We start from the raw sequence: 288,358 nt of genomic DNA, 5'->3' as shown, positions 1-288,358 counted from the left end.
CCCTAAAATAACTGAAAAATTATACAGTGAAACCATCAAATTAGAACAACAAGAACAACAAATTTCATACAGTAATGCATCATCACTTGTTAATCCTGTTAAAGTCATTTATGGATTGGAAGAAGAGTTCTACCTCCATTGGCTCTACCTCTTCACAGAAGTTCAACTGATTATGATCATCAATGGTTAAAGCTCTCATCATCTGTGATGAAATTGATGAATTTGACGGTCTTATTTTTCTTGGTGCAGGTGGACACTCCAGAATGGTTGCAACTTTGTTCCTTGATGACCAAGTTGGAGTTTTGCATTCTTCTATCTCTTCCACAATCGGTTGAATAATCAACTTTTGCTTCAAATAATCTTCTTTTTCTCCTTCTTTAGGACTTGTGATCACTCCTTCACTCTGTGGACTACCTTCTCTCTCACTAGATTCAGTACTCATTGAAGATTTCACTAACAACCAAAGAACACCATTTAGTTTATTCATCAAAGATCATGTTCAAAAAATGTCAAAAAATAAAAAATAAAAAATCATCATCTTCAACAAAAGGTCTTTTCATTTAAACAATAGTTAAAACCTTTAAAAGAGAGAGAGAATAATTGACATTTTTCTGCTATAAATGAGTACCTTTTTTTTTTCACCTCTCTTCTAGGAATACCCTTTGATGCTCTTTCAATCCTTTAGATTTTCAAGGTTGAAACTTGAAAGAAAGACAGTGTCTTCAGGATTTAGTTATGAAGGATAGACCAATATGAGAATAAGTCACTACTCTTAAACTATTTGAGTAATTAAGGGCTTTCATTTTGGAATGTTATTGGCAACTTACCTTTATAAAATTTTTATACTGTTAATGTTGGATTTGAAATGGTAAAATTTATATTTAGTCAAAAAAATTTCCTAATTTGATTTCATTAATTTATTACCTCCAATTAATAGTTTACTAAAACATTCATTTTTCAATTTTTTAATACCATACTAATCCAATATGTGGGTTAATTTGGTCAAATACTAAGGATACATGATTTTTTGGGATTTAGATTTAAAATTCATAATGAATAATTCATTTTTCTCTAGAACATATTAATATATCACATAAAGACATGGATATACATGAAAATATCAAACTGATATAAAAATGCATCTCACATTAGTATAATGTACTAAACTAATATTATATTGAGACATATATTGATCAATAAATTAATTAACATAACTAGTGAAATTAACACATGCTATCCACATGTAGTTCAGTATCTAAGAAAGAGGATGCATTTTTAAAGGGTAAAAAAAATTAGGACAAGATTCTTCATTTATTTGATAGAAAAAGGTTTTTTTTTTTTTTTTTTTTTTTTTTTTTTTTTTTTATAAACTAAAGTTAAATTGTATAAGTTATAAATAAAATGTAAATATTATATTGCTCTTACTGCATCCAATAGTTTCACATCCTTTAGAAACCTAAACTTATTGTGGTTTAAGTATCACGTTCCAAAGCGAACAATACCTTAGATGTGTGGTGATTAATAATGATCCTATCATCGGATCTGGGATCGTCCCCACCACTCATTTTCCTTAAACCTCGATTGATGGACTTATGTTCCAAACCGAACAATACCTCGAATGCATAGTGATTAACAACAATTTTATCATTAGAATTAGGATCAGAACATGTATGAAATAGTTTGTCACCAAAATGCACTTATAATCAATGATCACCAACACTAAGTACTAATTGAAGCATTACATAATTAATAAAAAGACAATAATAGTATATAAAATGTATTTACTAATTCTTAATGAGAAAAACAAACCTTAAAATTTTTGAAAAAATAAATAATATTTCATCCACTAGAAGGATCTCTACAATACAAAAATTATATACCTAAGTGACCACTATTCTTTCTTGTCAACCATCAACAAACATTTTGCTTTAAAATTCTTCATCTGCATTATCACCTGACCAGTGTAACATCGATCATTGCAGCAGACAATCCATGACACACCATACAAAAAGGAGTAAGTTAGTGTAATTATAATGATTCCTATTACTCAAACTAAAATAAAGTATATTTAAATTATTTTCCTTCAAATCAATCATCAATCAAATGTCCACACAAAGCATGTCCAAAATGGTTCATATAACATTGACATTTGGCTCTACTTTCAGAAGACATATGTATTGAATAGACCGAGAGATCATGCACTTCATCTCCCACCTCTGCCTCACAAGAACTACAACTATATGATACAAGGTTGGACAAATCCCCTTCCACAAAGCATGACAGATAAACAAAATATATTATTATTGTATAAATATAATATGTTATGCATAAACTCACACCACTCACAAAATCACACTTATACACTCTCACTCGTGGGAACTGGTTCACTCACACGATGCACACATTCTCCCCCATTCACACAACACTCACACACATATGCAGGGGTATAATGGTAAAATCATTTCTCATCCATCAAAATCTCCTTTTCTATAATGAGATGAGATTTTCGTGTTATCTCCCAAATTCATCTTCGTATTTACTATTTAATCACGACATTGGAATACGAATAAACCCTAACTTCTATCATTCCAAATCAGCGAGATTTATAAATCCGATCATGCAAACATACTTAAAGGTGAAAACAACTCATCAAGGATAAATTACCAAAACATCTGACATCTACTATTATAAACCACTCTATGAATGGATAAGCTATGATTTTATGTTAAGTGTTGATCTATTATGAAAGTCTTGAATATACGTCTTTCTATAATCATTGAACTATGCTCATTCTATTCATGAGGACAATAAATTTTTTTTCTTTTTCTCTTTACTCTCTCCTCTATTTCTTTGTTTTCCTAAAACAAAGGCATTTGCATGCTTCTCTCTTCCTCTCACTTCTCTCTTCATCTTTTATTCTCTCTTCAATTAAAAGATTTTTTTTCCAATTTATATTAATAAAATATACCTATGTAATATATAATAATTTATCTAATAAATTATATAATTATTATTGTTCATGAAATATATTTTAAAACCAAATAAAAAAGATAAAATGAAATTGAGTATGAATATAAATGTATTATTTTAATATATTTTAATAAACATTTATTTCCTTATAAATCTTTAATATATTATTAAATTCAATAAATGTATTAAATATAGTATATAATAAATTTAATAAATGTCATATACATATTTATTAATAACATTTTCATAGGATGACAATATATGACAGGTCATGTAGGTAAGCCTCTCGGTCCATAAGAAAAAGTGTGGGGCAGACCGAGTATTTTAGTCTGTTGGCTAGCTTAGGTCGCCACACATAACCTGCATATTGCAAGGCCAATATGGGTTGATCTGCATAGTTTCCATTGACTTAAATTCTTAAAATCTAGTAGCACCAGCACAAAAAGTATGTATGTTTCTTCTAAGCAACTTACTAATTTGTATTTCTTCTCTCGTCCATCCAGAAGTGGCTTGCTTATTCGTGACCAGTTCATCCAAAAATAGCTCTCTCATTTTAGTCCAGTTCAAAGTCATTCATATTTTCAGTTGGCTTGTACTTATAAATTATATAATTATGAAAATTGCTTATTTTAAGAAATAGACTTATAAAAATAAGTATACTAATTTAATTAAATAAAAATAAAAATATTAAAATTCTTATTATACTCGTCACATGTCAGTCCACAAATCTATGGGTCAAACGTTATATGCGACAAATGAGAGGAATTAGTCTATATTTCTTATGCGGGACATGCCGATTTGACCAATATTACAATTCCTAATTTTTTATGAGAGTATATGTATACTTGTATAATTCAATAAAAATTAATAGAGAAAATATATATTTTACCTTTGTATGTTGCACTTTTTTCCTTTCAAAATTGTCTTCCGTAGTAATTTAAAATGGATCAATTCAATTTTTTTTAAGTTTATCATTAAATGATGGTCATGTACATTCACTTCACTGAGTGATAGAAAAACTAAATTCACATAGTATATGATTTTAATATTTTTTATAACTAAATTTAATATTTATTATCCTAAAAAATATGATAAAAAGACTAAGTTAATATATATATTTTTAATTTAAATACTTATATAATATATTTCTAAATATAAGAAAACCACAACGTATTTATAACCATCGTAAATAACTAATATATATAGAGAGAGAAACTAAACTTAATGAAAAATTTTGAAAAATATTGAAGAAATCTAAATTGTGGATCACAACTTAATGGAATCAAAATTGTAATTTAATCTACATTCAATATCATTTTAATTTATAAAAGTGATAACGAATATAATAAAATTTATGTAAAATAAAATCTCATTATAGACAAGGATTATTATTTTTCACTTTATGCGCACCCTCTTACATTAAAATAATTCCATAAAAACTTATCATCCCCATGGTTGTTATGTACCTTTGAAAATAAAATTTTAAAGGTTTTTGGCATTATCAATTCTTTACTTGAATCTTCCAGCAAAATCACCTATCAGTTTGCAGAAAAAGGTTCCAAAATTTTGGTTCATTCAAAAATAAAAGAAATGAACCTTTAGTTCACGAATAAGATGGTAGAATAATTCATTGAACAAACATAAACCATTTAAACCTTAATTAGTTCATTGATGAGATAGCAGATTGATTAATATTAAATATCTATTTTTTATATATATAAAAAGAAAAACCTGGAACAAAGCATAACATTGTACTGTCCAGCCTATAGGGTAAAAAGTAAACAGAATAATTAAATTCTCAGTACCTTATTCTCACGAATCTCCATTAAGATAATTTATATTAATAATCATATGTTTAATAAGAATAATTTAATTAACTCCACATGCAGATTGTGAAGAATGAGTAGATAAATACAAGTGGTAAAATATTTTAGCTAATAAAAATGAATAATGAAAATCTGCAAATACTTTTATATAATTAATTTGGATCCCTAATAGAAAGGTGCCCTAAAAGGTATTCCCTTTCTTTTTCTTTTTCTTGAATTTGATGTGTTTGATCCACTCTTTTCTTTTGATGCTAATATTTTGCTGTTTTTCTCTTCTTCTATCTCCTTTAAACGTTCTTCGGTAGTTTTCCTTTGGTCAATGCTCCCACTCTCACTCCTTTTTGTCCATGCAAACTGTTATCATAAAAAAAAAACACACACACACAATGAAACTAACATATTGAATTATAATCAGAAACATTAAATAACTTAAATAAATACTAATTCATGTTTGTAATGTAAGACATAATTGACTTGAAATATTTCATGTATTTTTACATTATTTTATTATTATTTTATTGCAATTTAGTTTATATAATAACTTGTAAAGTCATCTAGACAACGTTAATTTGAGTTTAAAAAAATAGGATTAAGTATGTTTTTAGTTTCTAAACTTCGACGTAAAATTGAAAATTGTTTTTGTTCTAAACTTTGATATATTTGATCTTGAAACGTTAATAATAAATGAATATACGGTCTTCCTAACCCAACTTCCTTAAATATACGCGTCATATTTTAGGATGGTGTTTGAATTGTTTATAACGTTTTAATATGTTTCAACTCAAATGTCAGACTAAAACACTATTTAACCCGCCTAAAAAATTAAGGTTATTAATTTAAAGGATAATGTTAATTCAATTTTAAAATTTGAGTATCAAAATGTATCAAAGTTTATGATTTGAACGAATTTCAATTTTGTGTTCAAATTTAACAATAAAAACATATTTAACCATAAAAATAAAGTCACATTATAGATTTTAGTTAAAGACTGAATAGTAATTAATTAATTAATATGATACCTTGCACCCCAAAGAGCAAAAACGAGAAGAGTTTGAAATATTTCTGCTGCATATGTTGCAAAGAGAAGTGCTGCAACTTTTACCAGTTCCTTTGTTCCTATGCACATCAAAACCCCTCTTGTTCATAAAAAGAACGTTAAACTTATTTATTACGTACGGTTGAATCTCACTCGTGTCCAATGCATCTTTGATATCTTTGACTCTCACTACATTCTGATATGATGATCTTCTTATCTAGATGACACATATGAAACTCGTCAACATCTAACTTTCAAAATTGTTAAAATCTAATGAAGAAATACCATTAACTACTTAATAAGATTACACACTCACTTGAATTGTTCGGTGGTTCTTGTGACAGTATTTGACACAGTGTGAGCACAATGGTTTATTAATTTTTGTAGGAAAAGATTCTTAATGTATAATATGTCTACATTTTTTGGTCCAATAACTTGTGATACACATTTCATATCATTCTAACCTTTTTAATATGGCCAATTTATTTTAAATGTTTGTTTAAGTTTTTATATTTATGATTCTCTTAATTTAAAATAAACTAGGTCTTGACCGTGCATTTGCACTAGTCTTTTATTTTTTTATTTTTAATTATGTGTTAAAAAAATAATAAATAATTATTATGTGTAATTTTATGAAGTCTTATAACTATATTTACTTATAGATATAATATTTAAGTATTCGTTAAAGTATTTATATCTATATTTTTGTTAACAAATTCTGACATAATCTTGGTTTTGTATTTTTGCTTTGTACGGGATTTATAATACACAATTTTTGTACATTTTATTTAGGCAATGATTGTGTATATGCATTTTATTTTAATTTTATATAGAACTCAAAAGTTTAATTATAATTTTTGACTATTTTTATTATTAATAGGATTAAATATTTTTTGATCCCACAAGTTTTAGTAAAATTTGGAATTAGTCCCTATTCAAAAATTTTAACAAATTTAATCCTTCATCTTTAAAATGAATGAATTTAGTCATTTTAACCAAATTTTGTTAAGTTTATCTAACATTTCAAGCGCATTTCATGATAGTATTTTAATTGTTTACACTGTTTGACATATTTTTGATTTAATGTTAACTCAAATATTATCATGGTAAGACCCGGAAAAAATTAAAATAAAAGGGAAACACATGGACAAAATTAATGGCTTGATTAATATTGTTGATTTATTTAATTTAATTAGGTTATTAAATTATGAAATATGAAACACTTATTATTTGAGTGATTTAAGTTATTGATGTATTTACAATAATTATTTAAGTGATGTAAGTTATTGTTTTATTTATTTTACATTTTAATATTATATGTAATGTTGAAAATATATGATTATTATTAAGTAGTGCGTATTCCAACATGAGAAAGAAATTTTCGTGGTGGCTGGAGAGTGAGTTTGTGCGTGCAGTTCGATTGTGGTCGGGTTCGTTTTTTGGTTTTAACTACTTTTTTTTTCAATTATGGCTATGGCGGATGAACAATATGAAGTAACGTCTGTGCAGCATATATGTTTTAGTTTATTTTTTCTTCTTGTTTTCTTTTGCTGTGGGGCCCATATAATTTCCATTAGTTTTTCTCTCTCTTCTCCATTTGATAAATCACGATGCATGCATACAGTAGGTTATTTGTTTGGTTGCTATGTCACCTAAATTTTTCTCTGCTACGATTCGTTTTAAAAGAAAACGTTACTGAATGCAACTTTTTTTTCTATTTCGTTTTCCTTATCAAATTCGGTTGCTGTCACATACAAATAAACGACCAAACCAAAAACTTGAGAAAGCCTCATAATGTCACCCTTACGGTTCCCTCTAATATACGGGATAAGAGAAAAAGTCGGGCCTGCACATTCGTGAACTTCATTCATCAAAAATGAATATTTTATTTTTTTTTAAAATAAAAACAGAAAAAACTAGGAATAATAGGAGATAAATCTAGTTTTAAATTTTAGGGTTTTGAGAGGGAGAAAGAAGAGTTGGAAAAAGAAGAGAAACATGGAGAATGAAAGAGAAGACGGCGGGAGTGAAGAAACGCGTAAAATGAGACCATTGGGTAGGGGAAGCCAACGTTTTGTATATTATTCTTTAACTTGTTTTCTGTTTTTGCTCTTCTTGGTCATCATTTATACCGTCATTGCTGGCATGGATTCTGTGGTTGTGTTATCGTTCCAATATTGCATGAAACTTTGTGAGTGGGATGATTTATATGTGTGCATGGTGCCACTGTTTTTACTTGCATTTTTCTTTTTCTTTTTCATGCATGAGCCAAAGTCATGGATGATGGCTTAGTCAAGAGTTAATGGTATATAGGGGATCCAAGTTTTTGAATTTGAGTTTGTCTTTCGTTCATGTAAGCGGGTGTGCATCGTCTTCACTCATGAAGAAACACAAGGGGTTGAGGTTTAAGTTTTGTTGTTCACGTCTTCCTTGGTTTAATCTTTTGAAAGTATGTACCCAATGAATTCCGTGACAGTGCTTGCACATTTTTGTATGTCATTGTCGTTTTTCTTTCCTTGCTTTTAGACTTAAAGAGGAAATGTAATCATGGTGTTAACACCCATTCGGATTTCTGTTGCTATACACAAGGGTTCCTTATTTTCTCTTTCTTCCTTTTCCATTCAGCTTTATGAAAATGCATTTGGTAGTGCAACTTTACGTTGCAAAGCTTGTCTGTTAGGGGTAGTCTTTTGTGAAATTGGTCATATGCATGCTCAAATTGCTTTCTTTCTCTTTCTTACTTTATAACCACCACACTTTTAGATATTTTATGGAGGGACCCACGTATAAGGTTAATTTTCTCTTCTCTAGACTCTATGTTGCAGGGATGAAACATGTTTTCCTTCATTCACTAGTTTTTTTTATATTTTTCGGTTAGTATTTTCTTTATTTCAATATTATATTATTACTTCGTACCACTTTGCCATTTAATTTGCTATTTCTTTGCCAAGCCATTCACGTAAATGCTTAAAAATCTAGGTTAGAGTTATGATGTTATTTTACTTGGATGGATCCAAGGTTGCATGTGATTTTGTTTCTTTTTCCTTTGGTGCAATTTCACTTTCGTGAGGGGTATAGCATGAGAGTGAGAAACTTTCCGTGGGCCATGGTTCATGTAGTTTAGGGGTAGTGTTTTCTTTAGTTTTTAAAGTGCAACATTTGGGTGGTGCAGAGACGTGAAAATGGTGTAGTTTATTTCTCATGGTTTTCTTCATGTATGGTTGGGAGCCTTTCACACGTGGTGTCATAGTTTAGGTTAGCCAGTGATTTTATTGGTTTTTCTTATTCACATGTAAGGTGAAGTTCACTTGAAAGCATGTTTTCTTTCATTATAGACAAAAAATTCAATTTTCTTTATCCAATCCACTTTTGCTCCAATCCAATCCATTTATAATCCATTTTATTAAAAATCCATTTAATGGATCTGGATTTCAATCTAATCTACATTTTATATATTTTATTTATTGGATATCCATTTTATAAATCAAGATTTTTAAATATAGATAATCCAAAAAATCCAGTCCAAATTTTCAATTTAAAATTTTAGTTGGGTTAGACTAAAGGTTGAGATGGACTAGGCTAAATTCAGACTCGGACAGACCTTGCTCGACGACCTATACGGATTGGGAAGGTCTGACAACCATAAGAGGTTGGGCGAGCCTAAAGATATGAAAGAACTAGGCGGGCCCGACAAACTGAACGAGTCGATCGGGCCCAACGATTTGGAAAATTTGAGTGAGTCCGATGACCTGAACGGGCCAGGCGGGCCCAATATAATAACTATTTTTTTTCTTAATACATAATTTAGAAAAATCCTTATACATAATTAAAAAAGAGTTATTATATGATTGTTACGGTAAAAATACGTAAAATTCAAAAATTTTACTTTCTTATATTATGTAAATATAAATATAATTATAATATTTTATAAATTATTTAATTTTTCAAAAATAATAATTTAATATTTTTCTTAACATATAATTAAAAGAAAAAAAAGAAAAAAACAAAACAAAAAGAACCGTATCGTCAAAACCTAGTTTAGGATAAATAATTAAAAATTTGGATCGATTGCTACTTTTCTGGTTCGTCATTTGTTGTGCACTTCAAGTTTTCTCTCGGTTGTCTCTGCGGCACTCCAAGTTTTCTCTCGGTTGTCTCTGCTGCATTCTGCTGCTTGGTAATGGTGCCATCACTTTAATGTTTTTTAACTGTTCTTCGGTGTGCGTTTGTGACTAAATTTACAGAGGAAATATGATGTTTTAAATGGAGCTTATGGTAACCATTGCATTATTGCATTATTTTGACATATTTGGGGAGTTCCTGTAGTATTGTTTTGAAATTCTTTGCGCTCTCCATTCATATACAAGAAGATCTATTTAGCTTGGTAATGGTACCATCACTTTAATGTTTTTTAACTGTTCTTCGGTGTGCGTTTGTGACTAAATTTACAGAGGAAATATGATGTTTTAAGTGGAGCTTACGGTGTACTGTTAGGTTCTGGAATGTAATTGATGAATTGGATTCTGACCGTATACGATTGAGTCTGTAAACATTGCATTATTTTGACATATTTGGGGAGTTCCTGTAGTATTGTTTTGAAATTCTTTGCGCTCTCCGTTCATATACAGGAAGATCTATTTAGCTTGGTAATGGTGCCATCACTTCAATGTTTTTTTCGGTGTGCGTTTGTGACTAAATTTACAGAGGAAATATGATGTTTTAAATGGAGCTTAGGGTGATACTGTTAGGTTCTGGAATGGAATTGATGAATTGGATTCTGACCGCATACGATTGAGTCTGTAACCATTGCATTATTTTGACATATTTGGGGAGTTCCTGTAGTATTGTTTTGAAATTCTTTGCGCTCTCCATTCATATACAGGAAGATCTGTTTAGCTTGATTTTTATGGCTAAGAATTTATATGCAGAAAATGACAAAATCCAATAACCAAACAAGGAGTCGAGTCGTCAAAGGCAAAGTTGGAACATCTAACACAAGAAAAATGATGAAAGTGGTGGGGGCACTTGAGAAAGAGAAGCTCAACATAGCTCATATGGAAGCGGAGCTTGCCAATGTCAGGGAAAAACGAAAAGTGATTTCTGCTCGACTGAAAAAAGTATGGAGGGGAATAAAATTTTGTTTGAAAAGAATAGAAGAGGTAGATGGAGCTGTTTTACTTAGCTGTTTTACAATGATTTATTAGGTGTTTTACTTTTTGATGGTTTGTTATATATTTATTTTTTTGTGTTTAACATGCTAGATGGGGCTGAAAAATCCAGAACGCAAGGATGAGGATGAGGAGAGTCTAAAGCTGTGAGAAGGGAAACATTATCCCTTGGCAGTGGAGGTGCCGGAGGTCTGTTGAATAGCAAATAAAAGAAGTTTCTCAGTCTTATCTGGTGTTGTGTGTACTGTCTGAGTGATTAGTGCTAGTTTCTTTGACCTAACACATTGCCCCGTTAAAAGACAATTGTTGCGCAAATTCTATTGTAAGCAACTCATTTTCTAGTTGACACTTTTTCATTAGACTTCAATTCAACAACCTAACCTTCACAATTTACAAAAGAAGTTTTTTAGTCTTATCTGGTGTTGTGTGTGCTGTCTTGAGTGATTATTGCTGCAGTTTTGGTTTCTTTAATCAAAGAAACTAACACATTGCCCCGTTAAAAGACAATTGCGCAAATTCTATTGTAAGCAACTCATTTTCTAGTTGACACTTTTTCATTAGACTTCAATTCAACCACCTAACCTTCACAAATTATATAAACCGAAAGAGGAAAAGAAGCACAATAAACTAGTGAGATGAAAGAAAAACTACTAGTAGTTAATAAAATTGGAAAAAATACAATTACTTTATTGCGATGCTAATTTAGTTTCAGGAGTTCCAATAAGATAGATTAGTTGATGTGTTACTTGGCAGTATCTTCCTGTTAACAAGTTATTCTTCACATTTAATGGAACAAAAATCCAACAAGAATAACAGTTCAAAGATGAACTTCTGCAATCAAATAATATGCACTTAAAATCATAAAGTCACATTAAGGATATGGGAACCTACAATCATCAAGAAGACAGAGCTTCAGTAGCATCCTTAATATACACAAAGGTTCTCTGGGATTGGCCAACCACAGAGGAGATTCTGCAAAAAATGTTTAGAACATTAATTCAAAAATATTGAGCAGCATACATTCAATGTTAAACAAAGTTCTAAATCTCATAAACTCACTATTAGAGCATGACAGAACCCGAGGAACACCCTCACTTGGACCATCAATGCCGGGAATGAAATCCATTTGTGGTCCAATCCAATTAAAAGGCCTCCAATTGTGAATTACAATCCATTTTAACCGCCCTCAGCTGTCAACAACACCATCTCAGTGAGACAAAAATCAATTCATGAAATTATTTTAAGTCTTTACACAAAGAGTAAATAGAAAACAGCTTAGTATAACCATCTCTGCTTTTCAATCGAACCAAAAAACAAGGAGACTCATCCTCCTTCACTACGTAGTATGCAAGATCCTAACACCACAACGAAACAACATTATGATAGATCCAGACTAAGACAGATATGCACAATCCCTGTATGATCTTATTATGGCTATTATTCCTTCACTTGAATAAGAACAGTAACAACAATCGTTTACAACTTTAAAGGTCTTTCGAGAGGACCCTCTTCTCTCCTAAACTCCCACACTCCAAGACAATTCCAAAAAACTGCCCACCAATCCTAAAACACAGACTATTTATTTTAGTCTGTCTGCAGGAGGTTATAACTGCAGGAGGTTATAACTGCCTCTCTGCTTTATTCCTCCTAGTGTAGACCTTGCCACTAAACCTATCAATACCCCCTCCATGAAGATTCACCTTGTCCTCAAGGTGAAATTCAGGGAACTCCTTGATGATGGTTGCTGCTGTTTCCCAACTATTTTCACTGTTTGGAAGATGCTTCCATTGGATTAAAACTTCCATGTCGCCCCTGCTATTAATTTGTGTATCCAACAGTGTTGCAGGGTAAACTTCTAATATCAACTCTTCTGTAAGCGCTGTGGGTAATGCCTGGACAGGAGTGGCCGGTTGGACCGCGCGTTTGAGCAAGGATACATGAAAAACTGGGTGGATTCTGCTGTGATCAGGTAGTGCGAGCTTGTATGCAACCGTCCCTTCGACAATTTGGAAAGGTCCGTAGAACCTAGGACTGAGCTTTTCATTTGGTCTGCGTGCTAAAGATTTCAATCTATAAGGCTGCAGTTTAAGATAAACCCAATCACCTATTTGATACTCCACATCACGTCTATGTTTGTTAGCCTGCACCCGATTTTGCTCTTGAGCTCTGCATAGGTTCCTTTTTAACTCCTGTAATAGGTCATCACGTTCCTGTTGGAGTTGATTAACACTTTCGATTTTAGATGGAATGGTGGTGCCCTGTAAAAGTAACGGAGGGTCTCGTCCATATAGAGCTTTGAAAGGAGACATTTTTGTAGAGGCACTGTAATTTGTATTAAACCAAAATTCAGCCCATGGCAACCATTGTGGCCACTTCCGTGGTTGAGAACCTGTCATACAACGGAGGTAGGTCTCTAAACAGCGATTAACAACCTCTGTTTGGCCATCGGATTGAGGATGGTAAGTTGTACTGTATTTAAGTTTGGTGCCTGCATGTCTAAACAATTCTCGCCAGAAATTACTCAAGAATAATTTGTCTCGATCGGAAACTATGGTGGAAGGAAATCCATGTAGTTTGACAACTTCGTTAATGAATAATTGAGCTACCTCAACTGCTGTGAAAGGGTGAGCCAAGGAAAAGAAATGAGCATATTTGGTGAATCTGTCTACCACCACCAGAATAGTGTCTTTGCGCTGGACTTTGGGCAACCCTCCAATAAAGTCCATTAAGATGTCAGACCAAACTTGGGTGGGAATTGGTAATGGCTGTAAAAGTCCAGCAGGCGCTAATGTTTCTGTTTTGTTGCGTTGACATATCTCACATTGCATTACAAACTCCTTGATGTCTCTTCTCATGCCTTCCCAATAGACTACACTTGCTATCCTCTTAAAAGTGCGAAAGTACCCGCTGTGGCCCCCTAAAGGAGATTCATGCAGCTCCTTAATGAGGGAAGGTATGCGAGAATACTTCTTAGGTAGCACCAATTTCCCCTGATAGAATAATCTCCCTTTCCGTAACTCATAACCTTCCCGAGCTTTAGAATTCACTAACAATTCTTGGATTAAAGAAATCAACTTAACGTCCTGCTGAATTTCTTTCTCCCAAGTCTCCCATTCATCAGTTTGGAACATAGACACAGCCCTAAAATATTCTCTTCTGGATAACGCATCAGCCACTTGATTTTCTTTGCCTGGTCGAAAACGAATTTCGAAATCATACCCAATGAGTTTGGAAGCCCATTTAAACTGTTCTTCTGTCAATAACCTCTGCTCAGTGAGAAACTTTAAACTTTTTTGGTCTGTAATGATAATAAAATGGCTACCCATTAGGTAGTGTTTCCATTTTTGGACTGCTTGAACTATTGCCATCAACTCCCTTTCATACACAGACTTCCGTTGACCCCTGTCTGACAAAGCTTGGCTCCAAAAAGCAAGGGGTCTACCCTCCTGTAACAACACAGCCCCCAAACCTTTGCTAGAGGCATCAGTCTCCAAGGTGAAGGATTTAGAAAAATCCGGTACTGCCAATACGGGCAATTGTGAAACCGCACCTTTAAGACTGTTAAACGCCTGTTGAGCTGTTGCAGACCATAGAAATCCCTCCTTAGTCAATAATTGTGTAAGAGGTTTGGCAATCTTACCATACCCTTGCACAAATCTTCTATAATAGTCGGTTAACCCCAAAAATCCTCTCAAAGCCTTAGCATCCTTAGGAACAGGCCAATTCCACATAGCTTCAACCTTCTTTGGATCTGCAGCCACACCTTCCTTGGAAATGATATGGCCTAGATATTCCAAACTCTGCTGTCCAAAACTGCACTTCTTTTGGTTGAGTTTCAATTTATGCTGCTGCAATACTTGTAGGATTTCCAGTAAATGTTCCACATGCTTGTCCATAGTAGGGCTGTATATCAAAATGTCATCAAAGAAGACGAGCACAAACTTCCTTAAAAATGGTTTAAGGATATGGTTCATCAAGGACTGAAAGGTGGCTGGAGCGTTAGTTAGCCCAAAGGGCATGACTAGAAACTCATAATGACCATCATGAGTGCGGAAGGCCGTCTTCTCAACGTCACCTTTGCGCATGAGAATCTGATGATATCCGGATTTTAAATCCAATTTGGAGAAAGTAGTTGCCCCAGCCAATTCATCTACCAATTCTTCTATAACAGGAATAGGGAATTTGTTTGGAATAGTGATTTTATTGAGAGCCCTATAGTCCACACAAAACCTCCACCCTCCATCTTTCTTTTTGACCAATATGATTGGGCTTGAATAAGGACTGATACTGGGCCTGATGATTCCAGCTTGCAACATCTCTTGCACCAGTCTCTCGATCTCATTCTTTTGGTGGGGCGAGTACTTGTAGGGCCTGAGGTTAGGAATAGAACCACCTTCTTGAATATGAATGGCATGATCATAGGTGCGGCTAGGAGGTAGGCCAACTGGATCATGGAAAACTTCTTCATTCCCTTTCAATATTTCCACTATTTCTGTGGGAACCTTGATGCCTGATGCCTCTTGGTCCTGGTCCCATGTAATGAAATAACATGCTTCTTTATTTTTCAAATCATGCAACATGGATTTGAAGGAAGATTCTGATTTAGACAGTGTGGGATCACCCACCAGAAGTTTCTCCTTCTCACCCTTACCAATTGTCAACCTCAAATTCCTGAAATCAGCTCGCACCTCGCCAAGAGATGCTAACCATTCCAGTCCTAAAACCAGATCAGCACCACCTACTGTGAAAACAAAAAAATCTTGTTGAATTTGCAGGCCCTGTAAATCCAAAATGAACCCTGTACACTTCCCTTGGCACTGTACCTTGTGCCCATCTCCCACCTGGACCACGTAAGGCCGAGTCTTCTCCTGTTGTAATCCACATTTAGATATCAATTCATGTGAAATGAAATTATGGGAAGCACCACAGTCTAATAAAACCACCACGTCCTCTTTCCCAATTGATCCCCACAGTTTCCAAGACTTCTTAGTAGTAAGACCAGCCATGGTACACATTGATAATTGCAAGGTCTGGCTTCCGTCCTCCAATGCTTGCGCCTGATTGGAATTCTTGTCTGGCAAAGCATCCAATCCTGATAATTCCTCTTCTGACATAAGCAACATGTGTAATTGTTTATTTCTACACATGTGGTTGGGGCCGAATTTTTCATCGCAACGAAAACATAACCCTTTTTTGATCTTATCTTGCAACTCTTCTTGGGTTAATTTTCGAAAAGGAGCCCCTCTTGGCCGCTGCATTCCCGAGGTACTGCAACTTGTACTCGCAACTTCACTGCCCTCCCCTCTTCCTTTATTGGAGCCATCCAGAACTACGGAATTTCCTCCTTCCTTGGAATAACTTCTGGTTACCGAGAAAGGTTTGTAAGTGCTGTTGGTTTTGGTAACTACTGGTGGTATTGTTTTGGCTGTCACCCTTATCTTTTCTTCCACCATTTGGGCCTTCATCATTAATTCAGCCAGATTTGCAGGTTCATACAGTTTTACCTCTGCCTTGACCTCTTCCTTTAATCCATTCAAGAAAATACCGACCAAGTAATCTTGGTTAATTCCCTTCAAGAAACCGGCATATTGTTCGAATTTCTCAATGTAATCCTCCACACCGCTTGTTTGTCTTAACCCAATCAGAATTTCAAAAGGGTTTTGTAACATATTCGGTTGGAATCGACGCACCACAGCTACCTTGAATGCATCCCACTTTGGAATGGGGTTGCATGTTTCCCACCACTGGAACCAATTCAATGCTTTTCCTTCTAAAGCAATCATAACAGCCCTCATTTTTTCCTCATCACTGACTTCTTTTAATTTGAAATACCTTTCCAGCCTATTAATCCACCCATAAGCCTCTTCTCCAGCAAATACTGGAATATCCAGTTTTCTCCATGTGGAGGAGAACCCAGAGTGCCCTATCACGTTCTCATCATCCCCTGTTTTTCCTTCATTGACCACAGAATTGTCATCACAAGTTTTGTCCTTGACTGAAAGCTTTTCCACCACTACCGTAAGCCCCTTGATCATGTCTTCCAGTCTTTGAAACCGCTCATGTTGTTCATTTTCATTCTTGCCCTGATCTTGAACCAAATCTTGAATCATTCGTTCCAGTCCATCAATTCTTGACTCCATTCTGGTATTCACCATACCCTGTCCGTCCTGCTCCACAGAACCAAGATCGCCGCTCTGATACCAATTGATAGATCCAGACTAAGACAAATATGCACAATCCCTGTATGATCTTATTATGGCTATTATTCCTTCACTTGAATAAGAACAGTAACAACAATCGTTTACAACTTTAAAGGTCTTTCGAGAGGACCCTCTTCTCTCCTAAACTCCCACACTCCAAGACAATTCCAAAAAACTGCCCACCAATCCTAAAACACAGACTATTTATTTTAGTCTGTCTGCAGGAGGTTATAATTGCCTCTCTGCTTTATTCCTCCTAGTGTAGACCTTGCCACTAAACCTATCACATTATGAAAGAAAAAAACTCAAGATGAAACGAACAGCCACGTTATTGGTTGGAAAAGAAAAAAAGATTGCATTTTTATGATGGAACGAACAGAGAGTGAAACCAGATCTGCAATCTTGACGAGACTCTCAAGATAAAGTTGTTGTAAATGGTGTCGAGAGGGCGAGTGTTGTAATCCGCGGGAACCCAATTGTGTCTCAAACAAAAACAAAAAAGATTGCATTTTTATAAGATAAAGAGTGAAACCAGATCTGCAATCTTGATGAGACTCTCAAGTCGAGAATCGATGTTAAGGCAATAGAATTGGATGCGACCAGCACAGGGGAGCGTGTCGCGTTTCAAGAAGGTGTTTGGTTTTGCCGTTGTTGCAAAGCAAAAACCTTGTGAGGAGTTTCATTCATGAGCTTCTCGCAGAGGTGACACCCAATGAAGCCACCGGCACCTATCATGTAGATGGTGATTGGTTTTATGGGGTTTCCGTCCAGATCCAATCGCCGTAACCATTAATGTGAGAGTGTCTCTGTGGGAAGAGAAAAGGAAATGATGTCTCCTAAGTACAGATCTTTTTATGTATTTGATTCCTTTTTTTTTTATCTCCTTTTCAATAACTAATATTTTTAGTTTTTATGATATATAAAAAGCTGCTAATAATAAAAAATAAAAATATTTTCATTATAATTATAATTATAACAGTTAATACAAGTAAATATTTTAGTAATTTAACTTTTTTTTATAATTTAACTTTTTTATTTTAGTAATTATTATTTATTGTAACAATATTTTTAAATCTATTTGTTATCATAAAAAAAATTAGACATGCCGTTATCTGTCACTAATAATAATTATATCATTTCTTATAATGTACAATAACAATGCACTTAAATAAAAAATTTTGATTAAAAATTTGAAGTCTGTGATATATTCTATTTTATCCACAAAATTAAAGTCGATTGAAAGCTTAGTTGTGTGACCGAGGTGTTCACTGACCAATCCTAATTTTATTCGCATTAATTACTCTTTCAACTATCGGGATTTAAATTTCTTTTTAAATAATAAACTATAAAAATATTCTTTACATGTTGAAGACTTAACTTTCCATCTCAGTACTCCAATGTAATTGGGTTTTATAAACTTTATTTTCAAGGTTGTTTCACATGATTTTGCCATCAAAATTTTAAATTTTTATAAATTAAAAAATGTTTTGTTAAATATTTAATAACAGAACAAACATCAATCAGACCTAAGCCCAACTATATAAGACGTTGACACCACTTTCAATTAGAGATGTCAACATGACAAGTAGGGTATGAGTAGTAGGTCTCCTACACCCTATGTGCCGGATAAATATCTGCCTCATACTCGTACCTATATTTATGCAGGTATCCGTTATGTGGGTACCCGCATATTTTTTTAATATCCACGGGCATCCACAGATACTCGTGGGTATTTATAAAAAGAAAATTTTAATATTTAACAATATATTTTAACCATAAATTCAAATAAAAATACATCCATAACATTTATAAATTTTAAAACAGGGCAAATAACCAATTTAAACCATGTTAAATGACAGTTTACAAGAATATGGAGATTTTTTAAAACCAATTGATAAAAAAAATAACCTATTCAATTTCAATGTGTTAATGTTTTAATCATATTTTTTTAATTTAAATTATAATATAACGGTTACAGGTATTCACAGATACTATGATACTTGTACCCACTAGGGATGGCAACGGGGCGGGGCGGGTGTAAGACCCGTGAAATTTAATTAATTAAATAAATATTTAATTAATAAATGCAGGTAGGAGAATTAATTATGACACTAATTAGGAGTGGAATGATGTGGAAAAGTATTAGCTTAAGTGGTTGAGAGTACTTTGATTGTGTGAGAGGATTTAGGTTTGAGTCCTATGTATGCCATTTTTGTGTTATTATTAATTGTTATTTTAATATAGCATTATCATGTTGTGAAATAATATGATAATTGAATTGTGATTGTTAGCATGAAACATGAGTTGACATGATGGTTTGATATTGATTTAGCATTGGTAGGGTGAAGGGTTCAAATCTTAGTGAACTCAAATTGAACATTTTTTAGTCATTGTTTTTGGTTTTGACATAAAGGTGAAGGGTTAACGTAAACCCTAGAGAAATGGCCCCCAAGAGGGGGAGGGGAGGCTGAAAACGGATCATAAAGGGGTCCATGAATGGCAATTAAAATCCCAATTAAGTTTGGGAGAGATTTGAGAGGCTGAATAGAGAGGAGCCATATTCCAGAAACCGCTTGGCGGGCTATACATAGCTGCTAGGCGACTCATCTATTTCTGCACATATTGTTGTGTTTCTGGGTGCTTGGCGGTGAATCCTGGTACCGCCAGGCGACTCAAAGCTTGTGACTATTCTGGGTGTTTCTACATAACCCGCCTGGCGGGATTGGTTGTGACCGCCAGGCGGCGCGGGTTCGATACTCGTTTTAGGGTTTTTCTGTGCGTTTGGCGTGAATTGTTCGGAGGGAAAGCAAGGGGTGGGTCTTAGGAGATGATCTGGTGTGGAAATGTTGTGATTTTTAGTGTGATTAAGAGCGAAATTCGATGGAACAGTGATAAGGTGGTTTAGGGTTAGATAAATGGAGTTTTCCTATCGGGAGGCTTACAGGTGTGTAAAAAGGCTTTGGAGAATTCGCTAATGGATGTGTGTTTAAACTGAATGTGAGCATTGGAAATTCATTGGCTTGGATAGTGTACATTTGCGAGAATGAGGAATGGATGGAGTTGTTGGTATGGTGGTTCTGGCAAATTACCAGAAGAGTAAGCACCGCCTGGCGGCATGGGGCTTGCCGCTAGGCGCCAGTGCAGTGGTGGTACCGCTGCGTGTTTGGGGCGACGTGCTATGGCTTAAGTCCAGTTTCAGACTAATTGGGAGTAGAAGATTGGAGTTGTGAGGCTTGGGAAGGATTGATGGGGAGGTTCTTGAGCATGAATTAGAGAGGGGTGAGAGTAGTTGGGGAATAAGAGTATTAGTAATTACAGGTCTTGCTATTATTATATCATAACATGGAATGTGGCTTGGAATGAGTTGGGCACAAGAGGATTAAAGACTGGAATAATTGTTGTGAGAGAATATAACTTCAGGTTAGTAGAAGAAATGGGAATAAATCAAGAGGGGCTACAATGACTATAACTAAAGTTGAGTAATTAGCAAGGTGGAAATGATTGTAATGTGGTAGTGCTGACTAAGGTAGAATATGAGAGGAACCAAGTCTTACCGTGGGCGGTCAGAAATGAATGAACAGGAGTGAATTGGATAGTAAGTTAGTCACTGTGTAGGTAATACCACAAACTGGATAAAATAGCTTAATCCGTGAGGGTTAATTATTAGTTCAATTGGTGCAGAGTGGTAAGGAAAACCAGTACAATAGCATCACTAAGATGGCGCCTGGCGGGGACTGGTAGACCGCCAGGCGGGAGCCACAAGGTTCGCGAGGTCTGGTACGAGTCCGCCTGGCGGTGGATGGAGTTGCGCCAGGCGGTTATGTGGTGTTTTGTGAGGATTGAGCGTGGATGCGCCTGGCGGTGTGGACTATTTCCGCCAAGCGGTGTTTTCAGCTGATGAGGATTTTCAAGCGCTTGGCGCCTGGCGGTACGTGTCCCCCGCCAGGCGGTCTGGAAGCTGTGGCGCCTAGCGGTACGTGTCCCCCGCTAGGTGATTTGGCTGCTGTAAGTCCTAGTTATTAGACTTTGTAGGGTGTTCTACAAGGCTTTTGGTGGTGCTTCAAAGGTAAGATTGTTGGGTTCCTTAAGTTGAGCTCAGAACGTATCCCTTGAGTTGAGCTCGGGATAGGGGTTAAGCACGTACATTCCTCGAGTTGAGCTCGGAATGGCATTCCTTTGAGTTGAGCTCGGGATGGCGGATGAACACGAGGAACCCTTGAGTTGAGCTCGGGTTGGCGAGTGTTGCCGGTGTGAGTGTGCTGGTTGTGGCCAGTACGGATGGGTCGTTAGATTGCCCTCCTCAGTTGTTGACTGACAAGTTTGGTAGTATTGGGACGTTACAGACTATGTTCGTAATTAGGAACTCCACATGGCGTAGCGGTGTGTGATCCGTAGCATTGGTTCCCGCACGTGCTCTGTCGGTTGTGGCCGATAGGTTTGGCAGCAAATTACCTTGGGGTAATCACTAGAAGAGGTAGAACCCGAATGGTCTGGTTGTGGCCAGACGTTAGAGAATTGATTAAGAGATGGTACTTTGATACTTGTGGAGCTTATATCTGTTAATTGGTTATATGATATCTATTATGATGTATGTTGTTTTCATAAGCTCACCCTATCTGCTTGTGTTTGGCGATGATCATGTACGCGGTACACGTGAGCAGAAGATGTTGATGCAGGTGGAGCCGGTGATGCTTAGTCGCGAGTGGGGGTTCTATTGGGGGAACTTCTTATATTTACTTTATTTGCTTTTGGAAACTATTGTAAGCCCTGATGGGTGAAACTATAACATTGTTATTTTGGTTTATGGAGTGAATGTTTATAAACTTTATCCGATCATTTAATAAATTTTAAATTTCCCGCGCTTTTGGGAAATGAGGTTATTCATAAATGCGATGACTTTATATATTTAATTGTTTTATTTATTTAAACCAGTAATATCCTGACGGGATGTTAGGGCACGGGTTTCGCTATCCCATACCCATCCCCGTAAAAAAAAATCATCCTCATCCCCATACCCAAACCCAACAAGTATTAAACTTTTGACCCATCCCCATTCCCACCGAGTAACGGGTATAATCTCGTACCCATACCCATACCCATTTTCTTACTACTTCAATATTAATTTTAATTAATTTTTATAAAATAATAAAAAAATTATGATAAAGGAAACATAATATTATCAAATATTCAATATTAGAATGATGATTGTTTCTTCGATATCAAATACTTTAAAATAAATTATAATTGTTTACATTTTATATTATAATACCAAATAAAATTTCATGAGAACTAAAATAATTATTAAATTTGCAAATATTAATGAAACATAATTGATAAAATTTAAAAATATTTTTTAAAAAATATAAAAGAAAAACAAATATTCAAATTAAAATATATTTTAAATGTTTGTTTACTTCAATCTTTTAAATTCTAATAAATTTTTTTTATACACTAATAAAAGTTATAATACATCATTTGATTAAAATGATACAAAGAACATACTTGATATTTTAAATGTTTATTTACTTCAATATTTTAAATTCTAATAATTCTCCTTTTTATACACTAATAAAAGTTGTAATATATCATTTGATCAAAATGATACAAAGAACAAATAATAATCATAATAAAAGTTTAAAATAAATTATAATTTTTTACATTTTAGATTATAATACCAAATAAAATTTCATTAGAACCAACACATTTATTAAATTCGTAAACATTAATGAAACCTAGTTGATAAAATTTAAAAATATTTTTTAAAAAAATATAAAAAAAACAAATATTCAAATTAAAATATATTTTAAATGTTTGTTTACTACAATCTTTTAAAATCTAATGAATCTCTTTTTTATACACTAATAAAAGTTATAATACATCACTTGATCAAAATGACACAAATAACAAATAATAAACATAATAATAAAATTTTGACATAGATTTTGTATCTTTTGAACTTCAATATATGTTGGACAGTGACAAAAAAATATTCATAGCAATTACATTAAATTTTTATATTGTAGTAAGTAAAAGTTATTTATACAATTAAAGTGAAAAAATTACAGTATGATTAATAATGAGTTATAAAATAACAAATAATTAGATATAATATATCGAAATATTATTCTACATGATGAAAATAAACAATAAATAAAAATATTAAAAAACTAACAAATGTGTGTTTTAGAAATAATTTGAGAGACTATCAAAAGAAATTGCACAAAGGAAATCAAATGTATAATTAAGGTATGATAAGATGAAAAATACCTTAGAGAACTAAGAAAACTTTTCAAATATCAACATATATACTCAATGGTTGAAAAATAACGAAAATTATTTTAATGAAACTAAAGAGTTCTTCAAATTAAACAAAAATTAATAATAATAATAATAATAAGTAAAAAAATTATATTACCTTAAATTGAGAGTATAAACATTCTCATGTGAAAGGAAAATATATAACAAATAAAAATATTAAAAAATAATAGAAATATTCAAATGTGAGGCATAGATTTTTTTTAATTAACATATTGGAGATGCGAATGAGTTTCATAACAAACCAAATAATTAAAAGAAATAAAAAATAGAATATATATATATATATATATATATATATATATATATATATGGTTACTTAATTAATTGTGATTATTTTAATAATTTAAATGAGAATGGAAATGCGAGGATTCCCCGTCAAAACGGGGACGAAAAAAATAGTGAGTGGTCTGATATCGGGTGGAATATCCAAGAAAGTTCGTTAGAATTAGCTTTAACTTGGCTCTGATACCATGTTGGAAGTGAGCTTGTAAGGTGAAGTTTGCACCTCACTTATATATTGTGAATTGACCTTATCTCTAGTCTATGTGAGACTTCCAACACAACTAAAATTATTCAACAACAAACAAACTAAGTTAAGATAGAGGATGGAAGAAAAAAGGATAAAATTTTAAGAAAAGAAAAGAGAATATCATGAAATTTTTCAAATTTTTATATTTGTTGAGATAAAATTTTAAATCCCTTAATTTTAGATAATCAAATTAGTAATAATTTATAAGATTTTATTGTTTTAAAATTATTTACTCAAGCTAGGTATCTTTGTAATAAATCATGTAAAATTCTTGATAAAAAGTAATTACCCTTTAAAATGTCCATATCCAAATGAACTATAAACACGTTTTATCATATGTTTAAATAAATGGTTAAAGTTGTACGAGTGAACAAAACTTTTGAATGTGCACTTGGGTAAAGTTTTACCACCTTTGAAAATAAATCATTTTTACTCATTTTTTTTATCCTCCTAAATTTAGAAACTGGTCTCGTCGCTTTGTGTAGGCATAAAGTTTTTATGTAGAATTGTCATCCTTACTTCTCACGTTCTTACATAATGTCACGCAACACATTTTTAATGTAATTCTTTTTAATGGTAAAGTTACATCATAACTTTTATTTCTCTAGGAAATTCTCAAAATTCCCAAAAAGAGGGCACAAGAAATTACAACGTTATAAATTAATTTCTTATGATGAAGAAAATAAGAAGAAATGAAGATAATACGTGTGAGGTGGAAATCAAGGTGTTTACCAAAAGTAACTTTAGAATAAATATGTAGAATTGTTTAATATGAATATAATAGACTAATGGAGATATAAATTTTAGTTAAAAGGGGAGGGATTATGAGTTAGGGCTTAGAATACAAAGTGATTTAGTTGTCACGTAGAAACTAGTAATATCAAAAGGACCATCCGATATGTAAAAGTAGATTGAAACATATGAGTTAACTTATCACGAATTTAAGTTTGATTTGGTTGGATTGGAAAAAAATTCTAATTTTTTTTAAGATAAATTAAACAGAATAACTTACTTAATTTCTGGTTATTGAGTTGAATATGGATTGAACCGTGATTCAACAATAACAAGTCCTTCATTATTTGTTTTATTATTTTTTTTATAACTTTTATATTATAATCATTTACTACTTTTAATTATTTAGGTTGTCAATTTGATCTTTTTAAAAATTATAGTATTGTTCAATAACATTTAAATAATTTAAATGTTTAATTAATTTATTTGTAAAATTATTTAGATTGTCAATTTATCTTTTAAAGACTATAATGTTGTTCAGTAACATTTAAATAATTTAAATGTTTAATTTATTTATTTGTAAAATTATGTAGGTTGACACTGTAATTTTTAACTAGTATTTTTATAATAATATCTAATTAAATATGTTAATGTGCTAAGAAATTTATATTTTGTAGGAAAAATATTTCTAATTAATCCCTCACTAATTTGCGATGATATAGTGAATGAATGAAATTGTAGTTTGTTCGTAACAAAATAGTTACAGATTTATCAAGACATATATCTGTAGTTAATTATTCTCAATTAAAATTATACTAAATAAAAAAGAAAATAATTTTTAATTTAAATGTTAATTTTTTTATGGGTACATGTTTATGGACATGAATTATTATGAATTAGAGAGTGAATAGTTATGAAGTAATTGTAATTAACAAAATAAAATTTGTGAGAATTAGTTATGGCTTAGCGAAAATAGAATTGCAACAAATTATCTACGGATTAGTGAGAACATTATTGTGACAAATTAACTATGGATTAGTGAGAACAAAATTGTGACAAATTGGTTATGGATTAGCATGACCAGTGTTGCGATAGATTAGTTACAATCTTATATGAGCAAAGTTGTGAAAAAGTAGCTACATTTCGCTAGAAATTATAAAACTTTCTCACTTCATTTATCAAACTTAGATGATACTTTGATTTTACTATAAAAAAATGAATTGAGTCAATCCACTTTGATTTGACTGTAATAAATATAAAATAAATTAAAGAACAAAACATCTTCACGTGACTTAACTCACCTAAACTACCAACTCCTGGTGGGTCAAGCTGGATTACAAAATTCTTGATTCACTAAAAAATGAGTCGAGTTGAACTAACTCATTTTTAACTCTATCCTTGGTAAGAAAACCCATGTAATTATGTTAGAAGGAGTTTATAAAATATATTATGAAAAGACAATATAATTATTTGGTTTAAAAGTAAAGTGAGTAGAAAATTTTGAAATGATTTTAAAATTACATTTTGAAAATATACGTGAATTGAACTAGGGATGGAAAGGAGTTGAGTCTTACACGGATAGTGTCTACCTGCTACTCGACCAACAAAAAAACATCCATTTGTTACCTATCGAATATCCATATAAAAATACATGTGAGTTCTTTAAAGTCAGCAAGTATCTATAGATACCCTTGAATATTTAAAATAAATATATTTTCTAAATTTTTAAAATAAAATTTAAAAAAGTAAAATAAATTTTAATTTTAGTTTTTTCGGGTAACATATGCTTGTGAGTGCGAGTAGTATAATACCTACACTCAACCTGTTTATAAAGGGATATTAAAATACCTAAAACTTGAGGATAATAAATATCCTAAAGTATCAACCTATCACAAATTTTATTTGCAAATACCTGCAGACATAATTATTTTTGCTATAACTAAATTAAACATGGCATGGAAGATTATCTCGTTAAAAATGTCATGGACCATATGAGTATATACAAAATAAGGGTATTTTAAAATGGAAACAGCTAAGTGTTGAAATAGTTTTGAATACATAAAACAAAAAGCTTGAAGTTTGATCAAAAGTCGTTTTAACAATGTCTCTCCTTTATGAGTAATAAACCTTACCTTAAGATTGCATTCACTTTATGTCCTCATTTCCTTATGTCCTCATTTTGAACTTGGTGTGGATTTGGTTTGTATTTCAAGTGGAGTTCTACATGGATATACTTTTTCTTGAATAAACTCAAGAATTAGACATTTGGGGTAAAGAATAAAGCAATCTATAGTTTTAGAAAACCTTGTATAATTTACTCTTATATTTGTAGTGAATTTAATTAATATATTAAAAATAGAATTAAATTTTAATTTTAATATTTGTAAAATTTGTTCTTTGTTTTCTTTAAAATTAAACATCAATTTTTTTATATTTTTATATTAAATAACACATACTAATTACTTATATGTTGTTAGAATAAATAAAAACAATAAAACATATATATATATATATATATATATATATATATATATGAATAAAAGAGACTAATTAAGTTAAATAATTCTTATGACAATTAATAACAATATAAGATAAAATTGTGTTGTGCTCTTAGTCAAGTGAGAAAATTAGTTATTTAAAATTGATTGTGTCTGGTATATAATTGTGGTTAAATTTTGGTTTAGGTTAATTTGATTTGATCCATGGTATGATTTGGTTTGTTTGAGAATGTGAATTTGGTCTTTGGATTGAATTGATGGTTTTCATCATTTTTGTTGTGTGAAATTGTGAATTTAAATATGGTTTTGCTTTAAGGATGGATAAGTCCGATTCAATTAGTATAAGAGAATACAACTTTTGACTTGGCAACATTGCTTTTGATATGTGTGAATGGAGAAAAGTATCCTATGAAGTCAATTGAGAAAACCAATATGTCATGACTGTAAAATTATGCAAACTCTTTGGACTAGTATTTTACTTGTTAAGCAAAAACATAATTCAAAAAATCAAAGAGGCAGTGGATGTCTCACTCGTTGACCGAGAGCTGTTTTTAGAAAAATAAGAAAGTATGGAAGTCTTACTCATTGAGTGAGATAGGACTCATTCAGAGAATTTATGTGAATTAATTACACCCAATATTCCTATTCGTGAAGGAGTTAAGTTCTCCTTGGGAAAATAATTAAAATTTTTACTTCCAATGTTCACTATTTGGAGGAACCATAGTGTTGAGAAAGAGTTTTAGTTATATGTAGTTTAAACTGCTTTAAGATATATATATATATATATATATATATATATATATATATATATATATATATATATAATGAGATGATATGTGATGGATGTGGAATGACTTTCAAATGAGAAAGCATCTCCTTGTTGATTAATCCTCTCAAAAAATAGATGTAATAAAGAGAAAGACAAGTGGTGTTTTACATTTGACTCTTTTACCCTTATTTAACATTAAGATATATAATAACATAAGAAAAAAATTATATATATGATGTAAATAATATAATATAATATAATAAAACAATGATAACAATGTATACATTAAAAAAATTAAAATAATAATAATTTTATTTAAAGTAATCACTCACCCATAATTTATTTTAATTTAATTTCAACCAATCTCATTTTATTTCAAAAATGAATTCATCATTTTTAACTTTTTTTAAATTTAAATAATAATTCACATTTTATTTTAACATACATTTAGATTAAAGGTAAAATGATAATCATCTAATTTTTTGTATGTATTTTCTTCACTCCAACCCATTTGGGTCAAACCAAGTACTTGGGGCTATATTAATTCCATCGTTTTACTCATTCTTATCTTTCTTTTCTCTCTCACCCTTTTCACAAATTATTCCTTGTCTCCTCTGATATAAGTTTGATCTTATTCCTCTGATCTTCGTATCTTCGTATCTTTAAGAAGATTCTGATCACACTTCCCAATAGTTAAGCAATAAACTTTTACTAATTAGATTTTTGAACCAAAAAAGTTTTTTTTTATTGTAAAGATTCTTTATTATATTTCCTTTTTATATAAATTTGTCACCAATCTTGACAAATTAATTGAAGAAAATAACCCTCTTAACTTGGTTAAACTTATTAAAGTTTGATTTTATTTAAGTACTTTGCTATAGGTTTATAAATTTTGAGTAGAGTTAAGTATATTTTTAGTCCTTGAACTTTGACTAAAAATTGGAATTTGTCTCTGTCTGAAACTTCGATACATTTGGATCTCTAAATTTTAAAAATGAATGAATATAATCATTTTAACCCAATTACGTTAACTATTTTTGATGTGCCAAACACATTTCATGTTAGTATTGGAGTTGTTTACACTGTTTGACACATTTCCAGTTTAATATCTACTGCGAAATAAAAAAAGTTAACATAATTGGGTCAAATGAATATATTCATTCATTTTTAAAGTTTAAAGACAAAAATGTATCGAAGTTTTGGACATGGACAAATTTCAATTTGAGTCAAAATTCGAAGACTAAAACCATACTTAACCCTTTTCAGTATTATTCTTGCTTCTTGTAGTTAAACTTGATTTGAAATAAAAAATAATGGATAAGAAAAACTATTTATGTTGCTTTTCATAGAACTTTATGATGTATGATTTAGATATGAAAGTGATTTAGTCACATTATTTTGGTTTTTATGAAAAAATGTCAACTTTGTTAAAATTATTTTAATGTTTAAAATTAGGCTTAAATACCTTTTTAGTCCTCATTTTTGTAGTGTTTGTTGCGGATGATCCTCATTTTTACAGAATGTTTAAAATGATCCTCATTTTCGCAATTCGTGTTTTATTTGGTCCTTTTCTGTAACGTCGTTTAAATCATTAACTGAACATTGTACAGGTGGCACGGTTTGTATTAGGGTGTGTTACGTGTATTGTACATGTGTGGTAATTAGATATTTAGGGATAAATAAGTGAACTAGGGTTTTGGTAAGGAATGTTTGGTGAGTTTTGACAATCTTGTTCCTCCATTCCCAATTGGTGTTGCTGCAATCTTCTTCTTCTTGCAATACCATTATATAGATATGTTACGGTCCCAATCTTCTTCCTTGACCTCTGGTTGTAATCGTTGGAGGCAATCGTTACAGAAAAGGACTAAATAAAACACAAATTGCGAAAATGATGACCATTTTAAACATTCGGTAAAAATGAGGACTATATTTTAAACATTTGGTAAAAATGATGACCATTTTAAACATTCTGTTAAAATGAGGACCATCCGCAACAAACACTACGAAAATGAGGACAAAAAGGTATTTAAACCTTAAAATTAAATACTCTTTGAGCTTTTGAGTTAATAGACAATTATTTTAGAATATTTTGAATTGAACAATTTTATGAAGAAGTTATTTAATAAATAGATCGTACATCTTAAAGTATATAGTTTATCATATTGAATTCATAAATAAAGTAAAGTTTCTATAGTTTTACGAAGATGAGTAATTCAAGACATGAATATAAACTATGTCATCTAAAATATTAATTAAATACGTTATAATCATTTCCTGAGTTATATCATTTAAAAACATCTTAGATTCTATAGTTTAAAATTATATTTTGAATAACTTAATTTTAGATTATCTGATTGAAGAAATGGTAACGATTAGGTGAGAGAATAAAAGTGAGAAAGCGATCACTATTAATCCCACGAGGCCTTCAGAGCGCAACTTGCTTTAAGTGTTTTTTTTTTTTTTTTTCGTTTTGTTATTATTGTATCATACGCGTGCACACTGAATTCACACGCTTTAAAGATTCTGTTCTGTTTATTTTTCAATCTTTATTTTGTGTGATTATAATGCTTTAGTAATAACTCAAAGTCTAAGATTAAAATAAAATAATCTATACGAGTTGATATTCTGCTAATTATTAAATGTTTTTACTGAGATAAATATAAAGTTTGTGCTTAAACATGTTCTTTTTTTTCTTTTTAGCGTGGATCAGAAAGAAACCATAGGAGAAAAACAAGTTCATGAAAATTTCCCAGAATGTAATGGTGGTTGTACCAGTAGGATCGAAGAACACTTCTTCGAAACTTCCCAACACCTCTTGCAAACTATAATAATCCAACAACACAACATACCCCAAAACAACAGGATAGCTGCTGCACACGCTGCACCACCTTCCTTATAACCATAGGTCTAACCGCGCTGTTCCTGTGGCTGAGTATGCGCGTGGACGAACCCCATTTGTACCTCGAAAAAATTTACATTCCTACCCTCAACAAAACTCTAAATCCCTCTCCCGGAAACACCACCATCCTCTTCACCCTCAGGCTCGCCAACAGGAACAAGGACACCGGAATCAAATACGACGACGTTCAGCTCACTTTCAAGGTCTTCGTCAGCAACAACACCACGCGCCCTCTCGGGAACGCCACCGTGCAGCGCTTCTACCAGGGCCGCAACAAGAAGGCCTCCAAGCGTGGCTCTCTCAACGGCGGCGGTATCCTCACTACGACGGTTGCCGGGAAGGTGGTGTACCGCGTGGACTTCACTACGGCGATCAAGTACAAGATTGTTTGGTGGTACACGAAACGGCACCGTTTGTGGGGAGGGGCAAGTGTGGAAATGAACGATTCCGGGTCGAAAGTGAACCGGAAACCCGTCAGGCTTGGCGGTAAAAACCCGGTGGTGATCCCGTCCGGCGCACCCGAATTCCGTGGATGCTATCGTGCACTTGTCACTTTTTTTGTGGCTGCTTCTGTTCTTCTGCTTGATGCTCATGGGTTTAATTGACTTGAGTTTATCATTTTTCAGTTTTGTGTGTATTATTTTATTTAATTATTAGTTGTTTCTTTCTTTTTTTTATAAATGATTGGTCTCAGAGATATTTTTATTTTGTAATATGTATTGTTTCTTTTAGTTTCTATAGCTTCGGTTGAGAATGAAAATTGGATTTGAATGAAGTGAGTAATCACATGAATTATTGGGAGAAAAATAACTTATCCATTGAATATTAAATATAAGATTAAAAATATCCATTGATTAATAATCATAATAGTAATTAGTAGGTATATAGGATGTAAAATGTTATATTATTTTTAAGCAGTTTTTATTTCCTAAAATAAGGATTCTAATTATTTAGATCTGTGGGAGAAAGGTTTTAAAGTGTTTTTATTTAAATGAAGCAATCTCTACTTTGTGTATTGACTTTCCATTTGACATTCTCATTTCCAAACTTTCATTACCATGCTTTTTGACATGATGTAAAATATATTATTTTTACAAAACATGACAAATAGAATTGGTTGAGAAAAGAGACAGAAAAAAATTATATTTCATAGTTTATATTTCATCTTCTATATAAAAAAAAATCTTAATTTTCAATTTATGTTCATGTCTTTTATTTTTTCCCTCGTCTACATAAAATATTGTGTCCTAACGTCTACAGTTTATTAAATCAAAATTAATGTAAATATTACATTTTAATTCATTAAAATAAAATTATGTAATAGATAGTCAACATTTATACTTTGGGTAATAAATAATAAGGAGTTTTGTAATTTAGTGAGAAAGTCACATTAGTTTTTCACTTTCACCTCTTCTTTCCGTCACAAAACAAAAAAATGATTTATTAATAGTCCATACCATAATTTATATTACAAAACTCATTATTTGCTGGTTTTACCTTTTCTTTATGTTAATTTTCAAACATAAACTTTCTTTACATTCTTCTCTATTATTTTACTTGTAATAGTTGCATATTTAAGATATTTTTATAAACATATCAATAATACAACAAAGTTAGACTGTAACTTGAGAGTTCTCGAGTAAATAATTCAAAACAACTACCTTACCCATTTCATTTATAAATTTGCATGATTATTGACTAATATTCTCTTCCAGGTGACACTGGTTAATAAATGACAGTGGATTTAAAAAGTTATCAAGGAAGCTATACACATAAAATGAAAATAAAGGAGGTACATAATTTTTTAATGACAATCTAAATATATAAGTTTTACATTTTAAATAAGTAAGTTAAATCAATGCTAGAAAAACAATTTTTTTTTTTTTGAACAATATTAGTTTATAGTTAAGAGGTTGATAAAAAGTAAACGGTTGATTTAATAAAAAGATAATTACTTTGAATAGAAAGGTTGGTGTCTGATTGATTTGATTAAACCAAAAAGGGTTTAGACATTGTTTTACAGTGTACCATTAAAAATGTTGCTCAGATATATTTTTTAAAATACAAATATTTTTTGTTCAAAGAAATAATTGAAAAAATTTGGAATAAATTTGTTGAAAATATTATGTATTAATTACCAATAATAATTATAAAAAATAAAAGAAATCCAATAAATAAAATTATTTAAAAAATAAATAATTGTTAAATACAAGGATAAATGATATAAAGAAAAAAAATAATAATTATGATAATAAAATTTTAACATAGATCTTGTATCTCTTGAACTTTAATTATGTTGGATGGTGATAAAAAAATATTAATGACAATTACATTAAATTTTATATTGTAGTAAACAAAAGTTATTTATACAATTATAATGACAAAATTACAGTATGATTGATAATGAGTTAAAAAATAAAAAATAATTAAATAAAATATATCAAAATAGTATTCTACATAATGAAAATAAACAAGAAATAAAAATATTAAAAAATTAACAAATGTTTACAAACAATTTGAGAGACTGTTGAAATAAATCGCACAAAGGAAAATAAATGTATAATTAAGGTTATGATAAGTTGAAAAATATCTTAGAGATCTAAAAAAACTTTTCAAATATCAACATATATACTCAGTAGTTGAGAAATAACAAAAAATGTTTTAGTGAAATAAAAAAGTTATTCAAATGAAACAAAAACTAATAATAAGAATAATAAGTAAATGATTTTTTTTTATATTACCTAGTAAACGTAATGTTTGTGCTATTAAATACTTAAATTGAAAGTATTAAACATTTTCATGTGGAAGAAAAATATACATTAAATAAAAATATTAAAAAATAATAGAAATATTCAAATGTGAGACATAAAATTTTTTAATTAACATACATATTTTTAACATAATTACATAAAAATTATGATAAGATGAAAAATATAATTGAAATGAGAATGAGTTTCATGACAAACCAAATAATTAGAATAAATAAAAAATAATATATACATATATGGTTATTTAATTAATTAGGAATATTTTAATAATTTAAACGGGAACGGATAATATGGCGGGGATATGTACATCCCCATACCTACCCAGTTAACATGCAGGTATTAAAAATATTTGTACTCATTACCCGTGGGTATCCATTTACAATATCAATATCTTACCCATTGCGGGTTTTATCCACGGATACCCATGGGTGCGAATTTTGTTTGACATCCATTTTATTAACCCAAAACCTTAAGACAATGGGTTTATGAGTTTTTATTCTTATATAGCACTAACTTTCTCATTTATAGCCAATGTGGGACTTAGACTCACACTTTGATTCCTAATACTTTCACATCTTATGATAATGGGAGAATTTCCTTAGGTATTTAAAAAAATTAAAATACTTAACAACATATTTTAACCATAAATTCAAATAAAATATAATACATAACATTCGTAAATTTCAAACAAAGTCTAAATAACTCATTTAAATGGTGTTGAATAACAATGTACAAAGAGAGTGAGATTGTATTTTAAAACTAATTGATAAAAAACAGCTCATTCAAAATCAATGTGTTAATATTATTTATGTTTTCTTTAATTTAAATTAGACTATAGCGGGTAAGAGTATCAATGGGTACAAATATTATGATACTCGTACCCGTCTCATTAACAAGTGAGTATAAAAATTACTTGTACCCATTATTCGTGGATATCCATTTACAATATCTATTTTCTATTCGTTATGGGTTTTACATTTGCAGGTACCCACTACAAATACAAATTTTTTTAACATCCCCAAGTTGCGACGCCAAAAAGGGAGAACAAGTCATGGTGGCTTCCATGTGACTCCATACCCACTGCTGAGCACAACGAAGAAGAAGGAGATTACAACGATTACATGTCTAGCGAAAGGGAGAAGAATCCCAAAATCACAAGAGAGAAAGATACCATATTGGGATTAACCAATTCGATTTAGTGTTATTCAAATCCCTTGAGACAGATAAAACACGAGAGAAAAGAAAACCTGATTTGGGGATTAAGCTTGATTAGGGTTCAAACAATTGGAGGCCAAAATTAATCACAAACCTAACGTGACTCGTATACTAATTGTTGGTTTATGAAAATATAAAAGAGCAATAAACCCTATCCAAAGAATTAAATGCATAATTGTACCTGGATTAACCATTGGAAATCATAGATGATAATATTTTGTATCTGGTCTTTCAACTGGAAAGTACCTTGACTTTCTCTTCAGACGAAGAGAAAGAGAAATAAATAAAACAAAAATAGTACGAACTCTCAAATGTAAAAGATAACATGTAACCTTTATTGGTTACTATTTTTTAAAAGTCAATATTCTTAATTTATCTTTTTCATCAAATTAAAACATTGCGAGTATATATCTACATAATTAATACTTTTATGACAAATATACTTAGTCATAAATTTAATTAATAAGACCATTTTAATAAATTGACTAATAAAATATAATAACTCTAATTATTTATCATATATATATATATATATATATATTATATGTAATTCTTATTTGGATTGTGTTTGGTTATTTGTTGTTTATTTGGATTTATTTCCATGAGAAGAAAGCAGGGGCTCTATCTGAATCTTCTCCATCGCTCTCCCATCTTGAATTTCAATTTCTAACCAATCATGTTCCCCAAAAGAAACACATCACCATCACAGATGCGGGTAGAGTCAACACACCCATTTTTCTTTTTTCTTCTCGGCATTTCCACGGTTCTCAGATTTTCTTCTTCCTCCACCCATCTCATCATCTCCGAGCTCTTCATCCCTTCCTAATTTATTTTCTTCACTAAGCCATCCATCAGAGTGCACAAAGAAGAAGCTTGCGCTCGTCCAGTTTTAATAAAGAAACACATTTTTAAAATTTCAATTAAACAATTGAAATATATTACTGTTTCATTTTTTATTTTTTTATCTTTGACCCAGCCACGTAAAATAATTTCCATTATTACTTTTATTCTTTTCTCTTTCCCTTTTTTTCAATCAAACAAAATCATTAGAAAATAATTACAAATTGATTTTTGACTGAAAAATTTTTAAGTAAAAAAAATAATACTTACTTTTTAAATAATAAAAATTATATCTACTGTCCTGTGTGTAATAGACAATAAATTAAAAAAAAAACAGAATTAGCTAAAATATCATAAAGTGTTATTTTTAAAATCAATACATTTTTATATTAATTTATACTTAGTAATATTTAAATTGAAAAAAGTTATGAGAAAAAATATATAATTTTAATATATGAAAATTAACATAGACAAACTCAAATAGCTGAAAAACTTACTTTTCACTCACTCAATTGAGGATACATGGCACTGACCGAACGAATGAGCATATTTACTTTGGGCCTTATTATATGTATTGGGCTTAAAGAAGGCCGTTATCAGAAACGGGATTTTCAGTTGGGTCATGGACTCATTTATTTTGGTTACCTACTTTAATGGGTTAATCCGCTACCGTCGTTTAAAGAATAATTAAAACACGTTGAAGGATTTGAGAATTAGGGCTTTTTAGTTTTTCTCGTGCCGGAGCTTGATACTTTCTTTTGTTTTCAGTGGAGCATCTTGGTAAGTTCATCTCTTCACTCATCCCTGGCTAATGCATTTATCAAAGTTGTATGTAACCAAAATGATATTTTAATTTTGTGTGTTGTAGAAAATTTTGATAAGAAGGCAAAAAGAAAACGAAACAAAAAGGAAATTGTTCATGCCTCATAGATATCTCACAGTGCAACCAACACGTCTATGCAAAACTACGCTATATTGATGGATATCAAAACCCATTTTGAAGAAGACTATGCCAAAATAAACCAACTTCAAGGAGAGCTTGTGAGAGCGTGCAAAAAACTGAAGAAGCTTTCTGCCAGGCTGAAACAAGAAAAGAAGAATCTCAAAAAAATCAAAAAATGTAAGAAAGGACTGAAAGTAATTTGATTTTTGATTGTTTGTTCAAATATTTTTGTTTGTTTTATTATTTTTTTTAATTTTACATATGTAATGAGGATGTTGTTAGTGAGGATGGTGATGAAGAGACATCCATGAGAGACTCAGAGAAAGAATAGTTTTATTGTTTTTTAATGTTTAATATTTGTTGCTAGATTGTTACATAATTTAATTTTTTACATATTATCAGAATTGGTTGATCATGTGATTTTTCGTTTCTATGTTTTTCCCCCTAGAGACCTGGATGTATGTTGAAATTATATTAGGAATATACCAATACCATAATCCTCAATTAGAATTTTTTTAACTCTCGATATGAATCTTATCAACATAAATCTTATTTCTAACAAATGTTTAAATCATATATGATGTTAATATTTTCATCAAATCAAATATTTTATCAAGACTAAATTTAATAATATATGATATTGATATTTTGGGTTGAAAGATGGACAAAATAGGTAGAAGTACGTGAAAAAAGTTAATAATATTTGCTATTTTTATTTATTTTTTAAATTACTAGTGAATACCTGATATGTTTTTCAAGCAATACAAAGTTAGTATAAAATAGTGTCAATGTAAGGGTTTTCATACGATCAACAATAAAAGGATCTAAAATATGAGTATATAAAGAAATTTAACTAAATATCAAAAGTACATGTAAATTTAGTTTAGGGTTAAATATGTTTTTGTCCCTCAAGTTTTAGTGAATTTTGGAATTAGTCCCTCTTCGAAACTTTATACCAATTTAGTTTTTCATCTTTATAAATGCGTGGATTTAGTCATTCTTACCAAATTTTGTTAAGTTTATTTGATATTTTAAACGCATTTTATGATAATATTTGAGTTAACATTGAAGCGAAAATGTGTTAAACGGTATAAACAATTCAAATACTATCATAGAATGCGCTTGAAACGTCAGATAAACTTAACAAAATTTGGTTAAAATGACTAAATTCACACATTTTTAAAGATGAAGGACTAAATTGGTATAAAGTTTCGAAGGGGGACTAATTCCAAATTTCACAGAAACTAGGGGGACCAAAAACATATTTAACCCTTTAGTTTACATATCATTGTTCAAAGTAATATTTAGAGTGATTCGAAGGGGGACTAATTCCAAATTTGCACATTATTATCTTTTGCTTCAAGTTCATTCTTTTATGTTATTAAACTTATTCCATCTATTTTTGCGTATACAACTCAGTAGCTTGACTTTTCATACTTTGTTTAACCCAACTTTGTTTTTATTATGCAGAGTTTTTTTCTGCTTCTTATTTGGTGAACATTTTATTGAAGGTTACTTATTTTATAATGCAACTTTGTTTCATCTAACTTCAGTTTTCGATAAAAATAATTTTCATATGTCTGATATTAGGTGGACCGCTCTAGATGAAGAAGATCTAGAAGTAAGATTTTCGTTTTAAAACTTCAATATCATTTGAAATGCACATGGATTCTCATGCTAAAATACATTATATTTGATTTTCTATCTTTCCTTTGCTTCGTGAGGTTTATAGCAGTTCGTGCTTATTGTGAAGCAGTTCGTGAGGTTTGATTCTTTTAAGGCTTTTATTACTAGACTTTATTAATAGAGTATGTTTCGTCAATATTGTATATCATTCATTTATGCCTTTAAGTTTCTTTATCTGGTTTTAAGTTAATGGCGGTACCGACACAACTGAGAATATTAGCGTTAACTACAACACAGGGATGTAAGTTTTTGAGTATCTTATGTTCTTTTTAGTCTTTAACCCTTGAACAATATTGTGTTCTAATTCTAAGTTTGATATTCAGCCAAGCAACAAACAGTTTAGGCTGTCATTGATAATCTGCATATCTCCAGACTTGATTATAAGAGCGAAAAACCAACCATGATGTTATGTCATATGTTCACAATAGGAAGACAGAATTGATACAGGTAGCCTTTGCACGCCTATTTCAAATCTAAATTATAGAGATCTTTGTTGCAATTTTACCAGGTTACGATGACCTAAAAGCTGTAGAAATAAATAATAAGTTTATGGAAGCAATACACCCTATAGTAGCGAGACTTACAAATATTTGTGTAATTCGGAACAGAGATTATCACACTGTAAGACTCTCGAACTTCTATTTTGTTTCCATTTTAACTGGAATCATAGCTCAACCTATTGTCAGCAAATAAATACACGACTTATTATGGATTTTTATTGAAATACGAGGAAATATATATTTGAGTAAGGATTACACTATCCTTCCCCCTTCATTTTACTTTCATAATCTATTGAGGGATCATCTAAAGTTGGCTTATTATGTTAATCAATTTTTTCAAAGTTGTATAATATAATATATATAACTATAAATATAATCATTTAATTATTGTAACTTGAACATTGAACCAAAGGAAATAATTCTTGAGATGCAAATGTTGGCCTCAGAAAACTCAATAATGGAAGGAAGGATATCACTTTTACAGTTTCTATATGTGTGTATTGTTTGCCATGGCTTCTGCCCAACTGTTATGCCATCTGCCATATACGTATGTTGCGGATTTTTGCCTCACTACCATAGGCAGTTGTTCACTTCCAAAAAATTATAATAAATGTGCATGGTGTTGTTATACATCTATCAATGATCTTTGAAGAATTTTCTGGTCAACTTCGTTTTTCCTTTGTTTATATTTTAAACAATGTCCATCCTATTTTTGGATTTTGTCTTAACCGGAGGTGATGTGAGTATCTTCAAATGATATGTGTCCTATGTTTGCAGTTTTCTTTGAATTATCATCAATGAATTTGTATGCCTTTCTTCTATCTATTACTGCTTATTAGGCTGAACTTTTCATACTTCTTCCAGTGCTTCTGATGTGTTTGTGAATTTGGTGTGTTTGTGATAGATAAATGTCCAAAATCTTATAATTTTTTTATTCAATGTTAACTAGAAGTCAGTAAATAAGTTTTTTATACATTATTGTTGTCATAGTGTTAACTAAAAGTTAGTAAATTTTTAGTAAATTCTTATAAGTTTTTTTGTGATTATTTAATACAAATTGTATCAATGAAACTTCAAAAATTGGGCTTTTAACACTACAAGAAAAATCATTATTACCGACGGTCAAAATCCGTCGGTAATATCCAAAATCCGTCGCTAAATCAACATTACCGACGGATCATCGACGGTCAAAAATTCGTCAGTAAAATGCTTGTCTGTAAAATTTTACCGACGGAAATCATGTTCCGTCGGTAATTACCGACGGAAAAATCCGTCGGTAAATCTGTCGGTAATTATCGACGGAAAAATCCGTCGGTAATTACCGACGGAAAATATCCGTCGGTAATTACCGACCTAAATATCCGTCGATAATTACCAAAAATCCGTCGGTAAATTAATTACACTATTCATCTTCTTCCTCCTCCCTCTTTCAATTTTTTTTTCGTTTTTTTTTCGTGGTCGCCGTCAATGTCGCCGCCGTTGTCGCCGTCGCCACTGCCACCATCGTCGCCGCCGCCGCCGTCGCCGCCGCCACCGTTGTCATCTTCTTCCTCTTTCTTCTTCTTCTTCTCCTTCTTCTCCTTCATCTTCTCCTTCTTCCTCTTCTTCTTCTCCTTCTTCCTTTCTTCTTCTTCTTCTCCTTCTTTTCTTCTCCTTCTTCTTCTCTTTCTCCTTCTTTTTCTTCTTCTTCTCCTTTTTCTCTTCTTCTTCTTCTCTTCTTCTTCTCTTCTTCTTCTTCTTCTTTTCTTCTTTTCCTCGTTTTCTTATAAGGTGAGATTTGAGCGGGAAAATTCCCGCTTCTTTTACCGACGGATAAATCCGTCGGTAATTCAAATTAGGACAAAAAATTTCTCGCTTTTTTTAACGACGGATTTTTCCGTCGATAAATCCGTCGGTAATTCAAGTTTGGACGGGAAATTTCTCGCTTCTTTTACCGACGGAAAAATCCGTCGGTAAATTTGTCGGTAAAAAAAATTTGAATTATCGACGGATTTTACCGACAGATTTTTCTGTCGGTAAATGAATTTTTTTTTACCGACGGATTTTTCTGTTGGTAATTAAAATTTGAGAATTCGTCGGTAATTTAAATTTACCGACAGAAGTATGTCGGTCGGTAAAATTCCGTCGGTAATTTTAATTTTTTTTGTAGTGTAAACCATTTATTTTTTACTTGGTTTCAGTAAATTTACTATAAATGACTTTATTTTGGTTTAAAGGACATGTTTTACCTACTCCTTATCTTTTTCTGGGTTTGTTTTGCCCGATTTACATTAATGGTTACACAGTTGGCATCAATCAAATCTATGACATTATCATTGTTAAGTATGGTGTAAAAATATAAACATTTGTCTTATTTGCTGCCTTCCACTTGGTTCTTTTCTCTTTATCATTCGCATTTCACATTTCTTACCAAATTTCAATATTTTGTGCTTGAAATAAATCATGACAGAAAAACCATTACTTTTGTTAATAGGATTTTTATTAGAAGTCTATATAGTAGTTGTAGAAGATGTATTCGTAAACCATTTTTTTCATTCCAAACTTTTTACAACCAAATTTAATATTTGTTTCATATTTTTGTTAATTTTTCTAATACCAATTATGTGTACAATAACTAAATACCTTCTAATATAATATAATATAATTTACGATCTAAAAGGTACACCATCATGAGTTCATATTATAATTATCATTTTAAATTGTTATACTTAATTACTAAATCTAAAGTTTACATTTATATTATTAAATAATATTTATGTTAGTGTGATTTTACGATCTATATCTTAAAAAAATAAAAATGATTACTCTTAAAATAATATAAATAATTATATAAAATAATGTTGCTTTAAATAATGTTCTAATAAAAAGGCGTGTAAAGAAACTTTATTTAAAGATAAAGGTTTAAACCTAAATGAAAAAAAAATTCAATTTAGTAATGACTTGGGTTGTACATGTACAAATTAGAATTGATGTATACAATCAATAATTATATGATTTGTTTATAAAAATTTGTCATTGATTCACCGGTTAATTCCATTCATTATTTTTAATTTTAAATGGATTTTTTTATTCCATATCTTTTAAAAAAAGGCTTAAATACCTTTTTGGTCCTCATTTTCGTAGTGTTTGTTGCGGATGATCCTTATTTTGACAGAATGTTTAAAATAATCCTCATTTTTACCAAATGTTTAAAATCGTCCTCATTTTCGCAATTCGTGTTTTATTTTGTCATTTTCTGTAACGCCGTTTAAATCATTAACGGAACATTGTACATGTGACACGGTTTGTATTAGGGTGTGTTACGTGTATTGTACAAGTGTGGTAATTAGATATTTGAGGATAAATAAGTGAGCTAGGGTTTTGGTAAGGAATGTTTGGGCAGTTGGTGAGTCTTAGCAATCTTGTTCCTCCATTCCCAATTAGTGTTGCTGCAATATTCTTCTTCCTGCAATCCCATTATATAGGTATGTTACGGTCCCAATCTTCGTGCACTGTTGGTGGTTCAACGAGAAATGGATTAACCCCGAGTTGTAGTTGCGGAGAGATGACAACTTTGAGGATGGCAAGAACTCCAAAGAATATTGGTAGAAAATTTTGGGTACAATCTGTTTTTATTTTTGTGTTAATAATAAATTGGTTTTAATTTTTGGTTTATTGATTTACAGAGTGGTGGTTCCAATAATGTAGGCTGCAACTTTTTCAAATGGTGGTGTTGATGAAAAGGATGTCATCATCATGACACAAATGAGGCAGATTAATGATGTGAAGAAGTCATTGAAGGTTGCTGAGAAGATGCTGCAATTAGTGATAGGGTTCACTTGTGTTGTTATTGTATTATTCGTATTGTTATTGTATGTAATCTTTTAAAGTCCAATCTATTTTGTACTATTGTTAAATGAAGAAATGAATTAGTTTGATTATGTTGATATTAGTCCCAACATGTTCAAAATGACATCTTAATCTGAGCATTGAAGTAAGTGATATTGATCTAAGCTTGGGAAAAATTAAATTGATCTAAGTCTGGAAGAAGTTAAATTCATAACGTTAATTCATCATGATCAAAATGCACTACATCAATGTTTGACAAAAATGAGATTGAACGAAATTTAAGGAAAGTCAAAATGCAGTACATCAATAATGAATTCTACATAAGACATTCCAAAAAATAACTAAGACGTTTGCAGCTGTTATCATGGCCTCCTCCTAATCTGTAATTTCATCCTAAACTGCTGAGATGGTTTTTCTGGTGTTGGTAGTGGTGTTGCTTGACTCTCCACTTCATTCCTTGTTGGTTGAGTTGTTTGAGTTTCAGCAGTTGGTGCATTCTCAGCAGTTTGGACATCATCTGGAATCGAAAGACAAATAAACCCCAAAATAGAATTACGAAAACCCTAACCCACGAGCAAACACAACTCAGAAAACCCTAAACCCACTTACCTCGTTGATGATGATTAATTGAAAAATTGAGATGAAGAGCGCAACTGCAATCCAATGATGAAATGGCAAGTATTAGTTGTTTCCTTTGGAAATCCGAGCTCAAGAAAGACAAAGATGAAGAAATTTCTCTAATTGCAAAATTTCCCCTAAATTGAAAAATTAACATTAATTAGCCACCTGTACAGTACACGTAACACACCCTAATACAAACTGTGCCACCTGTACAATGTTTCGTTAATGATTTAACGGCGTTACAAAAAAGGACTAAATAAAACATGAATTGCGAAAATGAGGACCATTTTAAACATTCGGTAAAAATGAGGATCATTTTAAACATTCTGTCAAAATGAGGACTATCCGCAACAAACACTATGAAAATGAGGACCAAAAAGCTATTTAAGCCTTAAAAAAATTTAAATTTATACATTTGCAATTAATAATAATATGATTAATTTCTAAACATTTATTATCAATTTTGTTGATTTTATTAATTATTTTAAATTTCTTTAATTATAAATGAAGTTTTAATTAGTAATTGATAATACTATTATAATTACTATTGTTTTTGTTATTATTAGCGAAAACACAAACGGGACAACACAAGCAGCATTATGCCTGTGTGTTCACATTTTTTAATCTTCATATAAATTTGAGTTAAGATCAACAATATTTACTTTCGAAATATATATGATAAATTTTTAAAATAATTGTTAAATAAAATAACGATTAAAAACAAAAAAAAAAGGTTTTAGAATAACGGTTAAAGGTACACTATTTATTAATAATTAATTTTTGAAATAAATAGTAAAATTTGAAAAATAAAATATGTATGCAAAAATAAGTTTTTAAAATAACTATTAAAATAAAAGAGATTTTTAGAATAATGGTTTAAGATAAATTATTTATAAAATAACTAACTTTTAGGATAATAATTAAGGGTAAAACTAGAAAAATGAAAAGTGGACTATGGAATGATCATAAAATGCTTTCTTTAGCTTTTATTGGTGTTTCTCTAAAATGTAAAAATTGCTAATTAGAAAAAAATATGTTATGTAAAGTAAGCCAATTCTCATCATATTAAAAATTGGTCATTTCTATGCAGATTGTGGTGCTAGAAGGTATGACAACGAAAACACTCCTCTTCTATTTAGTTAATGGGTTTGAAAAGTTAGTTTTTTGAAGTTATATGGTTTTACTTGAAGTTTTGATCTGTAGTTGGTTGAGTAAATTACTAATATTTTGTTATTGTGTTCATGAGTTTGTTTGTACTTTGGTAACATGTTAGTTCTTGATATATTTATGTGGTTGAGTATCAGGGTTAATATATTTTTTGAATGCTTTAATATTGTTGCATTGTTTTTTAGTGTATATGTTAACTATTATTTTTAACTTTTATGACTTTAAGTGCATATTGCATTGAATAACTAAGTTACAGGTTTTTCTATTTTTTACTCTGTTATTGTATTGTGGAGTTTGTTATTAATTTATTTTCATACATGATTTTTTATGGTTTTAAATTGGTATCATATTTATTATGAAGCTGGTATTTCAGTATTTATCCATTTTTTTTAATGTATTTCATCTATTAACGTTTGTTTGTGACTCTTTTTTTTCAATTTTAAAATTTTTTGTTCAATGTTTTACAGTTTTAGCTCCATAGTGCAGTCAACACTTAAGCTACATGTTCTTTTATTTTGTTGTTGTATTCTATTAAAGATGGTATGGTTTAATTGTTCAACTGCATTTTAATAAATTATGAATTTGATTAGATAGTTATAAATGGATGGAGTTTATTATTCAATGAACATGAATATAATATATAGATACAGAATGATATATAATTCAAAATTTTAATTAAAAATATTAATCATATAACAATATTATTTTATTACACAACACTATCCAATTATTATGTCAAAATTATAATTTAAAACAAACAAACTCGTTACAAAATATTAATTTATAGTCTTATTATTATTTATTATTTTTAATATTAATCTATGATGTACTAATATTTCAATTTGGATTACATAATTTTGTTCAATATATATTTGCGCTTGATATTTTAAAATATTTTACTAATACTTATTAATAAAATATCTACTTATTATTTATCAAACTCCCTTATTTAAATTTTATATTTATAACTATAAATAATTATAACATTTAAATTTGAATATTTAAATATAGTAATGATTATATTAATTTTCTTAATACAAGTTAAAAAAAACACACACGTTATTAAGGTTAAATCATGGTTTTCTTGATACTAATTAATTTCATTAATTGTTTTTAATTTTCTAACTACGGATGAAATGTTTTTTTTTTTCAGTTTGAAATCTTTTAAATTTATATATTTTCAATTAACAATCATATGATTAATTTCTAAATACTTTTTATCAATTAGATGATTTTATTAATTATATTAAATTTGTTTATTACTTTAATTAATAAATATATTTTGTTTTCATTTTCTTCTAATTATTATAGATAATTTAACCCTTAGATATAATAATATAATTAAATTATTTATTTAAATATTATAATAATTATATTAATATTTTTAATATAAATTAAAAAAATAACGACCCTTGCATATTTAGAAAACAATCAATAATTATATGATTTGTTTCTAAAATTTTTTCATTACTTGACCGATTAGTATCATTCATTGTTTTTAATTTTTTAATTGTGAATGAATTTTTTTTATTTCATACGGTTTGAAATCTTTTAAATTTATATTTGCTATTAATTTATAAACATTTATTATCAATGTGCATTTTTATTATCATACATAACTTTTTTTAAATAATATTAGTATTAGTGTTAGTATTTGTATAATTATTTTTTTAATTATTATTGCACGGTTTTCTATCATTATTAATATTATTATTATAAATTTTAAAATTAATTTTATGTTATTTTTTAACGGGATCATATTTTATAACATGTCTATATTTTTACATTAATAACAAATTTTAATACATGCATATTTCTTTAGAGTTGTCTATTTGTATGTGATTCTATTTATAAATATTAATATCAATTTCTTGAATTTGATTTGTGCATGCATTTACTTTTATTTATAACGAATCATATTTCAATTATTTGTATTTTATTTTGTTAATTTGTCTTTATATCTTATTTTAATGTGTGGGACAGCATGGATAAGTATCAACTGTCATTATTATTATTATCTGTATATTTATTTATATTTATATTATATTTGTATTATTGTTGTAGTTATTATTATTATTATTATTAATTTTTGTAGGAAAAGATTCTTAATGTATAATATGTCTACATTTTTTGGTCCAATAACTTGTGATACACATTTCATATCATTCTAACCTTTTTAATATGGCCAATTTATTTTAAATGTTTGTTTAAGTTTTTATATTTATGATTCTCTTAATTTAAAATAAACTAGGTCTTGACCGTGCATTTGCACTAGTCTTTTATTTTTTTATTTTTAATTATGTGTTAAAAAAATAATAAATAATTATTTAAGTGATGTAAGTTATTGTTTTATTTATTTTACATTTTAATATTATATGTAATGTTGAAAATATATGATTATTATTAAGTAGTGAGTTTGTGCGTGCAGGTTATAGTTCGATTGTGGTCGGGTTCATTTTTTGGTTTTAACTACTTTTTTTTTCAATTATGGCGGATGAACAATATGAAGTAATCTGTGCAGCATATATGATTTAGTTTATTTTTTCTTCTTGTTTTCTTTTGCTGTGGGGCCCATATAATTTCCATTAGTTTTTCTCTCTCTTCTCCATTTGATAAATCACGATGCATGCATACAGTAGGTTATTTGTTTGGTTGCTATGTCACCTAAATTTTTCTCTGCTACGATTCGTTTTAAAAGAAAACGTTACTGAATGCAACTTTTTTTTCTATTTCGTTTTCCTTATCAAATTCGGTTGCTGTCACATACAAATAAACGACCAAACCAAAAACTTGAGAAAGCCTCGTAATGTCACCCTTACGGTTCCCTCTAATATACGGGATAAGAGAAAAAGTGGGGCCTCCACATTCGTGAACTTCATTCATCAAAAATGAATATTTTATTTTTTTTAAAAAATAAAAATAGAAAAAACTAGGAATAATAGGAGATAAATCTAGTTTTAAATTTTAGGGTTTTGAGAGGGAGAAAGAAGAGTTGGAAAAAGAAGAGAAACATGGAGAATGAAAGAGAAGACGGCGGGAGTGAAGAAACGCGTAAAATGAGACCATTAGGTAGAGAAAGCCAACCTTTTGTATATTATTCTTTAACTTGTTTTCTGTTTTTGCTCTTTTTTGGTCATCATTTATACCGTCATTGTTGGCATGGATTCTGTGGTTGTGTTATCGTTCCAATATTGCATGAAACTTTGTGAGTGGGATGATTTATATGTGTGCATGGTGCCACTGTTTTTACTTGCATTTTTCTTTTTCTTTTTCATGCATGAGCCAAAGTCATGGATGATGGATTAGTCAAGAGTTAATGGTATATAGGGGATCCAAGTTTTTGAATTTGAGTTTGTCTTTCGTTCATGTAAGCGGGTGTGCATCGTCTTCACTCATGAAGAAACACAAGGGGTTGAGGTTTAAGTTTTGTTGTTCACGTCTTCCTTGGTTTAATCTTTTGAAAGTATGTACCCAATGAATTTCGTGACAGTGCTTGCACATTTTTGTATGTCATTGTCGTTTTTCTTTCCTTGCTTTTAGACTTAAAGAGGAAATGTAATCATGGTGTTAACACCATTCGGATTTCTGTTGCTATACACAAGGGTTCCTTATTTTCTCTTTCTTCCTTTTCCATTCAGCTTTATGAAAATGCATTTGGTAGTCTTTTGTGAAATTGGTCATATGCATGCTCAAATTGCTTTCTTTCTCTTTCTTACTTTATAACCACCACACTTTTAGATATTTGGTTTAATGACACGTAAAGTCCTCGTTTTGGTTAAGAAATCTCAATTGGGTCCTCAGCTTCAAAATTGTCCCAATTGAGTCCTTAAGTTTGAAAATTTGTATTAAATAAACCATTTCCGTCAGGTACTGTGAAACGGCGTTTGATGTTGCTGTGATGTAATATTGAACAGTACACGTGTAATTTGTTGATAAATTTCACTGTTGTTGACGTGTATATAAGAAGAGGCAATGCTTATGACTTTGCCCTAGCAATTGAAGAAAGAAAAAGTAAAGTAGCTATGTCATTTTCAAATTCGTCTGGATCTTGCACATATGGGGGGAAGCAACCTAGTGGTGGGTATGATGGTGGTCGTTCATCTCACGGTGGTGGATCTTCCCATGGCTGAGGCGCAAGGATTTTTGCTATTAAGCCCATGTGCTACTGTGGTCAGACAGCTGTATTGAGAACAGCAAAAACCCCTAAGAATAGGGGCAAACAATTTTGGGGATGTCCTAAGTTTAAGGTAAGATGTGGGAAAAATTCATTTTTTGTTCAATTTAAGTTTTCTGGCATGAAAAAATGATAACGTGATTGTGGTATTTTGTGGAACAGAGTGGGTCTCAAGATTTGGGTGGCTGCAATTTTTTCCAATGGTTTATTGAACAGGAAATCGAAGAAAGAGATATGGTGCAGATGGAAGAAAAAGATGTGGTGAAGATGGAAGAAAAAGATTTTGGAGGGAATAAAGTGCTGAAAGTAGAGAAGATTGAAGAAAAAGATGTGGTAAATATGAGAGAAAGAGATGGTGGATGGATCATAACTAGGAAACTAGATGAGGCTATAGTTCGTTTGCAAAAGTGGATGAAGTTGATGTTAGGGATGATGGTTGTTGTATGCGTTATGAATGTGATAGTTATATCACTGTTATTGTAAAGACCTAACGTGTTGTATGGGGTGGTTGAACTTTTGTGTTATTTAATGTTTTCAAATGAATTAAACAGATTTAGTTCTAAATTATGCGGTATGAGTCATAAATTATACGGTATGAGTCATAAATTATGCGGTATGAGTCATAAATTATGCGATATGAGTCATAAATTATACGGTATGAGCCATAAATTATGCGGTATGAGTCATATTTAATGTTTTTATATCCTGTCAATGCACTAAACAGAAAATGGAGGACCACAGTGACAAATCAATTATATTTAATGTTTTTATATCCTCATATTTAATGTTTTTATATCACTCTATATATACAGATATAACCACGTTTTTATATCACCCTATATATACAGATATAACCACAAATCAATTAAGAAATTACAGTCCCTACCACACACTGAAATGGGGGACCACAGTGACAAAATATTTAGACACCCACGTGGGAGACAAAAACCATAAAAGAGAACCCCACCACCACACCGAATATGGAAAAGCAAACAAACTTTACACATAACCAACACACTTAAACAACATTATCCACCAACCAAATCTTACGCAAAACAAAACAATCACAGAATAAAGTGCACCAAATCATACTTAAAGGAATATAATCAAATTTAGTAGCAAAATCCAACATCCAAAGCTAACTCACCTTCGCAACAGTGCACCTCCTACAAATTCTTCTTCGATGAACCACAAACGCCAATGAAAATGACCCACCAACAAGTGAAACCCACGAACGCTAGAACAAATGCCCTAATCTTCCACCCTACCCACCTTTTCCTTAGCTTCGCGCTCCACTGCTCAGTTCCTGCGACATGAAGTAAATAAACCCTAACTTCAAATTTGGAGATTTGTTAACTTTTGAGATTACCAGCCAATGTCGTTCCATTTCTTTTCCTTTTTTTCGTTTTACATTTTTTATTTTCCACGTCAGTAAAAATGTCCAACGCAAACTGTCTACTGTACATCGTCGTTAAACATTTTAACAGTGTTAACGATTTGCCCTTATTTAATACAAATTTTCAAACTTAAGGACTCAATTGGGACAATTTTGAAGCTGAGGACCCAATTGAGATTTCTTAACCAAAACGAGGACTTTGCGTGTGATTAAACCTAGATATTTTATGGAGGGACCCATGTATAAGGTTAATTTTCTCTTCTCTAGACTCTATGTTGCAGGCATGAAACATGTTTTCCTTCATTCACTAGTTTTTTTTATATTTTTCGGTTAGTGTTTTCTTTATTTCAATATTATATTATTACTTCGTACCACTTTGCCATTTAATTTGCTATTTCTTTGCCAAGCCATTCACGTAAATGCTTAAAAATCTAGGTTAGAGTTATGATGTTATTTTACTTGGATGGATCCAAGGTTGCATGTGATTTTGTTTCTTTTTCCTTTGGTGCAATTTCACTTTCGTGAGGGGTATAACATGAGAGTGAGAAACTTTCCGTGGGCCATGGTTCATGTAGTTTAGGGGTAGTGTTTTCTTTAGTTTTTAAAGTGCAACATTTGGGTGGTGCAGAGACGTGAAAATGGTGTAGTTTATTTCTCATGGTTTTCTTCATGTATGGTTGGGAGCCTTTCACACGTGGTGTCATAGTTTAGGTTAGTCAGTGATTTTATTGGTTTTTCTTATTCACATGTAAGGTGAAGTTCACTTGAAAGCATGTTTTCTTTCATTATAGACAAAAAATTCAATTTTCTTTATCCAATCCACTTTTGCTCCAATCCAATCCATTTATAATCCATTTTATTAAAAATCCAATCCATTTAAAATCCATTTAATGGATCTGGATTTCAATCTAATCTACATTTTATATATTTTATTTATTGGATATCCATTTTATAAATCAAGATTTCAATCTAATCTACATTTTATATATTTTCTCTCGGTTGTCTCTGCTGCATTCTGCTGCTTGGTAATGGTGCCATCACTTTAATGTTTTTTAACTGTTCTTCGGTGTGCGTTTGTGACTAAATTTACAGAGGAAATATGATGTTTTAAATGGAGCTTACGGTAACCATTGCATTATTGCATTATTTTGACATATTTGGGGAGTTCCTGTAGTATTGTTTTGAAATTCTTTGCGCTCTCCATTCATATACAGGAAGATCTATTTAGCTTGGTAATGGTACCATCACTTTAATGTTTTTTAACTGTTCTTCGGTGTGCGTTTGTGACTAAATTTACAGAGGAAATATGATGTTTTAAGTGGAGCTTACGGTGTACTGTTAGGTTCTGGAATGGAATTGATGAATTGGATTCTGACCGTATACGATTGAGTCTGTAAACATTGCATTATTTTGACATATTTGGGGAGTTCCTGTAGTATTGTTTTGAAATTCTTTGCGCTCTCCGTTCATATACAGGAAGATCTATTTAGCTTGGTAATGGTGCCATCACTTCAATGTTTTTTTCAGTGTGCGTTTGTGACTAAATTTACAGAGGAAATATGATGTTTTAAATGGAGCTTAGGGTGATACTGTTAGGTTCTGGAATGGAATTGATGAATTGGATTCTGACCGCATACGATTGAGTCTGTAACCATTGTATTATTTTGACATATTTGGGGAGTTCCTGTAGTATTGTTTTGAAATTCTTTGCGCTCTCCATTCATATACAGGAAGATCTGTTTAACTTGATTTTTATGGCTAAGAATTTATATGCAGAAAATGACAAAATCCAATAACCAAACAAGGAGTCGAGTCGTCAAAGGCAGAGTTGGAACATCTAACACAAGAAAAATGATGAAAGTGGTGGGGGCACTTGAGAAAGAGAAGCTCAACATAGCTCATATGGAAGCGGAGCTTGCCAGTGTCAGGGAAAAACGAAAAGTGATTTCTGCTCGACTGAAAAAAGTATGGAGGGGAGTAAAATTTTGTTTGAAAAGAATAGAAGAGGTAGATGGAGCTGTTTTACTTAGCTGTTTTACAATGATTTATTAGGTGTTTTACTTTTTGATGGTTTGTTATATATTTATTTTTTTGTGTTTAACATGCTAGTTGGGGCTGAAAAATCCAGAACGCAAGGATGAGGATGAGGAGAGTCTAAAGCTGTGAGAAGGGAAACATTATCCCTTGGCAGTGGAGGTGCTGGAGGTCTGTTGAATAGCAAATAAAAGAAGTTTCTCAGTCTTATTTGGTGTTGTGTGTACTGTCTGAGTGATTAGTGCTGGTTTCTTTGACCTAACACATTGCCCCGTTAAAAGACAATTGTTGCGCAAATTCTATTGTAAGCAACTCATTTTCTAGTTGACACTTTTTCATTAGACTTCAATTCAACAACCTAACCTTCACAATTTACAAAAGAAGTTTTTTAGTCTTATCTGGTGTTGTGTGTGCTGTCTTGAGTGATTATTGTTGCAGTTTTGGTTTCTTTAATCAAAGAAACCTAACACATTGCCCCGTTAAAAGACAATTGCGCAAATTCTATTGTAAGCAACTCATTTTCTAGTTGACACTTTTTCATTAGACTTCAATTCAACCACCTAACCTTCACAAATTATATAAACCGAAAGAGGAAAAGAAGCACAATAAACTAGTGAGATGAAAGAAAAACTACTAGTAGTTAATAAAATTGGAAAAAATACAATTACTTTATTGCGATGCTAATTTAGTTTCAGGAGTTCCAATAAGATAGATTAGTTGATGTGTTACTTGGCAGTATCTTCCTGTTAACAAGTTATTCTTCACATTTAATGGAACAAAAATCCAACAAGAATAACAGTTCAAAGATGAACTTCTGCAATCAAATAATATGCACTTAAAATCATAAAGTCACATTAAGGATATGGGAACCTACAATCATCAAGAAGACAGAGCTTCAGTAGCATCCTTAATATACACAAAGGTTCTCTGGGATTGGCCAACCACAGAGGAGATTCTGCAAAAAATGTTTAGAACAGTAATTCAAAAATATTGAGCAACATACATTCAATGTTAAACAAAGTTCTAAATCTAGGGGTGAGCATGGATTATATATTTAATGATCCAATCCACATCTATTTTAGATCCAAATAATTGGATTAGATTTTTGACCCAAATCCATTTTTTTAGTAAAAGTAGTTTGGATTTTTTTAAAATCCAGATCCAAATATTTGGATCAAGATTTAAATCCAATCCAAATATTTGGATCAAGTTTAAAATCCAGAATCAATTTTTAATAAAAGAAATTTAAATTGAATTTCTTAAAACTTGTGTCATTAAGGCCCGAATGACTCGGATGGGATCGACGACCCGGATGGACCCGACAATCCGGACGACCCAGACGGGCCCGACGACCCGAACGACCCAGACGGGCCCGATGACCCGAACGAGCCCGATGACCCGAACGGGCTCGACAACCCGAATGAGCCGGACAACCCGAACGGACCCGAAAACACGAACAGGCTCGACGACGGGAACGAGCTAGACGACCCGAATGGGCCCAACAACCCGGACGAACCGGTCCAAATAGTCGGGCCCAATCAGGTAGTCGGGCACGTTCGAATCGTGGGGCCTGTCTGGGTCGTCAGGTACGTCAAGGTCATCAGGCCCGTCTGAGTCGTCGGGCCCATCCGGGTCGTAGGGCTCGTTCGGGACGTCGAGCCCGTCTGGGTCGTAGGGTCTGTCTGAGTCGTAGGGCTCGTTCGTGTCATTGTGCCATCCGGGTCGTAAGGCCCGTGTAGGTCGTCAGGCTCGTCCGAGTCGCCAGGCCCGTCAGGGTCGTCGAAGTCGTCAGGTCTGTCCGGATCGTCGAGCCCATTCAGGTCGTCCAGCCCGTTCGTGTCGTCCAGCCCATTCGCGTGACCCTTTCGGGTCTGCCTGACCCGTTCGAGTCTTCGGGCCTGTCTTATCCCGTTCGATTCTTCGAGCCCGCTTGACTCGTTTGGGTCATCGGGCTCGCCTAACCCGTTCGGGTCTTCGGGCCTGCCTGACCCTTTCAGTTCTTAGAGCCTGCTTGACCCATTCGGGTCATCGAGCCCGCTTGGCCCGTTCGGGTCTTCGAACCTGCCTAGCCCGTTCGAGTCTTCGGGCCCCTTTGGCCCGTTTGGATCTTCGGGTCCACCTGGCTCATCAGGTCATTGGGCCTGATCGACTCGTTCGATTTGTCGGGCCCGCCTATCTCGTTCATATCTTTAGGCCCGTCCAACCTCTTATGGTTGTCAGGCCTGTCTGATCCATATAGGTCGTCGAGCAAGGCCCATCCAAATCTGAATTTAGCATAGTTCATCTCAACCTTTAGTCTAACCCAACTAAAAATTTAAATTGAAAATTTGGATTGGATTTTTTGGATTATCCATATTTAAAAATCTTGATTTATAAAATGGATATCCAATCCATAAAATATATAAAATGTAAATTAGATTGGAATCCATATCCATTAAATGGATTTTAAATGGATTAGATTTTTAATAAAATGGATTATAAATGGAGTGGATTGGAGCAAAAGTGAATTGGATCAAGAAAATTAAATTTTTTGCCCACCCCTATCTAAATCTCATAAACTCACTATTAGAGCATGACAGAACCCGAGGAACACCCTCACTTGGACCATCAATGCCGGGAATGAAATCCATTCGTGGTCCAATCCAATTAAAAGGACTCCAATTGTGAATTACAATCCATTTTAACCGCCCTCAGCTGTCAACAACACCATCTCAGTGAGACAAAAATCAATTCATGAAATTATTTTAAGTCTTTACACAAAGAGTAAATAGAAAACAGCTTAGTATGACCATCTCTGCTTTTCAATCGAACCAAAAAATAAGGAGACTCATCCTCCTTCACTACGTAGTATGCAGGATCCTAACACCACAATGAAACAACATTATGAAAGAAAAAAAACTCAAGATGAAACGAACAGCCACGTTATTGGTTGGAAAAGAAAAAAGATTGCATTTTTATGATGGAACGAACAGAGAGTGAAACCAGATCTGCAATCTTGACGAGACTCTCAAGATAAAGTTGTTGTAAATGGTGTCGAGAGGGCGAGTGTTGTAATCCGCGGGAACCCAATTGTGTCTCAAACAAAAACAAAAAAGATTGCATTTTTATAAGATAAAGAGTGAAACCAGATCTGCAATCTTGATGAGACTCTCAAGTCGAGAATCGATGTTAAGGCAATAGAATTGGATGCGACCAGCACAGGGGAGCGTGTCGCGTTTCAAGAAGGTGTTTGGTTTTGCCGTTGTTGCAAAGCAAAAACCTTGTGAGGAGTTTCATTCATGAGCTTCTCGCAGAGGTGACACCCAATGAAGCCACTGGCACCTATCATGTAGATGGTGATTGGTTTTATGGGGTTTCCGTCCAGATCCAATCGCCGTAGCCATTAATGTGAGAGTGTCTCTGTGGGAAGAGAAAAGGAAATGATGTCTCCTAAGTACAGTTAAGCAGATCTTTTTATGTATTTGACTCCTTTTTTTTTTATCTCCTTTTCAATAACTAATATTTTTAGTTTTTATGATATATAAAAAGCTGCTAATAATAAAAAATAAAAATATTTTCATTATAATTATAATTATAACAGTTAATACAAGTAAATATTTTAGTAATTTAACTTTTTTTTATAATTTAACTTTTTTATTTTAGTAATTATTATTTATTGTAACAATATTTTTAAATCTATTTGTTATCATAAAAAAAATTAGACATGCCGTTATCTGTCACTAATAATAATTATATCATTTCTTATAATGTACAATAACAATGCACTTAAATAAAAAATTTTGATTAAAAATTTGAAGTCTGTGATATATTCTATTTTATCCACAAAATTAAAGTCGATTGAAAGCTTAGTTGTGTGACTGAGGTGTTCACTGACCAATCCTAATTTTATTCGCATTAATTACTCTTTCAACTATCGGGATTTAAATTTCTTTTCAAATAATAAACTATAAAAATATTCTTTACACGTTGAAGACTTAACTTTCCATCTCAGTACTCCAATGTAATTGGGTTTTATAAACTTTATTTTCAAGGTTGTTTCACATGATTTTGCCATCAAAATTTTAAATTTTTATAAATTAAAAAATGTTTTGTTAAATATTTAATAACAGAACAAACATCAATCAGACCTAAGCTCAATTATATAAGACGTTGACACCACTTTCAATTAGAGATGTCAACATGACAAGTAGGGTATGAGTAATAGGTCTCCTACACCCTATGTGCCGGATAAATATCTGCCTCATACTCGTACCCATATTTATGCAGGTATTCGTTATGTGGGTACCCACATATTTTTTTAATATCCACGGGCATCCACAGATACTCGTGGGTATATTTATAAAAAAAAAATTTAATATTTAACAATATATTTTAACCATAAATTCAAATAAAAATACATCCATAACATTTATAAATTTTAAAACAAGGCAAATAACCAATTTAAACCATGTTAAATGACAGTTTACAAGAATATGGAGATTTTTTAAAACCAATTGATAAAAAAAATAACCTATTCAATTTCAATGTGTTAATGTTTTAATCATATTTTTTTAATTTAAATTATAATATAACGGTTACAGGTATTCACAGATACTATGATACCTATACCCACTAGGGATGTCAACAGGACGGGGCGGGTGTAAGACCCGTGAAATTTAATTAATTAAATAAATATTTAATTAATAAATGCAGGTAGGAGAATTAATTATGACACTAATTAGGAGTGGAATGATGTGGAAAAGTATTAGCTTAAGTGGTTGAGAGTACTTTGATTGTGTGAGAGGATTTAGGTTTGAGTCCTATGTATGCCATTTTTGTGTTATTATTAATTGTTATTTTAATATAGCATTATCATGTTGTGAAATAATATGATAATTGAATTGTGATTGTTAGCATGAAACATGAATTGGCATGAATGGCAATTAAAATCCCAATTAAGTTTAGATTCGTTTTTATATTATCACCTAGCTTTTAGGACACCTTTAAAAGGCCATAGTGAGGTAAGGAGAAGGGTTTTGGCAAACTGGAAATTGTACTTACAGAGAGAGCACGAAAATTCTGTACATAGCCGCTAGGCGACTCATCTATTTCTGTACATATTGTTGTGTTTCTGGGTGCAGCGCTTGGTGGTGAATCCCGGTACCGCCAGGCGACTCAAAGCTTGTGACTATTCTGGGTGTTTCTGCATGACCCGCCTGGCGGGATTGGTTGTGACCGCCAGGCGGCGCGGGTTCGATACTCGTTTTAGGGTTTTTTTGTGCGTTTGGCGTGAATTGTTCGGAGGGAAAGCAAGGGGTGGGTCTTAGGAGATGATCTGGTGTGGAAATGTTGTGATTTTTAGTGTGATTAAGAGTGAAATTCGATGGAACAGTGATAAGGTGGTTTAGGGTTAGACAAATGAGAGGAATTAGTCTATATTTCTTATGCGGGACATGCCAATTTGACCAATATTACAATCCCTAATTTTTTATGAGAATATATGTATACTTGTATAATTCAATAAAAATTAATAGAGAAAATATATATTTTACCTTTGTATGTTGTACTTTTTTCCTTTCAAAATTGTCTTCCGTAGTAATTTAAAATGGAACAATTCAATTTTTTTAAGTTTATCATTAAATGATGGTCATGTACATTCACTTCACTGAGTGATAGAAAAACTAAATTCACATAGTATATGATTTTAATATTTTTTATAACTAAATTTAATATTTATTATCCTAAAAAATATGATAAAAAGACTAAGTTAATATATATATTTTTAATTTAAATACTTATATAATATATTTCTAAATATAAGAAAACCACAACGTATTTATAACCATCGTAAATAACCAATATATATAGAGAGAGAAACTAAACTTAATGAAAAATTTTGAAAAATATTGAAGAAATCTAAATTGTGGATCACAACTTAATGGAATCAAAATTGTAATTTAATCTACATTCAATATCATTTTAATTTATAAAAGTGATAACGAATATAATAAAATTTATGTAAAATAAAATCTCATTATAGACAAGGATTATTATTTTTCACTTTATGCGCACCCTCTTACATTAAAATAATTCCATAAAAACTTATCATCCCCATGGTTGTTATGTACCTTTGAAAATAAAATTTTAAAGGTTTTTGGCATTATCAATTCTTTACTTGAATCTTCCAGCAAAATCACCTATCAGTTTGCAGAAAAAGGTTCCAAAATTTTGGTTCATTCAAAAATAAAAGAAATGAACCTTTAGTTCACGAATAAGATGGTAGAATAATTCATTGAACAAACATAAACCATTTAAACCTTAATTAGTTCATTGATGAGATAGCAGATTGATTAATATTAAATATCTATTTTTTATATATATAAAAAGAAAAACCTGGAACAAAGCATAACATTGTACTGTCCAGCCTATAGGGTAAAAAGTAAACAGAATAATTAAATTCTCAGTACCTTATTCTCACGAATCTCCATTAAGATAATTTATATTAATAATCATACGTTTAATAAGAATAATTTAATTAACTCCACATGCAGATTGTGAAGAATGAGTAGATAAATACAAGTGATAAAATATTTTAGCTAATAAAAATGAATAATGAAAATCTGCAAATACTTTTATATAATTAATTTGGATCCCTAATAGAAAGGTGCCCTAAAAGGTATTCCCTTTCTTTTTCTTTTTCTTGAATTTGATGTGTTTGATCCACTCTTTTCTTTTGATGCTAATATTTTGCTGTTTTTCTCTTCTTCTATCTCCTTTAAACGTTCTTCGGTAGTTTTCCTTTGGTCAATGCTCCCACTCTCACTCCTTTTTGTCCATGCAAACTGTTATCATAAAAAAAAAACACACACACACAATGAAACTAACATATTGAATTATAATCAGAAACATTAAATAACTTAAATAAATACTAATTCATGTTTGTAATGTAAGACATAATTGACTTGAAATATTTCATGTATTTTTACATTATTTTATTATTATTTTATTGCAATTTAGTTTATATAATAACTTGTAAAGTCATCTAGACAACGTTAATTTGAGTTTAAAAAAATAGGATTAAGTATGTTTTTAGTTTCTAAACTTCGACGTAAAATTGAAAATTGTTTTTGTTCTAAACTTTGATATATTTGATCTTGAAACGTTAATAATAAATGAATATACGGTCTTCCTAACCCAACTTCCTTAAATATACGCGTCATATTTTAGGATGGTGTTTGAATTATTTATAACGTTTTAATATGTTTCAACTCAAATGTCAGACTAAAACACTATTTAACCCGCCTAAAAAATTAAGGTTATTAATTTAAAGGATAATGTTAATTCAATTTTAAAATTTGAGTATCAAAATGTATCAAAGTTTATGATTTGAACGAATTTCAATTTTGTGTTCAAATTTAACAATAAAAACATATTTAACCATAAAAATAAAGTCACATTATAGATTTTAGTTAAAGACTGAATAGTAATTAATTAATTAATATGATACCTTGCACCCCAAAGAGCAAAAACGAGAAGAGTTTGAAATATTTCTGCTGCATATGTTGCAAAGAGAAGTGCTGCAACTTTTACCAGTTCCTTTGTTCCTATGCACATCAAAACCCCTCTTGTTCATAAAAAGAACGTTAAACTTATTTATTACGTACGGTTGAATCTCACTCGTGTCCAATGCATCTTTGATATCTTTGACTCTCACTACATTCTGATATGATGATCTTCTTATCTAGATGACACATATGAAACTCGTCAACATCTAACTTTCAAAATTGTTAAAATCTAATGAAGAAATACCATTAACTACTTAATAAGATTACACACTCACTTGAATTGTTCGGTGGTTCTTGTGACAGTATTTGACACAGTGTGAGCACAATGGTTTATTGCTACAATCAAAGCAATACATGTTGCATTCCCTTCTAATATATTCCGTGTGTTCTTCGCATTTAGTGAAGAATGTAGTAATTGACAAGAACTCTTCTAACCAGGGTGGCACAGCCGCAAATTCCTAAAAGAACAAATTAAAGATAGTTTAATAACACACAAAAAAATCAAAATTAGTAATTCACGAATGAACATTACCATTGCAATGACGACCAGAGAAAAAGAGAGATAGTTATGAGAACAACAAAGCTACTTGTGATAAGAAATAAGAGAGAATTAATCACACATAATAGTGTGATGAGTTTAGCAAACATATTTATATATATACACTTAAAGATATAAATATAGATATTAATATTAATATATATTGATATAAATATATAGATATAGATACAAATATATAAACATAGATAAATAAATAGATAATTAAGTGAAACAATTAATTAATTTTACTTTTAAAACTTTTAATTTTGAACTATTGAAGAGTGAATAAAGACTTAATCTTTTGGAAACGAGAAATTAAAATTTAAAGAGATAATTAAATATTTATATTTAGAATCTATTTATTTAGATAATATATCTTACTTGTAAGTTGAAAGAGATTCCTAATACTATATTTTATGATTTTATTTTATTTATCTTTTAATTTCAAAGATTAAGTTTAAAGTATCTATAACTATATATTTAAAATATCACTATACATCTATGTATAAACTTTATATCTATATATAAAGATATAAAGATGATTATCTTTTTTTGAATAATTATTTATTTATAATTTATTCTTTACGATATAATTATTTATTTATTTTTTAAAAACTAATAGTTATTTTTACATATTTTTTATCAAACTCTTCTAACAGTTATTTTATTTTATTTTCTTCATCTATTCCACTCTTTCTTTAATAAATATATATTTACTTTGTATTACTTATTAATATTAAAAAATCATCAATTACTAATATCATATATATATATATATATATATATATATATATATATATATATGTACACACATGTTTACGCCGGTTTATTTAACGTAAATATCTATTTTTAATCTTGACGTTTTGAAAAATAGTTTCGGGGTCATCTTTTAGAAAAATTAATAATTTGTGGTAGTTTCATTCAATTAGGTAGCTTTTTAAAAATTTAATTTCTTGTTTTCATTTTTTTAATTTGAAAGCTAATAAAATGTCACTAAATATAACTAATTATGTCATGATTAGACTATTTAAATCACTCTAAAAAAATAACAAAAAATATTGTGTATAAGTTGCAATAAGTCTCCTCTGTTCACGTAAAGATAGCGTAATAACCTATACACTTAAATATGAATTATTAAACAAATTTATAGAAAAATATTTATTTAATGACAGATAAAAAATGTAATTTACAAATCTCCTATGCTTTCGCAAATATAAAGTATATTAACAACATAACATTTTTTAAGCACAATTTTCTTATAACATTTTCATTGTTTATTTCATTTTTATTTTACTATGATATTTATTTATCATCCTACCTAAATATATGAAAAAACTACACTCAGCCCAATCATTTTCCAAAATATTAATTCTTAAGCGTTATGGAAATTAAATAAAAGCAGGGATGTCAGGAGTAAAAGAGGGATACAATAATGGGCCAACACAAATCACAACCATTGGGCTTTAACAGACAAAGAGAGGCTTTTACTTCTGCATCTCTGCAATTTCTCATAACACTCCCTCAAATTTTCAAAATCGGCATTTTACTTTCTATACAAGTAACTTTTGGATTGCATATATTGAAAAATTTTCGAAACAAGTTTTTCATAATTTTTAGAATGAGATTTTCGAAACAGAATTTTTGAAATGAAATTTCTAGAAAGTATGAAATGGATTCGAAAAAAAAAAAATTGAAATGAAATTTCTGAAACAAGCTTTCCAAGATAGATATAATATCCTTTGAAACAAATTTTCCAGAGCCCATGAATGTGTTTGGAAACAAATTTCTGAAATACATGAAATACGTTTTCGATTTTCAGAATGATTTTTATTTTTATTTTTTTACATTTTCTCTCTTAATTTTTTCTTTCCAGCATTCTCCCTCTGTTCTTCTCTCTCATATCCCCATTATTCTTGTTTTTGTCACCCTTTTTCGTTGTCACACTTTATAAGATGTGCTATAGATGCCCTCAAGAAAAAAAAATTAAACATACAATTTAAAAATTATTTTTTTCATAAAATTTTTTAATTATAAAAATAAATAAATTACACAATATAAAAATATTTTTTAAAGACAGGATATAAATTTTGATATTCATGGAGTCACAAAAGAAAAATATGGGAATACTGAAGAAAAAAAATGTAGGCATGGAGGAAAAAGTAACCAGAGGTTAACTATTTTACTTCACACTTCAAATAAAAGCAAACATGTTAGGAAACTTACACCACCATTTTTGGTTATTAAAAAAGGCATTTTTTTTTTAATAGACGTGTTTTCACACACTTTATCAAAAAGTAACATTAATTAAATTTTTTAACTACTTAAAATGATCTTTCATGAATTTTTGATCTTAACTATCTTCTATCATTACTTTCCGTTTCTGTTATATAAACGATTAAATATATTATTGGTGCTTTAATTTTTGATAGAAATTAAAAATAATTATTTCTTAAACTTTAGACCAGTTTAGGTCTTTAATTTTAAAAGTAGTATATTTAGTTTTTTTAATTAAATTTTTTTAAATTTATTTGACGTTTTAAACACATTTTATGATAGTATTTAAGTTGTTTATATTATTTAACTCATTTTCGTTTCAATATTTACTTAAAAATGTGGTTAAAACATCAAATAAACTTAACGAAATATGATTAAAAGAACTAAATTCATCCATTTATTAAAGATGGATGACTAAATTTATCTAAAATTTCAAAAATGAACTAATTCCAATTTTAACTAAAGACAAAAACATATTTAATCTTTATATAAATTGAAATTTAATATTATTGAATAAAAAAAATGAGAAAAAATAATTACTTTTAATTTTTGTATTATAGAAATTTTTTATTCAATTCTGTTTCCCTTATCTTCAAAGAAGAGATTGCAGAGATCATGCTTCCAATATGTGTGTACTGTATACATTCATTATGATATGATAGGCACGCTCTCAGCACATAGCACGCCTTCATCAAACTTCTTCATAGTCTATTTTGTAACCCATTCAATAAACAACAAAATCTTATGATTATTTGTTATACCTTTTATTGAGAATTTTTTATATATTTTCTTGAATTTATTGTTTTGAGTAATATAAAAAATGAATTTAATTTATTATTTTTTATTTGTATAGCTTTTTTATTTAAATGTTAATATTTTTTAAGTTAATGTTAATATCATTTAAGAAGTTATACGTGTTAAAATGAGTCAATGTCTACTTTGAGACCTGATTTGACATATAGCATATTTCAAATTTTAACCCATGAAATTTTTAAACAATTTAATATGTTACATCTTGCAAATAACTTTAATGTTAATTTAATGAAAGTCAAATTTACTTTATTTAAAAAATATTAAATTTTAATTAAGGAAAAAGAAATATAGATAGAAAAATCAAATTGTTAATTTAATATATATAAAATTCAAACACCATGTAAAATTTAAATTTAATGGTTTATTTAATAAGTAAATTTTAGAGAAAAATGATGAGTAAAATAAAGTTGAAGTGTTCGGAAGAGAAAACCTTATCCATAAATTATTTTAAATTATTAAGATTCACTATATTATTATTTTTATTTTTCCCGTTACCTATACTCTCCTTATTGTGTACTATGTAATTTTCATGGTGCCATGCCATTATTACAACTAGAAGGATATTTGAAGGTATATGATTACTAAGCAACATGCGTGAAACTCAAGAAAAGTTGCTAATAAAAATAAACTTTTTTTTTTCTTTTGACTTACTTTACAGACAATTTAATATGTTACATCTTGCAAATAACTTTAATGTTAATTTAATGAAAGTAAAATTTACTTTATTTAAAAAAATATTAAATTTTAATCTACACTATAACATCACGATAATGGAAATGATAGTAAAAAAAATTGTACACACGAGTATTCATAGATAAAATTAGATAAGAAATGGATATTATAAAAATATCTGTAAATAATGGTAGCAAATAATATACGTGAGACGGATACGAGTATCATAATATCTGTATTTGTAAATATCTATAATCGTTATACTATAATTTAAATTAGAAAAATGATTAAAATACTAATACATTAATTTTAAATGAGTTATTTTTTGTTAATTATTTTTAAAAAATTTTAACTTTTTTTGTAAATTGTGATACAACACTACTTAAATGGATTATGTACATTTTGTTTAAAATTTATAAATTTTATGTATTGTATTTTTATTTGAATATATAGTTAAAATATATTGTTATATATTAAATTTTTATTTTGTAAATACCTGACTCGTGGATATTAAGAAAATATGTAGGTACCTATATAATGTATGTCCACACAAATATAAATACAGATACAGAACACATATTTATACGACGAATAAATACTAAAGAATTAGTACTTATATAATAATATCCTATAGGTCGTTGACATTTCTAAATGTTACACTGATAATTGGGGTGATTAGATATTTTATTTATGTGCATTGAATATTTTGTATTTATGTTAAATAAAATTTTAATCGCTTATTTTGACAGAGAGCTTGTATTTCTCTATTTAAAAGCTTCACACTTTTAGTCTAATCATTAGTTTTTTATCTAAATTTATAAATGTTCTATTTCTTTTATTTTGTTTATTTGATTAAATCGTAAACCCAATTATTTAAAATGCAAGAAATATAAAAATATGATTAAATATTGATATCTTAGAATTAGAGAAACAAAATTATGGATTTAACCAAATAAAGGAACTAAAATTATTTTATGTGTATATATTATGACTTTCGTTGAAACTTCTCAGTAGTTAATTCTTTTGTGTTTTATTAATATACTGATTTGTTATGGAATTTAATCAATTAGAAACAAATAAAAAAATTCCAAAGAAAGATTAAAAAATTACAATAAAGATTTTTTATTTTGTTACTATTTTTTCTGTTTTTTTTGCAGACCTTGTATATTTGTTATTGTTTCTTGACAGGAAAAGCAAATTTAATAAAATAAATGAATTCTATTTATTTACAAACTAAGTCAGCCCGATTTATTGAAATTGTAAGCTGAGCATAATTACGCCTTAACAGGTGTTGAAGTAGACTCCGTTGGCAAGGTTTCCAATTTCACATTAATTTGTCAAAACCCTCTTTTAAACTAAGAGTGAAAATGATATACACTTAGGAAATTAGCATATATAACTGCAGAGACATGTTAAAGATATTAAAGTAATAGATATTATATATATAAAGTTTTGAATTTTAAAGGAATGAAATTTAATTATAAATAAAAATGTATTTTGAACCAATTTATAAATTTTTTAAATAATTTAAAGTATATGTTTTAAACTTAAATAAAGTGGATGTTACTTTTTTTGTTGTTGTATGCATGTCATGTTACACGAGCTTCCAAAAACATAACTAACATTCCATGGTCAAAATTGTAGACTAAAAAAGAGAGAGTAAACTTAATATTTAGAAAGCGCGTTCAGTTAGTGCCTACTTTCATTTTCAGTTTCTCGGTGCACAAAGCTTTCAACACATCAACTCACTAAACTGGTCCTATTTGTTTGGTGGAAAAAAAAATGCTTATCATTACATATCTTATTTATAAGGACAGTGTAATTTGTGAACATTTTTAATAAATAAGATTTTTCTAGTAGCAAGTTTGGATTTGCTAAAGTTGTAGTTCCCTAAGAAGAATTTTATTAGCTCCAAGAAAATTTAAAATTAGAAGAAAAAATTATATAATTTTTTTTCAAAATTTTAATTATTAAAAATTTGTGACAAACACATTAATTTTCAAAATCTTTTCACTATTTTTTTTATTTCTTTAATGTTAATTTAAATATTAAATAAGTTATGTTGGAAATCCTATATATTGATTAAAGAGAAGAAAATTCACGGTAAATGAAATCACTCGTCAAGAGATGTTTTAACTTTATAATTTATATTCTCATATATTATCACTGGTATCTTAAAGTTATTATTATCATTAGGATTAAATATGTTTTTGGTCTCTTAACTCTTACTCAATTTTGAAATTAGTCAATTTTAAAATTTTGGACCAATTTATTCCTTCATCTTTCAAAATATGTGGATTTAGTCTTTTTAATCAAATTTTATTAGGTTTATTTGATGTTTCATATGTATTTCAAGATTGTATTTGAGTTATTTATATTGTTTGACACATTTTTAATGTTAAGTTAAATATTATTATAAAACGTGCTTGAAATATCAAATAAACTTAACAAAAATTGATTAAAATGACTAAATTCACGTATTTTGAAAGATGAAAGACTAAATTAGTCAAAAGTTTCAAAATGGACTAATTCCAAAATTAATCGAAAGTTAATGGACAAAAATATATTTAACCCTTATCATTATTATTTTCAATAAAAATCTCAAGCATAATATTAATGTTTCGGAAACTATAAGGTTCAATGTTAGTTAACCCATCAATTGATCAATATTAAATATCAAATAAACTTAATAAAATTTGATTAAAATGATTAAATTCACGTATTTTGAAAGATGAAAGATTAAACTAGTCCAAAATTTTAAAATGGAGTAATTCCAAAATTCACTGAAAGTCAGATATCAAAAACATATTTAACCCTTATTATTATTATTCTCAATAAAAATCTCAAGCATTGTATTAATGTTTCGGAAACTATAAGGTTCAATGTTAGTTAACCCATCAATTGATCAATCTTACAAAGGCTGACATGTAAGCACCTCATGAATAAACCAGAAAAAAAAACTCACTTGCACTGACTATCACACGCTATATATACACTACAAAATATTCACTTGGTATCTGAAATAGGAAAGATCCTCAAAGACACTGTTATTCTCCTTTCTTGCAATGGAACACCACTTTTCCTTTCTGTTTCAATTTTTTCTTTTCATTTTTCTCACGTATTTCACTTCAATAAATTCTGTGAAAATTCCAAGGTTGAGTTCCATTCCTACATGGGATACAAGCTTGCACCACCCTGCAACTTTGGATGCTAAAACTTCCACAGATAAAATCAACACATTTTACTACAAACAGGTTCTTGATCACTTCAACTATAGGCCCCAAAGTTACAGAACTTTTCAACAAAGATATCTCATCAATTTCAAGTACTGGGGTGGTGCCAATTCCAGTGCTCCAATATTAGCCTTTTTCGGTGCAGAAGAAGCAATAGATCATTCCCCAGAAGGCATAGCATTTCTCACTGATAACGCTGCTTCCTTGAATGCTCTCTTGGTGTACATAGAGGTATTCAAATTTTACAGAACTCTTTTCTTTTTTCAATATTCAAAAGGAACATTGAGTTTGACACTTAGCAACCTTAACTTCCTCATCAGCACCGTTATTATGGGAAATCAATACCATTTGGATCGAGGGAAGAAGCGTTTAAGAATGCAAGCACCATTGGATATTTCAACTCAGCTCAAGCAATAGCAGATTATGCAGCAGTTCTCATACATGTTAAGAAGACATTGCATGCACCAAATTCCCCGGTGATTGTTATTGGAGGATCATATGGTGGAAGTTAGTCCCTAAAACATTCACACTCTTCTACTTATTATGTTCTCTGATATACGTAGAAAACAGAGAAATATAAAAAGAAGAATATCGTGTATTATTTATTGTATATAAATTTTTTAACAGAAGTGTATGATATAATACACAAAATTAACCTTAAAAGTAAAAAAAAAAAAATGAGTTTAAAACATGGATTAGTGATAACAGTTTATTCATATTTATGTTGCTGATATTGTTTATTATATCACATGCAGTGCTTGCTTCATGGTTTAGGCTCAAATATCCTCACATGGCAATTGGTGCTCTGGCCTCATCAGCTCCAATCCTCTACTTTGATGATATTACACCGCAAGATGGTTACTACTCTGTTGTTTCAAGGGATTTTAGAGTAATTTACCATGTTTTTCTTTATTTATTTAATTTTATCATGAAATATATCATAAAAAAGGTGACTTAATAATGAGGAGTTGGTTTCTGCAGGAAGCCAGTGAAACATGCTACCAAACTATATTGAAGTCGTGGTCTGAAATTGACAGAGTAGCTTCTCAGCCAAAGGGTCTTCCCCTTCTTAGCCAGAGATTCAACACTTGCAGGTATAAAAACTCTTGCTTAATGTTAGAAGTTCGACGTCGATTAAAAATAAAACGATATACAAGTCGATTTTGTAAGGTTGAAATTCATCGTAATAATTCAGTTCTTGCTACAGACCCTTAAAGAAGTCTTCTGAGTTGAAAGATTACCTGGAAACTATGTATGCTTCTGCTGCTCAATACAATCATCCACCAAGATATCCTGTTACAGTGATTTGTGGTGGCATTGATAAAGGTTCATTTGGAAATGATATCTTGAGTAAGATCTATGCAGGGGTGGTGGCTTTAAGGGGAAACACCACTTGCAAAGTTAATGCTCCTTCTAATGAATCTGAGACAGCTCTGGGTTGGAGATGGCAGGTAAAGATCATTGCATTTTTCTTTCTGAATAACATAGATTATAAATGTCAGGTTTTACAGAGAGAGTTTCACTAGGGAGAACAACACCAATGAGATCTGAGCCTAACCACATAAGACACTGACACCACTCTCAACCCAAAACCTTAAGGCAATGGGTTTATGGGTCTTTATTTTTATATAGTGCTCTACTTTCTCATTTCTGGTCAATGTGGAACTTAGACTCACACTTGTATTCCTAACAATAAACACAACAAAAAAATCATTTTCACTTTCGGTATGTGGGGGAACTTTCTAAAATCAAATTACCCCACTTTTAAAAATTTGCTTGGACTATACTTTTAAAAATATGTGTGGAATTTGCTTTTAAAAATTGTCCACATTTTAGTTGACTTGGTTTAAGTCATTCAAATTAGAAGTATGGGTTTTTCTTCTAGTAGAACAAAAATGATGGAGACCCTAATGGCTGTAGATAGTCATGGATAAATAGAAGATAAATTATTAATGTGATTTAGCAGAAAAAATGGGAAATGTATATTTACATATGCATTATTAGGTCACAATGAAAGAAGAAGAAAAGAAAAGAGAAAGAAGAAAACAGAGAAAAATAAGTAAAATAAGAAAATTTACTATTTAAAATGTCACAAAATATATAAAAAATGAAGAAGACAAATAGAAAAATAGCAACTTCCAATACTATCAAACCATCTAAGTATGTTATAGATTAAGTAAGTCATACACCATGATACTGTCTAAAAATATTTTAGACCATCTATAAATAACAAACAAACATTTCATTTAAGAACAAGATTTTTAACACTCATGTCCTTATTCAATTAACGATCTCTTTTATTTTATTAAAAAACGTAATTATAACCAATTTTTGTTGTAAAAGTAAAATAATAGTTTAGATTTGACCAAAATATATATGTAGACTATATCATTTAGTAAATTTGTATATTCATTAAGTTATTAAAGAGTTTTTCTTTTTCTTAAAGTTTTAGTTCTTTATGTTTAAAATAAACTTATATTTTTATAATTTTAAATTGATTATTCCACTCATCTAAAAATATGATTTATCCTTTCTATTCAATTGTCCGATAAAATATTTTAAAATATATATAATATAGAGTATTTCATAATAACAAAAACAAACAAAATAAATTGACTTGTAATCTATTAACTATACATAAGTACAATATTTAACATGTTAGGATTTAAGGCTTTAGTCCCTCAATCCGAAACTTTAAATCCTAACTTATTAACATAAATTGTTTTACTAACTATAGTTTTTCTTGAGATTGACTAAGAAATTAATGAAAAAGGTTTTATATTAAAAATGAAATGTTTTATATATATATATATATATATATATATATATATATATATATATATATCCTAATTTATAATATGAAGTTATGGTTGCATTGATTCAGACATGTAGTGAAATGGTGATACCCGTCGGCATAGGAAAGAATTCCATGTTCCAACCACAACCTTATAGCTTCAAGAGTTTAGCCGATGAGTGCAAGAAACTTTATGGTGTCTCACCTCGTCCTCATTGGGTCACTACTTACTATGGTGGTCATGTAAGTCTTTTCTTTTTTCTCTTTTATGTAAAAATTATAACCTTTAAATAATTTAAGTGAGTTTAAGTTCTCTATTTAGTAAAATACAGAAATTTTAATCATATAAATAAAGATCATGTTGATGTTTTGTGGTGGGTGATGACAGAATATAAAGTTGATCCTTCAAAAGTTTGGGAGCAACATCATCTTCTCTAATGGACTAAGAGACCCTTACAGCATTGGCGGGTAAATAATTTATCTGAAGTAAATGATAATTACTTTGGTAAATTGATTAATAAAAATATTCTAAAACAAATTTTGTATAAATCTTGTATTAATATAAATTCAGGGTTCTGGAGAACATATCAGACACTCTTGTTGCCATCCATGCAGTTAATGGTATGATTTATAATTCTGTTTCCATTTCAGTTCTCTCCCTCAAACTAGGGTATAATATTTGAATTAACATTGAAACAAAAATGTGTAAGGTGTAAACAATTCAAATACTATCATGAAATATGTTTGAAACGTAAGATAAACTTAACAAAATTTAGTTAAAAAGACTAAATTCACGCATTTTTAAAGATGAATGACTAGATTGGTCAAAAGTTATGAAGAGAGACTAATTCCAAATTTTACTGAAACTTGAGGGATTAAAAATATATTTAACCCATAATTTTATCTCACTTTTTAAAAATAAAAAACAAATATATATTATTTTATTCCAAAAATTTTGGAGGAAGAAAAATTGAAAAGCTACTTCAACCTTTGACCAATGTTATTTTTTCAGGATCTCACTGCTTGGATATTTTGGGTGCAAATGCAAATCATGGTGATCCAAAATGGTTGGTTGAAATGAGGAAGAAAGAGATAAACATCATGAAAGGGTGGATCACCCAATATTATGTTGATCTTCAAGCACTCAAAGAGACTAAAAAAATGTAGATGCAGAGTGAAAACAAGTTATTCTCACATAACTTTCTTTTCACTTTTGAGAATGTAAGATAATAATTTCTTTAGATGAAAATATGCTATCGAGTTTCTTTATTTTTAAGAATTTAAATTTTACATTTTAAAATTTCCTAATATTCTCGTGATAAGTATCTCATATTTTTCGGAATGAAAATTAGTGTTTAACATAATCTGTGCTTAGAGGTGAGCATACTAAGTCTTCCTAGGAAAGTTCTAGACTAAAAATATAAAAGTTTAGTCATTTTAAAAATCTAACTATGAATTGTCAAATAAAAAATTATCTGCCCAAGATATAATATAACGTGTATTTTCACCTAAAAAATAGTTTCTAGGTTATATTTACTTATAAATAATTTATATTAAATGAAAAATACTCTATAGCAACTATTTAAATATTAAAAAAAAATACTTAAATTATATATATATATATATATATATATATATTCTGTTTTTACTCATCCATTTTATTTATTAATATTAATTACATTCTTTATATTAAATTTTTAAAAACTGCGAGAGTTTACACAATTTTTCATTAAAATTATTTTAACTCAAGATAAACAAAATCATGGTAGAAAAGTCGCAAATCAAATATCTTCAAAAGCCCATACAAAACAGATCAAATTCCAAATACCTTCCTCTAAATGATTCACATGAGTTATTTCTATATTGTTTTTCCCTAAATTATAAATAAATTTATCCAATAAAATTTAATGTAAGATTATCTATTATCGTTCAAAGTTATTATTATATGTTTCTATAGGAAAGATATATAGATATATAATAAATATATAAATATAGATATAAATATAAATATTTTTTTTTACTCATGGATTTAAAATGCAATTCTTTATTCAAATAACTCAATGCAAATTATTAACTTATTAGTATCATGCATTTAATTTAATCTTTTGAAAACTATAAATTTTAAAGAGGTAAGTAAATATTTTATATTTTGAATATTTATTGGTAACTTAATCTTTTTATTTGTTTTGTTTATATTTAGTTATTATAATTATCTTAAGAAAAAGATTTTTACAATATCATATAAATATAAATCACTATATATACAGAAAATATGTTGCCTTTTATCTATAATAATATATCTATAATTATCATCGTATATCATATATATATATATATATATATATATATATATATATATATATATATAAAAGTAAATAAATAAATAAATAAGATTTTCTATTTTGTATTATTATTTCTTAATTTTATAATATAATTATTCGTTAAATTTTTAAAAATTATTAATTCCTTTTATATATTTTTTATAAAATTGTTTTTTTTTCATTCAATTCTTTTATTTTATTTATTTTTAATAAATATAAATTTATTTTGTATATTAAATTAATAATTTTATAATATTATATTATTATTATCTACTAATATAATATTATTTATATTTAAAAAATGCATCCATATGTTTACCCGGTGATAATTAATTTTAATTGTTATTTGAAATTTTTGCCGTGACCATCACATAATTGTCAGAGTTACGCAGTTTTATCTATAGTTATTATCTAATTATTTAAACAAGTGTCACAACTTCAACATAAGTTGGTTGGATTGATAAATAACATTTTAAATTAAATATCAATAATACCATTATATTTAAGGAAACAAAAAGATTTTATTTATATAATTAACAAATAATTATACATTATTTAATAAGGTTTACCTTATTTTAAATAAATTACATGAAAAGGTATGTAAATACAAAAAGTTTATGAAAGAAACTTTATCAATCATTCGACGCTCCTTACTCTAAAACTTAATTAATTTCAAAAAATAAGTATAACAAATATGTCTTTTATTAAAAAAAAAACATATGTTATTTTCAAGAACTCTATTTAGTTAAACATTAAATGCATGTGATTCAAAGAAATAAGTTTTTTCATCTTTTTGAACAGCAAGTTAATTATGTCTTACTTTTGTTCTCTTATTTTTTTTAATGGAATCATTTCGTAAAATATTTTTCTTCATTAAATTAACTGAAGCATTTATCTAAGTTATTCAACAAAATAAAAATTAAATAATATATCTTACTTGTAAGTTGAAATTGAGATCTAAAATTATAATTAATGGACTTGATTTTAATTAATTTTAATTTTAAAGCTTAAGTTTGACGTATTTATTTAATGTAAGTATTTGTTTTTAATCTTGAAGTTTTGAAATATACTCTGGAGGCGTTAAGTCTCCACTAAAAAAAATAATTTGTTGTTTAGATGTTCTTCACCTTATCAATTCTTTACTTAAATTTCCCAGAAAAATCACCTATTAGTTCACAAGAAAAATGAAATGTTGAAAAATAAACTGGTCCATTTTGAAAATAAAAAATAACCTTTTGTTTATGGATGATGTAAGCCCCATTTCAGTTTTTTTTTTTTTTTTGGTTTGGGCCTAGCCATTCGTGGGCCTAAGACCAGTCCATTAAGGGGGCCCCAAGACCCCCTTCTGCTTTCTCGTTTCACTTGTCTTCGTTGAAGCTGTCTCCTTATCCCCTCTTGTTCTTCTGCTAGGAACTCTGCTAGGGCACGAAATTGTCCATCTCGGAGCTAGCAAGACTCATACTTCTCCAGGTAAGCTGAGCTAATAGGCCTTTTGGTCCCTTCTTTTCATTCCTTCACTGTTGAAAAATGTTAGTCAAGTTAGAGTTAAAGTTTTCTAACTTCGTCTTTTGCAAATCCTGATGTTTCAGCTCACTGCCTTGGCCTTGGAACTGAAGTAACCCTTAGTTTCGAGTTTGTTTTCGTTTGGTTAGCCTCTGAGCAAGGTAAGGGAAGCTAGGGTAATCGTCTCCTTAAGTGTTTTTACCTATTCTGAACGAGTCTTGTGTTTTGGTGTTTGAATCTTGTGGCTTGATGTATGAAGTTGGTTGCTGGGTGTGTGTGTTCGACCAGATGAGAGAATGCATGTACTGGCAGGTGAGAAACCTGCTAATCTCGCCCAAGCGGGTAACCCTCGCCCAGGCGAGAATAGCAGGGACTCACCCCTGAATTTCATCTCGAATGGTCGCCTAGGCGACAAGCATGATTTTTGAGCGAGGCACAGTCTCGCCTAGGCGAGACGCTGTCGCCTGAGCGAGAATTCGATGAAATTCTTGCAGAGGTCACTGTTGGACCCTCGCCTAGGCGAGAAGGGGTCGCCTGAGCGAAAACGCCTGGGCGAGGATCTTCAGCTTAGGCGAGAATTCGTGACAAGGGCTGCTGTGTTGGTTGATGATACTCCATGCTTATGTTAATTACTTTCCTTATTCATAGTATGTGATCATGCTTAATATGTGTGCTTAATTTGAACTGAAAAGTAGTCATTGTTATGTATGATTTATGTTTTGAATGTTGGAAGATATATTGTTATGCATGTGATGAGCATGAGTACAGAAACATGATATTCTTGAGTGTCTGAATGCACTGAATTTGGGTGATGGATAGGCATGTGATATGTGTTGAGAGGGAGTTTCATGGGGAAAACTCCTAGTGATATATATGTATATAGGTATGTATGTATGTATGTATGTATAAGTGCATGCCTAGTGTATACCTTGATATAGGAGATGTCTAGATAAAGGAAGGTATCCTGAACTCTAATAGACCTTCACGCTCACGTAGAGCAGAATGGTTTATGTGGTGAGAGTGGCAGGAGGTCCTAGTCTTGGGACAGTTTGGGCCCGAGACATTAATGGATTAACCCTGTGTGTGGTTGGGTGATAACCCCTTGCGTCTAGACTCTGCAGAGTTTAGAAACCAGCACAGGTGCATACTTCCTTTAGAATTCTATATCAAGTGTATGATCCGGATATCGAGTCATAGGAACTTGCATTTGTCTGCCCTTTCACGATTGGAATGTTTATAAGTTCATTAATAATAATCTGCTTTGCCTTGTACATGTTTTATAATATGTTAATGACGTTTGCACTAGCTCACCCCTTTGCATTTTATGTATGTTCCTGTACTGTCTTTTCTTTGCGATGATCACCTCTTGGTGGGAGCAGATGGGGCAAATCCTGGTGGTAGATCCGATGGGGGCAGTGGTGCTACATAGCTGGACCTGTTTCTTGTGGCTCCTAGGAATGACGTTTTGGCTCTAGATCTGTTATAAAACTCTTGTCCTAGGACAATGTCTCTTTTGAAAACTATCTTTTCTTTTGGCTTTTAATTGTGGTTAAGGCACTGTGATTCTGCCCAAGACTTTTACATGTTTATGGATGATTGTAACAGTGATTTTCCCTAAGTACTTCTTTTGATTTCCCTGTTCATATGTATATAGCTATGTTACGTGGTTATTCGGTAGAATTAAATCTACTTAAATGGGATGTCACAGATGAGATAGTAGAATAAGTCACTGAGCAAATATTTATGTTGAACATTTGAAAAACCATTTGAACCTTAATTAGTTCATAGATGAGATAGTAGATTGACTACTACTAAATTTGAGCATTTGATAAAAAAAAAATGTAGAGCAAAGCATAATATTGTAAAAATTAAACAAAATAATTAAATTCTCAATGCCAACTTTGTTAAGATAGTTCATATTCATTATGTTTAATAAGAAAATTTTAATTAACTCCACATGCAGATTGCGAAGAATGAGTGGATAAATACAAGTGATAAAATATTTTAGCTAATAAAAATGAATAATGAAAATCTGCAAATACTTTGATATAATTAATTTGGATCCCTAATAGAAAGGTGCCCTAAAAGGTATTCCCTTTCTTTTTCTTTTTCTTGAATTTGATGTATTTGATCCACTCTTTTCTTTTAATGCTAATATTTTGCTGTTTTTCTCTTCTTGTATCTCCTTTAAACGTTCTTCAGTAGTTTTTCTTTGGTCAATGCTCCCACGCTCACTCCTCTTTGTCCATGCAAACTGTTATCATATATACACACTAAATCATTATTATGGTTAAATAAATTGGAAAAAAAATGCGCAGACATAATAAAATTTGATTAAAAGAACTAAACTCATACATTTATAAAGTTAGAGGACTAAATTGAATTAAAATTTTAAAAATAAACTAATTTTAATTTTTATTGAATTGAAAATTAAGGAATCAAAAATATATCGAACCCTTTAATAATTAATATTATACCTTACACCCCAAAGAGCAAAAGTTAGTAGAATTTGAAATATTTCTTCCGCACACGTTGCATAGAAAACTATGTTTGCAACTTTTACCAGTTCCTTTATTCATATGCACGTCAAAACCTTTCTTGTTTAGAAAAACAACCTTAGACTTATTAATTATGTACGATTGAATTCCACTTATGTCCAACTCATTTTGGATATCTTTGACTCTCACGACATTTTGATACGATGATCTTCTTATCTGCATGACATTTATTGAACTCATCAACATTTAATTTTTCAAAAATTGTTAAAATCTAATGAAGAAATACAACTAACTTCTAAATAAATCACACACTCACTTGAATTGTTCGATGGTTCTTGTGATGGTATTTGACACACTTTAAGCACAATGGTTTGTCACTATGACAATCAACACAATACATGTTGCATTCCCTTTTGATATATTCACTGTGTTCTTCACATTTGGAGAAAAAATCACCAATTGACAAGAACACTTCTAGCCAAGATGGCACAACGACAAATTCCTAGAAGAAAAAATTTAAAATAGTTTAATAACACAAAAAATTCAACATTTATTTGTAATTCACAAATTAACATTACCATTGTCATGACGAATTCCAAAGAGATAGCTACGAGAACAACACACTTATGTGTTATACGAAAATAAAGAGAATCAATCGCATATAACTTTGTAGCGAGTTTTGCAAACATTTATATTTATAAGGAGAAAGATAGATAAATATATAGATATAAATACATATAGATATAGATATATAGATATAGATTATGGATAAAGATAAAGATATAATATAGATATAGATAAATAGATAGATAATTAAGTGATATAATTAATTAATTTTATATTTAACATGAATGAATTGTCTTCCATGAATTTAAAATGAATTATGTATATAATTGTTTAGATTAAGATAAAATATATGTAAATAACTAGTCCAAATATTTTTAGAATTTAAAGGTGAGATTTATAATATAAAATAATTTAACCTTACCATTTCATTCATAAATTGATTTATTGTTATAACTTTTCTTCTGATTTAAAAAGCAACACGCTTATTATATCGAAAATCTACTTAGAATGGGCCTTAGGCCCATTTTGTTTTGGAGGAAGAAAAGTTGAAAACCTACTTCAACCTTTGACCAATGTTACTTTTTAAGGATCTCAGTGCTTGGATATTCTGGGTGCAAATGCAAATCATAGTGTTTCAGAATGGTTGGTTGAAGTAGGGAACAAAGAGATAAACATCATGAAAATAATACAACATTTCCCATCACTAATATTCTCACATAATTTTCTTTTCACTTTTGAGAATGTAAGATAATAATTTTCTTTTTCGTTGGATAATTATGAAAATATGCTATCGAGTTTCTTTATTTTTAAGAAATTAAATTTTATATTCTAAATTTTCCTAATATTCTCCTAATAACATGATAAGTATCTCATATTTTTATTGGAATGAAAATTATCGTTTAACATAATTAACTGTGCCCAGAGGTGAGCACACTCATAAGTCTTTGTACAAAAATTCTAGACTAAAAATATAAAAGTTTATTCATTTTAAAAATCTAACTACGAATTGTCAAATAAAAAATTACTTGACCAAGATATAAGATAACGTGTGTTTTCGCCTAAAAAACAGTTTATAGGTTATATTTACTTATATATAATTTATACTATACTAAACAAAAATTACTGCATAACAACTTTTTAAATATAAAAAAAATACTTAAATTATATATATATATATTATTTTTTTACTTACTTATCCATTTTATTTATTAATATTACATTTTTTATATTAAATTAAAAATGCGAGTTTACACAATTTTTCAATATTTTTTTTTAACTCAAGATAAATAAAATCATGCCAGAAAAATCGCAAATCAAATATCTTCAAAAAGCCATTTATTGTTCAAATTTAAATTTATCCAATCAATTTTTATATAAGATAACTTATTATTGTTCAAATTATTATTATTTATCTCTAAATGATATTCTTTATATTTATATGATACATTTATTTTTTCTAAAATGCTCTTAACTAATTGACGACGAGTTAGAATATTAATTAACTCTAGAAAGATAAATTTATTTTAATAATTACTAAAAATAATATTGAAATAATAAAAGAAATTATTCAACAAAACTTAATAACATGATGTAATTTTATTTGTATTTAAAATTACAATTTAATAATAAAATGATTGCACACGACTTAGTAACAAGACATAATTATTGTATTTTTTTACATATTTGTAACGTTCTAAAATTTTGAATTCACACAGTTAAAATTTACCGAAACATCTGCATGCATGAGTTTGTCTACAAAAATAGCATAAGTTAAGGTTCTAATTCCATTTGAAAAGACGCATCTTTAAGAAAAATCATTAAGAAATATTTATTAACATTTTTTTAATATCCGTATTAAGTATTTTTCACACAAAAATTTACACGTAAACCCATCATATTAGCATTGCGTGGATGAAGGTGGGTTTAAAATATATATTTATCTAAAATTTAACATATATTTTGATTCATTATTTTAATATGAATCAAAATATATATTAATTGAATTGTAGAAATCAAAGGATTAATTAAGTGACTTAGATGAGTGTCTTTATTTTGGTGAACAATATCAACCGAAATACTAGTAAAATGACTCAAATGATATTCTACCTAAAATTTGAAAAAAAAAAAAAACCCTTTCATTAAAACAATATTTCTCGATCTCTCGTATAAGATTTTTAAGACTAAAAAAGATAAAACTTTTACTAACAATAGTACTGACTTCTAGGATCTATGTATATAAAACATAATTAGTTCCTTTGTATATATCATATTTTGTCTAATGTATTTAGATATTCAGAAGTATATAATACTCTTATTTAGATATTCAAAAGTATAAAATATTGTTAGGTTAAAAGTGGACTTTAAATCTAACTCAATCTCACAAAATTAATTCACAAGATGAAGTTTGCATCCCATTTATATATTGTAAATTAACCTTATATCTAGTCAATGTAGGACTTCCAACACATCCCTTACGTCGAAATATGTTCATCTCGTTTTTTCATGTTTGAGATCTCTAATCGATGTAACACTTCCAACATTTTATCATATCAGTTTAACAAAGAATACATAATTTTAGTAAGAGTTTCCGAAACAGTTCTGAAGACAATGTTAGTTGAAAACTTTATACAATCTTATCCACGCTTCCATTTGCTACACTTTAATCAAAGAAACGGAAAATGCAAAGTACTGATACAGGAAAGCACAATGCTTTAATCAGAACGAAAATGGGTCGTTCTATCATCAACCATGAACAATTTCCACGAAAGAAGCTTTTCCCTGCATTTCAATTCAACATATATATCTATGGTGGATATAAGAAGAATGTGCATTGACACATACACTTCTTTATGTTATACTTTTAGAAACCATAGACCGTGTCCACTGTACATTTATGTCTAAAAATGTTAAATTGGTCATTAGAGTCTCAATTTGATCATAATTTTTAAAAAATTGGTACAATTTAATTCTTTTTATAAAATTTTTTAAGATTGATCAAGAATTATTCATCAAAATTGAACATTAGGATTATGTTAATTACACCGATAAAGTAAATCATCTTTATTAACAACTTTAATTTTGATATGAAAAATCCTTAATCCGTATCAAGAAATTTAACATGGTTGAGAATTTAAGTATGAGTCTAAATCTCACATTGAGTAAAAATAAGAAAGTTGAACACCATGTAAAGATCGGAGCCCAATAAATTCATTGTCTTTAAGATTTTAGGTAAGAACCGTGTCAATTTCTTATATGTGGTTAGGCTCACGTCTCGTTGGTATTAGATTTCTCCAATAGTCTTCTTTTCTTCAAACATCAAAACCAAAATTAAAAGAAAATAAGAGAACAATTTAATATTTTTAAATAAAAACAGATATCAAATAATTAAACCTATTTTACTTATGGAGAGCATATGGGTGAGTGGCCATGATTACAATGTACATGTGAATCCCATGTGTGGTGCTAAGAAAGCACATTGGTAGTTACTCTCACTGTCACCAATGGCCAAAGTGCATCAGAACTCAGACCATTACAACTGGGTGCTGTTTTCTGATTGTATCAAAATGGAAATGGTGGAGCAGAGAAGCTTCCATCTTATAACAGAAAATTCCCATTTCTTCAACCCCATTGCACTAGAAATATGTGTGTGTGTGTGTGCTCAATTTAATTATTCTCTTTGTTGTTCAGAGATTTATTTCCCTTGGGTTAGTGTAATTCTCATTCCCCATCCACTTTCTTCATTGTTTTCATCCAAGCACCATTTTAGTACCAAAAATGTCTTCCATCATTGCAATAAAGATAAAAGCACCAAATATGATTGATCCTTTTTATAATAAAACAGGGAAAAAAAAAAGTCAGCTACTAATATAATATAATCTAATCTTAATCTGGTTTACATAATTGAGCTTTTCACCTCATAAGGCTCCACTAGTCCACAGAGTAATTGATTTGATAAAGCATTGTGATTCATGTGCATATCAAAATATACTTAGTGCATGTTTAGGGAACTGCTGCATCTATATATGTTGATATCGTGATTTTCATAACTTTGTCAGAAGAAAATATACTCAGACTCTTTTTTTTTTGAGTTTTTTATTTTCTTTTATTGGGCTATAATTTAGAAACATGTTTGACTAACTGAAAAGATGTGTTCTGCATTTTGTGCATAATTTTACATGATTGTGTTATCAGAAACAGAATCTTTAGTAAAACTCAAATTTTAATAAATATAGAGACTATTATCTTACTATCAATACTGAATCTATGGAGTAAATTGTTATCACATACAGCGAAAACCAAAATTGCAACTGAACAAACTATGTAATATTTAATATTGTATATTCGCATGCTAATTAATATTAGACTTTGATATGTTTTTGATTAAAGGAAAAAAAATTATTTGACTTGGCAATCATTTTATAGTTTACATAAGGATAAAATAGTCATACAAAATTATATTTAAAAAAATAATGAATACAATAACAATGAAACCTGAACCAATCACATAAGCTATTGACATCACTTTTAACCCAAAACCTTAAGGTAATAGGTTTATGGGTCTGGGTCTTTATCCTTATATAATGTTCTACTTCCTCATTTTTAGCCAATGTAAAATTTAGACTCACACTTGGATTCCTAACAGAGTACACACTATAAAGGTTATAAATTACATGACTAGAGTACCCCTTAACATATACGACCTAGCCAAGCACATGTTGTCCCATGTGCTCGTACCATGATGTTATGCCAAGTTAATATAATCATTATCCAAAGAAATAAATATGAAGTTTAGTAATTCAGTTTGATTAGTAGGTAGTTAGGTCAACTAAACCAAAATCTAACTAAAGACCATATTGTCTTTCTGCTTATTCCTATTATAAATTTAACTTTTATTGTATTTTATTGATAAATATTTGATGGCAGGTTGACTTAGTTGTCAAAACAGGTAATCCGACCTAACCCGGTTCAACTCACCATGGGTTGACCACTTAGTGGACCAACTCAGCCCGACTCATTTATTAGCGAGTCAAAAAAATTTGAATCCCATCATGAGTTGGTGAGTTAAACGAGTTGGTTGATTGACTCACTTAATTAAAAAAAATTATTTATTTATTTATTTTTTCAGTCAAAACTAAATTATAATTTTTATTAAAATCTAAATAAACTTCAATACAATCCAAAAGAATGTTAAACTTCAAATACAAACCAAAATCACAAAAATAAGAATTATCAATGTGTTGGCTAAAAAAAACAACCTAACCTGACCCAAATGCAAAGTCTAACTTCACAAAAAAACACTTGTGTGACCCTTTATTTGTGAGTTGGTGAGCTAACTCAACTCACCACAGGTTCAACCCGGGTGAGCTAGATTCTAGATGGACTAAGTAAAAAATCAACTCGTATTGGAATTTGTAAAAAAAATTCAATCCAACCCGTGATAAGCCAGATTAACTCACATGTTCCAACTCATTTTGACAGCTATAAGATTGACATACCATAAATAAATAAAAATAAATAAATTTCTTAAAGAAACGTTATTTTACTCTTTTATTTTCAATTCTATGACAAATCAATATTTTGCTACAGACATTTAATACGTCAATTAAATTTATATGGATTTCATGTTAAATAAAAATAAAATCACATAATACGTAAAAAATAAAATATCTTAAATATTTTAATTATTTTTGTTGAAAATGATATTAATCTCTTGAATAAGTTTGTTTCACAGTATTATTAAATATCAGTCTTCCTCGTCAAATTAAATGTAACAAAATAATAATAATAATAATAATAAATGATAAAATATGGTATTAAAGCAAATTATAGTCTATGAAGGAAATGATAACAAAGCGCAATGATGCATATCCCAGGAGAAAGAAAATGGTGTGTTTAATTTGTTTCCACTAGCAGTTGTTGCCACTCTATTTTTATCAAAATAAAGTAACATTGTTCATTCTGGTTATAGGTAGTGTGGTAATAACCTCTTTTTGGTATTCAAAATTGGCTACATAGCATCACCAATTTAAACAAATACCTTTTTTTTCTCCACTATTTTCCACAAAATTCACCCACATAATTATTGGATGCTATACATCATTATGCTAACGTTGAAGCAGTTACTCATACCATAAAGAGTTAAATCACCTTTTCCTGCATAAAATCCATCGAATTATTTGTTGCCTAACATTATATCAATATTGTAGATTTGGTATGTTTAAACCCTCACGCCACTACCATTACTACAAAAATATTATACCAATTATTCTAGACCAAATCTATAGGATATATATAGTTTTCTCACCATAATAAAAGCATCTAGTAGATATTGTTAGCAATTATTCTGGCTAAGATTTCTTGGTGAATTTGTTATCCTAATGAAAACATTTAGTATATTTTGTTCTATTATGTATTTATAGGTAAAGGAATCATATAATAGTCCAAATCCTTATTTTTTATCCTAATACACATATAGTATATCATATTTTTATTGTTATAATGAATTTACTTATCGTCTTACTTGTTCTCCAATTATTTAAAAAATTCAATTTACTAAGAATTTATTATTAACAAATTTATTAGATTATACAAATTAAACATGTTAACACCAATGTTAAAATAACATTGTTAACAACAAACATTGCTGTGATAAACTTGGATAAGTGTCTTAAAAATGAAGAGGAATATTAATGAGAGTTGTATAATTACGAACCATAATAATACCTGCACCACATAAACATTCAATTATTTTCTACGTTCCCTAAAAGTTTTGTTAAGAGAATGATTGAATTTGAAGTACTAATAATAATCGAATGCATGAGTCAGATCTTAGCTGCATCCACATCGTTTTATGCTTACCTTAAACTACAATGCGCTTTTATTTGCAAAGATTTCAATTTTAAAGACCCACGCGCGGTTCAGTAATTTTTCTTGCATCCTAGGTGTCTAAATACAAGGTATTGAAGCATAGCTTCATATAGCTGTACCATAGTTTACTATTATTCAGCAAAGTAGCACTCTCTTGTGCCAATTCTTTTTCATTTTAATATTTTTTTTTCTTCTTATATTGCCTTCCATGTGTTAACTAACACACTTTTTCAGATATACTTTTTATTTTTCAAATTCACAAAAAAAGGTAATATGTAATGTGAATGTTTTTTAATAAATTTTAATTAATTAAACCATGTTGAAACTAGTGTATTTTAACATGGTTGCTTTGACAAATAAAATAGTCTTAATTTATAATATTTATAACAATATATAAAGAGGATTCTCCTTTTTGTGTCCACTTTTCAAAATATCGATTTTACCCTTTAAATATAACAATTTATTAAATTTTTAAAAATTGACCGTTAACTTTATAAACTTTTTATAAAATAAGATGTCTCTACTTCTTCTCTTCTTCTTTATTTATCAATGGTTATTCTTTTATTTGTTCTGATATATTTCACTTTAGTTTTAATAAATATAATTTTAATATATATAGATATATTAACTTAATAACATTATAATATTATCACCTACTAATATAATATCACGCATATTTAAAAAATACATACACACAGACGTGATAGCGCCTGTGTTACACTAGTAATATATAAAGGGAATTCCTCTTGTGTCCACTTTTCATTTTCTAATTTTATCCTTAATTACTATTTTAAAAATTAATTATTTTATAATTATTTTTTCTTTAACTGTTTTTTTAAAATTTTTTTATTTTGATCATTATTTTAAAAATATTTTTTAAACAGTTATTTTATTTAACAACTATTTTAAAATTTATTATATATATTTTAAAAATAAATATTATTGATCTTGTAAAAATTAAAAAATATTTTTTAATTAAACAACTTAACGCATTTGACTGAGGCGAATTACAAAATGAAAAGACATTTTTATAGGTCCTTATTTTTCAGGTTCTGTATATATAACAGATTCATTCGAAAGAAAATGAGCGTCAGAATTTGCAATGTCTCTGTTTGCGAAAATCGTTGTCTTGCTGTGCATGCTTACGTTGGCATGGGCAGGAAAAACTACTGTGCAGATTACGAATACTTTGGAGGGAAAGCAAAACCTGAACATTCACTGCAAATCAAAGGATGATGATCTTGGACCGCATCTTCTCCATATCAACGAAAGCTTCCAATGGAGTTTTGGACCTCACTTCTTCAAGATAACACTCTTCTTTTGTTCCGTTCAATGGGGAAATGGTCCTTTGTTACATTTTGATGCATATGACCAAATTAGGGATTACAGTTTGTGTAAACACTGCCATTGGTATATTGAGAGTTATGGACCATGTAGATACCAATTAGGCGTTCGCAAATGCTATAAATGGAACTGATGTACTTCATTTCAATTATCTACGCCTTTATGAATGGCTTAATTATTAAATTATTATAATTATGTTAAATTCAATCACTGTTAGTTTTCAAAATCACTGTTTTTATAATTCAACTAAATTATATAACACGTAATTAATTTGTTTATAAATTGAATATAAACTGTATGTGTTTCATGTAGATTGGTCATAGTAATATATGACTACATAGTAATTTGGGATGAAATAAGAAAATCCATCTTTAACCCACATAATTTATTCATGTAACATATTATATATATATATATATATATATACCTCGATATTTTAGTGAACTATCTCTTCAGGGATCGTAAAAGATGTTTCACTAGAAATATTCTTGTTATTGTTTCGACTCAAATTCTCCAAAAAGTAGATTCAGCTCTAATAGCTCCGAATAAATTCAATACATGCATTAAGATACGAAGGCTTCTTATTCCACGACAACGAAAACACTCTTTCACTCTGTCATATACTAGAGAATTTTACTTGGAAAAGAAAATATCCCATACTAATGGATTCGGATCCACGACGATGGGTTCAAATGTACGAGATCTTGTAGCACTTAACAATGAGACCCTATCAATTAGTATTATACAAAAAAAATCCATTATAGACACTAATATAATTAGTTCTGTCCTTCATAAACAAACTTGGGATTTTCGATCTCAGGTAAGATCGGTTCAGGATCATGGAATCCTTTTCTATCATATAGGAAGGGATATATATATATATATATATATATATATATATATATATATATGCTTACATTACAACCGGAAATCATTGTAGTGAAGCGAGGATATAGTCTGAAGCTGATTTAGCCATGGGAAGCATTTTGCAGTCATTTCAATGGGTTTTATTGTTGTTGCTAAGTATGTCAGTTAATGTGTATGGTTTGAAAATTCCAAGGTTAGGAATATGGCGGAGAAGCAAGGAACGCGAACCCCAGATCAGTTCTTCTTCATCAAACTTAACAAATGATCTGAAAACATTTTACTATACCCAAAGGCTCGATCACTTCAACTACAGACCAGACAGCTACCACACTTTCCACCAAAGATATGTCATCGATTTCAAGCACTGGGCTGGACCAAAATCAAATGCACCCATTTTTGCATTCTTTGGTGCAGAAGCACCACTCGATGATGATCTATTCTATGTTGGCTTTCCCACAGACAACGCTCCTCACTTCAGAGCTCTTATTGTTTACATTGAGGTAACAACAACCTTGTTAATGTTAACAACATTACTTATCAAACATAGTCTAATGTTTGTTATTGTTCGTAAACAGCATAGGTACTATGGGAAATCAATACCATTTGGGTCGAGTAAAGAAGCCATGAGAAATGCAACCACTCGCGGATACTTTAACTCAGCCCAAGCAATAGCAGATTATGCTGCGGTGCTTCTACACGTCAAGAAAACTTTATCTGCTCAGAATTCTCCCATTATTGTTATTGGAGGCTCTTATGGCGGAAGTAAGACAGAATTTTTATTTTTATTTTTTCAAATTGGAGTGTTTGATTTAACTTTCCCTTGTTATAAATATATTACGCAGTGCTAGCATCATGGTTTCGCCTAAAGTATCCCCACATTGCTCTGGGTGCTCTTGCTTCGTCAGCACCTATTCTTTACTTCAATGGCATTGCCCCACAAGCCGGATACTACTATATTGTCACAAAGGATTTCAAAGTAATGTTCTTTTAATCTGTATATGCAACTTTTTTCTTCTTTTTTTTGTTATTCGTAATTTGCAATTCGTAATTTGCATGGTTCAGGAAACTAGTGAGACCTGCTACCAAACTATACGTAAATCATGGTCTGAAATTGACAGAGTTGCTAAGAAGCCTAATGGTCTTTCAATTCTGAGCAAGAGATTTAAAACTTGCAAGTAAGCTTAGTTTCTACACAAATTAACTATATAGTTGATTAAACAATTAATATAGTTTTTTGTTTTTTCTGTTTCAGGAAATTGAACAAAAGTTTTGAACTGAAGGACTACTTGGACTCGTTATACACTGACGCGGCTCAGTACGATTTCCCTTCTGAAAACAGCGTTAAGGTTATGTGCAGTGCCATTGATGCAGCTGCTAAGAAAACCGACATCCTTGGACAAATATTTGAAGGTGTCGTTTCTTACATGCGACCTCGTTCATGTTATGACATGAATGAATTTACTCGTCCAACTGAAACTAACCTAGGTTGGAGATGGCAGGTAATTCAAGTTCATTTTTTCAATGACAGTTCCATTTTGTTCCTTTATTAAACCAGAAGATACACAATATATTAAAAGCCAGAATCATGATAAATCTTTAATTAACTTCATAAACAGACATGCAGCGAGATGGTTATGCCAATAGGTCATGAAAGAAACGATTCAATGTTCCCACCAGCACCTTTCAACATGAAGAAATTTGTTCATGAGTGTAGTAGATTATATGGTGTTCTTCCTCAGCCTCATTGGGTCACCACATATTATGGGGGTTATGTAAGTTTTCTTCCATGCATATATCATCATTTTCATAAACTAATCTTCCACATTTCAATAGAAAATGATTATATATAAAATATGAATACTTTTTGGTGTTTTTTATACAAAATGCAGGATTTGAAACTGATTCTCCACAGGTTTGCCAGCAACATCATATTCTCCAATGGACTGCGTGATCCTTACAGCTCTGGCGGGTACAGTAGTAAATATTTTCTTCAGAAAAAACATTATTTTTGCATTCTTTTTATGTTCTCCACGAAAATCGCAGGGTGTTGGAGAATATTTCAAACAGTGTCGTTGCTGTTACCACTGCAAATGGTACTTTATATCTTCTTTAAATCATATAATACACACATTCTAAGTTAACGAAGATTTCATTATGAATTTTACAACTTTGTTACGACAACAATTTCAGGGTGTCATTGCCTTGACATACAATCAAGATCGGAAAAGGATCCAGAATGGTTGGTGAAGCAGAGAAACGAGGAAGTGAAAATAATAAAAGGTTGGATTGCAGAGTACGAGGCTGATCTAATAGCACTCACTAAACAAACCAAAAAAGGTTAATTGCTCCACCAACATTATATTTTTAATGATGTTCCATTAAAAAACAGAGTAACCAAAATTGTGGTGCTAAAGTTGAACCCACCAAGTAAGTTAGTGATGGATGGAGTGCATGTTGTATTGAAGTATTAATAAATAAATAAATAAATAAATAAAAGATTATTATAATGTATAAGGATTTGAACTTGGTTTTCTTACGCGGAATGCACCTGAAAAAGCGTTTAGGGGAACATAACGCAATCATGCTTCCTCTCAGCAAGCACGCACCAATCGCTATGCCACCTCTTCTCAACGCCATTTTTATCTCTCTGTCTTTAAGAAACATTAATTATATAGAATATATTTATTAATTATAAGATAAAATTGGAATAATTTTTCAAATATTTTATTGAAAATGAAGAAGTTAATCACTGACACTGTAAGCCCTTTTGTTGCTAAAACATCAGTATGCAATCGAATTGAATCGAATATGTTACACAGCATCATAACACTGACAGAATATTTGTAGAAATTTATTCGAGAATTTGTTAATGTAAAAATTACAAATGCAGGTACAATTTATTTTTTATCCTTTAAGGGGAATAAAGTGGCGATATTTTCTTGCAAAAATAAGATATTTATTGTGTAATTTTGTTTTTATATTTTCTTGAATAAGGAAAGACACAACATCTGTTATTTACGACGCGTTTAAGTTGGACTAGACTTATTATTAAAATTTATCAAAATATCTTGGCTTGGGCCGGAAATACTTAAAAAAAAAATTAAATATATAAATAATATAACATTACAAAAAATATATAAAAAAAACTATAAAAGTAACATCTTGCCTCATCAAAGTCTTTGGGTCTTCAAAAAATTCTTTACTTTATTAAAAGTAAATGGTTTAAGAGGTTATCCGAATTATTGAATATTCATTTGGTTTAAATTTATTAAAAAAAATACAAAATCATGAGAGAAAATTCCATGGTTAAAAGCAAAACCAATTTATATCATGAAAATAAGAACAAATTTCGTTTTTTTAAATTAATTTTATAAAGTTGAATTAGATTTAAATTTTATTATCTGTTATTAAAATCTATTATAATCAAAACTTGAAATTCAATATAATTTAAGCTTAAATTCCACTTTTTCTTGACGAAATATTTTTCTTTTATCTGTATGATAAATTTCTATGGGAGTGTAATGGAATGAATTAGGATTTTAAGAACTTTTATAGATAGAAAGGGAAATGGAAGAAAATAGATGAGAATGTTGTAGAGGACAATAGAGATTACTACCGAAAATAAGGTTTGCTAAATCTTCATTCAAAATATTTTACGACATTTAATGAAACTAATTATTTAATCATTTATGTATAAGATTATTATTATTGTTATTATTAACAAATTATTTGAACGGGGTTATTAACACATTTTTAAACTTGATCAAATATTCGATTTCATACTAGAAAGTCATGCAAAAATAATATGTACCTCGTAATAAATTTATGAATTTTGATTTAAATTAAATAAATAAACTTCCCGTCAAATTATTTCTTAATATAAGAAATAAATCTAGTAATTTTCAAAATACAATTTTTTCTTATATTTTTTCCAATTTCTTTTTTACTTTTGATCACTATCTCTAAAATAACATCCTTTTTAGTCAAATGTTATTTTTTTTATCTCCTTTGTTTTTTCACTTTTAATTCAGAGAAACTACAAATAACGGAATTGATTACAAATTGGTGCAATTGGCGAATTAGGATGAAACCCGTAACATCCGAATAGACCCATGAAGAAGAAAAACTCGCCCTCAGAATTGGATTTTTCTTCTTGCATCCCATAATTTTTAATTTGCACCCCATCCTTTTTTAAATGACAAATATACCTTATGCTGAAGTGATATCTGAATTGAAATATTCTGAAATAAATTTTTCAAAAGTTTTAGAACATAATTTATAGAATAAAATTTATGAAATAAGATTTCCAAAACCAATTTTTCAGAACGACTTTTTTTAGAGCACATATAATATACTTTCTAAAATGAGTTTTTCAGAATAACTTTTTCGGAACAAAGTTTTCAGAATACATGATATTTGTTTCGGAACAAACTTCTCTCTCTCTTAGTAAGTCATTTTTAGAAATTAAAAATGATTTTAAAATTATGCAATCTAGAGGTTGAAAATGACTTACAGACTCTAAGAACCAGACTCCATTTTTTTCTTAAAATAAATCTTTCAAAGTATACATTTGATTAAGAATTACATAATCCAAAAATTATTTTTAGCTTTCGGATTATTATATAATACGGAAACTATTTTTTCTTGTAACTTTTTTTTTTTCAAATTACATGATTCAGAAATTATTTTTGTCTTTCAGATTATGTAATCTGGAAATCAGTTTTAGCTTTTAAATTGTATAATTCAGAGGACATCTTCCATTTTTGGATTCCAGAAAGGGCAAAAACAAAACAGAACAAAATTTTCTTATGGGAGTGCAGTGGAAACTTTATGGAGGTGCGAGAAGAAGGTGCCTTTTAAAATACGCTTAGGCCCAGTTTTGTTAAAACGGTTCTGTTGTTTAGTTAGGGTTTAGACTTGTTCAATTCATACATAGATAAGTTCCAACAAAATTCCCTGTAAAACACAAGAAAAAAAATGTAATTAAAAATTAGCAACATATATTAATTTGTAGAAACTATTATATAGCTTTGCGAAAATTTTATTTCTAATTCACTAATTTGAACTTAAGAAAAAAAAAAAGTCTAATTTATTCTGTTCTAGAAGACTAACTGGACATTTCCGATTCGAGGTTGGGTCTGTTAATTATCCTTGATTAAAAAGTTTTTTTTTTAATTTTTATTACTCACAATTTTTTGCTATTTTGGCCTTCTTTAATGTAGTTAAAATATCAGCTTTCATCAACAACATTGATTATAAGCAGAAACCAAGAACTGAATTAAACCAGAGGAAGAAAAAGCTATATTTTATACCATGTGTATGCATTAAAAACAGTAATCCTGTGAAGTAATTTACAACACTGACAAAAGTGAAGAGTAACTGATTCTACATGATAACAGAGTCATCTGAGGATAAACTGAACAAGCCTATTGTGCAGAGAGGAGACACAAACAACGTTAAACTTAATGTGGTCTTGCCGATTGTGACAAATATATACCGGCAAAAGAATATGCATATGAAAAAAAGAATATCTCTTACAATGTATAAGAATATGTAAATGCTATAAGAATCCAATGCAGTAAATTAGTGTTACATGCACAAGGAAAGCCAAGATCCCTCTCTTTCTCAACTTAAGTCCATCGCGTAAAGAAATGCTTCCACCTATCTCTCCGGCATTCACAAATTCACTTCTGCCAGTGCCAGTTGTTGCAGATACATTCACTGACAAAGAACCTACGTTGTTGAATTCGAAAAGAACAGCATCAGAAGAAGAGAAGCTGGTCTTAAAGACAAATTAAAACAAAGTTGGCTCTTGTTTTTATGCTGGTCCCACACTCAGAACAACACAACGAAGAATATTGGTTGGGTGGAAAAGCAAGAACTCAAGAACAACAACCTCGATGATAAAAGTAAATTATGCCATCTACTATATGCTTTTTTCTGGTAGTGTGGCTGAAACTTACAGTCAAAGTTAGCCCATCCAATGCGTTGACCAGCCAGATCATAAACAACAATTTTGTCTTTTAATACGAGATCTGCCACCGCAGAAAATGATGTTAGTCGTATTCTTCAAGAAAATATAGAGTGAGGATTTGAGGAACATGGTGAAGGAAGAAGGTGAAAAGAGAAGGGGATTATAATATGACACTTTGCTTGTAAGTGGTAAAAAAAACTAATCAACATAACAATTTTCTTTCAAGCTTCAAACTTTTGAGTTCAGCTCAATGAAATGCAAAAAATGGTATTAATGTGTTATATATACCTCCTAGAATTGTTACCCCTTGACCCTGGAGTTTTTGAAAACCAATACACCACACTGCTGCACCACCCTGTAACATGCATAGGTTCACCATATTTTAGTTCTGCACAAGAACTAGAGAAGTTTCCAAGGAAATTGACATAATATGCACGAGGTATACATAGAAACAAAAATTGCAACTCACTCTGACTTCAAATCAATATCTTTGAAAATGTTGTTCTCAAGATGTTCTAAAAATCTAAGAAACAGCAATTGAAGTTTGAAGACTTACAATAGAATTCTGCTGTATCAGATAGTCCTGTGGTCTCAAAAGCATAGATGCCCCACCGGCAAAGTTCAGACTTACTTGAGGGAAAACGTCAGTGACACTAAACACAGTACATAAAAATGAATTTAGAGAAAGAGACTATCAAGATGATACACTTTTTAGAACCCAATTACCAAGAAAATGAGAAGGGAAAAACAAAATAAAAAAGAAGTCCAAAAAGGAGAGGCTTGAAATACTGAGTCTGACCTAGTGGTGAGTAAGTAACATTGATTTCCTCTGGAAACAACAGTGCGTACAGATTGTGGAATTGTAGCTGTGATCTGCATATATGAAAAAAAGAAGAAGCATTTTTGCCATCAATATTTGATAAACCTCCAACCTAGCATGAAGCAAGCAGTGATTGCTAATTATTGCATGACAATAAACATCAAAAGCAATATACGTTTTTCGATAAACTGAATTGCATGAAATTACCTAACTGAAACTCACCGCATTGACAAAGGGGTCATAAGCCTCTTCAGCAAGATACGCCAAAGTTGTTCCAGAATCAACAATGGTACCTCTGTTGTTTGATGTTGCAAAAACTGAGGAATCAATTTGCAAGGTTTGGCCATTGACAGAGATGCTCTGTAGATTTAAATTGTAATGAGGCCTGAAATATTTGCAAAAGAAGGAGTTAGTCTAAACACTTCTACAGAGGGACATTCTTTCAATTCATCTCATAACATAGAAACTATATTTTAAATCTTCCTGAGATGGATAATCAGAAGCCTAGTCAATCAGTAGTGCTGAAACTTTTATGCAGACACTTTATCAGCCTCCCAAGTACTAAAGCACAAATTTTTATGCAGACATTTACCAGAGAATTTGATTACCCCCACCTTGCAAATATTATTTACCAAACACTAAACACTTTTTTTTTCCTGATGAAAGGAACTTACTGTGCTGGAACAAGTGAGGTGTAAACAATGTTTGGCTCCACAATCTCACCAAGAACCAATATGCCCCCTCCACTGCTATCTCCTTTCAGACAATGAGAGAATACTCTTGGAGCTATCCCCTGTGAGGATAGCTGAGAGATCACAGACATTTCCTGTTGCCCAAATCCAAATATTCCATCAACTGCTCTATCAGACTTTGTCAAGTCCCCACTCTGCTGGTTGCTACAACTGTTCCATTCACAAATCAACACTTCCCAAGATTAAACCAACCAGCACAAAAAAAGAGGAATAGTATGAACATTGATAAAATCAGCAGAAAATACAAATTCCATTTCAGACTAATGAAAACTCACCCAAAAACTACAGGAGCTGTAGAATTAGTGGTCACAGAACCCTCAAAAATAGTGTTCAGATGCATCATATCTGACACATAATAGCCTGATGTTCCACTTCCATCACCATACTGGAAAGTGTATGAGCACTGGTTGTTCTGGCTGGAACAGCTGGCATCTGATGACTGTATGCCACTGTTGCACCTTTGGTCAGAACAAGCTATCAATGAAGATGTTGATGATCTCCCAGGGTCAAAAAAATTTAGCTGAATCTGTAACAAAATCCAACAACCACGATATTCAAAACTTCTAGGTGCTGTATATTGTTGACCTTATTATTCTACAAACATAACTGATGACACGAAATAGGTTTATAGATAAGCTAATTTAAAACCTAAGAGAGAATTAATTCGTTTAAAAATCCTATTTTTCTTCTTCTGCAAGTGTTTTATAAGAAGTTTATTGAAACCGAATCTTGATAAACGGAAAAAAACTGCATTTACCTGAAGCCCACTTGTCTGAGGACAACCACTGCAGGAGCTACAACTGACCCAGAGAACATCACTGCCAGTGTCAATCTGCACATAAAATTCCACTGGAGGAGTACCCAACTGTACCTTTGTAAAGTAAAGCCTGCAATAAGCCATTAATTCCAAATTTCAAAACTCAAACAGTTACTACGCAATTCAAAGGAAGGTCACAGATTAATCAAAAGTAACAACAACACATCAATTCGATGTGAACAGAAAAGTACTCGTTCAGAATCCAACACAAATCCAAAAGCCTCGGAAATTGATTCAGCTACACGAAACCAAAGAAGAAGAAAAAAAGGTGAAAAGTAAAAACAGAAGAACCGACAAAGTTTACCCGACTTGGAAGGGATCGTAGGTGCCTTGGACGGGGAAATCAACGACGCCGTTTGAAGACTGCAACATTCTGCGATGCCTCAGCGCATCGCGAGCTCTCAGCTCACTCAACTCCACTCCGTGATTCGTCGGAAACGCTCTTTCCAGCGGCAGACTCACCGGCGATCCGCCACCAACCGCCGCCGCCGCAGCCAACAACGCGACGGATATTGCAAAAGCCGCGGCCGCCATTCGTATCGTAATTAAATTTTTTACTGTATGTAGCTTACGTATGTACGTATATATGCCCGTATGTGTAATATGTGTCGGAAAGAAGAAAAAAGAGAATTGGAATTAAGACACTAAAGAGAGAAGAGTGTGTGGATTGGAAGGTTGAGGAAGACGAGGATGTTTTTGCTTTTGTTCATTGTAATTGAAGAGAGAACGTTCTTTGTAATGAAGTTTGGTTTTGGAACAGAGAACATAACAGAACAGAGAATTTAGAGTTTTCAACTATGGATTACGTAAAGTTATGATTCTGTGTCTATCAGTTTCTTTTATTAATGTTTTGTTCGTTTAATTCAACGGAACATCATCTTCCTTCGTTTTATAAACTAACACTTCATGTACATATTACATAATCATGTGCGTCCTTCGCACGCGTTTTTATTTTCATTTTAGGCATTTTTTTAGTTTCCGAAGTTTCTTTTCTGGTCAAAACAGATACACTAAAACTCGTTTCACTGCTATCTGGACACTGAGTTTTAACTAAATTACAAAAAAACACGTTTTCACTTAGATACGGTCTTTTTCCGGTAAAACCAAAGATTTCCTATTACTATATGTTTATGTTATACCTTTAAATTAAATATTTTTTTTAATAAAGTTAAATATATATTGTAAGAAAATTGCGTTTTATCTTTAATTAAATTATAAAATATTTAGTTTCTTAAAAAAGTCAATGATTTTCAACAAATAACACTCGGATCATTGAAAAACAAAATCTGACAATAAACTAAAATTTAATATCCACATCTCATTAAATGTAAGAAAAAGAATATATGTTTAACTCTTTTTAATAGCAGGACTAATATTAAATACAATTTTTCATAACAATTTAAAAACAGAAAATATATTTAACTCTTTCTAAAATTATATGACACTAATTAATATATGTGACACTGATTAATATTTTCAAAATCTAAATAAATGTTATTATCAGCTATCTTAAAATGAATGTGTCGGATAAAAAAGATACTTTCAAAAGTTTAAAACTAACCAAAATAGAAATAATTATTTTATAATGACTTAAAAACATAATTTACTTATATTATAAAGAAAAAAAATCGTAATGATTGCCTTTTAGCTTTCTAAAATTTTGAATTCGATCTCTTTTATCACTTGATATTTATTCACGGATTTTAACTTCCATCAGTTTAAAAGAGAAATTAGATTTATAAATGTGTATATGGAAATAAAAGATTAAATTCTTTAATTTAAAACAATAGAACCAAAATCAAATTTGGTTTAAGCAACATGAATCAGAAACACATTTGTTTTCAAAGTTTTAATATAAAACAAAATAATTACATTTTCAACTATTTTACAAAATCGATTAAACTTACGTGTTGACTTAGAAGCAACAATTATTCGGTTTCTTCCTCTAAGAAAGTTATTTTGTTTCAATAATTTCGCGTTTTATACGCGATTTTAGACTCAATCGTCAAACACAAACATACTCTTGTCATATTTCCGAATCGGAAAGGCAACGATACAAGTTGCAGCATAATAATACTTAAAACTTATATTTAATTTTATGAACATGCTATGAATGTTAAACTGCCATATTAACTTAATTCTTTAATATCACCATGGAATCTAGAAGATCACTAACGATAAATCACTCTATATAGAATAACAATTATTAGTATAAAATTAAACATATAAGTAATATTAAAACACAACTAGATAAGAATAACACTAAAAAAAAGCATTTTTATGCAGTCTGATTATATCTAATTTTTATTTATTGCAGACAAAGTTAAGTCTAGTAAAAGAGAATAGTTTGGTTAAATAAAAATTGAGAATGTCAATTGTTTTTTTAAATAAAATTATTACACTTTTGGAATGAAAGAAATAAAATGAAAATATTGTTTGATCCCTGATTATTCATAATAATTGTAGCGCCCTAAAATTTTGCAACTAAAAGTAATAGAACAATATACATACATAAATAAATTATTTTTGTTTCTATCAAAATATTTCTCATATCACCTACAGACTCATTTAATAGTATAATAATCATCTAATTTTAATATAAATATTACTTTATATTTACATAATTATATAATCAATTACATTCCAAAACATAAAACATAACTCAAATTTTAACATTAAAACACAAAATTACTATTGAATTAATTTTATCTAAGATTTGAAAAATATCAATTGCATTGCAATTATTCAAAGCATTTTGTTACACTTGACATATCAACATATGATTCATCAAAAACACTGTTAGTAAAAATTAAATAATAATTTCTTATATAAGAAAAGTTACTTACATTTTGTGAAGTAGTAGATTTATTTATTTTATTTTCCCTTCATCGTCTTCTAATCAACATCGCAATACAATCAAATGTTTAATTTCAAAACAATATATGCGAAAAATAATTTTCAAAAAGCACTTAAATTTTTAGCTCGTACAAAAAGTATGATATAAACATGTTTAAAAAGGATAAAAATAGATCAAACAAATTTATGATCCATAACTTCACAACAATCAAGGATAGGAAGAAAATACAATAAGTTTATCATCCATATTTCACAAAAAAAAAAATTAAGGATAAGAAGAAAACAATTAATACAGTCAAAGATAAAAATGAAAACATTACTAAAGTTGCATCTCAAAAAATATTATAAACTACAAAACATTAACACAATTAATACAGTCAAACCAGTGTCTTAGCTTATAACAAATTTGTTTCAAAATTGTTATATACTTTTGAAAGTCATTTTAAAATTTGTTGGTTTTGAGTCAACGTGCTTTTTTTATTTATCGTGTATTCGGTTCGATTACAGATTTTTTTTATACATGTAATATTTTTCCATCGCTATTTTTTCGGATGATTACCTAAAAAAATAATATTCGTGGTAATGCGATGGTTGCTTATTCAACAAAATTTAAAACACGATGAAAATTAAATACCAAATTTCTCATCACATAATCACGTCTTGGACGTGTAATCACGTCCCCGACACTCGTATTGAGCTCTTTGTTCCTCGCATCATTAATTAAAAATGCATAATGTTCAGTCCACGACAGAAAAATGTTGTTTCGTTTGTACATACATGAATCGTGCTTTCCTTAAAAAGCATGGGGAAGAAAATTAAAATACTAAGAAACAGAAGTGCTTTGAGCTTTTGCTTTGCAAATTGCATTGCAGCACATCAAATCAAAGCTTTAGCTAAGCCCAATGCACAATTATTTCAAATTTCAGCTTTAGATGATCGAATTTTCAAAGAAAGTGAATGCAGTCCACATCCACAACAACCAAAACTTCTTTTTGCTTTCAATTTTGTATTGTAGAAACCAAAAGTTAAAGTATAGCATGAATAATATGCTGAAACCCAAAGTCTCGACTTGTATATTCCCCATTTCACCCTAATCGCTTTCTTCTGTTTTTTACTTTTTCGTTATTGGAAACGCACCTTCAAGCGGCAGAATGGGATTTTTGTGGCTTAGTAGGGCCTTTATTTCCATGATTAAGTTAAATAAATATCAAGCTTTTCATCTTTATAAAGAAAGGAAAATTATTGGAATTAAAGATAAATTTATAAAACAACGAATGTAAATTTTATTTTGGGTTAAATATGTTTTTTTTTCTTTGATTTATAGTGAGAATTTTTGAAATTTTAAATTAGTCTAGTCTCTTATCTTTAAAATTTGAATTTTGAATTTTGTTAAGTTTATTTAATATTTTATACCCATTTCTCAACTAATATTGAAGTAAAAATGTGTCCAAAGGTATAAACAAAATTTAAACACTATAATGAAATGTGTTTGAACGTCAAATCAACTTAATGAAATGTGTTTGAACGTTAAATCAACTTAAGAAAAATTTGTTAAAAGGATTAAATTCATACATTTACATAATTAAAAACTAAATTAGTTCAAAATTTTAATTTCAATTTTCACCAAAATTTAAAGAATAAAAAATATTTAACCATTTTATTTTATAAGCGGTTTTGTAGGTTTTATAAGTTGAGTTAATTTTAAATTTTCTTTTATATAAAAATTTATCATAGTAAAATTTATCGTGTAAAGAATTTATTCATCGTAGATTTATTTTTGTTGAATGATTATAAATATCTAGTACCATATATATCTCTCTCGGTACAAATTTTTATTTTATAAATTGATTTTTAATAAAAAATAATAATAAAAATAAGTTATTTTTAAATTAGTTATGAAAAATTAAATGAAAAATAGTACTATAATTTGTGTAATTATATAATCTATTACCACGTAATAGATTATATGCCTGATATGTGAAAAATAAGTAAACTATTCAATCAACAAATTAAAATAAAAATTAAATATTCACTCATTTTTTAATTTCTTCTTTTAATCTGAAAAAACTCGGTCAGCTGCTGTCAAAGAAAACCATGGCTAATTTAAATTTTTTTAAAAAAAATATACTATTATTTGCCACCACCCACGTATGTCAATTGAAAATGACTACATTGATTAAACATTAATAATTGATGGACGTTACAAAAAAGAACACATTTGTGAACGTCATATCCACATTTTCACCTTATAATTTGGTATAAGTAAATAAATTGCTGGGTCACGTTTAACCGACCTGTTTGACATGAAAACTCCACATCAATTGATGACCGAAAACGATGTCGTTCTTGTTTTGTTGATCGGAACCGTATTGTTTGTTTTGTTTGTTTATGAATGTGAAAGAAATATTTCAAAAGGATGATGTTATGTTCTAGAAGACTGAGATAGATACACCTTAACACCATACACCAACTCCAACTCTTTTCTTGTCAAAACATGAGACCTCGTTGACAACAAAAACTCAATCCCAAAACATTGACTCAGTTTATTTCTGTTTTTTTAATATAGAAAATAATAATAATAATAATAAGTTGATAAAGAAAAAATAAACCCAAAAGCAAGATTCAAATATTTTTTCAATTTTTGCAAACTTATCTCTTCAATTGAACCCTAGAAAGCAAATATAAAATCTTGGTGACCATTATTTATGAGAAAAAAATGTTGACCACGTTTTGTAGTAAGAAACTGAACAAGTCCGGGAAATGCTGATATTTTCTTCATTCCTATTTAACAAAATTGACAAAAATGGTTAGGTTAGAGTATTGGGGTTAATGAAGCACATATAACTTGCACACCAGATATACCTACCTTTTCTTCACCAACTCAAATATGCTCAACTTTTCTTGCAAGACATGTGGTTCCAAGTCCACAAACAGTTACATCAACGATAACCTCAGAATCATAAATTCTTTATAGCCATATATTAGCCACGAGTCATATCTAAGTTCAAATTATTTTAAATAGTTTTTATTTGTCATAGTTATAATATTAAACATTATATCTTATATCTTATATCTCCCATATTTCATATCTTATTTTATATAAATATAATTTTATTAGTGAAAAAATATTAAAATTGATCGATTCTCAAAAATATTTACAAAAAGTATCGCCTCCAAAATATAAAGAAAAAATAATAAAAAGTTATAAAAATAAAAATACTTGTAGAATAACTTCCTTAATGGTATATCCAAATTTTGGCATCTAATAGTGTAAAATTTGTAATTTTCACCGCAAAATTTATTAAGTATCTGGAACATAGACTTGATGAGGCAATGACACTTTTATTTATATCCTTATTTATGGATTTCTTCTGCAATAAAAAATTTAAATTTTACAATCAAAAATAAAATCAATTTACAATCTTTACACTATAATCTGAGTTTGATACAATGTTAGAAATGGACTTTAAACTTAATTCAATCCCACAAAATCGACTTATATCATAAGATTTGCATCTCACTTGTATATTATGAAATCTTTAATCGATGTGAGATTTCTAATAAAAACACCAAAGTTAAAAGAAATTATTATTTTATCTAGCAATCAGATAAGAGTATTGGTCCAAGAGAATTACAATTTAAGAAAAAAATGACAAAAATAATAGCACATAATGTTACCAACTTTGACTCTCTTTTCATGTGTTAATATCATCTTTCAGATTCTTTTTTTTTTTTTCTTTCTCTCAGACACCACCATCCACATCCATCGCAGTCATAGTCACTGGATCGATGCACATTCATGAATCGATGAGTGTTCAGTTTTGTTTTGAACTTTGTTGCAATGATATATTAAAAATTCTCTCTTATGTTTCTAGAGAAAGAAAGTGGGGTCTGAAGACACTACCTTGTAAACTCCAATTTATTTTTATTTTTTCTCCGCTCTTTACGTTGCTCTCTCCGAATGTCTTATTTTTTGTGTTCTACAAAAGGTGAATGAATAAATAAACAAGGTAACGTAAGAAAGCAATGAACTCATGAACAACAATCAACAACATCTTCGTTTTCTTATTATAGTTTGTTTATACATTATACATCGAAAACATCATCAAAGCAATATTAACAAATATTCTATTATGTTTGCCACTTCCCCAAAAATCATGAACCTGTTGTATAAGTTTTGAAAAACAACACAAAAGAAAGTCATAGCTTTTCTCCAGATAATAAATCATGGGAATCCCGTTGAATATGATTATAATGAGTATAAAGGTAATGGTTGCCGGCGTAATGGTTTTGGAAATAGTTTCTATAATACCAGATGAAAAAATAGTTTAGCCATTTTTTTTATATTTTCTATATCGGTCAATTAATTGAAAACCGATTAGAAATCTTGGTGTTTTGCTTGGAGTGGGTTAACCGGTCAGAAAAGAAAAAAAACAATTTCTTTCATAAAATTAATTTAAAAATATAAGTTTAATTAAATATGTAAAATATCTATAACAATATATAAAGAGATTCTCTTTTATTATTTTAAAATTTTTAATTTGATCATTTAAAATATAATTATTTATTAAATTTTTTAAAATTGACTGTTATTTTTATAATTTTTTTATAAAATTTTCTATATCTACTTTTTCTATTATTTTTTTATTTATCAACAATTATTTTCTCATTTTTTTAATATATTTTATTTTATTTTTAATAAATATAATTTTATTTTATATATTAATTTAATAACATTACAATATCATTATCTACTAATATAATATTATACATATTTAAAATATACGTACACATATATACGATATATACGATAGAGTCTCTGTGGTCTTAATTCTAGTCTTAATAGTTTATTTAAAGTTAGTGTGGAAACCTTTACGACCTGGGCCCTAACGTGGTGTGCAAAATGAAAATAAGGTAATTACTTTTTGCATCCCGTGATTTGTTTTTCACCTCCGTGAGATGTTGAAAATGTCTAAAATGTCTATATTTAAATTATAGGAGTTGGAAAATTTCAGATTGTGTAGACAAAAAATTATATAACTTTTAATATATATCAAATTTAGATTTGAAACACTAAAAAAGGAACTTTTAAATTTTAAAGATCACAATAAAAGTTTATACTGCATGCTTGTTTCTAAGCATGAAAAGATAGTAAAGAAAAATGCAAAACAAGAAAAACTAAAAGTGAGGATTGAAATATGTAAAAATACGGAAAACGAAAATATTTTAACAATTTAATTTTTTGTCACACAATCTTGATTTGTTTCTAAGCACGAAAAAAATATTAAATAGAAATAAAAAAAGTTAAAATTGAGGATTAAAAATATATTAAAATACGTAAAACGAAAATGTTTGAAAAGGTTAAACTTTTCTCATACTCTTAAGATAATTTGCGGATAAAGTAAGAGTTTAATATTATTGATTATTATTATTATTATTATTATTATTATCATTTACGTTTACTATTATAATAAAATAAATAGTTGAAATAAAAATAAATTGAATTAAATTATTTTGTAATTATATTAATATAAAAATATTATTTTCACACATCGATTAGATTGTTTATAATATTTGTTTATTTATTTTTATCTTCTTTTAATATAAATAATTTAACTTTCTATTTATTTATTTATATTTTATTTTCCTTTCCACTCTCAAGTCAATTCAAACAAAGCAACCTCTTTTTCCCATCTTGATATTTGTGTATTTTAATTTAATAAATTGATATCCTAATAAAGATTCATCCAACAGCTAACTACCAAATCGATCTGGAGTGAAACATTTGGAAGTACAAACTTGACCTAAATAAAATGTTGATGTACCAAAAATCATTGCCAAAATGAAATATCACTCCAAATAGCAAAATGTCAAAGTATTGAACTTACTCGGATCTTCTGAATCTAAGATAAATAACATAATATTCCTACCTAGTTAATTAATAAATATAATTCTAAATATATTTTTCTATGATATATGTTGTAAAGTTTAATAAACTTATCGCATGGACTAATTTTTAATTGAGTAATGCTGTAAATATGTGTAGTCAATTACATTGCATGTTTTCTTTAAAAAAATTATATACTGATAGTGTTTTTTAACGACGACTTAATACAAATTTATGAATAATGAAAAAATGAAAATGATTTAATTGGAGATATAAACCATAGCATCGTATGAGATAATAATTTTGTAAACGACATGGTTATCTCTTTTTGAATAAAATCAGCACTAATAATATTGAATATAAGTAATTTTACATGTTATTTTTTTAACAAAGCTATAATTTACTATTTTTCCTCGATACTATTATGCAAACAAGCAAAAACACATTTCTTTATGTATCTGTATTTATTAAGTTTAAATGTAATAATCTTAATATAAATGTATATATTAGTTTTAATCTGAATATAAGTGAAGTAATATTTATTCATATAATTTTTTATGTTATTTTGTTTAAACTTGCTATATTATTTAATATGTTTAAAATTTAAATAAAATAATTTAAAATCATTAATTAGAAAATGGAAAAAAAGTCTGGGATAATAAGAATCTTGAAAGTTATAAAATAAATAAATAGAAGAGGACAATTTTTTACTACATAGATTAAATAATATATTAAGATGTAAAATATGTAAAAGAAGAAATGTAAATACTTTAAGTTATTCTTTCTAATATTTATTTTTTAAATTAAATTTTAAAATATTTTGAAATATCAAAACTTAAAATAAAAATTGAACATATTATAAACTGTCCATCATATATTTATTGTTTATCATAAAATTTAATTGAAATATAATTTATATATTAAAAATATTTATTTACTATAACATGTAGTTATAAAAAATAAGCATTTATCTTTAGTTTTATTTATTTGAAATGAAAAAAACGTAACTTAATTATGAATTCCCCTTCTTAGTTCTTATGTTGTTTTCCCGGCAACAAGACCCACTCAAAAACCCTAATTTCCCACATTCACCTTCCACCAAATTCAAGGCCCTCTCTCGCCTCCTTCTCACTTCAATATTTCTCTTCATTGTTCAAATCGATTCATCTTCGTTGAAATTTTCCAATTTGTCTTCCTCGATTTTTTTCTTCTTCTGTCGCCGTCTCAGAGCGGGTTTGTGTTTGAAGGTCCTTCAATGGCGGAGGACCGGAGTGAGGTGAGTGATTACAGTTCGGAGGACGAAGGAACTGAAGATTACAGGCGCGGAGGGTACCATGCGGTTCGAATTGGTGACACTTTCAAGAATGGGTGCTATGTGGTACAGAGCAAGCTTGGTTGGGGTCATTTTTCCACTGTGTGGCTCGCTTGGGACACTAACAAATCGGTGCGTGCCCTTTTGTTTGTTTCCTCGCAACATGTCAGAAGCAAATGCTTTTGACAATTTACAATTTGTCAAGAGAGTTTAAGTTTAAGTTTTGTTTTTGTTTTTTTTTTATTTGGTTTGTGAAGAACTGTTTGTGGTCGGGAGATTTGGACAAATTTCTGCTTACATTTATCACCATTTTTTGGTCTATGAAATGATCATTTTTTGTCTATGAAATGATGGACTGGCTTTGACTTTGCTTGCTAAAGTTGGTGATTGAAAGAAATGATTTTAATTGGTGTTTACGCTTTTCATTTGATCTATGGTTGGCTATTGAAGGAAAACTGTTAACCTCCAGTCTAAAGAGTTTCTTTTTTCTTTGTATATTGTTTCATTTTATTATATGTATCGATCTTTCATCTTCAGCTAACAGATTCTGTTATACGGTTATTTGGTTTTTTGTTGCCTTGTTCCTTTAATTTGCCGCGTTGTTGATCTTGTTACTGTGTCACATTAGAGGTTCCTGTCATCAGGTGAAAATTCTTGTTTGAAATGTGATCCTCTCTCTATAAACTTCTTTAGAAGCACTTACAGGAGAGGAAAATTAAGTAGGTGAATAAATACATTGAGCTTCTCCCCAAGCCAAAATCAATTGTTGCGTCTTAGCTTCTCGGGATGTTATATAAGAAGAATAAGTTAAGTATGGAAGTTGGTTTTAGCTTATGGGAAAAGTACAATTAGTTTTTGTTCTCTTATAAGGGCTTATAAAGAAATTTATCCAAATAGAGTACATGTTATTCTTCACTATTTCAATGCCTAGCTAACATACATGTAGCAATCTATAGTTTGGAACTTTATTAGTGATGGTTTAAATTGTTTGTTTGTAGCGATATGTTGCCTTAAAAATTCAAAAGAGTGCTCAACATTACACTGAGGCGGCAATGGATGAGATAAAGATTCTCAAACAAATTGCTGATGGGGATCCAGATGACAAAAAATGTGTTGTAAAGCTTCTGGACCACTTTAAGCATTCAGGGCCTAATGGCCAGCATGTTTGTATGGTTTTTGAATTTCTTGGTGATAATCTTCTTACCCTTATCAAGTACAGTGATTACCGAGGTGTTTCCCTTCCTGTGGTCAAGGAAATTTGTTTCCATGTTTTGGTGGGTTTGGATTACTTGCACCGCGAGCTTTCTGTAATACACACTGATTTGAAGCCTGAGAATGTCTTGCTTCTGTCTCCCATAGATCCATCTAAGGATCCTAGAAAATCAGGTGTTCCACTTATCCTTCCAAACACGAAGGATAAGGCTGTAACAAAAAATGGGATAACAGTAGTCAATAAGAATGTGAATGGAGATCTAACCAAGAACCAGAAAAAGAAATTGCGAAAAAAGGCTAAAAAGTTAGCCCAGGGCTTTGTTGGAAGGGAGCATGCTGAGGAAGCTGAGGAGGATTCCAAAGCACCTGATGAGCAAGATGATTGTAGTACTGATGTGAAACCAAGTGTAGAATCTGGTGACAATAAACCTAATAGCCCTGTTAGTAAAGATGAATCAACAAAGACTTCTGAAACTAAGGATGTTCCCCAAGGAAGTCATGGTCACAGGAGAGGTAGCCGCTCTACAAGAAAGAAGTTGCTTGCATCTGTCGATCTTAAGTGCAAGCTGGTTGATTTTGGTAATGCTTGTTGGACTTATAAACAATTTACAAATGATATTCAGACAAGGCAGTACAGGTGTCCTGAAGTTCTTCTTGGATCTAAATACTCAACTCCAGCTGACCTATGGTCCTTTGCTTGCATTTGCTTTGAGCTTGCCACTGGCGATGTTCTTTTTGATCCTCATAGTGGTGACAACTATGATAGGGATGAGGTAAGTGCACCTGTTTGAACTTTGAAAGAACTGGTTGGCTTCATTTCATGCCATAATTATCTAACACTTGTTGTTACTATTATATTACTATTATTATTATGACTATTAAAACTGGCTTGCTATCAATATTGTTCTGAGAATAAAACTTGTCCTTACCGTTTGGGTTTGTTTTCAATGGTAAAATTCAATTTTGTACCTCAAATTTTTGAATCATATCTGCATTAAAATAACATTTCTGCTACTTTTGTTCAGTAAATATTTGTTAAAAATGGATAAGAACCTTGGGAGACTCACACCTTCTATTGCAGAAGGCTTATGATACCAATTGATTTTGAATCTTGAGAGATCCACACCATAAAAGCTAGTTGTTGTATTTGGAGAGCCCAAGGCCTTATAAATGTCTAAGAGGCATTGATGTGGATACGGCACAAACACTAGGATTCGGGTAGATTAAAAATATATGACATGAGAACACAACACACAAATGAATTGTAAATCTAGTAACTAGTACTAATCATGCTTCATAATCCAACAAATCAAGAGAAACAATTATAAACAAATCTTCTAAGTCTGGGTTATCAAGAGATAAGCTAGCAATCTCTAAAATCCCATTGTCATCCAATGAGAAGTCATCTCTTGCAATATCCTACAATTTTGTTGCCTCATCATTGTATTTTGAGGGTTCTCTTGAGAAGATGAAGATTGCTATGAACAAATATTATATCCTCCATCTTTTGAGGTGTAATCTTATTTTATCAAATAATGCATAAAGGAACATGAATCGTGATTGAAATCATGATTCATTACAAAATTCTCCCCCAGTGATACATATCGTTTGATGAATTGTTTTGTAACTTGAATCACTGAATCGGATGTCAATCATGTGATTAGCAATTCAGTTTTCATTACATACGATTTGTAATAAGGGAACAAAATCAGAAAGAAAAGAAACTCAATGAAGATGAAAGTTCAGGGGAAAAGATAAGAAGCGGAGAAAATGAACATCAGATAATAGAACTGCAGAAGACACGGTAAAAGAAATTGGGAGAAGATGAATAGTGAGAATGGAGAAGATGAGAAAAGTTGAAATCTGGAGAAGATGGGAGAATATGAATACAAAAGGGAGAGGAAATAAACCTGGGAGAAGATTAACTCCTGAACTGTGATAAGATGACTGAGTGAGAGAGTTCTGAATAGTTTTTTCAGAGTAAGATTTTAAAATATAAAATGTTTTTTCATATTTTTTTTATCTAACAACTTTAATCATACTAACATGCTTTTATATTTTACAGTGACAGTCATAATTTATATATTGTTTTTTATTTTTGATTCTGATTTTTATAAAAGATCAATATTATCTCTTTGAAAAAATTAGTTATTGTTTAAATTAATATATAAGTGATTATATTTTTTAGTTATTGTTTAATATTTTATTTGATACTTTTTTTTCAATTTAAACTAGTATATATTGATTCTTATATTTTTATATTAAATTAGTTGTTATTCAAGGATTTTTATTTGATATTTTTGAAAAGAAAATAAATTTAAATTTATATACAACTTTTGTTATATTTTTTATTTTTTTATAAAAAATAGTGTTTGTTTAAGGGTTTTATCTTTTAAGTTATACAAATTGTGTATATTAAGATTCAAAATTCATGAAAAAACAATTCACTGTTCGAATCTCGATTCAATAACCATGACCACCATGTTTTGTATCCACTTTTCCTGTCCCTTAAAGACTTAACATCATCAAAGCCTTCCTTTTAGTTGAAGATGGGGGAGACACTGCAGTTGTCAAGTTTTATGAATGATCACAACAGTGGAGACAAAATTGCTGAAGATGTTATAATCTTGTTTGTTTATTCAATTGATCTTAGAATTGATGCTTCACTGTGCTCCTTTAAGAACTTTTTGAAGTTTGGACCAATTGAGGTCAAATAACTTGTTTATAAATGATAGTAGCTCTAAGCCTTCATTCATTTAAAATAATGTACACTATCTGTGCGTGATACTAACTGAAAATGTCTTCATTTCCTGTTCTTTTGGAAGAAATATATAAATTGTGAAATACTGTTGTGGTTATTTGAACCTCAATTTCAGTCTATAGATTTTTGACAATTTGGAATCTACTCTGCAGGATCATCTAGCACTGATGATGGAGCTTCTTGGGATGATGCCACGCAAGGTAGGCCTGTTTTTCCTTTTTGGCTGTATGATCAAGAACAAAAATATTCAACCATTTTCCTGTTTGAATAATAAAAAAAAAAACAAAAATGGTAGTTTACGGCAATATGTTATTCCAAGAACCATGATTATTTTATCTGTTCCCTTTGATAAAAATTGAACGCCTTTACCTTCAGATTGCACTTGGTGGCCGCTATTCCCGAGATTTTTTCAACAGATATGGCGATTTGAGACACATCAGGCGATTGCGTTTCTGGCCTCTTACTAAGGTGATGATGGAGAAGTATGATTTCAGTGAAGAAGATGCAAATGGCATGGCTGAATTTCTTCTTCCATTACTTGATTTTGTCCCTGAAAAGAGACCAACCGCTGCACAATGCCTTCAGCATCCATGGTTCAGTGCTGGTCCCAGGACTCTTGAGCCCTCAGTAGCTACTGCTGCAATTGATGGGGAAATATCTGAAAACATGCAGAGGGAAAAAGCTGAGCAGGAGGCTGTGGAAGTTGGTATGGGGAATATGGCCATAGATGGAAATTCAAAGAAACTCTAAGAGTTCCAATTTGTGAAGCCATGAAAATGGAAGTTCATTGGCTTGTTTAGGTGGGTATGCCATCTGTTTTTGTTTATATGGTAAACCTAGGTTGTCCTTGCAGCATGATGTTATAGTTATTTGGGAAGAAGCCCTTTATGGGGAAGCTAGTCACACTGTGATATAACCACGGTTTTATCTTTTTGGAGAATTTGTATGAAGCTTCTCCCTAGGTTAGATTTTCTTCATTTTGGAAGTGCTATATTTGAGGGGTTCGAACTGTACATTTGAACGAGTTATCATCATTATTTTTTTTTCTTATGTATCCATATATCAGATTTTGTTGCAGTAGACTTTACTTGCTGCATCTTTTGTTTCCTGGTTATGGTTTGTTTTTTTATCAGTAATTTCACGAGTTTTAACCTAAAATTCAGCTCTGATCTAAGTATGACATGATTGTGTAAAAAAGAAAAAATGTTATTGTTTAGAAAAGGAAAAGAAAAGGTTTGACGAGGTTATTTAAAAAAAGTGTAGATATTTTTATCCAGTCTTCTGAATATTTACTATTTTAGTTACTATTTTAGTATTTCAAATATTTAAATCTTCCCATACTTCTCTTCTAAATATTTTGTTATCATATCAGATCTTCAAAGATTTACATTGCAAGCAGGTCTTTAATAATCGAAACTATAGAATTAAATTGGTGATAAAGTTTTAAAGGAACTCAGCTACAATATAACTACTTCAGACTAAGTTGATAATTAAATATTCTGAGGACGTTTAAAGACTTGAATTATCTTTGTTCACAAAGTGATAAGATTAAGACGTGTTTCTATAAGAGTATGAATCTTGAAAGATTCAAATAAAAATTGTAAGAGAATCTTAAAACTAATGATATAGTAGAATTTACAAAAACTATAGTTATAAATTCGTGTTTCGTAACTTCATTGATAATTTCAATGATTAAATTTATTATCTACTTTTTAAAAAACTTACGATCATTACCTTCGTTGAAGAATTTATTCTTATCTGTCTTTCAAAAAATCTCAAAAAATAAATGATACTTTTTGATGAAGAGTCTTTACTAAATATGTTTTAACTAACTGATACTTCCTCATAGAACTTTAGTAATCAATGAACCAAAAATAGTTAGCCGTAGAGTTGTCAATTTAATTTAGGCTTAACTATTGGTACTTGTTTTTATCAATAAGTGTTAAGTTGATTATCAATTTTTTATTTTATCAATTCGGTATTTGTTATTAGTTTTGAAAAATGGTGTTCAAATCAGCGATAAATGTCAATTTTTGATTTTTTGATTTAATTTTTTAATATTTTAGAATTTTTTATACACATGTCACATCAAGACTGACTCATGTAGTATCAAATTAGTTCTTACATTTATTTTTTAATTTTAATTTAGTTTCAATTTTTATAAAATTGAATAATATTGTTTCTCTTTAAATTGACATTATTTTTACTAAAATTGACATTTTTATTAAATATTTATAAAAATATTTTTAAACAAACTTTAAAATCTATATGAAATATTTATGACAACTCACATAGGTAAAACATGAGTGAATTGATAAAGTTAATACTTGAATCTTGAGAATTGTACTACTCAACTTATTCATTTTAATTTGTTAATAAATTTTTGTGTGTTACGTTTTACATGTTAGATTTAATAATCACATTCAAGTTCTAACTAACATGATTTCAAATATGTATTTTGTATAGATTTTAAAATTAATTTAAAAATATTTTCAGAAATATTTAATAAAAATGTTAACTTTAGTAAGAATATCAACACAAAATTTATACAAAAAATAAATTGAGTCTCAATCTAAAGAGAGATAATATTGTTCAATTTTTTTTACAAAAATTGTGACTATATTGAAACTAAAAACAAATATAGGAACAAAATTAAGACTAGTTACATGACACAATTGTGAAGTGACATGTATAAAAAAAAAGTTCAAAAAAATCAAACATTGATATATAACATTAACTTTAACAAAATTTATACAAAACTAAACGGCAAAGAATAAATTGAACCACTCTTAAAAAAATCGAGACTCAGAAAAAAAAAATTGAAGGACCAAATATTGACAAAAGTGAAAACCAAAAACGTAATTAAGCCTTTAATTTGTGATCCATGAACCAATCATAACTCACATCTAAGATAAGTTTTCTTTTATTAGTCCAAAGAATGAGTTGGTCGAAACTCTCCAGCCCGTAAAGCCTTTACACAAATGCAATGACTTCCTGCAATGTTCACCCATCAAAAACCTCCGGAAAATTATTTCCCTAATAGAAATTGGGTGATTGTCTATCTGAAAAGAATTTCCGGATTTGGTTTAATGTGTTCTGGAAAATATATTTGGGAATGATAAGGTGTTGGGATATGGTGCAGGAAGTAACAGTATAAAATGTATTAGGATTACAACCAAAGTGAATTTGGCCCACAATGCATTTATTTTATAAAAATCTTAATGATAGAAAGGGTGACAATAAGAAAGAAAGGAGAGGATCATTTTGTGGTGTGAAATTCATGAATGTAAAAAATACTTAAGCGAACGAAATCAGCGTTCCTGCCTGGAGAGATTTTTCGTACGAGGTCTTAGAATTACGAATTGATATTTGTATTGTACTGCTTAGTTGATTGATCAGATATAGTCTGCCTTACGAGCTTAATCTATGTTAATTTTTTGAATCGGAAGATGCAATTCAGGCAATTACATTCTTGAAAACCATGCAAGGGTTGATCGACATCTGCATTGAACTACCTCTACGATGCAATGCCTTGAACCTCAAGATAGCATACAGTATTACAAGTCGAATAATGTTTTAGTGTACACAACACTCACGCCTACACTCACAACAGCCAAACGATGATCGCTTCTATCATGACAGTCATTGTCATATACATTATGAATTCACCAACCAAAAAATGTGCCCCCTCTCCAAAACAAGAATGAAAATTAATGCTCATCCACAGCTCAGTAATGGGAGTACCATCTTGCATACCTTCGAAGTCATTTTGGATGATTGATCCTCGTGCAAATCACTGCATTTGTTGGGTGCTTACAATTAGTTCACAACCTGACATTTCCCTAAAAGGAAATTAGATTCCCTTCAGGTTAGGAGGAATTAATACAGATTGTAGTTATGTTGATTGCTAAAAGGTCATTAGCATCTATCACTAGTACAAAAATTAGATTTTATGTCGATTTATTGTGACGGTTATAATTGACCCGTCATGATAAGTAAAGTGGTAACAAAATTGTAAATATGATGAAATTTTTTATGCTGATTATCATTAGAACATAACAGAAAGAAAGTGGGAGAGGTGTCAATTTTGTAATAAAGTAAAAGACTTTTTATACTCCTTATACCTCTAAACGGTATACAAAGTGACTTTTGTTACAGACCTTCCTATCCAAGTGGACTTTCTATAGACTTTCCTATCTAAATGGACTTTCTATGGTGGGTCTAGAACCAACATAGAATGTTGACTTTCTATGCCGGTTCCAAAACTGATACGCCGGTTCTAAACCAGCACAGAAATCCTTTTTTAACCAGCATTAAAAGTTTCGCTGCATTAGTGTATAGAGATATCATGGATTAAAGATGTTACATTGGCAATATCATGCTAATAGTTCCAATGACGGAAGAAAAGTGGTTTAGAGCTGCATTGTAGGGAAACAGGTTAAAATTACCTAAATATATGGAGCTTCTTCCAATCAAAATATTTTTCTCGCTCTGAGGTAGGAATACATCAGAAAGAAAGCAATAATTCCACCAACAATTATCCCCGCTGTTGTCAGCCAAAATGCCAACTGCATCACGTCCAAACACATGGTTATTAAAGACTGATTCCAATAAGAATCAAGCAAATCATGCAGGGAAAAAGACTTCAGACGCCAATTCACATACCACATGCTCCTCAAGATAGGACTTCAGGTTCATGCCGAATATACCTGAACCAAAATATATCTTCATAAAATCAGGAAACAGTTATAATATCCTCTCAGATAATAAACCAGTCCTTGAAGTTGACATAATTATTCATGCCAAAATATGCATTGACTAAAAAAGAGAGTATATCTTTCTATCTCCTAATATTGATGTAATAATCATTACATCAATATGATACTTCAGAACTAAATTGATAATGATTTATTAAATTCTAAGATATGTTTTGATTGCCCTCCAAAAAATTGATAACCAACCAAAAGTTTGAGTTCACTTCAATTACTTGTAAAGTTTAATGTAATTGATGTGAAATAAGTTTTGTTTCGCTGGTTGATGTGGTTTTAAGCGTGATTAATTGAATAATTTCTGGTTAAAACTTTGGTTGTCTTCTTTTTTTTTGGCTGTAAAACTATGGGTTGTTTGTTGAAACCCATTGTATGTATTGCTGTAAACAGAAACCATTTTAATATCTCGCATCCAATAATCACCCAAACTTTGTACCTGCTACAAGGGCACCAACTGCCACGCAGAATGTTCCAACCTGCAGAAGGAGTTCTACTCTGCTAACCTCAAGTCTTCGTGAACTGTTGGATGAAATCAATTTTATTAGAAGGTTTCTAATGATAGACAGAGTAATGACGTAAAAAATTGTTTTTTTTTCTGAATGGGGTTTAAATTTAACCTAATCTATATGATAATGTCTGATTAAATGCAATGCTTACAGGTTAATCTACGGAAGACTGTTGCAAGAAAAAATCGAGATGGCTCCCTTACGTTTACAGTAACAACACCCAATATTTGAAGCATTCTTAATTGTGAGATTAGAATTTTGAAATTCTTAAATGTCTTACAGTATTATACCATGATTTTGACCTCATCGACAATATGGATATCAAATGGTTCAATGCCTAACGTGACTTCTGAGCCTAAACAGTCACATTGTTTGAAAGATAGCACGGAAACGGATTTGATGACTTTTTCTTTCCGAGAAAAAATCACGTAACTTTAGTTAATTTTACTCAATTTTTAAGTGGTTTCTTTTATATTTTTATATTTTGAAAAATTGAAGTTGGTCATTCAACACATAAAAATGAATTGAAGTTATATGACTTTTTCACCGAATCTGTCAGCACTCCAAACACTATCCCATGGTTGGCATATTAATGGATTCGGAAGAGCACTAACTTTCTAACTTCAAATTACGTAATATTTTCAACGCAGTTATTCCTATCAGTTATCAAGAGATGAAGATATTCAAACCTCAAATTGACAGCTATAGAATCTTCCATTTCCCTTGCAGAATCAAGAAGCCTTTCAGCTTGACCATGACAGGATTCACATCTGTAGGTGCATTTAGAGAAATCATTTTTGTGATGTAATCATTAGAAATGGTAGACTTACAAGCCAAAAAAAGCAAATGCCAATTGCTAGACTAATAAACTAATGATTGAGTTTGAAAACTTTATGTTGGAATTATGGCAGAAAAACAAGTTAGGAAAGGAGAAACAAAATATGTCAAATATTTTGAGCTGAAATCAATGAATCTGATATTGTATTGATCAACATCGTCTATATTTATTACAATTGAAAAAGTAACATATATTGACACATTTATAGATATAGTAATTATCAGTAATTGACAGACTTGCTCCTCAAGTAAAAGTAGTAACTGACTGATTTGCTGGTCAAGTAAAACTGACAATAACTTATACTACTAAGAAATTATTTAGAAAACTGAAAGAAAAAATTAAAGTCACGTGTAATACACAAAAGTAAATACTTAACACTACTCCTTGCTTTAAGAATTACAAACTTCAACCTTGTATCTTAAGAACTTGAGCTTGTTGATAGTTAGTGGCTTGGTAAAGACACTAGTAACCTGGTTTTCTGTTCTATATTAAATAAGAGTAACAATTTCATTTTTCTGCACTCGTCTTAAGAAAAATAACTTAATGTTTAAAAACTCAGTTTTTATATGAAGGATGGTATTGTATAACTATTGAAACTTTGTTGTCAACAAGAATCTTTATGCTTTCCTTCTGCTCTATGTTAAGGTAAATTAATTTTCTCAACCAAAAAGTTTTGGTTATCAGTAGTGGTAACATAAACAAATTCAACTTCAACTTTTGTCGTAGATTGAGTGACAATTTATTGTTTTTCCAAGCTTCATTTTTATTGTCCAAAGGTCATAGTTATCCTCATCAAAGATAGGAAGAGTTGCATAGGAGATACCAATTGTTGGAATTATGGTGAAAAAAGAAGATAGGGAGAAAAGGTAAATGAAGTACATAGGGATATTTTGAGCTGGAAGCGATGAATATGATATGTTATTAACATTCATATTTAAAATAATTGAAAGAGCAAAATAGAGTGACAAATTTAGACACATAATTATCAGTAACTTTCATACTCAATCCTCAGGTAAAAGTGGTAACAACTAACTATCTTTCTCCTCAATTAAAAGTGCCAATAATTTACTATTAAGAAATTATTTAGGAAACTGAAACAAAATATAAAGTCACAAAATCACATGCAATTAGATATAAAATATTTACCACCTTATGGGACTTATTTCTAAATGCAGTTTCGCTTTAGATATTTTAATATGGATTAGAGAGTAATAGAAGTATAACGTGTCTCACTCAACTCTAAAACCTGTTTTGGTTGCACAAATTTTATAAGGATCACTTGGACTACATCCTTAGGCTATGTGGGACAACTTGGAAGAATTTTCTGGGTGTACATGGGATTTGTAACATTGAAGTCTCGTGTAACAATAATATTAGTGACAGGTGAACGGTTAATGTTCTTTCTTTCAATTTGCGTTTTTTCATGTTAATTCAGTGACTGCAGCCTTCTACAAATGTCAGATAAATCAACTATGAAATGTATTGCACATGTTTGGAATGAGACTAACCTTTGAAGATAATTTTCCAAAAGCATTTCAATTTCCTCCTCCTCCTCTACATATCATGAGAAGCTATGTTATAGCTCTACTACTGAGGAATGGAAATCCATATTGATGTTAGCAACAGAAATAGCTTACCCTCAGCATTCTGCTTTTCAAAAGGCACTGAGCATTCCATATTATTGTTTCCTTTATTAAGTGTGCAGTTTCTTCCCATGATGCATATACGGCGTATTTCATGAGGATCCTCCAGAAGGTCAAGCAGCATCTGTCTGAGAGCTCCTGCCTTGGAACCTAACTCAACCTAGTAATTGGGCAGAAAGAAATAAATTTCTAGTTTTATCCAGAATCACTCAAGATTGGTTAAAAAATCTAGAGACAAAAGTACCAAAGTTTGTTTGCTAGTACGAAGCTGCTCCAATATGTCACCAGTTAACCTATTTGGCAAGGCCTCAAGAAGGGCTTGTACCTAGGACCAAAAGGGAGAGGGAGAGAAAATTCCAATCGAGGAGTGAATTCAGAGATAGAGAGAAGCAGTAAATGTATAATCTGTTATGGTCTCCAAAACTAAAAATCCAACATTGTTCATGAAATATTAAAACAAGAAAGTTTTCTGCTTCAGGATACAAGCCATGTCAAAAGTAAAGCACCATGACTTGCACTTTAGGATATATTTAAAGATCGTGTAGAATGTCTGCATAGAGAGTGGCTGGAACACATTACAGAGAAAAATAAAGCCTTTCCTACCAGTTTTTACTCGCAGGCAAGTAGAAATAGTCACTTGTGAAAATAATAATAAAACAAAATAGACAAAAGCATCAGCAAGTATACACATACAAAGACTTAACATAAATATACTCAGTTACTCACTGTGTTCTCATACTCACACGAGGTTCTAAGTCCATCAATCTCTGCTCCAATCGCTGTATTCTTGAAAGCAATGCTGCTTCAACAACCTAAAAATTTCACCAAATGACTAAGGAGAAGACAGTTCACAACAGTATGAGTAAGATGGCAAGCCAAATGATGACAGAAGTACACCCACGATAGCCAACTCATTATATGCATCCTCACCTAAACAGTCATATTAAAATTCCTCGTGTTGATTTTGAAGAGCGTATTTGCCACAACGAAACAAGGGCCCAATTACATGGAAATTGACTGCCCGAAAGTCAAAAACAGTTTTTAAGAGTTCCCTATATGCTTTCTGTTCAAGACACTTTCTTGGTCTTCTGCATTCGTAATTGTCAGCATGATTAGATCCTTCTGCCTCATATTTACACTTGATACATTTTATTAGTTATAATATTGTCATTATTTTATATTAGTATTCCTAAACATCCACAACAACCACCACTACACCACACCATCTTAGGTTTACCGAACCTTGAGGACATTAATATGTACCGAAGTTTAATTCTAATAATTGTTTCTCAGAATACAATTAGGAATAAATGCGTTATATCAACCCTTGAAAATAAGCCATATCCAACTCCAAACCAGTTTCACTTTACTTTGTTGTCTCATTGGACTGTTGATCTCCTTGTTTCAAGAGTATGAGGGAGTGGCTGCGACTCTATTTTTGTTTTTCTCCTATTTAGTAATCAGGATGCTAAATGAAGAAGAAAATTCGAAAGTCCAGACTAACCTCAATTTCAAATGGCATCGATGGTCCTCCATTGCTGTTCTTGGGGTTCAATCGAGGCAGCAATGTCTCTAGAAAAGCTTTCCCCCCTATGCTGATAAATGTCAACAAAAGTTTTAGTGTATTCTCTTTAACAAAGAAATAGGGATGGTAATGCATCCCATATAATTTATGAATCATTTCAGAATTAGAATAATACCGATTATTGTCAAATATAAGTACACAATCTTGCATTGCTATTGCTCGTAGTGAACCCAGATTTAGAAGTATAGCATATTCCCGGACCTAATACAGGCAAAGAAATGGTATACATAATTAATTGATAAAGGCAGCAATCCATAATCAAATTGTATATTCATCCTTACCACATGGGGTAAAGCTTGTGCATATATACACATCCATCCACACACACAATCAACCATAAATGAATTCATTTTGAGGATGAATTTCTATTAACATTGTAATACTAGCTCTACGACAACTTATCTATTAACTTCGATAATAGGTTGATTAAATTAATATTTCTAAAAGATGTGTCGTAGGTTTTACTCCCATAAATTTTAGGGCACAAGTCTAGTTTTCCATTTAACCTATCTACACACTTGATTGCATTGTAGCCAAGCCCCCTTTACAGCAATTCGGGCAGGATGAGGATGAAAACAAAGATCAAAATATATTTCTTAAACTATGTAACGAAACATACAATTTTTCACGAAAAAAATGTGGAATCCATTGTTGACAATAACATGGTAACGGGGCACTCATCAGTGGGTTATTCGTTAACATGAATTCGTGCTTTCATTCATACAACGAGGTATTAAGAAATGATATGGGGGAAGAAGAAACTTACCAGCAAAGCAGGCATTGAATTTGTCATAAACAATGAAGGATCCACACTTCGAATGTCCCGAGGACGAAGACCTGAATAATTAAACAGAAAATGGAAAAAACGGCAAATAATATAAATACATGAACAGTATCATTGCAAAAAAACGAACAGAGCGCGATGCAAGTACATTGCCCCATTAAAAGACAATTGTTGCGCGAATTCTATTGTTATCATGTTTATAAGCAACTCATTCTAAATTTAGCTCATCCAAAGTGAAATAAGCGTAGCACGAAGAACAGAATGTTATAAGATACTGGAGGCAAGTATTCTCAACTTCAAATCTTAGGACATAGATGCTTTTTACTTACCACTTGACTTCAACAATTGTCTCCTGTTGATTTTTCTAGTTGACACTTTCCCATTAGACTTCACTTCAACGACCTTCGCAATTTATATAAACAGAAAGAGGAAAAGAAGCACAGTAAACTAGTGAGATGAAAGAAAAACTACTAGTTAATAAAACTGGAGAAGATGCAATTACTTTATTAAGCTGCTAATTTAGTTGCAGGAGTTCCAATAAGATAAATTTAATCAGAGAGATTATCCCCTCTAATGAACTAATCTTTCGGAGTTGAGTATTTGTAAAAATCGTAACAATTGGTTTCGATGAGAATTGAACTACTAAAATGACTACTTATAAGCTGGATTGAAACAGAGTGAAGCCGTCGACGACATAAGACCTGAGGTTTCAGTCCATTTAACCGGAACAGGAGAATTGCCTGAATTCCTCGATTAAATTTCAAAATAAGAAAAAAAATAAAAGAGAAAAAGAGCTAATAAGAACGAACTTCATAAACCGGTTCTCGAACTCCGAGAGAAAGAGAATCGCCTGAAAACGCGGTGGCAATCCTCTGCGAACCAACACGACCGTTTGCCGGAACGGAAGTTCGGTTCCGGTCATCTGGTTCATCGACAACTTCCTCGGAGTCGGACAGAGCGGTTTCGGCGTCGCTCTGCTTCTCCTCCGTGGATCTGCTGAGACATTTCACCGGTTTCAGCGCCGCCGGAGACTGGCCGGAGATCTTGCACCGACGAAGCAGAGTGAGGGAACCAGTGCACGGCAGTTCCACAGAGCGAGATTCGGTGAGATCGGAGAAGAAGACGAAGTTAGCATGTCCGAGAAAAGGTTGGGAACGAAACTGCAGCACGTGTGGCCAAGATAACGCCATATCAGCGTGGTTCAATTCAGTTGCTGTTATGGTTACGGTGGTGGTCGTGCATGCCGTTCAGGGAGGGGATGAGGTAGGTAGTTGAAGGTGTATGTATGTGTCCGTAACGATCAAAACGGAACAGGTGAATAATTTATCCCAATTCAAGTTTTTTATTACTAAATTATGTTTCTTTTGTTACAATAATAATAAAATATTTAGCTTAACTCTATACTAATAATGATAATATTCCGATGACGTTGACGGAACGAGAAAAGTGATGAACTGATGATGGATATTGGATAACCACGGAAAAGTGCCAAAGGCGAATTTGTCCGAAACTCCCGTAAGAAAAAAGACTAAAAAGTTAACCGTGTGTATTTTCAGTATCTAAATATAAATTTAAATAAAGAATAAATAAATACATTAGTTTGTGGCGGATAATCTTGTTGCACGTTACGTGTGGCTGATATTCGTCGTCTTCGACATTTTAATTGGAATCTCACAATCCCCTCCTTTAAAAATATTCAATTAATTCATTTTTGTGTGTTATTGGTGTAATTGACACTTGACAGTGAGAGTGACAGACTTTTCTAGTTTAGCTTGGACCCATTAATAGTGACTTTCGGTCGGGGCCTTAACACAGGCCCATTGGCCCATGATGTGCACAAGTAGTTTAGCAAAAAAAAAACACAAGAAATGCCTTTGCTAACTCTTTTCTTAGATTGAAGGCACCAATCGATATTTTTCATAAAAATTTGAAATTGGAGGGAACAAGCAAAGTGCGAGAAGCACATGGCGGTTCCCGCAGATCCAATAATTGAAGAAGAGGAAGGAGAAGATGAAGAAGTAGAAGGCGGTGGTCTAACGCACCACCCTTCTGCTCCGTCACACGAGGTTGTCTTCCGTTTAAGTTACACGCTGCAAAATATGCTTGCTATGTTGTTTTTTTAATGTTATTCAGTGATTGCTTTGAATAACTACTCCTCCTGATGCAGTTTTTTGATTTATCGACGACAGTTGATCCGAGTTATATAATCTCCTTGATAAGAAAGCTTCTTCCGTTGGATTCTGCTTCTCGGAGTACCTTTAGTGAAGTTGGTTCTGAAAACCCTAATCGGGGAGAAGAAGAAGAAGAAGGGGATGCGCCCTCTGTGTCTGTTTCCAACGACGGAAACGTTAAATCCTCCAGCAACAAATCTGAGAATATGGATGTTGATGTTTCTGCTGAATTTTCCCGTGGGGAATGTGAAGGTACTGATGTCTCGGTTGGGGAGAGTGCCTGGGAGGAATACGGTTGCGTTTTGTGGGATTTAGCTGCCAGTAAAACCCATGCGGAACTAATGGTATAGCAGTGCTGGTTTTTGGTTTTTTCTTTATTCGAGTTTCTTTCTTATTATCATGTACTACTTCATTTCAAAATATCTCCTGGCCTGGGCAAGATTGTTACCACTACCTTCCACTCTCAAATAATGAGTAGGTTGAGTTCGATGTACTGTGCAGCCATAATTTGGTCCAGGTCCCACAGAACCTTTTCTTCGATTTGGTCTGATAAAATATTTTTTGGTTTTCAATTCTTATTTGAACAAATAAGAAAGTTGCCTTGTTTTATATTGTTTCCTTTTTAAAAAAACAAAAAAAAGTGGTGGTGAAAACTGAAAACAGGAAATGGAGGGAAACTAAGTAGCTTTTTTTGTTATTATGTGCAGAAATAGAAAACCTTTTCTTAAGCAGCTTGGCCATAAGTCTCAAATTCCCTCATATCATTGTTGTAAGAATACAGTAACTGATCATTTGAATGTTCTCTAATGTATGCTTACCAACCCTGCCCAATTTATCCATGTACCACCAAGCTCATAATCATTAACGTTACAGTGATTGTTGAGACTTTCTCTGTGTACTGGAGATCTAAATACATTCAGTTTGCTGTCTTTCAAGTTTCAGCCATTCAATTATTTTATAGATGGAAAAATGTTTACTTGGTGTAATACTGCAGGTGGATAATCTCATACTTGAAGTTCTTTTGGCTAATCTATTAGTTTGCAAATCAGCGCGTGTAACAGTAAGTCAATGTTATTCAGATTGCATAAAACTATCAAATGATTAAGAAGCTCTTATCACATTTTTATGGATTAATTTCATGGTGTAGGAAATTAGTATAGGAATTATTGGGAACCTTGCCTGTCATGAAGTTCCAATGAAGCATATAATCTCAACAAAAGGACTGATTGAGATAATCATTGACAAATTGTTTCTGGATGATCCTCAATGCCTATATGAAACATGTCGGTATGACAGATTTCTTACACCCACATTTCTTGTCAATTTTGGAATTGGGATATATCTGGTTCCCTTCCTCTTTGTTGAGTACCAAATTGACATGATTAGTTCTATTTCTCTATTCTATGCCTTCTTGTTATTCCTGCTATTTTCATTTTCTGTTTTTATAATGCATAACTTCATTGCGAAAGAGGAACTCTGCTAGTATAAATGTTCCTTTGTCTTTCTTTTTCAAAGAAATAACGTGTATTTATTCCAAGCTTATCTACTTATTATTTGTATATTATGTTCATTTATTTAACTTTTCCCTCTTTATTTAACTTTCCCCTTCTTTATTTAACTTTCATCATTTCTTCTGTCCTAAGGATTTGCATCAGTACTTTTCACTGGACTTTGGCCCGCACGCAGAGGCTAATATTTTGCAGTAAAATCTTGGTGAATATTTTCTGTTTATAGCCAGGATTTTAAACGTCAATTTCTTTGACAGTAGACTTCTTTTGGAAAAGTGTTCTTTTTGGACAACCTCTGGTGTTATGTTCATGTTGTTTCCAGAAAGATTGCTGTGCGTTCCTACATAATTCGATCACATTGTTCTAATTTTTCTCTTTTTGTTTTTTTAGAGGATGCTTAATCCTCCTTATTTGTACTACTGTTTTATTGAATAAATTTCCTGCATTATTGTGTGTGTCTATAAGAAAACCGCGCACATTGATTTACCCACCCAAATAGATGGATAGAAAAAATACATACTTTTTATTTATTTATCTCAAGAGGTTTATTTGTGTTATGCTGTAAATCAAGTATCACTACTTTTTGACACTAGTGCCTTTATTTTACAAAATACAAACCTTTTACAATTATTTTTTGGAACAGATTATTGACTGCAGGTCTTCAAAGTGGTGAATCTATTACATGGACTGAGGCATTGCAGTCTGAACATGTACTCTGTCAAATCTTATGGATTGCAGAAAATACGTTGAACCATCAACTTTTAGAAAAGGTAATCAATAATACTTGGTGCCAATCCAACGTAGTTTCACTTTTTTATTTTTTATGCAGGTTACAATGTGTGAAGTCACTAGACTTTGTCAAACGCTTGTTATTGCATATGCACTAGGAACTTAAATAATTTCAAAGGAAAAATATTTTGCTTTTCTCTTTTATTTTCATCAGAATGCAAACTTTTTATGTTCAATAACTAACAACATTCTTCTTTTTAACAGATCATCGGGCTTATTTTAGTTATATTAGAAAGTCAACAGATAGTTATGGATGCTCTCCTTCCACCTATGATGAAGCTTGGTTTGGCAAATATATTAATCAGTCTCTTGACTTTTGAGATCAGCAAATTAACGAGTGAAAGAATACCTGAAAGGTACTGTGATCCACAATCCTCCATTTTACAATTATGTAATTACAGTTCCTATTGTCCTCTTATTCTAATTCTGGTATCAGTGGCAAATGGCTGTAGAATATATTGTCTTGCAATTTGTTTCACTGTCACGTTTATTTTGCAGATAACTAACTATTCCATTCAGCTAACTGGTGGAATGGGTATGATAAAACCTCATCTTAATGTTTCAGGTACTCTATTCTTGATTTAATTCTTCGTGCAATTGAAGCACTTTCTGTTTTGGATGATCATTCTCAGGAAATTTGCTCAAGTACAGAGCTGTTTCAACTAATATGTGACCTGGTTAAGTTCCCAGATAAAGTTGAGGTACATTGTTATCGCTAACACTTTCAGTACTGATATATCTTTCACAACATTAACTTTTCATATCAATAATCTGGTATCTGATGACCTAAAGTCAGAAAAATTATGTTCATATTACTCATGTAACTATCTAAAAGTCAGAAAAATTATGTCCATGCTATGTTCTCCAACACAATATCTTTTTCTTTCTTGCAAGATGCATAACGAGCTTTTATATTTTTAAACTACGAAGCTTTCTCTCTATCAGTGGATATTTTTTTATGAAAATTTGAAAATTTTGTTAAAATTTCATTTTGGGTGAGAATTGAATTTACTGATGCTTGTGATTCACTCCTACTTCATTTTGCATGTATTTGTATAAAAAAGGCTTTTACTCTTTTGCTATGTAGGACCTTATTAGAATAAAACAAAGTTTGTTTTGATTTTGCTCCCTCTGTTATAACAGAATGGGAATCTGTTTTGCCAGCTGTAATGTTTTGCTTTTTGACCAAGACAGCTGTTGAATAAGGGTAGCTACTATAAATGCCCCTTTTTGTTCCTTGCATTCGGTGCATTGAATTCTGTTTCAGCTGCAGGTTCCTCCCAGCAGTCTCCTGTATCTTCTCATACCAGTACCCCTTCTCATCCAAATACTGATTTGTTTGTGTCACCCACTGTGTCACAACCTACACCCCCTTCTCCCTCTTCTCCTGAGTCCAGTGCTCCTGTTGAACCAATTCCCAACATTCTTAATAATCACCCTATGCAAACCAGATCCAAATTAGGCATTCATTGTCCTCAGATTCGTCCTTCCTTATTGTTGGCTCATACTGAACCCAAAGGAATTAAACAAGCTCTGTCTGATCCAACTTGGTTTTCTGCTATGCAACAAGAGTATTCTGCTTTATTAAAAAATCACACTTGGGATTTAGTTCCCTTGTCCCCTGCTCGACAAGCAATAGGGTGTAAGTGGGTGTTTAGAATAAAAGAAAATGCAGATGGATCCATCAACAAGTACAAGGCTCGATTAGTTGCTAAGGGTTTTCATCAAGTCCCTGGCTTTGATTTTCATGACACATTCTCTTCGGTTGTTAAGCCTATTACTATTAGAATTGTAATTACTCTTGCTCTATCTAATCATTGGGAGTTGTTTCAGTTAGATGTCAACAATGCCTTTCTCAATGGCCTTCTTGAAGAGACAGTTTATATGATTCAACCTCCTGGATTTGAGATTGCTGATAAATCTCTTGTGTGCAAATTGAATAAAGCTCTTTATGGCTTGAAGCAAGCCCCATGCCAATGGTTTGACAAACTCAAAACTACACTTGTTCAGTTTGGTTTTCAGGCTAGTAAATGTGATCCATCTTTATTCATCTACAAGCAACACGCTCAAACTGTTTTTCTTCTGGTTTATGTGGATGATATCATCATTCTACCTTCTCTCTCAAAAACCTTGGTCAACTAGAGTATTTCTTGGGGATTGAACTTAAGCACTTACCTTTGTCATCTTTTAGACATTGAAATTTCGAACCTGTACTAAGTTGGGTTGGCTTACGAGTTCTAATCCATTTTAAGACATTTTCACAAAGCCTCTCTCTCAAGTCCGATTTTCTTTTCTTCAAGGCAAACTCAATGTGCAGTGTTTATCTCCCAACCCTCCACCTTGAGTTTGAGGGGGGATATTAGAATAAAACAAATTCTGTTTTGATTTTGCTCCCTCTGTTATAACAGAATGGGATTCTGTTTTGCCAGCTATAATGTTTTGCTTTTTGACCAAGATAGCTGTTGAATAAGGGTAGCTAATATAAATGCCCCTTTTTGTTCCTTGCATTCGGTGCATTAAATTTAATGAAAACATCCTTTAATATTTTAATCTAAGAGACCTTTCCCGCTCATAGATAAATCTACACTCAGTCGAGCTGAGACTTTCATAATGCAGTCAACTTAATCAAGCTATCAAAACTTTTATTTACTGATGAATTTTGTGATTAAGAGCTGCGGGAGTCTGACAACTTCTCAGTTTTTTTAATCTTTTCTAATTATTTGATAACATTTTCTAGATCAATTTATGGCTAACAGCAAGCTTGTATGTTTTGACAAGGAAATAAAATGATTTGGCTAAAAATCTTGTGAATTGGTGATTTTTTCTGCAGGTTGGTAACTGTTGTGTTACTGCTGCAGTTCTCATTGCAAATATGTTGTCTGATGTTCCTGATCATGCTTCAAGGATATCAGAGGGTAAACAATGTTTTCACTATTTATTCTTTCTTGAGTCTCTGGATTATTTAATATAATGGTAAATTGTTTGGGTTTTCTAGATTTGAAACTATTAGGTGGTCTGCTTGATATCTTCCCTTTTGCTTCGGATGATGTGGAAGCAAGAAATGCGCTCTGGAACGTAATTGCTAGGATATTGGTTAGAATTCGAGAACCTGAAATGAGCCCTTCAAGAGTACATCACTATGTTTCGGTTCTTGTCACAAAACTTGATCTGATTGAAGATGAGCTTCTCAACCAACAAGTTGATTCTGGCGATGAACAGCATACCCTTTGTTCTGGCTCTGCAGCAAATGCTAGGAATGCATCTGTATCCTTCTCTTAGTTAGTTCAAGCCGTTCTTTGTGATTCTCGGGTCCCCTTTGGATGACTTTTTTCGAAATCTGTTCCGAGATTTCAATTTCTTTGAAGTAAGATGTTGAGTTTAATTTCATTCCTATCTATGTTTTCATGATTATATGATAATGTATCGATCTTCATTCAGTCTAAAATGCAGGGCAAGAGCTTTGCATATTTAGATTGTTTGTGTCGTTAATTTTTAACCATTAGGCATCCAAATGTGTCTAACTAAACAATGCCAACCACACCTACTGACAGTTAGGTTCACATGCTTATTTATTCATATATACCTGCGTTGCCATTGATTTGTTGTTTCACTTTACCATAGCAATCAATAGCTTGGGATGATCATCAGTATTCTGAATAACTGGACTGCAGAAGAAGAGAATGCCAAGAATAATCGGAATGATGAAGTTCCTGTCAGTGAGACAGATGTAAAAAGATTGTTGGATTGCTGTCATAAATTCTATAATTACAATTGATGTATCTTGTAAGTTACAGCTGTCTGGACAATATTTGAAGGCTGCACCTGTCGATGCTGTTTCGTATTTTTGTTTGTTCTGGGCAGACATTTAGTTATTTATGGTACAAATTTTAGCGTTGTCCGCTCATCTTTTTAGAAGCTATTGGTAGTGGGAGGAGTTTTACAACTGGCTTTTTGGAGTATTCATTTGTTAAGATAAAACTTAAATATAGTATGTTACATGTTTTTTTAGGTTACTTTCTAATCAAAATTTGGACATTCAACTTGATAAACTGTGTTAATCTTTAAGAAAACTCTAATTTTGATTACAAAATAAAACTAAAAAGATCCTTAGAACTTTCACATCAGTAATTAATGCTGATTTTTAACAATTTTTGGCAGACACATTTAGTTAGTACTCCATTTTGTATAATTGCAGGAAATAAAACCATCAAAATGATTTTATCAAAATTGTCTTAAATATAAGCGGGCATTATATTACTATTATAAAGTGGCTTAACGATCCAATGAATTTCTCATACAAGAACCTCACCTGCTGTGATTTTATAATAGATAATAAATGTTAGGAATTAAAGGGTGAAAAAGAATCGTTTCTTATTTTCACTGCATTGATTTAACTTACATATCAATTTATAGTGCGACTGATCCGAGTTTATCTGTCACATTAAACTAAACTGAAATAATTGAACGGAACACAAATCATTAGGAGCAGCTTTGAATAGTCGGTAGAAATTTTGCGCGAAAACTCATTGGAATATTGTTGTTGTTACACGAAACTCGAAAACACAGTGAATATTGGTCTTATTACACGAAACTTGAAAACACAGAATGAACATTGTAATCAAACATATTCAACCTTCTGTTATTTAAGCCAAACTAATACAACAATAACCTCACAATTCTTAAAAATATGCATCCAAAGTAAATATGACGCGGGATTATGATATGAGAGAGATGCCAGCAGCCAATAAATCACCGGCCAAAACCTTGTTCGCAGCCTCAGAGGGATGAAAACCATCCCAGAATACATATTCAGATGCATTGGCACACGTTCCTACGGATTTTTTATTGCACAATATAGATGTCTCTAGCAACCCTGTTCCACAACAAGCCTTCCTTGCTTCAAAAAAACCTGTGAGCAAAAACAAAGCTAGTTCACGAGTGATGCAAGATAAGATTGCTTTCTGGGCTTAGCAGAGTTAGAAACTTAGAAAGTGTACCATTCTCAGAAGGCTTAGTGACAAGGTCATACAGAGGTTGGTAGATATCAAGGATCACCAATTTCAGACCAGAAAGCGATTTTTGCAAGCTCTGAGACGTAGTGTTTAGCTTCTTATTGAAGTTAACAGCATCACTGTTTAGTCTAACCACACATTCGTTGCTACCAGAACCAAAGAGCGTGATGGCTGCTGGCAAACAACCCATAGGAGGTAACGTTGTCACGCCAATCCTCCTTGCTCCAAGTGCATACAAATTCTGTTGCAAGTACATTTGAAATTTGGAAATGTAAGTAGTCAACATCAGCAAACAAAAATAAATAGCCTTTTCTTTTCTTTAAGTACAAGGTGGTTTGTTAAGGTTGACAGAGACATGCCTGAATGAAAGTGGAATAGTGTTGCATGAGAATATCTGAGAATTGATCAGCAGAGTAAAGTTTGTAAAGCAGTGGATTTATATAATAGTTCTGAATAAAATCACTGTTTCCAGCGCTGACAAGGTGTATAGCACCAGATATAATTGATGAAGCATTTGACTGCCCTACTATTCCCACCAGAATGTTCTGGCTCTCTTTGTAGTGTTCCAACTGTTTGCTCAATGGAATTGTATGCTATAGTCCAATGAGAAACAGATAAAAGAAAAAACACACATTATGAGAAGTAAAGAAAAAAAAAGAAACTTTTAAACTTGGATTTGTATATTTACATAAAGCTTAGCTGTGGAATCGTAGTAACCAGAAGCAGCTGAGGCAAAGTTGGCACCGTTCAAGAGGTTTGTTCCTTTAACATCTAAGTTGAGGTAAGGTGGTGGGTAAGATGTAAATCCAAGGCTTTCAGCTGCAGTGAACAAAACAAAAATCAAGCATGCAAAATTATGATGTGGGTGAGAAAATGGTGTTGATCACTGTAATTTTGAGCAATACCTGTGTAATCTGTGGCAAGCTTCCCATTGCAGAATCTCCCTGTTGAACTGTGATTGTTGAAGTCTCTTCCATAAGGAGGGAAGTTTGCTTTAACAATGGTGAGTAAGTGGTTGTTATTGCCCACATCAACCACAGAGTCCCCGAATATGAACAATGCAGGAACCAGAGGCTGCCCTTTAGCCACATTCAACACGGAAACCAGAAGAAAGGAAGTAAAAAAATAAGTTGCATGTCCCATGTTTGATGCTTTTGAGTTTCTCTTCAGAGAGAAAGGGTAGTGGGAAGGGTTTTAAAAAGGGGTGTTATAGTATTGGGAACTGATAATCTGAGCAATCGCTGCCTGATGCATGCAGTGGGACTGGTTTTTCAAGGCTGCGGTTCCGACAGTCTTATAAATGTCTGAACTTGTTAGTTAAGATGCACCATCAAAAGTCAAAATAGACATCAAATCCCGCTATCATCATATTAAGATATTATCATTATAACAAGTTATTTTAGTATTAATAAGAAGATATATTCTTAATTATTCTAAGAGTATAATTATGATCATATTTATAGAATTTCTTTTGATAGAAATTTGTAATGTGCAACGAATGTGGTACTCGGTACCGAGATATATATATAATCTAAATAAATGAATGCAACTTTATTTTATAAGTTATTTTAGGTATAACAAAAATTGACAAGCTGAAGTGATACAATTTTGGTATACTTTCTAAGTTTTTTAACTCAGCTAATATTTAAAAATATGTAAACAAATCAAATGTTATCATAACATATTTATGATTAAAAATGTACTGTGTTAATACTTTAAATATCTTTTTAATATGTTTCAAAATTTTAAAATTAGTGATAATCAGTATATTATGGAGACACAGTTGAGGAACAACACAAAAGAACTCAATAGAGAATTTAAACCCGTTAAAGTGGCGGGTTGGCTCAGATTCGGTTACAAATGAGTGAGTCCAACCTGATAAACCTTTTGGTGAACAAAAAAATTTACAACCCAGCTCAACCCATCACGGGTTGGTGGATTGAATGGATTGAATAGATTGACTCACTAACTCATTTAAAAAAAATAATCATTTTCATATATTCAAATTTGAAGGATAGAAACAATTTTGTCATCTTTTAGACATTGAAATTTGGAACCCATAGTAAGTGGGGTTGGCTCATAAGTTCTAATTCATTCACATGTCTACTTTTGAAACATTAAATAAATTTAACAAAATTTAGATAAAAGGAATAAATTCACACATCTCTAAAGATGAAGACTAAATTGGTCCAAAATTTCAAAGATCGATTAATTCCAATTATTTGTGTAAGTTAACCAACGAAGATTATATTTAACCTTTTTTAATTAGAAGTGGGTAGCATAAACGTTCTTAGCTGTAGCCATTTTAATGTTGCAGAAGTATGAATGAAATTATGATCATGTCTTGAACTTCAAGATATCTGTTAAAACATAGTCAAAGAGAGGTGCTAGTAGCAAGTTATGTGGTGTGTTTCAGCATACATGAACTGTGATTTGATAAGCAAACAAATGGCCTTTTTCTTGGTTTGTTTTTTTCATTTCCCAAAACCAAAAACCTGACTAAAGTTAATATATAGTAGTAAGAAAGTACGTTGGTTACAAACACATTCTTGCACGTGAAATGCAACTACAAGCTTCTTCAACAAGCGCACTTTTCAACCATACCAATTTTACTGCACAACAGGGGTAACTTATATGAAAAAAAGAAAAGAAACAAGAGGAGGAAATTAAGATACACGTAACAACACTTGGATTTTGGACACATTGATGTTCATGCTTTAACCATGACATAAAGTTTGATGCTATATTTCATTAAAGATACATAAAAGAAATTACGTAAGGAATAAGATTAAGATAAGAACTCTAAACGTAGAACTATTTATTATAATATCAGAACTTTCGATATTATGTTCTTTTAACATTTTGTTACATTGGTGTATTTGTCGGATGTATTTTGTTATGTTAAATTATTAATTAAATCAAATGTTGGTTTGTTTGTTTTTTTGTATGGAATTATAATTTGTTATATTTTTTTTATTTGTCATTACAAAAAACGGCTTTTATTAAATCACGAAAATGTAAATGTAGTGGATGATTATAAATAATATAATATTTTTAGTTGGGAATCACATATTACATATAAGAAAATATTAAAATAATGATAATTACAAACTTAGTAATAGGTACAGTTGGTTTATGTAATTTTTATTATATATTTGATGTGGTTCTTTATGCTTTGCTGTTTATTTATTTTTTAATAAACTTTTATTAATAACAAATTTTTGATAAGTTTTGACGTGTCAGCATAGTTAAAATACCTATAACACTATTTTATTTAGAAGATAGAAAATAATGACATTTTAATACGGTTTATATTCAAATTGTTTTTCAATAAAAATATTTATGACAAATCAATTGACATTATTTACCTTTCTAAAGTTCCACTTTATTTACCTTTTAAAGTACACTTTATTGTATGTAAAATGATGTATTGTAGTAATTCAATTTGGATCATCATATTATATTTTATATTTTATGATGACAATATATATATATATATATATATATATATATATATATATGACATTTTTTTAAATTGATGATACACATGTACATAGGGACATTTGGAATTGACAAAAATATACAAAAATAATCAAGACCACATACACAATTTTCTATAAAGAAATGTATTCCAAAATTTTATAAGGTTGTAGAACTTAAAAAACCCTCAGAGCTAACTTAAGAGTAAAAAACTAAAAGATAAAACAAAAGAAGATCATTGTAAGAAACCCTCAGATACAACGCAATATAGCTTTTCTTGTTGGCAACACTTAACTGTTTCTTGTGACCTTAAGTTTCGACCATATGCTATGTTCGATTGGTGAAATAATTCTGTGGTTTCTTTCCATAACACTGGTTGTGTATAACTTATCTAGGAAAGAAAGTCAATGCAAAGAAAAAAAAAAGCAATAAGATAACATAATTTCTAAATTGTTTGGTAAGAGAATAATTCAAAGAAAAAAATGGATAGTTTATTTTTATTTGATTGTGTACAAAAGGAAAGAAGACAAAATTATAAAATGAGATAAATATCTCTAATAAATAATAAAATGTGATATAAATAAAAAAGGTTTTTTTTTAATATTCATTCTCTCAAGATGGTTATTTTCTATCTCCCACCAATTTTAAATGTATTTTTAATTTGGAATCAACTAGTGGCAAGTATTTGTGTTTTTCTGATATTTATCTTTTCTTTGGATTTCTTATATTTTAATACTGAATTTAGCATTATACTTTTATTTCCCATTTATAGTACTTTGAATTGAAATAGAATCATTCTACTTTTCTTATCTGGCACATGTTTTATCCCTACCTGTAAACTATAAAAAGCTTTGAATTTACGTATTATGCGGGTTGATCTTTTCTTTCTTTCTTTCCACCCATTGTTTAATGATTAACCAAGTTAATTCTTAGGGTTTCCAATTTCATCTTCTTTGTATATAATTTTAAATATTCATTTTGAAATATTTCATATTTGCTTTTAAAATTAATATCATAAAAATATAACTATTATTATCTATTAATTAAAAATAATAAATAAAATTATTATCGATGCCACGTTGAACCTCTCTATCAACTGAATCCACTTTTGAAGGAAGATAAAAATGACGAGTCTCAGCGGCAAATCTTTATTTTTTCTCGTGCACAAATCAATTTTAGGTACTATAATTTTGAAAATATGTAAGTTTGATTCTTATGAAAATTTAAGGTACATTTGATATTTTCTAAAATTTAATAATTTTGATAAACTTTTAAATTATTATCAAATTATTATTTTAAAATAATATATATATTTTAATGATAATAATATCAATTATTTTTCACGTAAAATAGTGATAGTAAAATTTTATAACAAGTTTAATAGATTTTCTTGTACTTGTTAAAAACATTTGTTTGAGATTTAGGTGAAGTAAAAATAAGGTAGATTTTCTTATAATTGTTAACAAATATTTGTTTGAAATTCGCATTAATTTAAAAATAAAAATAAGATGAATTTATAACATATAAATGACAATTTTAAAGGTTAAGTGAGACTTCTTTTTTTAATATGATATAAAAATTATAAGTATAATTATTCATTAGTTTCAAACTCAAGATATCTATGCTTTGACATGAAATTTTTTTATTAAATTTTACTAATGATTTTTTTAGAATGGAGTTAGATTTAAACTTCACAACATGATTAAATGAGATGTTAATAATCAACCAAATTATCTCGTTTTAGAAAATTAGAAGATCAAATAGGCAATTGTAATTTTATAGAGATTAAAATTACACATTTATTAAATTGTATAGCCTAAAAAAAAGAAGTGTTCCTATAAACAATGTTAGTGTATCATCCTTTCAGACACCTCTTCTCTTATTCAACTTTTTGCAGATTCATTCTCCGAAAAAGAAAAATATAAACAATGTTTCTCTTTAATGAATTTAACTTAAATTTTAATTTAAAAGGAATTAAAAAATGTTATAGAAAAACAAAACAAGAGAGATACATTCCGAAATGTCTAATTAAAAAGGTACTATCTAGATTCTAAAATGCTATTAGGAACAATTATTCTCCAAGAATTTTTTTTATATATCAGAATGAATGTTTCGGAATTCGGAAGATATTTTCAAATTAAAAAATGTATTTCAAAACATTTAATTTAGAATATAAAAAGAAAAAGAAAACGAATGTTCCAAAACTTATTTCCAAAGTTTAGAATCCGGAATTGTTTCAGATTTTTCATTTTATATTATAATTTGAGTGTTCTGTAGTATAAAAACAAAATCTCAAACGAATGTTCCAAAAGATATTTTGAATCCAAAAATATGTTTTGAATCACTTGTTTCTAAAAAAAATAATATTTTGTATTGAGTATTATAGAATATATTTTCCAAATTTGATAATACCTTCTCCAACTTCAAATCTAAAAATGTATTAAAAGTAAGGACGTGCAGAAATTTGTATTATATTTTAATAAGAAGTAATTTAAGAATTACCGCTTTGTGGGAGTGCAGAAAGAAAAAAAGATGGGTGCTGGAAGTAGCAGCCGAAAACGTTTTGTGGGATCCGAATATAATTACAAAAGAAATCAGGTAAAAAAATATATTAAAGTTTAAACCCAGCAAAGCAAATAAAAAGTAAATAAATCTAAATATGTCTTTAATTTTAAATCATAAAACCACATTAATTTACTTCACCCGCAATACACCAAGCGTTGTTTTTGTATTGTTACAAACTTTGTAAAATAAATAGTTTTTTTTTAATTTATCTTCAACCAACAAATAACTATAAAATTATTTATATTAAAGTACAAATTATCACAAATTTTAAAAGAAATGTAATACAAATGTGACCTATAAAAGGTATAAAAGCAAATTATGACTCAACGTCACGTGATAGTCCTCCGATTCATAATTATTTAAATTAGTGTTTAGATATTTTTAAAATGTATTAATAGGAGGTTAATCCAAACAAAATTGGAATTAAAATTCTTAGATACTTTGAATTCAAATGGTATTAGAAATGAAAATAATTACTGAATATATTTTTTTATTCTGTAATAAATCTAAAATTATTGGAAATTTCTCAAGTATTTTATTTTTGTCATTTATATTTAATTAATTTGTTTTTTTTTCTAAATATTTTATTTTCGTAAAAAAGAGTAAATAATTCATTCTAATAATATAATTACAATAAAGTGTTATTGACTCTACTGCTCTCTCTCTTCTAAGAATAATTTTTAAAGGCTTAAATACCTTTTTCGTTCTCATTTTCCTAGTGTTTGTTGTAAATGGTCCTCGTTTTGACAGAATGTTTAGAATGTTCCTCATTTTTACCCAATGTTTAAAATGGTCCTCATTTTCGCAATTTGTGTTTTATTTGGTCTTGTTCTGTGACGCCGTGTAAATCAGTAATAGAGCACTGTATAGGTGACACTGTTTGTATTACGGTTGCATTAGGGTGTGTTACGTGTACTGTACAAATGACTAATTAACGTTAACTTTTCAATTTGGGAGAAATTTTGCAATTAGGGCTTGAGTTAGATTGCAGTCGCACTCTTCATAGTTGGAAGCGATTTCTTCATCTTCGTCTTTCTTAAGCTCGGATTTGCAGAGGAAGCAGCTAATACTTGTTATTTCATCGTTGGATTGCAGTCACACTCTTCATTTCAATTTTCCAGTTAATCATTATCAACGAGGTAGGTGTGTTTATGGTTTTATGGGTTGTATTTGCTCGTGGGCTATAATTTTCGTAATTCTATTCTGGGGTTTGTTTGTGCTTAAACATTCCTTACCAAAATCCTAGTTCACCTATATATCTCCAACTATCTAATTACCTACAGTACACGTAACACACCATAATACGAACAGTGTGTGTCAACTGTATAGTACTCCGTTACTGATTTAAACGACGTCACAAAAAATGACCAGATAAAACACGAATTGTGAAAATGATGACCATTTTAAACATTCGGATAAAATGATGACGATTTTAAACATTTTGTCTTTGTCAAAATGAGGATCATCCACAACAAACACTACAAACAAAAACAAAAAAAAGATATTTAAACCATTTTTAATAAAAATGTTGTAATCACTTAACTGAACGCTGTTAGTTAAACTAACCAATTTTATTAATAAATATGAATCATTATGATAGAATGGGAAAGGAAATAGTACATAAACGTAAAAATAATTTATATATGTAATATTACTTTGATAGTATATTTTATCGTCCATCTACCACTATTTTATCATTTACCTTTTCTTTTCATGATGCTATCTTCAAACTTTTTCATTTTCATTCATTTGTTCATTAATTTTTTTTTATTAAGTGATAAATTTTAACAAAAGTTTTTTTTTTTTTTTGAAAAGTAAAAATGACATTATGTTATGACCACTTTATTAGAAAACGACACTGTTAAGACTATTTTTACAATTTGTTCCAGGCATAATCATATTTTATTAAATATTTAACACATTATATACTTTATGAAAATTTAAAATTTTGATGGTAAAATCATGCGAAACAAACTTGAAAGTCAAGTTGATAAAACAGTTACATTAGAAAATGGAAAATTAAGTGTTCAACATTTAAAGAATATTTCTATAGTTTATTATTTTAAAAAATAGAAATTAAAGTCAAGAACCTGATAGTTGAAGGAGTAATTAATGCGAACAAAGTTAGATTGGTGGCACAGCTCACCACCGCCACACAAATACTCGAATTGGATTGTTCTTTTTCCAATGGATCTTAATTTATGTGTAAAATAGAGTATATATATCACATAATAATGAAAAGGATTAATTAAATTTCAAATTCATCCTATAGTTTTATTAAATTCATCCTATACTTCAAATTTTTAAATTTGTAATTAAACTTTTGACATTTAAACGCGTTGTTATTGACATTATAAGAAATAATATAATTATTATTAGTGACAGATAATCGCATGTCTAAATTATTTTACGAGAATAAGAGTTAGAATACTGTTACACTAAATAATAAACACTAAAATACAGAAAGTTAAATTATAATAAAAAAACCAGTTAAACAAATCAGTTTTTAGTACTAATGGTTATATATAAAAATTAAAAATACAGGAAATACAATAATCTATATCTTGACCATATTGCAATTTTGATTTTTTTTACATTTGAATTATTTGTTTATTACAAACATTTTTTTATTAGATTTTGTGTGTGTATGTGCTGTGAGTGAGTGAGATAAGCGTGTGTAAAGTGGTGGAAGAATCATAGCTAGCTGTACTTCAAAGACAGAATACTATGCAAAGGGTGATGTGGATCAATCAAAAGCTTCATCTCATGCAACACAAATTATTGTCTTCTCATGAAAATTCATATCTAAGCATCCTTAACAAGTGTCTGAAATTGTTTAAACTAATGATGTAAAAGAAAAACAGAGTACTTATATAATATATATATATACCTTGCTTGCAACTCTCTGACATCACACGATCGCTAACAGTGACAGTAACCAAAACCACAGCACTGTGGAAGGGATAGAAGAGAAGAAACACTCTTCTTCTTCTCCGTCTATATATTACCTCAACTATTAAATCTTTCTATCATTTTCTCTTCTCACAGAAACACTCACATTCAGTTTGAGCAATGGCTTCTGCGCGATTGGATCTGGACGGAAACCCCATAAAACCAATCACCATCTGTATGATAGGTGCCGGTGGCTTCATTGGGTCTCACCTCTGCGAGAAGCTCATGAATGAAACCCCTCACAAGGTTTTTGCTTTGGATGTTTACAACGACAAGATCAAACACCTTCTCGAACCCGACACGCTCCCCTGGGCTGGTCGCATCCAATTCCACCGCCTCAACATCAAGCACGATTCTCGACTTGAGGGTCTCATCAAGATTGCAGATCTGGTTTCACTCTGTTCCCTCCTAAAAATGCAATCTTTTTTCGTTTCCGATAACTTTTCTGTTTGAGACACAATTGGGTTGCTTTGTTCATTGTTTCAGACCATTAACCTGGCTGCTATATGCACTCCCGCGGATTACAACACTCGCCCTCTCGACACCATTTACAGCAACTTCATCGACGCGCTTCCTGTGGTGCGTGTTACTTTTTTTTTGTTTACTTTCTCTTACTGTGTGTGTGTGTGTGGAAGTTGGAATTGAGGATTGGAGTTTTGGGTTCAGGCGAAGTACTGTTCGGAGAACAACAAGCGTCTCATTCACTTCTCTACCTGTGAAGTGTATGGGAAAACGATTGGAAGCTTCCTCCCCAAAGATAGTGCACTTCGTCAGGTAACCTTTCACTTTCCTTCGACGTGCTACTGTAGATCTGTGCATAACCGACGATGCTTTGAAATCTACACTGCATCAATGGTTTATTTTTTTAGCAATGGTGGATCTTTCCAATGAATAGTCTTATCTATCTTTGTGTGTGTTTTTACTGTTATTCACACAATGTTTAGATAAAGTAGTGGAATCTATTGAGTTTTTTTCTTTGATAATGTTGTTTCGTTGTGGTGTTAGGATCCTGCATACTACGTGCTGAAGGAGGATGAGTCTCCTTGTATTTTTGGTTCGATTGAAAAGCAGAGATGGTCATATGCCTGTGCTAAGCAGTTGATTGAGAGGCTCATTTATGGTAATTGCTGTTTTCCATTTTCAATTTTCATGAATTGATTTTTGTCTCACTGAGATGGTGTTGTTGACAGCTGAGGGCGCTGAAAATGGATTGGAATTCACAATTGTGAGGCCTTTTAATTGGATTGGACCACGAATGGATTTCATTCCCGGCATTGATGGTCCAAGTGAGGGTGTTCCGCGGGTTCTGGCATGCTTTAGCAATGTGAGCTTGTGAGACTTAGGACTTTGTTTAACATTGAATGTTGCTGCTCAGTATTTTTTGAATTTCTGTTCTGAATATTTTCTGCAGAATCTCCTCCGTGGTGAGCCCCTCAAGCTTGTGGATGGTGGCCAATCCCAGAGAACCTTTGTGTATATTAAGGATGCTATTGAAGCTGTTTTGTTGATGATTGTAGGCTCCCATATCCAATCTTTGACGAGACTTTTTGATTTTAAGTGCAGATTATCTATCTCATTGCAGAAGTTCAACTTTAAACTGTTATTAACAATGACTTGTTAACAGGAAAATCCTGCGAGGGCCAATGGACACATTTTTAATGTGGGTAACCCAAACAACGAGGTTACGGTTAGGCAGCTTGCTGAAATGATGTCACAGGTTGAGCATCAAGTTTTAGTTTTTGACTCACCCTATTAGATTTTTCACATGGTGTTTGACACATGAAATAGTTATTTTCCTTCAACTCTGCAGGTTTATTCAAAGGTAAGTGGAGAAGCTCCCCTGGAAAAGCCTACTGTTGATGTGAGCTCCAAAGAATTTTATGGCGAGGGATATGATGACAGCGACAAGAGAATTCCTGACATGACCATAATTAATAGACAACTTGGTATATTTCCTTGTTCTACTTTATCTTAAAAATTGTTTGTTAAGAATTCAAGACGAGTCAGTGTTAGAAATTGAAGGTGAGTCCAAAGTCTTACATCTAATAGAAATGTGAAAGATGATTAGTATATAAGTAGAATATCCATAACTCAAAATGAAAGTGGGATGAAAGTGGTGTCTTGATTTTTTATATAAACTTGTTCACAACTCACCAGTACAGAATCTCCTACTGTCGTTATATAAGTAGAAAGATCTATAAACTCATTGTCTTAAACGCATAAATTCATTGTTTTAAGTTCATTGTTTTAAGCATTTGAGTTGAAAGTGGTATTCTGGTCTCTTATACAGGCTTGTTCATAATACGGAATCTTCCTGTGTTTTCCCTCACAACAACCAACAGTTTGAAGTTTCACGTTGGTTAAAAATTGAAATGAGTAACGTGAATAATATATAAGTAAAAAAAAAACTATGATCTGGTTTGAGTTGACAGTGATGTTCTGATAGCTCGTTCATGTCTCATCGGTGTTCAATTTTTTCGGAAAAACTCATTATTAACATATGTTTTTTATGTGGTAATGGTGTATTACTCCTATTTCAGGTTGGAATCCTAAGACCTCACTTTGGGACCTGCTTGAATCAACTCTGACCTATCAGCACAGAACTTACGCTGAAGCCATAAAGAAAGTGATTGCAAAGCCCGTGGCAAGTTAAGCTGGTATGGTGATGAAGTGCTTTGAGAAGAGTGTTCAGCGCATAGTGGATTAATTTTTATACATAGTAATTTTCCCCTTGGTTTTGGTTTGGGTAGCCAATACCCATATTGTTTATTACATATTTATCAAGTGATGAGAACTTATCCATGACAATTTGTGCTGTTGGGATGTGATTTTCACACGGGGAAACATACGACCAAAGAATATTCAGCTGTAACATTTAATCATATACTTCCTAAATTTATTGTCATTAATTTATTCAATGGAATATTTTTGTTGCACTATGTTTACATCTCCTATATTTTGATAAATTTCAGATCCACGCATGTAATTTTACGGATTTTAGAATTCACGAATACAGTGCATCAAACTTTCTAAAAGTGTAGAAATTATGATTAATTTAATAACAATATCATAATTACTTTTAATATTTTAAATTAATGTTATCAAAATTAATTATGTTTTGTTAAGTTAAAATAAGGTATAAATACACATTTGGTACCCAAACTTTTTCGGAAAGTTCAATGTGGTATCCGAACTTTAGGAATGTTTAATTTGGTACCCCAATTTTCTAAAGAGGTTCAATTTGGTCCTCTCCGGGAGTTAACACCGTGTCCGTACAGGACACGTGTCAAACTATGAAATTTCTTTTTTTTTTTTTTTTTTTTCAAAAAAATTAATTTTTTTTCAAAAAATTTAAAAAACTGCCACGTGTCAGTTTATCATCGTGCCACGTGGCAGCTTACAAGCATGACACGTGGCAGTGTAATAGTTGTTTTCAATTTAGTACCCCAATTTAAATTTTTGGTTCAATTTAGTACCCAAATTTTTTTAAATGATCAAATTTCGTTCTTTCCTATTTGAGACCAAATTAGTAAATAAGCTTAATTATAATTTATATAAACATGTTAAAATAATTGTTTTGAATTTATACATCAAATCAATACACCTAAATATTCAAATTATTTTATTTTTTACAAGTGTAAAAAATTTCATGTATAAAAAATTACAAAGGTTAAAATGAAAAAAATAAAATAATTTAAGTATTTAGGTGAAATGATTTGATGTATATATATCATAAAAAGTTATTGTAATATATATATATATATATATATAGGTTGTAATTAAACTTATTTACTAATTTGGTCTCAAATGGAAGATGACGAAATTGAATGATTTTAAAAAATTGGGTACTAAATTGAACCAAAAATTTAAATTGGGATACTAAATTGAAAACAACTATTACACTGTCACGTGTCATGCTTGTAAGCTGCCATGTGGCACGATGATAAACTGACATGTGGCAATTTTTTTAAATTTTTTGAAAAAAAAATTAATTTTTTGAAAAAAAAATAAAAAAGAAATAAAAATTTTATGGCTTGACAGTGTCCTGTACGGACACAGTGTTAACTCCAACTTAACGGAGAGGACCAAATTGAACCTCTTTAGAAAATTGGGGTACCAAATTGAACATTCCTAAAGTTCGGGTACCACATTGAACTTTCTGAAAAAATTTGGGTACCAAATGTGTATTTATACCTTAAATAATAGTGTGGTTTGTTCCTATTCCCTGAAAATATTTCTTAGTTTTAATACAGAACTTTTAGAATTTTCTATGGAAACTTATGAAATATATTTTGAAAATAGTTTTCTGAAATAAACTTTTCATAATAAACTTTTAAAGACATAAATAATACATTTCACAATATATAACGAGCTTTCCAAAACGAGTTTTTGTTTACATGTTTTTTTTTTTCTTTTTTTTTTTTTTCTTCTTCCTGTCAGAGGTGCGGTGAAGAATGAATTCGTAGATGTCGATGATACTAGTTGTAGCGAAAGGGTATGTTAGTATTTTAAATTTTAGTACGAGCTGCAGTTAATAATAATGAGGGTGCAGTAAGAAAATTCTCTATTACCTGTTGAATACATACTCGGGAAAATGTAGTACTAAAGTGGAGAAATAATAAATGATACTCTATTTAAAAATGAGAGAGAATGATATATGCTATAGAAAGGAACACATTAATTTTGTGTTTGCAAATAAGGATTTTAGAGATTAATAATATTATAATATTAAAACTAATAATAATAATAATAATACTAAAACTAATAATATTAATAATAATAATAATACTAAAACTAATAATATTAATAATAATAATACTAAAACTAATAATAATGATAATAATAATAATAAAACTAATAATAATTATTATATTATTTTATACAAATTTTAACTATAAACGTAAAACTGTAATCTAACAATTTTAACAATTTATCTATTAAAATATCATTTTATATCTATCACATTTATTAAATCATTCATAAAATTTCATAAAATTTACTTTCAAATTTCTTCATTTTTATCTCTTTACACCTTAAAACAAATAACTTCACTTTTTCTCTGCATCTCCTTAAATTCATTTACTTACCCTCCCTTAAAATCATTATTAAAAACAAACACATTATAAATCTTTAGGATACTTTTACACAACTTTTTTTTAAGATTTAAAAAAAATGAAAGTATAAACTAGTTTTAGTTTATAAATAACTTTTTTGTTCATTTTTCTCTTAAGAGTTTTTAGAAAATATGTTCAGACGTGCTTTTAGAATTTTAGAAAAAAATAAACGTGTGGTCATCTACAATATCATTTCATACCAGGTATTTTGTTATTCCCATTTTCAGTTTTGCTATCCTCACACCTGAACTCGTTTTTAAAAGACCAATTACCCAAACACATTTTTGTTGTGTAATAATTGGTAGAAGGAGGTGTGACTTCACAAAATTTAAGGTAAAGGTTAACTTTCATGGGATGTTATAAATTTAAATTATTTATTATTCAAATACTACATCATAAAAAATATTTTTAATTGTTTTTTCTTTTGAATAAAAACGAGGAGTAGTATTATTTTAATAAAAAACTAAGAGTACTATCGTAAGAAAAATCATAAAAACGACTATGAAGTTAATATAAAGGAACGTGAGAAAAATAAAGGCTCTCAAACTATGGAAGAAGTATGAGTTTAAAAATATTGAAGTTGGAATGAGTGGTCTTGAAGATTACTTGAACTAATGATATTGTTTTAACTGGCATACTGACAAAAAATACTAATGACGATCATTATATGTAAGAGTGATCATCACTATACTATGCACTCCTTTTATATTTAAATTAAATATACATAAAAAAAACAATTTTACATCGACTAAAAATACTACTTAAGTTCATTATTATTATTATTATTATTTTTGCAAAGAAACTATATTAAATTATTAATTATATTTATGAAAAGCAGTGTTTAGCTTTGAGATTAAAAGTATCATTGAAATTATTGTAATACACATATACTTTCTACATCGAGCGTGAGTCAAAGTTGAAAACCATTTAAATATACATTTTCTTTAATCCTTTGAAATGTCTTTTAAATAAAATTATTATAATAAAAATTTTCGATTTTAAAATGATAATGTTTCAGTTTATTTGTATTTATTTTACTATAACAAATGAACTTAAAGTTTAGTTAATAAAATTTAACGAAGTAAATCAGCATTTTGTTAACTTGGAATTTTGAATTGAGAAATAAGAGAAGCAAAAGTCAAAATTTCTCCACTTATCCGGTTGATAAAATATAAAATAAAAAATTGATATTTTAATATAGAAGTAATCTTATTCTTATATACAGTCCTGATAATTCATTTTTATCACTAACAAATATATAATTTATATGACAAGTAAAGTGATTGTTCAACCATATTATTGACTTCAACAATAAAAAATCAGTTTCTAGATTACTATTTACGAAATTCAATTTTCGCTTCATTTTTCTTCTACAACTAATGTTATTTCTACGACCACTCATTTGTAACATGAGTCATTATTAAATTATTATTATCATTATTATTATTTTTAATATTTTTCCTTTGCTAATTCTGTTCCACCAAACAAACCGTAAACCGTGACACCCATGTTACCATTCCAAAAAAACGATGCCACCCATGTTTGAGTGTGCGATAGTGGAACCCACTCACCAAACGAGGGCGCGTGGAAACCACTCGCTCTGATTAAGGTAACAAGGAAATCGAAGCCACGCGTGTTGTAATGGGGCATGATTCTGCAGGAGGCAAAGTTGTTGAACAAGAAAATGAAGAAGGAAAAAAACAAATAAAAAGACAAAACCTAATTTCCACCTCACATCACACTTCCTGTCATTTTATTGACCTGTAATGTTCTGCTTGGCCCCGACGACGCTCCTCTATGCCCTTTCTTATCGTCCAATTTATTCATTCGCATTCTCTCACTTCATGTTATTTTTATGACATAATATTCAATACTCTAACTTCAAAAATTACAATTATCCACCTACTATTCAATTATTATATTTAAATATTTTTACTTCATCTTATCATGTTTAAGAATTGTTCCTTTTCTTAAACTTTTTTTTTAATTATTTGTTTGGAAGTTTAAAATCTATTCACAATTTTATGTTTAAAAAGTATATTGAAATATTGAAGAAAAAAAAATCTAAACTATTTTTATTCTCGATTCTAAGGAATAAGAAGCTATTAAAATACAAAAAATACTTTAAATTTAAAATAATTTGTTTAAATGAAAGGGTTAGATTTGTATTATAGAAAAAACACTATTAGATTATTTGTAATGATGACAAGCAATATTAATGTTTAATACATTATATTTTAATATTTTATACTCATTCAACACTGACATTTAGATTTTAACATCTAGATCATAAACAATGTATTTTATTTTTATTTTTGTTATTGATAATTAAATAAAATATCAATTAAATTACAAGACTTTTATATTAAAGTTAAATTTAAGAAAATAAAAACATTGTAATATAACAAATTATAAAAAATAAAATAAATTCTCGTTAAATATAACTCAGGCGATTGAGATATTTAGACTAAGAAAAGTTCTTCTAGTATTAATTTTTCATTTTCAAAATTTTACTTTATTTTAGTAGTGTTTATGTGTTAAATCATTACACGTCATTAATATCGTGATCTATCCTGATTTTATGGCTTTTATTATAAATAAATCTTCCAACTAGGTAGTTTTTTAATATTTATTTTCATAATGTTTAAATACAATACTTTTGTGGAAAGGAATTATAATAACATTTTGCTGACTTAAAAAACTAAAATAATGATTTTGAAATTTTAACACCAAATACAAAAATTCAAGAAATGAAAAGAATATTTAAGTAACTCTTTTGGCAGAAAGTTAAATATTATTGTTATGACTACAAAGTATTATATAAATATGTGGTGATATTATTATATACTATTTGTACCAAAGGCTTTTAACTTACGAAACTGGCGCTGCAATTTTTTTATTGAAGCTTGCTTTACTTTACCTCGACCGTTTCTGCCGTCGTGATCCTGCGTCATTCTCTGTTCTTTTAATTCCAATTTCCCAATTCTTTAATTGTTCTATTTCTAGGGGCTATGCTCTTTGTACCATACTTTCGCTAGTTTTTTTTTTTTTTTTTTTTTTTCATATAAAAGATACATCTGTGCCTTTCTCTTTTTCCCTTTTTCTTTCTAGAATTAAGAAGAAGAAGCAACAATTTAGGAAAAAACAATGATGTTGTGTTGGTAGAGTAAGTGGGGAAAGAGAGGGTCTTTCCTTCCCTCAACCATGGCTCCTACTGGGAAGCTTTCCGGGTTTCGTCGAGAAGGCAGTGATTGGTACTTCTCTCTCAAAATTTCTTGTTTTGAAGTAAAAAATCGTTTTTTTAATGGGCTGATGAGGAAATGACACCTTTTGTTCACCTGATTACTGGGTGGAGTCCAAGTCAGACATGCATATCGAAAAAAAGAAGATTTTGATGTGATTTATGTTGTTAATTTTTTTGGTTTGTGGTCTTGATAGGTTCTGCAATGGGGGACTGCCAAGTGATATCACTGTTTCCATCGAGGGTGTCACTTTCCATCTTCATAAGGTACCTGCTTTGCGTTCAGAAATTTGCTCTTCTCTCTGGTTTATTGATAGATGAAATAGTTGCGTTGTGGGGCTTTTTTTTTTGTTCTTCTGTCTCTGTTTTTATTTTTCGAAATTTGATCCAACTTCTGGTTCCTTTTTGTTTGAGTTATGTAACGAAGCATCCATCTTCAAATAAGGGAATTGGATTAGACTTGCTAGAGATACCATACCACATGTTACAATGGCCGCAAAGTTTTCACGGTTTCACCATAAATTTCATCTATTTATTGGAATTTAGTACAATTCCACCAGTTTGTGGGCAACCTTGTATTCCTACGCTGGAATCCACTTGTATGGTTTTCAAAGGTTGTGATGTTCTTGCTGATTTTCTTTGTGGAGTTTGACTTAAAAATTCCTTCAGCTTAAGGTCAGATAGGGGAGGGACAAGACTGTTTTTAATTATAAATGGATTGTATTTCAGCTCATTTTGTATTGTTTAATATGACAATGGTTATAAAATTTTGCTTATAAGTTATGGATGTTATTCGTGATGTATATCCATTGGTGCAGATATTTCATTACTAATGCTTAACTTTCCCAGTTACTGATGAAGCTAAAAATTTATCTAGTTCTCAGACCCGTGATTTGCTCTTATGGAAGTAATGCTACTAGGTGGGGTTTTTGGCATGTCATGAAACACTTGTTCTTGTTTCATCTAAATTAGTTTTCTTGGCTAAGAGGAAAAACTCAGAGCTTTGAGATATTTCTGTTTTTCCCTTTTTCAATTTGGACTCCATGCATGATTACATGATGAACTAGTGAGCATTTCTGTATCACAAGGCTTAATTTTATGCTAGTTATACTGTTACGCCTTTGGTAAATTATTTGTGTACTGAATGCATTGGAGTTTGAATAAGTTATGTCATGGAACTGCAGTTTCCTCTTGTATCAAAGAGTGGAAAATTTGCTAAAGCAAATGACGAGTCCAAGGATGCAGACAAGAAGACTCTGAAAATGGTGCTGGAAGAATTTCCTGGTGGTCCTGACACTTTCTTAATAGCAGCCAAATTCTGTTACGGATACCGTGTGGAACTGACGGCCAGAAATGTAGTATTGGTTCACTGTGCTGCAGAATACCTTGAAATGACAGATGAATTTGGAGAAGGTAACTTGTTGTCAAAATCAGAGAGTTTTTTCCATAAAAACACATTGCGGAACTGGAAAGATTGTATTTTGGCTCTCCAAAGTTCTGAGCCTGTTCTACCGAGAGCTGAAAAGCTTCAGTTAGTGGGAAAGTGTTTGAATGCTCTTTCTATGATGGTTTGTACGGACCCAAGTTTGTTTGGATGGCCCATGATGATGTATGGGAGTTTTCAGAGCCCTGGTGGAAGCATTCTTTGGAATGGCATCAACACTGGTGCCAGGATTCGGAGTTCAGAATCTGATTGGTGGTTTGAAGACATCTCATATCTCAGTGTGAATTTGTTTGAGAGGCTAATTAAGACAATGCAAGCAAGAGGTATAAGACCTGAAAACCTTGCAGGTGCCATAATGTACTATTCTAGAAAGCACTTGCCAGGTCTAGGTCGGTGGCAGGGTGGTCAAGGTGGAAAAACCAGAACAGTTGCAAGCTTCAGCTTGACGCCGGCCACGGTGGATCAGAGGGTTCTGTTGGAAAGCATTGAGAAACTTCTTCCTGACAAGAAGGGGAAATCTTATTGCCGATTCCTTTTAGGACTTCTTCGGGTGGCTTTGATTTTGAATGTCAGCCAAACCTGCAAGGATTCTTTGGAGAGGAGAATAGGGATGCAATTGGAACTTGCAACTTTGGATAGTCTTCTAATTCCTACATATTCAGATTCAGATGCATTATACAACACTGAATGTATTGAACAGATAGTCCATTATTTTGTATCTACAGAATCAAATTTAACAGCCTTTTCTCCTTCATCACATGACCAACAAACACCAGCATCACCATCATCTGAGTCTTTGAGGAAGGTTTCGAAGTTGATAGATAGCTACATCTCAGAAATTGCTTCAGATGTTAATTTGAAACCAGGAAAGATACGCCGGCTTGCCGATGCCCTCCCCGAGTCATCAAGATTATTGCATGATGGGCTTTACAGGGCACTGGACATATATTTCAAGGTTTGATTTTTTTGAGCTACACTTTTGCATAAATACTTATTTATGGTCATCTATGATGCACCGATACTTTAATTTAGGTCTTGTATTCCTGTTTGACACATATCCGTATCCGATATTTTAGGATACTTTATTGATATTTATAAATGAAGTATCTAATCTATGAAACAGTAGTACTTTTATGATAACAATAATTTATAATTTTTTTATAACGTTTAGTACATATGATTTTAATTTGGATTCATACAATAATAATCATATATTTATCATGTTTTTTAGACTTTTTGTATACTTTTTAATATGCATATATCACGCATCGTATCTTATTATTTCCAAAATAAACGTATTGGCATATCATATACGTATCGTATCCGATACACATATCGTATCCGATACACATATCGTATCCGATACACATATCGTATTCGATACACATATTGTGTCCGTACATCATAGGTGGTGATTGTTAGTTAACGATGACTCCTTCTGCTATTGTGCAGGCTCATCCTTGGCTCTCTGATAGGGAGAAGGAAGAACTATGCAACATCATTGATTACCAGAAACTTTCAATCCATGCTTGTGCTCATGCATCCCAAAATGATAGGTTACCCCTGAGAGTTGTTCTTCAAGTGTTGTTCTTTGAACAACTGCATTTGAGAACAGCATTAGCCGGCTGTCTTAATGCACTGGATGGTGAGATCGCCACAACAGCTCCGGTTCCAGTTGCTGCCTTAGGCGAAACGGCCGGTGAAATTGTACAAAGAGATGGATGGGTGACTGTTGTGCGTGAAAACCAGGTTTTAAAGGTGGATATGGACAGGATGAGTTCTAGAGTTGGAGAACTTGAAGAAGAGTTCAGCAAAATAAAGCAAGAAATGAAAAGTGTGGCCAAATCTCACAGCTCCCGAAGCTCCCCTCGGTTCGTTGCCCGGAAAATTGGGTGTAAGCTCGTTCCTCGGCCTTCAGATGCTCAACCGGAATCCCTGAACCGCACCGGATCCACACCAAGAGCATCCATTGAACGGGCACGGCGTTCCCTCAAGTCCAAGCACTCAGAAAGTTTTACTTGAGTATCAAGAAACCATAATCCCTCTTAATTTTATTCATATATACATATAGCAGTGTTGTGTGGTTTTGAATTTTTTGTACGAGGGAAAGGGAAGGAAAATGTTTCTCAATCCATTATGCGCTTTTATTTCACCAGTTTGCATATTTGAACATTTTCCATTTCTTTCCCTTGTGTAAAGTTTGTAAACTTGTGTAGGCAATTTCACAAATTGTCCTGTTTGTTTGGGGAATAGCTCCTGTATTTATTATCCGTATAGATTTATTCTTCATTTGAAGATATTGACAGTGGAAGATGTTGTTTTAGACCCATATGTGAAGAACATTATTGTCATCGAACAAAGAATCATCCATGTTCCCCCTCGTGCAGATGCAAAGCTGATGCACAAAGGTTGGAGAACTCAAACAAATGTAACAGTTGTGCTTATAGCAGAGCTTCTTTTGTAGATGACAAATGTTGTATAGCTGTGAAGAGTGTAATTTCTTTACAAATGACAAAGGCAAATATTTTATAGGCTCTCTATCACTCGTGCTGGTTTTTTCCGCTTAGTTAGGGTCGGCAATTTGGAGTTTATGATGTCTTGTAATTCTTGCTTCGGCTAAACTTTGATTAATTGAGAATTGTTAGGTCTAGAGAGTGAGAGTGGATTTCATAGAGAGATATAACATCAATAAAATTTGAGTCCAATCACATAAGATATTGATATCATATTCAATTCAAAATCTTAAGACAATGGATTTATAGATTTTCTTTTATCTTTATATAATACTTTACTTTCAATCCAAAACTAGACTTATTTTTATAAATACATGTATTAAGTTTACAAATTTATAGGATTTTGGAAAATTACTGTATTTCTCCTTACTAATATTTTGTAGGCCTATGTTAAAATTATATAAGATAAAAAGAGAAACCTTTTAAATTGAAAATTTCACCCATACGTTTCATACTAGTGTCGAATGACACGTTGATGTTTGATCAGAGAATATTACTGATTTGGTATCAGTTATTGTTATTTCTTTATACACGTCTAATTTTGTTGTTATACATGTTTTATGTTTTCAATTTCGTATATGATTAACATATTTTTAATTTGGTTACTCTACGCAAACATTATATAAGAACTAAATTTCAAATACACGCGTAAAAGTATACTAAATTGAGAAGTTTTACAAACTGATGCATTGAATTTTTACACGTAGGAACCAAATGAGAATTCGTTACACAATTATAATTATATATGTTAAAAAATATTAGCACCTGTTATAACTAAAAAAAAAATAGAGATAATAACATATCAGTAATAGTTTTCTTCAATATGTGGGTAGTAAAAAATATAAAAAGAAGCTGTAGGTAGTAAAAATCAAATATTACAAATATGACAAAGGCAACTGTATTGTGTCGCTTTGGCCGAGTGGTTAAGGCGTGTGCCTGCTAAGTACATGGGGTTTCCCCGCGAGAGTTCGAATCTCTCAGGCGACGCTAGCGTAAATTTTGAAATTTTTTATTGTTTATATTTTGTTAAAAATATATTAATATTTTGCTAAAGTTTTGTCCGCAGTCCAACGGTGTCGCTTTGGCCGAGTGATTGAGGCGTGTGCCTGCGAAGTACATGAGGTCTCCCCGCGAGAGTTCGAATCTCTCAGGCAACGTCAGTGTCTTTTTAATTTATTTTATTGGTATAATATTTCTTTGCAATTTTGTAAAACTTTTGTATAAGCAAAACGGTGTCGCTTTGGCCGAGTGGTTAAGGCGTGTGCCTGCTAAGTACATGGGGTTTCCCCGCGAGAGTTCGAATCTCTCAGGCGACGGTTGTGAAATTTTTCTTTTTATTTTTTTATTGTTTAATTTTTGTTCGAAATTTATTACTAATATATAAAATTTGTTGTCACATTCCTGAATCCTAGAGCAGAGCCCAACCTGTTAATTGCAACCCATTCTTCTGCCTCTTCCTCAGCCACTTCTGTTCCTGCACAACTCAAAAACAACACTCGTGCACAAGTGTTTTGTTACATCACGCGCCGCCACACCAGCATGCCAACCTTCACCATTTCCAACAACAGCGTCGCCAAATGGTCACTTCCCCAATTCGACTCTTCCCCCGATCCCCGCTCATCGCCCATCATTCTCCGCCATTCCCTCCTCCACGTGCGCGCCTTCAGGATCCACTGCGTCCCCTCCGAACCCCTCCTCCCGTTGCCACCAATCACGCACGATCAACCCTCTTTTGGCGGCGGCGGCGGCAGCGGCAGCGGCAGTGAAGGAGGTGATGGTGACGCCGGTGGCAGCGGTGACGGAGACAGAGACGGAGGAGGAGATGAAGAGTTTGGACCCCTTTTGAATTTTGAAGCCGTAATGAGAGAATCGGAAGCTCGTGGCGTGAAGCTGCCTCCGGATATGGTGGAGGCCGCCAGGGTCACCGGCATCCGGGAAATGTTTCTTCTTCGTTACTTGGAGTTGCAGGTGGGTTCTCTTTCGAAAGTTTAAATTTTTGGGTTCAAAAAGGTGTTTTTTCTTCCCTGATTGCTCTCAATTTGCCTTTTATTTATTATTATTATTATTATTGCAGAATTCGTCTTGGCCTCTGTCTTTCCTGATGCAGCATTGTGCCATGCTGAGAAACCGAATGCTCGCGGACCCTTCTTTTCTTTTCAAAGTTGGAACCGAGGTTTGTTTCTCGAAAATGTTAAATGTATAACTTTCTTTTCTCTAATTGGGTAGAAAGAAGAATGATAAAAAATTTAGAAGTTAGAGACAGAAAATAATAGATGTAATGATTATAAACAAAAAGAGATTGAAATAAGAGATAGAGCGGAAGTAAGTTGTAAGAGAAGATGCATGTGTAAATATAATTAGGTTATGTTTGAGTATAAGTTAGGAAAATCCTTTTGTCAATTTCAATGCACTATAAGAAGGAAGAAAATGTTTCTTTTAGAATGAAAGAACTTTTAAAGTCTCTTAACTGAAGTCCAAACATGTGCTAGTTCTTTGTTCTGGGTACAATGATTCTGTAATGGTTATGATGTGAATTTGATGATCGAGTGTTTTTAGTTTAATTTTTTGGGATTAGATGTGATGACCTGAATATCCTTGTTTTGGCATGTGCAGATTGTTATAGACTCTTGTTGTGCAACGTTTGCAGAGGTTCAGAAAAGGGGCAAGGATTTCTGGGCTGAATTTGAGTTATATGCTGCTGATCTTCTGGTTGGAGTGGTTGTGGACATTGCATTGGTGGGTATGTTAGCACCCTATGCTCGAATCGGCAAGCCTTCAATATCAAAAGGTTTACTTGGACAAATTCAACGGGCTAGTTCGGCTCTTCCTAGCAGGTTAGTGCTTGGAAATTGATGGAATTTTGTGAATTCATTATTGCTGTTTCAATGTGAGATGTTCATGATTTGTTATTATGCCTGATGGAAATTTTTAGTTGACTTCAAATTGCTTATGTTGTTATAAGCTTCTCCAATGTTTTCAGAGATCTAGTGGAATGTGAAATTATGGATGTGATACTAAATTACAATTTCAATGCAGTGTTTTTGAAGCTGAAAGGCCGGGATGTAAATTCTCTGTGATGCAGCGTATTGCTACATATTTCTACAAGGTGCCCTGTGTTCTGAAAGTTTAAATGTTAAGTAACTATTTGATATATGGCAGAATATAACTTATTCACAAAACCCAGAAAATAATAGAATCAAACTTTCACTGCATGGAACAGTATGCTTCCAATTGCTTTAGTATTAGATATGGTGCTATACTGTTATATTCTTTTCTTTTTACTTGGTTTCTGGTGTTAGTTTATTTTTTTGAATACCTGAATTTCTGTTTTCAGGGTGCATTGTATGGATCGGTTGGCTTTGGATGTGGTATTGTTGGTCAAGGAATTGCAAACATGATCATGAATGCAAAAAGGTATGTATGTCTTACCAAGATGGGTTCTGTTGTATTGTATTATTTGATTACTAAAATTCTTATTAACTGATCCTCTGTAGGCTGCATTGTTATAATACATGCTTGACTTTGTTGTTTTGTATAAATAAAGAGAGCAAATGCACATGCACAAATGCATTTTGTTTCACGAGGGGGTGTTAGTGTGTTTTTTTCTTTGTTAAATTATGTAAATTTTTTTTTGTTTTTATATTTTAAACAGGAGCATTAAGAAATCTGAAGATGACATACCCGTGCCTCCTCTTCTGCAAAGTGCTGCTCTTTGGGGTATGTCTTGTCCTGTTTATTTAAATTTTCTATCTTTGGTCTTTTACGAATTATTTCGTTCAGTTTCTTGGGTTGGATCTGCCAAAGTATAAGCCATGAATTTTGCTTTGAGAAAATGAGTTTTATATTTATGTTTCCATTATTCTCAAAAAAGCATTTCATTTCTTGTTTCCTTGCTGTATGGACATATACAAGAGCTTGCTTGTTGCATCATTTTCAACAAGGTGACATTTTCATATTTTCATGTACATTTCAACTTCTTGAGAGGTGAAAGGGAGAAAAGGAAGGAAAGTGGGGTTAGATTATTGTGTTAACCTCTCAGCCTCAAAAAGGACCTTGGCTTATTTTACCATCATTAGTAGGATTATTACCATCTAATTTGCTTTATTTGTTTTGGTTCTCTATCAGGATTCTTCCTTGCTGTGTCATCCAACACCCGATACCAGATCATCAATGGACTAGAAAGCGTTGTTGAAGCATCTGTGGTGGCAAAGAGGGTCCCTCTTGTTGCAATGGCATTCACTGTGGGTGTGAGATTTGGCAACAACATATATGGGGGCATGCAGTTCATAGACTGGGCAAAAAGGAGTGGAGTACAATGAGTGTCCACACTCTGTAATTTCACCTTTTTGAAAGTTTTGTCCCAAGGAAAAAAAAGGGTCTTTATCAAACCAAGAAGTGAAACTCCCATCATTTTTTCTTCTGTTGGGACATCTTCTTGTGATTAAAATAGGACTATACCCTCTCTTCGCTCTTCACTTTTTCCTGTTTTTCCTTCTTTACACTTTTTCACTTTCATTCTCATTCAATGTTATATGTAACTTAGTTGTGTCAGATATGTTAAGGGCAATGAAGCTTCTTATAACTAGGTATGCTATTATTCCAGTTGAACTACCAAACTCTTTCCCTTGGAGAAATATAATTAATGTTGGATTACTTTACTAGGAAATTTCGTAATTTTAAAGAAAATAAAATATGTTGAATTTAAATTGTTTTCCGGATATATTGTTTTATTTTTTTAGTTAATATTAGTTATTTTAGTTAAATTGATTAAGATTGTTTTATAATTTTATTGCTTTGTTGTTGTTTTTTTTTTTTTTGTAAAATTTTTAAGATAAGTAAAAGTTTCTCTTCATAAAATAATTTTGATAATATGATTTGAGAAATAATTATAGTTTTAAAGAATTAAATTATTCTTAAAAAATTAAAAATATATATATATATATATATTTTATCTGTAAAAATACTTTAGTTTATATTTCCTATTAAATTAACTATATTCTAAAAAAAATCATCCAAACTTTTTAACAATTTAATTCTAACAAATTTAAGGTAAGATCACTTCTTTATGTATTCTGTGAAATTATTGGGTAGAGATTCAATCCTATCATCTTCCAACAAACACTTGGTTTTTAGGATTAATTAGGACAGTGATAATTTTATACCACTTCAACATTAGAATTAAATTAATCTAATTGTGATATTTACAATGGAACAAGCTTCTGTTTTATTATGGAGGTAGATGAATTAGTAATAATAAGATAATTTTACCATATTTTGTTCCAAGCCTCTTACTCTTACTCATCATAATTTTTTTTCTACTAATTTTAACCACAAAATAAAATAAGCAATTATTCTCTTCAACTGATCTACTGCTGATAGTTGGTACATTAATGCAATTAATTTTTGTCTGTAAGCAAATAATCACATGGGCAAAAAATGGAGAATTATTGTTATTTGAACATAAAATAGAGAAGGTTCAACAAATAATATAATTTATACACCAAATTCTTAATTGTAAAAATTTATTAAATTGATGTTTAAATGAAAATTTCATTATTTGAAAGTATAAAAGTTGGATATAACCTTTGGTCTTATTTATACATACAACAAACTATTATTTTTGTTTTCTGTTTTAACTTGATATTTGTATTTACACTTTCTTAGTTTGATATATTTTGTGTGTGTGAAATTTGATATATTTCTTTTATGTATTTAAAATATCTTATACATGTAAAATCTAAATTAAGAATGAGTTCACCAATAAAATTAAATTAAAGTGTTCCATAGAAGAGTTGTGGAGATAACTGTCCCACTTTTCAAGTTTTCTTACAAATTGTCCTAACCCTTTGTTCTCAAAACTTTTTCATACTACTTTCCTTAATATGTTAATTATAAATTATGAAGGGTAGTATCAGTTAAATAACTAATTATTTGAAATGAAAAAGAAACTCAATAATAATGTTTGAAGTTTCTATTTATATCATTTTATAAACAACTGAACAAGTGCATATAAATAATATAGATTAAGTAAAGAGATATGTTAGTTTTGTATTTAAATTTATATATTGGTGAATGATGATCTGTGTCCCTAAATTAAAATTTTTTCAATAACGACATAACTAATTAAATTATATTGGTCTCTTTTAATGCTACTTGTATACAAATTATTTGGTATAAATTCAGAAACACTTATCTGCACAGACACAACTCAAGCATATGTAACATGCCTTTTGTATGTTAGCAGAAGAAAACTCAATTAACAATAAAAGGCACACTATGAGGGTCCACTCCAGCTGTAAACACAATGTTCTGAAGTTTGACAGCTGAAAACTTAATCCAAATTAAACACTGTAATTTATAAGAGAAAATACAAACTTGGAATTCAATTCCAATAGTGCAACATTTCTCATTATTTTTTCTTCTACACCTAATCTTTAACTATAAATTATATTTATAAATATATATATATATATATATATATATATATATATTCACATGTGTGTGCATATTTTGTAATTTAATTTTTAAAATTAATTTCTTAGAAAAATGAAATATATGTTTATATATCTTTCAATTGTTTGACATTAAATAATTTAGAATTATAAAATTATAACTTATAGGTCCATGATTTTTTCATAAAAAAATTAATGTACACGTCGATTCTGCATAACAAATAATCATACATAATATTAATATATATAGTCAATCTCATTACAAATTCTGAACTTTTTTCTGACCTTGATTAGTGAAACATTTTCATCCTCTTTCTTTCTCACAATTTTCACTCAGACCTTAAAAAACAAACTAATTAATAATTATTTTTTTTTCTATTTTGTTGTAAGAATAACTTAGTAGATACAAACACATTGTTAATTATTGTTTGAAAATGTTTATTTAAAAACTTTTTAATGCATTTTGAAAAGTACTTTTTTTAGATACTTCTTAATGTATTTGATAGGTGATTAAAGAATTAATTATTTTTTAAATAAAATTTAAGCTGTTTTATAAAATTAATCTCAAACTGTTATAATGAATTATATTTTCTGGTGCACATATGTAATGATATTTTGACTTAATGTCTTTGACCTGACTTTTGTTCATAATTATTGTAGTTTAAAAAAATAATTATTTTCTAGTATACGTGTTTGATTACTGATTTTATAATTTCTTTATTTTAATAATTATCATAATATATAATTTTTTAATTATGTTTTTTTATATTTCATTATTATAAGAGGTGTATAAATAAAAGGTAAAGACCCAACAAATTTTATATAACAAAAGTGTACCATTTTATTAACTTATTGTATTGTAGTTCTATAACATGCAAAACACAAGGTATTAAATACTTTCTTATATAAAAGGAAAATTCTATAATTGAAATAAAAACAAAAAGAACTTGATTTTATTTTAATGATACACAGCTGAATGTTCTATGAGTAAAATATTGTATAAAAATATCAAAATAGCAAGACATTAAATAAAGTAAAGCTGGGTTAAAAGACATAATCAAAAGGAATTTACACAATGTATTAACTCAATTAGTGACCTAGTTGGAATAAGATACCTAAGAAATGTGGTACAGCATATAATTCCAATTTCAATAGTAGGAGGACAAATAAGACTTTGGGTCTTTGACCCTTCCCACATATCATTGACTTACACACTAAAGGCAAAAGAGAGAGAATAAATATCATAATCATGAAGGGGAAAACAAGACAACAAATGAAAAAAAAAAAAAGCAAACTAATTTCTTAAAGAAAATGATGAAATAAAAACAGTGAACATAAGATTTTTTTGTTACAAGCAAGAAGAAAGAAACAAAAGACAGAACTAAGTTGGTACTGGAAACTTGTTTGGAATCTAGTTAAAAATTAAAGAATAGTGTGAATCATTAAATAAATAACAATTAATTTTTATTTTAAACATAAAAAATCACATTTGAAAGAGTGAATTGAACAAACTGCAAAATCATGGTGAATAATAATAATATATTTTTTTTATAAGTATTCAACACAATTATATATGTAAAATTGAACTCAAATTTCAATTAAACGAAAACAATAAAAATAATCTCAACTCTAAGGTATTTAACAATGTTAAAATTGATTAAAAACTGTGTGTATTTGGGGTTGGAATGATCAAAAGTCATTGAATAGTGCAACTTACAAATTTGGTCATTTAAAATAGATTTAAATTAATTAGAGAGAGATGTTTAAAAACTGTGTTAAAGGACATGTTTTAATAATTGTCATAATTTATTTAATGAAAAAGAAAAGTCCAAAGGCAAAAAAAAAAAAAAAACAGAAAATGATGGAACACGAAATTGGTAAAATGGTATGAAAATGGAAAATAAAAGGTGGTTCCAGCAGTGTTCGAGGGCTTTTTCAATTTCCTTCAGTCCACCCTTTCTCTCTCTCTTTCTCTCTCCTCGGAACTGTTTTTGGCTCTAGATCAACCTTAACATACAACTGAATTGTTTCTCCTACTGGGTTTTTCGTTTGTGTTTCTGCAATTTGGAGCTGAAGATCAAAGACCGTTCAAAATTCGCGTTGGATCGGATCGAATCCGCAACCAAATCAAGTTTGGGGATCTGAAGAGAAGAGAGGGATCTGTGAGCGCCATAGGTGATGGCGATGTCGGGGATGCGAGGACTCTCCGTTTTCATAAGTGATATTCGCAATTGCCAGAACAAGGAGCAGGAGAGGCTTCGCGTGGACAAGGAACTCGGCAACATACGCACGCGCTTCAAAAATGAGAAGGTTTGCTTAGGGTTTATTTTCTCCTTTCAGCTTTTCGGCGTAGTTCCTGTTGTTTTTGCACTCTGGTTCTGTTGCTTGAGATTTTGTTTTCTCGTCTACTGTGTTTGTTATCACTTTGAGGCTGTGAAAACCTAGAAAATTGAAAGCAATGACCTCTTTGGTAGTGTCGGGATTGGTGTTTAAAATTGATAGATAAAAATTAGGTATCGTGCTTTGAATGTTCAAATTAGTTGGACTTTAGTGGGGTCTGGACCTGAGATTCCTACTGGTTTACTGCTGCATGAAAAACAAAGGTTTTCATGATAGCTTAGTTGTGGAAGAGTATAGGAAAAAATTAGCAATAAGCTGAAATTCTAGGGGTTAAGGTGTTAAGTTATTATGTTCTGTTTACTTCTAATAATGCCCCTTTGGCTGCAACATTGAAGATGACATAGAATGGCAGCTGGTACCGATAGATTTAATAGCTCATGTGTAGATATTTATGTGGTAGAATGTCAGTTCTTCTCAGTTTGAACAGATTTAGTAGATCTAGTACATTGCAAGTAGCATAGTTTATTTGTGAAATAACTTGTGGTGTCCATTTTATTACCGTGGCAAAGAATGATTGCAAGCCATATAATGATATGTTACAAAATTCCTCTTTGGATCCCTAGGGTAAGAATTGACTTGAAATATGCTATAATTTGTTCAACTGTTATATTATTATATGTGGTCAGAGTTTCTTATGTGTTTTACAGCCTCTCTATAGATGCATCTATCTTTCTGAGTTAATTTCAGTTAGTTCCAATCTAGAAGATAGTCCTGGCCTTGCATTCTGATTGTTAAAATTTGCTACTGCATAAAATCCAGTGGAAAATTGGATGAGTCTAGTGTTGTTTCCATAAGGATTCTTACAATTTGGGTTTAGGCCGTAACTTAATTCCTAATGAATACATCACGGGAACTAAATCCTGAAAAGCAAGAATGAAAATACGGTATTCTCCATGTTAGTTAGTTAGAGAGTAAATATTCAACGTTGGAAACACTGGCAACCCAATTTCATTTGAGTTTTCCTGCTACCTTTCAGCATTCTACCTTAACTAAGACATAGTCTATCGATGGATCTAGATTAACTAATACTCAATTCTTGCAACATCAATTCTCTTTAGTTTCTAAAACCCAATTAATTTTGTTCTTGAATTCTAAGAAGAATAAATAAGACATTGATGATTTATAGAGTCTATGTTACTCACAAAAAATCCCACTCAACACTATTTTTAGAAAAGTAATGATTATGGTATTTTTTGCATGTTCTTATGCAGGTCATATATAAATTTTGCATTCTTCTAACATCCTACAAGTTTGTAAATGGCCAATTCAGTATCATTCATTAACTTTAACACTCAATTGAATAGAAAGAAATAAACTTAAACTAAATCGAAGGAATCCAAATAAATCATCATTCAGACCAAGCTGTCTTCATTCTAACAGAAAATTATTGATCATAAATAACGGAAGAAAACAATAAAATTGTAGATTTATATCATTATTGATTGTAACTTTTCCCTTGGAACTTTCCAGTCTTCTTCTAACATGAAGCACAAATTCTGTATATGCAAGCTCCCCATTTGACAAGTCTCTGTCTGTATAAAATGTCATTTATCTTAGGTGGGAGTCATTTCTCCTGTTTTTTTTTTTTTTTGGATTTTTGGTGCTCTAATCCTTTTAGGCCTATAGTTCCTTAATTTTCGGATAGGGAGATGGTTTGTTTGATTCTCTCCAGCTGACTCACAGTCACATGCATATCTGTATGTTTCAAAAAATGTGGGGCCCTGAATCCACTTTGGTAACAGAAATTGATGGTCTATGATTCTGAGGATTGCAATGTCATTGCCGACTAGTAAAGTAAAATATTTAATATTGATTATTTACTATGAACAGTACCCAATGATGGAATTTCATTTTATCATCACCTTTACTGAGTTATGACCTTGTTTCTAAATATGAGGAACCTTTCACATAAAGAGCTCTTCTAGCAATTGGACTGTGGTATTCAATGCAGAAGATTGTTGTTTGACTTTTGTCTTTGCTGCACAACTCTTTCTTGGGACTTGCTTTTGTCCTTGCCAACCTAGTTCTTACTTAACACTCTAATGGTGCCTATGGTTTTTATAATAAACTGTCATTTTTTTTTTGGCTCAAATGGTATCAGACATATAATTTACACTAGAGGGTTTCGGAACTATCTATTGGCTAATTGATTTTCTTTCTTTCTATGTCACATTTGTTACTCCTGAAGCCAAATTGTGTCCTGAAATCTCTCTTATTTGTTCTTCCTTCTATATTTGTTGTTTTGAATACTTTTTCCTATATATCTGTTAAACTACCCTTTTAATTATAGAAAAGTGAGTTTCTCAAAAAAAAAAAATCTGATTTTTCAAATTCTTTATTTTTATTTATTTTGTTGATTTTCTGCTTTTAGAGAAACAGTGTTTTCAAATTTTTGTTTTCCCTTTCCAAAATTGTCTTTATCTAACTGCTTTGATTTGTTTAGCATTCCCTGATAATTTAGCTTCTTTATATTCCAGTTTTGCCATAAAGTAAAATATATCTACTCATCTATTACTCCAGTTCCATTTGTTCTTGCTTTTGTTCGAAACAACTTGTGAATGGCTTTATTTAATTTTTTTACTTTTGGTTCTGCTTTAGGCTTTGACTCCATACGAGAAAAAGAAATATGTTTGGAAAATGCTTTATATATACATGCTTGGCTATGATGTGGATTTTGGTCACATGGAAGCTGTTTCTCTTATATCTGCCCCAAAGTATCCTGAAAAACAGGTATTTTGTTCTCCTTTTTGATGCCTTTTTGTAATGTTTCTTTACTCTCTCAATATATACATTACTCCATTGTGTTAGAGCACTGTTTCAGTTTCAGTTCATTTACATGTTTACCTAGCAGAGAAAATATCTGTAGACTGAAGAAGGAATTCTAATATCATTGTAAATGACTGCAGGTCGGATACATTGTAACTTCAAGTTTGCTTAATGAAAATCATGACTTTCTCAGGTTGGCTATAAATACAGTGCGCAATGATATCATTGGTCGTAATGAAACCTACCAGTGTCTAGCATTGACTATGGTATGGTAATACCTTTCCTGGACTTGCTCGTCATGTTAATCATTTAATGATAACATACATTAATTTTAGTATCTTAAAAGGCATTAACAAGAAGTCTTTGAGCAATTATTTTTGCAATTTGTGGTGGACTTTCTCTTCTAATTATTTTACCATTCTCTGCTGATCATGTTCCATTAAAAACTTTCACTTGTTAATATGAACCTTCAATGATTATATAAGTTATAAACTAATAAAGTATTCACATTAGATGACTCTTTATGCTTTTTTTCTTTACCGTTATGGTTTCAATGTATGTGAGCAAAAGGGTTATCTTGTAGGTTGGAAATATTGGTGGGAGAGAATTTGCCGAGTCCTTAGCACCTGATGTGCAAAAGTTGCTGGTAAGAAATTATTGCATTATTCATTAAATAGGTGAATTTATTGGCAAATAATGATCTTAACTGCATTTTGTGATCTAGATATCAAGCAGTTGCAGGCCACTTGTCAGAAAAAAAGCTGCATTGTGTTTGCTGCGTCTATACAGGAAAAATCCTGATGTTGTTAATGTAGATGGATGGTAAATCTCAATGTAATTATGCTAGTATACACTTTTTTCTGTATGGTTTTTTCTTCAAAGAGCTTATTTCTCAATCTTCTACCCTAAGGGCGGATCGGATGGCACAACTTTTGGATGAACGAGATCTTGGTGTTTTGACATCTTCTATGAGTCTTCTTGTTGCATTGGTATCAAACAACCACGAGGCATATTGGAGTTGTCTTCCCAAGTGTATCAAAATTTTAGAGCGGCTTGCTAGGAACCTGGATATCCCTCAAGAATACACTTATTATGGTATCCCATCCCCCTGGCTTCAGGTTTGTGAATTTTCTTTTTGTAAAATATATATTTCTCAATTGGCTTTGATTTAAGGAAGGTTTTCAAATTCTTTCAGCTTGTTTGCTTTCATCGAGAACCAAAAGTGTTGAAGTAAATTTTTTTGTTTTATCCAGCACACAAACCTTTTATTCTCTTACTAATTTTTACTTAATGTAGGTAAAAACAATGAGGGCTCTTCAATATTTTCCTACAATTGAAGATCCTAATGCCAGAAGGTCACTGTTTGAGGTTTGTCAGATCACATTGAAATTGTCCAAAACATTTGTTTAGTTAATAGTTTTACCGAGCCTTGATCTATCATTTCAGGTCTTGCAAAGGATACTGATGGGAACTGATGTTGTAAAAAATGTGAACAAAAATAATGCATCCCATGCTGTTCTTTTTGAAGCCCTTGCTCTGGTATGTTTATTGTGCTATACTATATTTTAAAGAAATAACCATATTTTTGTTCTTTAAACTGATCACTGTATATGGCATTAACCTGCATATGTAAATGATAATCCAATAATTATGAATGTTACTGGTCAAATTAACCAAAACTGTTGCAAAGTAGGCCCCAACATTTTACGTTGTACTTCTGGCACTTTTTACGTTAAATGCTTCTTCTTCACTTCCGAATTCGCTGCTGAAATAGATATATTGTCATGTGCTTAAATAGTATTAGTGGGACTGTGCTGTTATTACTCTATCATTTTGTCCTCTCAAAAGCACACCATTGTGCCATTTTGTGGTATATTCTTTTTTTCTTCTCCTTTTCCGTATTTGATTGGTATTCTTCATTTCTATCCATAGATCTGCATGCACATCTTTATAAGAATGCTTACAGTGTGAATTTGGGGGTTCTATAGGTGTCCTTAATTCTTCATATAGAGACGCATGTAGTGAATTTGGTGGCTGTTACTCCCCTCCCAATTTACTCAAAAATGAATTTTTTTCTCACAATGAGATGTAGTAGTTATTGTCTCTATTTTGATTGCTCTCTTCAGGTGATGCACCTTGATGCCGAAAAGGAGATGATGTCTCAATGTGTGGCTCTTCTTGGAAAATTTATTGCTGTCCGTGAACCAAACATCCGGTATCTTGGCTTGGTAAGTTTGGGGGACACATTTGCTAAAATGCATATTTCTCTTTTCTTTCTGTTTGAAAGGAGGGACAAAAGTTGCATGCCAATATTCTGTGGTAGGTCTCATTGTATCACACTTTTGAAGGCTTTGGTGGTATTTGTTGGTTGTCATAATGGAACATTGCAGTTCATAAAATATATGCTATTACGGTGCAGGAGAATATGACTAGAATGTTGATGGTTACTGATATACAAGATATCATAAAAAGACATCAAGCTCAGATTATTACCTCATTGAAAGATCCTGACATCAGGTTACATGTGCTATCCTATATGTTAACATCATTTATCCTGTATATATCATCACTGAATTATTTGCATTCGGAATCCAGTCTTTACTTATTGGTAGCATATATGTTTTCATTTATACATAAAGTGGGCCAATTAAATATAGGATGTCCATTCATTGATTCACTCTGATTATATTCCTCCTGACCTTCCTAAAATGAGTAGTTGAGATCAAAACACTTTCTTTTCAAGATCTTGGTTTTACTTTTTTGTTTTCCTGTTAATGAGTAGTTTATAAATTATTTTATGTTTTGAAAAAATGCTACCTGTACGTGAAGGTTGATACTGTTTACTAAACTAGTTTCTCTTAAAATCTTCACGTGCATTAAAATGCAAAGTTGATACAAAGCAAATTCCGTAATTCTCAATGCCAATTTTTGTTAAATCTAGATTTTTTAACTGCATTTATTTACTTGCAGTATTCGGAGGCGTGCTCTAGATTTGCTTTATGGCATGTGTGATGTTTCAAATGCAAAGGATATAGTTGAAGAACTACTGCAGGTATGCAACTAGGTCCAAACTAATTCATGTAATGTGAAAATTTATTGTAATGTAAACCCTACCACCTTCTCAACAGCCACCTCATGATACAATAAACAAATGAAATGAACTAGCTATTAACTGGGTACATTTAATTATTAATTTGCGATTTCAACTTTTTTGTAGTATCTCAGCACAGCAGAGTTTGCAATGCGTGAGGAATTGTCACTTAAAGCGGCTATTCTAGCTGAGAAGTTTGCACCAGACCTTTCATGGTAATGTAATTGAACCTACTAAAGAAGTAAAAGAATAGTGCTGTTACTGTAGCAGACAATCTCATCATTGATCCTCTAGATATGTAACTCCTGAGTTCCTCATAAAGGTTACTTTCATACAGCATAGCATCTAATGAAATGGATTCTTAAAAAAAGGCAGTATATAGTTCCTTATTCTTATCACTAATAAATCTAGGATAACAATTCAGCTATTTTAGATGGGCAGATAAACAGATAGTTTGCCCTGACCTTGAAGAAATTCCCCAATAGGCTCGAGTGCAAAGTCTCCGAGTGTCTTTTTGTGACCCTATGATTAATTGTAAGAGTGGTTTCATTATCACAAATGTGATGGATTTTTTTATTAAAATTAAAAAAATTCAGTATAATTGAAGAGATATACTTGTTTACTTATCTTTTGTTTTGATCCGTTCATGTGTCCTTTCATCTTTTTCTGTGGCTTGTTTTCTGTTTTTTTTTTTATTATTTATTTTGAGGATGACCTGTATTCAACTTTTTCACCTGACTTTTTTGTCATGAAATATCTACTTGAGAAAAGGACTATATAACTATAAAATTCAAAATAATAGCCAACCTGTTTAATTTCAATCAGAATTTTTCTGATGCAAATATAGGCAATTATTTAGAAATTAGTAGGGACAGCGTAGAGAAACTGCTAGATTGTGTTCTTTTTGAACATGTGAAACTTGGGAGACTTTGTTTAGTATTTTGTAGAATAGAAACAGTAAATCCGTCACCCCGTTCCCTGAATAAAAAATCCATAGTTATCTTATATCTTATTGTTGATGTAATATGTATATCATGCCATCCTTTTTATGCAGGTACGTTGACGTGATTCTTCAATTAATTGACAAGGCTGGAGATTTTGTTAGTGATGATATATGGTTTCGGGTGGTGCAGTTTGTTACAAACAATGAAGATTTACAGGTATGTTTGGAACTTGTGACTATGATACTGCTCCCTAATATGCAAAACATTCACTGGGCATTTGATGTCTTTTTCAGCCTTATGCTGCGGCAAAAGCGCGAGAGTATCTTGATAAACCTGCTATACACGAGACAATGGTTAAGGTTTGTATTTTTGTTACCATTCTTTAATTATCTGTGTTACTGGTTTGTATGGACGATATTTTTGCAAAGTTCCACTTATTGAAATGGGTAAGAAATATTTAATTATACTAGAGAAAAACAGTGACATTTTTGTGAAGTGATTCCTTTAACTTGAACTTCCATAATCTCTTACAAAATATGATGAATGTCGATAAGTTTTTCTTACTATTATTTTGGATTTTGTTTAGTATTTTACTTTATATTGATATGTTTGCAAATAGTTTCTAAATAATTTATATCTTAATTTATTCACTATGAGAAAGCAAGTATTTGTTTAATTTCTACCTCATGTGAATACACTTCAACAGGTCAGTGCATACATCCTTGGAGAGTTTGGGCACCTTCTAGCCAGACGACCTGGATGCAGTCCAAAGGAAATATTTGGCATTATACATGAGAAGCTTCCTACTGTATCGTAAGGGGAATCACACTCTACTTCATTTAATTTTCAGTTGAAATTCATTTTTTTCAAGATACCTTACAATATGTGCTTTATATTCAGGACTTCTACTATTTCTATTCTTTTGTCTACATATGCTAAAATTCTGATGCACAGTCAACCACCAGACCCTGAATTACAAAATCAGATATGGACTATATTTAAGAAGTGAGATTGACCTCTTCAGTATTCAATTTCTTATTACTATGGTTTTTCATGAGGCCATAGGTTCTTCTAACCCATTTTCTCATGTTTAGATATGAAAGCTCAATTGAAGTCGAAATACAGCAAAGAGCTGTTGAATATTTTGCATTGAGTAGAAAAGGTGCAGCTCTAATGGATATATTGGCCGAAATGCCTAAATTCCCTGAACGACAGGTTTTCTTGCAATATTGATTCAGAGACAACTTGTTTGAAATTTACATTATCACTTATGATATACACTCATGGATACTCTTTTTCAAATTCAGTCTGCTTTGATTAAAAAGGCTGAAGACACTGAAGTTGACACTGCAGAACAAAGTGCCATAAAGTTACGAGCTCAGCAACTATCTCAAACATCAAATGCTTTGGTTGTAACAGAACAAAGTCATGCTAATGGAATTCCTCCTGGTGGCCAACTTAGCCTTGTAAAGATGCCCAGCATAAGCAGTAATGTGGTTAGTTGTTCACTCTGCTTTGTGTATCTTCACAAATGATTTTGGTCAACATTATTTCATCTTTAACTGTATAATGGTTCATCCTATTGCTTTGTTTGACACCTGTTATTTTCTAAACAGGATGATACCTCAGCAGGTGAAAGATTATCCCAGGAAAATGGGACTTTGAGTAAAGTAGATTCTCAACCTCCTTCAGCGGATCTGCTTGGGGATCTCTTGGGTCCATTGGCGATTGAAGGCCCTCCAGTTATCCACACTCGGTCAAGCTCTAATTCAGGATTAGAAGGAACTGTGGTTGAAGCCACAGCCATAGTACCTGCTGGAGAACAGACGAATTCTGTGCAGGTACCTTGCATTAGATATGGTTTTTTCTTATTGTTAGAATTATTACTTCTATGTAGTATCATTAACCCTATGTATAGGGTGTACAGTGTGGGAAACCTCCTGCTGCTGTATCTAGTTCTGCACCTAGGGTTCTAGTGCAGTCTCTTAGTCTTTTATGTAACCTTATATCAGTTTTTCATTATAAATAGAAGAAAGTGAGAGCAGTCCTATAAGCCCTCAAAATCATATATTTTCAGTTTCAATCTCAAGTTGGTATCAGAGCGGGGGTCTATCCCGCTCTGGTTTCTGTTTCTTATATTTTCTGCATCTTATATTTTTCTACACTTGATTATTGTTGACGATGAACCACATTCTTACAGCAGAACTTTCAAGGACAAATACAAAATTAGGCCGTGTAACAATTACTTTTTCACTAGACTCTGTTCTCTATTGTTCAACATTAGAAGGATATTACTACAAAATAACTGGTGGTCATTGGAATATAACTTGCACCTTTTGTATGTGCAGCCAATCGGAAATATTGCTGAAAGGTTTCATGCTTTGTGCGTGAAGGATAGTGGTGTTCTATACGAGGATCCCTACATTCAGGTATTTGCTTCATTTATTTTCTAGTGTTCTCTATTTATTGTTTTAATTTTGATCATGTATATTTGCAGCTTAAACTTGTGTTCTTAGATTAAAATATATATGTGCCCAGATTGGTATTAAGGCAGAATGGAGGGCGCACCTTGGGCATCTTGTTCTTTTCTTGGGAAACAAGAACACTTCTCCTCTTGTCTCTGTTCAAGCTTTAATATTGCCTCCCACACATTTGAAGATGGAGCTCTCTCTAGTACCAGAAACAATACCTCCCCGGGCACAAGTGAGAATCCTTTTGTTACTGTTGGTTTCTTTCAAATATTGTTATTTTTTTAATTTACATTTTCCCTCTTTTGATTGTATAGGTGCAATGCCCACTTGAGGTCATTAATCTCCATCCAAGCAGGGATGTCGCTGTTCTTGATTTCTCCTACATGTTTGGTAACGATAGGGTACTAAAATTTAAACCTGTGGTTCATTTGTCTAATTTAAAAAATGCTGATGGAGTTGAGTTTAGCATATGCTTCCAAGGCTAGTCAGAAAAAAATGCCAGTTGACTACTTATGTCAGAACACACTGAACACACTCACAAAAACGAAGAAAAGGAAACTTGTACCAAATTTGAAAGTGTATTTCTCACACGTGTGCCGCAGTACATCATTATTGTTTATAGTACTATTACAACAGTTAGTTAACAATCCACTAACTACCTAACACAACACTAACTGAGTTATCTACAATATTCTCCCTTAATTCAGATTACCAATAGACTGCACTAGTATCATCTCTCTAATCAACTTGAATCTGTCAGCCTTGAGAGGCTTTTGTTAAAATATCAGCCACCTGTTAGTAGTACTGCAATATTTTAGCTCCACCTTTCCTTTACTGACTTGATCCCTTAGGAAGTGAGATCTTGTCTCAATATGCAATCCCACCACTGACTTCTTACAACACTACAAAATAGGTGTTCCACACATCATAAACAGATACCCTGTCTATACTTTATCAAATATTACTATCATATTTTGAAAACAACCCATATCCCAGAGTGTCATTCGCATATTTCAATATCCTCTTTTCTACAAACAAATGAGAAAAACTTGGATGAACCCTAGATCTACTAATCAGCCCCACTCCATAGGCTATGCCAGGTCCACATCAGCACAAAATCTCAGTGAACCAACAATCTGTTTATGCAAGGTTGCATTGAGTACCTTGTCACTTTCTTCCTTCTCTAACTTTATACCGCAATCAACTAGTATTTGGACAGAATTACAGTCCCAAAAAATAGGATAGCAAACCCAGATCTCTCATTTCAAAACATAATTCTCCTTTAAACTTCGCAATGTCTACACTGCATTGCTTTCACAAATTAGTAGAGTCATCTACATAGAGGCAAATTAATATTAAACACTTACAGTAGCTCTCACATGAACTCCATATTTTGTTGTACGCTTCCAGAGGAACTAAACACAGATTGATCGTCATTTTGTCTTGGATAAATTGTCGTCCAAGGAACTTGGTACTGCATTTGTCAACACTAATAACCTACTTGCAGACATTCAAACTGGGACTTTAAGAGAGCCTAGAATTCAGTTTATATGTTCAAAGCATAGTGCATACAATATTTGTGATCTAGCTTGAGGAGTGAGTGGTTAAATAGGTGATATTATTTTGTTGTACAGCTTTTTCAGAAGCTGTTTTTGTGTGTACCTAGGTTTACGAATATAGGTTGTAGCCTTTCTCCTTGAGATATACTTGTAACATAAGAGCCAAATTGTTTTTTTTTCCTAATTTATCTATTAGTTCCTCATTGGTAAATAGAGAAAAACGAACAATTTGGCTCCTAAGTTACATGTGTCGACAAATTAGTCCTTTTGCATCACTATATGTGGTCCTAATATTGTGTAATTATTAAATTAGTCCTCTAAACAATTTTTTACCCACTTAGTAGCTCTTCAAAATTGATGAAAAGGGATTTTGTCTCTCTTCTCTCTCCTCATCTTGAACATAACAAGAAAAGTTTACAAAAATTCATCCCCTCCATTTCTCTCCAACCAAATTTTATTTCAATTAATGTATTTTTATATGTTGCTCCATAGGTCAATGTCAAACTTCGCCTACCTGCTGTCCTAAATAAATTTCTGCAACCTATATCTGTAACTGCTGAAGAGTTTTTCCCTCAATGGAGATCACTTCCTGGACCACCTTTGAAGCTTCAAGAAGTGGTATATATTCTGCATTACGTAAAGTTTGGATGTCATCTACGAATTTTATTATTATTCTTATTTTTGTGGCAAATTTGTAATAGCTTTGCTGGATTTTGCAGGTTAGAGGTGTTAGACCACTTCCACTGCCTGAAATGGCAAACTTATTCAACAGTTACCACTTAACAGTTTCCCCTGGCCTTGTATGATATTGAAGTTCCTCATTTTTATTTCTTTGTTTATCTTTCTTGGTATTCTTAACAATTACTAATACACATTGTTTCTGCTATCTTTAGGATCCCAATCCAAACAATCTTGTTGCGAGTACAACATTTTATTCAGAAAGTACTAGGGCAATGCTTTGTTTAGTAAGTACTTATATTGAACTATTATAACTTGTTTGTTTTAGGTTTATCCCAGCATTCGTGATTAAATTAGATTAGTGATTACACTAGTTGAACCTTGAGGTAGTTTCAAAGCTTTTTTTTGTAAATGATGTGCACAGATAAGAGTTGAGACAGACCCAGCAGACAGAACCCAGCTGCGAATGACAGTTGCTTCAGGGGACCCAACACTAACATTTGAGTACGTGACGTGATTAGTTTTCTACTTTTTTACAAGATGCTTTCAATAGGCATGCATCTTTTGCTGATGATTGGAATGTTGGGTTGCAGGCTGAAGGAGTTCATCAAGGACCAATTAGTGAGCATCCCCACTCCCATCGCAATTCGTCCAACACAGCTAGCTCCAGCATCTCCGGTGGCTCAACCCAGCAGTGCTCCGGCATCCTTGACGGATCCTGGAGCAATGCTGGCTGCTCTTTTATGACAACATAAAGGTGTTCGTTCATTAATCATTACACATTTGTAAACCTCATCTACAAAGCCTAACCCATGTTTCCCTCAAGCTAGTGAGGTGGATATACGAAATCATGATGCAAGGGCTGGCGGAATTACGAGTGAGCTTGTTTACCGGCTGAGTGTTTGAGCAGGGATTTCTGGGTTGGTGGGCATTTTTGAGATTCTTTCTGCACAAAGTGATTGTCCTTTACGCGAGATTTTATATCGGTTGGGCAAGGGTTTTAGTTTTCTCATATTTTTCCCCTTCCCAGTTTCTCTGGATTTGTTTGCGGTGCGCCTGATAGCATGTAAGATATTGCCTTTGATAGAAACAATTGTAAGTTTGAAATTGTTATTTTGATATTACATATACAATAATAGCTTGTGGAGTAAGGACTAGCGCATTTTTGCTATGGATGCATTAGGGTATTTTATGTTTATATTAAAATACACGAGAGGCGTGCTTTGAATGCCGAAACAAATGTATTGAAGTTTCCGTTGTATGATTAATCGTATCTTTACATTTACAAATTCAAAAGCCGAATGGAATTCGCATAGATGTTTAGCATATTTTTCTAATTCCTATTACTAAAGTAGAAATCAAGATATTTCATAAATATTGAAAACACACTCAACGTGTATTATAATATCTGAATTAAACTTGAAATTAAAATGAAAAGACAACTAAGGTTGTCAATTTGTTTAAAATGTTACTACAAAGTTCATAATAATTAATCACATTCAGGAAGTTCGGAATTTTTATCAGGTCATTGAAAAAAGCAAAAAATATTTAATGTGAAATATGAAGTGTTCGATTTTCGGAACAAAATGATGACAGATCACGAATTCCCTGTAGTAGGAAAGACGAATGCAATTATAAACTCAATAAATACTAAAATTCGCAAAGCCTATATTTCATTGATTAGTAAAGTAGCAGAATCTTGGTAAAGGTTACGAAAGCCTAAAGCGCCTAAGCAAGGTGAATGAAAGCGATTGTACAGTGCAGAGGGTGTAAAGAATGAGTATTGATGGGGCCAGGGAAAGGGTAGAGCTCTCTAGGCATCTCACGGTTTGAGCTTAAAGATCAAGAGGTGAAGGCTTCACTTTTTGACCGACCTCCAAAAAAATGTGAATCCAATCTTCTATACAAATTATCCTGTCAGATAAGCAACACAAAAACATGCTTATCTCCCATGATCAGAGCAAATTTCTATGAATCCAGCAATAGAAGTGAGTGGGAGGAAAAGGAATTATTGAGTAATCTAAACCGATATGGCTCCCAGAACATTCAACCGAATGGTTTACGGGTTGAAAACATGTATCGGATGTCAAAATTACTCAAAGACCATCCCAGTGGAAGGTAACAAAATCCATAGTGACGACCTGCAGATGAATTAAACTCTCTAAAGTGGCACAAGTCCCGCGGCAATTCATTTAACTCGTGGACACCCGAACAAAATGCACACAAACATACTGAGCCAGCTTCTATGATTAATACTAAAATTGCCAGTCAAAGTATGTATATGTATGCTATCACCATTCCTGGCAATTACCGCACCAAATAGAACTCTCACTGGACAGGATGACAAACAAAATCTGCTATCGCCATTCCCGGCAATCACCACATCTCCAACTTGAAAGCCGAGATGGTGATTCCACCCAAGGTGAACACTGGCTGTGAATCCAAATCCTACAAATCTGACAATGGAGATCAGGGAGCGGTTCCTTTTGTGAACATTGCCGACAACTATCAACATTTCCTTGTAACAAATTTTTAGGCTCACAGTTGGATGCTAAATCAACAGTCCCGCATCCTTCAGCAACACTACAAGAATTTTTCAAACAACCCGATAAGACCCGAGAAGCGTCAGCTTCCTCAGATTGAATATTCTCATCAGAGTGGAGCAGTTCAGTCAGTGAGAAGAAGGTATGAGGTTCAAAATCCACGAACTCGTTATAATTTACAATTTCAGGGTCCTTCGGAAGACTGCAGTTAGCAGAGGCATCTTCAACAGAGGGGAATAAATCTTTTACTGATTTGGAAAGCATCTCATTGCTGGTTGAGAACTCAGCGTGAAGATTACCTCTACAAGAACCATTATTCTCCCTCTCACGTTTAGATATCTTGGGAATTCCTGGCCCAGAGACAGTACTGCCCACACCATTTGCATCTAACTCGGGTTCTGCAAGCAGCAGCTCAACACTTGAAAGGGAGAACAGCAGATGATCACTGTCTTGTCTAGAGACATCCACTGCAGGACAGATAGGAGTTGCAGGCTCACATGTCCTCCTGTCAATAGGTGTACCAGAATCAGAATCTCCCAAGAAGTAATCTTTCTTTGAAGCCCTTGAAGATCTCTTATCATCTTGAGTCCTGTAACTCAAATCAGAGAAAGGACATACAGGCGACTTTATCCTGCGACACTTGCAACATTTGAAGCCCAGCACATCAAACAGTCTGGACTCTTCAAGTTCCACAGCTTCAGCATGGTACCAATCTGTAAAACTCAGATATTAGATAAATAAAGGGAAAGTAGGTAAAAATGTCAGCACTTATTACCTTGGAAAAAAACTTACGTTTACATGTTTCACAACAGATATACATTAGATCAGAATTATAAGGTTTTTGGCACAAGCGACAAACAGGCTTCAATTGAGGCAGGCCTGAACCTCCTTTTAGAAGAATGTTCTTGAGCCTGAAATCAAAGCCTGTATCTTCGTTGTTCTTCTTTTTCCATATAATACCCCAAGAACAATTTCTGCTACGGCCTTTTGTTTCCAAAGAGAAATCAGAAGCAAATCCTTTCGTGTCAGATCGACTATTCTTTGTCCTTGAAGACATTAATTCTTGACCATCACATTTAGCCCCTGGTCCCTTCAGAACTGCTGAAGTGCTTTGGTCTTGTCCTTCTAAGAGCAAGGGACTAGTCGGAGACTCATTACAAGACTCTTTTTGAGTAAGTAATTTGGCATGATGACATTGTATGCATGTGGCCAAGAACTCAACTTCTTCACATGTAGAGACAGTTGAACTCACTGAACAACCCGTGTGACAATAACCTGTGCCCGTAAGAAATAAAAGATTTAAACTAAATAAGCAGAGACAAAATAAAAGGGCAAGATAAAAAAAATATTACGATTCATTTGTTTGGGTTCTTCATATATGATATTGATGTGTTTATGTAATGGAAAACACTAATTCGTTTTCATAAGAAACTGAAAAAATTTCACTTCAAAAATAAAATAAAAATTTCATCACAGCAGACTAAAATAAGTGAAACGATGATGGATCACACAAGGAGCTTACCTTGACAGGCACTGCACTTGAGAGCATTCCTGAAATAAAACCAAGAGACAAATTGTGGTGTTAGAGAAATTAGTGTAAAAGAAAAGAAGGAATAGCGTAAACAAACACCTGAACAAAACTGTGACAACTAAACGTAATTACCCAATTAAAACACCCAGCTGACAAACAGAGCACGATAGTATGTCCAGTTTGTCTCTCTTGCAGGTAAGGTAAAAAAAAATGTCCTTGTAGGTAGCTTTCAACCGCCTTTTGTGCAACTGAGATGTAATGTACATGTACTCTTTATCAGATAGCATTTTTCCATTACGCATTTCATACTCTTTTACCAAATATAAAGGAATCCGTTTTTCAGAAAACCAGAATTTTTCCTTTCCTTCAGGACCTCGCTCTATTTCAACATGTTTCATTACCCGAGAAGGAAGATGTTTTTGGCTTCCAAAGGCTACTCTATACAAAATTTTGCCCTCCACAATTCTTTTTTCATGAATATTTGCATTCCTAAACGCAGATGCTTCGTTATCTTGACCTTTCACATCTAGGAGGTTGTGCTCTGGACGAATCAGATCATTCCATCTGACATGAAAATCTAGATATCGAACCTGGTGCAAATGATAAAAAAATATAATTTAAGTTATTGACAAATCCAACATGCTGATGCAAACAAAAGAATTGTTAACGCAAAAAAAAAAACTAGGAGACCTGAAGGGCCAACTGGGATGCATTCGTACTCATTTGAACTGCTGCTCTCCAAACAACTTGTCTGCTTCTTTTAGGAATCTCAGAGCCATCAGCATACAATATACCTGAAATTTTCCTCAAACCACCTGATAGCAAAAACAGTCAGTATCAGTATTTTTATTCCATACAAATTTAAATTACTTCAAATGCAATTGGAAAAATAATTGTTAGCAGCTAGGAACAGACAGGATGGTAGTCAAATAAAACTACATAGCAGGATTTGTAGATGCAACTCGATTATAGCAAATTCAAGTTTGACAGCCACTATTTCTAGAACTCCTGAATTATGAGTTGACAATATTAATTATGGACAATATAAATACATTTAGAAATGAACAACATTTTATAATTTTTAATTTAACACAATAATATAATTTTTACCAGAAAATGACCAATTGGGGTCACTTCAGACGATTTCCATTTCAGTTCATCATAGTGAATCAATAACAATCCAGTTTAGCTAATAATTTACTTCCTCCTGAGAATGGCATAATATATACTAGAATACCTTGTCTAGCTGCTTTTCTGGTCATGGATTTTGGCAAAACAGCTTTCTGAAATACAGATTTGGAAAATTTCCCGCCATGCCACCATGTAAAATTTTCAGGACAAGCACCAGCTGTAACTTTGTTGATAGATAACTGTTTCTTACGCCTCCCACATGTTGCACGTTTCTGTGTAGTTCCAAGAGTAACAGCAGCACTTTGGAATGTAGAAAATTCAGCTAACCAATCATCCATCAACTTCACCCAGTCCCCACAGAAAGCAATTGTTCGAATATTCTCCTCGAGCTGAAAAGGACAATTTCATCAACCAAGCAAAAACAAATGATTTATAAATCTGCGCATTTAACAAGTCCAAGAAATGCAGGCAATATATCTAGAGTGCGGAAATTAAAAATTAAAGAATCTCCTTGATTTAAAACTAATAAAAATCACTCACTTTGAGTAGAAGAGGTTTTATATCACTAAATGATGTGGCTCTTTCCACTTGTTTACGCCAATGCCTTCTGTAACATTCACTTATAAAGGGCCCAACTATTAAACCACGTAAACTTTCCTCCATATATATAACATAAGTTGCAATGCTAGGGATGATTCCTTCTCCAATCCTTACAGGAGCAAGACCAGAAAGGATTTTCATTGCATTTTTGGTAGCACTCAGAGCAGCATGATTTAACATGCATCCTTTCTTGCTTGAAATAAGGGCTTTACAAGAAAGGCACCAGCCACACCTCTCTCTTGGAACCTCTACAAGCTTCTTTTCAGAACTTGGCCAAAAGAAGCGTGAAGCTGTTTGGGAGAATGCTTTTGCAAGCAAATAAGTGTTTCCAGATGTTGCTTTCCCCAGGTTATCAGACACAAGACCCTCTGATCTGGAATCCTCAGAAGAAAGAACGGCCAGGTTAGCAGCAGCAGATGCCGCAAAATCACCATGCATATAGCAATTAATATATGACTGTGGTTTATAGGAGCAACCAGTGTACATAAAATCCTTAGTCAAACTGCCTTTGCACTTCCCAAAACCAGATTGGTCACCTTTAGTTTGCAAAGACAAATTCATAGGCAGCCTTAAGTCGTTTGTGTGCCCATAATTATTAAATTGATTGTTTACAAAGGTGCACCTAGCGGGGCCGACTGCAGTTGACTTGTTAACAGAATTTTCAAACTTAGGATTGGACTGATGGTTAGCAAATGAAAATGTCGAATTCATTGCAGTTTCCTCACAAAGCTTCAAATTCACAGTAGTTCTTGTATTGTACCTGCTTCCAGGAGCAGAACCAGAACTTGCAACCAAAGAAGCATCAAGAGATGGTTCCAAATTATCACTACAATTTCCATTTGAAAATGTTGAACTGTATTCTGCCTTCACCGAACTTAGAGCTTCATTCTCTTCTTCAATCATGGGAGAAAGTTTCATATCTGTATTTGAATTTGTTAAGTTTACTTGCGGTACACTTGTGACACAAATGGATAAGAAGTTTTCTGGAATTTTCCAATACTCTAACATTGCCATGCAAATGCCATTATATATAGGTCTAAGTTGCTCAGATGCATAAAGGACTCGGAGAACTTCAGGAATGTCATTCTGATTGTAGTACTTAAGACAAAATTTATCACTGTTGACATCGAGTCTGCAAAAATATAATATCAAAATGTAACCTCAAATTTGCAAGTACATCTATAGCGAGAACTGGGACTGATAGCAAAAAGTAAAACAGATACATAAAAAACCAGAACACAAATTCAAAATAGCACAAGGAATCCAGCATAATAAATGGAATGAAAGAAACACAAAAAAGATGTTAACATACACCAGTAAGTGGTCGCATGTACCCATGAAAACTTGCCCATACAAATCCTTTCCAAATACTTCAGCCCCTTTAAGTGATGTTCCCCGTGCAATAGAAGGCCCAATCATATTTATTTTGCACTCTGGACAATACCATTCTCCATCCGGTATATGCATCTTCATCACACCAATACACCTTGAATGATAGACAGCAGGACAACCATCACAACAAAGTAAAGTTCCATCCATGCCACATAAGCGGCATTCATCTCCATTTCCATCAGCATCCTCAGCATTCAATTCTGAAACATACTTCTTAGTTTCACTATCCTTGCAGGCAGTAGTTTTGGAATATCTTGGATGAACTCTTCTTGGCCCAATTTCAGTAGGAAGGCTATCATCTTCATTATCATAATCAATGCCAACCTCTAATTCTTCACGCATGTTCATTTCAGCTTTAAACTCCTCAGATGCCAGAACATCATCACAGAGTATTTGCAAAATCATCAGTTTCCTACTAGCAGACAATAAATAGTACTCGCCATAAAAGATTTCATCATAAAATCCTTTCCACTCAGGTCCCTTTGTGTAATCATAAATTGCTAAATACTGAAACGTAAAAACAGGCCAAGTCAAAGCATCAAGCAGACTCCAATCAATGCACCTGAAAAAAAAATACATATTCCAATAAATTTTTTTTAAATAAAAAATCTCATAAATAGACACTAGGGCATATACAATAGTGTGCGTATTGAGAAATTAAAAGAATGACAGATTTATTGTCTTGCATAAAACTAATTGATGGTTCAAACAAAGACATTTTCATTGTTTTGAAATTCTAGTACAATATTCTGGCCTAACACTCAAAAAGACATATAACATTCCTACAAATGTTTTTGGGATCTACACAAGAAGAAAACAAGTTAACCAGTAGACATAACATCCCACAAATGTGTTTGGAATCTACACAAGAAGAAAACAAGTTAACCAGTAGAATAAAGGTAGCCTGTCATCTGCCAAGCCATCAAAGAACAAAAATGAAAATGGGAACATAAATAGAACAGTTGTTTTCCATCAATCAAACCTAATGGAACATGACACTAATTTCAAAAATTAAAATCATCACACTAACACTACGGTCTCCAGGCCTCCATGGATGAAAATTGATGACATAAACAGAGCACTTCGTGTTTTACCGCCAATCAAATAAACTTGCACGTAACATACTAGTCATAAAACTACCACACAGCGGTCTAAAACACTGTAAGCATGATTGAAGACATATGAGATAAAGCGGCTTCAGTAAAACATAAAACAATTTATACAGTATCAATAACCTCTAACTCTCTAATCAGAAAACAGTACCAAAAGCAACTGTATCCATGTTTGGTCTTAAAACTAAATCTAATGCTAAAATCGAACTAAATAAAAAAAAAAGTAAGAGAATTAAATACCTAAGGCATTTTGTTGCACGCCGCGAGCCATCTGGTGAAATGTTTTCAAGGTGACGTCTCAAAACACGCATCAGCGAAATGTGAATAGCATCAAGCAACGTGTTCGAAACTTTACAGTTCAAAGCACCGACAAACTCGTCTAAAGTAAAAGGACTGAGAAACAGACGAATGCTAAACGACCGCAAGAATCCGTACACTGAAAGGAGATTCAAAACGCACGATTCCGGAACGCCAATAGTTCCAGAAGAAGGCGGCAGCGTGGGTGGAGATGGTATCGGCGTTTGGGAATCGGAACTCAAATCCATAGCCTCACTGCACGACTCGTCGTCCGTTTCATCTCGTTCTTCTTCGCTCTCAACCGATAAATCCTCGTGCAATTCGCGCGAACCTCTCTCTTGTTCCTCCGCAATCTTCGGCAACACCGACTCCTCCAATTCGCCTTTCCTCCGAATTAAATCATCGTCGAAATAGCTATCAAGGAGAAGTATCCTACGAATTGCGCTGCTACCTAAATCCTCGAATCCGCCACTCTCGTACACGACTCTGTACAACCCGCTCTCGTAGCGGACGACTTTGCCGAGAAGAACCGTGTTCCCGCGGAACTCTTTCAGCACGTATCGACCAACCAGTGCAACCGGAGGCGCCTTCTTCGCCTCAGGAAACGCTTTCGGATCGCCGGCGACAGTTCCATCCTCTTCTCTTCTCCGTTTACGTGGGCGACCTCTGGATCTCACAACGGGAGGCTCCATCGTCGAATCAGAAGGAGAATGAAGCGTCTCTGCGGTTTTATGCAGAGTTTTCTGTGTTTGATGAAAGGTTTAGGGTTTGTTAGAATGAAACGAAACGAAACGACGTGGGAGATGGTAGAGAGAGTGAGGGGTGAGAATTACGGGGAAGTGGTTAGGGTTGTGGGAAGAAAAGGAGGAGAGAAGAGAGGGAAATTTTGCTAGTGATGGTGTTACACCCTCCAGCGAAGAGGTTTGTTGTGGTTATCCCACGTCGAGTCCGTGTTGCCGATTTCACTCGGACGAGTCAAACGCACGTTCTGTAATTCATATATTTTTAACCATTTTAACTTTTAGTATAATCATTCCGTCAAATCTCATTCTCTCTGTATCTTGCTGGTAAAATCTACTACTACGTTTGTTGAATCTCAATTTATGTTTGTTATTTCAACTTTATATAATAACAATTTATAACAAAAATATTTGTAAATATATAAATTATATAATAATTAAATCTATAATAAATAAAAATTTAAAATATGTAGATTGTTTAAATTTTTCATAAATAATTTATAATATCTTCTGAGATAGTTTTTATTTATTAACGACTTTAATTTAAAAAATTAAACTCGTTTTACAAAAGGAGATAACAATTTATTTTAGAAAATGGGCTAACATTGCAAGAATGATATTTTAAATTTTAAGAGGCTTTTATATATTGTTTGAAGTATATTATTCATTTTATTATTTTTAGCTAGGGTGTTCTCTCACAAATTCTTCTGTAATGCAAATACAACTTCATCTACTCTTTTAATTAATTGATATGCAAATAAAATATATGATAAAATAATTAAAAATTTGTACATCGTTTAAAATTTTGATAAATAATTTACAATATCTTCCGATATTGTTTTTATTTATTAACGACTTAATTTAAAAAATTAACTCATTTCATAAGAGGATATAAAAATTTATTTCAGAAAATCAGATAACATAGCAAGAATAATATTTTTAATTTAAGAGGCTTTTATTTATTGTTTGAATTATATTATCTTTTTTATCTAAACCTGTGTATGAAGGGAATATCCGTGTCTAATTTTTTTTATGTTTATTTTTCAAGTTACCGTTTTATTTAAATTTAACTAATTTTTAAAATTTAACTGGTTTTTTTAAATTTAACTGTTTCAAAGAAAAATCATCTACAAACTAAATAAAAACTCTCTATAATTAAATGATAAAAATTATTTTTATTTATTTTTATAGTTATAATTTCATTATTTGTTATTATTACGAAAAGGTAAACATGTGTGTTTTCACTGATTATGGACTAGGATGTTCTCTCACAATTTTTTTTGTAATGCAAATCCAATATCAACTACCTCCTTTAATTAATTGATATGCAAATAAAGAGACATATATAATAAATAATATTATATACCTTAAAGTTTTCGGAGGATGATTCAACACATGATCTAATACCTTTTCACGTCTAAATAGTCCTTTTTTATGTTTATGAGATGTGCATTCTCCATTCTTCTATAATTAACCAATATATGTTTTTTGTTGGATGAATTATGTTGGCTTTTTTTTATTTTGGGGTCTATTTAAACTGTAATTTGTAAAAATGGGTCAGTTAATTTTTTTTTTTTAAAATTGGGTTAAGTCGTTAGGGCGGAGGACGACATTACAAGTGAAATCGTCCTTCACCCTACCGGGTTTTTTTTTTTCAAAAAATGAAACCCTGTTGTAAGAGGCCGGTTTCTATTTACCGTAAAAGGTGAAGTCGTCTTCGTACATGACTACTTCACTTTTAATTTTCTTTTTTTATATATTTTTTTACCGTTACATTTCTTTCGTTGTCTCATCCACTTGCCTAATGTTCCTGCAATTACAAAGCAAGAACAAGATCATCGCCTACCTTGCAACGGTTTCAATTTCTCTACACGTTTTACTGTCATGGCTTCTAACTGTTCAGTTCAAGTTTGGCCTCAACAGTGCACTCACATCAACAATTATGGTATATTGGATTCCAAATTTGGGCCAGCTTGTATTTATCATGACCAAGTGCCCTGACACATGGAAAAGTTTATCATTCATGGCCTTCAAAGATATGTCATCAACCTTTCCCTCTTTGGTTAAAAAAATATATAAAAAAAATTAAAAGTGAAATCGTAATGTGCAAGGATGACTTCACTTTTTACGTAAATAAAAATCGGTCTTTCACATTACGGTTTTGCTTTTTAAAAAAAAAAAAATCGGTAAGGTGGAGGACGACTTCACCTGTAATGTCGTCCTCTGCCCTAACGACTTAATCCAATTTTACAAAAACAAAAATTCAACCGACTCATTTTTATAAATTACAGTTTAAATAAACCTCAAAATATACAAAAAAACCAATTATGTTTTTAGTCTGTAAACTTAAAAATTTTGTCAAGTCATAAACTTTTTACTGATTTTATTCACCCACCTTATGATGAATGTATGATATTCTTTACCTTCAACGATGTTTCTCACTTACTTTCCAATTTGTTCATCTCATAAATATTATTACATTTAATTTACTTTGCAACCTGGTCAACCACATCATAACATAATCTAGAACGTCATATATTTATTCATAAAATGTGAGGATAAAAATGATGCAAAGATTATGACAATTACAAAACTTTATAAAAGCTAAGAGAATATGTGAAACTACAAAAAGTGAAAGAAACAATTTATTTAATAAATAAAATTGACAAAACATACTTGGTTTATAACTTAAAATAATAATATTTTAATTTCTTGAATTTAAAATTATAATAATATAGTATTATACTATTAAATAAGATTATTCAGTGTAATTTTAATTAAGGTGCTTTTTCATTTAATTTGAAATAATATTTCCACACAATATTTTCGTTAATAACTTCACCTCAATAGGATAATAATATAAAGTTGAAAATTTAACAAATTTGCTAAAAAAGTATACAACGAATTAAAATTGACAAAATATTATTATTTTGAATATTTGTAGGTTTGTTTACCCAACTAAGTTATCTTGAAGCCTAAATTACAAAATTAAGCAAGTTTGAAAACATTTTGACAAATAGACAAGTCATGCAAGGGGTAAGGGGTTACTACTTAATTTGAAGAAGTCATGCATCCTTAAACGATTTTGTTTGCTAAGTCAAATGGTCAAAATCAAGTCAAAATAAAAGTTGTGAGGAGACTATTGACTTTCGGTAATTGTTTGGTAATGTTATTCTGGACCATGGTTCACGATAGAAAAGAAAATGAAGAGCTAAACACAACTTTCAAAAGAGTTTAGATTTTTTACTGATTATTTTGGTGTTGTTATTCAATGAGCATTAAAAATATACTGTGTAGATATTTTAAATATCTTTTTAATATATTTTAAAACGTCAAAATTTATGATAATCAGTATATTATAAATACACAATAGATGAACAACGCAACAAAACTAACAAAGAATCCAAATTCCTTTCAAAGTTGGTCACTCTATTCAGATTACACATTCATTTACTTTTTCTTAATCAATCTATCGCATTAACCACATCATTTACACACTTTCACTACTATAACCATAGCACACTGTGAAGGTCATTCACCTCGTCCACAACTTCCGATCTCAATTGAATGTTGCCAAGCCGGCCCTTACATATTGACTTATTTGTGAAAGTTATGAACACCTCACACAACTTTCATTTTGTGCAGGTTTTGATTATTTGAATTAGCAAAATCGTCTTTAGATGTACAACTTCTTCAAACTATCTCGTAATCCTTACAGGATTTTGTTTATTTTTTATTTTTTTAAAAACTTTCGTGTTTTTGTAATTTAGACTTTAGAATTGCCTAGTTATATAAAAAAAAACCTCATTATTCTTTAATAAAAACAAATATTATTTCATTAAAATACTTTGTATTTCATGGACGTAATTTTATATAATAATAGAGAAAACAAAAGAAAGCGAATGACTAAAATAATAAAAAATAAGAAAACATATTTAAGTTACTAGATGTTACTTTGAACGATAATTAAATATGACACCATATGTTGAATTTGATACTATGAACTCATGAGTAAATTATGTGAGTAAATTATGCGTGAGAGATATTTTCTATGATTTTGGAAGCATTTACGATAAAAATAAAATATTTTATTATAATTAAATTAGAGTCAATGAAAGAAAAACTATTTTATGGTTATTTTATTAAAATATATATAAAAAAACTTGTACTTTGAATAATTTTACAATTATTTAACCCTTTCAGTCCTTTTACATGTCCTGAAACAAATGAACTACATTTTTAAAAGTGGCAATGACTACAGAATATTTAAAAGTGTATTATTTTCTTCTTCAATTTGTTTATTATTTGAAATCAATAATGTACCCATAGTTTTGCAAGTTCAAACTAACATAATTTGCGTTTTTTATAAAAAAAAAATGGTGTTTTGAATACTTTCAAAATTATTTAACTTTTTTTATGGTTGTCCTGTATTATATTCCTAGAATTAGATAAGAAAAAAAGACTACAATTAGATTATTTTTAAAGTACATCAATTTTTCTGCAATATTTGATTCATGAATTTGTTAATTAAAAGTAATATATGTACTCATTATTATGTTACTTGCATATTATAATGTTAGTGTGCAAATTAACAGGAAAAAATTGCTATAACTAAGAAATCATTTAAAATGTATATTTTATATTTATATTTTATTTCATTTGTGGATTTATTACTTGAAGTAACTTATTTACGTGTAGTTATTTAATTAATATAATTCGTACCTTTTTACTAGTAATCTTGGTACTTTAAGCAATTTTACAGCTATTTAATTTTTTTATCATCTGTATGTAGCATGTTCTAGAATGTACAACTAGGTTAAGGAAAATATCTAGTACTAGAAAATCTCTGAGGATACATTATTTTTTCATTATATATTATACATGAGTTTGTTACCTGAAATAGTGTATTTACCATTTATAAAACTTGCGGAATTTGCGTTTTTTTTTTCTAATAATTTTGGTACTTTAAATAATTTCAAAATTAATTTTTACTTATTCTTTTGTAATATATACCAAATCAAACGAAGTAGATAGAAAAGTGGGGAAATTTATAATATATATCTCAAATTAATATTTTATTCACCATCTATGAAAGTAAAACACTTATTTCATGTATACTTGTATTTCAAATAATATAACATAAAAATATTTTTTAAACATTTTTAACTTTAACTTTTTAATTTTAATTTGAGAAAAGACTTTCCTTTGTGTCATAAAGTTGACAGTCAGTTACACATATGTATTAAAATATCCCATTTTTATGTTTTTCACACAAACATCTGAAAACACAATATTAAAATACTATTGAGAGTTTTTTTTAATTAATTTTTTTTAATAGGAAAAAATCTTTAAATATTTTAATTTAGATGCAAACAAATTTATATTAAATATTGAATTAATTAAACACAATACAAAAATGAACTTTTCTTCTTGTGAGTTATATAATATGAATACTTAAACTTTTTACTTTCATATTCAAACTTTACTTAAATTAATTTGATATTTTTAAGACAATTGTATAATATTTGTTCACAAATTTAAATACTGCAATTTTGTTCATTTTGTTTTATTCAAATTTTTAAAATAAAAATAAAATATCTAGAGGCAATAACAAAAAATTGTGATCAATAAAGTGTGAAGGAGGTTGTAATTAATATGAACATAATAAAATGAGATAATAGATATGGCGGGAATGCAAGGCAAATAATGTCAAAACAATAACAGAGTCCTTCATTATTCACTATCACTCACTTCTGGCGGGTCTTTTGGGGTTTAGAACTGTGTTGTCTTTCTCCATTTTTTTTTCTATCAATTTTTCAAACTCTTTATTGCGAAACCAAGAACTTAGGGTTAGGGTTCCGATGGGAAGCAAGGTCAGCGACCACCACCTGTCCACCGTGAGATCCATCGTGGGTTCAGAATTCACCGACATGGATATCATCAGAGCACTCCACATGGCCAAAAACGACGTCAATGCGGCCATCAACATCATCTTGGACACTCACACCGCCCCAAGATTGAACCTTACGCGCCCCAACAATCACCGTTCAGTCTCTCCTCCAAAACCCTCCCCTTCCCCTCCTATAGTCACCAAGCCTAGCTCCAGTGAACAACGCATTGATAACAACAGTGATGATTGGTGGTTGGTGAGTTGCGGGGAAGTGACGGGTTTGTCTACGTGTAAAGGGAGAACTATAAATACAGATGAAGCTGTGATCTTCAAGTTTCCGACGAAGAAGTTATCCTCCCCCAGTACAGGAAAGGGCTTTGGACGGACTGCGGCATGTTCGGAGATTGTTCGGTTCTCTACTGAACAAGCTGGGGAGGTTGTGTTGTGTAGGAGGTGGTGGAGTTTGATCAGATGAATTTGTGTTGTTGTTTTTATTAACTGTTTTTTTGGGTTTTGGCAGATTGGGAGAATACCAAATGAATGGGCTCGGTGTCTTTTGCCTCTGGTGCGAGATCAGAAGGTTAGGATTGAGGGGAAGTGTAAATTTGGTCCTCAAGTTTTGGGCATCATGGACTCCATTATTTTGTCAGTAAGGTATGCACTGTTCAATGTGAGATGCCATGTCACAGATTATAGTTACCTTGTTACTTTGTGGGAAGTTTTAGATAAACTTATTACTAAATAGTGAAACGAGTTTTTCATAATCTATAACTAGTATGCAAGATAAAAATTAAATTTTGAAGAAATTAATGAGACAACTTTAAGTTAACTCTATTACCAGAAAGCTTATTTCGTTGTTTCCTTATAATTTTAATTTCCTGGAGGAGTGTTTATGACAAAGATTGTTTCTAAACCATGTTTTTGATGGTGCAAACTGACTTCTGCCTTCTTTTGGGATCTCTTTCAGTGTATTTATCAATAGTTCAATGTTTGGTAAGCATCACCAGGTTTCTCTCAAGGATGCTACCAACTCAACTGATGAATCTGTGTTTCATCCGCTGCCAACACTGTTTCGGTTGCTGGGTTTAAACCCTTTTAAAAAGGTGATTGTTGGTCCTATGTTTCTGTTTCCTGTTAACGTTTGTTATAAGGGTGGTATATTTAGTTGAAAGTTGTGATATTTTCTTAATGCCTGCAGAGTTAGCTTGTATTGTTGGATAAGGTAACTCTCAAGTAACTCTGAGGAATTGTTCTCAAATATTGACTTCCATTACTTGATTTTTAGGCAGAGTTAACTCCAGGCGATTTCTATTCCAATAAGCGTCCTCTCAGTGAAAGGGTACAAAACTATAGATATAATTGGTTTATGACTATTTCTGCAACCATTTTTGCATGGTACCTTTCTTTAACCAGATATATTCTCTCCAGGTAACTTTACCACGTGTCAAGTTTGAGGATCCTTCTCAAAATGGCAATGAGAATGACAATGAGGATTCAATTTCTGAAACTGAGGTTGAGAATATTGTTGGTGTTGGATCCAGTGCAGAGTTAGAGGTGCTATATTCTTAGAATAACATGCTCTGTTTTACTTATGCATACAAATGGTGCAATAATCTTTAACCATTTAGTGTTGTTCAGGAAATGGACCCCCCTGTTAATCTTCTGTGCGATCTACGACCTTATCAAAAGCAGGCACTTTATTGGATGATCCAGATGGAGAAGGGACAATGCATGGATGAGACTGCAACAACCCTCCATCCATGTTGGGAGGCATATCGCCTTGTTGACAAGTATGCCAGTGGTTATTTAATATCATGGTTTGAAATTCTGTTTTCATTGTGGGTACCGAATTATGGACAAATGCATTAGATGAGGCCACAATTGTGGTTGTGGATCACAATTTAAAATCGTGTTTAATGCACACATAGAAAAACCAATGAGTGGTTTTGATGAAGTATTTGTTCATGTACTTTTTAGGAGGGAGCTTATCGTTTACTTGAATGCATTTTCTGGTGAAGCTACAATAGAATTTCCCAGCACCCTTCAAATGGCCAGAGGAGGAGTATGTTTCTTCAGGAATTAACCCTGGAAAATTTTCTTGCTTTGCCATTGTTCAACATTTGTGATGTCTTATTTTGTTGTGAATTTGAAGATTTTGGCAGATGCTATGGGGCTTGGAAAGACCATCATGACCATATCCCTTCTAGTTGCCCATTCAGGAAAGGGTGAAGCAGTAGGCAATCAACCCATGGCCAAGTCCTTTACTGAAGGTGGTGAAGTTAGTGATAATGTGCACACTTTTTCAAACATACCCAAGAAGGCAACCAAATTTTCTGGTTTTGATAAGCCAACAAAGCAAATGAACTCTCTAACAAGTGGTGGCAACTTGATAATATGTCCGATGACTCTTCTTGGGCAATGGAAGGTATTAGTGTTGTCTGTAATAGGAAGCTCTCTTGCTTTTCTCCACTTCAAAGTAATTTCACATTGTATTCAGATGTGGGATGTATAGAGTAAGTCAAATGCTTTCCATTTCTGAACATATTTCAATTTCTCCAGGCAGAGATTGAAACTCACGTGCACCCGGGATCTCTGTCTCTATATGTTCACTATGGACAAAGTAGGCCAAAAGATGCAAAAAGTCTCACTCAGAGTGATGTTGTAATTACTACATATGGAATTTTGGCCTCTGAATTTTCCAGTGAGGTAGTTGAAACCTGTATACTATCTCTGATGTGCCTATTTACTTCATCTCTCAAGACTTTTCAACTAGTGAATATCTGTCCTATGTACAGAATGCAGATGATAATGGTGGACTCTTCTCAGTTCGGTGGTTTAGAGTTGTTCTTGATGAAGCACATACCATAAAATCTTCTAAAAGCCAAGTTTCTGTTGCAGCTGCTGCTCTAATTGCTGACAGACGTTGGTGTCTAACAGGCACCCCAATTCAGGTGTATTATAATGGAGTCTTTCTCTATCTCACGGCTGACTAATTTCTTTTTTGTATATGTAGATTAATTATCTCATTAATTTACTCTGAATAAACATTTTTATACTGATCCCAAATTATGTGATGCATCAACTTGATATGGCATAAACCTTTGATTGACACCAAAACTGCTTTATTTAGTTAAACTTATAAAATCTTTATTTAGCTTTGACAGTGTCTTGCAGTTTCCATCTTTGGGTTGTATAATTAGATTCTATCCATGTCATTGTAGTTTCCTGGTTGATTAGGGCTTGCTCATTTGTGCTGAGTTGTGGAGCTGGAAATTCTAAAATCTTTCTATGACATCTTAGTACCATCATTATTAATGTTTTTATTATAGTGCTGTCAGTTGGAAATTGTGTTTAAACAATATAACCCTCGGTCTACGATACACATACCTGACAATGCTGTCAAACCCTTAGTTTTTGGAATACTTTATATTCTTTTTTCAATTCCAAATGATTTGGGTATGAAAAACTTTTTCCGTAAGGTTAAACATGAATTTTGGGATTTCTTTTCCAAATGAGTCCAAAGTTTTCATCTGACCTGCTGCTTATGTATTTGTATTGGCTTATTTTGGAGTAGTCCAGAGTCTCATGACAGATGTAGTTTTTATGGTTCCTGACATGAGCCCTTTTTAATATACAGAACAGCCTCCAGGATATTTACAGTCTTCTGCGGTTTCTGAGAATAGAACCTTGGGGTCATTGGGCCTGGTAAAATCATCTTTATTTGTCTTTATTATGTCCATGTTCTCTACTTTTCTCCTCTTTCCTCTTCAGGATTAGGCTTTTTTAACTGTTTATTTATTCTTTTATTTCTGAAGGCCATTTTTTGATGGTGAATAGTGCTAGATTTAGATTTTTTTTTTTTTGTGGGGAGGGGAGGTTAAATATTGTGTAAATTGAAGTTTTGATTCAAAATTCGAACAGTTTTAGAATATTGTACGTTCTAGAGAAGTTGGACTTTTCAATATTTCTTTCAAGGATTGAAAAGAATAACAATGGTAACAAGACTTGTACATGCAGTTTATGATTTTTATCATAAATCTTGTGTAAGCTTAAGACAAGTGGTCTTATTGACCATCTTTTTTACTTAGCCTTTCAAACTTCTGTTGGTTGATTACAATGGCATCTATGGACGAAAAATTTCACACCTTGAAGGTAATGTTTCTTTGTCTAAATTTGTCTAATTAAACTGGAGTGCGAAGTATGGGCCAAGTTGGATGTCATGATTGTTTAACATAGTCATCTGAGGCAAATAATTTGTAGTGGGAAAACATTTTATTAGAAGTTATCACTACTCTGTTTATTACCTTGATTGTTCAATCTTTTCAAGTAGGTATGTGGCTGAACTACTGGACTGTCTATGAAAATTTGCTTTATATGACTATCCAGGTGGAACAAACTTATTCAGAAACCATTTGAGGGTGGTGATGAAAGAGGGCTCAAGTTAGTTCAATCAATTTTGAAGCCAATTATGTTGAGGAGAACCAAACATAGTACAGATCGAGAGGGCAAGTCAGTGATCTGGTTAAAGACCTTTGCTATTTTAACGTGTAGTTTATTCTATTAACTTATCATTTGTCGCAGGCCCATTTTAGTTCTGCCTCCAGCTGATATGCAGGTAGTTTACTGTGAACAGACAGAATCTGAACAGGACTTTTATGGAGCTCTATTCAAAAGATCTAAGGTATTCTGAATTTCTAATTTAATATTTTTACCTTATTATTTGGCATTGAAACAAGTCACACTGATCCAATCTGTTGATGAAATTTATGCAGGTAAAGTTTGATCAGTTTGTTGAGCAAGGACGTGTTCTTCATAATTACGCTTCAATATTGGAGTTACTTTTACGTCTTCGGCAATGTTGTGATCATCCATTTCTTGTAATGAGGTAATTTTGTACTGAAATTTCGCTGCCAGCACCAGTTATTGTAAGCATCTTGTCTGATCAATTGATTTTTAAGCACATGTTGTGCTAACAATTAATCTGTTAAAATTTTTATAATTATTTTGGCCAACTCCATGCCCTTCATAAGATAATATAAGGAGTTTATTGTTCAGGTTTGTTTAGTTTTCGAACTGATCTTTGAGATATACTGTATTCTAATTATAGTTTCCAAGTTGAATTTGAGAGTAGTAAAAGTTTAGCACACTACACAAGTTGATCATAATGATAATACAATAATGGCATGCTGGATGATGGTCAGTTTACATTTTGAAGCATGAATCATTTCGTATCATAAGATTCATAAACATTACAAAATTTAACATATACAATTAATAACAAAACAAGCTCATAGTCAAAAAGAGTGGTTGTATCTATTTGTATTTACTAGCCAATTTCAGCAACAGTTTTCAAAAAAACAGTGTGGTTGTGATAGGTATTGACGTAGAACAATAGAGAAAACAAGGGAATACAAGTATATTGTATATTTTCAAATTCAACAATGAAGACAAAACCATAGAGCAATCTCTCTGTTCCCAAAAGTCCCTAAGCCCAAAAATCCCCCCTCTCAAATTCCCCCTCCTCACAACTTTATTCCCTCTCTCCTCTAATGACGGTACCCACACTCTTTCACACTTGCCACATCAGCCCTTTTTATTTATTACAGAATCATGGATGTGAGCTAGGGTCCCTAAATGATGGGTTTCCACTTCTTTCTTATAAACCTGGTGGATTTTCCTACTTTGTCCTTCTACTCTTTTTCCTTCATTTGTATCAGGTTGTTACATAAAAGTTGTATAACTATGGCTATCTGCTCCTAAACAAATTTTGCGTTATAGCTACTGCACAATTACTGCAAACCATGGTTGTTGCTTATACATACTAAACAACCACAAACAAAAAAAGATTCTATTCATCCTCTTCCTTTCCAAGATCTACAACGCTCTGGTTATATTCATCTTCTATTTCATCTAATTTCAGCAACACAGTTTTCAAAAAAAAGTGTGGTTATTACATAAGATTCCTATAACTATGGTTATATGGTACTAAGCAAATTTTGCGTTATAACTACTGCTCAATTGTTGCAAATCATGGTTGTTGCTTATACATACTAAACAACCACAAACAGAAAAAGATTCTATCCTAATCATTCATTTCATTCTCTTCCTCTCCAAGATCTACATCGCTCAGGTTTTATTCATCTTCTATTGAAAGTTCTTCCCCTTCTTCAATGTCTTCAACTTCTTCCTCATTTCCTACTACGTTCCACTTTTATTGGTCTTGGCATTTAAGTTTCTAGGACATACATTAGAAAAAGAAAAAGAAATAAAGTTAGTTCTTGTTTGTTGAACTTATAAGTTCTAATTTCTATAAATTCTAAATAGAAATGATTACCCCTCTTCCTTTTTTTGATTGGAGCTCCTTCATAAAAATATTCACGCACATCCATCCATGAGGAATCAATGGACAAACAAGGATTTTCTTTTTTAGTGATCTATTCATCATCCAATTTAATATCCCCCAAACACATGGGGAGTTTTTTTTTTAATTTTTTTTGTTTAAAATGTGATTGGGAAACACTCTTGTGATTATGATTTCTTTGACCCTTGTACTATAAAGTTGTTTACTCTTCAGAAGTTAGCTTATTGTCATGTTACCAATTGATTCATTTAGTCGAGGTGATACTCAAGATTTTGCGGATCTAAACAAACTAGCTAAGCGCTTCCTTAGAGGAACATATAATGCTTCGGATGGTGAAGTAAAAGAGGCACCTTCACGGGCTTATGTTCAAGAAGTTGTGGAGGAGCTACGTAAAGGGGAGCAAGGAGAGTGTCCAATATGCCTTGAAGCATTTGAAGATGCAGTGTTGACCCCTTGCGCTCACCGCTTATGCCGGGAATGCCTCTTGGCAAGTTTGCGAAATGCTACTTCTGGCCTATGTCCTGTTTGTAGGTATTGTCAAGCTATTCTATTAGAATTTTGGATATCTTCTATCTTCTTCTTAACTTTTGAATGAAGGAAGTTCAATATTGTTTTTATTGCAGTATTTTTCTGATGAATCTTGGTTATGGTACATATTGTTTGATTTACAGGAAAGCAGTCAACAGGCAGGATCTAATCACTGCCCCTACTGAAAATCGGTTTCAGGTGGATATTGAGAAGAACTGGGTAGAGTCATGCAAGGTAACTGCTCTTTTGAGTGAACTTCAAAATCTTCGCTTGTCAGGCTCCAAAAGCATTGTTTTCAGCCAGTGGACTGCTTTTCTTGACCTCTTGCAGATCCCTTTCACTCGGTAAGATTTTTGTTGCTGGTTGAATCATATCATATTCTTGGGTAGATGCTTTCCTGTGGGAGAGAAACTCAGTTGATTCTACGTTGTGTTGTATTATTATCGTTCTTTCTAAGTTGATGTCAGCTTTGATGATTGTTATGAGCGCAGTTACCCTTCTATTCGTTTAATACATTTTTTCAATGAAAATACCAAGGAGGTTTCTTTCTTTGTGAATTAACTCATCTACAGGAATAACATTTCATTTGTTCGTCTTGATGGGACTCTGAGTCAGCAGCAGCGGGAGAAAGTTATCAAGCAATTTTCAGAGGACAGCACGACTCTGGTCTTGAGCTTCTTCCTCTCAGTTTTTTTACCTTGACATTGTAGAGTGACTGGTTCAATGCATTGACTATATATGACCAGTACCTATTTCTTGCATGCATCAGGTTTTGTTAATGTCACTAAAAGCTGGTGGAATGGGTATAAATGTAACTGCTGCTTCTAATGCTTTTGTCATGGTATGCACAAACTATTTCTTATCAAATCACTCGTGGATAGTGTAATAAATTTGAATTTGAATAATTGGATATGGCCCGCATGATGTGAGCTTTTGATCAAATTGGCTGCATCCTTGACAAAATTATTATTACCAGCATTTGATGCACTTACAAAAATTAAAATAGTGACCAAAACTGGTGATCTTTAGTGAGTGTATAGAATTCTGAAAGTTTTATCCGAATGTTTTATGGATAACCAATCAAGTGGATATATAGTGATATTATTATTGTTGCCATTTGGAAAGTATTTTGTTTTCCAGTTTTATGGATTATAGATAGCTTCTTCGCTTTGGACAGGACCCATGGTGGAATCCAGCTGTTGAGGAACAAGCCGTTATGCGTATTCATCGCATTGGACAAACAAAGAAGGTGACCATTACACGGTTTATTGTGAAGGTATGCTTAATGTCCCGATTTGGAAAATCATGCTCATATCATGGTTGTATTATTATTGTTTTTTTTGTTTTACTATTTTTACCAGGCCCGTTAATTTTGTGAGTTTTTACCTTGGTATCAAGTATTAACTTATTTTTGACTTGAATGTGGCATTTGTTTTGCATTTAACATTGCAGGGGACCGTTGAGGAGAGAATGGAAGCAGTAAAAGCACGTAAACAACGAGTGATTTCTGGTGCCTTGACTGATCAAGAGTTTCGAAGTGCGCGCATTGAGGAGTTAAAGATGCTTTTTACTTAGACTACTGAGCAGTGGAAACATCTTTGCTTGCTGTTAGGTGCATCAGCACTTTCACAATTTTTGATCCCTCTGGTCTTCTTTTGTTCTCAAGTGCTGGTGACTACAAGGTGCATGTGACTTGTAACATGAAGATGCATCTTTAGCTTGCAACTTCCATACCAAGATCAAGATTAGTGGATATCTTGATCAAAACCTTTGGTGCAATGTTCTGTTTGGGAGAGGGGAACGAGTGGAAAGGGAGGAAATAGAGGGGCTTATTTCCCTTTGATATTTTAATTTGAAAAATAAGGGAAACCCCCCTTCATGTTTGGACTTGGGTAGATTATAAAATTAAATTTGTAATATATTTCTTGCTTTGTCAATCTAATTTCATGTCAAGTGTTATGTACATAATTCAACAATTTTGTAATTAGAAATGAATTAATCCCAATTTGGAAGGAAAGAGTTCTTGAGTAATTATTCATAAGCTTGTCTGTGTATTCTCTGGTTTCCTTTCTTGTCCTTCAAGTTATTTCGTTTGGATCATGATTGCTGTTACGATTTTACTGAATCAAATATTAAAAAATAAAAATAAAATTAAAAGTGAATAAGGAATTTAAAATTAAAGCAGGCAATAAGACTGTTAGAAAGAGCCAACCTAAAACCTTAGTCATGGTTTTGAAAAATTAGGAGAAAATAGACATTAATCTGCCAACGATCTGAATCTCTTAATAAATTAACAGGTTTTTCATTTACAATCGATCCCAATACATAAGCAAAAATAACGTAAATGCTCATAAAGATCCTAAACATTGTTTGCATCACTTTGACTAATGGCAATGGTTAGGATTTTGACATCTTGCAGCAGTATTGCCCATGGCAGTTTAGGTTGGATTGCTTAAAATATTACATGCAGGTTCCACTAGAGCCTTCACTTTCACTTTAATCAGTCATATCTTTCCTTCTACATTTTTTTAATTATTCTTTTATCTATGTTTTTATAAACAATATCAAGTTAATTCTCCAACTTTTTTTAATTTTAATTTGGTTTTAATTTTTAAAAAATTAATACAATTTGATTATTTTTAATAAATTTTTTGAAATAAATTAAAATTTTTTCATCAAAATTGATATTAGAATTGTATTAATTATATCAACAAAGTAAATAATTATTATTTACAATTTTAATTTTGATGAAAATCTTTTAATCTATTTCAAAAAGTCTAATAAAAATGACTAAATTGTATCTATTTTTAGAAAAATTAGAATTAAATTAAGACTTAAAAACAGTGGAAAAATCAACTTAATATTTTTGAACAAAACAAGAAACAAAAGATTAATTAATTTTTTTTTCCTCTGCCATTTCGTTGGTGTTAACAAAAGTCAGTAGTTTAACATCACCTGTACATACCTAGAAAATAAAACAGTGTAAGGAATATTATAATTTTGTTGATATTAAAAAACACTTATCACTTCTAATATACCATTAACCCGTTAAAAACCATCTTCCGCTACCTCTTTATCTAGACATCAATTTAAATAATATTTTTTTTCAAAAACTATACTTGGACACGATATAAAACAAAATACATTTAATTTACAACCTATTCTAACAATATAATAGTATAGATTAATAATTTATATTAAAATATAAAAGAAGCATGATTCAAATATTAATATATTGAATTATCAAGTAGTTGTATTTTTTCTTTTTAAAGTAATGTCAATCTATATCTCCTTAATTTTGAAGGATCCTATTATTTTGACACCCAATAATAACTTTTTTAATGTCCAATGTCAAATGGTGCATCTAGTGAAAAATACATTTTCTAATTTTTTAAGTACCATTGAAAAGTCTCATGCAGAAACAAAACCCTTCTTGTAACAGTTGTGTAGAGCTTGGCTGTAACCCTCTTTTTATTTCTAACATGTCAGTTAACTTAATTCGTTGAGTTAAAACTAAATAAAAAGCCGTTAAAATTTAAGCTAAAGCTGTTCTAAAAGTTAGTTATAATGGCGCCAAGCAACTATCACACTCAAACGTATCCGATACATTCCTTCGTTCTTCACTGGTAATAACATCACTCTATCGCTATAAATATATGAAACCAGGTGCAATAACCTCTATATTCTGAAGCATTGTAGTTCTCACCGTCACAATTTCATCACTTTCTTTGTGCATTTGTAACATGGCCGAGAGAGATAAATCCAAAAACAAAATCCCATTGGCTCCAGATCGAATGAAGAAGAGGGGTAGACCTCCGTTGATGCTTAGGGGCAGAGGTCGAGGACGTCCTCCTAGTTCTTCCACAGTTCCACCAAATATAGTTTCTAACGTTGGTAACATGAATTTTTTTTTTTTTTATATGCATCTTTTATATATAATTGTTCAAGATTTTAGTTACCATAATGTGAAAAGGGTCTTGCAAGAATTGTGTGCAGATTAATAAATGGAATACATTTTGATAAGTAATTGATCAGTGTTTCGGTGTTTGTGATTGTGCTTATTAGAACTTTTCTTTGATGATATAGTGAAGAAATTTAACAAAGAAGTCAAATCTTGTGATCTTGTTACAACTTTTTCAAATTTGGCTTTTTTTTGGTAAGATGTTTGGTTGCAAATATTCGTGGTTAAGAAAAGATAAAACATGGCATTAAATCTTAGATTCTTTATGTTATTTGTTCAAAGAATTGCGTTTTCTTCTTGAAAAACTCTATCGAGCCCATCATCAGCAGTGAAAAAGGTCTTCCAAGAATTGCTGGCAAATTAATAGGGATGTATTTGAAAGAATACAAAGAAGGTGAATTTGATAAATAAAACATTTTTATTGAATGATTTAAAGCAGTAACCTGTCAGAAGTAAAATCTTGTAATCTGTCATAAGTTTTTCTACCCAGTTCATTGGATATTTTTAAGTGACACATTCTTGTTTGGTTGCTAATGTTCATAATCAAGAAAAAAGCACAAGGTGGTATGAACAGTGAATAATTCAATCTCTGATATAGACAACAGTTTTATGTTGCTATACATGAAATAAATCATAGTTTTAATCACCACTACGACATCACATTGTTGTTTATTTGCTTGGCGTTTTGAATCTGACCACAGTCTGTGATTTTTCAAAACTTGATTTGCTTGGTGGTGGACATGTAAACAGAGACTGGATCAAGCTTCGTCCCTTACCATCTCACTGTGAATCCTGGGGAGGTAAGATCAAACAATTTTTGGGTTTATATTTACAGCTTTTTCCATTATGTTTCATGCCTATTTGTTAAGAAGCATTGCATGTGATTGATCATATAACTCTATGATTAACTTTCAGACATAATCATATGTAGCATGGCTTTAAGATAAGATAACACAAACAACAGCATCATATACTATGTTACATTATTACATGTTTCTGTAGTATTTTAGAATCCTTAATTAGGAATTTATTGTGCTTTTTCTTATTTCACAGGACTTGCTAGAGAAGGTAGCAACATTTGCTAAAGCATCCTCTCTAACCGTTTGCGTACTTTCTGCTGTGGGTTCCATATCGAGGGTTGTTTTTCGCAAGCCCTGTCCTCCTCCAATTATTGATACTGTGACGTGGGAGGTATAAACAATTAGTTTCTTCTTTTCTTGTGTTAGTTTCTTCTTTTCTTGCGTTTCATCGTTTGTTATTTCTGTGTATGTATCATATTATATACATACACAAAATAGATTGATGAAATGGGTGTTTGATCTTTGTATGATGTACATGCAGGGGCGCTTTCAAATTTTGTCACTGTCTGGAAAATATACCTTTGTCCCTGGTCAGGAGGGTAAGTATGGAGAACATAACAGCTGGAACCTTGCAATATCTGATTTTAATGGAGCAGTTTTTGGAGGTTCTGTTGTGGGGCCAATAATTGTAGCTTCCCCTGTTGAGGTAAGAAGCTTTTTACTTTGTTTTTCCTTTGGTGGCAGTGACACAACCTCACTAACACACATAAGTATCATTATGGTTAATTCAATTGTATATTGATCACATGCTTGCTATATGTATAGAACACATATATTATGTGTCAGATAAGTGTTTTTCTTTCTAAAACAAAAATGAAATCTAGAACATTTTAAGCTATAACCATTGTTGTGCAATTTTAAAATGTCTTCTTTATAAAATGTCCTTAATTAGTTCAACTTCGTTTGTATTGTCTCTGTTTACATATTTTTTGTGCACTCTTCAGAAAATGATCAAACTAACTCTGAACCTCTTTGGTCTATTAGCTTATTCTTGCCACTTTCCAGCTGAAGAGTGCGGAAGAAATCAGAAGGCACGCATATTCCAGACTTAAGGAAACAGATACAGAAATGGTAGATGGCAAAAAATGTGGCGGTTCTTCAACATCTGAACTTTCTTCTCCCACTCCTAAAACAGATGATCAAGCATCAGAGAGTGTCACTCCTAAGAAAGCCGATCAAACATCAGAGAGTGACACTCCTAAAACAATTGATAAAACTTCAGAGAGTGTCACTACTACTTCTAAAACAACTGATAAACCAACCGAGAGTGGTACTTCTACCACGAGAGATTATCCCATGAATCCGTGTATAGATGATGCAGAAAAGGTTCCCGGTGAAGATCCAAAGGGAGAAGGCGAAAAAGAGAGTGATTGTTTAACAACTGATAAACCACCACCAGAGAGTGTCACTCCTAAAACAACTGATAAACCACCACAGGAGCAACTCAGTTCTGAAACAGTTGATAAACCACCTGAGAATTCCACTCCTTCGACATCTGATAAACACCCTGACGATGTCACTCCTGCAACATCTGATAAACGGCCCGAGAATGTTTCTCCTGCAACATCTGATCAACGGCCCGAGAATGTTTCTCCTGCAACATCTGATAAACCGCCCGAGAATGTTTCTCCTGCAACATCTGATAAACCGCCCGAGAATGTTTCTCCTGCTACAACTACAAAATCACCAGAGAATGTCGTTGCTGCAACATCTGATACATGATTACCTGTATAGGTCTGCTGCTACGATAAAGCACCAGACGAAGTTCCAATGACTCTGAAACTGTAGAGTGACATGGATTGCAGGTCATGCAAACCATCTTAGGCTAAAGAATCCAGGGGGGCCCTGTAAAGGTGAAGTACTGTTTTACTAGTTTTCTTAGGAGAAGAGATCTTAGGTAGCTGATAAAAAGCTTTTTTTAGGGAGTCACTGTTCTGCATTTTTAGGAAGGGGAATTAACCATTACCATTTTGTTTGTTGTCTTTTGCTCCTGCAGATAATACTGTAGTGGATGAAACGTGTACATTTGTCATTGACAATCTCATGGCTCCTCTTACAATAATATACATTTTCAGAAAAAAATTGTGATCATATTGATTACCCTTGTTAAGATTTAAATTGATTATTCATCTTAAATACAACTTGATTATTATTTGCAAGTTGGATATAAAATAGTAAATTTACTTCTCTCGAGAATGCAAATGTCACTCATTTTAAGAGAAAAAAAAAATACAGGTTTTATTTTGCAAAACATGAACACTGTGTAACTTATTACATTTAATGAAAACGGCCTTGTCACTGCATATTTGCTTAATAATCATCTCACCATAATATGATTGACTTTACCTGTGTTCGTAACATAGACCAATGTGATCATTATATAAATTTTGCCATTAGTGAACTATCTGCCTAACAGCTGCAGCTGCTGATAAAACTCCCAATCAGAGAAAGCAACAACATTCAACCAGAAAATGGGAATTTGCTTGGATGGCTTAAATATCACACTGACGAAAACCACCGATAAAAATGAAGTCAAGTTTCATAAAGCCAAATGCTCCTAAAAACGATTATGTCCCCAAAAAGGAACCAATTGATGCTGTAGTTGCAGTAATTGTATCTTGGAATTACATTGCGAGTAGCAAACTCAGTAATTGTAGGCTGCAAGTGCACATGCACCAAATGTTGCAATTTAATGGTGAATTAGGTCTTATTTGAAGTTGAGGAAGATTCAGCAGTTTAGCGTTGAAACCTATCCTATGTATTAAAGAGATTTTACAAGTGGACTTATTTACTGCATTTCCCAAAGCTCAATTAATATTAGAAATTTTTTTTTTTACTTGAAAACCCACTTTTATGGTATTTTGATTATTAAAAAAAATAACTTTTGTATATGTAAAAAAGAAATTAACTTTTGTATTTATAAAAAAAAATTAAAAGATAAAATAATGAAAATAAAGTGTGTATAATGATTTAGAGTAATTAAGTACAATTCTATGAAATTTCTATTACGATTTAATATATCTATGACTATATCTATAATCTATAACTATATATAAAGGGGATTCCCTCTTTTGTGTCCACATTTCATAATTCCAATTTTACCCTTTACAATTTAATTATTTATTAAATTTTTAAAAATTAATGGTTAATTTTACAAGTTTTTATAAAACTATTTATTTATCTCCTTTTTCTTTTTTCTCATACTATTCATCAACAATTATTTTTTTCATATTTTCTCCATATATTTTACTTTAATTTTTATAAATATACTTTTATTTTGTTCATTAACTTAATAACATTACAATATCATCAATTATAAATATAATTCGAAAAATGCGTACACGCAGGCGCGATAGCGCCTGTGTTTACACTAGTGATATATAAAGATGATTCTCTTTTTTATCCATATTTTATAATTTTAATTTTATCCTTTAAAATATAATTTTTTTTATAGTAACCGTTATTTTTACATATTTTTTATAAATTTTTCTATCTTCTCTTCTTCTTCTTTTTTTCCCCTTCTAATTGAAAACTATTTTTTCATTTTTTTCTCCATTCATTTTATTTTACTTTTAATAAATATAAATCTATTTATATATTAATTTAGTAACATTATAATATTATCAATTATTAATATAAGTTAGTATATATATAATGATTTTCCAAATCGATTGTAAATGCATAAAGAATTATATACCTTTCAAGTTCAAAGAAATACGTTCTATGATATGTAGATATATTTATATTATAACATCCCATTTAATTATTAATCGAAATTAAAAAAAAGTCACACGCGGATAAATCAATAGCGGATAAATTAAAAGAAACGTCACACGTGAAGTCCAGTCTAAAAGACTATGCAGCGGAGTCGCCATTTTCTTGCTGACCGTGGGAACCTCGCGCCCATCTGCTCCCATCAATCAAATTGATGATCATCGCAAGAAAGAAGAACCACATACAAGACAACCATACAACAAACAGGGTAAGCTAGAGCCAACAATATTTTCATCATACAGTCAAATATACTTTCACCATCCAATATCCATACAACAACCAAGCATGTTATGACTTTTCAATCAATACACTACGACTCGACTCGACTCATCCGGATACGTATAACTTGGTCGGATTCAGCGGATGCCCGCACTTGTGGTGGATACCTCTGCTCACCCCCGAGCTGCTCACCCCCGAGCTGCTCACCCCCGAGCTATGTGTTACAAGTGTTACAATGATCAATTTTCTCTCACTACAAGATTAGCCCTTAATGAATTTCAGGCCTCTTGCTACTCTCACCACATGAGTCAGTCCGCTCTAGGTGAGACTAAATGACTCCTTAGAGTGTCAGGATGCAACCTTACCTTGAATCATCCTTACATAGTTATACAGATGGGGCACCACCATGGACACCCACTAACAGGGGTCATGGAATTACATCCTGACCACTGAAGCACGACCCTGGAATCTCACCTAGAGGTTCCAAGGAATTATGCACTGACCACTACTAAACACAAACAAGCAACCAATTAATAATCACTGTGCATACATACAAATATTTCAACTCTCGCAACCAACCTTCCCTTTTTCATAATTCCAGATCACGCCAATATGAACACCTCATGCTCCACCCATAAATTAGAATCCAAATACATCTCATAATCATGCCACTTTCGCAACCAACCATTTCATGCTCATTTCATGCCAAGGGTCTATTCAAGAATGTCATTCATAGTTCATACACACTGTCACACATTCATATTACACCCCACATGCTATTATACCATAGCCCCATCCATTACATGCAGAACATAACAAAACAAGGAAGTAAACATCCAACCAGCACGTATCCTCACCCAAGCTCGTCGCTCAGGCGAGAAGGAATCTCGCTCAGGCGAGCTCCCCTTCGCCTAGGCGAAAGCTCGATAATCATGACAGGAACACACGCATCAGCTCGCTTAGGCGAGCTCATCTCGCTTGAGCGAGGCAATCTCTCGCTCAAAACCCAGACCATCCGCCTGGGCGACGGTTCGCGCAAAAGAGAGTGGGCGAGTCTCTGCCAGCCTCGCTTAGGCGAGTCTGACTCGCCTGGGCGAGATTATCAGCTCCCACCCCTGATCTCACCTGTAGCAAGCACGTTTTTGCATCCAAACACCCACATAAGGTACCCCACACGTTCACAACAGCGTACAATCCATACAACAGTAAACATACTCAAACACAGGCCAAGCATGACATAAAAACTCGAAACCCTAGCTCCCCTTACCTGGAAAAAGGCTAACAGCTGGGTCCTTGGGTACGAACAGAGATTACAGCAGCTCCTAGAGTAGTTTAGCGAGCTGGAAACAAATGAACATTATGAAACGAAGCTACCTAGCACGATCTCAGTTGGAATCCGAAACAACAGTGCTAAACAAAAGAGGTATGGGGTGGGGACAACTTACGCGGGACGGATCTAGCTCGAACAAGCGCGGCGGAGACCAAGGACGAAACCCTAGCAGAAATGATTGCGACTGCTCAAAGGGGTAGGAGATCTGTTTCAGCAAAGTGAGGGAAAAGGACAGACTTAAGGTCTGTTTTCTCCTTTGGACCAGCCTTAAGGCCCAAAGGTTTGGGACAACTTTTAAGATAAAAAGGGCAGATAAAAAAAGTGGGCCTTACATATATCGTTGTAAATTTACATTCGTATATCTATATATCTATATTTATCATGAATGTTAAATAAATATGTACAAAATTATTTATCAAATCAACGTACTATTCTCACAAAAAAATATGTGAAAATTTGCACACATCATTTAAGCAATTAAGCTAGTTATTTTAATGATAGAAAAATCATTCTATAAATGTTTTATATTATTCTTGAACTTTTCGTACTCATTATTATATTCATAATTTTTTCCGAATAAAATCTTGGACTTAAATTTTGTGTATAGATAAAATTCTCACAATAAAATTTTTCACGATGTTATGAATGTTCCTAAATAAGACTATCTTTTATAAATGAAGAAGTGCATGTGATATGGAAAAAGAAATTACAAGGTTAATAAAAAATGGCTTTGTATTATGTATAAAGTGAAGTTTATTAATTTCTACACTATAATTTTATATATAATTGAACATAATAGTGTGACCGTGCAACTAAACGAGGTAGAGCCCAAAGAAAAATGAATGAGTTACTTTTTACTGCAAAATGACAAATAGTTATAATTTGGAAAGTTTAGTAGAAACGAAACGGGAGCTGAAGAAACGCGTGTCCCTCTAAATCCTTTCCCTCTAAATCCTTTGTTATAGTGCTTGAGGTTTCAAATCTAAGACGTTCCCAGAAACCCCAAAGAAACGCGCGGTTTCGTTTCGTCACCACGTTTTCCTTTCTCTATTTCCCTGCTAAAAGGTAAATTATTCCCCTCTTTTTAACTATGTCGTTTTGATTCCAATGTTAATCTTCACAGTAATCGTGCATGATGCATGGATTATAGTAATTTCTGACATAACCTTAGAATTTCAGTGCCAGTGTTCGTATTAACGTTGTCACTTGTGCTATGTGGTCTGCTCTGTTTCCCAACATTTTTTCAAAATAATGGGGTTGGGATTTATGTGGATAAATGATTATCGTGCCCATTGTTCACTACTTTGATATTTTTTTCTTCTGACGTTGATATTTCTACTAGAATTCCAAGTAACTCGTTGAATGGTACTGCAAGGGATGGAGGGAATAATAATAACAAAGGACTACATATTAGAGCTTGTTACTGGGAATGAATGAATGGATTTGTCCTTGACTTGAGATTGTGATAGTTGAAAAGAATAACAAAGTTCATATTCATTGTCATCAAGGTTACAGTTATAATGCTGCTTCAAGCAGCTATTTTTAGGTCTTTCTCATAAATTTTGCTGCTTCCCATTGAAACTCCAAGAGTTGGCCACTTTAGTTCTTATCATGATACCTGAATGTTGTCTTCAAGGAAGTTGGCTTGGTACAGGAAAATTACAATGTTTTTTGAGTGAGTGGAAGAATGTGTTCATGTTACTTTTTTTATATAATTTTATCTTTGCATTACGCAATTTATGTGTGTATGTTGAAATTAGGTCTGAGACTTCAGAATTGATACTATGTTGTCCCCCATGTAAATGAAAATAAGGTTACATATTCAAATTACATTGGCTAGTGATATAATTAAGAATTTGGTCTGAGTTTAACTTCTAGTGCAAAAGCGTCAAGTAACTTGTTCTGTTGGTTTCATGGCATACTTAGAATTTTAACATGATGTTTTAATTGCTTGGAAATTTCATCTTGTTGAATGTTTACCCATTCATGGCATGCAGTTCCTTGGGTTGGAAGGATGTCATCAGAATCAGATAAATGGGGGTGGAAGCATGTTAGTGTGTTTGGTGGGTTTGATAAGGGAAGCGGTACAAAAAGATGGAAATGTAATCATTGCAATGTAAGATACAACGGATCTTATTCTCGTGTCAGAGCCCATCTTCTTGGTTTTTCTGGTGTTGGAGTCAAAAGCTGTCCAGCTATAGATAGGTCTTTAAAAGAATCATTTCAAATCTTAGAAGAAGAGAGGATGGCTCGGAAAAAGAAACCAGATACTGGCACTGTAAAGAATGGCAAGCGTGTTTGGACTTCTCGATCTAGTCTCACTCGTATCTCCAAAGAAGATGTAGACGAAATGCTAGCAAGATTCTTCTTTGCTGATGGATTGAATGCTAACATCATTAACTCACCTTACTTTCAGGAGATGATAAAAGCAGTTGCAGCTTTTGGCCCAGGCTATGAACCCCTGTCAATACATGATTTGTGTGGCTCCTTTTTGAGCAAAGAGAAAGAAAGGATTGATAAATACATGACTCTTGTGAAAGAATCATGGCCACATACTGGATGCACATTACTTTGTATAGGGCGCTTACATGGTATTCTGGGTACTTTTCAGGTTAATATATTTGTGTCAAGTCCTAGAGGACTATCATTCTTGAAAGCTGCAATTGTGGACAATATTGATGGACCAAGCAATTCTCTTCTTAGTATCCTTGGAAACACAGTCATGGAAGTTGGGCCTACTAACGTGGTTCAGATAGTTTCACGTCTAGGCCATGCCAGTGCATATTCAGAATCCTATACATTGCCAGAGTTTCCTCATATATTCTTGTCTCCTTGCTCTTCTCATTCTATTCACATTTTAATGGAAGATATAGCCAAGTTGGATTGGATAAGACCTGTTGTTTTGTGTGCTAAAGAAATTGAGAAATGTATAACCACATTTCAGAATTTCTTTCCCCGTGTCTTCACTCAAAATGTGAAAGGGACTTCCGACTCATTCTTTGCCAGAATTGCTCCTTCCTGTTACATAGTCCAAAAGATACATGAACTGAAGCTAGCATTTCAGGAAGTTGTTGTGAGGGAAGAGTGGAAGCGGTGGAAGCTGAGTATTGCTCAGGATGTTGGAAGTGTTGAGGCAGCCATATTAGGGGAAGATTTCTGGAGCAGGGCTCTTGTGTTGTTGAAAATATGTGAACCTTTCATCAAATTGCTTGTTGTGCTTAATATTGATACGGACAGATGTGTGATGGGGGATGTCCATGATTGGCGTGTTCAAGCTATTGACATGGTGAAGAGTACAGGAATAGATGTTTGCCTATTGAATCAACTAGAAAGGTTGATAGAAAACAGGTGGGAAGTGCTGTTTTCTCCTCTTCATTCTGCAGGTTATATACTGAATCCCAAATACTTTGGCAGAGGCCAATCTAAGGATAAAATCATAATGAAGGGTTGGAAAACCACTTTAGAGAGATATGAGTGTGAAAGTGCAGTAAGAAGAGTTCTGAGGGAGCAGCTTAGTTCTTACTGGAGGCTTGAAGGATCCTTGGGAGAGGAAGATGCTGTGGATTGTAGAGATAAAATGGACCCAGTTGCATGGTGGGAGAATTTTGGTTTTGAGATACCCCACTTGCAAACCTTAGCCATAAAAGTTCTGAGTCAAGTTTCAAGTGTTGCAATGTGTGAAGAGATATGGCAACATAATGGTAATCCATGCGAAGACACAAGTTCTGGATTGGGGTTAGGAAAATGGGAAGACCTTGTTTATGTCCAAAAGAATCTTAGAATTCAAGGTCATAAAAGGGATTTTCAGGCTCATCAGCAGCTTAGGGACATGGTGCTGAGCTCCCCTGCAGAATTGAAGACAAAAACTGTTCTTTGTAGTTCTGACAGATAATGGTAAATTATATTGGAATAAGACTTGTTTAGTGTTTTATAGGGTTTTTTTGTATGCACAAAAATTCATTGTAAATTTTATTTGTTTTGATTCAGAAAATGTATATATGCGCGCAAAGCTGATTCTAAATGTGAATCCTCTATCTCATTTCTTCTATGCAAATTGAGAGTCGGATTTTAAAAAGTGAAGGGGCATTCCGAGAATTGAACTCGGGACCTCTCGCACCCTAAGCGAGAATCATACCACTAGACCAAATGCCCTGTGTTGAAGGAAGAAGATTAATTTATTTATTTATTCTATGTATATCAGACACTAATTTCTCCTTGTTAGGCTTCCTCCAATGAAAGACTACAGAGAAGGTTTCTGGATTATTCTCATTCAAAAAGATTCCTCATACATATATTGGTGAACATCTACCAGAGATTTTAACCACTTAGAAAACACTACCCTGTCACTAGCCTTATCTAGATATTTAACCTTTTCTTCATTCTTCCTTTTACAGTACAATCATAGTCTTTAAGGTTATTCACTGCCCTCTCACATTTACCAAACACACCTCATAATATTTACTATCCTACACCTCTTATTGATAAAGTATTGAAAATTTACAGACTAAAAATATAAAAACACAATATATAATAACAATAAAAGTTTTATAAATAATATAAAAATATGAAATGAAATTATTAATCTTACTTTTTACTATTTCATATTTAATTTAAATAATCTAAATTTTAATTTCACTCTAATTTTCATTTTTTCTTTTATTTTCACTCTCACAATTTCCCTCTCTTATTTTTAAACAAAGGTTAACATCCCAGTTTCTCAAACCCTAGGCAGCAGCAAAGAGAAGAAGTAAAACCACATCTGAGCTTTGTGGTTGCGGCAATGGCGGAGCACTTGGCATCGATATTCGCGACGGGGAAGGTCATGGTGAATTGCCCGTTCTACTTCAAGATCGGCGCGTGCAGGCACGGTGATCGCTGCTCTTTCCTCCACACGAAGCCGAGCATAAGCCCTACCATTCTGCTCTCCAACATGTACCAGCGCCCCGACATGATAGCCCTCGGCGTCGACGCCCACGACAACCCCATCGACCCTCGCAAAATCCAGGACCACTTCGAGGAGTTCTATGAGGATATCTTTGCGGAGCTCTCCAAGTACGGCGAAATCGAAAGCCTCAATGTATGCGACAACCTCGCCGACCACATGGTATGTTCCCTCCCCCTAACCCTAATCCCAACCCCTTGCTTTCTCCATTTTCATTACAATTGAACGCTGTGTCGTTTTCAGGCGGGGAATGTATACGTTCAGTTCAGAGAGGAGGAGCATGCTGCCAATGCGGTCAGGAACCTCACTGGACGGTTTTATGCCGGTTAGTTATCTCCTTTTGTTTTGGTTCTCTGCAACTTCTCATTCATTCTGGTTTTCTTAGGTTCATCAATGCACGCCATTCTGCTACGTAATATAAATATTGAGCTAGTTTGATTGTTTGTATGGGTGCAGGTAGGCCAGTTATCGTGGATTTCTCGCCGGTGACGAATTTTCGAGGAGTTACTTGCAGGCAGTATGAGGAGAATACTTGCAACCGCCGTGGCTGCAACTTCATGCATTTGAAGAGGATTAGCCGGTAAAACTTTGGCTTTGATGTTTAGGTTGTTTTTTTCCTTGAAGGGGGGTGGTGTTTGTTGGTTACATGTGTTTTGGGGAGCCTTCACAAATTCTGAAACCAAATTAGTAGAAAAACTCAGTATAAAATTTGGTTTCAAGCCAAAACTAGTTAATAGTTATAGGCTCGATCAATTCTTGAACACCGAATTAAACATGCGAACATTTGCCTATGATCGTGGTAGCGAATATTTCAATGCGTTTCTGGATCATCTAGTATGAATTCAAACATGCTATAAAATTTAAAGCTTAACATGCTATAAAATTCAAACATGTTATGTACAGTGATTTGAGACACCAATTATTTGGGAAGCACCATAGAAGGCACAGCAGAAGCAGAAGCAAGAGTCCTTATGGGCATCGCAGCCATGATGAGCGATCCCATCGTAGTCATAACAGAAAGTACGATGACAGGGACCACCATCATGAGACTCGTGGTAGGAGACAAAGGAGTTCAAGTCCTAGACGGAGGAAGCACCGCAGTCCAGTCAGAGATGGCAGTGAGGAGAGGCGGGCAAGAATTGAGCAGTGGAACAGGGAGAAGGAAGAACAAGATCCTGGAAACAAGACTAAAGCTGAGGACATTGACAATGGTAACAAGGAGTGCTCTCTAAATGCTAGCAAGTCTCATGGGCATCGGCATCGGCATCAAGAGCAGGAACAGCAAACTCCAAATGAGGCTTATTGATCTGTTTATGTTATTATGGTTTGTGTTCTCTCCCTTTTGTTTGCCTATTCATTTGGATCTAGGCAGCATATTTTATTCTAGAATAGACCACCCACCGGATAAATACTGCTCACCAACCATTTTCCACTGTGCAGGTGGTGCAGGTGCACTTCTCTAACATGTGGTATGTGTTTCCTTCTTTGGATTTTTCCATTTTTTTATAGACATGATATTTGATTGTGTGTGGATGTTTGTGCTACTTGTGTTGGTTATTCATAACATTTTACTCTCTTGAACTATGTTTTCAACCATCTTTCTGCATTATTTGGTCATTCTTCAGTGATGGAATGTACTGGAAATACTGATGAGCTGAGCCCTGTTCTTGTTTCTATTGTATGTACGAAGGTCAGCTAAAAACTTGTGAATATGTTCTTTTTCTTGCTTTGTGTTGTTCCTACAAGTGTCTAATAATCCTCTAGCCAAGAATGTTTTGCCGGATCTATCTTCCAAAAAAGTTATATTTTGTTGCCATTCATGCCTTTTGATTTCTTCAAAGGTGTTTGTAATTTTTTCACACTTCCCTGTTTCGTAGATTTCAAAATAGCCTTACACCATTTTTGCTGATTAGAGTTTTTGTAACTTTTTTCATGGTCTTCTGTCATTGGCAAACGGATGTCCCTTTTCTCTACTTGCTAATTGTTAACATTCATAGGGTTTATGATTAATGAGCCCTACCAGTTTCAACTCTTTCACAGTTTATGTTTTTAGTTTCCATCAGCTCTTTCATTTTCTCTCTTGAAAATTTGAAATAGAATGATGTTTCACTGTTATGAGTTTTGCAGGTTTAGGTATTATGAAATGAGCCCTTTACTTAGTTGAAGTTCACCTTATTCATGGTACTAAGCTATTGGAGTACGTTTTAATATATCTTTAAAACATTGTATTTATTGATAAATTTGTTAATCTTTATAATAAATATTTTAAAATTAAAATAGTACAATTTACAAGGAAAAAAAAACTTGACATTTTCAATCTATTATCTGAAATCTGAAATAGGTAAAAATGGTTATAAAAAACCCATATGGTGAAGATATTAAGTCTTTCCCTTAACACCCCTTGAGCAAACCACCAACTTGTGAGGTTGTACTTTAAAATTAATTTAATTTAACTAGTTTTCGATATTTCACAGAACTGCCTCAAAAGAAGCGAGCCTTTACCATCCAGACGCAACAAATCTCCTATATCACAAATCCTCGCTGACGATACTGTAAGCTAACCCTGACTCCCATTCCCTTCTCCTTCTTTTTTTCGATTCTCATTAGTCCATGCCTTGAATTAAACATGGTCTTTTTCAGATGAGAATGTGAGTTCAGATCAGAGAGAGGAACGGAAACCTCACTCAGGTTTTACTTTGGTTAGTTGTGTTTTTGCTCTGTTTTGCTTGGTTCACTGCAACTTGTCATTCGTATTGAAACTTTGATAATGGCAAGCTAGTTTAGACGGAATAAGAAAAATCATTTTTTAAGGGATCTCAATAGTTAGAAGTATTGGTTTTTAATTTATTGTTCAACCATTCAAAAAAGAGTTTGATAATTGATGAAAACTTTCCAGATTGTGCGCACTTTCAGCAAAATATATATATATTCGAATGTGGTGTGAGAATTGGGGCGTATTATTCCCAATGACGAAAAGTTTAGTAATCTGAAGGGGGGCGTGGCGCTCAGCGATCAAAAATCAATATTGGGGCTCCCTATTGCAACTTACTATCCTTGTTGCTTCTAAGGTCGAGAAACCCATTTGATTCCATGCCCTCTCCCTTGTCGATACTTGGCATCCCGAGGGATTTCCAATTTTCTCCCAATTCCCCCATTGTACCGTTATGTCTTCTGATTCTGTGCATTCTACCCTTTTCTGAAATGTTTGAGTTGGTTATCTAGAACGCATTATGGTTGGCACCACAACTCATAAGCGCAGTACATTTTGCCAACAAATTAATTTTGAAGTTTTTTTGGTGTGCGTGATGTTATTCTGGTGTGTAAGGTTATCAATTCATTTTAGTCCCCGATACAGTCTTTAAAATTGTAAAATAAAAATTGATGTGATTGAAATGCTTATTCTAAGTAAAATGTTGTTTGTAGCCCAGTGAACAAGGCAGGGTTATTAAGCAAGATGTCCTGTGGGTAAAATGGAATGATACGATTTACAAATGGTGGTGTTATTGTGGATTTAAGTATGCACTGTACTAGTTACTGATTTTTGTTATTTTGTATTTTCGAATTTATTTTATTTTAAATATGCACGTAATTTTTGAAGGAATTTGTATATGTAAAACAATCAGAGATAGTGGATCACCCCCCCCGGCATTCAAGGGTGCATGGTTTGTAAATAATACTTTGTTTCACTTATATTGCGGGGTAATTACATCAGAATAATATATGTTGAATCCTGAATTGTTCTTGTAAAAATGTGGTATTCCTTGATATAATTTGCACAACGTCTGATACCAAAAAAGTGTTATACTTCAAAATGCAGATTGTAATGCTGTAAATTACTTCAAAATGATCCTGCATGTTAGTCAGGATTTGAGTACATATTTATGAGCAATGAAATTAATATTTTGGAGTCCATAACTCAGATGCAAATGAGTAATGGCAACACAATTAGCTTCCATAGCTTATTGTTTGGTCTTCTATTGATTGTTAAAATCCTTGTAATAAACCACCTTTTTGGTAAATGTTGACTATTTTAAAATTGTACTACTCATCAATATTTTTAAAATAAGCAAGATTGTTCAATTTTACAGGGTTATGCAAAATGAAGAACTTTAATTATATGCTTAAATTGAACGAAAGAGAATTTTAAAAAATTAAAATCAAGACAATTTTTTGCTACTTTTAAATCGAGAAATGCTAGATTGAATAAAAATTTACTCTTCTTCTATCAAGTTTACTAAGTACTTTTTTTTCTCTTCATTATTTTCAATACTTAACTTAGTCGCAGTTTCTTTGATGGCTATACTTGACCTTTTCCTCGATCATCTTCTTCCATATAATATCAATTTCTTGGCCTTTTCCTCGATAATTTTCTTTCATTTTTATTTATGTCTCTACCTACAAACCTAATCTATCAGACTTATCAAGAAAGAGGTTGGTTGACAAAAACTCATTACGGCTAAGTTCGAAAAATTTTGGTTGAAGTTGGGCTAGATGTGTTTTGTTTAGTGGTGCATCAATATTTTGGCTTCCTTTATTTCATTATTACTCATTGTTCATATAACACTTCTTCACCACATCCTACTTAATCAATAAAATATTATATGTGATCATTTTCCTATAATTGTAAAAATCTAAATAGAAAATCAAGAAAATCATGTTAAAGAGTGTTTAAAGAAAATTGTTGAATATCTCACTTCCTACATAAATATGATTAAATTATAATATATAAAATTATAATATATAAGTGAGTGTAAATAAGACAATTTTGTGAGATTGAGTTAGATTTAAATTTTAATTTTTTTAAAACGACATTAGAGTCATTTAGAACTTATATTAGTCAAGTTTGTTGGCCATATTTTGTTTTCATTATTGGGTTTTTCCTAGAATCACGCTTGAGATGTTCGATGCTTGGTGTAAGGAAGTGTGTTGAAGATCTAATATTGACTAGATATATGATTATATAAGTGATACGAATCTCGCCTTAGACTGTCCCATGCCCGAAGGTCGAGATGGTTTGCCTCGTGCCTAATGGTGTAGACGGATCGACTTGGGCTAAAGGTCAAGATGGTTTGCTCCGAGTCAAAAGTCGATATGGTCTACAAATGCTAAAGGTTGAGACGAGCCGCGTAAAGTTGTAAGTCAAGACAAACTAACTTTGATTGAAGATCGAGATTGGTTAGTCTTAGTGGAAGGTTGAGACAAACTTGGTTAGGTCGAAAGTCGAGATTTGTTAATCTAATCTTAAGACCATGATAGATTGATCCAGGTTGAAAGTTGAAACATGTTTGTTCGAGAAAAAATCCGAAATAAGTTGATTTGGAATAAATATTTAAATAAATATTTTTTCATGTTAAAAGAAAAAGGTCAACGAATTGACCCCAGATCATAAAGCTTTTATAAATATTTTGGACGTATGTAATATTTCTATTAGGAATTTTTTGATTCTATAAAGTTTTTTTATACCGGTCCATGCGGGTCACAACTACTTTCTGAGACTAAATGGACACGTGTAGCTCCAACTACTTTCTAGTAGGCAAACCTTCCATGTAGCTTTTGCATTAATATACCTCCCTCCCACATCTACGTGAGGGAAAGCACACGCTTGAAGGAAAAAAAAAAAGAAGACAAACTCTTATCCAATTTGTATACCAAAATGTCTTTTTTATTATTGGAAATGAATCTTGATGTAATTTTTACACACCATATTTTCGATATCATTATTGATAAAATTACACTTATAGAATCACATTCTTATGAACGAATATAATAACATCAAAAATAATGCAAATAAGATTAATAAAAATAGTAATAATAAAAAAAATTGTCTTCTTTCATATATAAAAGATAGAACTGGTTAAATTGTGTCATAGAAAAGTGTGTACAATTGTATCTAAAATATATGAAAACAAACACTTCTGGAAAAGACCCTTATACCCATATTTAAATTTTTGACACCTGTCCAATTTTTTGGTTTTTTTGTCATTCTCCTCTTTTAATCATTTTAACTATTCCTGCTCTCCGTAAATTGAGATTCATCTTTTAGGCTTCTTGACTCAATTTGAAATTTTTTGTCTTTTCTTTCCTTTACATACTCTGCTCCACTGATAGGACAACAATGAAAGGATTGATAGACGTTCCCAAATCGGTTTCCCGCTCCTTTGGCATTTGCACAACCCACTCAAATTCCCAATCTCCTTTTTAACACAAAAAAACCAATTATCAATCTTCGTGCATAAAACCCCTCACCTTCCATCTCTTTTTCTCCCCAAAACCAATCTTTCTCATTCTCTTCTCCAATCACTCCTTCATCTTCTCCACTTTACAACCAACACCGGAGAAAATCTCCTCTTGATTCACTCAAACGCCGACGAGAGTCCAACGAGCCTCCACGGTCAGCGGAGGTGACGACTTCACCGCGCAACCACCATGTTCACTCATCTTCTACCATAATCGACTCCATCCCTAAAATTGCCCATATCAGACCTTTGTCGTACTGAGACTCCTTTAGTTTCACCTCCATTATCCTTTAGTTTCATTTTTTTTCTTTATTTTTTGTGCTTATTTTTGCATTATCTTCTTTCAGAAATCATTTCATCGGCCGCAACACGAGTTTGCTGCGTTTGCAAATTTCAACGAAAAGGAAAACGATGACAATGAGCAGTGGTGGTTCCTTTCGTGAGCGATGATGGTGGAGAGATCGTGGTTCTATGGCAGCAGTGGTTCGAAAGAGAAGAGAAGAAAACCCTTTCTGATTAAAATAAGGTTTGTGTTGGCTATTATGAAAACCCTTTATGAAAAACCCTTTCTATTTTGTATTTGTGTTTTCTTAGTTTTGGACGTTAGTGTTTGGTGCTTGGTGCTTGGTTTCTCCAGACCATGTATGTATTTTAGTGTGATGTTTTTAACATTTGTATGTGTTCTTATTGTTAAAGGTTTGTGTTGGTCAAAGGTTTGTGCTTTATATATATTTCATAAGGGATATGGTATTTAGGTGTTAAAATAGCATGTTAAGGTACATTTTACAATTTATTGTTTGATTTGATGAATGTTTTTTTTTTCTGTGTTAAAGTTCTTATCTTTTTAGTTGCTTCTTGGTTCTTTTTCTTTTTATTTTTCTTCCTGTTTGATGGCTTTCATGTACAACTTTTTAGGAGATAGTTTTTGAATGTTTCTATCATGTGTTTAGATTATTAAATTTTAAAGTTTTTAACTTTTTTTTGTTGTTTCTTGGTTATTCTTCTTCCTGTTTGATAGCTTTCATGCACTGGAAGTTTTAGGAAGACAATGGATAGAAAACTTTTGTATAAGAGTATGTAGCCTATATTTCAAGCTATGATTCCAAGTTATTGTTCTTTTAATAGGTATACATTTTAATTATCTTTATTGTACTATTAACAAATTTGAAAACTTTTGAATATATACTTTAGTTGTCATTTACAATTGTTATATAATAAAAATAGGCTAGAATTTTATTCATTTTATCTACTTAGGAGTCTCTTTAAGAACATGAAATAGGGAAGAGTTACTAATTAACAAATTTGATTTTGTCGTACCTACAAGATTATTTGGAGGGCAAGAAGTGTATGTCCTTGGTATGTATGTACTGCTTTCAAACTTCATTTTTCTCCAAGCTGATTAAAGTTATACTTATCATAATATGGGGTTTTTCTTTCATGAGAATCCTATATATGTATTTGTGGTATAATTTTTTTTCTCAAAATCATGAATTTTACTAATTCCTTTTGTTAACCTTTACTTACTGTTTTCATAGATTTTAACACCAAAACCTGAAGAAGAAGATTATCTTGATACTTCGTATCTGATGTTTACGTTTTATATCCTATGGGTAAGTTTGGTTTAGTTGAAAATATATGCATTTAATTTGTTACTGTAGTTAATTATAGTATTTTATGCCTTTACAAGTGTCTTCTTAAACTTATGCCTTTATTGCAGCATAAAGGTATAATAATGTATCATAGGAGTAATTATTTCATTCTTTGCGGTTATATACATTGCATCCTTTGCAATTTTGCAGAGAACCAAAGGAACTTCTCTTTTAGTAATAATACTATTTTGATTTTGAAAATCTTATTCAACATAAATTGAAATGTAATAAAAATTAAAAGTTACCAAACTATAAGTTTATATATATATATATATATATATATATATATATATATAACTATAAGTTGATTATTCATGTATGGACATTACTTTTGTACGAGACCAAAATTTTCAATATTCTTATATTTTAATTTAACAACAATATGTTCATATGCATTTCATTTCAATATAATATATAACTCAATATATATTTTAAACAAAAATAAAATAAAATGTGTGTACCCATCAAGAATTAATTATTATAAATGTAATGTCTACAATGATAACAATATTTGCATTTATTTTTGTTTAAAAATGTTAACATCAATCCTACATTATGTTTTCATTTTTGTTTAAGTTGATTATTCATGTGTGGACATTACTTTTGCACGAGACCAAAGTTTTCAATATTCCTATATTTTATTTTAACAATAATATATACATATGCATTTCATTTCAATATGATATATAACTCAATGTACATTTTAAACCAAAATAAAATAAAATGCGTGTACCCATCAAGAATTAGTTATTATAAATTTAATGTCTACATTGATAACAATACCTGCATCTATTTTTGTTTAAAAATATTAACATCAATCTTACATTATGTTTGCATTTCTGTTTAAGTTGATTATTCATGTGTGGACATTACTTTTGCACGAGACCGAAGTTCTCAATATTCCTATATTTTATTTTAACAACAATATATACATAAGAATTTCATTTCAATATAATATATAACTCAATGTACATTTTAAACAAAAATAAAATAAAATGTGTGTACCCATCAAGAATTTGTTATTATAAATTTAATGTCTACATTGATAACAATACCTGCATCTATTTTTGTTTTAAAATGTTAACATCAATCTTACATTGTGTTTGCATTTTTTTTAAGTTGATTATTCATGTGTGGGCATTACTTTTGCACGAGACCAAAGTTCTCAATATTCCTATATTTTATTTTAACAACAATATGTACATATGCATTTCATTTCAATATAATATATAACTCAATGTACATTTAAAAAAATAAAATAAAATGTGTATGCCCATCAAGAATTGTTTATTATAAATTTAATGTCTATATCGATAACAATACCTGCATTTTTTTTTGTTTAAAAATGTTAACATCAATCTTACATTATGTTTGTATTTTTGTTTAAGTTGATTATTCATGTGTAGACATTACTTTTGCACGAGACCAAAGTTCTCAATATTGCTATATTTTATTTTAACAACAATTTGTACATATGCATTTCATTTTAATATAATATATAACTCAATGCATTTCACAATATGTTTGCATTTTTCCATTTTTCTTTAAATTGATTATTCATATGTAGACAATACTTTTGTACGAGACAAAAGTTCACAATATACCAATATTTTATTTTAATAACGATATGTAATATGTACGAAACAAAAGTTCACAAGACACCTGATTACTATACCTTGCCGCCAAAATCACACCCTTCAGATTTATTCTCAAATGTAGTCATTTCAATATTTCAATATAAATTAAGTATAACTATAAACTATGTATTGTGTAACTATGGATTATATTAATATATAATGAACATAATCAATGATCTTGAATAATTAGATAATAAAGTAGATTGTCATAATTAGCCAAAATCTAAATGATATATTTATAAATCTGCATAAATTATATCAATAATAACAAAACTTTAATTTTTAACTAATATAATATATAATATTTACACAAAATACCTATAACAACAATAACACAAAAACAAAAAAATACCCGTGCGTACGCACGCGTCTCATGATAGTTGTATAATGAAATTAAACTCACTTACTCAATTGTTATTTTTTTTATGAAACTCCGGTAGACTTTTGCAAAAAATAAATTTAAAAAATATTAATAAAAACTGTTATACACACACATATATATATATATATATCGTAATTAATTATTTTTGTTTAAAATATTTTTTTCACGATCGAGTACATAGTAGAAGCACACGTGATACTAAATTAAAAAAAAAAAAATCTTTTAGATTATATAGTCTTTCTAGAAAATGAATTCAAAAATTGAATATTAAAATGGACCTGATAGATTATTTTAATGATGGAAGGATGAACTATTAAATAGAAACATGATCAGGTATATTTAATAGAAAATCGTTATTATTATATAAATTAATATTATTAAAATATTTTTAAAAAGGACAGAAATTCCACCCAAATCAACTGAACTGACTTGTGTTACTTTCAATATTTATTTGCAGGGATGTTAAGACGATTGTTAGGAGAGTGCGTGTGCGAGAGCGATTCAACTCAACAAACAAACATCTGTTTGAATTGATTGGAAGGACATCCAAACACTCCCTTAATTTTTTGTTCAAAATTAAATTTCAAGAAAACTATAAAGAAGTATCTAGAAAGATCCCAACTCCACCATATTCTGGCTTCTTCATTTCACTACAAATCCCCAATTTCTCAAACCCTAATCAGCAGCGAAGACGAGAAGTGTAACCGCATCTGAGCTTTGTGGTTGCGGCAATGGCGGAGCACTTGGCATCGATATTCGGAACGGAGAAGGACAGGGTGAATTGCCCGTTCTACTTCAAGATCGGCGCGTGTAGGCACGGCGATCGGTGCTCTCGCCTCCACACGAAGCCAAGCATAAGCCCCACCATTCTGCTCTCCAACATGTACCAGCGCCCCGACATGATAACCCCGGCGTCGACGCCCACGGCCACCCCATCGACCCTCGCAAGATCCAAGATCACTTCGAGGAGTTCTATGAGGATCTCTTCGAGGAGCTCTCCAAGTACGGCGAAATCGAAAGCCTCAATGTCTGCGACAACCTCGCCGACCATATGGTATGTTCCCTCACCCTAACCCTAATCCTAATCCCAACCCCTCGTTTTCTCCATTTTCATTACAATTGAACGCTGTCGTTTTCAGGTGGGGAATGTATACGTTCAGTTCAGAGAAGAGGAGCATGCTGCCAATGCTGTTAGGAACCTCACTGGAAGGTTTTATGCCGGTTAGTTATATCCTTTTCTTTTGGTTCTCTGAAATTTCTCATTCATTATGTTTTTCTGAGGTTCGTCAATGCACGCCATTGTGTCTTCGTTGTCTGAATATTGAGTTGTTTTTGGTTGTTTGTATGGGTGCAGGTAGGCCCATTATCGTTGATTTTTCGCCGGTGACGGATTTTCGAGAAGCTACTTGCAGGCAGTACGAGGAGAATACTTGCAACCGCGGTGGCTATTGCAACTTCATGCATTTGAAGAGAATTAGCAGGTAGAACTTTGATATTGGTGTTTCTTTAGGTTCTTTTTTTTTTTTTCTTCAAGATGGTGGTTGTTTGTTGGTTACATGTGTTTAGAGGAGCCTTCACAAATTCGGATGACACTTTATTCTGAAACTAAATTAGTAGAAAAATTAAGTATAAAAATCCAATTCAAAAACTAAAAGTCGCTTCATACAAACATGCTATAAAATCTAAAACTCTATTTTTGTGATGTATGTTGTGTACAGGGATTTGAGACACCAATTATTTGGAAAGAACCATAGAAGGCACAGCAGAAGCAGGAGTCCTTACAGGCATCGGAGCCATGAGGAGCGGTCCCATCGTAGTCATAGCAGAAAGCACGATGATAGGGACCATCATCATGAGAGTCGCAGCAGGAGACACAAGAGCACGAGTCCTGCACATAGGAGAGGAAGAAGTCGAAGTCCTGGTCGGAGGAGGCACCGTAGTCCAGTTAGAGATGGCAGTGAGGAGAGACGTGCCAGAATTGAGCAGTGGAACAGGGAGAAAGAAGAGCAGGATCCTGGAAACAAGACTAAAGCTGAGGACATCCACAATGGTAACAGTGGGCACTCTGTAAAGGCAAGCAAATTTCATGGGCATCAGCTTCAAGGGCAGGAACAGCAATCTCCAAATGAGGCTTATTGATCTGCTTATGTTGTTATGGTTTGTGTTCTTTCCCTTTTGTTTGCGTATTCATTTAGATCTAGGCAGGATATTTCTTTCTGAAATAGACCACCCACAGGATAAATACTGCTCACCACCCATTTTCCCCTGTGCAGGTGGTGCAGGTGCACTTCTCTAATATATGGAATGTGTTCCCTTCTTCCTCTTTCCCTTTCTTTTACTTTTTGGATTTTCCATTTTTTAGACTTGATATATAATTGCATAGGGATGTTTTGAAACTTACATAGGTTTAGGTTATTCGTAACATTTCAGTTTTCTGAACTATGTTTTCAACAATCCTTCTGCTTTGTTTGATCACCCTATATAGTGGTAGGATGTATTAGATATACTGATTGGCTGAGCCTTCTCTTACTCCTATTGTATGTACGAAGATTAGCAAAAAGCTTGTGAATATGTTGTTTTTCCTGCTTTGTGTTATTCGCACAAGTGTCTAATAATCATCCAGCCTAGCCAAGAATTTCTTTTTAGGATGTGTGAGAAGAAATTGTTATACCGTCCTTCGTTCCTTTTGATTTTATCAAAGGTGTTGTCATTTTTTCACACTTTCCTGTTTCACAGATTTAAAGATAGCCTTGTGGCATTCTTAGCTATAATATAGTCCTATAATCCTCTTTGATGATTTGAGTTTTGTAACTCTTTCCATGGTTATCATCTGTCACTAGAAAGAGGAGTCCGTTTTCTCAACGGGCTAATTATAAATATTCAACCGGTCTGGCTCCTGCATGCATGTTACACTGGTTCATTTGCATTTTTTGATCCACAGTATACATCATTTTACTGTCAGGTACACTAATCAACACACATGAAGACTAATGAACGACCGGTTTCCACTCTTTCCTAGGGGTTTTTATTTCAATTAGTTCTTTTTTTTTGTTTTGGTTGTCCATGGAAAATTGAAAATTGAAACAGTATGATGTTACGCTGTTATGAGTTTTTGCAGGTTCAGGTATCCCTGCATATAAAGAAACGAAGTTAATTCCAGTTTACCATGGAATGTGTACAGGTTGATACTTCTTGGTATGGTCTTTGGAGGATGTTTTAATGGGTCTCTGAGCTGGCAACTAATCGTGTAGGAGTAAGATGAATGAGAAAACTTCTGTCATTTGCAGGCTGAGGAAGATGCTTTTCTTTCTTTTATGGAATATTAGTATCATATTTGTATCCTTTAGATGTCCTATGGTTACCAACTTTCGAACTTGATTTTCCGTTTGTAAAATTTTTTCTTTTATGAGATAAAGCCTATCTTGATTTTATTTCGTTTTCTCTTTATTTTTAATTTTTATTTTTGTTTCGGGGAGCAAAAATGCATAGTATTTATAGAAGAAATAAATTTTAAGACTATGAAATGATAAATTATTATTTAGTAATCATTTGAAATAATTTTATTATTGTATATAATTCGATTCTTTTCATTTAGGTCTAAAAAATGTTTTTTTTTGTAGAATTTCGCGTAATTACAATGACAGTTTTGGAGAAATTGATGACCAATCTTAACATAGTTTTGTGGAAAATATCAACAAGCCAAAATTTTATGAATAAAATTTTTATGCGTTGATTATTCTTGGAAAATATAAGCAGGCTACAATATTGGAAGGCAAGCTTTTGGATTCAGTTATGTATTGTGAGAATTTTAAAAAACAAAACTTTATGTAATAATAAGTTGTAAAAACAAAATACAAAATTACAAAATTATGAATATAAACCTTAAATGTGTCACCAAATTATTTTTAAATATAATTAAAATTGTAAAAACATAAAGTACATAATTACAAAATTATGAATATAAAACTAATTATTTTTAAATATAATTAAAATTGTAAAAACATAAAATACATAATTACAAAAATATGAATATAAAACTAATTATTTTTAAATATAATTAAAATTGTAAAAACATAAAATACATAATTACAAAAATATGAATATAAAACTAATTTCTTTTAAATATAATTAAAATTGTAAAAACATAAAATACATAATTACAAAATTATGAATATAAAACTAATTATTTTTAAATATAATTAAAATTGTAAAAACATAAAATACATAATTACAAAATTATGAATATAAAATTATAAAATCATAAAATTATACGATTACAAAAGTATAAAAGTATACAATTAGAAATTATAAAATCATGTAAAATTATAAAATTATTGTAACATCTTATTTAATATTTTAATAGTAAAACATGATATAATTGCTATTCATAAAGTGTAAATTATTTAATATTTTAATAGTAAGACATAATATAATTGCTATTCATAAAGTGTAAAAAGAGTACATGATTATTTTATTATAATTATCCCAAAAGACAATATTGAAACAAAAGAAATTTATACCGAAATAACTATGAAGGGATATAAAAATTAAGAGGTTAAAAAATAGAGTGAAATTAAGAAATACAAATATAAAATATTAGACAATTTCATATTTATTTCGGTTTACGTTGGATCCATGACTAATTTTTCATCTATTCACACCAATTTATGATGATTATTGTAAAAGAAGATAGAATCAAACGAACTAAACACAAAAGTAGGTGAACTAATTTATTAAAGAAACAAACATATAATCGTTAATCTAATTTTATCAAATACAACGTACTTTAAACATTACAAAATAATAATAAAATCTACAATTTCATACTTTTTAAACTTAATTATCAAAATACATACATTGATATTGAATTCACTATAGACATGAACTAGTGGTGGTCTGTACTCTATTTAAATGTGAATGATTATTAGAATGTCATCATACTTCCTTACTTGAATCTATACATCAATACATACACTAAATAAAACATAACAATAGAATTTTCATCATGGAATTCCTTGAATTATATCAACACATATATTCTCTACAACTTTCGCATAGTCAACTATATCTAACATTAAAACAATAATATCAACCATTAGAGCCCCAAAATCAGTAAATACACAAAAAATAGTGCAACAGAATTGACCACTGAATTAGTAACTAAAGCACGCCAGCGCCAGTGTGACAGGACTCAATGCCCATGGAGGACTCAACGGCCTAGACTGACGCTCAACGCTAAAGACTCTTAAAGCTCTCTTCAATGAGTGTGTCTAATGGTGCAATCTAATGTTCAACGTCAAAGACCACCGGAACTCTTGGAAGCATTGGCATCCAATGGTGCAAAAGCTCCACCCCACTCCAGTCGCAAATTGGCTTTCTGACTTGAAAACCGATGCTGGCACCCAGTGCTCCTTAGTGTCGGCCAACGCCATGATAACAGATATAAAATTATGAAATTTTATGATATTATAATTCTATAATATTATTACATGACTCGTAGCATATTTGTCCAAGAGAAAGAATACTATTACGGGAACAGAACAAATAAAAAAAGTCAAAACCAATACTCCCTTATAAGGGTCTCCATCACTCTTGGTAATTATGGTTCTTCTCCATTTAAAAAATTAAATAAATGTTACAATTCTCTATTAAAATATCATCCCGTCTCATAGATATTATCTCAACCTAATTTTTTAACATGAAAGTTTTTCAAAAGGATTTAAACAAATATGAAGATAAAGGGAATAAGAAAAAAAAAAATGTGAAGAATAAAAACGTTATCGGAATACATGATGAATCGAAGAAAACTATGGTTCATGATGTAAAAGAAATAGGAGAGCTGGTAAAATTGAGAGTTTTATGATTATTTGTAGCTCTGAATTTCGGACTATTTGTAATTACGGTTACTTTATGTACAAGACCTTTTGCGTTCGGACAATGATATTTTTTACTAAATTTTTACAATCTTCTTTTAAAATTCAATGTCATTTGTACCATGTATTCATCGTATTCATCCAAGATTGTACCAAGATTGTTATCAAGATTGTTATCATCGTATTTCTAAGGCTTAAATACACATTTGGTCCCTATTTTTGTCAAAATTATTCAATCTGGTCCCTATTTTGGTTGTTTGTTCAATTTAGTCCTCGTTTTGGTAAAATCACATTCAATTGAGTCCTTTTGGCAGACAGAGTTAAAATTTTTAACGGCACAGTGACACGATGTAACTGTTTGGCCTACGTGTCAGTTTTTGGTCAGTGACGTTGGCACAGTAAACTTATATGGCCGTTGGAAGTTTAAAATTTAGGGAAATTGATTTGGGGAAGAAATTAGGGTTTGAGAGGTGTGAAGCAAAATTGTGGCCAATCCAGCTGTTTCACTCCATCCGATGTGTGATTCGAAATTGGCGTTTGAGAGGTATGTCTCGTCACCACTCGTCTTCCTCCTCTTGCTGTAACAATTGGGGGCAACAAAGTTACGGTGGATCTCATATTCGTGGTTCCAAGGGTATGGGTTTAATCCCCATTTGCAAATGTGGAGAAGTTGCAGTGCTTCGAGTGGCAAGAACTTTGAAGAATAATGGCAGACAATTTTGGGGTTGTTCTAAGTTCAAGCGTGCTGCTTGCAGTGATAATGTGTGGTGTAACTACTTCAAGTGGTGTGATGAAGAATTTTGTGATGAAAGAGATGGCATTATAGCCCAGCAAAGGATAAAGATTTTTGAACTGGAGATTTCTGTGAGGGCTATGAAGAAAACGAATCAATTTTTGTTACAATTAGTTTTTGTTGTTGTTATAATCTTTGTAGTCATGCTGCCAATAATGTTTAAGATTCAATGTTTGTAGTTGAGGATGATGATTTGTTGGTGTTGATGATGTTTTGTTGGTGTTGAAGTTATGAATGTAAAAAAGCAGTGCTGTAACTTATGAATGTTGTGTTTGTTTGTAATGAAGCAGGGTCTAGTAATGTGCAATTTAACTCCCTATTTTAAGTTCATACTTTAGTTTAAAATGTGCAATTTGGTCCCTATTTTAAGTTTAAAATGTTCAATTTGGTCCTTATTTTAAGTTTAAAATGTTCAATTTGGTCTCTATTTTAAGTTTAAAATGTTTAATTTGGTCCCTGTTTTAAGTTTAAACTGTTGAATAGAGTCCCTGTTTTATAACACAACCTGCCAAATAGAAGTGGAAAATAAACCAACATATAATTGAGTCCATATTGAACATACACAACCTGCCAATTACACAAGTCCAAATTCCAATCACAACTCCAATCTTGGAGACCAATATTCATTCAAGTGCAATCAAAATGTGCTGAAGTCATGGAATTCAAATGTTCAACAAAAGTGTGCTGGACAAAAAAAGTTAACAAACATAGTACCAATTACTACAAAATTACTACCAAAACAGGCCTAAATACATCAAAAGTTGTCTCCTAAGTAGGCCTAATTAAAGCACAGAAAATGTTGTTCAAGTTGGTGGTCTTCGAATCTGCAATTTCTGCCTGCAGCTTGGTTGCCCTGTCTGTTGTGAGACTTCATGTTCCTGCTGTGAAGGTTGTGTTGGTTGTGTGATCTGCTGACTTGATGGTGGTGGTTGTTGTGTAGGCTGTGTTGCTTGTGTGGACTGCTGACTTGATGGTGGTGGTGGTTGCTCAGTAGGCTGCGGTTGCTGAGGGAGTTGTGGACAATTACTTCTGTTATGTCCCACTTCACGATATACCCTACATCTCTTTTGATGGCCACCTTTCCTTAACTCAGTATCATTTTTCTTTAATTCCCACTGTTTCAATCTCCTCTTTTTCTTTGGCCTCCCAGGTAATCTCCTTTTGAGGGGGGTTGGACATCATCGTAGGAAGTCCTCTCCCACAGCAGCTGCCCATTCACTGGATAGATTATGGAGTAGTATGTTTCTTCATAAGTGCAAGTTCTGAACCAGTGTGGTATGAACTCCTCTGCATTTAAATTTAAAAACCTCATTGCAACAAGTGCATGGCAACAAGGAATACCACTGAGCATCCATTTCCTGCACGTGCATTGGTGTGTGTCAATGTTGACTTTGTACTTCTCTCCAATAAGTGAAATGTGCTTGATTTCAAAAATCTTTTCTCCTGACCAACTATAAAAGCATAACAGGTTAGCAAATTCAATAAATGATAAATATTAATTGTGTCAAAATGCTTATTTAAATAACTTGGAATCCAGTTCTTTGTTAAGGCTGATTCTTCTCGCAGCCTAGTTGTAATCCTTGGGCAGATTGAACCTTTAAAAGCTTTCACCTTCTTTCGGTTTTTGGCCCACCTCTTCATCAAATAAATTTTGATGTCCTCTAGCATTGATACAATTGGTTTAGTCCTTGCATCAATTATGACACTGTTGAAGTCCACACATCGAACCCTAATTCTACGCTTATCATTCTTAACAAATCTTATATTTCTTCCACTATGAATTGCATACGTCCTAACAGCATCTCTGAAGTGTTCCTTGTCAAGGAAATATGTTCCCACTTCCCACTTGTGGTCTGCCATGGATTTTGGCATCACAAACATCCCAAAAACATCTCCACTGTTATCCTCTGATTCACAATCAGATTCTGCACCACTCAATAATTCATCTGACACCCACTGATCATCAGAAAGACCTCTATCTATGTCTTTTCGCACCTTTCCCCTGTGTTGACTGTCACTTTCATTCTCTTCTTCACTTATGCCCACTTCAACTACAATAGAACCCACATCATTATCAGAAGTATTGCTGTCCCCCATTATATTCACAGGAATATCAACAAATTCCTCATCTTCAGTATCAGATTCATCCAAACTGTGAACCTCTGCCTCAATATCCACCTCATCCAAACCTGCTGCACCACCCAAATTAGGTTCAGCCTGACCTCCCAAATCAACTTCAACCTCACCTCCATTTCCACCTTCATCCTCACCTGCTGCACCTCCCACTTCAGCTTCAGCCTCACCTTCATTTCCACCTTCATCCAAACCTGCTGCACCACCCAAATTAGCTTCAGCCTCACCTCCCAAATCAGCTTCATCCTCAACTCGATTTTCACCTTGAGCCTCACCTCCCAAATCAGCTTCATCCTCAACTCGATTTTCACCTTCATCCTCACCTACTGCACCTCCCAAATCAGCTTCAGCATCACCTCCCAAATCAGCTTTACCCTCACCTCCATTTCCACCTTCATCCTCACCTACTGCAACTCCCAAATCAGCTTCAGCTTCAGCCTCATTTTCACCTTCATCACCCAAGACAACCTCACTCAAACCTCCACCATGTCCCAACTCAGCATTAACTTGAACAATCGCATATTCCAAATTATCATCTATATCATCATCTACAACTACTGCTTCTGACACAATATGAACCACAAACAAGTGAACTTCTCCAGTACGCTTAGCAACATTTACCATATTAATTGACCCATTATAATCATACAATAACTGCAACCGTCTATCTACAGCATACCATAATTCTTTAACTTCTAAATAGCCCATTAACTTAAGTGTGTCTAACACCTCAAAATATGTTAAGACTTTGGCAAGTGTACCAAGTCGTGCAAGTAGTAACCGGTAAGACCGGGATATCGTTTCCCAAGAGACTCACCGCCAGGCGCAAGCCACCAAACAGGGAGCAAGTCTTCCCGCTACTGCCCGGCGGTGACCAAGTGCCGCCAGGCGGTGACTAACAGTAGCGCTTGTCTGGCGCTTGGCTGGCGCGTAGCTGGCGGTCTGTTCCGCCTGGCGCTGGCTTCGCGTCGCCAGGCGCTTCCTGTTGACATTTTTCTTCTCTCTTTGCTATTCTGGGTCACTCATTAGTCTGGATTTTTGGAACAAAGCTTCCCATCTACAAAAAGGACACAAAAATGGGGATTAGTGGTATATTTAGATCAATGTAACCCACAATGTATTTATTTACAAAAATAAGGTAAAATTGAGGATTAAGTAGGTTAAACGCTTTGGAAGAGATGATTTTGCTAATGAAATATAGCTTGGATAATGGTAAAAATTAACATTATCAACTCCCCCAAACTTAAAACCTTGCTTGTCCTCAAGCAAAAAGGTAACTTGGCCTAGATGAACAACACAATTGCAATGATCTAGCAAATCAAGAAAACATATGTCAATTGTGCCTGCTCTTATTTGAAAGATTGTGTAGCACATGTGTTTCATTACCAAGGCAAACTAAAGCTATGGTGTTCACAAAACAAAAATATCACAAGTGCATGCAAGAGTTTATAGGGGATCAACAATCATGGCAAAATGTTTCCTTGATCAATGGGAACCACTTCTCACAAGAACAAGTGTTTCACTCAAGCCCACTAGTGTATGGATATAAACAACATTCTCTCTACCATCACAATGTCACACAACTTAACTTTGCTTTTTGTTCAAAATGTCTAAGACTTTCACAAGCATGCTATCATCACAAGGTCTTTTATGGCTTGTATCGTGGCTAGGCTAAGAAGGAAATTTGGTTTTTCAGGATAACAAAAGTACCTTGAGCTAAGAGAGCAACTAATCAAATCATGAAAGTATTTTTCTTCCTTCTCTATTTAACCAATGAAACCAATTCCCAACTTGCTTGCACCAATTTTCTTTTCTTTTCTTTTCTTTTCTTTTTTTTTTTTTTTTTGAATTGAACCAAAAACTTTACAAATTTTCCCATGCTCCCTTGTATTAGCAATAATTCCCCCAAACTTGAACCATACTCATGACTAACAATCATTTGCTCTCTCAAGCTCAAAGTAAGGTAGTCAATATCTTCACTATGCTCAAGGTTCAAGGAATGACATATATTATCTTTAAGGCTCAAATAAGACTCAAAGGATTTGCACACAAGTAACTTAAAAAGGATTGGCTCAATTATGTAAAGAAAAAGAAAGATGGCCTTGATCACCTGTAGCATGCAAGTAAATGAATAGCAATTGAACTCAAGCAAATTCAATTATGAGTTCACAGTGATAGCATTCACACAAATCAACTCTGGGGCACAACCTCTCACCGGGTATTTGGGTTCCACAATTGTCAACATATGCCAAAATCATTGATCACAATTAAACTCAAGCATCACTATATCAAAATGAGAACAACCACAAGCTCATGCTCACAAGCTAATTCAACATCATTTCATAACAAGCACAAAAGATGATCATGAAAAGTAGTAATTCAATGCAAAAGATTAGTTCACCACAACCAAGTTACAAAGTTCTACACTATGCTAAAAAGATCAATACTATCAAAAGAAAGTTAAGACTGAAAACTAAAAGCATAAAATAAATCAGGACTATCAACAAAACAAGTCCTGCAAAAAGTGAATCATTCTCTCCAAGTGCTCAGGCGTCATCCTCGCCCTCTTCGTCTAGATCCTCCTCCTCATCCTCTGCAGCAGCTAAGGCTCCACCTCCCCTAGTAGTAGTGGCCTGGGCCCCAGGCCAAACAACAGTGGCAGCAAACTCCTCAACTGATGGGGTGTGCAGCTCGGGTATAATTAGGGAGATGCCCCTAAGCATGTCAGCATTGGCCATCCCCATCCGGTATAAGGCTTGCATCTGGGGTTCCAGGAGTTGAAGGTGGTCGAGCTTGGCCTCTAAAGCCTGCAACCGCATGTCAATGGTGGGTGTTGCCTCGGGCTCGGGCTCGGGCTCTGGCTCAAGATCGGCCTGTGGCTGATGGCGCCTCTTGGGTCTGGGAGCAACTGAGCAGAACCTCTGAAAATATGAAAAATCCAAGTCCTGCGTTGCTTTCTCCAACGGGGGTACAGAAATATCCACCCCTGCCAGGCTACAAAGATGGGTGATGAGAGAGGGATGGCCAAAAGCGGCCTTGCCAGCAGCGTTGGCACACCGGTGGATCTCATTTGCAATAAACTGTCCTACATCCATCACCCGACCTGTCAGGATAGTGTATAAAATGGTGGCGCGTCCCTCCGTAAGATCAGACACATGGGAGCACGGGGAGATGTTGGCGTGTACAAATGCTGACCAGAAGCGAGCCAAAGGGTGAAGGGAACCTCTCTGAATCGTACCCCTGTGAAATCCTTCACCCGCCAAGCAGAGTGCTTGGATCAGCTCTCCAGGCGCCACGCCCTCATCATCTAACACTGAAAACTGGCACTCCACATCATCAGCCAGCTGGGTGCCCAAAAACTCATTGATCGTGTCAGCATCAAAGGGCACCCTTTTCCCCCGCACATAACTGAGAAAGGTGGGGGTTGCTGAGGTGGTAACCTTGGCGTTAGCATAGAATTCCTTCACCAAGGTTACACTAAAAGTGCTAGGATAGCTACCCAGCCTTTCCCAGCCACGCCTGATCAACTCCAGCTGAAATTCGTTGACCTCCCCGGGCTTAAGAATCATTTTCCTCTCTGCCACCAACATTCGTTGCATGACCACTTGGAAGCGGTCCTCATTATCCTTTGTGAGGAAGTAATATTCTCTCCTTTCGTTTTTGCCCTTTCGAAGGGTTGCCAACGGTGGTCTTCATCCTTTTGGGATTTGAGGAGGATGCCATCTGCAAAATAAACATTAGTACAAAGAGGCAATTTAAAGTTAGCATTGGAGTGAGAGATTCAATCAAAAAGAGAGTTAATTGCATTTAAAGACTAAAATAGAACAACAAAATGTCAAGTCATTCAGATGCAAAAACCATTGTAGCATTGGTGCCTCACAACCCAACCTACAAACACAAGAAAAGCAAAGAAAGAGGCAGAAACAAGGGCCACCGCCTGGCCCCTTCAAAACGGCCGCAAGGCGCTAGCTCGCAACAGTGAGCTATGCAAGGCGCTACCGCCTGGCGGTAAAACAGGCCAAAATGGCCACCGCCAGGCGGTACACAACAGAGTAGCCATGGACTTTTGAAAAACAACACAGACAGCAGAAACACAACCACAATGGTAGCCCAAGCACATTAACACAAACTTGCAAACAGAACATCATCATAAAAAAAAACGAGAATCAAAGCAAAGTAAAACCCTAAACTAATGAGTCAAGGATTTTTTAGTACAAAAAACATATACTCTAGAAACAAGAAGAAAAACACAAGAAAGTTTACTTGAGTGGAATGCTTGAGTGAGTGGAATGCAAGAGTAAGCTGGAGAACTCGTGAAGAGTGGCTTGTGTGAAATGGGGTAGCTGCGCCTGGCGATAGTGTGGCAGCAGTGTGAGTGTGAGTGGTTAGGGCACGAGAATAGGGATTTGGAATTGGGGATTAGGGTTTGGCAAGAGGTGAGAGCAGGGAACAGCGGCGCCAGGCGAGATTTAAGGTTCTTTGAGAGTGCAGCACGAGTGTGAGGAGTGGGCCAACTCAAAACAGATTTTAAAAAGCCCAACGTGAGCTTGCGTAGCGCTACCGCCTGGCGGTAGGTCACGAACCGCCAGGCGATATACCAGTAAAATGCCACTGGACCTCTTTTTCTGGTATGGCGCTAGGCGGCGCTAGGGAACCGCCAGGCGGTATGCTTCTGCAGTGCTTCCAGTGGTCAATTTCACATATATCGCCAGGCGGGAGGGAGTGTAGCGCCAGGCGACTACTGCAGTGGTGGAGATTTTTGTGTTTTTGGCTATTGGTTGGGTTGGTTTTGACTCTATTGTACTCCACCCAACATTTCACTCTTGCAAGCATCTTTTTCAAGCTTTTCCAACTTTAAATCAAGCATTCACATTCAAGCATTCACATTCAATTCACTTAACAAATGCACAACTTAATTTAAGACATGATTTCACTATACACTATGCTACTCCTATTCTCACAAACAACCAACTTTACACTATCATATTCTATGATGCACAAAAGTTGAACACAATTACATGCTATCACATCCTAAAACTAACTATGCATGAAGACTATGCTTCCACAAATTCAGAAATGCATGCAACAAAATTAGCACAAAGTTCAAACATCAATTCAAACACAACAATCTATGCTAACACACTTCACACATGCATAAAAACACAAAGCTATCTTAAAAACGAAAATTAAAAGCTAGAATGAGTTTAAAGCACTGGGTTGCCTCCCAGGAAGCGCTTGTTTAACGTCACGAGCCTGACGGGTAAGGACTCTAGGCTTCACTGAGGTGCATGACGGTGGCCATCCTCAAAACTTCACCACCCAAATAAGGCTTGAGCCTTTGGCCATTCACTACCCAACTCCTTTGTGAGGAAGGGTCTTCAATTTCAATTGCCCCATAAGCTTTCACCTCTTTGATGGTAAATGGGCCTGACCACTTGGATTTCAACTTCCCTGGGAATAATTTGAATCTTGAGTTGAACAGAAGCACTTGTTGACCGGGTTTAAAATCTCTTTTCACCAACTTCCTATCATGATAGGCCTTCACTTTCTCTTTATAGCTCTTGGAGGACTCATAGGCATTGAGTCGCATTTCTCCCAACTCATGAAGTTGTAGCTTCCTCTTCTCCCCTGACAAGGATGAATCAAAATTCAAGAACTTCATGGCCCAATAGGCTTTGTGCTCCAACTCCACCGGAAGATGACAAGCCTTCCCATATACCAATTGGAATGGAGTCAACCCAATTGGAGTCTTGAATGCAGTCCTATAGGCCCACAGAGCATCGTCTAACTTAATAGACCAATCCTTTCTTGAGGAAGAAGTGGTCTTCTCAAGGATCCTCTTGATTTCTCTATTTGACACCTCTGCTTGTCCATTTGACTGAGGATGGTAAGGAGAGGCAACTTTGTGTCTGACATTGTAGTGCTCCAAGACTTTCTTCAACTGAGTGTTGCAGAAGTGAGAACCTCCATCACTTATCAAGACTTTTGGGACACCAAATCTGGAGAATATGTTCTTCTTGAGAAACTTGATGACTGTCTTAGCATCATTTGTGGGTGTGGCAACAGCTTCCACCCATTTGCTGACATAGTCCACAGCCAACAAGATATACTCCTTAGAGAATGAGGAAGGCAAAGGGCCAATGAAATCAATACCCCAACAATCAAACACTTCAACCTCGAGTATGTTCTGCAAAGGCATTTCATTCCTTCTGGAGATACTCCCTGTTCTTTGGCACTTGTCACAGTGTTTCACATGTGCATGAGAATCCTTGAAAATGCTCGGCCAATAGAACCCAGATTGTAGAATCTTTGCAGCTGTTCTTTCTCCACTGTAGTGTCCTCCATAGGGTGAATTGTGGCAGTGCCACAAGATATCTCTTGCCTCCTCTTCAGACACACATCTCCTCAACAGATTGTCTGCCCCAATCTTGAAAAGATGAGGATCATCCCATACATAGTATTTTGCTTCCCTGAACAGCTTCTGTTGCTGATGCCAACTCATATCCTCATGAACAACTTGAGCAGTCTTAAAGTTTGCCATTTCTGCAAACCAAGGTCTATTAGATACTAGGAGCAGCTTTTCATTAGGGAATTCTTCTAACACTTCCTGCTCCAGTGTGGTCACCTCTTCATTCACCAGTCTTGACAGATGGTCTGCCACTTGATTTTCACAACCCTTCTTGTCTTTAATCTCAAGATCAAATTCCTGCAACAACAAAATCCACCTAATGAGTCTAGGTTTAGAATCAGGTTTAGTAAGCAAGTATTTGATTGCATCATAATCAGTGTAAACCACTACTTTAGAACTAATGAGATAAGAACGAAATTTTTCCAAGGCATACACTATTACTAGTAACTCCTTTTCAGTAGTTGCATAATTCACTTGATGTTCATTAAGGACTTTACTAGCATAGTGTATGGAGTGAAAAATTTTATTCTTTCTTTGCCCCAAAACAGCCCCAACCGCATAATCACTTGCATCACACATAAGTTCAAAATCAAGTTCCCAATTAGGTGCAATGATTTTGGGTGCGGAGACTAGGCTGGTTTTCAAAAGATTGAAAGCATTTAAACATTCAACATCAAAATTAAAGAAAATATCCTTATTGAGCAAGTTGCTCAATGGCTTGGCTATTTTGGAGAAATCCTTGATGAAGCGTCGGTAGAAACCCGCATGTCCAAGAAAGTTCCGGATTCCCTTCACATTTGTTGGTGGTGGGAGTTTCTCAATGACATCCACCTTTGCTTTGTCCACTTCAATGCCCTTGGAAGATATTTTGTGGCCCAAGACAATCCCTTCAGTCACCATGAAATGGCATTTCTCCCAATTGAGAATGAGATTGGTTTCAACACATCTCTTGAGCACAACTTCCAAATTTGCCAAGCAAAGATCGAATGAACTTCCAAACACCGAGAAGTCATCCATGAAGACCTCTATGCACTTCTCCACAAGGTCGGAGAAAATAGCCAACATGCATCGTTGAAATGTGGCTGGTGCATTGCAAAGCCCAAATGGCATCTTTCTATAGGCATAGATACCAAAAGGGCAAGTGAAGGCGGTCTTCTCTTGGTCTTTAGGGACCACCACAATCTGGTTATAACCAGAATAGCCATCCAAAAAGCAATAAAAAGCTTGACCCACCAATCTCTCTAACATTTGATCCATGAAAGGAAGAGGGAAGTGATCCTTCCTTGTGGCCTTGTTCAACTTCCTGTAGTCTATGCACATCCTCCAGCCGGTCACGGTTCGTGTGGGTATCAACTCATTCTTGTCATTACGAACCATTGTCATGCCGCCCTTCTTGGGAACCACTTGCACTGGACTCACCCATGCACTATCAGAGATTGGGTAGATAATCCCAGCATCTAGGAGTTTTAATACCTCCTTTCTCACCTCCTCTTTCATCACAGGATTCAACCTTCTCTGAGGTTGTGCCACTGGCTTGAAATCCTCCTCCATGAAGATTCTGTGCATACAGTAGGAGGGACTGATTCCCTTCAGATCAGATATGGACCAACCAATGGCTCCTAAGTTGACTTTTAACACCTCAATCAACTTTTCTTCTTCTGAGGGTGATAAGGAGCTACTGATAATCACAGGTTTGTTGCTACCCCCTTCAAGAAACACATACTTCAAATGTTGGGGTAACATCTTCAACTCCACTTTTGGCTCTGTGACTTCATTCTCACCCTTCAAGTCTTCCATCTTCGCCTCATGAGGAGGGATTTCCTTCAAAGCGTCAAGATTGGCTAAGCACTCATCAATCTTTTTCTCCTCCTCATCATTGAGAATCTCAAAGGCATCAAGTAGAGCTTTCTCTAGAGGAGATGAGGCATGTAGATCTTTCTTGGAGCTCATGAGCACTTCATCAAGCATATCAACTCTGAAGCATCCTCCAATATCTTTTGGGTGAGACATGGCTTCAAAGACATTGAAGTTCACTTCTTCATCTTGAACTCTCACTATGAGTTTGCCATCATCAACATCAATTAGCACTCTTGCAGTCTTCATAAATGGCCTCCCCAATATGAGAGGAACTTCAACATCCTCCTCCATCTCCATTATAACAAAGTCCACTGGGAATAGGAACTTGTCAACTTTAACTAGCACATCCTCCACTACTCCGTGGGGGTATTTGATTGACCTATCCGCTAGTTGCAATGTCATTCGAGTGGGCTTGATTTCCAACTCCCCAATCTTCTTGAGCATAGAAAGAGGCATCAAGTTGATGCTAGCACCCAAATCAAGTAAGGCCTTCCCCAAAGTTAGGCTCCCAATTGTGACTGGAAGTGTAAAGCTGCCAGGATCCTTAAACTTTGGAGGCAACATCTTCTGAATGATACCACTGCATCAGCCTCTTGTTCTATGGTTTCCTCTTCAATAAATCTTCTCTTCTTTGTGAGGATTTCCTTCATAAACTTTGCATAGGTTGGCATTTGCTCTAAGGCTTCTGAGAAGGGAATATTGATTTGAAGCCTCTTGAAAATGTCCAAAAACCTTGCAAATTGCCTTTCTTTATCTTTCTTAGAAGGCTTAAGAGGATATAGGAGAGTCTTCACTGGTGGTGGCTTTATTGCCACTTCCTTCTTTTTCTCATTTTCTCTATTTTCAATTTTATTCTCTTCCTCTTCTACAACAATTTCCTCATCTATCTCTTCCTCATCTTTTTCTTCTCCTTTATCATTGGGCTTGGCTTTAGCTTCATCACTTCCTTTAGCATTCAACCCCACTTCTTTACCACTTCTTGTGACCACCGCTTTGCATTGCTCTTTGGGATTGGCTTCGGTGTTGGCGGAAAATGAACTACTTTGTTGATTTGCCACTTGCTTGGCCAATTGCCCCACTTGCACCTCCAAGTTTTTAATCGAGGCATCGGTGTTCTTCTGATTCTGAATTGACATTTGCATGAATTGCTGCATCATGTCTTCAATCTTGGATGTTCTATCAGACAAAGAAGGATGTTGATAAGTTTGTTGATGTGGGGGCCTATTGGAAGGTCCTGCTTGGCCCATGTTTTGATGAGGTCTCCATCCTTGGTTATAGTTCCCTGGTCGGCCTTGATTGCCCATATAACTAACTTCCTCTTGAGATGTGCTTGGCATAGCACATTGCCCATTAGTATGGTTTCCTCCACATAACTCACAACTTTGCACTTGTTGGAGTTGAGCTATAGAGGCATTTTGAAGCTCTTGAGGAAGTTGTGACAGTTTCTTCATGAGGGTCTCCAGCTGCTGAGTCATAATCTTGTTTTGAGCCAATAGAGCATCTTGAGATTGAAGCTCTAGAATACCCTTCTTTTGAGAATGGGCTCTCTCAGTGTAAGCTTCATTATCATTGGCGGCCATATTCTCTATTAACTCATAAGCTTCCTCTGGTGTCTTCCACTTGATACTCCCATCGGCAGAGACATCTAACATCAACTTTGATTGGGATTTAAGACCTGCCAAGAAAAGAGTAAGTTGTGTAGGTTGATCAAACCCATGAATGGGAGTCTTCCTTAGCAGTCCCTTGAATCTATCCCATGCTTGGCCCAAGGACTCATCCATATCTTGTTGAAATGCCGAGATTTCCTGTTTTCCCTTATTAACCTTGGACTGGGGAAAATATTTGCTCAAGAACTTTGCAACCACATCATCCCAGTTAGTGAGGCTATTTTCAGGAAAGGAATTCAACCAGGCTTTTGCAGGTCCTGCTAGTGAGAACGGGAAGAGACTCAGGCGTATGGCTTCATCAGGAACTTGATGGATCTTCACAGTATTGCATATCTCCAAGAATGTGGCCAGATGAGTGTAGGGATTCTCATGAGACAGGCCATTGAACTGATTACTCTGCACCAGATGAATAAGAGCTGGCTTCATCTCCATGTTGGTGGCATTGACAGTTGGCCTAGCAATATTGTTGAAGTTAACATGGCCTGTGAACGCTGCATAATCTTCCAAAGTGCGTCTTTCACGACCTCTACCATCACCATGAGGATTGTCTGCCATTTCTGCTTCTGGCAAAGGATTAGGATTCTGAGAAGTAGATGAAAGATTGTCTGAAGCAGAAGAGTGATGGGCAACTTGTTGTGCTTGAGCTCGTCTTCTCCTTGTGGCACTATTGTTTCTGCGGGCAGTTTTCTCTATCTCGGGATCAACAAGGAGTGGTTCTGAAGATGCAGTTCTCCTTGTACGGATCCTACCCTGCATAAACTATAGAGCAACAACAAAAGCAAGCTCGAACTACAAGTTAGCCCAAAATTAATGTGCGTATAAAAGTAAACAAAAACAGTAAATATGCACAAAAGAATTTAAGTCTAAATAAGTCAGAAATCACACAAAAGTCTAGTATTAGACACGGGTCCTCGGCAACGGCGCCAAAAACTTGTTAAGACTTTGGCAAGTGTACCAAGTCGTGCAAGTAGTAACCAGTAAGACCGAGATATCGTTTCCCAAGAGACTCGTGTATACTAATTAATTGCGTAATTAGTGACTAATTTAAACTAACGAATAAATCCATATTTTGAGTTTTAATGTATGAAATTAAACTTTGCATAAATAATTAAAATTGAACTTTGGAAGTTAAAGGCACTTAGTGAGTGGAAAAGATTAGAAATGATATGACTTGATATTGCCGAGGTTAGAATTCACCAACTATGCTCTCATGAAACTACAATTTAACATCCTCTTCATTAATATGCTAATGCCAACCCACAATATTACTCAAACCCTAATTCCTTAATAGATTGAGCCTAAATTTCTTTATTAAAAGTCAATTCCTTGAACTCTTAATAAGCAAATTTGCTTTATGCACAAGGGCTTAAGACAACCAATGGGTCAAGCCCCATTCCTAGGTACAAGCTCCATTGAGTTCTCTTATTCCAAATCTAGGTTTCAAAAGATATTTTCACACCCCATGAACCAAAAATCATGCAAGAGATGGCTAAATCAATGCAAGCTTTAAGTGAAGAAATAAGAAGACTAGCAATTAATGAAAGAGTCATATATATAATCAAAACATTTGCATTTACACAAGAGTTTCGTGGTTACATCTAACCCCAACAAAAATGGGTTTAGCTCTCCATTGCCATGGAGAGCTCAAGCTTAAAAATGGAAGAGATGGAAGAGAAAGAGATACAAAGAGGAAGATGGAGCTGTTCCCAAAAGCCCTAGCACTCCTCCAAGCTCTCCAAATGTGTTCTTCGTGCCTCCAAAATGCCAAAGATGAGTTTCCCTCCGCGAAAACAGAAGAAAAAGGGTCACTTGACACATCAGCGAAAACAGGCGCCTGGCGGAAGGGTCTCACCGCCAGGCGCAAGCCACCAAACAGGGAGCAAGTCTTCCCGCTACCGCCCGGCGGTGACCAAGTGCCGCCAGGCGGTGACTAACAGTAGCGCCTGTCTGGCGCTTGGCTGGCGCGTAGCTGGCGGTCTGTTCCGCCTGGCGTTGGCTTCGCGTCGCCAGGCGCTTCCTGTTGACATTTTTCTTCTCTCTTTGCTATTTTGGGTCACTCATTAGTCTGGATTTTTGGAACAAAGCTTCCCATCTACAAAAGGGACACAAAAATGGGGATTAGTGGTATATTTAGATCAATGTAACCCACAATGTATTTATTTACAAAAATAAGGTAAAATTGAGGATTAAGTAGGTTAAACGCTTTGGAAGAGATGATTTTGCTAATGAAATATAGCTTGGATAATGGTAAAAATTAACATTATCCAAATACCCCCATGTGTCTGGGTCACATGACCATTGATCAATCAATCCACCCACATATAAAAGCCCACCATTCTGAACAAAATGTCCACCATGGTGGACCACAACCTTGAATCTCTCGTCACGCATCTAAAAACAAAAAATTATATGCTATCAATTAAACAGGGGACCACACACCTGAAACATGAATAAACAAAGGGGAACACAAGGGGACCACCGAACACATAATATTACCCTACCCACTATCGAAAGCGACAATACAATACACAATAAATCATAAAGTTGTAAAATCCACCGCAAATCAACCACAAATGAAGAGGCAGTACAGAAATCAACCCAAAAAGTTCAACTTTTTAAACACTCAAACACAAAAGATATAAAACCCACTGCAAACCCACCACAAACGAAAAATACAACTCCAAGACGAATGCGAACCTGCACCTGGTTGACACTTCAAACTTGAATGCGAACCTGCACCTGGTTGACACTTCAAACTTGAATGCGAACCTCCAATCGCAATCTCCAACCACAATGTCGAAGAACCTTCAATCGCAATCACGCTCCAAACTTGAATGCAAACCCTACCTGATGAACTCTCCAGTCGCAAAAACCCTAATTTTCTTCCCCTTTCTGACTAACCCTAGGCCATCTCTTGAATGTTCTCCACGATCTCCTTCGTTCCCACTTCACTCAAATGATTAATCCCCTTTAGTTATCACTTTTCGCTGCAATAAAATCACATTTTATTTTTAACGATACACTGTGCCAGCATAAAAACTGACACGTAGGCCAAACAGTTACACTGTGCTGTTAAAAATTTTAATGCGATTTTACCAAAACGAGAACTAAATTGAACAAACAACCAAAATAGGGACCAGATTGAATAATTTTGACAAAAATAGAAACCAAATGTGTATTTAAACCTATTCCTAAATATGAAACATTCATCGTATTTTTAATTTATTTGTTAACTAATTTTTTGAAAAATATTAAATAATTTTTTTCCATTTGTTTACTCTGCACAAATATTAATAGTCTAAATATCTTATTAAATTATATAGTATATAATAAAATTTTAAATCATAATACTTATTTAAAAAATCGTATATACAATAATGATTTCTAATAAATTGTCAACATAACACTTCGCGCTAATAGCATTTTAAAAAACTAGACAAATTATATTTCTAATAAATTGTCAAACATATAACACTTTGCGCTAATAACATTTAAAAAAAAATTAAGAGAGATTCACACCAAATATCAAAGAACAAACACTTTAAACACTAATAGAACTTCCCACAAAAATATCAAACAAAACTTCCGAAATATGAAACTTCCAGGGTTTACTAGGCCAAAAACAAGGACATAACCTAACGTCCTTAAAATACTCTATTACATAGCGATGAAATAATCATGAATAACCTATCCAACTGCAAAAATATCACTGATCACCGTGCTTGGCCTTGGTATGTTGTTGCAGACCAGTGTCGGTGTTGAAAGTCCTGCACCAGAAACACACAATATTAACATTAGGTCATAATACAATGTAACAGAGCTAAGCTTTGTGGGTTTTTGTAAAAAAACATACTTGCTGCAACTTTTGCAAACAAGTCCACCAGACTTGGGACTTTTGTCTTTGGCTTCAGTGTTGGGAGTCTTTCCACCTTTTTTCACGGATTGAGGAGTTTCTGCTTTCAAGTTTTTCTTACCTTCTAAATCACAAATTAAAGACATGAATACATCAGTTTCCAAGTTCATTCATCATATGCATTCACTACAATAATGTAAAACATTCACGGACAAAATACAGCTATAAACATGCATATATAATAAATCATGTAATTATGTAAGCTTATCCAGTGGAGTGTGCAAGTCTCACCAGTCTTTTCAGGAGAAGCATTTTTAGCTTTCTTGGAGGAGACAGGAGTTTTTGCTGCAGATTCATTTGGTCTCTTCTTTGCCAAATTCGCCTACAAAAACAAAGTCAATTACAAAATATTAAGTCACAATAACACTATCATGGAAATAAAACATAAAAAAGGAAATAATGACAGGTGAAAATCCAATACTTTCTTAGGAGGGGTCTCTTCATCGCCATCTTCATCACTGTCATCATCCTCATCACTGTCATCACTGTCGGCATCCTCCATCTAAAAAGTTAAACAGTAAAATGTCACCATGAAATATGACACCAAAATTTTAAAGATGAATACTTGAAAGGTTAATTGTTACAATTCTGCAAGAGTGTTATCAAGAGCAATTAGTTACTTTCACTAACAAGGTTCTAATTCCAACTGCAAAATCTTTAAAACAACTAGCAAGACTGCCTGTAGAAAAATTGCACCTCTACTGTATCTTCAAAAACATTGAATTTGATATATAAAAAACTTTGGATATATTTTAAAATAGCAAAACCATTACAAATTGCAAGTCCAGTAAAGGGATAGTACCAAAAATGAATAGAGATTCCAAACTCAACAATAACCACTATTTTATATTTTGTATAGTGTATATAAAGTATACTATATGCAAATAAATTCTAAAATATAATTAAAATTACTCAATTAGCAACCTCTCATTATAATTAAAACAAGTCATGGTTGACCAAAACAAAACACCAACAGAAGTCAAATACAAGTTTCCTACATAATAACTATTAGTCATCTCACCTAAATCCAAGCCTTCTACTGTTATCAAATCTTTAAAAAAGCACAAATCTACAACTCCCCCTTTAGATGGCAGGGGCAGATATACCACAATGGCAGCACTATATGAAGCCCTTGATAGCAAACAATTTCAACAAAAGTATCTACTTCTAACCATTTGAGTATATTTGACTAGAGGTAGTCATATTATAAACAGAGCAAAAGTATTTCACATCAAGAGCAATTCAAAACAAAATCAAACCAATACCTCTTCATCAGAAATTCCCAAAGCATCATCTTCATCAGAATCATCATCAGAATCCTCATTGTCTTTTTCTGGCTCAACGACCTTGACTTTTTTTGCTGCAGCACCAGCCTTAGCATCAAGCTTTTTAGATACAAGTGCCTTCAATTCTTCAGCTTTCTTTTCAAGTTTTCCTAACATAAGATACATGTAAATTAGCTAGCCGTGTAGACTCGTACACAAGCAATAAAAAAACTACGATTAAGAAAATGCAGGTACCATTCTCTGTGTTAACCAATGGAATATCCTCATCACTATCTGTTCAATTACAAAACCGCAAATGTCAGACCAAGCAACTCAATCCAAATGTAATATCTATTTTTATAAGTAAATGTTTGAGCCTTACCAGTAAAATCATCCTCCTCACTAGTGCCGGCCAAAACAGAACAAAAGTCAAGGAAAAAAACGAAAAAGACAATATATGATAGCCAAACAAATATGAGTTCCCAGTGATTCATTTGGATAAAACAGATGTTCCACATAGACTCAAACATTAAGATAAACAGAAATTTAAAAACTTAAAAATAGTTCAGTAATGCCAAGGATATTCATCGCCAGAGTAATATGCTTTGTATCCACAGAAATGAACACTGGCACTCTTTGAACTGTGGGATAGTTCAAACTCCTTCTCCAGAACCAATTCCAGAGATATTTGAGGGATTTTCTCCCTGGAGAGTGTTCCCAGGACAAACTTCTGCTCACCGACCTTCAAGTACAGAACCACAGGTTCATTTGCTTTGTCTTTCTTTCCCTCACCAAGGGCAGCCTAAACAGCAACAAGTCAGTAACTTTGTCTACACACAAAAACGTACAACAAAACATGGCAAACACCCAAAACCCTAACCTGAGAAAGGTGGATGCATGCTTCAAATTCCGTTGGGTCAACTTTAACAGACTCCCCAACCTTAACCTCAGCACCTAAATAGACAAAACCACAATATCAGATATATCTACATAAAACCCTAATACATAAACCATAATATTAGTATACTCCTGCTTAAAAGAGTATTAGCCATCACTGATGACACAGGAGAGAAAAGTTATGCAAAAAATCAGTACTTCAATTACTTAAAAGAACCCGTTGAACGCTTAACACGCGCTCAGAGAGGACATTACTTCGGTCGGACAAACAACAAATCAAAAAAAAATAGAGGCATAAGAGAAAAAAGTCAATAATAAAACCATTACCCCAAAACTCCATTGGAAGTAAAATAGAATGAAGAAGAAGGATAGTAGAAGAAAAGTAGGTCAGAACTAAATGAAATGGAAGAGTGGCGGGGAAGACAGAGAGGGTTTTAAGGGTTTATGAATATTTATAGCCCTAAAAGGTTGTCTGACGCTCTCCCAACTAGGGTTTTTCTTTTTTTTTTTCTCATCCCAAACCTTTGATTTTTAACTATTTCTTCTTGCACCTCCAAAAATTTCGATCTACATCCCCATGTATGAAAAGCCATAATTACCCTTTTATATTTTTAAATTTAATCCTTTTTTTTTTCTCCCTCCCCTTTTGATCTTTCGTGTGTGTGTTTAGTTGACTGTCTTTTCTTGTCAACAAAAAATAATTACAAAGACACAAGATTTATAAGCTTGGGTTGCGATTTTGCTGCATTTAGATCAACTGAGACGAGCTTGAAGGTTGTCATACTACGAAGTAAGATTTTTTTTATGTTTATGGATTGTTGTTTCCGAAACACATCCACCTTTCCCTCCACCTCCATCCCGGAAAACACTTTTATCCTTCAAGAATATTGCTCTCTTCGTAGCACATTCACCCCAAACAAATTATACATTACTATTAAGAAGATATTGGAAATTCGGAATTCTAACACGGTATAGAAATGATTTTTCTAGGTTGTTAAATTAATAAATTATTTTAGAGGAATTAAATATGCTTCTATTTTCTCGACTTATATGTGAAATAATAATGCATTCCTCTCATATTCTTATGTTTTAATAAACATGAAATACATTTTCTATAACTAACTTCATGTTAACTTTTAGGCTTCTAAGAGTCATGTTGATTAAAAGATCATAATTATTGCACATGTAATTTAAAAAAAAAAATTGTTTTCTTTTTTAACCTTTTGAATATGAATAAAATTGTTTCCCTAACAGTATGAATAGAATTAAAATATTCACTAAAAAAATCAAAGCTATTAATTTTATTTCAAAAACTCATATTATCTATCTATCTATATATCTATCTATCTCTATATATATTTTAATTAAAAAGAATGATACTGTATCAATTTTTTTTAATTTTAAATGTATTTCAATTAAAAAGAATGATATTGTGTTGTAGGATGACGAGTTGGACCCTCCTGACTGTATTACATAAAAAATGTTATCTAATTTTTTTAACTTATCGTGTATTGATACATATGCAAATAAGTTTGTATACAAATTATTTATTTTTAATTTTATTATTTTAAATTAACAAACATAAAGCATTAAATTCAAATAAAAAAATAAAATTAGAAAATAAAAGTTATACTTTTTTTAATCTTGACCACTCTATTTGTGGCTATTGAATTTTTTTGATAAAATTATGAATATTATTAATCATGATGGTTAAGTTAACACATTTATCTCAATGCTTAATTAATAAATCATATACTTATGTATACATAATAATTACAAATCATTGGAAATGTTAGATTTTGTGTATAAATAACATATTTGAATTTATAAAGTTGTTATTTTACACCAACTCTAACATTTGCTATAAATTATTGATATATAAATATTTAAATTAAATAAATAAAATTTAAAATGTAAAGTATAAATTTAAATAAACTTAATTTGGTTAAAAAAAATTATTATAATAGAAATATTAAAAATATTATTGTAATCTTTATATAAAAGTCAAATTTACTTCTCATTTATGTAAGAATAAATTATTTTAATTTAAACAAAAATTAAGATTAAATTGAAACAAAACAACAAATACTTGAAGAATTAGTTTCAATTTAACAAGAGGTTGAAAGTAAATCGAGACAAAATAATAAATACATAATTAAATTGAGATTTTTTACATTAAAAATGACATGTGATAGAATCCTAAACTGACTCATGACAATTATATTAAATAAAAAAGTTACAAAAATCACATCATAACTCAACTTTAACACGTGAAAGTTTTTTTTTTAAAATAAACTTAATATTTAAAAAATAAAAAATAAAAAATTATGAGCTAACATGTGATAATTTTTTACAAAAGTTAAAAAATCATGAGAATTTTTTATAAAAGAATTTTAAAAAAATAATGAGGTAATACGTGACACAAGGTTAGTATTCTTGCACTAACCAAAATAACCAAATTATAACACAGTTAAAAAATAAAATCCAATTGCGAATGAAACAAACCACTAGTTTTATCCTTTCTACAAATATATAATTCCTTTAATTTGTCATATTGTTTAATAAAATAAAATAAAGTTTGGAAAGTAGTTTTTTTTATGTTTATATTTCATTTCAGACATGCTGTTATATATTATTTTATTTGATAAATACAAATTATTATCATTAGACAGTAAGCTTGTTAGATATGTAACTATTAAATTATATTTTAATGATACTTTTGTTATGAATTAATGATTGTTTATTTATTTGATATATTTATTCATATGATTGATACTCAAATGAAATGATTTATTACTCTTTATGTAAATATTTGTATATTAACTATGTTGATTTATTATGTTGTATCTATGTGTATATATATATATATATATATATATATATATGACTATTCCTATCAATAATAATACATAGTTTAGTTGCTCCCTATTCTCCATTCTCTATTGTTTCTTTCTCTATTATCTATTATTCTCTTTTCTCTCTATTATTCATTTTATTTCATAACATGTTATCAGCACGATGTTCCAACCAAATTGAGAACTAGTGGAAGCTTTTTCTCTATAACGATAGTGCTCTACGTGTCTCAATCCAGGCTTTTTCTAATCCTTTCTCAAATTATAATTTTACCTTCTATTCTTCTACTTGTGATAAGAATTATTTAACTTTATCAATTTTCATCTCCGTCTTTTATTTTTATTTTTATTTTGACCGTGATTATTATTATTATGATTATTATTATTATTAATATTATTATTTTATGTGCTAGTTCTAAACACACGAAATGTTGCAAAATTTAGATTTGTGACCCTTGATATTACAAGGAAGAATTCCTTATATTGGATTTTAAATGTTGAAATATATTTAGATGCAATGGATACTGGGATAACATTAAATAAATAAATAAAGCATCTAAGCAACATGACAAAAATATTATGAAAAGAGATTTCACAAATATTGTGAATTTATTTCATGCCTATGTATGGCTGGCTGGACAAAGCAATAAAGCTTTTGATGAAAAATCATGAGATCCGCCTAATCTGCTCCATTCCCAGAAGTGAATGCAGCAATAAATATTATGAATTTATTTCATGCCTTTGTATGGCTGAACAAAGCAATGAGCTTTTGATAGAAAATCAAGAAACCTGTCCAAATTGGTTATGCTCCATTACCAGAAGTGAATGCAACAACATTTGATTTATATTTTTATGATCGTGATCTTGATTATGGACATGGTTATAAAGAAAATTTTGAAGACACATTTTGTCACCAGAAGTGGCACAATAATGTGAAAAAAAAAAAGAAAAGGAAAATGTGAAAATATTGACAAAAAGATGAAAGTATATATTATCATTACGGTGGTAAAGGTCATTTGAGTTGTACTTATTGTACACCAAAGCATCTTACAAATAATGAGAAGAGCATAAAAACACATTTTGCTTATGAAGATGGTGATTCTGATTATGGCCATATGGATGCTACTCATCTTGATATTATTATTTTCTTTGCTAAAGCAAATGGAAGCATTGATCACCTCATTGATTACGAAAGTGTTAAAAAAAATCTCATATTGATATTTACGTTTATATGAAAAATGAATGTTTGCACTAGTACCAAAAGATATGTGTCTTATTGATAGTGCAACAACTTATACGATTCTCAAGAGTAATAAATTTTTCTCTTGTTTGATAATGTGAGAGATCGATGTTAGTATTATTTATAGTACTACAAATATATTTGAAGACTCTAGAAGAGCTATTATACTTCTACCAAGAAGTTGAATAGAAACTTATTAAGTTTCAATGTTATTTGTCTAAATGGATATTAAATTGAGACAAACAATGAAAAAGATATGAAATATCTCTATATATCTATGATTGAGTTGAAAAAGAAAGTGTATTGGAGAAATTATCAACATTCTCTTATAGTTTGTACTACAAGTTTATTAGTACAATTGAAATGCATGTCATGGTAAACCAGAAGTTTACAAAACAAAATGATTGCCTTGTTTGACATGATCAATTATTATGATGCGAAAAAAAAAGGGTTGAAAAACTCATGTGGACACGTTTGAAGCGTGGTAGACCTATTGGTTCCAAAGATAAAAACTCTTGAATGAGAAAGGGAGCTAAAATGCAAAATGACATAATCGAAAATGTTGAAATCCCAAAAGAATCATTTGACATAATTAATGGTTCGACTTCAGAAGAACCTCAGGTACCTGAAATTGTTAAAAATGATGAGATCTCAATAAATTATGTCATGAATCACATAATATGGAACCAAAATGAAGTTAACATTGACGAAACTTTTACTTATAACATAGCGATGAATGCTATGAATGACAATGAGGATCAATAAGCAATGATTATTAAAAATTGTCGGCAAATAAAAGATTGACTAAAATAATATGCAAATAAGCATAATTATATTTTCTTGCTAAACGAAAGGTTTTTGGACGTATAGTTCGCACACCTGAAGTTGTGAAACTCGTTGGGTACATATGGATTTTTGCGCAAAAATCAAATTAAGAATGATGAAATTGTTAGATACAAAGCACAATTGGTTGCTCAAGGTTGTTCACAAAACCTTGTATTGATTTGTGAAAAAACATATTCACTAATATTGGATGCAACAACATTGCAATATTCGATTATCCTAGTTGCATAACAAAGTTTGCATTTACATCTAATGGATGATGTTACAACCTATTCGTACGGTTCTTTTGAGAATCATATTTATATGAAAATCCCTGAAGGATTTTATTTGTCCAACAAGACAAATTCTAAAGAGGGTTATTTAATAAAATTGAACATGCTCTTTTATTGATTAAAGCAATCAGGACGTGTGTGACATAACCATCTTATTGAGTACTTATTAAAAGAAGGATATAGAAATGATCCTATTTGTTCTTGTATTTGTATGGAAAAAATTCAAAAATGAATTTGCTATAAATATTGTTTATGTAGATGACATAAACATCGTTGGAACTCCTAATGAGCTCACAAAGGCAATTGATTCCTCAAAGAAATAATTTTAGATGAATGATCTTTGAAGGGAAAATTCTTATTTTAGATTAGAAATTGAGTATTTAAATAATGGTATTTTTATACATCAAGAGACTTATATAATTAAGGTGCTTAAAATGTTCTAAATGGACAAGTCATATCTATTATACACTCCAATAAGTGTGAGGTTGTTAGATGTTGATAAAGACTATTCTTAGACCTTAAGAAAATGATGAAGATCTTCTTGGTCTAGAAGCATCATATCTTAGTGTTAAGAAACACTAATGTATCTTGCTAATTATACTCAATATTACATTTGCTGTAAATTTGTTAAGCAAGATATAGTTCTTCAACTACAAGAAGAAAATGGTTTTGAGTAAAACATATACTTCGTTACTTTAAGGGTACTACGAATATGAGCTTATTCCATCCAAAAGATTCAGATTCAAACCAATGGGTTATGAATATGCATGTTATTTTACATATTCTTACAATATCACAATGGTTGATCACTAACAAGATGTTTGTTCACATGTGGTAGCACAATGGTTTCATGAAGGTATATGAAACAAACCATAGTAGCAACATTATCTAATCATACAAAATTACGAGGAAAGTTGTGAATATGTTTGGTTAAGGTTTATAATTCAACATGTGCAAGAAACTCGTGACTATCCCCGAGAAAGATGGAATCAACAACCATATATGAAGACAATAGTGTATTGTTCAATTGAAAGGATGATATAGATATCCAAAAAATTCATTCATGTGAAAATATGATAGGTATATTTATGAAGTTTTTGCCAAGGAGAACTTTTGAGCAAATGATTCACAATTTCGGACTCCGTCACCTTAATAATGTAAGTTTACATGAGGGGGAGAAATAGAGTATGTAATGAACAATATTATATTACAGAATACAGAATGTTGTACTCTTTTTCCTTCACTAGGGTTTTTTATCCCAAGGGGTTTTTCCTAGTAAGGTTTTAACGAGACACATTCTTTTATCAATGGACACTCAAAGGGGAGTGTTATGAATTAATGAATTAATGATTGTCCATTGATTTGATACATTTACTCATATGATTGATACTCAAATGATTCATTACTCTTTATCTAAATATTTGTATATTAACTATGTTGTATCTATATATAGGACTATTCCTATCAATAATAATACACAGATCAGTTGCTCCCTATTCTCCATTCTTTATTGTTTCTTTCTCTATTATCTATTATTCTCTCTTATCTCTATTATTCACTTTATTTCATAACAACTTTGAATATTTATTCAAAAATGGATGACACATCTAAAATTCCTTAAACTATTGTATTGTTGTTTAGTTTAATTAAACTTTGTGTTTATTTTAAGGTTTAATTATCCACTTTGGTGAAGTGTATTAAATTGGTACCCTACAAAAAAAAGTGTCAATTTGGTCTCCAAATAAGTTTAAATAAATTTAAGTGCATCAATCAAGTCCATAATATATGTACCCGTAGATACTCATACCCGCTATACTTTAATTTAAATTAAATAAAAAAATAAAAAAACATGATTAAAATATTAACAATATTGATTTTGAATGAGATAGTTTTTTATCAATTAGTTTTAAAAAAATCATTTTTTTTGTAAATTGTCATTCAACACTATTTAAATGAGTTATTTAGACTTTGTTTAAAATTTATAAATGTTATGTATTGGGTTTTATTTGAATTTGATTAAAATATGTTGTTAAATATTTATTTTTATTTTTTTGTAAATACCCGTGGGTATCCGTAGATATTAAAAAATTATGCAGGTACCCGCATTATGGATACCCAACGGATATGGGTACGTACAGGGCATATGCATATATTTGTCCCATATGTAGGGTACGGGGGAGCTACTACCCGTATCTTACCCTCCCCGTTAACATTCCTACTTTCAACACTGTAACCTCCTCACAAAAGCATATTGATGTTCCACCTACACCCCTATACGAAACAGGGGAGGAGAAACTATTCTTTTGTGAACCCCATGAAGAACACGCACAATCCTCACCGCGAGACATTAGACAATTGATTGAAGACCACCTCTTGAGGTCCGAACCACGAACCCAAAAAACCACCTCTTCAACTCTTAACCAAAAACGAAAAGGAGAAGAAGAAGATGCTAACGGGCAAAAATGATTTAGGGCAAAAAATGATTTAGATTAAATACAACGTAACACTCTACATTTTTTTCACATGTTTTTTAGTAATTAACACGTATTCGTTATGTATTGTCACATCACCATAATCTTAACGTTGTTTGTGATAATCTTAACGTTGTTTGTGAGAATTTAACCGGATGTACTTGATTAGTGCACTTAAACTTATTTGAAAAGTCAATTGACACTTTTTTTATCACGAATTACCAATTTGACACACTTAACCCAAAATAGGTAACATATATGTAATTTAACTTTATTTGAAAGTTGCATATTTTGAATTGATTTTTTATTTTAAAATTATTTTATTTAATATGTAACTATTATCTTATCTCTTTAGTTTATTTATTTGTCCCAAAGTATTAAGATGTAAGGTGATTAATATAAAATGATATTAGTTGCCGTTAATATAGTAAAAAAAAATATTTATATACTTCTATATATGAAAACGTGTTCAATAATATCATCATCACTCTCTTTAATAATTTCCACTTCATCACTTTATTTTCATAAATATAGGTAACTATTGGAGTTTTAATGAAAATAATAAATAAATACCTGATAGGAATATCATTTGATATCACACAAAATCTAAAATATTTTTAATAATAGAAAATAAGTAAGTAAAATAGTAAAACGAAGAAGTGATACTGATACGTGAGAGACATTAATCGCAATTGATGATTTGTTTTGTATTTTAATAATTCAAAACAATACACCCTTTAATTAATAAAATAAGAATACAATTAGAGTGTCATGATTAGCTAGACAATCTAAAATAATAAAAAGTAAAGTGGGATATATTTTTAATATCTAAATTCATATGTAAAATTTGAATACGTACATAAATAAATATTCAACTGCACTACAATATCACGTAAAAAAATTTTACGCATAGAATTTACACAATTAAAAACTTCATATCTTTCCAAGGTATGAATGGGTTGAAAAATCATACTAGCAATTTTACAAATTTGCTTTTTTTGCACTCCAAAACCTATTATTCTTTATACAATTAACGTCATAATAGTTCTGGACAAAAACAAAATCAATCCAAACAAAGAAACAATAACTACCCAACCAATCACATCATGAATTGCATGAGCTTGAACCAAGTAAAGCCACCGCCACCACCACCCCTACTTTCCCTCAACTTCTCCGCCTCTTTGGCACAGGACACAAACGGCGTCGTTACACCTTCCAAGGTCGTCCAAGGCTTTCGCGGACACAGAAAGAAGTTCCTAGATCCAAGTTCCATCAGATTTTCCTCCCTATCCAAACCTGAAACAACGCATAATCATCAAATCGAAGATGAAATAGTTTATACATACTTTCAGTGCTGATCGATCTATAATTAAAATTTCATTTCAATAACTAGCGTAAATGAAACATCAAATTATTTTGAAAATTGCAAGCAATTTTTTCTGTTCGAGATTGTTGACACCTACTTTCTAGACTAAACTGTGAATAATGGAGGTCGAAATCGGAGGCTGTCTTGGCCGGCAAGATTGGGCGGCGACTTTCCTTCACGTACTGTCGCAGCGCCGCCTCTATGAGGTCGCCGACGGTTGATTCCGGCGTCATCAGCACCTGCACAGGCGAGAGGCTTCTCGGCACGGCTACCTTCAGCAGCATCTTCGGCGGCTGTCTCGGGGGACAATCCGGCGCCGATCCGGCGATGCTTGAGAGGGACTGGAGGTCGGAAACCGTACTCCGACGGCGGAGCTGAACGACGGACACGCCGGCCTGGGCATGGAACGAGGATGACCTTCTCCGCCGGTGATTCTCGGACTGGCCGTTGCGGCTGCTCTTGGGGGGTGGCATGGACCTAACCTCACCGGATAGCAGCACAGGGAAAAAAATAAAATAAAATAAACAGAGAAATGAAGGGCAGAGTGAGAATTTTAAATGCTCGTTATGGTTGCCACCACGTTTGGCTGCGCTGTATAACGCTGTGTTTGTTAGGTTTTTGGTTAACCTCAATCGGCGGTGGACGCCGACCGGGAGCTATCATAACGAGAGAGGTGTAACAATGAGCCAAACAAGGGAGAATGAAAGGAGGGGTTAGAAAAGTGAGGTTGGATTCATTTGATGCCAATTTATACTTCAACCGAACCGAACAAAAGGGCTTTTTAAGATCAACACTTCACTGGCTGTAACCTGTTCAGGAGGTTTTCAACTGTTTCCACCGTGGTTTGTGGGTTGCAAGTTGAGATGTGAGAACGGGATAGCCAATGTTTCAGCGACACGTGGCGGGGTTAATGTGTGGAGTGGATATTTTACGGTTTAAAAAGTTGAACGTGCGAATATTAGGAAGCTTCGTTCCTGGACGATGGATACGGACAAGGGTAGGGTCTTGAACCCTATTTAAATCATAATAAAAAAATTGTGTAATTTAAAGTGTCGTAGTATAGTTTGGTACATCGAAATTTAGGGCATAAATTATTTTTTATTATCTAGAGGGTGTTTGTACGCATAAAACTAATAATTAACGTATGAGGAGAAGGGTATTTGCATACAAGATCTACATTGTAGATTTCTACACCACAGTTACCTTGCGAAATCCTATTATTAAAGTTTTCTCGAGAGACCTGATCTTGATCATTCCCGTTAAGCAACAAATAATGCAATAAAAAAATGGAACATCACTTCAGGATTTTAACTCTTTATAAAAAAAAAAAAAATCTTTAGTATAAAGGAATTAAACTGTGATATATTGATTTTAAATCTCTGATGAATAACTTCAGGAATAAGTTTTTTACATTGTAAATTTATTGAATGGATGATTTTTAATATTTTGTTTTTGGGAAATTAGTTTATTTTATATACGTAAAAGGTATGAAACTTAGCTCTGCATTCTGGTTATTTTAACCAGCTAAAAGAAGGCATTGCGAAGTTTCGTAACATTTAGTCAATTAAAATCGCTTAAAGACAAATCTTCAGTGAATTCAGTCGATTAAGGCTAAGAGACCTCCTCTCCTCCCTATTATTATACAATACATGATCACTTGGTGTTGAATAGTAGATTGGTTATTCCCTTAGGCACTGACTTGGTGAAGCAACTTTTATATGAATATGAATTCCATGATTCATTAGTAGGAGACCATGCATGTATGCTAAAACCGTTGCTAGATTCTTACTTCTAGCTCAGAAGCAAAACCAAGCACTTTTGATCTTTCACTGATATCATGCTTACTTTTGATCTTTGATCTTTTATTTTTATCGTGATTTCTTTTTAACCTTTTGTCACTACTTATGGCTATATGTATGATTATTTCAATAGCATTTAATATTTGCCTTTGAATAAAGTAATTATATAGAATTTGCATGTAAGGGTTAATATTAATAAGGATAATGATATTCCAACAAAATTTTTTGACAAGGTTTTGACACAGCTTACGTGGCAGCAGTTTTTTTAATTTTTAATAACTGAAAATCTTTGTTCGCACGTGCAGCTGAGAGGGAAAGAAAAATGAGATTAAATGTCCTTTAGAGAGAGAAAGAGGAGAGAAAAAAGGGGGGAGGTCTGTTCCGCAGTGAGAAGTGAAGAGAGAGAAGGTGGAAATACCAACTTGCGGCTGGAGTTAGAAAGTGAAGAGATAAAAGGGGGAAAGTGAGGCCTGGGTGGGGCGGCCGGAGTTAGAAAGTGAAGAGATAAAAGGGGGAAAGTGAGGTCTAGGTGGTTTCGAACTGAGAAAGTCAAGACAAAGAAGGGGGAAAGTGAGATTCCGGCAACCATTTGGGTTGGTGGTGGTGGTGGGTCGTTATCAGGCAATGCGAGAGTGAGAAGAAGTGGTCGACGACAAGGAATTCGTCAGCCCAAGCGTACAATCGACCCTTTGTTGAGAAATAGGAATAAGGCTTGACGACATTTTACTTAGGTTTTTTTCTATGTCCTACACCTTTGTTGAGAAAACTTTGCTTCAACTCCCCACGTACTTCTTCCTTACTCCCCACATCGGCCTCAGCTGTTTATACAGTTGTGTGGCCATATTAAATCCACCTAATTCCGATCATTCAATTTAAATTGGGCAATTAAACGTCGTGATTTATCAACTACATGGTCAACGGTTCGAATAGGCTACTTAAGAATAGTTTTTCTTCCATATTGTAGCAGTGTTGCAAAAGTTAAACTCTACTCCCCACTTACGTACGCATAACTCCCCGCTTTTGAATGCAGTATATCTTTGGGGTTCTGTGAGGGTCCAGTCACATTAAATTAAATTATTTGAAAATGACTAACGCTTGAGTCACATCAAGGAATCTATGTGTTAAGAAAAGAAATAGTAATAATGGTTGACATTTTACTTTACTTAGGTTTTTTTCTATGTCCTGCACCTTTGTTGAGAAAACTTTGCTTCAACTCCCCACGTACTTCTTCCTTACTCCCCACATCGGCCTCAGCTGTTTATGCAGTTGTGTGACCATATTAAATCCACCTAATTTCGATCATTCAATTTAAATTGGGCAATTAGACGTCGTGATTTATCAACTACATGGTCAAGGGTTCCAAGAGGCTACTTAAAAATAGTTTTTCTTCCATATTGTAGCACTGTTACAAAAGTTAAACTCTACTCCCCACTTACGTACGCATAACTCCCCGCTTTTGAATGCAATATATCTTTGGGGTTCTGTGAGGGTCCAGTCACATTAAATTAAATTATTTGAAAATGGCTAACGCTTGAGTCACGCCAAGGAATTTATTTGTAAACGAATGAAATAGGAACAAGGCTTGACGACATTTTACTTAGGTTTTTTTCTATGTCCTGCACCTTTGTTGAGAAAACTTTGCTTCAACTCCCCACGTACTTCTTCCTTACTCCCCACATCGGCCTCAGCTGTTTATGCAGTTGTGTGGCCATATTAAATCCACCTAATTTCGATCATTCAATTTAAATTGGGCAATTAGACGTCGTGATTTATCAACTACATGGTCAAGGGTTCCAAGAGGCTACTTAAAAATAGTTTTTCTTCCATATTGTAGCACTGTTGCAAAAGTTAAACTCTACTCCCCACTTACGTACACATAACTCCCCGCTTTTGAATGCAGTATATCTTTGGGGTTCTGTGAGGGTCCAGTCACATTAAATTAAATTATTTGAAAATGGCTAACGCTTGAGTCACGCCAAGGAATTTATTTGTAAACGGATGAAATAGGAATAAGGCTTGACGACATTTTACTTAGGTTTTTTTCTATGTCCTGCACCTTTGTTGAGAAAACTTTGCTTCAACTCCCCACGTACTTCTTCCTTACTCCCCACATCGGCCTCAGCTGTTTATGCAGTTGTGTGGCCATATTAAATCTACCTAATTTCGATCATTCAATTTAAATTGGGCAATTAGACGTCGTGATTTATCAACTACATGGTCAAGGGTTCCAAGAGGCTACTTAAAAATAGTTTTTCTTCCATATTGTAGCACTGTTGCAAAAGTTAAACTCTACTCCCCACTTACGTACACATAACTCCCCGCTTTTGAATGCAGTATATCTTTGGGGTTCTGTGAGGGTCCAGTCACATTAAATTAAATTATTTGAAAATGGCTAACGCTTGAGTCACGCCAAGGAATTTATTTGTAAACGGATGAAATAGGAATAAGGCTTGACGACATTTTACTTAGGTTTTTTTCTATGTCCTGCACCTTTGTTGAGAAAACTTTGCTTCAACTCCCCACGTACTTCTTCCTTACTCCCCACATCGGCCTCAGCTGTTTATGCAGTTGTGTGGCCATATTAAATCCACCTAATTTCGATCATTCAATTTAAATTGGGCAATTAGACGTCGTGATTTATCAACTACATGGTCAAGGGTTCCAAGAGGCTACTTAAAAATAGTTTTTCTTCCATATTGTAGCACTATTGCAAAAGTTAAACTCTACTCCCCACTTACGTACGCATAACTCCCCGCTTTTGAATGCAATATATCTTTGGGGTTCTGTGAGGGTCCAGTCACATTAAATTAAATTATTTGAAAATGGCTAACGCTTGAGTCACGCCAAGGAATTTATTTGTAAACGAATGAAATAGGAATAAGGCTTGACGACATTTTACTTAGGTTTTTTTCTATGTCCTGCACCTTTGTTGAGAAAACTTTGCTTCAACTCCCCACGTACTCCTTCCTTACTCCCCACATCGGCCTCAGCTGTTTATGCAGTTGTGTGGCCATATTAAATCCACCTAATTTCGATCATTCAATTTAAATTGGGCAATTAGACGTCGTGATTTATCAACTACATGGTCAACGGTTCGAAGAGGCTACTTAAAAATAGTTTTTCTTCCATATTGTAGCAGTGTTGCAAAAGTTAAACTCTACTCCCCACTTACGTACGCATAACTCCCCGCTTTTGAATGCAGTTTATCTTTGAAAAGAACACCAAACAACCACATACACATCCTCTGCGTAATACGACCGAAAAACGTTACATTTGGCTTAAACAAATTAAATGGGCTCCGCCAAATGGTCGATTGTACGCTTGGGCTGACGAATTCCTTGTTGTCGACCACTTCTTCTAACTCTCGCATTGCCTGATAACGACCCACCACCACCACCAACCCAAATGGTTGCCAGAATCTCACTTTCCCCCTTTTATCTCTTCACTTTCTAACTCCGGCCGCCCCACCCAAGCCTCACTTTCCCCCTTTTATCTCTTCACTTTCTAACTCCGGCCGCAAGTTGGTATTTCCACCTTCTCTCTCTTCACTTCTCACTGCGGAACGGACCTCCCCCCTTTTTTCTCTTCTCTTTCTCTCTCTAAAGGACATTTAATCTCATTTTTCTTTCCCTCTCAGCTGCACGTGCAAACAAAGATTTTCAGTTATTAAAAATTAAAAAAACTGCTGCCACGTAAGCTGTGTCAAAACCTTGTCAAAAAATTTTGTTGGAATATCATTATCTTATTAATAATATGTTAGGCTTTTTTTCTATAGCCAATTTAGTTTACATTCAACTTTACTACTTTGCATAAACATTGTGAATTTAAAATTGACAAATTTGCGTAAACATTTAATTTAGTAAGCATCCTCTATTAAGGATAGTTGATAAATTTTACACACAAAAAGTAAGTAACAAATGAGGTTAAAACTAATATAATTATATTAATTTAAAATCGTCTTCATTGTCTTAATTACTTTAATTAATATTCTTTAATATTCCTTATCTTGTTAGTTATGTCATTGCTAAACTAACTACAGTTTTAGCATAGACTACAGTAATAGTCATTAATAATAACTTGGAAAACACAAAAAAAATAAAGTCAAACGAAAAATTGTTATGCTTAACGGACAAACTTCCATTTTACATAAGGATTTATGAGAAATAAAAATTTTACGATGATTAAACTTTAAGAACTTTAAATGTGGATCGAATGAAATATCTATCACCTATAGAGAGTAAAGGAAAAACATTTAAGTCCTCTAACAATGAAACTGATATTCCTTTGCAAGAATAATACTGATTATAAATCTTTTCCGGAGAGTGATTGCATGGAAAACAAAAGCCAAAATATTGAATAAGAGAATACGTTAACATTGAGGTAGAGTTTATAGACATATTCTAGGGGCTGAAATGTCTGACACTTTCAAGTCTTGATTATAATGACTAGAGATCACTTAAATCCCTCATACCCAAATTAATTTACAAGGTATAATGCTTCATCCAACAATCAACTTCAGATGCTTTACCATGAAGATGTGACAATTTACTGATGAGCTTATCATTCTAACAGGTCTGGCTCATTTTCCAAATCCCATACAACAATTCTTCCATCCAATCCTGTATATTCAATGTGTAAGCATTAGAAAAAGCAGCCTTCTCGAGGTAAACCATATCAGCACAAAAAAGTAACAAAAAATTCAGATGACCATCATTCTCCGCTAACCTGATGTGCTGAAACGCCTTATCATTTTTCCACGATTCCCAAGAGGTATAATACAACTATAGAGGCCAAAAATCAACCCAGTCGTTAGCATTTTATATGAACTAAGTTGCCTGAATTTCACTGTCATTGTGAAACCGCTATGATATTGTAGAATTGAAAAAGCTAGCATTTTACAAAGAAAATATGTAACATCACCAATCGCATTTCGAGAAAGTACAGTTCATGAAGAAGATACATACTTTATACAGTTCTCATGAACAGTTCCACGAGTTCTTGAAGTTTCAACTGCATCGTTGTTCACTCCATGCTTTGATTGACCATAAAACTTCCCAAATGCTTCAGAGAACTGGTTAAAAGACATAATTTGACAAATGAAGGAAAGAGTGAACCTCCAGTTATTAACATATACAGAAATACTACAAAGATTAAACGAAATATCTACAAGCCTACAACTTATGACCTTGTGCTAACCTATCTTTAAGCTTGATTCAGCTGTCAAAGTTCACGTTACAATGAGGTTTTGATAACTAGAAAATACTTAATTACATTTTTTGCTCTGGATAAACAAATTTGCAAATTATGTCCCTCGCTATTTTTTTGTTCCAGTATAGTATTAAAAAGTTAGAATTGATGCATTAATACGAGGAGTAGATGACAGAAAACCAGATAAGGTGGTTCGATTAGTTCGTTTTATGTTGCAGAATTTCTTTATAACCAGTGGTTTTTCTTTTAAAAGATTAACCTTTCACAGCTCTTGTGTTACAATTTACTATAACAAGATTCTAATATACTAATTTCAGCAGTTGGCTAACCCGTTCTAAAGGATAAACATCCTCTGCTAATTGTACTTTCCCATTTTCTCGAAATTAAAATTTTATTTTCATAAAAATATGTCAGCTAGAGATTCTTATGCATGTTCCTTGGTAGGTTAAAACAACAACTTTCTTTTATTACTGGCACGATATGAGTATCTTCATTAGACATCAAAATGGAAGTTATGATTCCCTCAAGTTGACACCATAATTTTTTGCTGACATTTTTCTTTGATCTTTCCAAGTTGACAAAACCTAAATGTGTTAGGAACGTAGGAGGACCAGGAATTCTCTCTATTAGCCACGCCACAACTCCATCAGTATTTTCAAGTTAGCCATCACTATTAATGAAATTGATTTCCAGCAGGAGATTTACGTTTCTCATAGCTAAATACTGAATAATATTATGCAAGAAACTCAGTTACCTGTGAGCCATATCTTGATCCAGAAGATGCTGCTTTCCGTTCTCCCAGATATCTGACAAAACTCCTATATAAAAAAAAAAAATCAAAGATTAGTAAAAATAAATGAGGAACGAAAACAAACACGTTTCCTCCACCTAGAAAGGTAATTAAAAGCGTCCTTATGTAAAGATGAAAAAACACAATAATTCTAGCTCGATTAGAAAGTAAAATTATTGCAGCATACAAATTGGACAAAGTCACGATAAGGATATCAAAAACACAAATATCTGAATTTACACGTACCAAGTTCCCCTTTCATCTGCCGCAAAAACCATTGGGTTGCAATCAAATCCTACACCTATCACTTTTCTCTCAGAAACAAATAGTACCTGAAAACATATAATACCATGTTTCCCCAGTTCCAAAAATATCAGTAAATAAGCAAAAAAGACAATGGAAAACTAAAAATAGATAGACAGGGTGGATGCTGACCCACATCACGGAGGGGCAAATCACGGAACACGACATTTTGGGCCACAGGAGAAGGACCAACATCATCAACAAAATATATCATAGAATTATGACCTGTATAATAATAACAAATATAGTTGGTCTGTTAGAACATTGTAAATATAATAATGGTGGATATTAAGATTAATTAAATTCATTTATGTGTTATTAGCTTAAAATGGTGTAGCTAATATTCTGTAATTATGTCCTCAATATTTTGTAAATATGTTTTTGCCCTGTAGATTCAATAGCTCTGTCGTAGTCTGAACACACGAAATTTATCCTATGCTCTCGTTTCTCTCTGTCTCCATATGCTCAAAAGTAAAAGACACAGCGTGACTTGCTAAAATGCAATAATTTCAGAAGATTCCGTGATTTTACATAAAAGACCAATATTTTATTTTACTATAATGTGTCGATAAAAACATTGTGCGCCATGAATACCTGATAGTACCAAAAAATTTATCTATAATATTCTTCTTTTATTAAAACACAAAGATAAACTAAACCTCAGCAAAAGCATCTAACTTGCAATCATAATCTTATGCTAGCAGAGAGTAACCATCCAGAGGAAAGAATTTCCTCACCTACATACGCTAGAGTATTGCCACTTGGTGACCACTTGACTCCAAATGTCCAAGATGACGAGAGATCAAGCTGAACAATCAGCTGTTGCACAACAAAAACAGTATTAGCAGAAGATACACTTAGCCAACATGTCTTTTCATTTAATATCTCTATTTTCTTCTGTTTTCTAAGAGATAGAAGAAAAAATGTTTACAAGAAAGCTAATTAGATATTCAGTTCATTATTATAATCTTGTACAAATCAATTCTTTCAGCTGCATTCAGTCACTGATCAGTATGCTAAAATATATAATTCCAGACACCAAACCTTCACAAAGTCTTCTTTTTAAATTATATCATTTCAACTTTACAATCAACAACAGGTAAATATTACGTCCATAGGACATTTAACAGGTTTCACAAGCAACGTATTTACTGCAACATGTATGCAAATTTATTTTACATTAAGATGATCATAAATATATAAAAAGAAAAAAATCTCATGTGGAACAAGAGTTAAAATTGAACCTCTCCAAATTTTGAATCTGATGAAGTGCCCTTTTTTGAATCCCTGTGCCAATTCAACATTTAAACTTGAATGATATAAAAACATAAAAAAAAAAAGTCGACTACAGTCAAATATCCTTTTATCATACTTTGCATCAACGCCTTTAATAAAGGTGGAGAATACTCGGCATTTCCCATCTGTTGATGTTGTCGCGAGAAAAATCTGCAGTTTAAAGAAAAACAAAGATGTTGTACATAGGGTTTTTTTCTACATCACATAGCAAATATATTTCAGAACACAATTATCAATGTCATGAAAAACACAACTTTTTAAAATTTGAGCCTGAAACTAATAATTTAACAGGCCAAGAATTTTTTTCGGGTAAAACAATAGAGGAAAAGGAACTTAGAATACAGGAGATAAATAAATGCCATATACTTAAAATATAGGATAACATATAAATTATAATTGCAATCAACAAATATAGGCATATGAAAAAAAAGCCAAATTATAGAATTTTTTAGCTAGCCGAGCAAATGCAACTCAGAGGACTTGGTATACAAAAAGGCTTTCAGTAGCTACTGTAAAATAAAGACAAACACTTGGAATATCAATTTATGTATGAGAAAGACAGACTAACATTATCTGGATGCCAAGAAACACTTGTCACTGAAGAATTGTGTCTTTTCCTGATAAGTTTGCTGACCCACCTGCAAAGTAGATACAAATATAAAATGCATGAACAATGAAAAGAAAAGAAATATCCACGAAATATTGTGAAATTCAATGTTCCAATTATATCAACGGTGTGTCCACAGGAAGGGCCGGGTTTAGGAATTTTTTTAACCCAACTTCCTCATGAAAGCAGTGGATTGGATTGAATCATATAGCATGCTAATTGCTAAAATATATCAAGATACAAAATGGAAAATTCATTACAAAAGCAACTCTAACTAACGTCAACTTAAATCCCAAATTAACTAGAAAGTAGCATACCCCATCAATTTTAATTATTAAATATTATCAAAGGCAAGATTTATGAACAAGTTAAGGACACGACCAAGACATTCTATGAAGCACAGACATAGCTCTTCAATTCAATGTGTGTCCCCATGTCTGATGCTGACACACATACAACATCTATATAACATGTGTCAGACAATGTTGAAGTGTCAAATTTAAAAAATATTTCTTTTTTGTGGGTCTCACTGTGTTAATGATGACACACTTGGTGAATTTTCTTTAGAAGTTGGAAAATTGTAAAATTATTGGGTAAGTTTCTATTTCCCATTTAACCATAGAAACCACCTATTTCATATTTAATAAATTTCTCTTTACTGCTATTTTTTAGCTTCTCCTTCTCTTTATAAATAAATAAACTATTAGTCATGGTGATGTTACTAGGGGAAGTCAAACTGCAGGTAAACCCGTCTAACGAGGTTAAAACATCAAAAATAACTACGTAAAATACATGTCCTTTTTATTGTAGCCAAGATGCTAAAGAACCAGGGAAATAAAGTGCAAGGAAACAAAGAGAAACCAGTTGTTGTCCTGCTCATAGTAGCATATACAAATAGTTTTGGCTCCACTCCCCACTGCAAATTTGTTTTCTGCAAAAACAAAATTTGGAAATGCATCATAACCATAACATATAACTTTTAAAACAAATTACAAAATAGTTAACAAAAAAGGTTTAGACAATTATTATAGGAAAACCACAAAAAAAAAAAGGATATTGAAAAGAAGGTGAAAGCACCTGAGTAACGAAGGACAAAAGTGTCACCTTGGAGGATCAAACATCCAATATTAACATTGCACCCAAGGCTTGGGTGGGTAAAAATTTGATCAAGTATAAAATTGCACCAGACATGCACGACAAGGGCATAACTAAAGTTGGCTTATGATAGCCTCTTGGTCATTACATCTTCCAACACACACTAACTGCAATCTAATCGTGCAAGGGGTTGTGAAGGAAGAAAAGCTTTTACTCCTACACAATTATTTTAAATTATGGGATCTTTCGGAGTAATTATTTTCTAACTCAAGAAGGCAGACAACTCATAACGTTCGGAGTAATTATTTTCCCTGATGAAGTTTCATGGATATAGACATGTCTCTACTTAAGAAGACAAGCATATAGAAAATGAACCACGGCAACATGCTAAATACCTTTTGGACTCCATTGAACACAAAGAGCAGCACGGTTTAGTCTAAGGATAACAAGAGTTGGCACCCATTCTGATTGTTCAAGGTTCCAGACATATCTACAAAGAACAAGTGGTTTGCATCTAAGCTTGTTATTATGTATTGTGTATATATAAAAAAAATGCAATGTTAAAAAGTCACCAAGACCTAGGATGACAAGTTGAATGTTCTAAATCACACAGGCACTCACGAATTCCGATCATGGGATGCGGTAACTATTCTATTTGATCTTGCACTCCAGTCTATCCCAGAAATTACCTGATCATGCTGAGAAAGAAATCCAAGAAATGAAACTATTTACTTCTCCAACCAAATTAGTTAATCCACTATAAACAGAGTTGGAATAGAAAAAAAAATCATTATATTATTGGCATCAGAGTTGACTTCATGGAAAATAATCAAATGCTACTGGAGACTCATATAGTAGTTCATAGAACTATATGATATGCACCACAAATGTAATACAACTTATTGCTTGAAAATTGCCTTCATTCTTACTGCCAGTCCAATCACTTCTGACGGTCGAACTTAACTTTTTAATCACTAAGCATAAAAAATATCAGTCTTACATATCTACTACTGTGATCAAATCCACAAACAAAAGTACATAATTAATAACATTATTTTAATAGAAACAAAAGGAGGAATATTAGCATGCTACCTTTTGAAGAACATACACCTTTTCCCATTTGTCTTCAACCAACTTATAGATGTGCACTTCATTATTGTTTGGACATAAAGCGACCACTACAAAAAGAGATAAACACATTATAATATTTGAAGAATCAACAAAGCAGTAATAATATGCCTTAAATACACTAAAAAGTAGATTTGTTATCGTAAGCCCCATAAACTGTACTCTTAATCTTAGAATATACTATGATACATAAAATGTTAAAACGTTTTCATATCATATTCATTAAAAGGTAACACTGTCCAGGATTACATTTGCATGAGAAAAGAAAATGTTGAAGCACCTTAAATTATATCCACCGTTTGACGAGCTTTATAACAATAAATTATTATGTATTGAGACAAAATCACCAATTTGGTCCAAAACAACAACTTAGAATAAATTTCCTAATATTAAGGCATTAGTAACAAGGAACTAAATATCAAAATATTCCCACTATAATCTTGCTAATCGAGATCAACCTTCCAAGTTCAAACATATTTTGATTAAACATGTCATGAGCATAGCTGTCAATCTTGGATCGTAACACGGAAAGGTCAACCATAAGAAGGCGCTATACCCCTTGTCAAATATATATATATATATATATATATATATATATATATATATATATATATATATATATATATATATATTCAAAAGCAAAGTCATATTCTTATATAATACGTCCTGGTCAAAAAGAATAGGACAGTGGGGGGTTGAATGACAAAATGTGATTCGGTCACCAGAGAATGTGCAGATGGGCATAGGAAATGCATGGTTGAGATAACACAAGACTCAGTGACCAAAAATACTAGTAAATGCTAGGAATGACCATAAGTACTGCCAGCAACCAATGGACTTGAGCTCATGAGGGTAGATGAGGCAAGCACAGGCTAGTAAAAAAGAAATGACTGTATAGGAACAAAAAGGAGGGTTTTCCATATTCTAAAGCCAACTGGAAAATGATAGATATTGGAGACTTTGCATCGACTAGTGGTATGGCTAAAATCAAATATATAAGTGACATGCAAGTTTAAATTTACAAGTTAATTTTGTAAAGTTGTGATAGACATGAAATCTTTTCAAGATGGTCTCACAACATATTTTAGCAATTGTTGCTGGGTTTCACATATTATCCGCTATTAGGCAACTAGTGGACTTACATCTTAATATCTAATCGAACACTCAAGATGTCCAATCCTTGACGTAAGAGAAGTATGTTGGAAATCACTATCAACTAGTGGTATGACTAAAATAGAGTATATAAGTAGGATGCAATCCTCTCTTACAAACCCGTTTTGTGATATTAAGTTGATCTAAAACTCTAAGAATAAAAATATGAAAATGATAGGGTTGGAAAAGTCTGAAAATGGGCCAAAATAGGGATTTACACTCCATGTGCAAAATAGCAGTAATTGTAGCTGCACATGCAATGCACCACACGTGATGTTAAAGAGCTCCAAAACCCCCCATTTTATGAACACTTTAGATCACAGAAATTTGGACATTCGAAACATCCAAACAAAGTGAACAAAACTTTTTGCTCAACCTCTTAACTTCTCCCCTCCACATGTCCAAAAATTTCACATTGCACACTATAACTTCTAGTAGCTCTCACTCAAGTTCTTCAAACATCCTCTGATCTGCATTGGATCCACAACTTAGTAACTTTCGCTCAAGTTTTCTATACACCCATGACCGAGGTTTACAATAATATAACCAAGTGTATTTTCCTTCTTAAAAAATGCCATTCTCCCACCATCACAAAGCAGTAGCTTGCGAAAAACTCAAAAAAATTCAAATCACAAAAGAAATTACTCAAATTGATGATCAAAACAATCAAACAAGTTACACAATTTCCCTAGGCAATTAAACACACTAAAATGAACAATTTTCCAAGCTTCAGGAACCAAACGATTCCTAATTCAAGCAAAAGAAAACATCAACACTCCACACGTGGTGATTATCAGCTTCGCCATCGAATAATTTTCGTGCAGAAGGTTTCTAATTTTCACAAACCGCAGCCTCCGTTCGATTTCAAATTAAAAAAAAAAACTCAAAATAAAACATAAAATCAGATCCAATCAACATCGCATCTGCAAAATCAGAAAATTCCAGATTCCATCGACGAACAGAACATATCAAATTCAAACCACCGCCGAATCCAATTCCCTAAAATTGGCAAAAGAAAAAGCGAAAGGCGTGCTCTGTTCTCTCTCGAAACAGTGAATTTGTCGGAATCCAAACCGAAAAAATAAAACAATTTAAATAGAGAGATACAGTAATTACTAGATTGATCGGCGCTCCAGGCGTGGCAAGTGATGCATTGCGCGAATTGGTGAACCGCCATGACCACCATTATTTCTCTTTCTATCTTGTGCAGTGAGTGAAACAGAACAGAACGAGATCTGGCTGTGAAGTGGAGTGAAATGAAGGGGGTTAGTTAGGGGTTGTTTGAGTAGGGATTACTCATTTTTTTAAGAATTTTACTCCAAAATTTGATTACTTTCAAACTTAAAAAATAGTTTAATTCTAACTTTTTAAATCTTTTAAAGATGTAAAGCTTATGCTTATTGGTTAGTCGTTCATTTTAATTGTTTTTTTTATCAAACGTGACTTTTGCATTCCTTAAATAACTTTTTTTAGAAATAATTTTCAATATTTTGTTTAGATTGTTTTCTTAGTCTTCCTTGTTTTTGTATATTTATTTATTTTAAATTTAACAACCGAGACCCGTGCATAGGGATGACAACGGGGCGGAGCAGGGACGGGTTTCGCTATCCCATACCCATCCCCACATAAAAAATTCATCTCCATCCCCATATCCAAACCCAACGGGTATCAAACTTTTTTCCCATCCCCATCCCCACCGGGTAACGGGTATAATCTCGTACTCATACCCGTACCCGTGTTCTAACTACTTCAATATTAATTTTTATAAAAGAAAAAAAATTACGATAAAGAAAACATAATATTATGAAATATTCAATATTAGGAGGATTTTCTTCGATGCCAAATACCTTAAAATAAATTATAATTGTTTACATTTTATATTAGAATACCAAATAAAATTTCATGTGAACCAAAACATTTATTAAATTTGCAAACTACAACATTGATAAATTTAGTTGATAAAATTAAAAAATATTTCAAAAAAATATAAAAGGAAAACAAATATTCAAATTAAAATATATTTTAAATGTTTGTTTACTTCAATTTTTTAAATTCTAATGAATCTCTTTTTTATACACTAATAAAAGTTATAATATATCACTTGATCAAAATGACACAAAGAACAAATAATAAATATAATAATAAAAGGAAAACAAATATTCAAATTAAAATATATTTTAAATGTTTGTTTACTTCAATTTTTTAAATTATAATAAATCTCTTTTTTATACACTAATAAAAGTTATAATACATCACTTGATCAAAATGACACAAAGAACAAATAATAAACATAATAATAAAATTTTGACATAGATTTTGTATCTTTTGAACTTCAATATATGTTCGATAGTGACAAAAAAATATTCATAGCAATTACATTAAATTTTTATATTGTAGTAAATAAAAGTTATTTATACAATTAAAGTGGAAAAAATTACAGTATGATTAATAGTAAGTTATAAAATAACAAATAATTAGATAGAATATATCGAAATATTATTCTACATGATGAAAATAAACAATAAATAAAATATTAAAAAACTAACAAATGTGTGTTTTACAAATAATTTGAGAGACTATCGAAAGAAATCGCACAAAGGAAATCAAATGTATAATTAAGGTATGATAAAATGAAAAATACCTTAGAGAACTAATTATTAAATTACGTTTGAAGTGGTTAAAATTAAATAGAAATATCATTAGTGACCAAAAAATTTGTCATTAAATTACAAATAAATTAGTAATTAAATTGGTCACTAAATCAAGTATCGATTCGATCATTGAATCAGTCACTAATTTAGTCATTAATTCAGACAATAAATCAACTATTACCACCAATGACGAAAAATAGTGACTGATATGGGTTACTGACTAAATTAGTCACCATTTCATGTTTTTCTTGTAGTGAATTATCATATATTATTCCTAAATATCATTATATATATATATATATATACATATATATATATATATATATACATATATATATATATATGTATATATATATATATATAAAATTTTAACCACTTCAAACATAATTTAAAGTGAAAAAATTACATTATGATTAATAATGAGTTATAAAATAAAAAATAATTAGATAAAATATATCGAAATATTATTCTACATGATAAAAATAAAAACAATAAATAAAAATATTAAAAAACTAACAAATGTGTGTTTTAGAAATAATTTGAGAGACTATCGAAAAAAATCACACAAAGGAAATCAAATGTATAACTAAGGTATGATAAGACGAAAAATATCTTAGAGAACTAAGAAAACTTTTCAAATATCAACATATATACTTAATGGTTGAAAAATAACGAAAATTATTTCAATGAAACAAAAGAGTTCTTCAAATTAAACAAAAATTAATAATAATAATAATAAGTAAAGAATTTTTTTTATATTATCTTAAATTGAGAGTATAAACATTCTTATGTGAAAGGAAAATTTATAATAAATAAAAATATTAAAAAATAATATAAATATTCAAATGTGAGGCATAATATTTTTTTTATTAACATACATCATTTTAACATAATTACATAAAGGTTATGATAAGATAAAAAATATATTGGACATGAGAATGAGTTTCATGACAAATGAAATAATTAAAAGAAAAAAAATAGAAAAAAATATATATATATATATAGGAGTTACTTAATTAATTGTGAATATTTTAATAATTTAAACGAGAATGGAGATATGGCGGGGACGGATATTATGGCGGGTATATGTACATCCCCATACCCATCCCCATACCCAACTGAAAAAGTCGGGGATTCCCCATACCCATACCCATACCCAGTCAATGCGGGGATTCCCCGTCAAAACGGGGACGGGTTCGGGCAATACCCACGGGGACGGGTTTATTTGCCATCTCTACCCGTGCATCGTGTTTTTTCATTTTTTATGTTTTGTAATTTTTAAAACAAAAATTTTATTATTATTATTATTATATAAATCAATTATTTAAATGATTATTATTATTAGTTTAATTGTATACAATGATTAATTTTATTATTTAAATATGTTATCAATTTAATTAATTAAAACAATTTATAACAATGGTATTAATAATAATAAATAATATTAAAATTATTAACAATAATATTATCATTAAATTAGATTAAAATGCGTATATATACGTGGTTGTTAAAGTAGAATGTAGATATATTATGTAATATGATTCCGTATAAATGAAATACAATATTGAATTGATTTAAATATTTTGAATAGAAACACGTGTATATATAAATACTTGTATGTTATATTAAAATGAAATATATATGCACGGATCGTTATTAAAGTAAAATGTAGACATATGATGTTATATGGTCCCGTATAAAATATACAACATAAAATTGATGTTAAAAATTTTAAATATAAACACATGTAGATATAAATAAAAACATGTATATTATACTAAAATAAAATGCATATCCATGAGTCATCATTAAAGTAAAATGTAGACATATTATGTAATATGGTCCCTATAAATTAAATACAACATAAAATTGATGTTAAAATTTTTAAAACACATGTACATATAAACACTTCAATGTTATATCAAATTGAAATGCGTATGTATGAGTCTTTATTAAAGTAAAATGTAGGCATATGGTGTAATACGACCCCGTACAAAAAAAAGAAATATATATATATATATATAACATGAAATTGATGTTAAAATTTTTAAATAGAAATACATGTACATATAAACACATATGTATATTATATTAAAATAATATGTGTATCCAGGGACGTCGTTGTTAGAGTAAAATGTAGACATATTGTGTAATATTGTCCCGTATAAAATAATACAACATGAAATTGATGTTATATTTTTTAAATAAAACCACATGTAGATATAAATACATGTATACTATATTAAAATAAAACGTGTGTCCACGCATATAGTTAGAGTAAAATGTAAGCATATTGTATAATATAGTCCCGTATAAAATAAATACAACATGAAATTGATATTAAAAATTTTAAATAAAAACACATGTAGATATAAACACATGTATATTAAATTAAAATGAAATACGTATGCACATGTCGTGGTTTTTGATTTTTTTGTAATTTTTAAAATATATTTTTTTGTTATTATATATATATATATATAAATGAAATATTAATTTAATTGTTTTTTTATTAATTTAATTATGTACGATAATTAATTTATTATTTTAGTTAAGTTAATTAAAAGAAATAGTTGTAATAACAGTATTAAATAATAAATATATAAATATGTTATTAATATTGGTGCATATTATATTGCATTTTTTAATTAATAAAATTTTTAATTATAATATTATATTTTACTATTATATAATTAATGTAATTGTTGTTATATTAATAATAATATATTATACTAATATTATTATTATTATTATTATTAATTAGATTAAAAAATAATAGTTAGATATGGATTTGTTTGTTTTAAATTATGAAATTGATACTAATTGATAAATAATGTATAGTAAAATAATATTGTTACATGATTAAAATTTATAATTATAAATTTAAGTTATATATTATATTAAAATGAAAAGCATAAGTACATGTGGTCGTTAGTTAAGTAAAATGTAAATATATTGTGTAAGTTCTTTAGATATTTCGTTAAGCAGATTATAATTATAAGTTATATAGGTATTTCGTTAAGCACATAGATTGTTTATTTTATAATTACTTGTTAAATTGTTAAAAAATTAATCAAATGCTCGTGACATAATTGGTGTTAGAAAAATGAACAAATATATGAAAGAAATACTAAGTTTGGTTCTAAAATAATTGAAATGGAAGAATGGTTTATGAATCTTAATTGACATAAAATAATCATGTGTTCTGCCACTAATATTGTAATCATTATTACAATAAAATAAAGTCTCGTAGGATCTCAACAAATCTTGTCATTAATTATCATTCCAAGGTTGTAGCATAAGTTATATCCTGCAAACATTGAAAAAGTCAATTATCAACACCACAATATTCACATACAACGTTGTTAATGCTATAAAATTTCTAACCAAAAAATAGAACATTCATTTTGAGTGAATATTCTTAAATGCTAAACATACGTATTTTCTTGGTACAATTCAAAATTCAGTGTTAAAATGGTATATACAGAGATAGTTATAGCTAATACATTACAATTCAAAGAAGGGTAATTAAAATATCTCAAGTTCATGAGATACAGTGAACCAAAGTTAATTGCAAAACAACAAAACAGAATCAGTGATAAGACTCTAGACTTTGTCTTGCAGCTTCTCAATGTAGGTGATAGCATCTATAATAATTGTTCCTCTATTCATCTAAAACAAAATTTAGAATCTTTAATGAGATTATATCCCAGCAATTTGGAAATCAAACAATGAAGTTAAATATCGAATAGACTCTTAAACAAAGATGCAAGAGTCAAGAAAATAAGGACTTAGGTAATTGCATTTGTGATGATAGGGAATCATACCTCTATAGTTTACTCTAACAGTCATGTTGTATGCTCCCTACAATGGTAGAAAACAAAACAGTTACATAAATATTTAGATTAAATACCATAAACACGAAATCAACCAATGATTTAAGTTAGAAAAGCTTAGAAGTAATTAATATTTATCTAAATCCAACTCAAGAAAATTCAACTGATTAAACTTTATACACTATCAACAAAGTTCATGCAAAACTTCACAAACATCTATATGTCTAACCTATTTAGTTAGAACTACATTATGAATTTGGTCCTTTGTATCATACGTTAGTACCAATGTATCGTTATCTTTGTTAACAGGCAGCCTAACATTGTGTTATGACATTAACAACAATAAAAACAATTTTGTCTCAAAGATCAAACAATATTTTTCACTTCTATTACCAACATTAACATAAAAGTCATGGTTAACCTTCTATCACCAGTGGACGTTGCAATTGCCATTGTTAATGAAGGATACTATTACTTTCATCTTTATACCCATTACATCATCTTGAGTTGCCTATCCTATCATTATTGTATAGGTTTAACTTTGAGAAGCAAAAAGAATAATCAATAGAATTTGAAATTATAAGATAGAAATATGAAGAAGATAAATTGGAAATAACTGTCATAAAAAAATAATGTTGAAAATGCAAGATATACCGCTACAACAATTCATGCTCGTCAGAGACATTTTTTAGAGCACCTGGTTTTGAATCTTCAACTCAAGTGACTTGTTGCCTTTTTCTGTTACATCAAATGTAACATTTGGGTTTGCAATTGAATTAACTAAAGAAACACACTCCTCCTGCAATTGAGTTTAAAAACGGAGCATGCAAGATCAACACCATCCATGCTAATAGCTTGAATCAAATAGTTTTTTATTCAACATCAAAACCAAAGCTCTCATATTATGTACTAAAACATATTTATGGTTGTTGAGTAGTTTTTTTTTTTCCCTTGAAGATGGACAAAAATTCTCAACACATAAAATTAAGATATAGGGTACCCATACTAATTTTCCACATAATACTATTGTGTTCCTTTCTGTAGTCCCCTCGGAAGGTGATCTTAATGTATTCAGATTCTTCTCCAAGCTTCACATATGCCTCAATACTTGTAGTACACCCAAGCAACTGCAATAACCAAAATTATGACGAACCCGTTAAAACCAAAAGATAAAGTTTAAACAACACACCCCGATTAAATTAAAATAAATAAAATTATGTCAAAATAAAATATAAAAAAGGAGTAAGAAGTACACTAAAACAAAACACGACAAAAAAAAAAGTCAAAATTTCCTAATTTTTTAATTTCAAACAAATATTGTCTTTCTTCTACAAATTTACCTCATCTGGACAATTCCAACATTGACCACCTTTTGGATCTTGTTCATCATCATAGGATTCTTCATATGTTCCTGTGCAACCTTGGGATTTTCCTTGAAATCAACCAACCATGTTTGATTCTTCATAGACAGTACAAATCTAATTATGTTAAGCATGTTTGATTCTTCAATCCACAACCAATAGACATCAAAGAAGCAACTAAACACACAACACTGAGATTAAAAACGAAAAATAGTAAATATGTCTTCTAAAATCAAAAGGTTTAACCTTTTCTTCAACCCACAACGATAGGTTTACGAAACAGAAAAAAAAAAAAAGCAGACGAAGACCATGAAGAAGAAGAAAGAAAACTCAAGCTATTGACTTTCAACAACTACTAAAATGTACTAATCCACGGTACACCATCTTCAACACAAAAACCCTCAAAAAAAATTAAAGCTTTCGTGAAGAAAAAGTAAGAGCAAATATGAAAATGCCTTTCAAAAAGTAAGAAAAAAAAGCCAAGAAGGAGAACTAACCTTGAGGCCGAAAGATTTTGTTCTGGTTCTATAAAATTGCCTTCTGTCATTGTACCCATCCATTCTGAAAATATCAAACAAACAATGAGCCTAATTGCAAACAATAACATGTGAAGGATGACATAAAAGATGAAATTGCAATAACTTGATTTTGTTATGATGCAGCAACAAACTTCGATCCATTTAGCCATTTGGATATGAAATCCTCTAATCTACAAAAGCAAGAAACGATTTCAGCAACAAACCAAAGCTTTTTACAAAAAAATTTAGCAAACCCCCAAGTATAGAACAAAAACATAAAAATATACCCAACTAACCCGATTGGAAATAAATAAATAAAAAAAATCCAACAAATATATCCTTTAATGCTTTCCGCAAACCCAAAAGAAAGTCGACTCAAAATCTAAGAACGACGACAAGGATGTCTAGATATATTTCACCAAATAAAAAACAGAAGAATACCATTTGATGAAGGAGACCTGCAAAGACGAAATAGAAACAAAGTTCGGTTAAAACAAAAGTAAATGAAGAACCTCTGAAAAAGGAGAACTCAAGCTATTTAACAATGTCTAACGTTTGATCCAATATTAAGATGAAGAAGGATAAGTTTTAAGAAGAAGTAAAAAGACCTTTTATGAAGACCGAGAAGGAGAACTCGAAAATAAAGTTGAGTTATTATAACTTACCTTCATCTGGATATGGCGACACAAACAGGAGACGAAAAAGAAAAAGAAGGAGACAACCTTGAGGCCGGAGAATTTTTTTCTAGATCTATCAACTTTTGTAGAAGAAGATTGAAAATAGTTTTTTGCTTGAAGAAGAAGAAGAATAGTAACTGCAGCCCAGCACGTCAATCAACATTCAATCAATATCAATATCTTAATAAAGTATTAAATGCATAATCATTCAAAATAATTGTTAGCCATTAAGGAGGGAAGAAACGGGAAAGCTTAAACATCGAAAAGACGAAAAAATCCTCCATTTGGAACACGTGTCAACAAATTAGAATGGTCAGTTTAGTAACTTCATTATACTAACCTTTTATTAGATATATAATAGATTGAGAAATGAGGAACAGTTATCACCTAATATCATTAGTAAGATAACTTTAATTAATGATGCCAGTGAAAATAATAAATACAGACAACTTTACTATGAAATAAACTTTTTTTTCAATATTTATAAAAAAGAAATATATTGAAATTGTGACACTCAAACTTCAATCAAGCCAATAATACTGTCATATTAGATAACCTAACAATGTTTTAAGTAAAATCTAAAATTGAATTGAATAGATAATATACGGACCAGTTACATAAAATCGAGTATGTGAATTATTTCAAATTCTTTATTATTAGATTTTTAGTTTATTTAATTTTGAATTATATAGTTATTCTCTTAGAATAAAATTTTTTAAATTTATTATTTTACAAATATTTTATCATAAAATGTTTTAATTTTTACTTAAAAGTAAATTATTCTCTTAAAATTTAAATAGTCATTTTGAATATAAACACTCAATAGTGGTGAGAATTCTCTAACAATAATTCGAGTATGTGAATTATTTCAAATTCTTTATTATTAGATTTTTTAATTTATTTAATTTTGAATTATATAGTTATTCTCTTAGAATACAAAATTTTAAATTTATTATTTTACAACATATTTTATCATAAAATGTTTTAATTTTTACTTAAAAGTAAATTATTTTCTTAAAATTTAAATAGTCATTTTGAATATAAACACTCAATAGTGGTGAGAATTCTCTAACAATGATATAGTTTTTAGAAATAAAAATACAAGATCATACCTTATTGGGTTAAAATAAATAATTTTAAATAGAAGAAAAAAAAAGGCAGAAGAAACAAATAAAAAAAGTATAAAAATATTTTTTAGAAATAAAAATACAAGATCATACCTTATTGGGTTAAAATAAATATTTTTAAATAGAAGAAAAAAAAACAAAAAGGCCAAAGAAACAAATAAAAAAAGAATAAAAATATTTTGTAGAAATAAAAATACAAGATGATACCTTATTGGGTTAAAATAAATCATTTTAAATAGAAGAAAAAAAACAAAAAGGCAGAAAAGAAAACAAGCAGAAGCCACTCTATCAGAGCCAGGTTTCGATCCTGGGACCTGTGGGTTATGGGCCCACCACGCTTCCGCTGCGCCACTCTGATTGCTGAAATGTAACTCGCAATAAATGTAAATGGTTTTAAATTTCAGAAAAACTGACCAAGATAAAAAATGAGGATTTGAATTTTGCCAAAAGCAATTGACAACAATTTTGAACTCTAAAATGTGGTCTATTTTTCTTATAAGCGCACACTCTAAATTTTAATTTATGGTTTTGAATCCTTAAACTTTATATTTTTTTATAAATAAACATCCTCTACTTTAATAGTTTTATCTTTTTTTCAACGTCACCACCTTAATTTCAAATTGATCGTAATTATTTCTAAAATATTGTTTTCATCATATTTTAATTATTATAAAAGAAAAAAAATATTAATAAACTATTTACATTTAATAAATATTAATTAACTTAAACATGTTAGAAAAATACAAACTAAAAAAAGATTATAATTTTTAAGAACTAATTAGAATTGTACGAACCTTAAACATAAGATAAAAAGTAAAAGTAATTTCACAAATGATACTTAATTATTTTATTATTCAAATGTCAGACTAAAAGAATCCGTTTATTTTATAAAAAATATTATCTCTATAAAATACATTGTATAATAATTTTTTACATTCTTTTTAGATATATGATCATATTATCATCTCTTTGATGACAAAAACATATCATAAGAATTTTTGCTAACAATAATGAAAATCTATCTTATCATATTTGTAACTATAATCAGTTAAATATTACCTTGTATTTAGACGAGATATTTCAACAATTCAAACAAATTTAAATATTTTGTAATTGAATTATTTGCTACTATCGTGTATGTTTTTTTGAGAACGAGATTCTGAAATAGCATAGCATGATTAATGGTTATTCCATGACATTGTTTAGATATGTATACAAGTAGTAACATATAGTACTACTAAATTTTTTATGTGTTATGTAATTAGAAACAAATATTGACTAAAGATTTTAGAAAATCAAAAAGAATATATTCAACATTTATGAGGTTAAATAAGTTTTAAGTCTATGATAGATTTAAGTATTTTCAATTGAGTTTTTATTAAATTTTTCTAATCTATTAAGCACTAAAAACTTTTATATATTTTAATTGAGTATCTGTCATTTAATTTTTATATATATAATCTCTCTATATATACATATATGGACTGTTTAAGACTACTTGCAAAACCAATTCCTTTATTTCTGGACTGTTCAAGACTTAAAATTTTATATTGCTTTTCTGATGGAAATAAAAATGACTTATGCTAAGAGGACTAATGCAACCATTAGATTACTTATTACACTCCACGAAATGGACTCATCATGAATGATCATAATGAACTTGTAAAACTCTTTCCCAAAGGCAATTTTAATTTGCTAAAGCTACAACACTATATGTAAGTGGCAAGTATTAACAGTGTGAATTAATCGGACCATTTGAATACAATCTTTTACTTGCTTTCTTAATATTGTTCTCTGTAATAAGAATTAAAATTTCAGCTCGCATTCCACCTACATTCAAATCAAACAAGTCATCAAATAGAAAATTCAGTTTTAAATAGAAAATAATATTAAAATTGAAAAAAAATATATATATCAGCTTACGAATCCTCCAAAAAGGAAACAAGTAGGCTTAAAACTTTTAATTTTCTAATCCGTTTTGATTTAGTCACTCTAACTAGTCAAATTGACCGACCGAACGAAACAAATTAGTTCATAGATTTTATTTACTTAAATTAAAATAAAATAGTATTTTAAAACATTTAGTTTTTATATTATATTTGTTTAAAGATATAAATATATATTGTAATTATATAATTAACTATTCCAAATTAAATTTTAATTACGAGTTACAATAAAATACTTTAACATATAAATATAATAATTATTGCAATTTAAAATAAAATAAAAATAAATTGGTGGGACAGTGCATCCATTTTTAGCTAATCAACGATAGACCACACTAAAACGGGTCAACTCTGCTCTTATGAATAGTTTATCATGTATGGTTATAGCTTAGAGGATTAGAATAGACAATAAACTTGTGGCGTGGTTTCCTTATGCTTTTGGGATCTCAGCATCTTCATGGTGTAAGAAAGTGAAATTCGATGAAAAGTAAAAAGTAAATGGAAACACCATTCGACAATTCTATCACTAGATGATGTTCAGATTTAGAACGACATACATACTAAAATACATCAACAGTTTTAATGTCTCTTCCCTCCCAAAAATCCTACATGTGCTTCTTTTTGGTACAGAAAGGGCAAAAATACAAAAAAGCCTTCAAAACTTGTATTTCAAGTAAAGCTCTCTTATTGGGAAAAACGGACAGAATACGATCATCAAACAGTCTCTCTACGTTGTTCAAAATTATACAAAGATGAATGCAAAGACAGTATGCTGTCTAAATCCCTCTCAGGTGCTGCATGCAACCACCTGTCACTACTCGATCTTGGCCTCTGTAAGTTGCTTATGGAATTTGAAGAAACCCATGAATGTGATCGAGTCTGAGAGTGCACCTCAAGAAATTTCCCCTTTAAAGAGCTTATTTCCTTCACTTTCCCATGAGTTTTCCCCACAGTCTTCAAGCTACCCTTCTGGCTGGTCACAGGACGGAAACTGACTGAACAAACTGTTTTCATATTACTGGAGCGATCAATGCTCGGAAGAGGACCTGACTCTAGTTTCGATCTTCCCATGTCCCAGAATGAAAATGATTGTTGCAGCTTGGATGGAACCTGATAAACCAACCGAGAGAGAAAAATATTCATGAACTTGTTTGTTATAAATTCAAACTAGTAAAACAAACAACTTTCTCCCATAAACATTGAAATGAAGTAGAGTTAAGATGACCAAAATAGCACAAAGGTGGTGCAACCACATTAGCAAATGTACCATCACTAGCTGTAATTACCGCTAGTCCCAAGGGAGTTCAGTGTAGTTATCCCATATTCCTTTTCACACTTTATCTCATTATTCAAAACTGATAAACTATGAGAAATATTTACAGGAGTATGGTTGCCAGAGTTTTCAATACTTGGGTTGTTCTAATATTATTATTTTCCACAACCAGGGGAAAAAGCCGTTCAGGAATGAACTCATTGAAGTATATATTTGGGTGGTATCTGAGAAGAGACAAGTCCAATGTAATATCAGTTAACTTGTTAAATTGTTCGATCAAAGAATAATAAAATGAAGCATAAAACTGTCTTATAAATCCATTAAAATTGCTAAATGACATTCAAAAGGAGAAAATTATAATTTTATTTTGTATGATAAACAATGCAGCTCCCTGATTATTCAGTGGAACCAGGATATACACAAGAGAGCATATAATTTGAATACAAGATGCAGTCATGTATATGAAATAGATGCATTAAATAAATTTCGGAATAACTCACAGTGGAGATAAGGCTGCTACGAGCAAATGCAAGTGACAATGTAGAAAATGGAGATTTCCCAGGTTTTGCCTTAGGCTGCTCTGTTGTCTGTCCCTGCTCAACAGACCCGAAACTTGATTGTGCACTATTATCCTCGTCTTCATCATCTCCATCATCATCATCATCATCATCATCTTCCTCTTCCACCTCTGCAGGAGCTTCCTCTTCTACCTTTGCAGGAGCTTCCTCTTCCACCTTTGCAGGAGCTTCTTTCTCTTGTTTGGGTACAGAAGCCATATCATCATCACCATCTTCTTCATCATCATCCAGCAAACCCATCTCTGCCTTCTTTTCCTCTTCTTTCTCTCTTATGCGCAATAACCTTTCCATTTCCTCAACAGCCTCTTCCAGTCCAATTTCAGCTTCCAGCAGTTCAAGATCTTCCTCAAGTTCTTTCTTTTCCTCTTCCTTAATTTTTTTCTGCTCTTCAGTCCATTTATCCAGCTTATCAAGCCACGGCTTGCAGACATTTTCAATTGCAAGTACAATACGCAACAATATGCTCTCCTTTTTTTTATCCGTGTCTACTCCAAAAAACTCATCATAACCAAGGGGCAGGAATACAGCCTTTTCAGGATCTACATCCTCACCCTCTTTCAAAGGTGGCTGCCAAAATAAACGTATCCCGTAATGCTCATCCTCAACATAATTGATAATATGTCCAGTTGGTGTATGGAGGATCAAAGGATCCTCAGTATATATAAGCTTTGAAGGATCTTCAGGATCAGGCTCTGGTTCCTTATTAATAAGGACAAATTCAGGAAGCTCGCTATTCTCCTCTGACCAAGCATTTGAAGGAAGAATCAATTAAGAACTTTTCTACTTGTTCATACAGAAAAACAGGAAGAACAAATACCTTTTGACCACCAGTGCTCAAGTTCAGCTGGCATGGGTAACCTCAGAGGAGCTCTATAGAAAGAGTTCAACCACATTTCTCTTTCTTCGTCTACTTCTTTCACATATACTTTCCAGTAATCCGGGACCTGAGATAGAACCATATGCATGTTTCAACGTCCTTGCATAAGATGACAATAAGCAATATATTAGGATAAAACATTGCCAATAAGCCTCACTTCATAAAACTGATTAATGAAGCCAGGTGCCATCCACACATCGTCTTCTTCATAAAAGTAAGGATGCTGTGGATCAGTATAAGGACCTCTCTCTTCTCTAACCACTGCAAAAACAAAATGTTAAATGATGTGTAACAAATAATGATAAACAAAATAAAATCAGCACCACGCCAGTCAGGAAAAGAGGGGGGAAACAATTCCATTCCAAAATAGCACATATATAATATTTCAACCATACAATAAAAACAGAAAGACTAGTGTGCCAAGAGCCAACATCCATGTTTAATCATCCTTACTAGACGAGACTTTTGTCTAGAGGCAAAAAGGAGAATCAAATGAGATACATATTTGCAGTGTGAAGTTACAATTGGTCATTGATCTTTATATCATGACGAAGAACGCACAAATTGTGAAACAAAAAATCACTGGCAATAAGTGTTCCTTTCCTAAATCCTAACTGGTATTAAAAAATAAAATTGTTTGCTTAGCTGAAAGAATTTTAGATAACTAAATTGCCCACTTTTTTCAGCATCTAGAGAGTTATGAAAAATAAACAATTGTTTTCTAATAATATCACCCAAACATATGCTAAATGGTGATAAGATGTAGAAAGAAGAAAGAATAAACATGAAATTTTATGACTAAATCAATAACACATGCACTAATAAATGGATCTAGCAACCAAAGAAATGGCAAAACCTAAAATCAGAGATACTCCACAACCGGTCCCACCACCCGAAAAAGATGCATATAAGGTTTTCCATTATTTTCAAAGAAGTCAAACAACATACTTCCATCTGGTTTGTTAATAAACATGCGAGCCTTTGCAGCAGCAACTTCTGCTATAGCAGCATGCATCTGAAATTGACAGAATATCAGAAAGATCAAGATATTGACACAGGTCTTGGATGATTAGTTTTTCATTATACAGAGATGGAAAAGTTATGAAAAAATACCCCTGAAATTTCTTCATCACATCCCTCATACTTGTTCACATATTCTCCAAAATAAAATCTACCCTGCATGCACACACATTATGTAACCAGGAAAGAAAATAGGTCTACTACATGTCATAAACGTGTTGGAAAAAAATGACATCATCCCTTATGTTGAGATACCTTGCAATTCCCCCAATTAATTAAGTGGCAAAAATGAACCGAATAATGTAGATAATACACCATAAACACAAAATTGAAGTATGTTGGGTAATAAAAAACGGTCTCAATAAGCATATGGAATGTAGGTCACTCCAGGAAACTAAAGCAAAACATGTAAGTTGTGCAATTATTTTCCATCTACAGAGTCCAGCTTTCTCTGCCTAGTTCAGTAAAAATTGGCAAAGAGGTTGATTATAGTTAATAAGATGAAACATAAATTTTGTATAATCCATTCACCCACATGTAGGACACGCTCATTGACTTCAAATACACCACATCCATGCATCCTGCCATGCTTCCACTGACCAGCATAACGATATCGACCTTTCTCCCTGGACACAAAATATAAAACCTCTTTCAGTACTAGTAATAATGTTCAAAGAGATATAAAGAGACAATGCATGTAATTTATAGAGAGAAGGATTGCAAAGTGGCACTTATCTTAAAGATAATAAAGTGATTCAAAATGAATAGACTAAATAGAAATAGACAATTAAACTTACGGCTTGCTTCCAAATTCCTTTATCCATTCCTCATTCTCATAATAGGGGATTTCATACTCCCCATCTGCAAGATCATACATATCTTCAACATCCTTCTCAAGCCATTCTCTGTCTTCTGGGGACATAAAATCCCTAGCTATAATCCTTCCTTGAGCTCGCATCTTTGCTTCAAGCCTGAGGGCATGGATAAAAGCATCCCAAGTTTGTTCTCAAGAAAATGAATGTATATTCAAACTGTGCCACAATCTAAGACTTCATTAAGACGTAACAGAGCAATTCAAAGAAAGATACATACTTGGACCCAGGAGTAGGCTCTATGACAGGTATATCAAGTTCAAGAACACCATGACCCTCTACATCATTTTGAAACCATTCACCTTCATACCTATGAAAAGATAATACATTGCAGAATATCAATGGCATTAAAAAATAGTCGTTGAAGATGGACATGTCAAGAAATGAAGAGACAATTTGTCTGAGGGGAAAATGGGTATGCTGGCCCTAATTGAAATACTTAGCTAACAGGGAGTCAAAGACTGCAATAGAACCCTAAAAACATGGCCATCAGACCCAGTTAGCCTAAAGAGTGAGAATTGAATTCCTCAATTTGAGGTTGCCAATGGAAATTTGCTGAACTTAGTAGAGTGTATTCGCTTAAAAAACACCAAAAAATTGGTCATTGTCACCTCCCACAAGTTTCCATGGCAAATCTGTTAATGCTTCAGGCCAATGAATGGGTTTTGCACAAAGAAGTATGACAGGCACCATATGCTTACAAATTTAACAAAAGGATACCAGCTAACCTAACCATTTTTTCAAGTCAGCTTTCCTGTGCTCACGTTAACTGGGAATTTTACATTGTGGCTGTGGATTCATCTCTATCCTTGTTGTTGTGGGAAATTACAGAATAATGCAGCTGATGTGGCTGCAATTGCGATCAGTAACTCCAACAATCTTGACACTGTGGCTGAAAGTGCAGCCACAAACCAATATTTAAAACCGTTATCAATCAATAGCATCTGAATTTTGAATGCCTTGTCTCATCAGACCAACGGCACAACAAAAACCTAGACAAAATTCTCCCCTCTTTCAAATTACATTGCTTGAATCAACACATATATAATGTTGTTTTAGTTTACCACCGGCATTATCATCACCTAGTGTGTTAGTTTTACTTAATAATCGTTTTCTACAACGAGAATCCATAACTCACGACATTCGTGTTCAACGGAACTCAATGAAAAAACAAACATACCCTTAGAAGAAACACCTCAACGGAGTAAAGACAAACCTGATCAATCTATCGTCCGAAACATAAACTCCTTTCCCATGAGCATAGTCATCCCAAACGGTCCCTTCATAGCTGAAAAAGAAACGCATAATCTACCCAACAGCAACAACCATGTAGCACATTAAAGTGAACATTAAAAAGAATCATGTAAGTGTTACTGTTATAGTATAGAACGATACACATACGTGCTACCATCTTGGAAAACGTAGCTAACCCATCTGAGGAACTCTTCAATCCTATCCAACTCTTCGATAGTATCCTTGGGAGTGGCAATGTCGTAGTGGTTATCGGGAATTGGAGGGTAATGTTTGCGGAAAGGAAGATAGAATGGCGCAATGGGAGGGTCTTCTCCCTCCGCAAGCTGTTCGTTAACGTAGTTGTACTCTTCCTCGGTGGCCAAAGCAGGGTCCCACCCTGTGCCGCCAATTTCGGGGTCCCCATCCGCCCAAAGCTCGCGAAGGTCCTGCTCGGTCCAGTTCTCGGGGTCCTCGGGGAAGTCGAAAGGGTTTTCCTCCTCCGCAATCAAGGGGTCCAGCTCCTCATGCAGCTCCTTCACCGCCGGGCTCTCCAGCGCTCGGCTGAAGTCTTGAAAGTTGGTCTCCGGGTTGTTGCGCTTGTCTTCCACCGGCACCTCGTCGTCCTCGTCTTCGCGGAACTGGAAGGCACGGCGGAAGGCGTCATCCTCCGCCTCGTCGTAGGAGTAGTCGGAGTCGTATTCGGATTCGGATTCGGAGTCTGAGGAGGCGGCATTTTGGGGCTCATTGGTCGAAGGAGAGTCTTGCCGTTGGTCTTCGTCGTTGGCCATTTGGGAACACGGAACGGTTAGAGAGTAATGCGAAAAGGATAAGGTGAGTTAGTGAGTGAGTGAAGGAGATAACACAGTTACATTCATTACATGAATCCTACCAGCAGCTACCTATCGTTACAAACGACGATAGAGGCAAACAAAAGAGAAAGAGGGTTCTTGTCATACGACACCTTTCTCTGTCGTTTCACTATTTCATCTCATTTTAGAAGTCAATTCTATAAACTCAGTCTGATATGAAGGCTTGCTTGGTTTACTTTCATTCTTTTACTGTGGATAATGTTCTATCTTACTATTTAATAGCTTTCACTTAATTTATTTTAAAAAAATTACAAAATTAAGCTGATTCTTCTCAGTAAACTTCCCGCCTAAATTAGATTTTATATTTTCTTATAATTTTTGCTTGGATTTAAAAAAAACAAAAGTTAAAATCACACATGTTTTTTGAGAACACAGGTAAAATTTATTCCTCTCCGTTCTCTCACTGGGCCACTCTATGGGTATTACAGTCCATGCCCTGTGTTTTCTTTCTGCACCTCCACACAGCATTACTGGAATGTATTTAACACCCTTTATTAAACAAATATTAAAAATTATCTCTCACTTTACATACCTTCTTCGGGCACCTCCATTTCTCCATTCTTCTCTATCAGGTAAGAAAACAATCCAACATTTTGCAACCTTTTCATTATCTAAGTACCTTTCCAGTTTTCAACTTGAGGCCATTTAATGCTGGATATATGCTAAAAGTACTGTCATCATTATTAAAGAAAGGGTTGTCAATTGTTAGTTTCAAATTTAGATTACAGATTCTATAATGTGAACTGTAATTTTGTATTATAGATTTTACATTTTCTATTTCAGATTTTTTTTCCAAATTTGTATTATGGTACGTATAATTTGAAATATAAATTTGTATTATATATTAAATGTATTTGTATTTTGAATTATTTTTTAAATTTATATTACGGATTATACAATAAAATATAATTTTATATTATGAATTATATAACTTGTTATGTAATTAACATTCTGGATTTTTTTTTTCAAATTTGTATTACAAATTGTATAATATAAAATATAAAGTTACATTATATATTGTACTATTTAGAATATAATTTACATTTTGTATTGTTTTCAAATTTGTATTATAGTATAATTCAGAATATAAATTTGCATTACAAATTATGTAATTCTGAATATTTATAAATTTAGAGTCCGAAATATTTTTTTCTATTAATTTCAGGAAAGGTATAATTTGAATATTAAAAAATTGATTGTAAGAAAACGGAGGTACAGGAAGAAATTCCCATATCCATGTTGGGCTAACGCCCAAGTTGGGTCCTAATTGGTGAGATGAATGACTACCTTGTTGCCTTGACATACTGTAACAATACGTTTGCTTCCAATGATAATCATTATTAACGTATTTGTTTCCACATCTTCACGAGATTTTAAGAAGTTGATAGTTATAATTTATATTCTATGACTTATATTCTAGTAAAATAAAAACATTCACCCTATCTAAACCCAAAAATAGTATAGAAATTATACTAGTCAAATAAAAACATACACCTTATATATAAACCCAAAACAATATAGAAATTATACTAGCAAAGTAAATACCAATAACTTGTACAAATAATAAAAAAGTGAGTTGAGAACAAGAGAAATTTAAGATAATCAAGATGATGTAATGGAATGTTACATAAACTAAACTTTTTTATTATAAACAAATTTATATCTTTGAATAATAACTGTGTTAATTACCAAGATACTCACTAATAAATGATGGGAAATCAAGTACTTTGATGAGAAAATGTTTGATGATCAATAATTATCTCAAACCAACTAAAAATGTATTTAAAATAGTACACTAGATATAAGTTTTATCTTATGATTAAATTAGACTTGATAAACTCACTTTTTTCTAAAATCAATAATATTATAGATCTCAGCTTAACTAAACATACAATCAAACCTATATATAAATAAAAGTAAATATGTCTGATCGTTGAAGTAGTTGCAGTTGGACAAAGTCTAGGGGTGGCGATGTGGGCCGGCCCGCCCCATTTAGGCCCGCCCCGCATAAGGCCCGCACATCGCGGGTCGGCCCGCCCCGCCCTGCACATTTTATGCGGGCCGCATACTCTGGCCCGCCCCGCATATACATTGGCCCGCGGGCCTGCGGGCCGACCCGCTTTTTTTTTTTAATTTATTTATTTATTTTTTTTTTTTTTATAATAAAACTTTCAATGTTTAAAAATTGGGAAACTTTAAGAAGTTCACAAAATTAAGTAAAGACTTTGGGGAATTAGATGATAAATTGATAATTTAACATTTTCATCATATTCATACTATGACATACACAATGTATTCTTTAAATTTTAGCACATTAAAAATTACACAATACTTGTCTTTTCCAATTATACAAGAATTTGAAATGTTAATGCAAGAGTCCATAAAAGAAGTAATTAATATATACAAGTACAAATTTTTTTTTTTTTTTTAATTTTATGCGGGCTTGCGGGCCGGCCCACGCGGGCCGCGAGCTAGCCCGTGCGGACTGCGGGCCTATGCGGGCCGAGCCCGTACGGGCTTGCAGGCTCAATATCCTGGCCCGCCCCGCATTTTTTCTGCGGGCCGGGCCCGCGGGCCAGGTCCTAATTGCCACCCCTAACAAAGTCACAACAATAACTATTACCATATGCACATAACATGTCTGATAAAAGTAATAAGCTTTTTGTTATCTTTATGTGCTGCAGTTGCGCAGGACATTTGCAAATCCACGAATTTTGTAGAGAAAGCAACAAATTTGGATTATTCGTGGATTTATCCGTGTTGTTTTTCTGTTATATCTTCAAAATACATATTAATTTTAATGTATTTTTAATGTTCGGCAAGTACAACGTAAAAAAGTTGGTAAAAATTTCTGGATTAGAGAGCAACAAACAATAATTGACATCCTAGCTTAACACAATCTATAAGCTAAATTGTGAAAATAATATACAAAATGGAGGATTATGATTTCAAGGCTTATGGTGCTGGGTGTAGATGTAGTCCAGGTGAGCTTCTAAAGTCATTCTTCTCTGCACACATTCTTCGTCTCCACCTCTGCAGTCCTCCACCCCTAGCAGCTGCTGTTTTTCATGACAGAAAAAATAAACTTCAAATCACTCACAAACAAACAATGAAACATGTTCATACTTTTGTTTTAATATTGCATCAAATTTTATAGTATAACAAAAGAACAACATCAAAAGCATCTAATAAACATGTAAAGTTCTGAAATTTGATCTCATGTCTCTTACCTTCAAAGATTCACCTCCCTCCAACTCCAAAGCAAAGTCCTCCTCCCCAAAAACCTCATTCAGTTTTGATCTGTTCCTCCCTGAAGAAACCAAGTTCTGTTCAGTGAGAAAAACACATTCCACAGAGGAACCATCAATGATTCAGAGTCAACAATTAATTACCTTGTTCAGTAGTGAGTGGCCGAGCATACGAAGAAACTAAGAAGAAAAGGAAAAACAAGAGAGCTCCAAGGTGCAGCAGATTAAGCTTCATGTTTGAGGTGTTGAATGAGAGAGAGAGAGAGAAAAAAAAAAAGGGTGTTGGGAGAAGCAGAGTATAAAGAAGAGAGATATAAATACATACATGCAAGGAAAGTGGTCAATGTTTGTTGCTCACGTGAAGGTTCCCAAAAGAAAGCACTTCCATTACAATTCCAATACCTGATAAACTGGGCCCAGTCACCATGTTATTATTATATTATGAAATTAGTATTACTCTCCATGCGAATGTGACCAGACCAGACCAAACTACTATTTGTATATGATGTGTATGGAAGTGCTTTAGTCATTGTCTGCCATAGTGGTCCAACCACACTCCAAAAAGCATTCATGAAACACCCATGTAGTTGTGCTTTGACAGTGTTACCAAGTCAACGTTCAGGACACACTCACAGCTGTTCTCCAACCTCATCTCTTACCACTGCCATTAAACACCTGCCACACTTTACACTTCCATTCTGAGAAACAAATTATTCATTCATCCTTAAGTAGTAAATAATCCTTAATTTGTGTCGGTGTTGGAAGTCAAACATCGATTAGAAATAAGACCAATTTAACTGATTTTGTGAAATTGAGTTAGACCTAAAGTCTACTACGTACGTGTTAAATCATTTTCAAGAAGATATTAAAGTGAGAACATGCCCAGCAGATGTGGTATTCGGCAAGCTTATGCTTATGAAGCTTCAATGTATCTGTCATGTTTTTTTATCCTGATAGTGGATCATCAATAACTGTGTGCCTCTAAAATATGTCTCTCACCAAGTCCACTGTGTTATGGGAAATTGTGAAGCTGATTGTTACTCCACTTTGGAATTCCGAGTTAGAGGGTCTTATTTATGATTTGTCCTTTGCATGTAAATTAATTGATATAGCTAGATTGAGGCAAAGATTGTGCTTCTCTTTTGGAGGATTTGCATCTTGCTGTCTCTTGCAACAAACATAAACAAATTAAAGGAAAAAGGCACTGTCGGATTGGGATTCGGCACCACCATATTTGTTTAATTGTGTAAGGAAATTAGTTAGAGAATTGAGTTGGATTATTAAAAAGGTTATTAGTGTGCATGATTGCAACCATGAGATGATGTCTCTTTCTTCTTTCTATTGTGCCATGTTGAACAAAGTCCTATATATCAGAAAAAGAATGTCCTAAACCATGAAAAACAAATTAAGGTGGGTGGATCAGATTCCAGCATCTTTTAAGGACAAGAGAAACATTATTTGAAAGATTAATTATGATTTACACCCTATTTATATACTACAAAAATTTCTTATACATAACAATCTAAAAATCATGTTAGCATTTATTATTTTTTTCACTTTGGGGAATGGGAATGACATGCCTGAAACAGTTTATAGTTGGTAATGATTTGATTTTTTTCCACTTGTAATTACATGTATATATAGTACCACAAATGGACAACTCATGTTGACTCACCAGTCTGCAAATTTCCAGGATGTCATGTGGCATGTCATGCCTCACGCTTGCAAGAAGACACACCAAAACTTTGTCCACTTCTCCACAAGATTAATTCACGGTAGATCCCTCTAAAATTATTCCTTTTATTTTAATATACGAAAAAAAAATTGTAATTTTATGATTTTGTGTATAATACATGATTTTAGAAAGAAATCTTGTAATTTTATAATTCTGTGTTAAATATATGATTGTTTAACGTGGGAGAAGACTATCATTTGCTCTGTTACCACTAATAATTTTTTTTTCATAAAAAAGGTGTACAGATTTTTTTTCGTACCTTTTTTCATCATGGAAAGTGGGAAGTGGCATGTGCATCACAGAATGTGAGATATTTGCGGTAAAATGTTTGTTTCCAACCAGTGAACTCAAACCTGGTAAAACTAAAATGAGAGTAGTAGGATCCTGATTTTTGCAGTAACTGCAGGATTCTGCATTCGAGGTTCAAATTCAAATTTCCTTCGATCAGAAAATGGACAGTGTAAAACAGTTTTGTACTGTTTATATGTCTTCTGGTTATCATTAGTTTTTGCTGTAAAAATTAGTTTTGTTTGATTGTGGTACTTATTCTTATAAAACCATATAATTATATAATT

At 32.0% G+C, this 288,358-nt stretch overlaps 24 protein-coding genes, 2 long non-coding RNA genes, 4 other non-coding genes and 1 pseudogene across 56 annotated transcripts; 18 read left to right on the top strand and 13 right to left on the bottom strand.

The window, feature by feature from the left end:
* Nucleotides 1–30,743: 30,743 nt before the first annotated feature.
* LOC114184097 (protein NDR1-like) lies at nt 30,744–31,720 on the top strand. Its single transcript, XM_028071336.1, has one exon. The coding sequence runs from the start codon at nt 30,981–30,983 to the stop codon at nt 31,548–31,550; it is 570 nt and encodes a 189-aa protein (XP_027927137.1). The 5' UTR covers nt 30,744–30,980; the 3' UTR covers nt 31,551–31,720.
* A 21,195-nt stretch (nt 31,721–52,915) lies between these two features.
* On the bottom strand, nt 52,916–55,545 carry LOC114185838. Its single transcript, XR_003604906.1, has 2 exons — nt 54,681–55,545; nt 52,916–53,072 (listed from the first exon to the last, which is right to left on the bottom strand). It is a non-coding gene; the product is annotated as an uncharacterized LOC114185838 (long non-coding RNA).
* An 11,317-nt stretch (nt 55,546–66,862) lies between these two features.
* Nucleotides 66,863–71,293, top strand: LOC114184312 (lysosomal Pro-X carboxypeptidase-like). 2 transcript variants are annotated; one of them, XM_028071611.1, is made up of 9 exons: nt 66,863–67,422; nt 67,512–67,698; nt 67,947–68,080; nt 68,173–68,285; nt 68,387–68,642; nt 70,076–70,228; nt 70,374–70,453; nt 70,557–70,606; nt 70,998–71,293. In XM_028071611.1, the coding sequence occupies exons 1-9, from the start codon at nt 67,024–67,026 to the stop codon at nt 71,150–71,152; spliced, it is 1,527 nt and encodes a 508-aa protein (XP_027927412.1). In that variant the 5' UTR covers nt 66,863–67,023; the 3' UTR covers nt 71,153–71,293. The 2 variants fall into 2 exon arrangements, with proteins under 2 accessions (XP_027927412.1, XP_027927413.1); XM_028071612.1 differs by having other exon boundaries at nt 66,867–67,422; nt 68,399–68,642.
* Nucleotides 71,294–73,687: 2,394 nt separating this feature from the next.
* Nucleotides 73,688–75,440, top strand: LOC114183278. Its single transcript, XR_003604321.1, has 3 exons — nt 73,688–73,776; nt 73,896–73,970; nt 75,189–75,440. It is a non-coding gene; the product is annotated as an uncharacterized LOC114183278 (long non-coding RNA).
* Nucleotides 75,441–85,990: 10,550 nt separating this feature from the next.
* LOC114183589 (lysosomal Pro-X carboxypeptidase-like) lies at nt 85,991–88,308 on the top strand. Its single transcript, XM_028070663.1, has 9 exons — nt 85,991–86,452; nt 86,528–86,714; nt 86,795–86,928; nt 87,015–87,127; nt 87,205–87,451; nt 87,569–87,724; nt 87,842–87,921; nt 87,996–88,045; nt 88,143–88,308. Exons 1-9 carry the CDS (start codon nt 86,060–86,062, stop codon nt 88,292–88,294), a joined length of 1,512 nt encoding a protein of 503 aa, XP_027926464.1. The 5' UTR covers nt 85,991–86,059; the 3' UTR covers nt 88,295–88,308.
* A 2,933-nt stretch (nt 88,309–91,241) lies between these two features.
* Nucleotides 91,242–95,187, bottom strand: LOC114185430 (aspartic proteinase-like protein 2). Its single transcript, XM_028073144.1, has 10 exons — nt 94,620–95,187; nt 94,256–94,385; nt 93,774–94,024; nt 93,421–93,648; nt 92,969–93,131; nt 92,726–92,799; nt 92,483–92,579; nt 92,215–92,281; nt 91,916–91,987; nt 91,242–91,685 (listed from the first exon to the last, which is right to left on the bottom strand). Exons 1-10 carry the CDS (start codon nt 94,847–94,849, stop codon nt 91,513–91,515), a joined length of 1,485 nt encoding a protein of 494 aa, XP_027928945.1. The 5' UTR covers nt 94,850–95,187; the 3' UTR covers nt 91,242–91,512.
* Nucleotides 95,188–104,086: 8,899 nt separating this feature from the next.
* LOC114185237 (SRSF protein kinase 1) lies at nt 104,087–109,365 on the top strand. The gene is made up of 4 exons (XM_028072851.1): nt 104,087–104,502; nt 105,369–106,355; nt 108,496–108,543; nt 108,719–109,365. Exons 1-4 carry the CDS (start codon nt 104,314–104,316, stop codon nt 109,091–109,093), a joined length of 1,599 nt encoding a protein of 532 aa, XP_027928652.1. The 5' UTR covers nt 104,087–104,313; the 3' UTR covers nt 109,094–109,365.
* Nucleotides 109,366–111,754: 2,389 nt separating this feature from the next.
* On the bottom strand, nt 111,755–119,815 carry LOC114182985 (magnesium transporter MRS2-11, chloroplastic). Of its 4 annotated transcripts, none has more exons than XM_028069798.1 (14): nt 119,278–119,814; nt 118,798–118,870; nt 118,451–118,521; nt 117,800–117,885; nt 117,604–117,694; nt 116,843–116,911; nt 116,344–116,424; nt 116,094–116,259; nt 115,965–116,010; nt 114,308–114,388; nt 113,549–113,631; nt 113,009–113,052; nt 112,792–112,911; nt 111,755–112,139 (listed from the first exon to the last, which is right to left on the bottom strand). In XM_028069798.1, exons 1-13 carry the CDS (start codon nt 119,656–119,658, stop codon nt 112,816–112,818), a joined length of 1,368 nt encoding a protein of 455 aa, XP_027925599.1. In that variant the 5' UTR covers nt 119,659–119,814; the 3' UTR covers nt 111,755–112,139; nt 112,792–112,815. The 4 variants fall into 4 exon arrangements, with proteins under 4 accessions (XP_027925599.1, XP_027925598.1, XP_027925597.1 ...); XM_028069797.1 differs by having other exon boundaries at nt 111,777–112,185; nt 119,278–119,815; XM_028069796.1 differs by having other exon boundaries at nt 111,799–112,205; nt 119,278–119,815.
* A 515-nt stretch (nt 119,816–120,330) lies between these two features.
* Nucleotides 120,331–126,895, top strand: LOC114183339 (protein saal1). Of its 4 annotated transcripts, none has more exons than XM_028070332.1 (10): nt 120,331–120,534; nt 120,636–120,983; nt 121,634–121,699; nt 121,787–121,926; nt 122,791–122,917; nt 123,141–123,292; nt 123,502–123,637; nt 125,767–125,851; nt 125,932–126,200; nt 126,568–126,895. In XM_028070332.1, exons 1-10 carry the CDS (start codon nt 120,433–120,435, stop codon nt 126,709–126,711), a joined length of 1,569 nt encoding a protein of 522 aa, XP_027926133.1. In that variant the 5' UTR covers nt 120,331–120,432; the 3' UTR covers nt 126,712–126,895. The 4 variants fall into 4 exon arrangements, with proteins under 4 accessions (XP_027926133.1, XP_027926134.1, XP_027926132.1 ...); XM_028070333.1 differs by lacking the exon at nt 126,568–126,895 and adding an exon at nt 124,770–124,915 and having other exon boundaries at nt 120,340–120,537; XM_028070331.1 differs by having other exon boundaries at nt 120,345–120,537.
* A 595-nt stretch (nt 126,896–127,490) lies between these two features.
* LOC114183968 (GDSL esterase/lipase At5g22810) lies at nt 127,491–129,230 on the bottom strand. Its single transcript, XM_028071188.1, has 5 exons — nt 128,854–129,230; nt 128,637–128,767; nt 128,308–128,541; nt 127,934–128,189; nt 127,491–127,845 (listed from the first exon to the last, which is right to left on the bottom strand). The coding sequence occupies exons 1-5, from the start codon at nt 129,089–129,091 to the stop codon at nt 127,652–127,654; spliced, it is 1,053 nt and encodes a 350-aa protein (XP_027926989.1). The 5' UTR covers nt 129,092–129,230; the 3' UTR covers nt 127,491–127,651.
* A 7,656-nt stretch (nt 129,231–136,886) lies between these two features.
* LOC114185448 (UDP-D-apiose/UDP-D-xylose synthase 2) lies at nt 136,887–139,884 on the top strand. Its single transcript, XM_028073169.1, has 9 exons — nt 136,887–137,335; nt 137,432–137,524; nt 137,612–137,719; nt 137,951–138,065; nt 138,136–138,269; nt 138,357–138,458; nt 138,570–138,662; nt 138,756–138,891; nt 139,486–139,884. Exons 1-9 carry the CDS (start codon nt 137,066–137,068, stop codon nt 139,596–139,598), a joined length of 1,164 nt encoding a protein of 387 aa, XP_027928970.1. The 5' UTR covers nt 136,887–137,065; the 3' UTR covers nt 139,599–139,884.
* A 5,049-nt stretch (nt 139,885–144,933) lies between these two features.
* On the top strand, nt 144,934–149,284 carry LOC114185461 (BTB/POZ domain-containing protein At3g44820). Of its 3 annotated transcripts, XM_028073192.1 has the most exons (4): nt 144,934–145,313; nt 145,498–145,567; nt 146,485–147,699; nt 148,197–149,284. In XM_028073192.1, the coding sequence occupies exons 1-4, from the start codon at nt 145,264–145,266 to the stop codon at nt 148,764–148,766; spliced, it is 1,905 nt and encodes a 634-aa protein (XP_027928993.1). In that variant the 5' UTR covers nt 144,934–145,263; the 3' UTR covers nt 148,767–149,284. The 3 variants fall into 3 exon arrangements, with proteins under 3 accessions (XP_027928993.1, XP_027928995.1, XP_027928994.1); XM_028073194.1 differs by lacking the exons at nt 144,934–145,313; nt 145,498–145,567 and adding an exon at nt 145,591–145,975; XM_028073193.1 differs by lacking the exons at nt 144,934–145,313; nt 145,498–145,567 and adding an exon at nt 145,989–146,220.
* Nucleotides 149,285–150,162: 878 nt separating this feature from the next.
* Nucleotides 150,163–150,244, top strand: TRNAS-GCU. The gene has a single exon. It is a non-coding gene; the product is annotated as a tRNA-Ser (tRNA).
* Nucleotides 150,245–150,491: 247 nt separating this feature from the next.
* On the top strand, nt 150,492–150,573 carry TRNAS-GCU. The gene has a single exon. It is a non-coding gene; the product is annotated as a tRNA-Ser (tRNA).
* Nucleotides 150,519–153,915, top strand: LOC114183401 (protein RETICULATA-RELATED 1, chloroplastic). Its single transcript, XM_028070415.1, has 8 exons — nt 150,519–150,573; nt 150,675–151,225; nt 151,332–151,430; nt 151,871–152,091; nt 152,294–152,363; nt 152,592–152,671; nt 152,910–152,974; nt 153,383–153,915. Exons 1-8 carry the CDS (start codon nt 150,534–150,536, stop codon nt 153,574–153,576), a joined length of 1,320 nt encoding a protein of 439 aa, XP_027926216.1. The 5' UTR covers nt 150,519–150,533; the 3' UTR covers nt 153,577–153,915.
* Nucleotides 153,916–157,621: 3,706 nt separating this feature from the next.
* On the top strand, nt 157,622–170,914 carry LOC114183989 (AP-2 complex subunit alpha-1-like). Of its 2 annotated transcripts, XM_028071213.1 has the most exons (28): nt 157,665–158,019; nt 160,708–160,839; nt 161,016–161,141; nt 161,459–161,521; nt 161,600–161,697; nt 161,786–161,993; nt 162,172–162,243; nt 162,322–162,414; nt 163,002–163,103; nt 163,295–163,392; nt 163,846–163,927; nt 164,093–164,181; nt 165,021–165,126; nt 165,204–165,269; nt 165,617–165,723; nt 165,811–165,915; nt 166,005–166,125; nt 166,218–166,406; nt 166,527–166,751; nt 167,259–167,339; nt 167,449–167,613; nt 167,696–167,782; nt 169,433–169,558; nt 169,660–169,740; nt 169,834–169,905; nt 170,043–170,122; nt 170,212–170,375; nt 170,449–170,886. In XM_028071213.1, exons 1-27 carry the CDS (start codon nt 157,888–157,890, stop codon nt 170,363–170,365), a joined length of 3,060 nt encoding a protein of 1,019 aa, XP_027927014.1. In that variant the 5' UTR covers nt 157,665–157,887; the 3' UTR covers nt 170,366–170,375; nt 170,449–170,886. The 2 variants fall into 2 exon arrangements, with proteins under 2 accessions (XP_027927013.1, XP_027927014.1); XM_028071212.1 differs by having other exon boundaries at nt 157,622–158,019; nt 170,212–170,914.
* A 350-nt stretch (nt 170,915–171,264) lies between these two features.
* On the bottom strand, nt 171,265–179,160 carry LOC114185687 (DDT domain-containing protein PTM-like). The gene is made up of 9 exons (XM_028073558.1): nt 178,168–179,160; nt 176,736–177,377; nt 175,364–176,555; nt 174,930–175,212; nt 174,383–174,507; nt 173,825–174,282; nt 173,684–173,712; nt 172,954–173,436; nt 171,265–172,874 (listed from the first exon to the last, which is right to left on the bottom strand). The coding sequence occupies exons 1-9, from the start codon at nt 178,914–178,916 to the stop codon at nt 171,976–171,978; spliced, it is 4,860 nt and encodes a 1,619-aa protein (XP_027929359.1). The 5' UTR covers nt 178,917–179,160; the 3' UTR covers nt 171,265–171,975.
* A 5,518-nt stretch (nt 179,161–184,678) lies between these two features.
* Nucleotides 184,679–193,760, top strand: LOC114185892 (DNA repair protein RAD5A). 2 transcript variants are annotated; one of them, XM_028073834.1, is made up of 20 exons: nt 184,679–185,290; nt 185,375–185,508; nt 185,822–185,957; nt 186,140–186,193; nt 186,283–186,408; nt 186,493–186,644; nt 186,832–186,916; nt 187,007–187,279; nt 187,414–187,560; nt 187,650–187,805; nt 188,492–188,559; nt 189,241–189,363; nt 189,436–189,535; nt 189,627–189,739; nt 191,468–191,746; nt 191,887–192,087; nt 192,316–192,409; nt 192,513–192,584; nt 192,921–193,019; nt 193,196–193,760. In XM_028073834.1, exons 1-20 carry the CDS (start codon nt 184,826–184,828, stop codon nt 193,316–193,318), a joined length of 3,000 nt encoding a protein of 999 aa, XP_027929635.1. In that variant the 5' UTR covers nt 184,679–184,825; the 3' UTR covers nt 193,319–193,760. The 2 variants fall into 2 exon arrangements, with proteins under 2 accessions (XP_027929635.1, XP_027929636.1); XM_028073835.1 differs by lacking the exon at nt 192,513–192,584.
* Nucleotides 193,761–195,486: 1,726 nt separating this feature from the next.
* LOC114184758 (AT-hook motif nuclear-localized protein 10-like) lies at nt 195,487–197,616 on the top strand. Its single transcript, XM_028072070.1, has 5 exons — nt 195,487–195,637; nt 196,455–196,504; nt 196,758–196,895; nt 197,046–197,210; nt 197,509–197,616. The coding sequence occupies exons 1-5, from the start codon at nt 195,487–195,489 to the stop codon at nt 197,614–197,616; spliced, it is 612 nt and encodes a 203-aa protein (XP_027927871.1).
* Nucleotides 197,617–197,632: 16 nt separating this feature from the next.
* On the top strand, nt 197,633–198,286 carry LOC114184757 (serine-rich 25 kDa antigen protein-like). The gene has a single exon (XM_028072069.1). It carries the CDS (start codon nt 197,633–197,635, stop codon nt 198,284–198,286), a length of 654 nt encoding a protein of 217 aa, XP_027927870.1.
* Nucleotides 198,287–202,800: 4,514 nt separating this feature from the next.
* LOC114184044 lies at nt 202,801–205,892 on the top strand. The gene is made up of 2 exons (XM_028071278.1): nt 202,801–202,952; nt 203,885–205,892. Exon 2 carries the CDS (start codon nt 203,902–203,904, stop codon nt 205,777–205,779), a length of 1,878 nt encoding a protein of 625 aa, XP_027927079.1. The 5' UTR covers nt 202,801–202,952; nt 203,885–203,901; the 3' UTR covers nt 205,780–205,892.
* A 75-nt stretch (nt 205,893–205,967) lies between these two features.
* Nucleotides 205,968–206,039, bottom strand: TRNAP-AGG. The gene has a single exon. It is a non-coding gene; the product is annotated as a tRNA-Pro (tRNA).
* Nucleotides 206,040–206,589: 550 nt separating this feature from the next.
* On the top strand, nt 206,590–210,579 carry LOC114185952 (splicing factor U2af small subunit B-like). 13 transcript variants are annotated; one of them, XM_028073942.1, is made up of 9 exons: nt 206,590–206,991; nt 207,073–207,154; nt 207,286–207,409; nt 207,733–208,153; nt 208,270–208,298; nt 208,957–209,010; nt 209,304–209,381; nt 209,470–209,517; nt 210,253–210,579. In XM_028073942.1, exons 1-4 carry the CDS (start codon nt 206,668–206,670, stop codon nt 208,133–208,135), a joined length of 933 nt encoding a protein of 310 aa, XP_027929743.1. In that variant the 5' UTR covers nt 206,590–206,667; the 3' UTR covers nt 208,136–208,153; nt 208,270–208,298; nt 208,957–209,010; nt 209,304–209,381; nt 209,470–209,517; nt 210,253–210,579. The 13 variants fall into 13 exon arrangements, with proteins under 13 accessions (XP_027929743.1, XP_027929742.1, XP_027929735.1 ...); XM_028073941.1 differs by having other exon boundaries at nt 209,726–210,579; XM_028073934.1 differs by having other exon boundaries at nt 209,470–209,528.
* A 6,603-nt stretch (nt 210,580–217,182) lies between these two features.
* Nucleotides 217,183–220,164, top strand: LOC114185174 (annotated as a pseudogene).
* A 14,134-nt stretch (nt 220,165–234,298) lies between these two features.
* LOC114184756 lies at nt 234,299–236,221 on the bottom strand. The gene has a single exon (XM_028072067.1). The coding sequence runs from the start codon at nt 236,219–236,221 to the stop codon at nt 234,299–234,301; it is 1,923 nt and encodes a 640-aa protein (XP_027927868.1).
* Nucleotides 236,222–238,988: 2,767 nt separating this feature from the next.
* Nucleotides 238,989–242,090, bottom strand: LOC114183269 (histone deacetylase HDT1-like). Of its 2 annotated transcripts, none has more exons than XM_028070210.1 (10): nt 241,868–242,090; nt 241,524–241,597; nt 241,228–241,445; nt 241,026–241,048; nt 240,899–240,937; nt 240,644–240,813; nt 239,800–239,880; nt 239,610–239,700; nt 239,319–239,442; nt 238,989–239,232 (listed from the first exon to the last, which is right to left on the bottom strand). In XM_028070210.1, exons 1-10 carry the CDS (start codon nt 241,878–241,880, stop codon nt 239,172–239,174), a joined length of 894 nt encoding a protein of 297 aa, XP_027926011.1. In that variant the 5' UTR covers nt 241,881–242,090; the 3' UTR covers nt 238,989–239,171. The 2 variants fall into 2 exon arrangements, with proteins under 2 accessions (XP_027926011.1, XP_027926012.1); XM_028070211.1 differs by having other exon boundaries at nt 239,319–239,439.
* A 7,988-nt stretch (nt 242,091–250,078) lies between these two features.
* Nucleotides 250,079–251,325, bottom strand: LOC114183586 (uncharacterized protein At4g22758-like). Its single transcript, XM_028070658.1, has 2 exons — nt 250,682–251,325; nt 250,079–250,514 (listed from the first exon to the last, which is right to left on the bottom strand). The coding sequence occupies exons 1-2, from the start codon at nt 251,055–251,057 to the stop codon at nt 250,318–250,320; spliced, it is 573 nt and encodes a 190-aa protein (XP_027926459.1). The 5' UTR covers nt 251,058–251,325; the 3' UTR covers nt 250,079–250,317.
* A 5,337-nt stretch (nt 251,326–256,662) lies between these two features.
* Nucleotides 256,663–265,277, bottom strand: LOC114185437 (actin-related protein 2/3 complex subunit 1B-like). 2 transcript variants are annotated; one of them, XM_028073154.1, is made up of 15 exons: nt 265,079–265,277; nt 262,775–262,860; nt 262,304–262,380; nt 262,078–262,172; nt 261,449–261,518; nt 260,549–260,618; nt 260,057–260,130; nt 259,929–259,971; nt 259,422–259,503; nt 258,821–258,909; nt 258,628–258,713; nt 258,346–258,409; nt 257,348–257,454; nt 257,109–257,164; nt 256,663–257,002 (listed from the first exon to the last, which is right to left on the bottom strand). In XM_028073154.1, exons 1-15 carry the CDS (start codon nt 265,146–265,148, stop codon nt 256,944–256,946), a joined length of 1,128 nt encoding a protein of 375 aa, XP_027928955.1. In that variant the 5' UTR covers nt 265,149–265,277; the 3' UTR covers nt 256,663–256,943. The 2 variants fall into 2 exon arrangements, with proteins under 2 accessions (XP_027928955.1, XP_027928956.1); XM_028073155.1 differs by having other exon boundaries at nt 262,261–262,380; nt 265,079–265,239.
* Nucleotides 265,278–274,418: 9,141 nt separating this feature from the next.
* Nucleotides 274,419–274,490, bottom strand: TRNAM-CAU. Its single transcript has one exon. It is a non-coding gene; the product is annotated as a tRNA-Met (tRNA).
* A 2,064-nt stretch (nt 274,491–276,554) lies between these two features.
* Nucleotides 276,555–282,885, bottom strand: LOC114185081 (protein TIC 100). The gene is made up of 11 exons (XM_028072582.1): nt 282,100–282,885; nt 281,915–281,986; nt 280,919–281,008; nt 280,624–280,797; nt 280,362–280,452; nt 279,920–279,982; nt 279,755–279,821; nt 278,964–279,067; nt 278,747–278,873; nt 277,852–278,669; nt 276,555–277,188 (listed from the first exon to the last, which is right to left on the bottom strand). The coding sequence occupies exons 1-11, from the start codon at nt 282,717–282,719 to the stop codon at nt 276,793–276,795; spliced, it is 2,622 nt and encodes an 873-aa protein (XP_027928383.1). The 5' UTR covers nt 282,720–282,885; the 3' UTR covers nt 276,555–276,792.
* Nucleotides 282,886–285,556: 2,671 nt separating this feature from the next.
* Nucleotides 285,557–286,360, bottom strand: LOC114185945 (putative phytosulfokines 6). Of its 2 annotated transcripts, none has more exons than XM_028073920.1 (3): nt 286,193–286,360; nt 286,031–286,110; nt 285,557–285,859 (listed from the first exon to the last, which is right to left on the bottom strand). In XM_028073920.1, the coding sequence occupies exons 1-3, from the start codon at nt 286,281–286,283 to the stop codon at nt 285,749–285,751; spliced, it is 282 nt and encodes a 93-aa protein (XP_027929721.1). In that variant the 5' UTR covers nt 286,284–286,360; the 3' UTR covers nt 285,557–285,748. The 2 variants fall into 2 exon arrangements, with proteins under 2 accessions (XP_027929721.1, XP_027929722.1); XM_028073921.1 differs by having other exon boundaries at nt 285,557–285,856; nt 286,193–286,357.
* Nucleotides 286,361–288,358: the final 1,998 nt, after the last annotated feature.

This window comes from Vigna unguiculata, chromosome 5 (assembly GCF_004118075.2).
Source record: "Vigna unguiculata cultivar IT97K-499-35 chromosome 5, ASM411807v1, whole genome shotgun sequence".
Classification (NCBI taxonomy): Eukaryota; Viridiplantae; Streptophyta; class Magnoliopsida; order Fabales; family Fabaceae; genus Vigna; species Vigna unguiculata.
This window is presented reverse-complemented; position numbering and strand designations above follow the sequence as displayed.

Excerpts from the sequence above, each read along its gene's own strand:
- LOC114183269 (XM_028070210.1), bottom strand. Across the intron at positions 240,814-240,898 it reads ATTGGTTAACACAGAGAATG|GAAAACTTGAAAAGAAAGCT; the intron begins GTACCTGCATTT and ends ATCTTATGTTAG. Across the intron at positions 239,233-239,318 it reads GTTTGCAAAAGTTGCAGCAA|GACTTTCAACACCGACACTG; the intron begins GTATGTTTTTTT and ends TTTCTGGTGCAG.
- LOC114184758 (XM_028072070.1), top strand. The coding sequence starts at position 195,487 with ATGGCCGAGAGAGATAAATCCAAAAACAAAATCCCATTGGCTCCAGAT. Across the intron at positions 196,896-197,045 it reads TTGATACTGTGACGTGGGAG|GGGCGCTTTCAAATTTTGTC; the intron begins GTATAAACAATT and ends ATGTACATGCAG. Across the intron at positions 197,211-197,508 it reads TTGTAGCTTCCCCTGTTGAG|AAAATGATCAAACTAACTCT; the intron begins GTAAGAAGCTTT and ends TGCACTCTTCAG.
- LOC114185687 (XM_028073558.1), bottom strand. The coding sequence starts at position 178,916 with ATGGAGCCTCCCGTTGTGAGATCCAGAGGTCGCCCACGTAAACGGAGA. Across the intron at positions 177,378-178,167 it reads CGTGCAACAAAATGCCTTAG|GTGCATTGATTGGAGTCTGC; the intron begins GTATTTAATTCT and ends TTTTTTTTTCAG. Across the intron at positions 173,713-173,824 it reads CAGCTGGGTGTTTTAATTGG|GAATGCTCTCAAGTGCAGTG; the intron begins GTAATTACGTTT and ends GTTTTATTTCAG.
- LOC114183401 (XM_028070415.1), top strand. The coding sequence starts at position 150,534 with ATGGGGTTTCCCCGCGAGAGTTCGAATCTCTCAGGCGACG. Across the intron at positions 151,226-151,331 it reads TTCGTTACTTGGAGTTGCAG|AATTCGTCTTGGCCTCTGTC; the intron begins GTGGGTTCTCTT and ends TTATTATTGCAG. Across the intron at positions 152,092-152,293 it reads AGTTCGGCTCTTCCTAGCAG|TGTTTTTGAAGCTGAAAGGC; the intron begins GTTAGTGCTTGG and ends ATTTCAATGCAG.
- LOC114185952 (XM_028073942.1), top strand. The coding sequence starts at position 206,668 with ATGGCGGAGCACTTGGCATCGATATTCGCGACGGGGAAGGTCATGGTG. Across the intron at positions 206,992-207,072 it reads ACAACCTCGCCGACCACATG|GCGGGGAATGTATACGTTCA; the intron begins GTATGTTCCCTC and ends TGTCGTTTTCAG. Across the intron at positions 207,410-207,732 it reads CATTTGAAGAGGATTAGCCG|TGATTTGAGACACCAATTAT; the intron begins GTAAAACTTTGG and ends TGTTATGTACAG.
- LOC114185448 (XM_028073169.1), top strand. The coding sequence starts at position 137,066 with ATGGCTTCTGCGCGATTGGATCTGGACGGAAACCCCATAAAACCAATC. Across the intron at positions 137,525-137,611 it reads TCATCGACGCGCTTCCTGTG|GCGAAGTACTGTTCGGAGAA; the intron begins GTGCGTGTTACT and ends TTTTGGGTTCAG. Across the intron at positions 138,892-139,485 it reads CATAATTAATAGACAACTTG|GTTGGAATCCTAAGACCTCA; the intron begins GTATATTTCCTT and ends CTCCTATTTCAG.
- LOC114185892 (XM_028073834.1), top strand. The coding sequence starts at position 184,826 with ATGGGAAGCAAGGTCAGCGACCACCACCTGTCCACCGTGAGATCCATC. Across the intron at positions 186,194-186,282 it reads AGCGTCCTCTCAGTGAAAGG|GTAACTTTACCACGTGTCAA; the intron begins GTACAAAACTAT and ends TATTCTCTCCAG. Across the intron at positions 187,806-188,491 it reads TAACAGGCACCCCAATTCAG|AACAGCCTCCAGGATATTTA; the intron begins GTGTATTATAAT and ends TTTAATATACAG.
- LOC114184044 (XM_028071278.1), top strand. The coding sequence starts at position 203,902 with ATGTCATCAGAATCAGATAAATGGGGGTGGAAGCATGTTAGTGTGTTT.
- LOC114184312 (XM_028071611.1), top strand. The coding sequence starts at position 67,024 with ATGGAACACCACTTTTCCTTTCTGTTTCAATTTTTTCTTTTCATTTTT. Across the intron at positions 67,423-67,511 it reads CTCTCTTGGTGTACATAGAG|CACCGTTATTATGGGAAATC; the intron begins GTATTCAAATTT and ends CTTCCTCATCAG. Across the intron at positions 68,643-70,075 it reads CTCTGGGTTGGAGATGGCAG|ACATGTAGTGAAATGGTGAT; the intron begins GTAAAGATCATT and ends GCATTGATTCAG.
- LOC114185437 (XM_028073154.1), bottom strand. The coding sequence starts at position 265,148 with ATGGTGGTCATGGCGGTTCACCAATTCGCGCAATGCATCACTTGCCAC. Across the intron at positions 260,131-260,548 it reads TTTCTTGGCATCCAGATAAT|ATTTTTCTCGCGACAACATC; the intron begins GTTAGTCTGTCT and ends TTTAAACTGCAG. Across the intron at positions 257,455-258,345 it reads GATCAAGATATGGCTCACAG|TTCTCTGAAGCATTTGGGAA; the intron begins GTAACTGAGTTT and ends TCTTTTAACCAG.
- LOC114184097 (XM_028071336.1), top strand. The coding sequence starts at position 30,981 with ATGCGCGTGGACGAACCCCATTTGTACCTCGAAAAAATTTACATTCCT.
- LOC114185945 (XM_028073920.1), bottom strand. The coding sequence starts at position 286,283 with ATGAAGCTTAATCTGCTGCACCTTGGAGCTCTCTTGTTTTTCCTTTTC. Across the intron at positions 286,111-286,192 it reads GCCACTCACTACTGAACAAG|GGAGGAACAGATCAAAACTG; the intron begins GTAATTAATTGT and ends TGGTTTCTTCAG. Across the intron at positions 285,860-286,030 it reads AGGGAGGTGAATCTTTGAAG|CAGCTGCTAGGGGTGGAGGA; the intron begins GTAAGAGACATG and ends CATGAAAAACAG.
- LOC114183339 (XM_028070331.1), top strand. The coding sequence starts at position 120,433 with ATGGCGGTTCCCGCAGATCCAATAATTGAAGAAGAGGAAGGAGAAGAT. Across the intron at positions 121,700-121,786 it reads GCAAATCAGCGCGTGTAACA|GAAATTAGTATAGGAATTAT; the intron begins GTAAGTCAATGT and ends TTCATGGTGTAG. Across the intron at positions 122,918-123,140 it reads ACCATCAACTTTTAGAAAAG|ATCATCGGGCTTATTTTAGT; the intron begins GTAATCAATAAT and ends TCTTTTTAACAG.
- LOC114185430 (XM_028073144.1), bottom strand. The coding sequence starts at position 94,849 with ATGGCGGCCGCGGCTTTTGCAATATCCGTCGCGTTGTTGGCTGCGGCG. Across the intron at positions 94,025-94,255 it reads CTCAGACAAGTGGGCTTCAG|ATTCAGCTAAATTTTTTTGA; the intron begins GTAAATGCAGTT and ends ATTTTGTTACAG. Across the intron at positions 92,282-92,482 it reads TGATACAGCAGAATTCTATT|GGTGGTGCAGCAGTGTGGTG; the intron begins GTAAGTCTTCAA and ends TGCATGTTACAG.
- LOC114185461 (XM_028073192.1), top strand. The coding sequence starts at position 145,264 with ATGGCTCCTACTGGGAAGCTTTCCGGGTTTCGTCGAGAAGGCAGTGAT. Across the intron at positions 145,314-145,497 it reads CGTCGAGAAGGCAGTGATTG|GTTCTGCAATGGGGGACTGC; the intron begins GTACTTCTCTCT and ends TGGTCTTGATAG. Across the intron at positions 145,568-146,484 it reads TCACTTTCCATCTTCATAAG|TTTCCTCTTGTATCAAAGAG; the intron begins GTACCTGCTTTG and ends ATGGAACTGCAG.
- LOC114183968 (XM_028071188.1), bottom strand. The coding sequence starts at position 129,091 with ATGGGACATGCAACTTATTTTTTTACTTCCTTTCTTCTGGTTTCCGTG. Across the intron at positions 128,768-128,853 it reads GCTTGCCACAGATTACACAG|CTGAAAGCCTTGGATTTACA; the intron begins GTATTGCTCAAA and ends TGTTCACTGCAG. Across the intron at positions 128,190-128,307 it reads ACTATTCCACTTTCATTCAG|AATTTGTATGCACTTGGAGC; the intron begins GCATGTCTCTGT and ends TACTTGCAACAG.
- LOC114183989 (XM_028071212.1), top strand. The coding sequence starts at position 157,888 with ATGGCGATGTCGGGGATGCGAGGACTCTCCGTTTTCATAAGTGATATT. Across the intron at positions 160,840-161,015 it reads CAAAGTATCCTGAAAAACAG|GTCGGATACATTGTAACTTC; the intron begins GTATTTTGTTCT and ends AAATGACTGCAG. Across the intron at positions 165,724-165,810 it reads GAGAAGCTTCCTACTGTATC|GACTTCTACTATTTCTATTC; the intron begins GTAAGGGGAATC and ends CTTTATATTCAG.
- LOC114184757 (XM_028072069.1), top strand. The coding sequence starts at position 197,633 with ATGGTAGATGGCAAAAAATGTGGCGGTTCTTCAACATCTGAACTTTCT.
- LOC114183589 (XM_028070663.1), top strand. The coding sequence starts at position 86,060 with ATGGGAAGCATTTTGCAGTCATTTCAATGGGTTTTATTGTTGTTGCTA. Across the intron at positions 86,929-87,014 it reads TTGTCACAAAGGATTTCAAA|GAAACTAGTGAGACCTGCTA; the intron begins GTAATGTTCTTT and ends TGCATGGTTCAG. Across the intron at positions 87,922-87,995 it reads GATCCTTACAGCTCTGGCGG|GGTGTTGGAGAATATTTCAA; the intron begins GTACAGTAGTAA and ends CGAAAATCGCAG.
- LOC114184756 (XM_028072067.1), bottom strand. The coding sequence starts at position 236,221 with ATGCAGGGTAGGATCCGTACAAGGAGAACTGCATCTTCAGAACCACTC.
- LOC114185081 (XM_028072582.1), bottom strand. The coding sequence starts at position 282,719 with ATGGCCAACGACGAAGACCAACGGCAAGACTCTCCTTCGACCAATGAG. Across the intron at positions 280,453-280,623 it reads AAGGAATTTGGAAGCAAGCC|GGAGAAAGGTCGATATCGTT; the intron begins GTAAGTTTAATT and ends TTTTGTGTCCAG. Across the intron at positions 279,068-279,754 it reads TATTAACAAACCAGATGGAA|TGGTTAGAGAAGAGAGAGGT; the intron begins GTATGTTGTTTG and ends TTGTTTTTGCAG.
- LOC114182985 (XM_028069797.1), bottom strand. The coding sequence starts at position 119,658 with ATGGCGTTATCTTGGCCACACGTGCTGCAGTTTCGTTCCCAACCTTTT. Across the intron at positions 116,912-117,603 it reads CGATGCCATTTGAAATTGAG|GTTGTTGAAGCAGCATTGCT; the intron begins GTTAGTCTGGAC and ends TGAAATTTTTAG. Across the intron at positions 116,425-116,842 it reads TGATGGACTTAGAACCTCGT|GTACAAGCCCTTCTTGAGGC; the intron begins GTGAGTATGAGA and ends TTTTGGTCCTAG.
- LOC114185237 (XM_028072851.1), top strand. The coding sequence starts at position 104,314 with ATGGCGGAGGACCGGAGTGAGGTGAGTGATTACAGTTCGGAGGACGAA. Across the intron at positions 104,503-105,368 it reads CTTGGGACACTAACAAATCG|CGATATGTTGCCTTAAAAAT; the intron begins GTGCGTGCCCTT and ends GTTTGTTTGTAG. Across the intron at positions 106,356-108,495 it reads ACAACTATGATAGGGATGAG|GATCATCTAGCACTGATGAT; the intron begins GTAAGTGCACCT and ends TCTACTCTGCAG.
- LOC114183586 (XM_028070658.1), bottom strand. The coding sequence starts at position 251,057 with ATGCCACCCCCCAAGAGCAGCCGCAACGGCCAGTCCGAGAATCACCGG. Across the intron at positions 250,515-250,681 it reads TTCACAGTTTAGTCTAGAAA|GTTTGGATAGGGAGGAAAAT; the intron begins GTAGGTGTCAAC and ends GCGTTGTTTCAG.